We start from the raw sequence: 288,358 nt of genomic DNA on the forward strand, positions 1-288,358 counted from the left end.
TAAACATAAAGCCAGGGCAACAATGGAATGGTTTAAAACAAAACAAATCCATGTGTTAGAATGGCCCAGTCAAAGTCCAGATCTAAATCCAATCGAGAATCTGTGGCAAGATCTGAAAACTGCTGTTCACAAACGCTGTCCATCTAATCTGACTGAGCTGGAGCTGTTTTGCAAAGAAGAATGGGCAAGGATTTCAGTCTCTAGATGTGCAAAGCTGGTAGAGACATACCCTAAAAGACTGGCAGCTGGAATTGTAGCAAAAGGTGGTTCTACAAAGTATTGACTCAGGGGGCTGAATAATTACGCACACCCCACTTTTCAGTTATTTATTTGTAAAAAATGTTTGGAATCATGTATGATTTTCGTTCCACTTCTCACGTGTACACCACTTTGTATTGGTCTTTCACGTGGAATTCCAATAAAACTGATTCATGTTTGTGGCTGTAATGTGACAAAATGTGGAAAAGTTCAAGGGGGCCGAATACTTTTGCAAGCCACTGTATATTGCATACATATAGAATGCAAAATGCAACATGTTTGTTTATGTATGCAAATCAAACAATTCTGGAGTTAGGACTTGAGGTGAAAGCTGAGAAATGCTGAGAAATTTTCTTTGTATTAAAAAATCCTCATTCTTCTTCTTCTTGGTGGTTCCCCCTTTAGGGGTCGCCACAGCTGCTAAATCCTCACTGGTGCAGAGTAATGGAAATGGGCTGACATTTATAGCCACACTGATCACTCAAAGCATTTTAGACTGAAAGCCACATTTAACCGTACATTCTTACTGGGTTTTATTCAGTACACCATATCTATCTCACATCCATGCCCAATTTATAATCACAAAATCCACATCGGCACAGGGAGAACATACAAATGCACCACAGAAAGGAAACCAGGAACATTCTTGGTTTGAGGTGACAGTGCTAACCACTGTACTACTGTGCAGGGTTGCCTTACATTTACCAGTAAGAAAAGCCTCTCAAATGCCTCTAAAGCAAAAAAAAGATTCCTGTGGTCATGTGGTGGAGTTTAAATGATTTTGATGTTTATAGTATTTTTAGGTCATTTGTTTATAAAACAAACTTCTGTTTGCACTTAATGACTCAGTATCATAATTATTCCTGGTAGCTAGATAATGTCAGCACTCTGCACTCCCTGCTATCCAAACGGGATTGGAAGACCATGTAATGCGATTGAAAGCTACACAGCTGTTGCATGTGTTGCCATTATTTTTTCAAGTGCTGATTCCGAGGTCAAAGGTCAACTTTTAAATATAACCTTTGCAGTTGAAACGCATTTAAAGATAAAATAGACTTCAGAGGTTTGACCTACATGCGAGCTGAAAATCCATTTAAGTCTCAATGATTTCAACAGCGTGAGATAATAACTAAATTTCCTTCTGCTTCACACAAAGCTCTGATTTCCAAGCAAAATTGAATTTGTGTTTTACCAGCTACTAGTCTGAGCTGAAGTCCCTTTGATGTCTCCTTTAACTGGATCCTGTATGTGTGTGAGTGTATGAGCATATGTGCGTGAGTACCCATTACCACAAAATCAGCAGAAAACAAAATAAGTCTCACAGACATCAAAGAGACCCAGGAGGGAAGATGATCTGTTTTGAGTCATGGTAAACCACATTTCTCTCCCCGACCAGTTCTCCAGTCATCCCTCACTCCAACCACGATCCTTACATCTCTACTGCCACCCAACCACTGGGTGGCACATGCGGCAAAGTGTTGTAATATGTCAGCATGTCCTCTCACGCAAGATCCCTCCTTTCAAACCAGAATGAGTGATGTGCAGAACAGCTTTTCATTTGGGGATTTAGATGTTTGGGATTTGGCGATGCCTGTAGTCAGAAGCAACAAGAGAGCAATGAAATGGGAGTTTTGGGGGATTTGTTGAACCATCTGAGGGAGTGAAAGGGCCTTAATAAGGAAGAAGAGTGAGGAGATGGGGATAGGGGAGATGAATGAAGATGAGACAGAGAGACTCAAAGTTGGTAATTTGGTATCTGCAGTTTGGCAGCTTAAAACAGAATCTTTTCGGGTTTAGTGCTCAGTGGGATGTCAGTTAATGACGCTGCCCTACCAATAAATACATTTAAAATATCTAAGAACAAATAAAGCAGTTAATTATAGATAAGGATATTACAAAAAGATTTGTGTAGGTCCACAAATGTTTCTCAGTTTGGATGCATTAGTTGATTTTTTAAAATTTATTATGACTTTAACACATTGGGAATGTTGTCATTGCAAACAGTTCATTTGATGCTTTGTGATCCAAGTCACTGTGGGAGGTTTCTGTATTAAACAACAACAACAACAAAAAAAACCTTCCTACCAGCGGGCTCCCAACTACTTATACAAACACAGAAACCCAGCAGTCACTGCAAGCAGATGCGGTATTGGATAGTCTTCTGAAAAAAACAAAACAAAAAAACCCAAAAACTGTTCTTTATCAACATTTTTACAAATTGCCTCATTGTGTTAATTATTGGCATTAACTGTAAAATAAGTTTACAATTATTTCAATTATCTTAGCTTAACATAAAGCCAGTAAACTAAAGGGAATAGAGAGAATGACTTGTCTAAATCAGCCAAAACCCACATTTATAGGTTCATAACACCATCATAAGAAAGGCATAACTATTATAACTAACACTTTATATTGCCTTTGTTTAAAATCTATTCAAGAAAACTTGTTTTTATCGTGCTGGACTACATCTTTTTAGTGGGCATTTAAAGAACCAATATGAGTTTGTTGCAAATGCAACACTTGAGTTACTCCTAAAATTAAACTTCTGGCACATCAATATTTTCTGATAGAGACAATAAAAACAGCCCTTTTTAATTTATAATCATAGTAATGAAAAAAAAACCCTGATGTTTACATCAAAGAAAACTCTTGCCCAATGTAGTTTTCTAAAGTGGAAGAAGTTACCTAAAAATGATATTTGTGTCCATGCACATGCACGCCACTCTCCTGATGGCTTCTCATCTGTCCCCTGTTTCTAAGTCTTGCTTCCTCTTCCACTTTCCTGCCACGTCGCCATCGGCCAAACCCCTCGCTCTTTTAATTTGTGCTCATTGATGAGATCAGTCACTTTTTCATTTTCTCAAAGCCACACTCTCTGATATATTGTGCTTCAATTTTTCTTCAGATAAAGGCATGACAATACGTTGTTGTTTTTTCCTACATTGCTCACACTCCAATCAGTAGAATAGACATTTCCATGGCTGAATAAGCACTCTGCTTGCTGCTGTGTGTGGGCATTTGCATGTGTGTGTATACATATGAGAGAGATTCCTTCCATCCCTCCAGTAGTCCTTTAAGAACATGTTCCCGCCTGTGTGAGTGTATCACCATTATATCCTCTCTATCCCCCCATGTCTCAGAACAGATTATGAGCATTGAAGCTGACTGAAATTACTTTGAATTCTCCAAAGCCCCTAACCCCTGGGAACATACCTGTTCTTGCAAGCCTCAAATGTACAGGTGCCTCATTTCAAAAGACTACAGCCCTCCTCTCTTTTTCTCCCTCTCCCCTTTTCCTCTCTCATTTTCTCCCTCCACCCTTACGGCTGCAACTTTACCCCTCCATTGAACTAGTGGCCTATTGAAATACCTCCTCTGGTCTAGTCTGCACTTCAAAGTCAACTTTCACCCTGCAGCCAAATCCAAGGAGGCGGCCCGGTCAGGAATGAGTCCATCCCTCTGAATAATTAGGACTTCAAAGTCTGTAATATTTAGTTATGACCTGTTTGAAAACTGGAGAACACCTTTAAAAAAATATGTGATTGATGCTGCCGTTTGTCCACAAGCTGACTGTTACTGTCTGACCAAAACTACTCACAACTTTAGTTAGATTAAGTTATCCTTTGAATTGTAAACACTTAACCTCTTTAAGCACACACATGTAGTACAGTAATGGTAGTAACAGCAACTCAGTAGTTTACTTAATATTAAGCAGTTAATTGAAATTTAGGACAGTCTGAATGTTTGTTTCTGCATTTATTGTTATATTATGGCATAGTAGCCCTTACTTTTTCGCATTATGAGGGCACTGTATAGTGGATAAAGTTTTTAGGGTACATCTTCTCAACTTCAGCAGCAACTCTTTGTTTAGACACGGTCAAGACAACCTGCTGTCTTTCAAACTGAGCATCGGAAGGTGGAAGGCAGGTGATTTGTGTTGCCTTGAGTGAGGTATGGGCTGAGATTTGGGCATGGCCGATTTCCTGATTCTACCATACCGACGTGCAATAAAATTTCTGAGCAAACTGGTTAAATCTATGAATAATTGAGCCAGTTCTGGAAGCAAACGTGGGTCCAACCTGGTACTAGCAAGGTGGACCTAATAAAGTGACCAGTGAATGTGTAGTCTTGTAATTGGATAAATTGGCAGAGGATGAGTTTAATTTCAATTCAATTCAATTTCAATTTTATTTATATAGCGCCAAATCACAACAACAGTTGCTTCAAGGCGACTCAAGTTTTTCTCACTATTTTGTAAATAGGAAATAATTTCAGGCATAGTCTCTAATTTGTGTTCGTTGTGTTATTTAAAATAGTAACATAGACAAACTTCAGACAGGAGTACCCAGAGATTGCACTCAACACCTCACTAGTAACCATATAAAACATCTTAAGGCATGAGAAGAAATCGACCCCAGTGAGTACATAATATTTGTTGTAATCTAAGAGACTATTTTCAACAATTTACAGTCCTTTCTTGTCCTTTTTGTTAGCTGTTCCGGCACCTACACTACCTCTGGAAAGAGACACAAAAGCCTCTGCCTCGTGAAATAAATTGGTGTAAATCTCCACTGAATCCTCAGTGTCTCCGTGGCATTTTGAGAATTAGGCTGCCCATATATCACCAAAGACAGAGATTAGCCTACAGAAGGCGAGCCACCTTTCCACATAGCTCTTATTACCTTTTATCCTCTGGTTTCACAATAAAAGTCAGACTGTAAGTCTACAAGAAAATGACCTTACGTGTTACTGGTTGTATGAAATCAGTATTTTCTTTATGGTCTCAGTTGCTCAATTTAAAATATGTTTTAACACAGAATAATGTTTTTTGTGAAATGTAGTCCTTGTTGGAGTTAAAAAAAAAAGAAAAAAAAAGAAGAAGATGAAGAAAAGCAGCATTTTCATATGTTGGGGCTACTCAGACCTAACCCTCACTCAAAACACCAAGATGGCAGCTGGCGATTGTCTGTCTTTTACGTACAGTCTATGTTTAAATCGTATTAGTGAGGGGCCTGAGCATATGTGTCATGATCCCCAAAGAAGGACCTCTTGGCATTGTTGCATTATTTCCACATTGCCACTTTAACTTCATCATGAAACCTCATTTGTTTTGGCAAGCAGTCCATAAATAATGTTTTCAAAGGACTCAAAAGAGTCTCCATCCTCCCACCCTCGGTGCTGGTATTTTTCCCCAACTGTCCCCTCAACTTATAATTCGTTGCAGATCGTTTCATGAGAGTTTCCCACTGTGGTTTGTTCAGTGACATCATTGCAAACATGCAGCATACTGCGAGCCTGTTGGAGTCAGTAGTCATCCTCGTACTGGGGAAATCATAATCTGGGGGGCTGTGGGGCCCCCTAATTGCTTTGTGTAATAATACGCTGCAGCGATGAACTCTTCTGGGATCCATGAATGTAAATGCTCCCCCTCCTCATCATCTCCTTTCTTCATTAAAACATAACGTCAGCACTGTACCAACAAAGGGACAATTCACAGAGGCTGGAAGCGTGGTGCATGTGCACAAATGTTCCCTTTGGGTATTATTAGTAACCCGTGCTCTTGTGTATTTCATATTTATTTATTTGTCCAGCCAAGTCAATTAAAGCCAAATTCTTATCAACAATGGCATGCTTGCAGGCGGGGGGGAAGTGGATGGGAAAACTAAGCTGTACAAAATAAACAACAGTTGTTCTTTTGCATCGGTGTTGATATAAAAAATACAGTCTTCATGAATTACATTATGTGTATGACACTGACATTTATCCCAAAAAATGCACATCTGCGTTGTGTAAAATTGGGCAGCATCAAAAGAATGCAAAATAAATGGAGAAAATGAATCATTATTTATTTATATTTATGATCAACAGAGTAAATATTTAGTCTGACAATGCCGCAAGCATTTCCAAAACCCCAAAATGAGGTGGACTTACAGTTCAAAAATCACCAGCCCTCCCCCCCAAAGCATCAAATCCTTAAAATGTTAATTACAGTCAAAACACTTTCTTCAGCTTCAGTTTTGTTTACACCACAGAGTCAGAAGAGGAGAAGATAAAGAGTGTTTGAAAAGACAAGAGAGGAAAGTGCTGTGCGGCTTTGTAATTTCACATGAAACATCTTAAATCAGCCGAAGGATCCCACAGAAATCCCCCAACTGAACAGCTCACAGAGAGAGATGGGACAGTAATGCACAGAGCTGAGCCAGCCATCACCACTCAGAGCCGTTCTCATCCTCAGCACTCACTCAGCCTAAACAAGCAGACAGCTGATTCTTCTCAGGGTGGCCCGAGTTTAGACACTGGTGCAGAGAGACTGGAGCGTCAGGAGAGGATCCGCAGCTGCTGCCGAATCTCCGAAATGTGACAATTTTTCTGCATACTGCTGAAGCAATAATCAATTTAACAAATTCAGACTATTGACCGCATATCCTTTAAATAATCTGGAAGATAAAATCTAAATGACAGGAAACTAAAAATGGAGTTTAAGCATTAAAACGTTGCTGTGGATTGAAATCTTACAGCATCCAGCAGAGGGCAGACTTGCAGTAAAAGAGGAATAAGCCCTTTAGTGAGTAATTGGATCACTGTAACTCTTCTCCTAATGCATTTTGTGGTCCTTTAGTAAGCTGATAAGGTAAATCTAATTTAATTTTGATCATTATGCCTGCAGGCAGCGCTTTCAAATTCCCATCAGTTATGTATTTATTTGGTTAAATGTGCCCGAGTTTCATTTCTGTTTAAGAGTGAGAGAAAAAGGAGAGTGTCACAAGGCAGATACGGCACATGTGGTGTGGATCAGGATTCATAAAACTGAGGGGTGTCCAATCTGATCTGTAAATTATTGTCATGCTGAAGGCGCTGAAGAACTTCTTAAGTCTTGGCTTTGAATTGCCACCCCCACACCCTCCCCTCCCCTCCTCTCCTTTTTTTTTTTTGAGTCCAAACACATGTTGACCATCACGCTTTCCTTTCTTTCTTCCACAGGCGACTGCATTCTTGACCTGAAAAGTCCTCACAGTTGGTTTTCATAATCACACTGCCACACAGCTGACAGCAAGATGAAACCTTGTTTTCTACGCTTTTTGGGATATTAATCACTGTGCAGAGCTCTTACATTTTCTGCAAGAGGCCAGTGTGGTGAAAATACTGCAGACTAGTCTCTCCAGAGCAGAATCAGTCTTTTTTCATTATTGTTCTTTAATATTTTGAGAGGGGGGAAAAAGGGGCCAGCTTTCTGCTTAAAATATGAGAGAGCATTACTAGACTATATTTTTTCTCGCAGCCTACATTAAAGACAGAACAATGCACGCACAGTACCATCATCACTTGCATGGTACCATGAGCGCTTTTCATGAATTGTTCAATTGCACAAAGATTCAAATTATATATTTTTTTTCCCTTCTAAGAATAAAAAGATTCTCATTCTGAGGCACATAATGAAGCCTCACAGGCAGTGAAATACAAGGCAGCAGGCTGAAGATGTTCCCCAGGAGCTGGTCTGCAGGGAAATTTCACAATAGACCCTTTATTCCAGAGAGTGACTGAGTAATAATTCTTCTGCAGTAAATAACAGCAACAGTTTGTATAAAAGAGAAGTGCAGTGGGCACATTTTAAAGATTAGGTTACAAAACCGACCTTTCTTAATAAATGCACAATGTATCATAAAGGCTGAATCACTACTGTAGCTTTTTTATAAATGTCAAAATACAGAAACCACCACTTTTTAAGACTGGTGCACAGTTAAATGAGTTCAAGGGAGCTGCAATGAGATGAGCTGTTCATGACAGGTTTGGATAGATAGCTATATCAAGCTAGCTTCCATATAGGTACTTCATAAAATACTATGTATATTTTTATTCAAATTTCCTTATATTTAATTGATCTAAAGCTAAAAAGTGATGGCAGACTTACTTTGGGCGTCATACTGAGAAACTACTTCTTATTAACCAACACTGTTACCTGTAAGGTAAGCGCATTTGAACATAATTGGAAAATTAGCCCTGTTAAATCACGAAGCGTCCTGAAGAGGGTAGTGTTTGTTTTAAGGTGGCACGACGGCTGAAAATAGATTTAACCGAGGACTCCGAACTAAGAAAAACGCCACCGGGCAGCCACGGAATGCTAAAGGGAATAAATATACGGACTGTAATTCATATTTAACTCGAGAGACTCAAATAACTTTGAAATTTAACCTGAAACTTCACGATATCCCAAACAACAAGTGCCTCTTTTAGTGCGCAGTGAAATCAATGGTGCCTCCTTAACAGAGTGCTGGCACTTCGGAAAGGGGAGTGCAAAGGAGAGGGTCAGAAAGAGTGGTGGGTGGGGATAGAGCCCTTTTGGGAGAGAGAAAGAAAAAACTAAAAAAAAAAAAAATCACGTGTTTAGAGATCAAAGGAGATCCGCTTTGTAGAGGAGGAGGAGGAGGGTGAGAAAAAAGAGGGAGAGAGAGAGGGAGGGAGCGAGAGAGCAAGGGAAAGAGGCAGCGTTTGCAGGCAATGTAATTGACAAGGCTCGCAGTGGTGAAATAAACACGCTTCAGCCAAGGCTCAGTTTTTTATTGCACAATTCTACTCTTGACGCATCGCCCGCACAGCGCACAGACCTGATTTCGATTATTTTCACCCGATTAATTCATCCGTGTGAAATTATGTCCCGATCGGCGCAGATCCAGCCGGCAAGATGATGATTTTACCAAGGAGAGGCTCAGATCGTGTGCCCGACTCGGTGGTCTTGGTGATCTTGGTGGTCGCCGCTTCTCTTGGTACCGTCTTCGCCAAGGATACAGCCTTTGTGGAAGTGGTTCTGTTCGAGTCCAGTCCCAATGGAGATTATACTACTTACACGACTGGCTTGCAAGGACGGTTCTCCAAAGCAGGAGCCACTATCAGCGCGGAGGGGGAGATCGTTCAAGTACGTGCAAAGTGTCCTTTTTCTTGCGGGGGGGATGACAAGCGGCGGTCCCGAGCAACGCTACCGGGACCCGGGCTGTAATTTAACCAAGCTGCCCTCCTAGAAACTTTTTCCGCTGGGACTTGGGGGTGCTGACAAGAGTTGTACATGGTGTGTGTGTGTGTGTGTGTGTGAGGATGGTAACGAAGCTTGCAAGCATATGCGGTCACAAGATGGCTCCTATCTTGTGGAATTCATTCACAGGGAAAACATGCTCTTGCAAGTTATTTTGTTGATGTCTGGAGCTCACTTGAACGCGCCTTACATTCAGTCGCCCTCACTCTGAAACACACGCATTTCGGAGCCGTTTTCTTAAATAGCTACAACCCTACCACCGCCTCCAAAAAGTTTGTAAACTCGTAGCGAGCAGGCGTTACGCATTTCGCAAGGGCCACTATTAAAACACTACGAAGCCACTATTTGTGCGTATTTAGCACTTTGTCCGTGTCAGAGCTGAGCCGCGTTTTTATATCAGCTTTAAAACCACCCAAAGCAAGTTTTAATAGTGGAATAGGTCTGCTTTTATTGACCGGACCAACATGTAAAATAACCCCACGTCCCGCCGCCTGCACCCTGTTGGTGTGTAGCCGTCACCACTACATTTGTAGTGGCACGTTTTTGGATAAGGCTCGCTTGTTACTATTTCAAGGCTCCGGAAACACAAATAAATAAGAATAGAGTGCGTAGTAGTCGTGGAAGAAGCATCCCGGTTCCATCTTTAATTTCCTGGCCTCAGACATGACAAGTGCACTTGGCTGGAGCTGGCTATGCTTGGACCAACTCTGTGTGGGAGTCACTAAAATATGAAGCTTCTCTTAAGTGCCAGAAGGGTGTATTTGATGTTTTATTATTCTTGCCTAATGTGCTTGGACACTGTTTTTAAGAGTTTGGGTTCTAGTTATGTGCAAAAGCTTTGATGTTTAATGTTATATTTCCTAACCTCTAACATGTCCTGGATCAGGGGGTGCACAGCTCTTTGTGGGCGATTCAAAGCCACTTGAATCTAAAGCAGTTTTTGAATGGCCTGTGTCCTCTCTTTGAAGCTTGATGCAGTAACTGGGAGCTGTTTGTAAAAGCTAGAGTGCAGCAAATGCCCCCATATGAAGGAAATGTGCATAAAGTTTGTCAGCAGTTGCATTGTGATCAGAGACATCATTTCAATATGGGTGTCAGTGAGCTCATCAGTACCCCGGAAGCCACAGCAATAATCATTCCTGACCATTTGTTTTTGCAGGGTATAGGACAGGTTGTGGTGGATCTGAGGCTTAATCAGGTTCAGCCTCAGTTGTGTTGTTGCATTGCCGTCACGCTCTCCAGTCAGCCAGACAGCTAGTAGCACCCTTCAGCCATCCCTCACGTCTCTGCAACAGTGTAGTCAGCTACTCTGCAGCATCTTTTGAGTGCACATTTTTGCTTCCCCCCCTAAAAAAACATAGGCTCTTATTTCGAAATAAACACGATATGTGGAGATCAAAGGCAGGGATACTCAGCACAAAAATGGGCCCTGTTTATACACAGTGATGGCCATTTGGCGCCACTCGGTAACCACACAGAATTGTCGGACCTCAGCTTTACATTGAAAACCACATCTATTTAGGTTTGCTTTCTTTGCTAACATGGCCTCTGACCACTTAGAGACAGCTTATATTTTGTCAGGCTATAATGAGGGGCAGTTTGTCCGGCCCGAGCACTGTCTTGAATTTCCTATTTTACCAAAGATTTATGTAAGTTGAAACTGACAATGAATGACAATCATACAACGTGAGGAGTATAATTTAAAACTGGTATCCAATTTCCTACTTTTGAATTCTATACTTGTAAAATAACATTGCAGGAATGCGTTGGGAAATTTCTGTGGTGTTGTTTTACACTGGAATTGGGTTAAACTCAAATATTTAGGTTCTTGTCTCTGGTGATCTCTGCAGCCGTTGCACTTGTCCACTTTCAAGGCTTTTGAGTTCAGCGACTAAGCGGCTCTCTTAAGTCTTCCTGAGGTTTGTGGAGCCCTCTGGTCCTCTGTTTGATCAGAACCCTGAGGGGTTTGCGCTACCTTAATTGTGTGTGTATAATAGCGGTCAGACCTCAGCAGGTATGGGTTCAGATTCCGGGGAAAAGTGGGGGGCCTTGGCAACACTCTTGAGCAAAGACCCAACCGCGATCACCACTCGTACGCTCCGGACTCTCGTTTTGCTAATTCCCCAAAGCTAACACCCCCACTGATCTGACTGAAGAGTGCAGAAAACAGTGGCACACGCTCCCGGGGCCAAAAATAATAAATTAAGTTAATTTGCTTCTTGCGCTCTTCTAAAAGGGGGGAAGCATGATGACGCATATCTGGCCACAGTGCCAAACCCCAGGCTTCCTAAGGCAGTTCCCTGATTGCTACAGTTCAGCTCCATAATAGCAAAGTAGTCAATGTCTCCTTAAATCACTCTGTCAAGACGTGAGACAGTGTGCGTGTGTGTGTGTGTGTGTGTGTGTGTGTGTGTGTGTATCAACAGGCGTGACGACTTTAAGAGTGTATTTACAGCATCAACTCAACTTGGGTTCTAGGCAACCAGAGTACAGGTAGTTAATGGTTTTCACCTATTGTCCCAGATGAAAATACTTGCCTTATAGGCTACTATGATGAAGGAAAATGAGCAATTAATTAAATGGGGGAAAGCCTAATTTAGATCACCTGCGATTGAACTGCTGAATATTTGATTTCTTGTTTTGCAGTCTTGCTGTACTTTTCCACGGGTTAGCGGCAGCTCAGACTTCGGTTAAACCTTTAATGCAGGGCATTGACGGCACAACCAAATCATTCCCTGGTTGATTCAAGCAGGTGCGTTTCTCACGCTGCCAGCAGATCCTGCTTCTGCATTTACCGATAATTTGATTTCAGCAAAACACTCAGTTAGGCTTCTCATCGCTGTGCTGTTTTCATTCTGATCGCCGTTGACAGCACTCGCACGGCATTTCTGATTAGAATGGATTTAATACGAAGGGAAACGCCATCTGCTGCTCATCACTCTTTATTGTCTCTCAAACGCCAAATCATCTTTCCTGTAGCGAGATGAGCTTCGATGCACTGCATGAGTTCACATCTGCCTCTGATTTCCAGCGGGCCCGTGCTGTCAGCATGTGAGTGAAGAGCTGAGGCAGGGACGTGGCAGGGGCATGCAGGGGACCAGATGGAACTCATAGTGTCATCGGCCAGAACCGGAGGGAATAACGTGGCTCTTGCCTGCTTTCTCTCAGAGGGGACACAGAGCATCCCCTGAATCCCTCGTCCAGAAGCACCCAGAACCCCATTCGCCTTTGAGCTTCATCTCCATGCATATGAACTGTCAGCAGCCATATAGCTTTGCGACTTCTTTCAAGGTGGCAGTTTTGGGGTTTTTCTTGTTTCTTTTCTTGTGCAGGGGTAAAGTGGTGGTTTCAGCGAAGACAACGATGAGCTTAAATACTGGAGCTCCTACCTTGGAGCTGGCAGGAGTTGTGTCGCGCTGCATTTAGACTATAATGAGAGCTTTAGTGGTTTAAGGAATCCAGTGCGCTTTCTCGCCACAGCCTGGAAACCCCAAGAGGCCATAATGGGCCGGTCCCAGACGGTAGGTGCCAGGGACCGGGCCACTCCCAGCGCCAAAGCAACAGTAGCAGTACACAAATGCTGGTTTAAAAGGTTAAAAGTGCTGCTCCCTACTTTTTTCCATTTATTGGCTTGGCGGTCGCAGCTGTATTTTAAGTGCTATCGTCTCTTAACCGCCACCCTGTTTCACTTTCATGTCCCAGCCAAAGTAATTTGAGGCTGCGTTTCTCCCCTTTTTGGAATAGAACAGACTAAACTGTTTTTCTCTTTCTCTTGCTTAACACCCCCCTCTTATATGCACAAACTCATCCCACACCTTTGCTCTGGTCTTTTTGATGCATCCGCTGACTTCGAGTTGAAGCTCAGGTGAACTGGGCTGATATTGAATTGCGCTGCCCCTGGATCTTAGTTTCAGACCGTTCCCCACCTCTGTGTCCCACTTATCCTTGCTCCAGTGACAGCCTGATGATTAGGATACAGAAAGTCAGTTCATTCTTGAAATAAATCTCAGGGTTGCATTTACTTCCCTAAAATCAAAACATAACTAAAAATTCCTTTATCGTCTGATGTCTTTAAATTTGGCTGAAAAACAGCTCAAATTATAGATTTCCATGTTTTTTTTCCCAGTGATATTAAACAAGTTGCACTTCTGAGGACACCAACCTGCTAACATCTGACATTTTTACTTCCCAATTACTTGATATGACAAAACATTTCTGTCAGATCCAATAATAGTAATTTCAAAGAAGTGTGTGCCAAATGGTAATGATTACCTTTAGTCAATATTGAGATGTCTGTCAATCTTGAAATGCCTGACTTCCTGTTTTGATCGCTTAGTACTTGTCCAAACTTCTTTCAACTCAGAAATGCTGCTTCTCCAACCCTGAACTGTTGTTTTGCTCACCTGCCGCTGGCTCTGTTGCTCTGTCTTATCTTCCTGCGCTTGCCTCTCTGAGCCTCACATTCCCACTGAATGCACAGCTCCACCTGGAACAAGTGCATGTTGGTACTGGTGGCCCCAGTAGCTATGTTAGTTTCCACTGGGCTGAATGGCTGAGCTTATCTTTGATGTTCAACTCCAAGAGAGATTAGCAGTCAGCGTGATGCTCGCGGCTGCCTCTTCTCCAGCATCCAGGCCTCTTCCAGAGTAACTCTGTTCACCCGTGTCAGTCCTCTCCTGACATGAGCTCAGACATGCAATCTATTGATTGCATGTCTGAGCTCACTTGTATGAAATTCTTGCATATGTCCTCTGTATTGCAGTTGAGTGATGAGGAAATATTTATTCATATTTCCCCCAAGGTTATGATTTTTCTTTGATGCTGCCTGTCTTAAGTGGGGTTTTTTTCCCCCCACATTTGTGACAAGTTAAAGATGAAAAGTCCTGAGTGGGGTTTTCACTTTCTGAATAACCCCTGGTGTGTTTGCCTGGTCTTTGATGAAATGGTGCTGAAAGGCCCAGTTCATCCTTTCTGCCCACATTTTTATCTACTGACACAGAGGGTCTCCAAAACAAAGGCTAAAGGGTCGAGGGTTATGAAATGACAATGCTCACAGTAGCTCATCCAGGCAGAGGCATGCTTTGTTGTCGGCAAGGAATGTGCTGACTAACTGTGGAAGGCCACAATGCCACTCGCCCCTTTTGTTGTACTTTTTTTTTTTTTTTTTTTGCCAGTGAAGGTAGCTGTGCAAAGAGCTTCACTCTTAGCCCTGCACTCTGTCTTCTTTTCATCCTTCCTAAGTATATTTACTGTCATTGTTCCCTCACTCGTCTTGTTTGTCTTTCATGAAAGGAGAAGTCTTATCTCAGATCTTTCCGACTCATCCAAGTTCAAGAACACCGGGTTCAAAGTTCTTTCTTTTGTGTACATCATTATATAATGACGAGCCTCATGTGTAAGAACAAAAACACTTGCACACAATGGTGCTATTAATATGTGAAGATCCTGCCCTTTTGTGATCCAAAGTTCTGTCAGGACCTCTATAGTCTAAAGGAGATTGTTATTTCAATTTGCAGACATTTATATTTACCAACATGACTCCATTATGGGAGGACAGAGCATACAGGGAAAGCATAGGGTGGCAGAGCAGATGTCAAAGGCGACAGATATGAACCTGGTTAAGGCATTAAAAGGAGGTGCTGGGGTGCATGTGGGTTGCAATGTAGCTTGCAGATGCAAAGCAAAACAAACAGACAGAATGAAGCAAATAAATGCACCTTATGTGACATTTACCAACCGGATGTATAGAAGGATATCAGCTGACTGTTCAGCTTATACAAGCTGACACTGAGATCAGCTGCTCTGTCAGAGTTGCAGTTAAGCTCGACTTTGTAGCCTAGCTGAACTAACTCTGCTCGATTTTAATTTCTGTATGGTTCAGTGAAGCAGAAACAGGTTTTGCGTGTCAGATCAACCTCGGTCTTATGCACCATATTAATGTCGTGAATGTTCCCCCTGACAGCCTGTATATGAGAAACTCCCCCCAAAGGTCATGTACAGGGGTGCCAGATGGGGATAAATCCATTTCAGGTGGAAGCTCTGACCCCATTATGTTCATCTATACCCTCCCATCGTAGACCACTGTGAGGCTCCTTTTGTGTCTGCAGGTAGTTGTTCCAGTAATGAGGACGATGCAGGCTGTAACACAATGAGGTCAGAGGTATGATGGATTGGTCTCGCTTGGTCAGATGTGAACAAGCTGGGTTATCTGTGTAATTTTTTTTCTGGCACAGCACTGCATGTCTCTTGGCTCTGCAATGAAGATATATCACTGCATCTTCCCACCTCCTCCTTTTCCTGTTGCTAAACATGCGCCTTGGATTCTGAAGTGAAAAAATTGACTCTATTTTTATATTGTCCCTGTTTCATGGGGATTCTGAAGGTATTGGGGACACAGGGTTTTCTGCTTTCTTTGCTGAAGGACTATCCCCAGGAAAACTCATTTTCATTTAAGATGAATCACTTTTTCTGTAGTTGTAAGAGTAAATTCTTTGCCAACGCAAAACAGATTTTTCTCCTGAAATCCCAAAGGGTCAGGTGAAATTTTTCCATTTTATGAATCTGCAAATGTAGAATCTTCACTGACAAACTATGCCAATAAAAGCTCCTTAGTACAGCCTAGGGCCTCCATAAAGCCTCCACAATTCCTCCTGTTCTTCTTCTGCTTCTTCTTTTCGATCCCTGCCAGCAGCTCAGGCCATGCAGCAGCTCTGTCCAGCCCTTGGACCCTGAACAGGGCTGATCAGGGAGGGGCCTGCGGGGCTGGGTGAATAGCTGCCGGGAGTCATGCTGCGGGTGTAAACCACATGAATGTGCCGCCTGAGCAGATAGGATCAGGCGAGGCAGGGAGGCCTGGGAGGCCACGATGCTCGGCGCAGCACCGCGTGCTAACATCAAAGGCAGTGCGGAGGTGGGGGTGGAGGGGAGGCGGAGAGAGGAAGAGAGCGAGCGAGGGCTGGGCCAAACTCTTCAAAGGCCTCTCTGACTAATGCCGGGCCTGATATGTGTCGCCACAAAACCGAGTGATGATGCAATTGCAGGCCCCCGAGCTAAATCCGCTCCCATACAAATAAAGATGGAGGTGTTCCCTTGCACAAGCACGGTGAGAAAAATACTTTGAGTGTTTGACTGAAGCCTGAGCACCTTGCAGGTGAAGATGTTGGGTCACCCTCTGACACTGCTGCTGGATGAATCCCAGTGGGGGAAAAAAGGAACAGGAAATGGATTTAGTCTGATTTCAGTGGATGGGTACATGCACAGGGCATTTCTAAAGTATACAACAGGTGAAACAGAGTTGACTTTGTTCTTTGTAAAGTTTATACAGGTCTTGTGTTTACATGTGTGAGATAGTGTGTACTTCTCTTCTAATGTGCATGACTACAGATCCCTTCAAAATGCCCCCATGATAATCAGGCTGATAACTCATTGACAGCTCTCATGACAGTTGCGGCGCACACGCTGCTGGAGAGTATCTCCGTTGTTGACAGCGCACAACAGTAATTTGCTGTTGTTGATTCAGTATGCCAGAGGTTATTTGCATGCCTCCGATTGAAGTTATCTTTTCCTCTTCCTTGTTTTGCAAGTGCATGTTCCCTTTGAAGTTAAATTAGTACTAAACAGCTGCACTTTATTTCATTTGAAGTCCAGCCTTTTAATTCCTCCATCCTGGGGTCGGTTTCACAAGTCAAGACTGCAGCACAAAGCCTTTGTTGCTGGTTAGAAAAAAAGAGGCTTCAGCATTTTCAGCAATGAAGGCTGTAATGCTGCAGCTCAAGGCTATTGCAGCAAATTGCTAATATACTTACATGGAAGGTGGAAAAAACTGAATTTGTATCAAAGCTTTCCTTTATTGCTACAAATGGCAGTTCATTTCTGATTTTTTTTTTCCTCCCAGAAACTGATTTTTAAAATATTCTCTATCCCAAAGACATATGGTGTTCTGCTTTTCATTCTAGCCTGTTGTTTTACTGGTGTTCCAGCAGTTAAAATGCTCAGTTACACTGGAAATGTTCCTTATGTGGTCAGCACATCATCAGTGAAAGCCTCATTAGCAAAATAGCCAGCAGTTTCACATAATTGTATCCACACTGAGACTTTTGTGGTGCTGGGAGAGCGAGGGGCAGAAAGCGTGGCGAACCACTGAGTTATAGATTGCGTTGGCCCTGTTTCAGTGTCAGTTTGCAGGTGCCATTGCCTCTAAAGTGCTGCTGTTAGGTGGATACTGCAATTGAACCTCACGCTGGGGAAGAAATGCTGTCTAAGTCTTTCAGTCATTATTGGAAGGCTTACATGGTATATCCAATACTACATGTTAGATATTCTGTCCAAGCCAATATTATACAAAATGTTATGGGAACACCGTAGAGGAAAGCTGTATTTTTATAATGCAGTACTATCAGTCATGATTTTCTTCACTAATATCAGTGTAGATATTATTTTAAAATGAGTTTTTATTTCAACAACATTGCACTAGAGGTATATTTTGATGAACGAGACGCCTGATCTGTAATTAAATACATTGAAACATCGTCGTGATCAGTTTGGCTAATAGATGCGACTTTTTATGCCATGCAAATTTTTTCTGCATTACTCCAGACCCCACCCTTCCCCACCACCTGTACCCTCCTGGCTCAGCATGAACCTGAGGTTTATGAAAAGGTTAGGATAATTACTCCTGGCCAGCTGTGTCCATATCTTTCTCCTTGCAATCCATCTGTTCACCTTTCATTGTTCTTGCATATTACTGTCAGGAAAAATGTCAAGACTTTCTCCCTCTTTTTTTTTTTTCTTTTTTTTTTAGCATATGCCACAGCTTACAGCTCGCTAAATAAGCAAAATAAAATGGAGGACATCATTATTTTTGTCAGTATGCTTTCTCTGTTTCACAACTTCTCTTGTATTTATCTAGATTCATCCTTGTGTCACGCATCATTGTAAAAGCTGCTCTTCCCATTTTTTAGCAATTTCATAAAAGGCCAAGAGTATATGCTTTTTTCCCCCCCTTCTCCCCTGACACTGTATGGGCACTTTGTTCAAACATACTTGGCTCACCAATGACAGCGTGTCCTTGGACATGTCAAGGAAATCTAGATTCTCAGAATTCTGTTTTAAGAGAAAGGAGAGATGGAGTGGGAGAGGATGGGAATGACAGAAAAAGACAGGCCAATACAGCCCTTTGCTATTCTGTCTGCATCCCACAGGCATGTGACATAGTCAAATTGTCACCCCCAGGGTGACATGCATCCCGCAGGCATTTCGAAGTAAACACATCTCAGGGAATGTGGCCTCACCATATTGGAAGCATCTTTTTCACTCTCATGTAATGAATGCAGGAGGATCTGAAGGTCGTATTATTTATGCATAAGAAAAAGCTCTGATACTTTTATGATCTAAAAGTAATGATGCTTGTGATCTGAGCATCATTGCAGGAGTAGTTTGACACATTGGGAATGGATGAGAGGATCAACAAAACGTCACTGTCATTTTTATACTGTAACTTTATACAAAACAAACAAACAAACCACAAGACAAATGAGACCAAATTTGTTTTTAATGCACTTTTTTTAGGTGCTGGGAACTTGATGCAATAGTTTCAGTTTTTTCACAGCATTTGTAAACTGAATAAAACTTTCAGACTTACTACTGTTCCCATTGTCTTTATTATGAAACATGCCCTGTAGCCTAATAAAAGATACATAAATGTGAAAATTATTTTGGAAATGTTGCAGTCTGTGATGGCTGGAGTAAGATTAGGTGAGACCCATTTGGCATTATTTTTGTTTTAAACCTAAGTTGGCAAGCTGAGGGCTCGTATTAAAGCAATCATCTAAAGGCTATTCTATAACATGCTAATGAATGGTCATAGTGCACAGTCAGTAATGTGTTGGTGGGAAAAAACAGCAACATGAGGCCAGACTGGGTTTATTAGCTCAGAGACCCACACCAGAGCTCACAGCGTATAATGTTGCCAAGACAAGACCGGGAGTCCAAGATACTACATTGGGTGGATGTTGTATGACCAGCAATCTCAACATAAAAAAATATAGGAGCTGCAACCTTATGGTGCTTTTGAGGGGTAGCGAGTGGGTACATGTATGCTTCAGTAATAACCCTTTTTGTGATATTAGATGTGCAGTTATGTGGTCTCGACTCGCTGTCGAGTACTCAGGGCTTTTGTGCTTGCAAGTGCCACACTTGTCTGTCCTAATCTTAATTAGCTTCAAACCAAAGCATCCGGTCTCAAAGGCGGTGAGGGTTGTTAAATTCAGAAAATATGAATCCATTAACATTAATCAGAACCCATCTGCAAAACTTAAAGTGCCGTGCTTCCTGACAGCTGAGTCAGTCACTTTGTCAGTTGGGCTTCCAGTAAAAATCTGGATGGGAATTTCTCAGAAAGGCTTTTATGTGGATTCTCCATAATGGCTTTACACTCCACTGAGGTTTTTCAGTAGTGTTGCCACCAAATGATAACAGGTGATAACAAATTAAGGTGCCTGTTACGACATTTCCTAAATTTTATGTTTTGATTTAACAGGAGTTTATCCTCGTGCCTGATTTTGAGCCGTTTCCTGTTGGCAACCGCACATTATGCATTTCGGTCAGCTTTCCTGCAGCACTGCCTCAAGCTAAGCTCATGGACGGAGGATTTGGGAAGGTACTGATGCATACATTTGTCATAATTACTGTTTTGCAAAAGCTGGAGTTTGAATCGCCCAGGCAACGGGAAAGCTTCAGAATTCAAATTAGAGTGTGGGATTGAGCTTTTAAGTTGTGGAGAAGGGCTTTTTTCAGCTTTTTGGTTACTGCATCCAGGAAGTCTCCATCATTTTTGCAGTCTGCCCCCCCGCTGATTGGTCTTGGTTGCTTATGTATTAAAAGCTTGAGTTGGCATGGCACTTCTATCCTTGTGAGTTGAGGCAGCATGGAAGAAAGAAAGGTGAGGATAACGCAACAGTCCTCTTCACAGGCATGAAAGCATCTTAAGCCAGTTACACATATATTTGTGTCATAAAAAATAAACAGCTCTGAATGCAAGTGCGTTTCTTTTGCTCGTTCCTTCTCTTGGTTCTTTCTCAGTGTCTTTTTGCTCCGTCTTGTCTCTGTTCCGCATGGGAGGGGAAGGAGGAGGGTGTATAAAAGTGGGACCACACATGCTGTGTCAATGTTTGCTGGAATAATTAGAGACAATGTGGGCCAATAACGGGAGGAGTGCAGTAACCTGAACTCACTTTGTTCTGCCCCGACAGCAACACAAAAGCCTTTCACAGATGCGCAGATCCGCAGGCTGAGAGCAGGAGCAACTGCACTTTTAGCCGGCGCGTTGCAGAGCTCGGAGGATCAGCAGGAAAATGGATTGGTTTCTATGGAACTGCTCTCATTTCACTATTTGTGCCAGCTCAAAGTGATGCTGATGTCACTCTAAAGGCCTTTTAAGCACTGCCTGAACGTCCCTGCCACCAGGCCCAGAAAAACAACCCTACCCCTTGTCACCCTCCCCAGTCTTCCAACACATGTCCCTGGCTTAGAGGACCCTCTTTAACTAGAGGATATCCGGCCGCTCGGTATGCAAAGAGCCTGTGGATTCCTGACGCGAGTGCTAGAGCTGGACTCAGAGGTGACTTTCAGCGTAGCCAGACAACTGTTGGATTAGCGGGACACTTTGCGTTGAATCTGAGCCAATAGGAGGCAGCCTGGCCAGGGGTAGGAGGTACTGGGTTAAATGCAGGCTAATAGACTGCTTTGTAGCATATATGATGGATTAGATTTTAAGCATACCAGAGCTGCTTGTGTCCTGCATAATTTAACACAAAGTAAAATAGAAAGTTTTTTTTCTCAGCATATAATTAAAATGAGACAAATGAACATTTGTGTTGTACTTAAGGACACAAAGTGTTTTTAGTGCGGACGGGAATCAGATTTTGTGCCAAAAGAACCGAGCTAATGATTGTGAAGCGTTGCCTGTGCTGTGGATGTTTCTGACTGTAACAGAGTGACCCGCTGCTGTGCTCACACCCCGGAGATGGACCAACTGGTTTGTCCCCTCTGGTGTCCATCTTGAAAGGGGACACCGCTATGGGATGCATACATCCCCTGGAGGTTACTGGTGTCATTGTGGCACCTGTCTCCTCCACTCTTTGCCTGTGTCAACAGCTCAGATTTATTTACATTCACAGTTTTCCCTTTTCCAGATCTGGAATCAGCAGAAGATCGGTTCGTGAGATCTGGAGGTTTGTCAGTTGATGGAGTTTATGGATGTATTTATTTTATAGCTAAACAACTCACTCCGAACACTGCACCCTTTCTCTCGTGTTTGCGAAATACAACAACAATGTTGTACACAGCGATCTTCTTGTGTGGATGCAGTACTATGTATTTATGCTACTTCTAGTGTTTCGATATTTATAGGTACTTGTCTGTGAACTTGATTGCAGTTCAATTTTTGTTTGTTTTTTGTTTTTTTGTTTTTTTTCACAAACCACATGCATCCTGAATCTCAGAAGCAGCGGGTTTGGTTCAAAAATACACTGTAAAGACTTAATGCAGTTTCCCTGCAGGACTAACGTGTGTTTTTAAGTCTTGCAACTATTCATATTTAGTATTTTTCGGTTTTGTGTGACAGAGCGTAATCTTATCTCTGCTTTTAGCCTCGGGATACACAACAGCTTTCATTTTATTCTCTTCCACCCGGTGTTCTCCTCTAATCAGTCTCAGATTCTCACTTTGCCTCCTTGCCATTCTCTTCTCTTACTCCTTCAAGGCTTGTTTTCCTCCTTTTTTCCACCCCCTCCTTCTTCTATCTCTCTCCTTGTCTTTCCATTCCACTGGGCTGATGTTCTTTTCTGTACTCCTGGCTCGCAATGTGTACCTCATCACAGCTTGTGTTTCCTCTTATCTACCGTTCTTTTATCAGTGGCCGCCACACATGCCCGAGAAAAAGGGGAGGGGGAGGTTTGGGGGGGCTGATGTTATCAGCAGGTGGAGATTTCACCACAAGAGTTCGGGGGCCCAGTGTGGCCAGAGGAGGGCCATGCCGGAAAGGCTCTGACATGGGAGCCAGCAATGTAAATTCTTTACAGTGCAGCCTCACTGTCATCTAAACACCTGCCTTTTTAGTTACACAAGTAAGCTTTCTGCATGACACTTGGAGAGAGTGTAAGCATTTGGCAAATGGGCAGTAATGCATACGTCGACAAGGTTGAAGCTGTTTTGCCTTTTGTTCTTTCACCTGCTCAGCCAACAAAGAGTACAAGTGTAAATAGTCTTTTGCGAAAACAAAACTGCTGCAGCGATTGTAAAAAGTGTCATTTCACATGTGGCCAATGAGAGAATATACCTTAAAACAGATGTAAAGTATATTTAAAACCTTACATTAAGTTTTAATTGGCATACAGTTTCAATGCAAAGTAGCGGCGTATGTCAGGTCTGTGCATCACAAAGATAAATCCTTGACATGGAGGGAAAGGAGAGCAGGGATGGTAGGGATAGACCGGCGGGTAAACCAAAGCACAGGCTCACAAAAGCCTAAAATGATATCGCTGGTGGATATCTGGATGCTTGGGATGCCTTGGATGGCTGCTGTACACTTTTGGCTTTGTCTTTGCGGGGATGAATAGAGGCCTCTGTGGTAGTGATGACAGGCTTCTCCAGGCTGGGCCCTGGTTGGCTGGCAGACTAGGTGCTGAAGGTCTGGAGGATTCAGCTCTCTCGTAGGGGCAGAAGCCCGACAAAGGATGCTGATCGTCCAGGTTCGCCCCACAAAAGACGCTCTGTTCTCGGCCTAGGACCTGCCCTTGTTATTGTGACATGCCTGTTACATTCATACACATGAGTTTAGCTGAGACCGACACACCCACAGCACCAACTATAATAGCCACCTGTGTGGGGATATACTTAGTTATGTTGGTGATGTTGATTTTGCAAGGGGCTGCAGAGACGGACTTTTTTAGGTGCAAAAATAAGTCAGTTTGTATATAAGTCTATGAGGAAATGATCCTGTGTATTGCCTGACTCAGTAGACACTTAACTAAGTAACCAAGTTTATGGTCTAAATAACTAGTTCCAGGTCTGATGTAATACAAAATGATGTTTTTGTTAATGAAGCTTCTTTTTGTATTAAAAAGATAAAAAGCAGGGTATGTTTTTGTTTTTTTTAAGACTTTGGCTTTGTGGTTTGCACATTCTCAAAACAAGCACAAGGTCCCTGGTCTAATCCCAGGGGGGATGCATGAATCCCTTTGGGGATACATCAGGAAGGGCATCTGGCATTAAAACTCTGTCAAATCAAACATGCAGCGCTGCCCACTGCGGCAGCCCTTTGTGAACAAGGGAACAGCTGAAAGTAGCAGCTTCTTCTTTGTGATTGACAAGGCTCTACTATACAAGTGGACAGTGTAATTTCTCCATCAGGTCCTACCACCTTACTGGTGACATCTGGTTTCAAAACAAGAAGATGGGGCAAAATGCCTAAGTCAGGAGGCTTAAAAAGGGGACATCATGTTGATGAAATTTATCTCATGCAGTTCATGGAACAGATGTAAGATATTAATAAAAACTGAAAGCTGTGATTCCTTTGACTGTAGGCCATTGAGCTGGTTTAAAGCTGATATGAAGTTGGCAGATAAGCCCAAAAGAGTATTTTCACAAAGAAGGCGCTGCAATGGCCTTGAAAGAGGTTTCATCATTGTCATCATCCACCTTTGCTTAGATGGCCAGTGAGGTAAACACACTGCTCACTGTACTGTGCATCTTGTGTGTTTACATGCTAGCTGGGGGCACTAATAGCTGAGATTAGTTGCAGTCTTTTCATGTTTTTTATTTCAAATTATTAACAAAGAAAGGGGAAGTTGTTTGGGGCTTCCAGGCTTGATGCATAAAGAGTGAAAGTTCTCCCAGACCCTTCACATGCCCCTTCGGGTCTATGCCAAATGCCCCTCTTAGAGATTCGCGGAGCCTCTTTGATCCTTATTCTTTCCTCCCAGCTGGGAGGCCAGAGGATGCAAACAGCCCTTTTCCAAGTCACACATTCTTCCCTAAGGACCAAGAGGTCCTGACCCATAGCTGCAGTGGAATTTCATATACAGAAATAGGCCAAACTTGCCAGGCCATTTGAATGTCCAGCCGTCCGCTTTTACCATTCATCACCCTTAGATCTTCTGAATTGGATAGTCAGCTTTAACACGTCATGGTGAAGTGCTGGAATACCCTCAAAGAGCCTTAGTTTGCCCCTTTCCTCCACAGTGTTTTCATCGCGTCAATTGTCTGTTTAAAATCTAGCTTCACCAATACCTCAATGTTCAGAACAAACACGAGTTCTGAACTAATTGCTTCTGCAAGATTTAGTTTTCAAAGTACTTCACATTGAAATGGGTCCAAGCCACCTAAGAGGTTTTCAAAAACTATAAGAGTTTTGCCTCCTGAGGAGACTCAAGATTGTTTGTTTTGACATCCTCTCTAAATGACTCTAACTTCAGACAGTTTTTCAAGCCTTTTTTTTTGTCTCCAGGGACACTATTTGCCATAGCTCCTCTTTTTCCAGAAAAGGACTTACAACCTGCAGTCCTCTTAGATGTGGAGCCAAATGCCCCGTAGGTCACAGTCAGCTAAGTGGTTCCTTGCATCTAATAAAAAACAAATCAAATAACATGGCTCCCTAGGGGTTTATAGCGCTACAGTCTCTGGACTCCAGGGCAGATAAACCTCTTCAAACGTCCCCATGCAAATATTTGAATGTGGGAGGAACTTTTTGGCTGCGATTGTATAATTTACTGTCAGGTTCATGAGCCTTTAGATTTATAGCTATTTCATAATATTACCTCTGTGCACTACACACAGTGGATTCTGACTATTAAAGCCACAACATGCCAAAGAGCTGACCACTGGGCTGCTGAACAGTTCTCTGAACTGTGAAATGACCTTATCTTTAGATGCTGGCCATTAGCTTTTCAAAGAGCACGCTAACGCTGCTGACAGAAAATACATTTGTGTAAAGTAGGTTTGATGTTTAACTCTTAAACGATGGTTATCCTCTGGGTCTTGCTTCTTCCAGAGCTCTTATTCCTCTTCTTCTACAGCCTCCGTCAGCTTGTACCTCTGGCAGCGCAGCTAGGGAGAAGGAGAGGAACAATACGGCATTTGTGCACTGCTCTGCACTTGGCCTGCTGCTAAACAAATGTTCGGAGGAATTCTAGTGGCTGGCCTTGCCCCTGGGCCCAAGCTGATCCCACAGTGACTTCATAAACACTCTCTGAAGTGATCAAAAGAACAAATCACCCTTTATAGGGAGCTATATGGTAATGGAATTATTTCCACATCAATTAAAATATACTTTGGCTCTCTCTTGGCCTTGTGTAGACTATTTATTTTGACCCTGCTGCAAAAAGGGAAACGTTCTATTGCCCAGGGCGCATACATAAATTTTCGGGGAGGTGCAGTTTTTGCAGTAGTGTTTATGGCATCTTCTTAAGCTGCGGCTGCTTGTGGCGAAACTGATCAGTTGAAATGCAGAACTCCAATCATAAATAATTACTTTTTAATGACAGTTCTTAAACTTGGGTTATCTTTTACTTGCATAAGCTTAAGTCCTGAAAGTTTAAATTAAAAAAAAAAACACACATCCTCACCCATTGTGGAACATTTAAAATGCGTAGACCCCGTTCTCAAGTGGTGGTGTGGCTTAACATTAAATGGTCAGGTGATGTGGCCATGAGGTGATGAGGAAATGACACACATACGGAAGAGCATGTTATGTTCCCGTTTTTGTGTTTTTTACTATTAGAGGGTTTATTCAACCAAATCAACAAACCCAACGTATTTCTCCCCTTGGGAGTTTGTTCTATAATATTTAAACAGTTCTGATGATTTAAAGTTTTGCTCTTTTTAACCCCTCAGCTTTAGGATCATGAAGGATCGTGAATATATTGGTAAATATGGGCCATGAGTCAGTCGGGCTAATAGTAAAGTTGAATGCAGTAAATATTACAAATATTGTGTTTAGTTTAATGGCTAACAGAATGTTTGATCAGACTGTGATTTATACAAATCCAGGTACTTTATTAACTTGGAACAAATAATATTATCTGAACTTAAACTTACTCAGAAGACAAACAAATGTTTTCTCTAAATCCACCTCACCTGCTATCACCTACCACTGCATTTTTCACCTCCTCGCCCAGGCCTCAACTTGGCACCTTTCTGCTTTTTATCTCCACCCGCTGATGGAGCCAGCCATTGAAGCAACCTCGACACCACCCCCACTCCTCCACAACCTTTCTCTGTGTCTCTTTACTGCGCGCCTGCACAATAGCCTCGCTCGGCAGAAGTCCAAGAACGTTGTTTGTCCGATCACCGCTGCGGCCCTACCCCCCTTTTATTGGTGCATGCGGAGGGACAGTGAGTGAGTGTGTAGGTCTGTGTGCGCAAACAGTTTTTCAAGCAGTCGGAGGGAGGTGTGGCTGGATCGTTATGGTAACTTATATTGACCGAGCGGAGGGGGACAAAAAGTGGAGCTCGGCGCATGCTTTAGACTTGCAAAGCAGGAGGCGTTTGCTGGAGCATCCCAGATTGACGAAGCATAGATGGTGTCAGGTGACAGGCTTTTGGCGCACTTCCGAGGCTTTGATGGGAAATTAACTCTTGAATGTCTTTTTAAAACTGTCAGCAACACAAAAGATGAGCAACTGTTTGATCAAAAGTCTAAGGTATTGAAAAAGGAAACAAGTCAACTACAACTCCCAGGGTGCACTATGAATAAATAAACGTGCTTTGAAGAGTTATAATAAAACATTCAGCAGTTTAAATCGGGTCACATATGAACTGTATTTTGTCCCCAGCTTCTGCACTGAGGTGTTCTGAATTTTTGATACAGCTCTAATTCATGCCTGCGACACGCTTTCTCTTCCTAGCAACATTGCCTGAGGGTTATAGGTAGAGCAGCTTTGAGAGCTGGATATCATACTGAATGAACAGAGATTGCAACACATACAACATTATCCTATTGCCTCGTTACATTGTCCAGCAAAACTATGTATTTCTGTGCATTTTTCATTTATAAAATGCTGGAAAATTAAGAAAAAAACTGTTAAGGGTGAGTGATTGAGCTAATATATCGATATGCTAACTCCACTGCTGTTGTGTTTATGGTTTTGTTTATAATCCTTTATAATTCAACTCATTAACTGATTCACTTGTAAAATACAACTCTGGAATAGCCTTCCTGTTTTGTGTGGCAGAGCTGGGCACCAACACTGATGAACATTCTCCACATGTATGACTAATGAATGTGGAGACCTGGCTTTAGGTGTTCAATGATAAACACTGTAAAGCAAAGCACTGGTGTCCAAGTCTCCATTCTTTCATCTAACAAATATCGGAGCTATCCTGGAGGCATGCTGCACAAGCTAATAGCATGTGTTCTCCGCACCTGGTTGCTCATTTAGAGGCTTGTCGGTGTTCTTCATCTGTTTGTTTGTTTTTTAGGTGGTTGGCTTTCCAGTTTTATCCATTTTATAATCAACATAATCCCACACGAGTGATTTGTATTCCTATTTCCTCACAAGCGACTTTGTGTATGGCTGTTTCTGGCAGCTGCAATCAGTTGAAAAATCTTTAAATATTGCCCAACCATGAAACTAGTAGCAATCTTTAAAGCTGATTCACTGACCACAGGTTTTGGATGCGTTTAAAAGATTCTTCGGTCACACACCTCGCCCCGGTTCAATCCTAGGCTTCGATACCCTGAACCCAGCTGGTCTGCCAGGGGCAGGGCTGTTCCAGTCATTTTTGTCCATGCCACTGACCTCCAAGCGCACCTCTGCGGGGTCTGGCCCAAAGCCGGACGGTTGATGGCGGACATTGTTGGAGCAGTGGGTTCCCCTCACCCGGGCAACCGGGCCCCTTTGAGCCCTTACCCCTTACTGTTTACCCAGCCACTCTTTCCTCCTCAGCCCACTCTTCTTCTTTTCCCCCTCGCCGTGGAAGTGAAAGGAAGCTTGAGAGACAGCATGTTGTTTTGTGCTCACTGCTTGGATATGCTGCTGGTGGCCGGCTTCCTATGGCGCACCAAAGCTCCCATTCACTTTCTCTCCTTCTCTTTCTTTGACCTCCTCTCGGGAACGAACCACTGTTTGATCACATTAGGGGAGAAAGAGAGAGATCAGTGGTGCTTTTGACATTCCCACTAGCTTTTGACAGTCTATGTGCAGCTGATCAGTTTGCCCGGCACCAGCAAGTGGCCTCTTTTGAATTTTTCCTCTCTCTTTTATGTTTTTTAGGCCAGCCATTGTTAAGCCTTTTGATTAGAATGTGTGGGTAGAGCTTAGCAGGACTGGTGTTTCATTTCTTATTTCACACTTTTCTCTTGAGTCTGCTCTCCCTTTTGTTGGGAAGAGCTTGTGTTGACTGCTTTTCTCAAAATGTCAACTTCTGCGATCATATCTGTAGGAAAAACATGCACTTGTAAGTGAAAGAGAGCAACGGCATGCGGATGTGCCACTTTGATCACCACAAAGAGGCCACGAAAGCTGGGGAACGCTTAATATGTTGGCAACTGAGGAAGCAGAAATGCAAAAACTGCACAGTTGGTGAAAAACCACAGAAGTTTCTTCAAAAGGTGAATCAGAATGTGGGCGTTGAGCAATTGCTCGCTGATATTCTACTGTTCTTTTCTTTATCACTTCTCAGAATCACTCTGATAGCACACACTCCTCTCTTTTGATCTGCAAGGTTTGAGCATATTTGAGAAAGCTCACGTGGCTTCGGGTATGACCACTTCACAATTATTGGGGGCTGTGCTTACTCAAAAGCAGAATCTGTACAAGGCTTAAAGAAGAAGGCCTCTGGAATCTTGTTTTATTTATGCCAAAAATGCCTGGCCACAATTAACCAACCACGACCATTCTGAATGTCAATTTAGGTCATTTTCTACCCTCACAAAAGCCCTGGACTTGGAGCCCATAAAGGAGAAAAAAGCTGATGTAATGGGTTTAAGAAAATCTCCAAGGGGAGTCAAACCTCACCCACACAACCCCAACCAACCCCCCTGCCCTGCCACCACCTCAGTCTAAAATCCACTCTTCTGAAGTGGTCACCACCTTCGGTCAACATCAAAATATAATACGCAGGAACAGCGGCTCTGAAACTTTCAAAGGTAGAGTTAGTTTGTAGACGGAGGAGAAGCATTTATGAGGATTTTATTTTGCAAGCCCCCCCAAAAAACAGAGGAAATGTTTATGATTGACTGATTTGGTGTTTGGGATGGGGGAAGGGGAGCAGGAGATGAAGGCAGAGGGAAGAGGGTGAAAAAGAAAGGAGGGGGGAAAGAAGGGGGGTAAAGAAAAGAAATCCCAGCCTTGGCACACACACTCATGCGTGCGCACACACACAAACTGCAGTGTAGAGCACAAAAGAAACCTGTAACGCCTCCAGATTCCTTCTAGTCGAGTATCAAAGACATGCTTTGGTTAAGAACGAGACTAGTGCGCAAGATAGCACCGAGTGAGCCAGTGAACCCAGCACTGGCTCGGTTGGGTGCTGTGAGTTAATCTCTCAGATGGGATTTTTCTCCCTTCTTCTTCTCCACCCTCCTCCCTCTCTTTGGGGATATCGGTATTGCTGTGTAGCTCTGAATAGAGGGACTTGTCTAACCTGATCACTGGTCAGAAAAAGCACAGGGAGAGGTTCAAAAACCACACGCAGAGACGACTGCTGCTTTTAAGTTTAGAGGTGGGATAAACCACTGGTCCATTCTGCCTAGCATAGCTCTTGTCCCAGACCTCCTAATACTTGAAAGAATCTTTTGAAAGGGCGCTTTAAACTGAAACTTTAGATGAGAAGTATGGTGGGATTTTAAAAAACAAAACAGTCTTCTTTAAGTTAGCTTTGTGATGACTTTATCCTGTTATTTCTTCAGATGGATTCATAAAAAATAAGTGTGATGTCTCTAAGGTGTCTGCCAAACTAACAGCCCACACCTCATAATTCTCTTTACAATGAGAACATTAATGAATAATAGAAGACAGGAAAACACATTTCCAAAGCTGGACAGAAAATCTAGCTTCCACCATATTTGTGTTTCCGAATCACTGTTGGCTTCATTTGAGGCAGTGTGGCTTAACAGTTAGGGCTCTGGCTTACTGATCAAAAGCTTGAGTTTCTGAGCAAGCCCCTAAACCCTGTCTGCTCTGAGGGCTGGGGGGGATCGTACCATGGCTGACCCTGGGCACTGATCACAGCTTGCTAACAAACTAATAAACTATGCAGAAAAAGAATTTGACTGTGCTTGTAATTTATATATCACTAATGGTTATATTAGTATTCGGAGCCGTCATTGATGTGATCCATGTCTGTGGTTGCTAAAAGGCTATGATGCAGTGATGGCTACCCTTCATCAAAACATGGATGGCCCCACAGAAAAAGCTGCAGCTAGGCTTACAAATATGATTTCTTTGATCAGATCTTGAGGCAAAAACATCCAGGAGCAACTTGTCAAGACTGCAGCGCAGCTTTTTAGTTATGTAAAATGATGACTTTCTTATGGAAGCCCGTTTCCGCCACAAAAAAAGTATCCATAACTCGAAATTTCGACTAATCTTTCTTGAAATTTCGAGTTATTTTCTCAAAATTTCGACTTAACTTGAAATTTCGAGAAAAGTAGCTTGAAATTTTGACTTACATTTCTCAAAATTTTGAGATAATAACTCAAAATTTCGAGTTAGCGCTGCCAGTCAGTAATCTACGTGAATGACGTCATTTCCTTGTTACCCGGAAGCTGAAGCCCTCAGCTACAAATGCTACAGCTAAGCTAGCAGTATTACAGCCAGTCATGAATGCACAAATTGCTGATTATTTTCAGCGTGACGTCACAAATGATGAAATCCTTGTGTTATTAGCTGAATCACATGGCGTTACTGTCAGCAAACGTACTCTCGAAAGCGCCAATTAGTTGCGATCCGGTTTTGAGCGCGCATTCCACGTAGATTACTGATTGGCAGAGCTAACTCGAAATTTTCTCAAGTTAATAAGTCGAAATTTTGAGTTTTGTTTTTTTTTTTTTTGTGGCGTAAACTGGCCTCCATACTTTCTAGTTCAGGGAAAGGGTTGCAATGACACTCGGTGATGACATAAACCCATGTGTCACAGGAGTCCTTGTGTTTTATATACAAATATAAAATAGCTTTCAGCTGGTGCACAGTCAAGGTCAGTGTGAATATTTAGCATCTGCATTTTGCATAAAAGGGGGAAAATGGGGATAAATTAAATGTAGTTGTTGAAAAAAGTGCGACTAAAATATTTACCGAGCTGGAGGCTCAAGCGCTTTTTACTTATCAGCAAATATTCCACTATGTTTACCATGCAAAGCTCTGGAGGCACATATTGTATACGCATTGTGTCTATGTGACCCGGGCTTTTCCTAGAAGCTACAACAACGAGAACATAATTGGCAGTTTGGAAAGCATCCAAATAGCTTCCTTTGCCCTTGTTCTTTCCATCAGGATCTCCCTTAAGGAATGTATGTAGAACGCTGCATGCTGATAAGAGCCCTCCCTCCACCTAAGAACCCTTCATTCTGTTTCCCATTATTCATTAAAATGGCTCTGTCTTTGTTTATTTATTGTCATTTCCTGTGGAATATCATTAGCTAGTTGGAGAGCGTGAGCTTCTGGGTTGCGCTTTCCTTCTCTCCCTCTGGTTTGTCATGAAAGGTGATCGTGCAGCCATTCACAGAAACTAGAGAACAATCAAAAGACAGAGGGTTCAGGAAAAAGCCAAGCGAGCCAAGAAAAAAGCAGACTTGGGGAAGTCGTCAGAGGCCGATTCTGTGTTCATCAGTTTTCACTAATCTCTTCCGATGCATATTCCTCCCTGTTTTGTTTAAGTGTCTCTACATTTCAAACAGAATCACAAGGCTAATTGCAGGTGACACATAACACATTCCACATGTGGTTTAATGGTGTCCCCGCTCTTCATCTTCTTCGCTCTAAGTGCCGCGTGACCTTAGCCATATGACCCGGAAGTGATGTAGCTGAGCATTTCCTCTGGTGTATTTGGAACCCCAGTAAGTGTTTCCTAAAGAAAACAAGTTGGAGGCAGCTGAAATCTGAAACCACGCTAATGCTGGCTGCCTCCCCACCTTGGTTCGCTCTCTCTCAAAACCCTGTGGCCACAGGGGGAAGCAGAGGTAAGGTGGAAGGGAAGGGGGGTGAGTAGCTCTTACTGTATGAAACCCACTTTGTACACATTCATTTAAGTGTGTGAACATGCGCATGTACTGTAAGTCCAGTTCACATTCCTCTCAGCTCTGACTGGCAGGGAGCTGCAATCCTCTGCAAACACACTGTGTGGTGTGAGCCAATATTCAGGTTGGCCTCGTCTAGCCAAGCCCTGACAGACACCGGCATGCAAGGCCAAAACGGCTTGTTTGTGCAGTTGTCGTGCAGAAGGTCATTCGCTACATTAAGTGTGTGCGAGGACAAAATGAACCTGACCTTTGGAGAAAGCCTTGTATCCCTCCTTTGAGAGCAGCTGGATTATAATACTCATCTCACACTGTAACTGTCACACATACGCACGCACACCCCAACACTGTGGAGGCCATCGTCTCTCGCTGATTTAACGTTTGGCTCTCTGCTTTGATATGCCAAGGTTGCTATACAAATTTCACAAGTGACTTTGGTCATCTGAAGTGGTTCCATCTCCTAAACTGCATATCTGAGCTACAGCTCCATATGCTGTCTCTGCTTCTTCTTTCACATACTGCATGTCCAAAATTTGGCAGTTTTCTGCAGTTTTATCTATTGATCAAAGTCTGATGTGACGATCATAAAGTTGAATTCACAGTCCTGAACAAAGCTTTTTTTACCTGTTCGCCTGTATTCTCATTCTTTACATCATAAATGAAATACAGATTATGAAAATGCTCGTACTTAAAAGTCTTTAAAAGAATGTTTGTGAGGTTTACTGTGTTTTCTGACTAATTAAATACAAAAGGGTTGATGAATGCTTAAACTTCGGGGTCTGGACGAAGTTGCTGCCGTGCTGGACATTTGAGGGCAGGGTGAGGGGAGGGGTAAAGGAGGGGAAGGGTAGCATAGGCCTATACGCTAATCCCATTCCAGCGGGCCAAGCGGCAGCAGCTTGCATCGCATTCCACAGCTCTGCAAGCTTTTTAGGGTGGGGGGAGTAACATTCCTCCATAGCCGGGGCCATCAAAGATGCCGCACAACATCAAAGGCCACTCATAGCCAAGGTGTTGATGACTGCAATCCTCCCCTCAGTCCACTTTTAGCAGCCTCAACCCCTTAGCCCTCCAACACATGCACACATAGAGCAGGCAGGCTGCGCCAGGCATGCTCACCCTCCTTCCTCCCTAGGCTCAGTGGCCATTCTGCAGCATTATTAATCACTGCTCATTAAGTAGTGACATTGACTTTTGTTTTATGGAGAGAGTTGAAGGAGGACGAGCCGGGCTCGCTGCAGCAGGGGATACCACTAATATTTGGGGTGGTGCTGGTGGTAAACATAATAAATATCCATGAGCACTTAATGCTGGTAATGTGGAACACAATCAAAAAAACTTAAGTACTTATTGTTCTTTTTTTTAATGTATTAAAAGCTTTTTTTAATGCAACCTTCCTCAGCATTCTCAGTTTCCTTTTAATAGGGTGTGAACTATTAAAAGGCAACTGATTTTTGTGGTCACATTTGCCACAAAAATCTGAAAGATGTGACTTTTGTCCTTACTCCTGAGTTCCATTTCTCAAAGTGTCTTTTATCCCCTGCAGTGTTCAAAGTGAGCAGTACTAGCTATTGTTAATGTAGAAATCGAGCCCACTAGTAATAAACAGCAAAAAAATGACCAGCAACAATACAAAAACAACACAAGAGGGGGGGGGGGGGGGGTGCTCTGAATTAAAATAATAAAAACCAGCTTAGCCTGTTCAGCTAGATGCTACATTTAGTTGCAAGCAAAAGCAATTGTTGGATTTAGTAGGTAAGCTGACGTTAGCCAGATGAATGGGATCATTTGGAGTGAAGCCCATCTGGTCAAGTGGGAACTTGATGGGGCGAAATTATGTTCTGCATCATTAATTCAGAAACCATTGTTTAGTTTTGAGGATCAAAATGGAGCCAGCTTTCTCCTGGATAGTTTTCCTAACTCAGCTGAATTGCAAGCTTTCTCTTATAGCAAAACACTGTCCTGATTAGATGCGTCATTGCAATTCCATTTTATTTATATAAAAACAATTGGTAGTAGTTGTCACCGTAAGGTGCTTTATATTATATGGTATGTTGGGTAAGACCCAGCAATATTAGAAAGAAACCTCAACAATAAGATGACCTCCTGTGAGCAAGCTCTTGGCGACAGTGGGAAAGAAAAAATCATTTTCGACCGGAAGAAAACTCCAGCAGAACCAGGATGAGGGAGGTGCAGTCATCTGTTCTGTCTTGATTGCAGTCAGTAATAAATAATGTAAACGTAAAACCAAGGTGTCTAACGGTCGCTAACTAATAATAGCTTTCTTTCGTAGCCATGAGTGATGCAGGATGGAGGTGGTTAGCCACGTAGCTATAACTTAAATACTTGGCATGTATTTAGTGCTGTGGTGTCGTGGCCATGATTGCTTTATTGTGGTACTGAGATCTAAGAGGCATCTACACAAGAAAACATTTTCTTCTGGCGCATCACTTTGTTGCTGACAGCTGATTGCTAGTGGACATTTCCAGTTTCTGGTTGCCTAGGTAACTATCTGATGTATTCAGCTTAATTTCTGAAATGCTGATCACAGTTCACTTTATTGTTGCGAGTGCCATCAATAGCTGATGTTTTGAGGGCAATGCATACAGTACATAGATCCTGTACGTTATTTAACAAGTAAACGAAAAGTCCAAATTTATTTCAGCTTGTCAAATGTGGCAAAATCAGATGCTTTTCTTTGTTTCACATGACTAAGAATTGTGTCACTTTGGGATTTTTCACCTTGATTTGATCGAATAATTATTTTGGCGACATCATCTACAACTTTGTGAACTTTGTCAGGACAGTTGTGGAAAAAAGATGATGTTGGAGTTTTGTACTACAGCTGTGCAGTTGCGTGCTGTATAGAATTGCTTATTAATGAGCCCCATTTCCCTTTGCTTGTTACACTGTTAGTCATGCTAATTAATTCACAGTGGCACCTTGATGCCGACAAATAATTTATGCATGTGTTCACCTACTTTCATAATTGTCCTCATAAGGACAGCAGCATCTTGCACATGGAGACAATATGTTTGCTCGCTGTTGTTCCTTTCTTTGATCACCATGATCTCAATTGTTTCCACTCCTCCCCCCCAAAAATGGTGCCATCCAACCAGTGTTGACCCCTGAACTTTGTCAGCCTGTCCTTTGTTCATGTCACTCTAGGTTTTAAAGACTGAAGAGCTGAAAGTGACACCAGAGAGACTTTTGAGTGTGCGTACACACACACAGTCACACACACGCCATTGATGGTTTCGGGATGCACTCGCCGAGAGTTAATAGAGTCACAAGCTCGGCGTCCTGCTCAGTGTTAAAGCTGTCAACCCCAGTGCCTTGTGCTACATATCAGGACATTTACATGATATTGGGTGTCCTCTGCCAGTGTCCCCTGCTCACACTGAAACCATGACACTTGTTTGCTTTGCCCGTTGCTATGAAGATGGTGTAGAGGCGATTTTTCAGGGGAGGTTAAGAGGCGGACTTGGAGTAGAGGGGGGCAAACGGACAGTTGATGACGGCTCTGAGGCTCGCATCACAAAGCTGGCTCGCTTTGGGCATGGCCTTGACATTACAGCTTTCTTAAGTCTAAGTGATCAAAGTCCAACATGTAATTATTATTGTTGGATCCTTTTTCTGTCAACATTATTTTGTTTATTGCCCTGCCTTTGTTGCCTGGTTTATACCACCAAAATAAAAGATGGCTAACTTGGCTAATTGTTCTTTTGGTCCCAGTGGAGAAGACAAAAGGGAGGAAGTCTTCATTATTTCAGAGGAGAAGCAGAAGGATCCCTTTACAGCGATAATGTTACAGGAGGAGGAGTGTCAGCCCCACCTGTATGGCCCTCCCAGATGCTCCACTGTAACTGGATCCCGCTCCCTCTCTCCTCAAGGCTACCAGCCCTCTTTGAAGTTATTTCTAGTGCTGGGAAAGAGAGGCAGAGAGGAATTGAGAGGGGCAAAGAGTGACTGTAAAAGGGGAGGTGTGTGTAGCGTTTTACTGGATGCATTTGAGTTTGTAAGTCTATTTGTGCATGCTATACATAGAAGGCTGCAATTCAAAACTCTTTCTCCTTTCTTGTGCTCACCCCCCCAGTGTGATCTGACATTGAACTTGTGTAGCGGGATCAGAAGACTCTCTGATGTATACTTTTGTTTAGCCACAGTCTGATGTACTGTGGAGCAAATTAAGTTCAAAATAAACCATAGCTACCACACACACACTTTGATGGATGCATTGAGTGGGTAGGGGTCATTATTTTGCCCCAGAACACTTTGACACTTGGACTGTATGCGCAAGGGATCGAACCACTGACCTTCCAATTAGCAGACAACCCACTCTACTTCTTCAGCTCCAGTCGCCCCAATTAATCAGCTAATTGGATTCTCAAGATCAGGGTTAACTTGCTCTAATTTTTCATGCGTAGCCAGATTTGTCCCCATCTAAGACTCACAGTTAACGTAACCTGTCTGCAGCTGAGGACGCTTAGTGTAAATCCTCCTGGTAAGGTCTCCGAGTGTCTGTTAAACATGCAGGTTTCAACCCGCACTAGAAGCTTAACCTCATAAAGCCTGAACTGAAGCGACTTGCATAAAGAGGTAGACTGCTTGCTTTACTCGGGGGGTTTTGGGTCATCTTTTGGATTAAGGCTCAGTGTCAGACTGATTGGCTTCCTCTGTGTGTCTAACGTGATGTCTGAGCTCCTCAGGGTTCATTCAATTTCTCTGTGAGTCAGTGGGGAATGCGTGATAATTAAATAGAGGTGATGTGAAGCAAAAAAGAAAAAAAAGAGGCATCTCACGTAAACAGATGACAGCTTGACCTTTTGACATTTGAATCTCAGTCAGATGTTACTTCTATGTTTTTCTTGCAGGTGCCTACTATAGGTCATATGAATGAAAACTGTGCCTTGCAAATGTCGTTAGTGTTCTCAGCTTGTTTGTTTTTTGTGTTTCTGTAAATGCTAACTTTTTAAGAGTGAGTTGGCTTTCATGAGTATTTGCGTTTCCCATTTATTTGAGCCGCATTGGCTCACAGGAACTGCAGCTCATATACTTCCACTTTTAATACGTTTACTGGAAGTCTGACCTGCATTTACTGGGACAGAGAGTTCATTTGTGGCCTTATGATTAAGAGCTGGTGTGCTTGTGTGTACACACACTTGCAGAAGACATCTGGGGGGGTAAAGCACCAGCGTGTTTCTAATTGGTTGAAGTCTCCTTCCACGTCTGGCTTGCAGGGGCGCTTGGGGGTGAAGTTGACTGCATCCTGACCACACCACAGTTTGAAGTGGCTGGTGGTGGAGCTGGTGCTATGTTGACATTGTGGTGGTTTGTGTGATTTGGCCCGGCTTGTTAGCTGGATGTTACACAATTGAGCATCCATGTTATGTGCTGGTTTGCATGAAGACTTTTGAAGTTGTTACTGAAAAATTTAGACTTGCTAATTTGGTTTACTTGGTAAAATCTTCAGTGGTTATGACTGCTGTTTTCCTGGAAAGACCTGGAAGATTTGAATGGGTAGATTTTAGAAAATCTGTAAGCTATAAATTAAAATTAGTTTAATTTAGTTGCAGAATCAGCCACCTTCATGCAGTAAGAGTGAGCTATAAATTCTATTATGAATACATGAGATTATTACTTTAATTGCTATATTCATGTTATTCCTTCATATTATGCAGTGTTGTCTTTAAAGGTAACAGTTTCTAATTTAAATACTCAATAAAAGGCTGTTAACTGTTATTGAGTAAAACCTTATGATATGATTCATGTAGTGTTTTTCACTGCTAGATACTGTGAATGTGTGCAGATGTACTGAGGCTCAAGGTTGTTTAACTGTGTGTGGAGCTTTGTGTGCGCTCTGCCTGTCTGGCTCTGGACATCCTGTTGCATTCCAGTCTGACTTAGCCATTTTCATGACTGTGTTTTGAGATTCTCAAAGACACCACAGTTCCCAGGGGAGAGTCTGTGAGCCGTGATTAGACATACCCACCTTGCCATCCCATCCCCACAACCCTCAACACAAGAAACCGGTGTGTTATTCCAGGAAGTTGACATTATTTTGGTAGTGATGGCGGTGAGGAGGATGAAGGGCCTGGCTGAGTCAAAGGCTCGGGGGCTGTGAGTGAGATGCTTTTCCACTGGAGTGAATAAGTCACCCCTTGGTCACCCCGATATGTTTCACGCTACAAACAAACCCCTACGCCTGTTCTCAAACAGTGAGATACGTAAACACATGCACGGCACCGGGGAAGCAGGTGGGTGCGAGGACTGGCTTCCTGCCCAGGTTTTTCTTCCTCTGGATTTTGTGTGCTTGTGAAATTGGTGCCAGCTCCTCTTCCAAAACTTTACAGGAGGAATCGGTAAACGAGAGATCTGCGTGGTTAATCATTTAGCCAGCTTCACGAACTTCAAATACAAACTGTCATGCACTTCCACTTTGTTGTAACCGAGGCTTATTGTCTGCGGCCTGTAGCTCATTAAAGGAAGTGTTGGAAATCAGATTGAGTAAAATATTGGTGTCAAGAACAGACAGTACATGCAAGTCTATAAACATGTATAGATCGGTTTAGCTCAGGGATCATCCTCTCCTACTTGCTTTTGATGTTTTTGGCTCCTGCCGTGTTGTAGTATGGATGGCTTGTTGTAATGCACAGCATGCTATGCACCATTTTCAAGCAAGTGCATCACTTTAAATAAACATGCAATTCAGCAGCTTCTTTTGGAATTTTAGATTCTGGTACCCTGTGAGCATCAGCTCCCCTCCAGTTCACAAGGCTTTCCTTGCTGGTGGTGCTAAAAGAATAATCTTTTTGAAGTTTGTGCTTTGTCGCAAAAAATAAAAAGCCTTTTATTTTTCCGTGTCAAAAATAGATTGGAAAGAGTTATAAGCAGGACTTTTTTTTTAATTTTTTTAAGTTGAGTTAAAGTGCTGATTATTACTTTTTATGTTGAGCATTCCTATTTTTCATCTTGTTAGGATACCAGAGGGAATGGAATTTGTAAAAAGCACATTAATACACAGCAGAGGGGAAAAAATGTAACTACCACTTTCACAGAAGCACAATATAGTGTGGCGAGGGCAAGGTAGGGCGACTGTCTTGGACGTGTAAGAGGGAAAAGGGGTAATGGGGGGCTGTAACCGGGGCCACCAATAATTTAGAAGGAGAGAGGGAAAAGGGGTGTGGCAAAGGGGAGGGGAGGGGAGGGAAGCGGGATGGGGGAAGCATCAGAAGTGGTTGTTGTACGATCAAAGGCTGAGCGAATTGTGTCACAGACAGAGTGGGAAGAATAGCATTGAGTGGTGTGACTTGCATTTTGATTTCCTTTGAGAGCTTGGGGGGGGGGTTGCGAGTGGTGATGGTGGGAGTTTTAAGGAGCACGGCTCTGTTTTGATCCCATTACCAACAGTTATCAGGTCACTTGTTTGACCATTAAGGATCTCTGAGTGAAAGATGATTGTGTGATGTTCTTATGAGTCATAATGTGTGAAAGTGTTTCAAAATATTTAGATGAAAATATGAAATGTATTCATCCAGTGCTGCTATAACAACCAGAGTGAACTGGTGCACTGCTACAACAAAGTTTGCGTCAATTTCCATTTTATACCAAAGTGCTGAATATTAACCATGTCTGCAGGTGGTTCTCCAGACAGAGGTGTAAGATTGGTCGGCGGGGGGGCGTAACTAGCTTGAGTGACAAGCCGAGTTCAAATCCCCGCCAGGACTTTATTGCGAGTGTGGCTTGTGTAACAAGATATTCATGTGAAAGGCTGCCTCCCCAAGGGGCAGGACAGATGGGGTAGAACAAGAGACGCCCCCTTGTGGTACTTAGGGAGTGCCTTATGCCTTTCCTCCAAACCTGGGGTACGAAGCAACGGAGCAAAGTGGAGCACTTCGGTGCTTCCAGCAGGCTGAGCTGGTTTGATTTTTGGGGCCTTGCAGGGAAAGCTAGCAGTTGGAACACAAGAGAGAACAGTCTCTGTCTTATTGTGTGTTCGTGGAACTGCGCGTGTGCGTGAACGCACGTTTGCATATGTGCTCGTTAATCTTTTGTCTGCTCCGCCAGTAGCTGTGACCCACTTCGCAAGATCACCTCTCATCTCTCATCCAAGTCCGAGCTCCTTTTCCTTTTGCTCCCCATCCCCACATCCATCAACGCATATACGTCAACATCAGAAAAAAAAAAGTCCCTGTGGTGGAGATAATGGTGCAATGGCCAGCCTCTAAAATAACAACATGGTGCACAACAACAACACTGTCCCATTTGGAGTCCAAGTGCCCCCGCACAATGGCCTAGTGTTTAGGGACCAGGGGCGCAGGCGGGGCTCCCCACCACCATCCAAGCTGTTAGACAAGCCGGAGAGAGAGGTCATAATCACAGTGCAAGCAGGGCTACGCTTCCCGGTCCTCATGTAGATCCACCACAACACTATCTCTGCGTCTTTCCCATCTGCACGCTTGCACCTTATCTACCATAACATCTAAAATGTTACCTTAGTTGACTGCAGTGTGCGGTATGCACAGAGCAGATGAGATGGTATGATTTGTACAGTGATGACATGTGGAGGGGGGCAGGTCGGGAGATGCTGGTTGAATGGAAAACTTACCAAGTTAAGCACTTTAATCTTTGTCTTTTCCTTCAATTTTGCCATCCTCCAAAAGCTGAGAGGGAAAATGTGCTTTAAAATTATCATACCAAATGTGTATGTAATGTATACCTGCTTCGCCTGCCTGCTCCTGTCAGCCTAAGGCAAATGGTCGACCCGAGCAAGCTTTGCTCTACAACGAGAGAAAGGGCAGCTTTGAAAATCTGTTTTATGTGAAATCAGAAAGACAAGGTGACTGCATCCTGTGGATGTGTAAAAAGGTGTTTTGAGTCAGGAAAGCCTCGCTTGGTGATGACTTTTTATGTGTTGCAAGAATGATCCACTTGTTTCAAAGGGTTGTGATTGAATGTTGGAGCTTAAGCTTTCATGTTTGAGCACACGTACTTTTGTCTGTGTGTGGGAGGTCTGAGGAGGAGGAGGAGGATTCAAGGATGAGGATTTTTTTTCCTGTAAAGGTGTAATTCAGGCTATAAGAGAGAAAACACGTGGAAGAGTAAGTGTATGTAGTATGAAAGGAGACTTATACTTACTTTCTGTCAAACATGTTAACAATGGTAGACACTTATGCTAAAAATGGCCAAAGTTTCAAATGAGTTCAGCTGATGTACAAGTAATGATTAGAAGCCTAAATCAGGCTTCAGATTGCTCTAAAGTCCCCCAAAATTATATCATGATATGCTAATTTCATGGTGTAAACATGTCGCCCCGTTAGGCAGTGGATTATGCTCACATGGGTCATGTAGAATGAGGTTAATAAAGTTGTGAAGTTGAAGTTTTGTAGTTTTGTATTTTGTCATATCGTAAAATTTATCGTTATCGTGAGAATACTCTGAAATTTCATGATATTCTGTTTGGGCCATATCAACCATCCCTAAAGTTAATCATCAAAAGTTACTTTAGTACAATCTAGGAATACAAATAAGGAGCATAAATTGAGCATATTAGGTTTTTCTAAATGTAATTCTAACCTTGATACCTCAAAAAGCAAATGATTTCTGCTGTCTGCTTTCGTGCTATTAAAGCCGATGCCTCTTATTCAGATTTCCTCCCTAAAGGCAGAAAGAGAAGATGCTACCTTGTGGAGCTCTAGCATGACGCACGTTGTCCACATTCCTTTCCTGTGACTCGAACTTAGTCCACTTGATTTGCATTTGACCCCATTACTATTAGCTAAGTCCTCCCCCAAAACCCCTTCAGGTCAGGGGCTTGACCTCTCAGGGTTGTGGAACTGAAGTGACTGGGCACTTTCTGAATTTCTCTTCAATTGGCCTGCTGCACAACCAACCTGCTCCCTCTGCGATGAAGTGGGGTTCAAAGGTCAGGGTTCACCAGTGGAAGAAGGGTATCTTGGGTCATCAGCAGTAGCCCCCGGCCCAGAGTAGCCTAAGGCTCGGCGCCACAGCGCTCACAGATTGGGGTGCCGTGGTCACTGGGTTAATACGAAAGCGGCCTGCAGGTCATTTGGCCCAGTTCTAATGCTAATACGCGAGCTTGTCTTTGCTGTGTTGCCAAGGTGGGGAATTGATCCAGGATTTTGGTGACTCCACTTGGTTACAGTTTTCAATCCGATTTTTTTCTTTCTTTTTTTTTCTTTTTCCTGATAATTACAGCCTGACAGTCATGGCTGTCCTCTAGCCATTCCTTTTTTGGTTTCTTTATGTTTTGTCCTGGAGAGCTTTTATATTTTTGTGGGTATGTGAAGAAAAAAAAGGACACTTAATAACACATAAAATGTAATAAAAATATAATAACCTGTAATTACACGCTTAGAATGAATTTGTTTTTTTTATTGTTATCTTTTAATTTTCCTCATGACGTACACATCTTTTGGGAGTGCATTCTAGCACATCCACAAGATTGGTGATTAGATTAGCTTTTAGCCGTCTCCTGATGTCAAACTGTAGAACAAAATTTGTTGTTTTGTTTTGTTCTTATTCTTTGAAAATCTTCCGCTTTGCATTTTTCCAACCTTCTTCATCAATCAGTGATTTATGCCCTCCTTTATATGTAAACTATGTGTATGTGCTTGCTCTGCAAAGCAAAGAACTGGTGCATATTAGTGACCTTGTGTATGCGTTGACACCTGATAGACAGTGTTTGATGCTGCTCGAAGAAAATGTCAACATTCACTTTCCAATTTAAGAAGAGAAGATACAATGTAACCAGTCACTGTGCATGTATGCACAAGCACAATAGAAATGGCAGCAGCATTAATCATTTCCAGCAGTAACAATGGTAGTAGACTTAATGCACCTTTCCCTAAGTAGAAATTCAGTAAAAATGTGCCTGATCAGCAGATCCATGAAAGCACATAAATCCTGATTTTGCTTATGTTGCTGCTGTTCTTTAAAAGGTCCTCTGTATGTTTAGATTCTGGATAAGTTAAGCACACAGAGAATAGCTCAGATGCCTAATGCTTTTAAATTTCATCATAGGTTAAAAGAACATTATATTCCCTATAAATATGAGGAATGCATCCAAGAGATATTTGTGCAGCTTTAAGCTTGTAATTTACCTCTTTGTGAGTCAAATTCAGAACATGGGGATGCCAAGACCCTGAAACTTGATACATCATGTATGTCGGATGCACATTTTATTTTTTATTCTTGAAGGTTGCACATTCTCACTTTTCTAATGTGATGCTAGCTCCGTAGCATAGAGACAAATATTTATTTCTCCATCTTATTGTCTTTCCAGATGCATCCTTTGGGACTATGTAATAATAATGATGAAGAGGACCTATACGAGTATGGCTGGGTTGGTGTGGTGAAGCTGGAGCAGCCGGAGTTGGACCCCAGTTGTCTCACGGTGCTTGGAAAGGTAAAGAACTGCTTTTTTATGTTTTCAAGTTTCCGTTGTGCCACCGTATTAGTTTCTGAATTTGCCTTTTGTTTCCCGTTAATGTACATCCAATGACTATCCTTTCAGAAAGTTAATATATTACAGCACCTTGCTCTTTACTGTGCTACTGCAGGTTTGTTGAACCATGCAATAAAATGAAAATCAGCATTTAACAATGCAGGTGAGTCACTTTGACACTGTAATTCACTGTAAATTAGAAGCTAGCAATACTCTTTGATATTCAGAGCCCAAAAAAACACCTTGAATTTTGCCATCTTGGGGCACAAATATCTAATAATCTGATTACTATTTGCCTAAAATTACAATAGATAGTCACCTGTCAACATGCGAGTAAAGAAAAGTTATTTCCTTGCATTTGATGAAAATCCCTTTAAGGGTTTAGCTTTGATATAGTGCAGTCACTGAGACAATTCATGGAAGGATGGTTTAGTTTTATTTTGCTTCTTACTTCCCACTGTGGTCAGAACAAGAGTGCAGTGATCCCTCCCCAATCCCTATCCTCCCGCCCTCCCTTCCTCCAGTGCCCAGACACCTCCAGTGGTATTTTATCGTGCTTTAATTAAGTGTTCCTCTTAATGGAATGTACCAACATTCCCCAGAGGATGAAGTAAGGGAGTGTTGTCCATAGTCTCATTTATCCTGTACATTCCTGGTGACAGAAAGAGAGCAGCCATTCATAATATCAGAAGCCCGCGTGCCATATAAACATCCTAATGGTGCACTTTGTTTGATGATGGTTTCTAGCTACATACACTGAGACCTGAAAACTAATGTTATGCTCAAAACTCATTAACTGGATTTCATTAGCTAAATAGTCCTTATCGTGGCGACGTGCCCACGCTTGAGTTTCAGCAGCACAAGTGGAAGAAATGGCACGTGAATAATACATTTAAACAGATGGTAAAACAGACATGTTTTCAGTCTATCAGATTTTTAATGGTAGGTAGTAGGCTAGAAGTACAAGCAAAAACCTGACAAGGTCACCAACATCAGTCATTTCCCCTCCTGGTTTTTGATTCTGGCAGTTTTCTATAAACGCAAAGCTGAATGTGTGTTTGTATTTTCTGTAAGCATACGAATCATGTCCGTATTATTAGATCAGCAATTTAATACAAGCAGGTGCATTTTAAGAAGGAAGAGAGCGATTCGGAACAAGGTTGATAGTTTTTGTTCAGTCGTTCCCGTCAGCTTATTCCTTTATACCATGTTTAAAAGAAAAAATAAAAACACAGGAGAGACGGGATGAATGGAGGATACAGTACGCACCAGTGTCAGATTCAGATGCACTATGTTGTGGTCTTAGCCAACTGAGCCACGGGGACACCCCAAGTTAGAGAAACCCACACCTTCCGCTTAGTGGACCAGGTCAGAGCTGAGTCCTAATGAGCTGGCCATTTTTATACATTCTAGATCTGATCTTTTGCTGAGGGACACTGTAGCGGTGATGGCAAGAACTTTGGCCTGTGACCTTTTGGCCTCTAGCCAGCCTCCCCAACTTCTAGGTCACTCTTGTTTCCTCTGTGTGTACTCAGCCAGGACTATAATTAGAGGAGGGAAAGCCCATTGTTGCATCTTGACAAACCCTCGCCTGGGGCCTGAACACAGCTGGGTGCTTTGCGTTGGCACAAACGCTTTTGCCAGGCCAGACAGTCCAGTGTTTACCCCCTACCAGTCTGCTCCCTCTGCCCGACCAGCCAGCCAGACCACCAGGCCGCTATGCGCCCAGCCCCATTCCGGATACGATGCCCACTCCTGCACGCTCACCCCGCCTGGCCTGGCCTCGTGCTCGGCAGCCCCCACCCTCCTCCCGCCCTACCAGACTGGCCCCTGACTGAACCCAAGTGTGCTTTACTGCCACTTTGCCACCAACAGTGTCAGGGTCTTGTCTGGTCAATTTAGATTCCATTCAATTACAGAAACCTAGCGAAAAACACAAAACAGAGTTGCAAGACGGAAAAAAAATAGTGTTTACTCTAATCCACGTCTAAATATAAAGTGTCTGGGAACACTGGGCCCCCAGCTGTGCTTCGGAGCTGATCAACACTCACTGATGGGCATTCCCTCCTCTGTTTAGGGTTGGCTGAATTTGAGGAAGGGGCTTGCATCGTCGGGTCCTTATGATCATTCCGACAGTTTTAAAAGCAACATTTGATCAAGAAAACATTTCTGAGACCTGATGAATCCAGCAGTAGGGACAGACTGATGTTCTAGTGCTATGCTAAATGTTTAGTGCTGTAAAGTCTCGTTCTTGGTTTGGATTGTCTTTAGTTGGAGCTACACAGGGCATTGCTCCTCTGTGCTTTTGTGATTTGTACTCGGTTATTCAGCTAAGTGGCACAGGGATGTCGGGTTGAGCTCATTATTGTAGAGAACTGCTCTGACAAATAAAATAATCGCACTAGAGGAAGACACAGGAAAAGGGGTCGGTCATTCCAGCCTCTGAAGTCCATGTGCAAACTTCACTAAAGTGCTGGTGTGTCATATATATGTACACAGTTTTTTCCTGCACTTCCTGTCTGGTTCCTGTGAGAGCTCCAGGACTATAAAACCTCTGACCTCAGTGTGCCACAGCACTAGAGCCCCTCCCCATAACAGCAGGAGAACTGAGAGCAAATCAGCTCTCACTGTAGTGTTTGATGTGTTCTTTATCAGATTTGGCTAAAAAGTGCATTTGTCTCGTTTATAGTGTCCTATGTCCGAAGGCCTGCCCTGTTGCTTTCACAGCGCCGTCTCTGTAACTCCAGCTTATCAACCCTTAGCTTTCTCTGGGGTGTTTGTAAATGTTGTAAATCATGCTTACAGCTCTGCACACATGTATCCTCTTTCATGTTGAACTATTTATTGCAGTCAGTTACATATTCTTGGTTGTCATTTCCTCCTCGCTGCTCGACTTTCTCAGAATTGACCTCCCTCCCGTCTTCGCTACGCTGTCTGTTCACACGCATTCACTGCAATTTTTGGCAGCTCCTCTGGAACATGAAATCATGCCACTGGCCTTTATTGGGGGCGCAGACCCGTCGGTGTCTTTGTTGCAGTGCCAGCAAGAGATCTCTTCTTCCAGTGCTACAGTGCGAGTCCAGTGCCCACTGGACTCGCACTCGGGGCGTTAGCATGCCGGCTTTCCTCGTTTCATCCCGCCCGAGTGTTCATGACATAAGTCCCCATCCCTGGAAGCTAGGAGAGGGAGGGCAGGAGAGTGTATTGGCAGAAAATGAAGGTAAAGAGTTCGGAGACTTGGTGTCTCAAAGAGATGACCTGGGTGAATGTGTCTGTTTGGTAAGTGGGTGGTTGGGGTTTGCATTTAGCATGGTATATATATATATATATTTTTATATATGCACATAAGTAGCAAAATGGAACCTGTCCTCCCACACGGCCCTGCTGCTTGTGAAAAGCAAGACTTTTGGCTGGCATAGCATGTAAATCTCCCTGGTATGTGCTTGTTGTGTGTGGCCTGGTGCTGGCCTTAACCAGCTTGTCTCTGAACCATGATCAGTTCCACCTTAAACGCCAGCCAAAAACAACAGTTCATCGCAGCGGAGCGCGACTGGCCATGAGATCGGCCGCTACAAAGCACTTAAAAATAACTAGAGCAACAAGAAAAGTTTCGAGACCTTTACTGACATATCCTCCCCGAAATAAAGCCAGCTACTTTAAAGTTTTTGCCAGAGGCATACCACCATAAAAAGTGTATCCTGTGTGGGCAGCTCTGTCTTTGACACACACACAAGCTTCATCTTAAAACAGCAGTTTCTCTGGAACAATGTGAGCGGGCAGAGGAGTGTGTCCTTTTCTACTGTGGTCCTGAAGTTGGCACTGTGGGACAGCAGGCCAGAGCAAACAGCTGCTGAGTCTTAGTGCTAAGTGGCTCTTGGACTCTAACTGTGTCTGGCATCTCAGCCAGAGCTGCAGAGAGGGTGTAGTGTGTGTGTGTGTGAGACGGCAAGGAATGATCGGGATATGGAAAGTGCACGAGGGCTACAAGAATGATGTGCATCTGAGGAAAAGGGGAGAGATGGGCATTAAAAAGAAAGACATGGCTACAGACAGATGAGTGCGATATTGCTGGCGACTGGCTCATAGCCTGTGGCCACATTAGCCATCCTAGACGCTATAGTTTTACACACTTTACTGTTAGAGGTCATCCCGAGGCCACGGCAATGCCAGTAGGGTGTCATGCCGCAGTCCGTGTGGTAAAGAAGCTTACATGCTGGATTGAACTGGCTCTATGTGGCCTTGTTTTCAGACTTTTTCATATGAATACTGTCTGATCAGTGGGTGTATTTGTGAATGTGTGCACGCTGTGGCTCATCCGCTGTTTATCAGTGTGGACATGGAGACCTAATGGGCTGGCAGATCAGCTTGTGTTTTGATGAAGATGGCTGAATGACTCACTTTCTCTAATGATTCTCTTCTCACGCCATTTTTTTGCCTTCTTCATTTCACTCCTTCTGTCATAGAAAAGACCTTCGTGAACAGAAAGAAGGAAAATTGCTGCATTTCTACGCTTCGCGTTCTCCCGAGTGTTTTGTTAAATTGCAATTGATCTGCAACTTGCACAGGGACCGTTCAATATTGACGAAGCTTGTCTTTTTGTTCAAAGTTTTTAAAAGAACTCTTTTCTCAGAAGATCCATAAAGATGCATGATATCGATGAAACAATTTTCCCCTGAGATTGTGCTAAAACTTACGGGGCTTATTCCCGTTCAGTTGAATACCGCAAACCGAAAGCCAGTCTTTTTGTTTAAATCTAAGCCGTTAACTCTGGCGACCCCAGTATGAAAAAGAATTGAAGGCTAATATTCACAAACTTCTTAAACTTGTTGAGTTTTCACCTAACTTTAGGAATTAGCTTTTTTTGTCACTGAAACACGTTTTTGTCAAATTCGACGGCTTGCAATTAGAAACAGTTTCCACACATTTGAATGCAGATACAATTCTATCTGAGACTTCAAGTGATTGAAATAATAGCCAGGTGATCACTCAGGACTTAGTGTTCTGTGCAGCCTTATTAGCTCTTAGAAACAAATCATGAAGTGGCGAAAGAAAGGTTCTAGATCTGAAAGGAAATACTTGATGAACTTCTTGTTACCCTGATGGGGTGAAATGCACACACTAACTCTTTAGCTTTCTCTCCACCTGGCCCTCGCCCTAAGCACTCTGCGCAAACACTTTCAAACGCGGCAGCGCGGAGGGAGGGATAGAAAGAGAAACTGAAAAAGAGAGGAGGAGCAGCAGGGAGAGAAGAAAGGGGGAGGAAAAAAGAAATCTTGTGAAGCATGGAGCACTCAGGGGCCTGCCTCTTGGGTGCTTCTTTCATGTTTGTGTGCGCCTCAACTTGCTGATATTATCTTGGCCGCTCTTCTGGGTGGGGTGTCAGGAGAGGTTTCCACTGTGACCAGGCAGGAGCCTCTCTCTCTTTCTCCCTCTTATCTGTTTTTAGCCCCTTTTCAGACTCTTTTCTATTAACCTGACATCTTCTGAACATGGTGGATTTATATCTGAATGAGCGCCTGAGTCACTTTTCTGGAAATGTCATGGCCGCAGTCTTACGCGGCCTGAGCAAACTTTTTTTTAGCATATGCATATGAACATTTAGAATCTATCAACATGGGATTTTTGGTTCTGAAAGCTTTTTGATTTCCAGTTGTAGTTTACCTGTAGTCAGATATTTGGTTGTGTGCTGGTTACACTTGCAGAAATACAATCATCAAGCCATCTGATATTCCTTAAAAATAACCTAGCTTTTAATTAGCTTTTAAAAGTGATCTGCATTAGTAAACATTGACCTTTAGATGAAACAGGAAGTCATTAGTCTCATATCTGTCCCAAAATAAGAACCGTTGCCAATTCAGGGTAAGGCTTCATACCTGGAAGTGCAAGAAGAACGATCCCCTTTGCAGCCTGTGCACAAGTTGCAAAGGCAGCACAGACAGCAAGAACCTGCTCTTAGTAATAACGGTGCAAAGAATGAAGTTTTGAAAGCATTCAAAACTGCGGTGACCCTACAGAAGAGTGAAATGTGTCCATTGCACACATGCCAAAAAACATGCACGTAAAATTTTGCTCACTTGTGTTGGAAAGTTGATTAAAGCTGTAAAATAAAAATGACAAGTTAGAAATGTGATCGGCAGCAAGCAGGCACTTTAGTGGACCGATGAAGCAAGCTGAGCTTTAAGTCTCCTCTCTAAAAAGGGCCTATGTCATGTGACATTCTGTAGACTGTATACTTTCCAAGCCTTTTTTTTCCTGTTTGCATTCAAACCACTAATAATGGTGCAGTTTCCAGTGGCCAGTAAATAGTAATGCAGCATCACCTTTTTATTGCAGTCTTTTATTTTCTTGCAGTCTTGTTCCAACCTCCTTATTTTCTACCTACAGTTCCTCACTGTGTGTGAATGCCTAGTAGCAAGGTGAAGTGAACTCGGAGAGTTTTTTTTCTAATGTATTTCACTCCGATGATTGAATTTTACATATAGACTCAGTGTAGCCTTGACTTCACTATCAGTTCTGTTCTGTATGTTTTGCTCCTTTTTCTGAGGCTAACATTAAGAGCTGCTGTTTACAAGGCTAATCTTTTACCAGTGTTGCACCACTCAAAGTTCCTCCTATATTGAGGAAGTACTTCCAATTTAGCTTATAACTCATAATAAAAGACCCTGTAAATAAAGCTCCTAAAATCACCCTGGCTCCCATTTTATGCAGGCCACAGGAAAAAAGAGGGTACTGTCTTCAACCTTTACTGGAGCTATAAAAAAAGGGTGTGTTGGAATACTCACCCATCTTCCTTCAGTTTACCCCCATCACCCCCTCCCAAGTAAGTCTCTCCCCTAAATCACTACTTTGCCGTGTTTCACGGCACTTGGAGGGACCCGGGGTCCCACTGCGCTCGTTTCCATGGTCACTGGGAAGCTCCTTGTGTCATGTGGCTCAAAGTGAGCCGTCCCTGGACCGAATTACCCAGCTTTCAATGGGAGGCCAAATGACCATTATTAGACTTCACAGCTAAGGCCTCTATTTAAAGAGAGAAGAAAGGAGCCCTGGGGACTTAAGATGAGAGAGAGATGGAGGGAGAGAAAAAGAAAAGATGAGGCAGGGGGGCAGAGAAATAAGGGGGGAGGAAGAGAGGAGGGGAGAAGAAAGTGCATTTAGCTCTACTATGGATGTTTCTTTTTATTTTCTCCACCTTTACACTGATTTTTGATCTTTATCACAATTGTTACTTAAAAGTCTGACAACAGCCTGAGCTTAAGCTGTCTTGTCTGTCAGACAGTGAGCAAAAAGACGAAAGAAAAGATGAGCCATGGAAAAACTAAGTCTTAGAAAAGATAGGACCAGACATCCACCCACGTCAAGCAAAGCCCTGTCTTTTCTCCCTTCATCTCTAAGCCTGTTGCTTTGTATGGGAATGTGCTTGTGTGCGTGAGAATCCTCGTGTCCCGTGCGCCTCGCTGTGTATGTCAGGGCCGCGTTGTCTGTATGGCTCGAGCCCATGGCCTGGCACAAAAGCTGGAAACTGAAGCCCCGAGGTCCCACACAGCTAATCTGATGCCTCTCCCTGCTATACATGACTCCTCGACTGAAGGGTTAGCGGGGGTGAAAATGGCATCCTGTTCTTGTGGTTCAAACTTTCTTTCATGCTTTGCCAGAGAGGCATGGTTAGGTCCAGCACAAGGAGATGGAGAAGAAGTGATGTGTGCCTAAGCGAGAGTGTGTGTGTGTGGGTTGATGCATGAGTGTCATCGGAGCTGGTCGTGCCCTCAGACAGTGAGGTAATGGAAGAAGAGAAAGAGAAACATGTAGATAGGGAGGGGATATTGAATGGGAATGCACCTAGTAGATTCTGGGTAGCACATTAGTATTGTTTACTGGAGACCAGTATAACAATAAAGATGTAACATCTGGATAAGTGATTACATGCTGCAAGAAGAACTTGAAGAAGAAAGTCAGTGAAAAATTTAACGGATAAATATAAGGAATACAAATTTATCTGTAAAATTTTTTTTACAAAATAGAGGTAACTCAAAAACAAGGTGTGTGTGATCCAGAAATGGATTTGTTGACCAAAAGATGACTTGCTGAGAAATGACAGTGTGAGGTGTTTTATTGCAGTAATAGCTGAATAAACGCACCTTTATATGGAGGCATTAAGGTCATGCAATATAAAGGTTGGTCAAATCCTATTTGCAGCAGGTCCTGTGTTCTAGTTTCAAGTCCAGTGTCTTCATATAAATATTTTTTAGAAGCCCACAACAAGTAAAATCTAGTCATGAGAGGAAGAAAAGACTGGAAGAAGAAATAAAACTGCTTTTTTTTATGTTTTCCAGTGCCATCAAACATCTCACGAGTCCTTAGATTTTTGTCTTGAGGTTTGTAAGCTGTGTCCCAGATTACTTAAAAGGAAAATTTTACATATCAAAAAGGATCTTGGAGTGAAACTGCATATGTGAAAATAGTTGTATCAAGACTTTTCCTTATTATAATTATCTCTTCTCTACTCCATTTGGAGGATACATGCAGTTGATGCCTTTTCAGTGTCGCAGCTAAGCAGACAAGTCTGTGTGGTCACATTGTATCCCAATTTAAAGAAGAATTGTATTCTTCTTTATTCTACATAATCAACCACAGTCATCCTCCTCTGCTGACCCACTGTTAGGCTTTATAGTGGGGGAAGAAAGGAACAGTGAAAAAAAAAAAAAAAAAAAAAAAAAAGGAGGATGCAAAATAAGGGGAATAGGGCCAAGTCCTGACCCGCTCTGCTGTTTGCCCAGGGAAAGAAGAGAGCAGGCAATGGCAACACCCCCAACCAGCAGGAGGATAGCGTATTACAAGAAAGAGAAGCAACAGCGGCGGTGTCTCTTTCAAGCATGCAGGGGCATGGTCTCCTAAAGCAGCGTCGAGTCAGAGATTAGAGAAAAACCGTATAACTGGAGACGAATTACAGGAAGGGGAGAAGTAGCAGTTTAGTGAAACGCCTCAACTTGACTGAAATAGTTGCATTTTAAACATTGTGCAAGTTCACAATATAGCAGCGTGGACACTGGGGACGGCAAATATCGTGCTGTTGCTGTTTTGTTTTGTAGAAGAAAAAAAAAAAACCAAATTTCGGCACAACAAATTGATTCAATCACAATAAACTAGGCATAGTCTCAGAGGTGCTGTAAATGTCCATTCTTTCTAATGCCAGCAGGGGGCGACTCCTCTGCCTTACTGACTTTAAAGATGTCTATTGAAAAACAGCCGTACTTCTTTACTTCATGTACAGCCCTGTTAAACGCTTGACCAGTAAGTTTATGATTTCAATCACTAGTTTTAAATCTTTTTCAGTCCATCACGATATTCATTTTGTAAATTAGGGTTGCATTTTGCATAAAATAGATAACAAAGGATGACAAGCTTCAGGGCATTTATGGTGGCTGCCTTGCGACTGACGAGATGCCACCATGTTTCGTTGTCATCTGTGGTTTGTAAAAAACACTGGTGTAACTGTAGCTACATCCATGTTTTATAGACACCTGCGTCAGCTGCGTATGGCAGGTACACCTGTATGTGTTGTGGTTAGCAGCTAGCCCGGGAGCTAGAACTAGATGTTTTTCTCTTTTGTTTTCAGCTGAAAAAGGCTGTTGACTAAGCGAGAGCTTTGGCCGTCTTTTTCAGCTGCGTCTCACGTGCGGTTGATGTTACAGCTGTTGCAATCAATAAAGCTGTCTACACACTGTCTAACAGTTTATTCATTCATATTATACTCTGATTAGCCACAACATTAAAACCACTGACAGGTGAAGTGAATAACCTTGAATTTACATTGATGTTAGTTGACATGTACCACCCATTGGAACAATGCTGCAGACCAAGCACGCCCCGCCCAGAGCAATGGCACACCTCAATGGCGGCGGCATCCCCCAGCAAGACAATAGAAAAAATGATTTATAAACAGAATCAGTTAATGACATTTTTTTAAAAAAGGATAAAAAGTATTTTTCAAAGCGATCACCTAAACCCGCCTGACCTTCTGTTTTAATATTTAACTTTGTTAGTTTGAGGTCAGTATCCTTGGCAGTCAGAGAGAAACACTAGTATTGATCTGTTATGTGCCAAGAGCCTTGCAGGAAGGAAAGCACAAATGTAGTGTGTCATCCCAGGGCTTCTTTAGTTTCATCTGACAGCTCTCGTCAGTTCTTCTGCCTTTGAGTGTTCGTTAAAAGTCTAATATGAGAATTTAAAAAAATTCTTTAAACCCTTTCAAGAAGCTATAATCTAACTTGTATCATAAAATCACTCTTGCATTCATTAAAGTTCTGTGAGGCTGATTAAAATGATGGTATTCAGGGGGGTGAAAAGGCTTTTTGAATGATGGAAGGCCAAATTAACAATCAGTAATACTAGTAAAATCCCACCAATGAATAACAAGTGGGATTATAGTCCGTCTTTTCTAGTCATGACTTCTCCCACTTTGGCCCCAACGGCTTCTTTTTAGACACTAGGTGGAGAAGAAGCTTTTGAAAAGTAGTGTTCTTGTTCCTAGCCGGATGCTTGTTTATTTTCCTGTGAATCACAAAGGGCAAGAAACCAAAACCGGTAAGAAAACAACATGGGAGGGACGGAGAGGAAAAGTGGAGGAAATTTAATTAGCGGTTGTCCATTCCTCCGGTCTCAATGTTTGGTCTCAGCAGGGCAGAGCAGTGGGCAGCGGGAGGAGAGAAGACTAAAAAGCATCTTGATTAGCGGCAGTCTCAGTCAGTGCATTTGCATCTGTGTGTGTGTGTGTGTGTGTGTGTGTGTGTGTGTGTGTGTGCGCGTGCCTGACACCACAGGACATCAAACCACAGGGAGAGATGGGAAACGCTGTCTGTGGTGCAAAACAGGCAAAGACGAGCTTGTGTATTTTTATATACAGAGAGAGATAAAAATGCGACGTATTCCGCGAAAAGTTCGAGTTCAGTGATTGCGCTTCATCCATCATTTGTTGTTTACTGTGCCTTCGGAACGCACATAAGAAAACCGAACCATTGCTCAAATTTCCCGCCAAAATAAATGTAATTAAAAAGAAAAGCAAGGATAAAACGAGGGCCATATTCAACTCGATGCTTCATGAAAGTCTCTCATTTTGTAAAAACCACAGTGTATCCTAAGAAATCTTTCTTTTTGCCCACATGATGACAAGATAATGATATTTCATTGTCTTTTTTACATAATTCTGATCGAGGCTTTCTGTTAAAACAGTTTTTTTTGTTTTGTTTTGTTTTGGTTAATTCAATCTGCTATCCGTGTTCAAAACAATTGCGCTAAAAACGGCAATGTTATAACATTCAAGCACACATTCTCATCTGGTGTTTACGGTGTTTCCTGGAAATTATAGCCACGGGAGAGGGGTTAAAGAGAATATGGCGCCATTGATAGGTGAACATACTGTTGACTGTTGCACTGAATAAAATTCATTTAAAAATGGTAACATTTGAAGCCAATGTTTAAACGTTACGGCCTTCTCGGCCGAGATTCCAAGAAATCTGTGGGGATCCAAAAATGTGTTGTTAACAGACAGATGAGTCATGAGAACGTCTCCTTCACGAAAATCAAAACCGCCATTTTTTTTAAACCGGGCGACGAGGGGAAAGGCTACACCAAAAACAACAATGTGGTCCGAGTTTGACAAGCAGGAGGTATACCATCGCCTCGATGTCCTCCATTGTTGTGGTGTTCATGCCACGTACAAATGACGCCACGGTACTTTATAGCATTGCTATACAGACCCCATTAGGTGGTCCTCGATTGTAATGGAAAACAAGCAAAACTGAGTCGAGCCGTGCAGGTACTAGTGGAAAAGAAAAAGACATCAACACCAAAAAACATGGGTTAGTTGTAATTTTTTCTTCTAGGAAGTGAAGTTTATAATTCCTTCCTATAAAGTGACATGCAGCTTAAAGATTTGCATAGCAAACATGATACTTAGTATATGGGTTTTGATTACATGCTGCTTTTTACAGACTGCAGAGCTGCTGGGAATAGTAGGTAAAGGTGCATTCCATTTGAAGTGGGAAGTTTGAAATTTCAACTTCCAGGTTGGAATTTTCAGCTGGAATGCCCCCTCATGTTGGATTTCCCACTTGGAAAGTCCACCAACTCTGACTTTGCAATCCAAGATGGCAGCAGCAGCGCTCGTATTTATATTACTGATGGACAAAAGTGCAAACTTCTTACATGCTTCTGTCTTTTAAATGTTTCTGAATAAAATCACGTCTACAGGTGGGGAAAATGTGAGTTCAGACAGGCAGAATCGAATCAACAAATAAAGAACAGAAAATTGATCGGGCGTTTAATGGCTGGTACTTTGTGTTTTTAAGGTCACATTTTGAACAGAGACTAAAGCAAACACCCACAACTGTTTGCCAGCATTGATAACTGATAGCTTTTTTATGGCATTACTTTTCATTTTGGATTCTGTCAGAGCTTTATGAGTTTAGTTTAGATAAGTCAGGACTTGGTATTGTAGATAAGTGTGCATGAGCGCGACTATGCATGAGTCTTATTATGAGGGACAGGGAGCACTCCCAACTACACCTCCGTCTGTTTCTCTCTTCCCCCCCCCTCTCTCTCTCTCTCTCACCCTCTCTCTGTCTCAACTCTTTAATGGGGTCGGCTCCTTGCCAAGTTCCACTGGCAGGCCTCCTCAGAGGTGCCCCCTCACACACCCATGCACACACACACACACACACACACATATTTTGATAGCACAGTTCACTTGTATAATGCTGGTTATGCAATAATGGGCGAATGGCCACCCCATATTGTGCGCTGAGGCAGATACAGAAATGGAGAGGGGACACTGGTGTCCCACACATCAGCCATGGAGGGACAAATCCCAAAGGGCCACTACAAAGGCGGGCTAATGGACCGCCCAAAAAAAATCTGTTTTTTTCTTTAGTCCAGCAATATCAAGAGAGATAATGAATACGGCTGATTTTGTCAGAAATGACAGATGATGTGTAGTCTTTGTCCACCAAAAACCTCAGAATAGTGACTCTAGGTGAAACCTCTTTGCCTCCTAAGGAAACCTGGAAATGTCTGCGTTTTCTGCCTCACTTTTTACAATTTTTCAGCTCTGGGGCTTTACTTCAGTGGAAAGAAAGTCCTTTGGCTGGACTTAGGGGAACTGATTACAGTGTCACAGTGACAAAGATAGTCATTTCATGCTGTGTGTGCGTGTGTGCGTGCGTCCTGGTCAATTATGTGCAGCACAGAGATGGGGTCAAGGGTCAGTGTACCTGAAGTTTGCCTCCTCTTTGTCTGATAGTGAGTTCATTATATCTGCTCCAGATTTCTACATCTCTGTCAATCTGTCATCCTGGACAAATCTCACAACTATTCATAAATACTGAGTCATAAAAACAAAATATGTTAAATTTAGTCTAATTCAAGCAACCTTACCATGAAATGATTCAAATCTGGATCAATATAATTAAATTAAACACACAAATTACATACTTGCACACATCCTGCTTCACAGCAGGTTTAAGGGTTGGACCACACATTTTATTCGAATGTTTCTTTCTCAGCAGGTTGTAAGTCTGCCGTCAGACCTGACTTGCTTATTGTTTGAGGGACAAAACTGTGTTTCTTTCATGTTTATTACAAAATGATAGAAAAACTCTGATAGCCAAGCCTGTGAGCTATCTTAAACCAACAAATGGCTAATAGTCATGTCATTAATCTGGCAAAGACAAGCAAATATATACCACCCTGACAGCCAGATATTTTTCTAGAAATTGGCAAAGCTGGGAGAAAAAAGCAGTAAAGACCTAACTTGTAAACATCAGATAAAAGTGTGGTTCCTATGAACAGTGAACCCTTACCCCAGCAGCTCAAATGAAACCATGATTTATGGCAGATCTGCGCTCCATTGATCGGACGCCATCTGAACATGTTTTCATTTGTGAATGAGCTTCCCGGGGAGTCTCACCAGGTCAGACCTAATGACATTTACTTATCAGGTTCAACGCCGCAGTCGCATTAACAGGTAGGCATATACACGATGTCTCTCGTGCTTCTTTGTGAGTTGCTTATCCCATTAAAAGACATGATTAATGTGATGGATCACCCAATCTAGAAGTGGGCGTGGGAAATGTGCTATAACCCTGTAGCCCCATGTGGCACACTCGCACAGACCCTGATGAAGTAAAATTGACATTATGCCAGCAGATCATTAAAGATGCCTGTCGTCTTAAACAAATTTCAGGGCTTAAACCATTCTTTTATTCAGCGTCCTTACTCCTCAGCACATGGTGACCAGGTCACTTCACCTTTTATCTGCATGTTGGATATTAATGGCAGTCACTGAGCTCACTGAGTGCTTTAAGTGATTCTTTCCCCTGTGTGTTTACTTTGGGTAAACTGTCAGTTTATATGAAAGCGGTTGAATGGAGAGGAACTCGAAGAGGCCTGCCGGCCCCCGGCCCCCATCCCCCATCGGTGTGACACACAAGTGGATTTTTATGTGCTCCGTAAATATTTGAAATGGTGCCTTAGACTGCCCTTAGGATTGTTGTAACACGCTGCAGCTGCGAGAAAGCATTAATATTAAAAAAAAAGGGAGGGAATGGGCGAGTTCAAAAGTTTGTGAGGATGGAATCAGAAGCTGAACAGTGACTCGACACTAGTCAGGTGTTTTTAGCACATCAAGGTTTTCTGAGTGACATTGTGTCCTTGTAAATGGTTTCACAATAGCGCGGTCTTAATATTACAGTCGTCATGACACAACAGTAAGCAGATCCGGCAGGATCGCTAAACCTGCTGATTAAATGACACACAGGCCAAAACAGTTATGTCGAGTATCTGTAAACAGAAAAACATGTTGCGACAGAGCAACAGTTTGTCGGTGAAGTGTTCACATCAAACGGTGGGAGATGAAGAGGGATGAGGAAGGTGAGTAAGTGCTCCAAATCCTGCTGTTTTGAAAATGTCACGATAATACAGCCAGGTTTTGTCTGCTGAAGTTCAGCATCCACGGAGAACAAAGGAGAGACGTTTCAGAAATGCTTTTCTTTCTCTCAGCTGCAAAGGCGTCCAATCAGATGAAGCATAGCCACGTTGAAAACTCTGATTTTATTTTAGCTGAATGTAAATAATGTCTTGGCACACATGCCTTCCCTGAAAGGGAGTGAGAAAGGACATGAAAAAAAAGAGGGGGTGACCACATATGAGAAAATCCACGGGAGAAAAGTATGCCTTTATCTTTTAATAAACGGTAAAGCCAGGAGGCAACATGAAATTACAGCATAATAGCAGTGGAGAGTCTTCTGAAGACTTAATTGCCTTAATTATAGCAGTGCGGAGAGAGAGAGAGAGCGAGAGAGGGAGCAGGAAAGGAAAGCATGAGCAGAAGGAGGAAGAAGGGAAAAAAAACAAGGGAAGCAGAGGAGAAGAAAGAGGTAGCAGTGAGATAGAAGAGCTCGAGCGTGAGACAGATGTTGCAGGTGTATCCAGGTGTAGTTCGGTTTGCACGTGAGCCCGTGGTTTTCTGTTAAACACGCGCATTTATAAATACACACGGATGGCTCTGTGTGTGACACAGAGTTAATATGCCAACCCTCGGTCCGTGTGAATGACGGAGTGAGTTCTACACTGAGAAGAGACTCTTTCCAGACGAGTGAAAATTTCGCTCCCTCAGATCTTACAAGCTGGCAGGTTTACTTAGGGATGCTAAACATAGCTTTCATTTTCCTCTGCGTCTAGACTGAGTCCTCAGTGCTTTCTGCTGCGGTTTTTGTTCACTCGGGGATGATTGTACCCTAATTCTAATGTCTCCGAGCCAGCGGGAAGTTTGTTTAGCCAGCATTATTGTGAAGTACCTGTAACCCCCCCCCTCCCACTGCCACCCACCCACCATTTTGGCAGGCAGTTCGGGTTGAGAGTTCAGCTGACTTTTGAGCATGGATGACTGATCAAGAGAGAGAGATCACGTCTCAGCTTTGAGAAAAATATTAACTTTTTGCAGGATTTCACAGTGAGACAGTTTTCGGTTTGCCGTGTTTTTGACCACCTCTGTTTGCCTCTCAGGGTGTTTGTCCTCATATGTTTACTTTTTGATTGATGGATAAAGATCAAATCTTACAAACTACTGTTTGTTGAGTAAAAAAGCACAAAAGATGGGGAATCATGGTAATCGAATATTATCTGAACACTTTATAGTGTTTCAAGTTCTTGATCATTGAATCTCCACTGGTGAAAGAAGCTCTGTTTAAATATACTTCACTTCAAAGGTGTCAAAAGTAAAAGTACTTCTGCAGTAGAATGATCTTCTTAGTTTTTATTGTATTTTTTATTATAGATGACATTGTTATTCACTCATTATCACAAACCGGGGTGCTTGGGAGTAACTTAAATAACAGTTTGTTGTATTTTATGAAATTACACTACACTACAGAAATAGTTCCATAATTACATCACTACATTTTATCATTGTCGACATATTACATTATTAAATGTAATATGTAGATAATGTACCAGTACATGGTGGTAAATATACCACCAAAATTCCCATCTCCTTGTTTCTTGAAGAATTCACCTTTAATGTTCTATTAGTTTTTATAAAACCCAAATATTGTAAACTGTTACTTGTCAGGCAACTTTCTGTCTTATTGCAACATTCATCGCTGAAATAGCTGACATCTTCGGTCGGTCTTGATCTCGTCTTTAAGATCAAAACGCCATCTTGACTTCCTTCCCGATAAGCTTAATGACCAGACCTCTTTGAAATCCCTGTTGAATCTCAATGAAAGCCTACTTTTCTAGTGTGCAATTCATCTTTTTTTGAAAGGTTTACCACAGACGACTTGGTGCTGTCTCAGATTTCTTGCACAATGTCTCGTTAAACCCAGTTTGACTCATTGAAATAAACCGTATTTTAGTTCTGAGCAAACTTTTAACCGTGTTAATCCATCTTTTGGTGTCCGAAGGTTGTAGTTTTTTTATGGTTTTTATTTTTAAGCAAGCCAGTTTGCCTGTGGGTGCATTTTTGTTGTCGTCAGGCAAGTCCCTGCACTGCAGCGCGGGCCTGCCCGAGTGGAGATTCTTCAGGAGGGAGATCTCTTTCTTCTCAAAGCGTCTTACCAAGAGCTATTAATTATTAACTGGGAGAGCTAACATCAAAGGAGCAGACTTGTGCTGAATTAAATGGGGGCTGGAGCCTGGCAGCGTGGAGCTGAGAGAAAACTGGGTGAGAGGGAAAAGCCGATTCCACACCGCTCGCTTTTGAACTTTCCAAGTACAAAAGTAAAAAAAAAAAAGGAGAAAGAAAAGAGCAATGCTAGTTTATGTAAAGGAAGCAGAACGAAAGAGAAAGTTGGAAGAGCTTGTATTTATAGCGTGTTGCTGTTGTTTTTCATGGGGCTTTCCTTCACTACTGGGAATGATTGATTCAGTTTGTTCAGTTAATTAGTCTTTAATGAGCTATGAAAGCCAGATTCATAAACATCTTGTCTATGGATTAAGCCAAGGGGAAATCTAATTAAGACAGCTTGAAATTCAGAGACATGATATGTTTACATTTTCCTGAAGCTGATGTTCACTCAGAGTCAAATTAATAGTGTCATACGTATGTGACCCCCCTGTATCAGAGGACTTTTGTTCCTTTTTTTCTTCCCCTGTGCAGTAAAATAAGCCCATGTACTGAAAATCTAACTATTCTATACAGTTTCATTATTTGCTGTGAATTCAAATAGTAGCAGTGGACTGTGTAAAGGAATTAAAGGCTGCCAGTTAAGTTGGAAAAAGTTGATTTCAAACTTGCTTTAACTACACCTGCTTGTTCTTGGACAGCTATGTTAATCATTACCACCTTCCTACAGACTCAGGAAACACACAGGAAACTTAGGAGTGTCACGCAAGCATCCTGTAGAAAAGCTAATCTAGGGTAAAGTCACAAAAATGATATTAAATAATGGATTATTTCGAATTTAAAAGCCCTTTTACTTTTCTTCACTCCTCATTTTTAACACACAGGACCTTTAGTGGCCCGTTTTTACAATTCTCTGCCATCCTATAGACTCACTCGTGACAAGTAATTGATAAATTAGTCAGCAATTATTGTCAGTTGAAGCCTTTGTCACATGATGTGCCATATAGCTACCAATTAGACAAATAAAACTTGAATAGCACACTGAGGGCTTTACAAGCCTTTGATTTGAGGACCGCTGAGGGCCTTTTTGAGACCCACGGTGGTCTTTCTACTGAACTACATGGCTGCCCTTTTGACAAATGATGTTGAAAGTTGCTCAACATCCCATTGTTGAATGTTGCTACCTCAGAAATCAACATGATGTGTTGGGAAAAGAGCAATTGTGCCTCCCCCGCACATACCACCGCTCCCTGTCCCCACTCCGTGTCCGTCCTCCGTGCCTGCAGAGTGGAGCGGTGACACTCTGCAGCCAGTCGGCAGCGGAGTCACAGCACTGTACACTGTCACTTTGATCTTCACCCCCCCTCCCTGTTCTCTCCAGTTATGAAGAACCCTGGCAAGAGCCCAAGGGCACTTGATAATACCAGGATATGATCCAGCCGCGCTCTTTTAGATCATGTAGTGTAGACATCAAAACGCTGTCTAAATAGGGCACCGTGAATCAGGCGGGGTGAGAACGGGTTGTAGGGGAAGGCAGGAGTTAAGATAAAGGAACTATTTTTTTTCCCTGACGAGGGGAAGCCAATTTGGATTCTGCAAGGAGATACTCAGGGTTCTGCAGATCCAAGCATTTCCTTTATCTTTTGCCTTTAGCAGAACTCTTCAAAAGGCCTCTGTGTTATGACTTTCCCCACTCTCAGATGAAAGGAGCTCACATTTTTAACAGCTGGAAATCCATGATAACTTTATTTAACTTTTCTAAACCTGCGCAGCAGAGTTGCATCACATGGAGCTGTGCATGCGTTAGTTCCTTATGGAAGTGTTTAAGTCTCTGTCGTATTATTAACTTAATGTGGCGCAGATATACGCGGAATGACATCATGGTGGCCTGTGGAGAAAGCCACATGTGCATCCAAGCAAATGTTGTCCCCGGCTTGTTTACGTCTCATCTGTTCGGTTTAATTTTTCCTTCTCGTTTTCTCACTTCAGATAATGTGTGTGAAGGTTACACTTGGGCAGAGAACTCCCTCTAGTGGCCTTGAGTAAAATGTGAAATCCAACCTTGGGAGTTGAGTGTCTTTATCGGTATGATTATGCATTCCCCGGCTTTTCTTTTCAATATATCTAATGATTACTTTGTTCTGTGTTGGCAGGCAAAGAGAGCGGTGCAGCGGGGAGCCACAGCCGTCATCTTTGATGTATCTGAGAATCCGGATGCCATCGACCAGGTTTGTACACACAGAGAATTACTCCGGCATTCACGCTCTCAACAGCACTGAAACAGTCTAATCTGTCTCGGTCTCTCCGTGAAAGACACTCCGCTTTTCATTTCTGAATGAAGCTTAGCAGCTTGCCCTGCCCTTCTGGCTGGCAGTGTATGAGTGTGTGTGTGTGTGTGTGTGTGTGTACAAACAATGATCTTTCTATCTTTAGTTCTGTTCAAAAGCACGCGGATCAGCCTCGCTCATTCAGCCATTCCGGGCCTTTCAACTCTCCCAACTTGCGTTTGGAGGAGTGCACTGCACTCTGTGAGGACTGAAAATTGATATCCAGGTTCAGCTTTCACTAGACCATGACCAAACTCTGTTGAGCTCATAATTGCACAGGTAGCATACTTTACCTCACCTCCTGAGAGCGTTCTTTGAGTGCAAGTTTAGGGGAGCACAGGCTAAAGTAAGAAAGCATATCTCTTGTCACACAAATCGAGACAGTCTTCCTGACTCCCGTGTCTCTGCTGTTAAGAGGTATAATACTCGAGTTGCTCCTCTTGAACGCCTTTGTCGCAAGAATTCTCCTGTGGTATTCATCCCTGCCACACCAGGCCTGGACTTGCAGGGGTTTTTTTTCCCTCTCTCCTCGCCTCTTCTTCTCTGCTGCCGGATCATAAAGCGCGTAGCTGAGAGATAAAAGGGATTGCGCGCAGACCACATGAAAGGCAGCGCTAGGCGGCTGTGTTAAATTCCCCCGAGAGGCTTTTCCAGTCAGAGCAGCCCGATCAGCAGAGACAGGAGTCACAAGGCCGAGGGGCAGGGAGGAGGAGCTTAAAGAGAATTAAGGTCCTGGGGCCAAAATTAGGAGAAGCTTTATAAACTTAATGTACTTGACCTCCTTTTTCCTCTGTTTATACTGTAATGTAGGGCCAAGTGCCACTTGGAGTTTTGTTTTGGGAAAAGTTAAGTTTATGGTTAACTTTGTGCTTGTATTTGTATTTTTAGCTATAGTTTTTATTGGGGCATTACTTGTTAAAGGGGAAACTTGAGTTGCAGTGGAATCGTTTCTCAGAGTAAGAGCAGCTCACCAGAATCAAGCGGGAGATCAAAAGTTTCAGCATCTATACTTTTAAACCAGAACATACAGTAATTCACTGGGGAACATGACGACAGCAGAAGAAATAGCAATGTGAATATATCTTCGGTATTTCCCTTGGGCTTTTCAAATTACAGATTCCAACCAGCAGACGAGCGGGAAGAACAGAGAGGGCGAGGAGGAGTAAAGGAGTATGCCAACTGACTCAAAAGCCAGAACATACTATTCACTGACTATTTCCTCCTACTCCCTCTGGCAAACGTGGCCGCAGTTTCCATGTCTCGGGCCTATAGGTCATTTTTCCCAGCTGGGAAAAGTTTAAAACTTTTTACATTCACAAAGGTCACCGGTTTCTCTTTGCCTCATATCCTTTGTCTCACACTACATATGTTAATTGGTCTAGAACAAGCCACCAGAGAGTGGTTTAAAATTGTTGCAGTTGAATAAAAAAGAACAATCAGTCCTGGGCATAATTAAAAAGGCCTCATTTTTGCATATTTGACACAAATGCATTTGAGCTCAAGGTTTAATATCCACAGACCAAACTTCAGCTCAAGCAACCCTTTCCATTAACTGTTTTTACATATATAAAAACAGCTTGAAATTAAAACTATAATGGAGCTAAAAAACAAAGGTTCAACCTGTCCGTACCTCCATATTGCAGTGGTCTGCTTTGATTCCAGACAGACACACACATTTCCCTGGGGTTTGCGACAGGAAGGGGATCTGGCTTAAAACTTTGCCTGAATCAAAACATGCGGGGCGACCCGCTGTGGCGTCCCCTGGAGACGAGGGATCCGCTATTTCCACTAATTAAGGAGGAAGGGTAGTTCTGACTGTGAAAGCACAAACTTATTGGTTAACTTGTGATTGACAAATACCACAGATAATCCTCCATTATGAAACAGAATAACCAAGATTTACAAAATAGACTGAAAACTAGTGACCGAGCGCATAAGCTCAACAGTAAAGTGTTTACAGGGTCAGTACAGAAAGATGTTCACCCACACTTCTCTAGGACCAGAGCTCTGATTGGAACCATAGCTGTCGCCACGAACAAGACTGGAAAGCTACGTCCATGTTTTATGGAAAAAAAAGAAAGAATTTTTTTTTGATCATCTAAAAATAACCTAGATATAAGAAAGCCTTAAACGGTAATGTTCAGCTAATGTGAGTTTCTCTCATTGTCTTCACACGAGGTCGGACATTGAAGTTATTATTGTGTGTGACATAGTGCTTTGGTGCCACCCTCTCAGTTCATATGCTATCGGAAACAAACTATATTAGTTACTTTACCCCTTCCTTTAACCAGCTTTGTTCTGATTGGCTGCACGTTGCAAGAAGAAGGTGGCTGGGGCATCTGTGCTCATACAGGGCCACAAAAAAACCTGTAAATGTGGAGTTATACATAGACAGACCGCATTATTTAAAGCCTTGGCCGTGCATAACAGGTTCCTTTTGAACATGACAGCTTTCATGTCAAAATTGCAAAACCGGTCTAATTTAGTTAGAAAACAAGAGGCCTGTGTCTCACGTGTCTTCTTTCTCTGTCTCCTCTTCAGCTCAACCAGGTTGCTGAGGATCCCTTGAAGCGCCCGGTGGTTTACGTGAAGGGCAACGACGCCGTCAAACTGATGAACATCGTCAACAAACAGAAAGTGGCCCGTGCTCGGATACAACACAGACCACCAAGGGTAAGTGCTTACTCACAAAAAACCCTCAAAATTGCTCAGTGTAGATGGAGTGCATGTGTGTGGGACAAATCTCAGGCACATGTGAGGAACTTGGGGATGAGGTGAACATGTTTGTGAGGCCCACGCGGCAAAACAGCGCAGAGAAGCTTTGGATGTGAAGACAAACGAAAATTCCAGCTGTGAAATCTGACCCCTTTTCCTTTCTTCTCTGCTCTTTGCTGCCCCGAGGCCAAAGACTTTTTCGCAGTACTTTGAGAGATTAATATCAGCCGTTCAAAGAGCTGTTTGTTTGCTTGGAATATTTGATAAGAGACCTGCACACTTTGAGGTCAAATAACTTGACATAATGAAACCTCAAGAGAAAGGATTGGTGATGAGAGAGACTTTTCAGGGTCCAAAGAATAAAACAACCTGTGCTTACTCAGTGAGTTTCTGTAGTTTAAGGTAGCTGATGTTATTTTTTTTATTACACTAGAATTGTAGTAGCGGTGTAGTAAAAAAAACGTGTTATTATTGCTACTGACTCGTTGCTTAAGCTCTAGTCTGCAGAATGGTCTCAACTGTGTAGTTGTAGCTCGAACCTGTGCAAATTACTGACAAAGTGAGAAGACAGTGATGCACATGTCAAAGTGAACTGGCCAGCATGTATAATCATCCATGTATCTGTTCTTTAACGCGCCACTGAATTATGCATGAAGGTCGCATTTTATATTATTTGCATTGAGTGGTGAATGAGTCACAGCTTTGCGTGTTCTGGTCTGCTGAGCAAGTAACAAAAACTATAATCAAATATGTCGAAATGCCAGTAAATGGAATTTTCTTTCTTTTAAATGCAAGTCTTTATACGATGAAATAGCCCTTTTAATGAGACACATGTGTTTCTGTTGCTTTCCTTTTTCCACAGCAGCCCACAGAGTATTTTGACATGGGCATCTTTCTGGCCTTCTTCGTGGTGGTGTCGTTGGTTTGCCTCATTTTGCTCATCAAGATCAAACTGAAGCAGAGAAGAAGCCAGGTTAGTGAGGAGCTCAAATAACTTGAGAAACTGTTTCATAATATGCTAGTCTGAGTGTGTCACAACCAAACGTATGCCCGCGTCGTGCTGAAAACACACCCAGATATACAACGCCGTGCCTTGTTTTTCCAGTCAGCACGACTTTAGTGGGAGTTGGAGGCGTTGCGTCAGGCGACAGTAGCTCTGCCGCTGATTGATTCCCCTTCTGTGCTGACAAAAAGCTCTCGGTGGAGGCTTACGTCGGGTGCATGAATCAGGATTAGCATTCAATTAATGCTGATGCGAGGCTGGCTGGAGGAGCCAAGCGTACAGAGATGTCATGACAGCGCATAAAACCTGTAGCGGCATTCGTTGAGACAGGTGTAATCCTGCCAGCAGACATTTGTGTCTGCGTTCGCAGCCTGTGCACACTTTCCTTCTTTTTATGTGCGTGTGTATGTGTGGCTATGTAAGGGGGGGTGTCGCAGCAGCAGATGACGTGGTCGTGACTTCGTTTGGTGGTTAATTAAGTGAACTCGCCTCACACCGGGGGCGGATTTATCACACGTAACAACCATTTCCTTCTCAAAATGTGAAGAATTAATGAACTGCTTGTGGTGTAAATATTGCTTAAACAGTAACTGTAAATCCATTACGTTACTTTTTTGGTTTTAATGAAGGATTCCTCAAGGGATTGTCCTCGCGCGACTCGAGTTAATTAACAGACGGAAAATCCTGAACTTGTCCTCGTGTTTTCTGTTTGTTAACCCTGTGATGGGAATTCCTTTCATCCCAAATTCATTGCTCTCTTGCTAATCAGGGTGTGGGTTGCGACCTGGGATAATACCCTGTGGAGACGTGATTTAGTTAAGCCTGAGCATAAATAACTGTGTCTTGTAAACAAGTGATGCACCATCAGTTTAGGCACTCAGTACTATAAATCACAATGTCTGCTACACACGAGTCATTTAGTTTAATCCTGGTAGGCAGTTCTGTACGTGCCGACTTATCAGTCAACATTTCCTAATAAGTAACAATTTTAAGGCGACGCAAAGCAAATTAAAAGATGAAACGAGGACAGGGAATTAAAACCAGAAAGAGCTGCTCGTGCATCAATGAAATATTGCAAAATGATGCACTGTGTCAGAGGGAGAAGTGTTAAATCATGATGTCAGCCCCCCAAAACGCACACTTGCCAACAGTAATGTGTAGACACTTCACTGGAATTTCTTTTGAAATCGCTCATCTCAGCTTTTATGTCAACTTCGCTTCGAAAGGTCGTGCAAAAGTCAGATGTTGGTCTCAAATGTGCTGCTATCCCCCTCTGACACTGTGCCACACCCTCCTCCCCTCCACAGAGCTCGATGAACAGAATGGCTATCCAGGCTCTGGAAAAGATGGAGACAAGAAAGTTCAAGGCCAAAGGCAAGGGACAGCGCGAGAGCAGCTGCGGAGCCTCTGATTCGCTGAGCAGCAGCTCCACCTCTGACTGTGCCATTTGTCTGGAGAAGTACATCGATGGTGAGGTAAGAAGGGTTTTTTACCTAGGGTACCCTGAAATCTGGAAGGAATGAAGGAGATATTTCACTTCTCTGAAGCTTAACATAGTTTTTTTTTTTTTTTTTTTTGGCCGCCTTCGTAACAGCCCATATTATCAATCAATCAAACTTTCTTTGCGTGTAGCACTGTTCAGGCAGTTTAATGTCTTTTAAAACGGAGAAATTAATAATAAAACTGAGCAAAATGTTATAAATCTGCACAAATAAAAAGATGACCATGGATGAAAGGGAAGAAAATAAGGCAAAGCTGGATTAGGAAAGACTGTGCTGAATGTTGTCTGCTTGTAACAAAGCAAAGCACTTTTATTTGATAACTGCCGACACGTTTCTTTAAATCAGATTTTTTTTAATGAGAATATTTTAAACTATTAAAGCAAAATGCAGTCCAGACTAACAGTTTGAGTGACACTTTGCGTAACACCGAAAAGTTCAACAGGACTAATGTAAAACATCTGCATTTAGATGGATGCTTTTAAACGCTTCAAGGTTCACGCAGGCATAAGTGAACCATATGGGAGTCAGAATGCTTAACTCTGGTCATCCACCCGCCTCGTTTGTTTTCTTTTCATTGCATATTCTGTTGACATGAAACATAATGCAGTTTTTATGGACAATGGAACGGAAGTCCCCCTGATGTGCTCGGGGACCGCAGTCCTGCGATCTTTAGTGACACGCTTTCCGCTACCTTTTTAGATGTTTAGCTCAGTCTTTCAGAGCACCTGGAGAGATAAGGGTACCCAGAGTGCACTGGATTGTGATTAGGCTTCCTGTTTTCGCATTGTGGCCTTCTTTAATCCTTGAAGGAGTCATTGTCAAATTATGTATCCTAATCTTTGTAGATTTACAGTAAGAGCATTGCTCATCCTCGTTCAAGGACGATGAGGGGGACAAACCTCAGTGCCCAGAGGGGACGTAGTGGTGTATGTGTGTGTGTGTGTGTGCGCGCGAGTTTGTGGTTATGTGTGTCTTCGGTAAGGAGGAGAAGAAAACAGAACAAAGCGTGGCGCCAGGATTGCACAGAGGAAGTGGCGATATAAAAGACTGAATGGCATCAAAGCTGTTTTTGAGCAGTGAACCAAGCAACAAAAGCTTTGGTGGAAAAGAGCCTAAAGATGAGTCATATTAAGCCACACAGTAAAGTATTTGTGGCAGTGAAAGAGTTGTCGCTGGAAAACCAGTGCTCCTGGTTTAATACTTTGGAATTCTTTGAATGGAAAATTATCATATTTAATGGTGTATGAGTAAAAGCCTGCTTTGTTTGAAAACTTGGCTTCATTGAGCATTAAAGTTGCATTTTACTGTGGTGTGAGTCTAGTTAAGTATTGTGTTTGTCCCATGATGTCAAGTTGGTGTTAAAAAGTCAATTAGACTCACAATCAACCAATAACAGTTCAGTGTAGCTTTGCTGCCACCTTCTGGACACCAGGCTTCTCTTAAGTTCACATTAATTCACACTTTCTTAAACTTTTCTGCATATATAATACAACTGCAACTATGAAATAGTACATATAAAAGAAGTTTTTAAAGGAGACCTGTTGGATACATGGGAAGTTTCAAATAATGTTATCAGAGTATGTGCAAGTTGTCTCTAGGCTCTGTATAATGTCAGAGTGAATGGGTTTATCGCTAATATGGTCATCTTAGGGACAGAGCTATAAATAAAACGCCCCCACCCACCTGCCATTCAAATCTTTTGTTTGCAAGCAGCAGCCAATTAGATGATAGCTGTATTAAAGGAATCAGGGGAAAGCTGGCTTAAAGGGTGGGTAAATGGAAATAAATGGCTTGTTTCCTGCATCAAAGCCGAGTATAAGATAAAATGAGGATTCCTTTGAACTGCAGTCACTCTTTTAGTAACCAAGCATGGACATATGGAGCTTGAAACCCCTGAAAGCTCATTCTGCTCATCAGGATGTTTTCTGTGTGTCTTCTGTCGGAGAAACGTTTTGTCACTGTTCCATGTGACTTTCTTTCTTTGTGGAGACCGAAAACATTTCTCCCTTGGAAAGTACTATGAACATGAGCATGCATCAAGATATTAGGACTCCTTTAATGCAATATGCATATGAATGACTTATTGGTAATAAATTAATTGGCTTGAAAATGTCTTAGCTGGGTTTAAGAAAAACCCCAAAAAACTAAAGGACGTGTTTGGGTGTTTGATTTTGTAAATTTTATTTATTTATTTTTTTACATTAATCTTTTGATTTTTTTTAAACGCTGACATAAAGGAGCTATATTGAATGTTTTTTTAAAATATTTCCAGAATGAATTATTTATCGGACAGTATGAGATTTTAAAAAAAATTATATCAGTGTAATTAAAAATAAGAGCATGTGTTTGATATATTTCATTGCTGTATTTGCTGCTGTTTGTGCTTTGACAGTGCATGAAGATTAACTGTTGATCTTTTTTTTTTTTTCTCCTGCAGGAGCTGCGGGTTATCCCTTGTGCCCACAGATTTCATAAGAAATGTGTCGACCCCTGGCTGCTCCAACATCACACCTGTCCCCACTGCAGACACAACATCATTGGTGAGTTGATGTTCAACCTCTGGCTATGTTGAGGGTCCCTTTTAGAAATGTTTCTAAATGTTTTGAGTTATTTTTCAGGCTCTTAATGTTGTTTTATTTGTCATCACAGAGCAAAAGAAGGGAAATCCAGGACCAGCATGCATGGACCCCGGCAATCCAGTCCATGGCAGGCAACGAGTGGTCCTGCCAGTTCATTACCCGGGAAGGGTGCACCGTGCTGGTCAGGTGACAGCTTACCCAACTAGAACCAGCATGGACCCGCATGGCAACCCAATCACGGTGCTCACTGTGGACCAGCACCCAGATCCCCAAGGTCTGTACCCACCCCAATCGACGTCGGCCTTTCTCCGGAGCTACCACCCCACTCTCCTGGAGCATTCAATCAACCCTCATCACTGCGGATTAGAGCACCGTGGACCTCCTGCTTACCCTTCACAGCCTCATCATGTTACGTTTAAAAGACCCAAAATCCATAATCGCAACTTCTCCCGGGCAGCCTGTTTTTCGCAGTATGAAACCATGTACCAGCACTACTACTTTCAGGGGCTGACTTTCCCTCAACCTCCTGATGGTGGCCAAGGATCTGCTGTGCAGGGGCAGCTTGGTGGAGGAGGGGTCCACAAGAGCCACCACAGCAGGGCTTTTCAGCAAGGGCTGTTGTACCCCACGGTGGTACACATGGCACCTGCCTCTTCTTCAAGGATAGCTGATAATGGCAGCACTTCTGGCCTTAGCTGCTATCACGGGCACCGCTCAGTGTGCAGCGGCTACCTCGCTGACTGTCCTGGCAGTGATAGCAGCAGCAGCAGCTCTGGCCAGTGCCACTGTTCCTCCAGTGACTCCATGTTGGACTGTACTGAAGTCAGCAACCAGGGGGTCTACGGTAGCTGCTCTACTTTCCGCAGCTCACTGAGCAGCGACTACGATCCTTACGTTTACCGGAGCAAGAGTCCGTGTCGGGGCTCCGGGGGGGAAGCGGGAGCTACGGCTTGCAACACAGTTTCAGCTGAGGACTCATCTTCCCCTGCACCCTTGGGACATGACTGCCTCCAGCTCCCAGCTGGAGCTTCGGGATATAACACGGGGGACCATCTCTCCAACTGCAGTTTGGAGCCCAACTATAGCAGTCGCTCATCACTGGAACCCAGGGAGAACAGCAACAATAGTACTACCTCAGCCGGGGCGTCAGAGGCTGCCGGAGGTGACAGGGGACAGGGGGCACAAGAGGAGTCGGGGGAGCTCGGGGCCGCAGCCTGTAGCTGCTGTTTTGAGGTGCTTCCGCCCAATGTTGAGTGCAAAGGGCAGGACTTGGACCAAGCAGGGCGTCTTGCCTCCGAACGCTGTCACAGGGAAATGGACTTCCAGGGGTCAACCTCCAAGAACTACTTTGCCTCTGAGCAATTGTGCCCTTCCTCTGAGCAGGTGAGCTATGAAGGGCTGCCTTGCTGCTTCTACAAAGAGATGAAGGTCCACAGGGCCACAGCAGGGCGTTATACTGAGGACTACGCTGTTAATGTGCAGTATGCACATGCAGACTCAGAGGCCTGCTCAGGACAGGGCTGCTGCGAACTCAACCAGAGAATACCCATTATTCCTGAGGACACAGATTGTGAATCGGGTACAGGGGCAGAGACCCAGAGCAGTTTATTACCAGTCAGTGTCACAGTGGAGACGGAGTTGCGGACAGGGGAGCAGCGTGAGCCCACGGACAGGTACTTCACCTCAGGACAGTTTAGAGGTCACCCATACCTTCAAGAGGAGGAGACCAGGGCTTTGTTTCACCCTCAGCTCTCTGCAAGCCCCACTGTACTGGCAAGCAGTACTTCAACATATGAGGGAGGTTTGGGCATATGAACTTGAGTCCAGAAAGAATGGGACAATGTATGTGGTACCGTGTCAGTCAATCATTGAAACCCTCAGTTGCCTTGTTCTAGCCTTGCTCTCTGAGCACTGAATGTTATCATCTTAGATTGTGTGGATTTCTACTGAAATGGCCTGTCATTTCTGTCATTTATGTATATGTGTGTATATGTATATGTATACATACACACATACATACAATGTATTAAGTTCATTCCTGTGGCCACAAATGATACTACACACATGGATGGAGGTTGTTAACTGAAAATTCAGTTGGGTTAGTATTGGCATCTATTTGAAGACTTCCTGCTGCCATGAAGGGTTTGCAATCTGGGCCCAGTTTTTAAAAAAATCTCAACTCAGTTTTGTTTTTTTGTGCCAGCTCTAGAAATCTGATTTTTTTTTTTTTTTTACATAAGTACACTATCCGCATCTACATATACATTTTGCATATTTGTGCACATGACCACTGCCTTTAAAGCTTCATCCACCAAGTCAAGTAGATTTTATGGACTTAGCTACCAATACCAAAACAGGAAGACATGATTGTTGTTTTATTTTAAACTGTTTTCAAGCAGGGAAATGGGTCTTTCTAGGTATTTTTGACCCACTCATTTCTCCATGGAGAAAAAAAAAGCTATGTATAACTACAGAAAATTGCATAGAAATGTGAATGCAAGGCTGACACTGGTCAATACACAGAATTTGTTTTATGCATTGCATTTCTGTCCAGTTGTGGCCTACCTGTATGAGAGATGCCAGGGCAACATGGCAAGCCTTACGCTGGGCTGGGAAGCTATTTGCAGCAATATCTAGACACTGCACAGGTTTTCGTTAAACTTCAGACCAGAGCGAGTGTCTCGGGGTCAATAGATTCAAACATAGAGTGTAGCACTCTACTTAATGTTTGGAAGCCCTTAAAAGTGTATTTTTTTGTCACTTACCCAATTTCCACAATGAAACATGCTCTATTAAATATCTTTAAAGGTTCTAGCATGTATCAAAAGGCCAAAGGAAAGTAGCTGGAAAAGACTCATCTTTTAAAAGGGTTCCTTATTTGTACTGTGACTTTTCTTTTTGAATGATGCAGTTATAAGTACCGCAGTGTATCCGTTTGAATCGTGCTGTGCATAATACATACTTGCGATATCATTGCTTGTCATTCATGCCTTTCTGTTTGTCCTGCAGACTGTTTTTAATACTGTTTCTATGAAATATACACATTCTCTACACAGAGGAAAACCTGAAATAACCCTATTTATAAGTTAACCCAGTGCTGTAATCAAGTGAGAATCTAATCTTGCCTTTTGCATAGAGATATGTACCTACTGCAAATATAACATTTTGGGGTACTTGAGTCACTATTTAAGTTTTTTTGTTTTTTTTTTTGTTATTGTTTCTAGCACTTAAGATTAAAAAATGTGTACAAAAATTAATATTTTTTAAGAATATAATTATTTTCTGTCATTACTATTACAAATGTTTAAAAAAAAAGGCTAGAAATCAATCTGTGTATATTTCTGTACCTGTATAGCAAACACATTTCATAAATGGAAATATGTTCTCTGAATATTTATTTACTAATATATTTATCTTTAAGCCATGTCTTATGTTCCGAGTGTATGGACGTTTGAGTTATTTGGTTGCTTTTTATTTTGAGGAAAATCACTAACATGAGACTTTGTATATACATGGTAATTGCACAAAAGACGATTAAATCTTCTCTGACCAAAAAACTGATTTTAAAACTTTAGTACCATACAGTTTTGTAATTAAAGTGTATAAAGATATGTAAAATATACAGTTTTATTCAAGTAACTAATGTTGTGGTGTCCTGCTTTTCATCGTGTGCACTCTATATTAATGTGTTCTTATTTTGTGCAAAAAGTCAGTAGTTTAAATTCTAAGAGCTTCATTATTAGGAGTAATTAATATGCCTTTTGCAGCTTTGGTAATAATCCATTCGGATATTATGATTAGCTTTTGTAGGTTTTATTCATCACCAAAACACATTACCAAAAAAAAATCATCTTGCCATTTGTACAAGTACACATACAGTGAGATCTATTAAGGGCAGTTTTCGTAATAATTCCTCTGGATTTAATAAATGTTCTCTGACCTTTGGTCATTCTGCAATGAGCAGATGGAAGGCGCTCTGAAGCCTCAAGCTAGAAAACTCAAGTCTGAAAACTCTGTACAGTCGTACTGCAGAGAAGCCTGAAACTCAGTGCCAGACTTTTTACTTATTCGATATTTTACAGAAGGCATTCAGAGTGCATCTCACAGCTTGAAACCAGAGTGAAGAGCCACCACTCCACCTGTGAAATTGTAGTATTGCACACAATAGAAACCTGCATCTTCAATCATGGATTTGAACTTCTCCTGCAGAGGAAAAAGAACAAGGGGACCAATGACTAACAGTGAATCCACAAAGTGACAGACCTGCACACAGCAGTACAGTGTGAATACATAACAAGCTTCAACAGTTTTTTTTTTTCAGAGTGGATGTTTAATACTGTGACTGTTCATATAGATTCAATCAGTTGATGTGCACTAAAGACACTATAACCTCATTAAAATGCTGTCAATTTTTTCTTAGACTAAAAGAGGGTTTAGAAATGTGACAAACAGTGCCAGTACAATCGAGTAATCAGTTAGATAAACAAATTCACGCCATTTATCATGAATCAAATTTCTCTCTTTCAGAAAAAAATATGTGAATGAAAGATCTAAGAAGGGTACTTGAAATTGTAATCAGAGTAAGCGCAGCAATGACAGAAATAAGATACAGAACATAAATCTGCCTTACCTGGCTGGGGAACTTGCGGATGCTCTCTACTAAATACTGATAAGACTTCCAGTCTCCAGCAATAACTTCTCCCAACACTGGGATTATCTGGAAACTGTACGCATCATAAAGCCTGAAAAAGGAAACGGGAATCTCTCAGAACTAGAACCCAGTGTTAGTCTCAAATAACTCCCATAATTACACATTTCACTGAGCTCCTGGACAGTCTGAGAGACAGCCTGACAGAATTGGATGGACCAAATCACGTCAGGTAAGCATGGGGATACTCAATAGTATCAATTCCTCCAGGAACTGCCTCGATACTCTCGCCACATGAGACTGAGCTTTTTCGTCACCAGGGGGAAGCCAGGACCCACTGCAACAGTGTGAGGTCTGACACTGGTCCAGTCGTTTAATCCTGATACCTAATGGCAGTCAGGGTATCTATCATTGGAAGTAGTGCAAGGACTTGGTTTGAGTAGAGTCCATGCACGAGTGGCCTGGGTGATGAGGGCTACTCAGGTGTGTGGGCAGGGGTGTGTGTGCGTGTGTGTGATTAACAAACCCCTCTGCTACTTGCTGTTACTTTACCAGATTCATTTCACAGATGTTTAATGAACTTTGTCCTTTACTCTTGATTTATATGATTTTCCAGAGTTCATTTGTGAATAACATGTATTTATACTTTTCAATAAACTGAAACCTCTAAATCACATGCAATCACAGTTCTAGTGCCTCATTCAACTTTGTGTTGAAATCTGTTGAACTTTAAGTCAACAGTCTGCAAGTCAAACTGATCAATGATCAGCTGAAGATTCTCAACTTCTTTTTAAATATCCAAAAACTCAATTTCTACTTAAGTGCATGCATACTATATTAAAGAGAACCAGAAGAGGGCAGCAAGAGCTCATTTAGTCTGTTACATCTGCAGTTTCAGAAAAGGTCAACTGACTTGTAAGAAAGCAATATTCATCACATTATATAAACTTATAAAATCATAAAAGCATCTCTTATAGAGAAAATGAACAGTTCAGCAAGACTATTTTTTACAGTATGGATTTATATTACATATGCACTCAAGGCCATCATCTCCTCCTCACCTTGCTAACAGGGGATTTGTCACTTTGCTGAACTCTAAGCACATAAACCTGCCGCCAGGTTTCAGGACCCGCAGAGCCTCCTGCAGTGCCTGAAACAGCCAGTTATTAATTTAATGTCAAAGGACACAAAAAAATGTTACTCTAAAAACACAGCTGCTGGATTCATCTCTTATTTAAACTAAGAACAAATTAGTAAAAAATAAAATTTTACCTGGAAACAGAAAATAAAAAGACCTTTAAAAGTAACTTACCTGATCTATATGAGTAACGTTTCGAATGCCGAAGGCGATGGTGTATATATCGAACTGGTCATCATCAAAGGGCAGTTCCTCCGCGTCGCCAACCACCCATGATAGACCTGATACAAAGTGACAAAGGAAAACGCACACAAGCATGAATTCTGTGGGTTATTGGCAGTTTGCAATTCCTCGTGACAGTTTATGCCAATAGCTCCACCATAATTACAGTGTATCTGTTCGGGTCATGCATGGCTGAACAGAAATCTCCCACACTTATAATTAAACTGTTTGCATCTCCTGTATCCTGTGTGCCGTTCCCACCGCCATGACTTGCAGAATGTTTCAAGCTGAATAGTGGCACAAATTTAATTTACATTTTGTTTTACTTGATCTAAAAGTGTTTACAGTCAAGTTGCAGTGTTTCCACCACTAAAGCTGGATGCCTATATCTGATATCAGTGAACGCGGGTTTTTTTTCTTTAAACACATTTACGTGCACGATAGTCTCCTCCGCTCTGGTGTCAGGTTGACATTGTTGTCAAGATTTCACAATCAAAGAACTTTTTTCCACTGACGTAAGCCAGGTATATACTGCAATTGTGGCTGTCCCACAAGAAAGACGACCAACGTGAAGGAAACGCTCCAAAACGCAGTTGTACGTAACAGCGAGTTGCCTTTTGTAACAAACCAACCAATATAACGCAGTATGATGCAGAAGTTTGGTCTGTACGATGTGTTCAACTGTTACGGCTCCAGAGAGGACGCAGGTGGGATAAATATCTCAGGAATCACCACCTTGCATCGGAACTTGCAATTAAACACGTATAATGATTGGATAGCGTTCTCAAACAACTCCTTTTTCCCCATAATGCAGTGTCACTGCTGGTGCTCTACCAGTTCTGCATGGTTTCTTTTGAGAACCAGACGATTTTTTGACAGGTTTGAGAACCGATTATTATGTGGAGTTACAAGCAGAAGGTAGGGGAATTTCTGTGGGAAGGAAATCATGATGAAGAGAATCTCTGAATCATTGATAGTTTTTGGGGTTTTTTTTTAATTGTGACTTAGCCCAAAAGCCACTAACAACTCCAGGTTCAATTTTGGACCACAGCAGTGGTAAACATTTTGGCACTGGCATCAGTCTTTTTTTGGTGGAATTGCATAGAATCTGTCCTATATTGGGCTCCACAGATCCACAACAAAACTTTTGCTTAACTACCACAACGATCAACTCAATACTGGCATCACTGTGGAGAAGAACAAACCCAAACAGACGTTTCTGATTCCAAGAAAGGAGAAAATCTAATTGAGCTGTGGTAGCAAAAACTTCATCTGTATATGTGATCTACTACTTTAGCTATTACCAGGACCACATTTGAATGAATATTTGAGGAACTGCTGCTATGCATCAGACCCAATGAATCAGAAGGTATGACCTTTGGAAACTGTGCACCAAACCTCATTTCTACAAGAGCCATTTCTGAAATCTCACAGTCTGCAGGCATTTCAAGTATTATCTCCAGACTGATGACAATATGTTATAGACGTATTAGTGACACTTTTGCACATCTTAAATTAAAAAACAGTATTTTCCACATAAACCTTTTGATTCTGAATGGTTAGTTCTCCTTCTGTCAGACACAAAGCCAGCTTTCATCAATGAAACGCTTTTGATTTCTCAGTTATAATGGATCTGGGGCTTCCAGATAATGTGTTTGTGCTATGTGACACAGCACACATTGCCAGTTTCCTTCAGAACAACTCAGCCAAAGTGAGGCTAAGGCTCCTATTACTGATGAGATCTGTACATGCACAGAATCACAGGGACCGAGTACCCAGCTTGAAGACACTTGAAGCAGTTTTGCATTTAGAAGATTACCAGCAGTGATGCCCAAGCTCTCAGCCTTCTCCTTTCCCACTTTGAGCATCTCTTTGTTGATGTCACAGACAACAGCCGTTGACTCCCGGGGCCCGTCCGTCTCTATCGTGGAGTAGCTGTTGGAAATGTCCTGCCATGACAGCGTCTGGCCGAAGTGTACCGCCCGCCTCTGTTGCCGCTCCCGCTGAGAGCGAACGTACTCCAGGAAACGGAAAGAAATGTCACCTGAAGATCATCACAGGGAATATAGATGTGTATTGCCAGTAGATGTTTCAGTTTGATGTTTTGCAGAAGCGCACACAAACGGTTTTACCTGTTCCACCCGCCACGTCCAGGAGCCGAGCACCAGGCTGCGGATGCATCGCATGCAGCAGCATGTCCTTCCACAGTCGATGAATCCCCAAACTCATGGCATCATTCATTATGTCATACTTCTGTGCCACATTCTCAAAAACTTTATATACTGAAAAAGAAAAAAAAAAACAATAAGAAGGAGGTATAGAATAGGGGTAGGATTTATGGAGTAACCTATAATATTATCATAGCTACCCTGGATATCAAATATGACATGATACAGTGGTTTAGTGATACAATGCAAAATAGTCATCTTCCATATATGAAATATCAGTAATCTGTGCAAATGAAAGAAAAATATATCCCCAAAAAGTTTATAAAGCAGAGCGTTAGTGTGTATGTGTATCACAGTTATTCGTTTTAATGTTGCAGCTCAACGTGAGTGAGTTCCTCCTTCTTCACTTCAATGTCATTTTGTGTATTTTTTATTTTTACCCTCATTAATATAGCAAGCTAATGCACAAGGAGTCAGGAATTACTGACTGCTACAGAGTTATTATAGTTAGTTTTGTATTTTCTAATTAGATTTTTTTCTTCATTGAACTTTTAGTTTTTAAATTCAGTTTAGTTTAGTTAGTTTTAGTTATTTTCCCAAGTGGATTTCCTTGTTTCGGGTCTAGTTTTTATTAAAAAAAAATTTAAATAAATGTTTAGTTTTAATTTAGTTGTTAGTGTTAGTTTTAGTCCTTTTAATTATTATTGTATTAAAGGCATGTATTAGAGGCAAGATTTAGGAAAATTAGTGCAGATATTACAATAAAAACTTATGACTAACTCATAGTGTGTCATAGTATTGTAGGCATCTCAATAAACATGTCTTTCCATGACTAGCAGGTCAAGTTACCAAACTAACAGACACTAAAACTAAGGACATTACCTCTCCATTTTTTTTAAAGTTTAGTTTGTTTTCACATCTAATTTCAGTTTTTAGTTTAGTTCCAGTTGACTGTGATAAAATTGCTCTGTCAAGTCAGAGCAATTTTTGGGAGACTTTTTGGAATTTTGGAGAGTTATAGAGGTAGGGTTGGGATGGTTTCACATGTGCAGATAAGGGATGGTGAATATACTGGGTATAAGATGTTAAATATGGAGCACCCAGGCAGGAGGACAAGAGGAAGACCACAAGGAAGCTTCATGGATGTTATGAAGGAGGAAATTTATATGGGCTGGTGTGACAGGATGTTGTGGGATATTAAAGGTGTCACTATGAAAATAATCATAAATAAAGTTGACGGCATCGGACTTTAAACACTTAGAAGTTCACTGAATGTTGCTTCATACATAAATGATTAGCCGAATTGTCTAGCAGTTCCTCACGACTCTAAAATGACCTCATATCGCGTGCTTCAAAGTCTGTACACGTCTAGAGAGGCAACGAACTTTTAAATGGAGAGATTTTTATATGAAGACTGGCTCCACAGTCACTCACCTCTTTTCGCCTTCTCTGCTTCCGGCACGGTCTCAAAACCAAAATGCGTACTTCTTTCTTCGGCTGATTCGCTGAAACATCGACAGGACGGCCGAGCAGAAACCCCGGCGGCTGTAACGGTGATGTTTCTGTGAGAAAGTCGGATCGCTTGACGGACAAGCAACCTCACGGACGCCGCCATGTTGCCTGACAGTTATGTCACGGGATGTCGTCATTCGTAGGCGACAATGTAGTCTTTTTTTTCCAAGTAGCAATATTACAAAAATCTAAATTAATAATAATAATAATAATAATAATAATAATAATAATAGTTTAATGCAGGTTTTGTGAAATTTTCATGAAAGTGTAACACGGGTGAAGGGAAACTTTTATGGTAGGTGGCCAGGCTACATTTTCTCTTTGGCTGCATTTTAGTGTCCTGTGGGGTTCTCCATTCAAATTGCTTTATTGTATAAATTGTATCAGCTTAACCTTTTTCATGGAAAGGATATTGTATCAGACTGTGTCCTTGTAGTACAGTATACTAAATATTTGATATTAGATTTTTTTTCCTACAATATGTTTTTGGTTACTTGCTTAAAAAGGAAATTATTACTCAAATAAGAATCATAACTGTAGGTAAAAATCATTGATACACTCACTGGCATGGACGTGGCATAGATTCAACAAGGTGCTACAAACATTCCTCGGAGATTTTGGTCCATATTGACATGATGCAGCAGCATCACAAAGTTGATGCAGATTTGTTTGTTGTGCAACTATGATGTAAATCTCCTTTCCCACCTCATCCCAAAAGTATTCATTGAGCAGCACTAGGCTAAGATCTGGTGACTGTGGAGGGCATTTGAGTACAAATTAACTAATTGTAATGTTTAAGAAACTAGTGTGAGTTGATCCGAGATTTATGATATGGCACATTATGCTGCTGGAAGCAGAAGACAAGTCCACTGTGGTCATAAATGGATGGACATGGTCACCAACCATGCACAGGTAGGCTATGTTCTTTAAACAATGCTCAGTGGCACTAAAGGGCCCAAAGTGTGCCAAGAAAATATCCCCCACACCATTATGTGTTGTGGGGGATATGTTATATCTATTTTTCTATCTAGCTTGCAACATTTTCATAACTATGCAAAAGCCTAATAAAATTATTTATTTAAGTTGTATTTAGGTTGGAACTCCTTGCTATGAATTTGATTCACGTTTCCTGATGAAATATCTCAATGTTATTGTTGTGGTCTAAATCTGAAATATATATAGACTGTTGATAAATATTATAAAGCTCAAGATTTGAATTTATTTGAAAGCTTGTTTTATTGTTTTTGTTTCATGACATTGTTCTGGCTAGCAAGGCCATTAGGGGGGTTTATAGTCAAAGTTATGCAATCAAATAATTTCTGTGTGACAAAAATTTTAAAATAAAAAACTTTATCATAATTTCATTTCATTCACTGAGAAAATATTATTTTCCAAGAAGACACAAATACAAAGAGCTGGTTCGGGTTCAGGTTTTTAGGCCTTTCTCAAAGGTCAGTTTGGCAGGGAACTAAACCTCGCAGTATCCATTCAACAGATGAATCAATGATTTTACTAAATCTGCTTGGTTATTGTTTTTTATTACTTTTTGTATAAATCATCAGGGGTGAAATGTAACATTTTACTTTTCTGTTGTTGCTTCTAAGTTATGCTCTTCTTGCCTACAGTGTGTTCTGTTTTGGGATCGCTATTGTTTCTCTTATATCCATTCCTTCTTCAGCACATTTTGAGCATTTTTAAGTTTGTCTCTTATCACTGTTATGCAGATGGCATTCAGTAATATATCTCTTTTAAGTCCCCAGATATTTCTAAGCTGCAGATTTTGCAGAGGTGTTTAGACTCTATTAAAAGTGGTTGAAAATTGTCTCTAACTTAATGGAGAGAAAACAGAAGTCCTTGTTTGTGCCCCCAACAAATTTATGCAGAAAGTAATGGTGGATAGTTCATCAGGAACTTCGGAGTATGTTTTGAGTCAGCTTTCATTTTAGACACTCACTCAAATCTCTGTCTCACTCTTGCTTCTATCATTTAGGGAAAATTGTTAAGTTGAGCTCAGTTGTGTCACGCTTTGAGCTGAAAATTGGAAATCATCCTTTTATTTCATCATGTCTGGATGATTGTAATTCATTGTTCACGTCTCCTATGAAATCTTAAAGCTCGTCTGCAGTTTGTTTGTACTTACATGTCACACCTTTCAGGTGCACTGGCTTCCCATTAACTTTAGAGTTCACTTTAAAATTCTGTTTTTGACTTTTAGAGGTCTCCATGGACAAACGCCAGCATACATCATAAAACGTTACATCCTTACATGCCCAGGTCATGTGATCGGGGCCTGCTGGCTGTGCAGCATTTAAGGCTGAGGACTAAAGGAGACAGAGCTTTTGCAACAGTGGCCTCCCAGTATGGAACGCTCTCCCACTGAGCCTGAGTTCTGTGGATCTGTGATCTCTTTCAAAAAGCAGCTACGAAACCATTTTTTAACTTGCTTTTGGGTAAATTTGTTTGTTTGGATGTTCTACCACTTTTATTGTAATGCACTTTGTGAGATTTAATATTTTAAAATAAAAATATGCAAAGCATTAAACGGGCCAGCATACCTGTTCATTGAAGTTCATGAGATAGTACTGCAGAGTGAAGTGGGTCAAACAGCAGGTTCCTCCATGACCAGTAAACTTCTTTCACAGGGATCGTTTTCAGATCTATCAAGTGAGACAAGCTCCTTTACCCTCTAATGCTACATCCCTCCAAATTAACCTGACCTCAGTACCCTGAGTGCAGAAAGTGGCAGGTATTGTCTCCTAGTCTTCTCACTTTATCGTTCTTACAGTAACCAGACACTGTCACCTTTTGTCCCATTGTTGTCTTAATTACTGGTCGACTTGGGTTCAGAGGGATCTGCTTACTCAAGTCTCTTTTCCTTGTCTGTTGACCAGGCTGAGACTTTTCATTGGGACCCAGAGGAGCGATAATAAAGTTTAATCTGCACTACGGCTATTGGGAGAAAAAAAACCCACTTTCAATGAATACATTCATCCAACAATTTTAGCAACATTTCAGATTATCTGTGGTGTAGAAAGATTATTTTACACACCAGCAAGCAAAAAGGATGCCGCTGGTACCAAGCATCAAGGCGAGGATCATTTAGATATCTTATCACCAGTAGAGGGAGTAAGAGGATTGTCTACAGATTGCTTTTTTGTCTGATGTATTGGAATGTTCTTGCTGATCTCCAGAGGACTTTGCATATTAAGACCATTGATAGTCTTAAAATTGCTTATTGTTATGTGCACAGGTGTTTTACTTTAAAATTGCTTCATTCAGAAGCCTCAGAGGAGGTTTTTCTTACTCTCAAACAATAGTCAGAAAAACAGGACAGTTCCCGTTTAGCACTAGGAGAATGACTTTACCATGAAGTTGCACGAGGCTAACCACCAAATATACAATCCAGATTTCAGCAAAGCCAAGCTTTAAGCAGTTTCAAAGTGAGCAATGATGAAAGGAAAACAGAAACACCTTTCATGAATTAAGAAATCAATGCTGTAAACGTCGCAACTGTTCCAGCTTATTAAACGCCCCTCTGTGTTCGGTTTTGTTTTTGGAGTTTTTTTCCTCGCAGTGTTCCAGTTGTAAAGCTGGACTCCTGCTGTTCCTTCTAAAATGTGCAGGTTGCATGCTTGACCTCATCCCACAGGGGAGCCAATGGCTCACACATGGCACTCCAAATCCTCACTCTCGGTGTGTGCGCATGCATCTCCAAACAATCTGGGAGTCATTTCGCATATCTGATAAGTTTTGTGCTTCGTGGAAGAAAAGGCGAAGGCCTGTGCACATGTCCCGAGCCTGAATCCAATCAAGGCAAACAGACTTCAGAAAAATCACACTGCACCTTTTGATTTTCGCACACAAAGCACAGAAAGACTTCAAATGGAAACGGGGAGAATGGGATTAGCTTGATCTGATTCTTGCAGCCCATATGCTTTGCAGCAACTCAGGTATCTGAAATTGAGTTTGATGATGAAATAAACTGTACTGCTGGGGCAGAAGAAAACAGTAGAGTAAGCACAACACAGGTATAAGAAACATGCATACAGTGTTTATTTCGCAACCAGGACACATTAAATAAAACTACAAAGATACTTCACTTATACAAAAGATAGATTATATCCCATTCACATACAAAATAACAATAATTTACTGTATAAATTAAAATTTTCACTATTTTATATTTACAATTTGATGAAAACAATGTTTTGGCCTCTTGTGATGACTCAGGGCTTCTGGTGTTGTTTTCGTGTTATCGAGCACTACAGGACATTCATATCAACAACAACAGTTTTGGAGACAAGAAAAAGACTGTTTCCACAGCTCAGAAGATGGCGTGGAATTTTACGACTGACTGGAGGACCGGACAGAAAATGGAAGTTTGCATAATTCACCAGGCTATCCAAACAAATATGCCCTTGTTAGATTTTAACTGTCAGATTTCGTTAGCTTGTGTTTGATTTGAACGCGCATTAATTTCCCATTGCTCTCCGTTTCTCCCCTTCTTTCTACGCTTGGTCAGCTCTGAACATCACAGACCCAGGGGCATGTGCTCTTGTCTTGCAATAATTAACATGAGTTACAGTTGAGAGGACAGGCAAAACATAGCAGAGAGTAACATTTTAGAAAACTTCTGATTGGGAAACAAAAGTTATTCATCTTTTTACGGGTATTAAATTCTGTCTGAGTTCTCGAAAACCATAAATCTCTTGATTTGAATGTCACTGTAATGCTGTGTCATGCATAAAATATAACCTTTCTTTCAAGTGCTCAGGTTGCTGTACAAGTGCGTATTTTTTTTTTCCTTTTTTTTTGTCTTTTCACTGAAACAGAATTGTAAGTGATTAAGTAACGTTTCATCTTGTAAGCTGAACCAAAATGAAGTGCTTCAAAGTTAGGATCTTTTTTATTTTTCTTGCCAGTGAGAAAATAACTCAGCGGCCATCTGCAGAAACCTTGAACATCCAGTCTCACATCAGGAAAGGCCAATTACTATGCCGTTGGTGCATTAGTAGATTCTGACCTTTCACAAGTAGTTAAAATGTCACAGAAAACCATTATAGCTGGAAACCTTCTGTCAGCTTGTGGATAGTACCTTGGGGTGCTTTTGGTTATATTTCTGTCTGACTATATTGTTCGCACTCAACCTTTTGGCCTGAAATCTATATGACAAGTAAAAGCTTTAAAAATTTACTGGTATCGAAGATTCGAATTTTTTTTTAAAAAAGCACTCCGCCTTTGAGCTAAAGTAACACAAAAGCACTTTGACAAGTTGCTTAAATGCTTTGCCGAGACGCAAAATGAAAGAGCAGTCATAAATATCATCATTCCCACACTGAATTACATAATATACAACAATATTCATCCCCCTGTAATCAAAAGACAACATAATGTGAACAATATGTTCAGTAAATGTCCAAGACTACACATAAGATACACAAATAAGAAACAAAAAAAGCCTTTTAAAGCCTCGTCTGTCATTATATGAAGAGTTCTATCCCAAAAGGCTAAGTGTGTCAAAGAAAATAAATCGACATCAACAAAGTCGTGTTAAAAAAACGATGTAAAAGATCCCGTCTGAGATTAATGCTTTCAATCACTGCACAAGACCGGGAGGCATTTTTGACATTTAAGTGGCGGAAACCCTATTTTGGAATGAAACTCTTCATATCTACATGGATTTTTTTAAGAAGTGCAGACTTTTGTGAGGGACACCAGTCCACTTTGTGAAAGAAACAGATGTGAGGAACTGAGTCAAGGGAAGAGGAGATCCTTAAGGCACTTGAATAGCATCAAACCGGAAAGACTCCCACCCACAACCGAGCAGAAAAAGCCCTCAGATCTTCCCGAGCCTCCCTAAATGGCAGTTTGTGAGCAAACTGCACCAACCCCCCACCCCCCAGCCAGCTAGCTACTTCTCCTCGCCACACAAATCCATGGGCACTGAGTGAACGAGTGGGCGAACAAGCTCCCTTTCTCGCTGATCTTTTCATTTTGCGGTGACTGATTCGTCCCCAAAGTGCTGTCATATCTACCTTCCGTGTGACATTTCCGCGTCTGTTTCCCTTTCCTCAGCAAGCCAGGTGTCACGTAAAACATATATTTAAAAAAAAACAACAACAAAAAAACATTAGCAGTTTGAATACAGAATTAAGAACACAAATGAATAAACAACTCTTTGGATGGGAGGATTCTGGATTTTGGCTGAAAATGTTCATCCGCATGAGGCAGTTAAGTTATTAAAAAAAACTGAAGTTTTACAGCATGTGTCATATGTGAATGTGTATTAAAGACTCAGTTTCTTCATCCTCTCGTTGATGCTGATGAAGATTCGGCTGCCACTGAAACTGAACTGAGCTGATTTGTTTTTGCACTCCAGCTTTGTCATATTTTCACTAGTGAGCTTGCTGTCCAGAGGGGTTTTTGGAGGTATTTTGATTGGTAGGGTCATCCATGGGTGATGGAAACAGCTTCTTGCATGATAAAAGCATCTTTGAGATTTTCCTCTATCCAATCTTTTATTCTCCTCTCCAAGAGTGGAGTCTTACAGTCCTGCCTGCCCTCCCGCTCCTCTTCGGTGCTGAGCAGGTTAGGAGGGCGTGGCCACTTTGGCACACAGACCGTTTAGTAGCATTCACTCAGTCAGTTGTCATTAGCCACTCAGTTGTTGGCTTGTTTGCGTAGCGCCTCAAAGAGTTTCATTGTCTGAGGGCCTGGCATCTGACGGCCCTTGAACAGAATAGTGGCGGGTGGCGGTACTGTTTGGTTAGGCGGCAGGACGCAGCAGGAGCACTAGTTGCCCACCAGGGGGCTGAGGTCACCGTGGTGGTTCTTTAGCTTCTTCTTGAACAGGGAGATGGTAGAGGGGCGGTACAGGATGATCCAAGGCTCAGAAGACGCTGTGCTCTGGCTGCAGGTGTCTGAACCACTGACGGTTGGGATGTTTGGAGACCTGAGAATAGAAATGAAGACGAAGTAAAGACAAAGAAAAGACAGAAAGGAATTACACAAAAGAGAGAGGGGAAAGGAGAAAAGATGGAAAACAATGAACAGAGATTAACAAAGAGAGTCATAAATGTGTCCTGAAGCTCGATTAATGTCACAGACAGATTCATTAAAACGGTGGTACCAAAGCTCTTGTGTAGGTTTTTACAATTTTTGGGTACTTGTTTAAAAGCCCTCAATACTTTTGGACTCAAAATTATTGTAATTACTGGTAAACCTTGGCTTAAACTTAAACTTACTATATTTATTGCATTCATTTTTCAGGACAATGGATCCATTTTCAGGGGAAAAATCTTTATATAAATGTTTCTGTGTTTTCACTGAAGGGAAAGGGAAACTATGTTCTACTGGAAGAAAATGTTTAAACAACGTAGTTTTCTTATTTTTCAATTTTCTGTTCTTCTTGTGTTGATGCTAGGAGATTCTTTGATCGGAAAATTTCTGGCTTTAGTCAAAGTGCAAAAACAGACTTTGTGGCTCCAGATAAAAATTCTTTACATAAGGACTTGTTCTTTCATCTTCAACCAGTATGGTATGAATATCGTGGTGTACGGGTAAAAGCTTAGAAACGTGATACTTGGCTGATCCACCACGCCTCGAACATCCTCATACTTACTTGACTGTGACGTGCAGCAGCAGCTTTGCTACCATGGCGATGACAGTCAGTATGAGGAGTGCTGCTAAAGCGTAGATGGTCCACACTAGACAGAGAGCGGAGCACATTAACAAGACATCAGACATCCGATCACGGTAATTAAAACAAACCGCAGCAGACTGAAGAGATTAGCGAGTCAAGAACTATTCAAGCGCTGCTTAATTCAATCTTACACCTGTGAGAAGTTCAGCCAGCTAATTGTCAAGAAATGGTGATACATTATCAGTGCACATCTGTTATCAGCTAGCTGTTTGAGAAAAAGAATTAGGGCTTGGAAAGAATAACATTTGGAGGAAGCAGAAAAGCGCAGAGCACATCAGTCCACCCTGCAAAGAGTTGACTAGATGGCTGATTGGGAAAAGCGGGGACTTCTGAGACAATGACAAGCGAAAACAAGCGTCATGTAGCATTACTTCAATTATGATCATAGGGAGTCACTCTGGGCCAGAGCTTCTAGAAGTATCTCAACAAACCAGAACAATTTTCAAACTTTCAGAGAAACCAGGTCATGCTAAGTGGGAGTTCTTGCTAAGAAACCTCCAACAGCATCCCAGCAGAGGCAGAGAGAGGCGCAGTAAGTGCAGTGTACGACGGGTGTTAACATACTAGCGCTGTGGCCGGTGGTCTCGCCGCGTCCAGCCCACTGACCTGGCATGTTGTGCTCCGGTTTACCGGGGCTGGACGTGATCACGTAGAGGATCTGGGACGAACGTCCATTCGTCGTACCGTTAGATTTCTCTGTGACTCCGCCAGCCAGCTGGGGCCCTGCTGTGCTAGACACGTCTTCGTTTTCATCCTCGTCATCTCCTTCAGACTCTATTGTTCTGGTGTCCTGGCTTTGAAGCGCTCCTTCAGACTCTATTGTTCTAGTGTCCTGGCTTCGGAGTGCTGGGGGGGAAAAAGAAACAGACAGTTGAATGTTATTCCTTAAATTATCAGGTGGAGACATGGAACAAATCAAAAGCTTACTATCCCACAGCACCAAGTTGATCTGGTTGTTTCAGTGACTAAAAGATTACTTTGTCAGGTGTGGTGCTGAGAATATTCAATTTTGAAGTGAAGTGTCTCACAGCACTGGCATTTCCAAAGAAAACTGCAACTTTCCAACTATTCAGACATAAATGATTGTCCTGTCCTTGAGGTATAAGCAGAGACGTCAACTTTAGCAGCAATAAAACTAGTTCTCAGTCCCAAAAGAAAATAATGCATGAATTCAATACAACAGCATTATTTCCATCCTTTTTTTTAACTGCTTGTCCACCTTGGGTCATGGGGAGGCTGGAATATAACCCAGAGGACTTTGGTCAAGAGGTAAATTACACCTAGGACAGGTTACCAGTTCATCACAGGACTTACACAGAGAGACAGACAATCACCAGTTAACCTAACACACAAGTCTTTAAACTGTGGCAGAAACAGCAGCACCTGAAGGGAACTAACACATCCTCAGGGAGAAGATATAAACTCAGACAGGATTAATATGGACTCAGTGGCCAATATTTATCTCCTCTCTCACATTAATTTTGTGGTGGCTAAATTACATTGTCTCACAACGAGTTAAAAACTTTAAAATATCGCTACTTGCCACATTATAACAGCACACCTGTCTGTAAACTTACACTTTTTTCCCAGTTTCTAGTTAACACATCAGTTTTTGTCAGGAGAATAATGATTGCATGCTCTTTGTGGTAAAAACTTTAATTTCATTCAGGACCACTATAGCCAGAAGAGCACTGGGATTTCAATATCCAGTTTTTAGTTGATGGCCAGCTCAATTCTGCGACCTTCCCATCCATTCATGTGCATACATTTAAAGCCAGAGGAGGGCAGGGTGGAGCAGCTAAATGCAGAACAGAACACAGCAGGGATCAATGATAACGCATGACATATTACACTGATATGACATTGACAATGTTAGGTACAGAATGAAAAAGACGGGGTGTGGTGGAAAGCAGGTTGCATAGCTGCTTGCAGATGTGTAGCAACTGTAGGAAGACTGAATAAGTCCTATATGTGACTAAGCTTGACTTTTGGCCTGTCTGAACTAAATCACTGTGCTGAATTTGTTCGACACAGTGATTTCTGATCACGCTGCTGCTGTTTTGCACACTGATGAGCTCTTTTTGATATAATATAAATCTGATCTGACGCATTTAATTTGTCAGTAGCAACAAAACAAACAACGTTAACGGAAGGCAGATCACATCTCGCTATATCAGCGAGTTTTTATGAAGTCCTCCATCATTTGCATTTAATCATTTGTGAAAATGTCACCCTTTAGCCACAATAAGAAAAGGCTAGAAGGAGCTTTTGATAAGATAGGAGAGGAAAACGACTTTCATTATTCAAGAAAATCTTTTATTCATCTGGAAATACATAAATCATTTCTCAGTTTTAGCAGTAAAATTACTCCTTGGTTGTTATTATAACTTTCTTTTAGCTTTACTGCCCTTACTAGATTACAGCTCTGTGCAATGTGACATCCCATGTCTTCACAATGAAGTGATGAATGTAGCGTCGAATGCAGAAGAGGGAAATGTTATGCCATGTTGCTGTAATTTCTACAAGTTAAGGGCATAGATCACTTAACACTCCTGTAATTATTCCATTGTATAAACTGGGCTGCAGCAAGCATGAGGTAATGCTATACTACTTCATGCTGATCATGTTGAAAGTATATACAGCAGAGGCACGAGTGAATATTTAATACTAACTGCATTTGTTAAGAAACAGATGGAGTTTGCAAAAACAGCCAAGCGTGCTATAAACATGTGGTGCTGAGAACTTTTTTTTTTAAATTCAAGACATGATTCAAAAAGTGTTTGCAATAAATTCTGTTTGCTTTAACCTGCTTACAGCTCCAGATGGGCAGAGTTTGCTTCATAAAACAACAGTGCCAGGGAGCATGGACTATTTCAACTCATTTATGGGCTCCCAGAGGAAAGCAATATCCTAAATGAGATCTCCTCTGCCTTTCATTTACGTCTCCTAAACATAGTTGCGATTTATTTAAAATCACTGTGTGATTTTAAGAAATGTTCTCGTCCTCCGTGTGAAATGTTGCCGCTGAGAAACAAACTGCGCAGTGTTTCAGTGTCACACTGATATTTATGAGCGTCACTTGGGTCCTTTATTATTTTTCTTACATGTTAAGGTTTCAGTCATTATGCTGCAATTGTAATCATCCACAGATGAGATATTGTGCTTTACTTAGATGCTAAGAGCAGATGTCTGTGAATATCAGAAATTAGATTTAAAGAATTAAAACTTTTAGACACAGTCACAAACATCAAAAGATTAAGAGCACGTATGAAGAAACAGAATAAATGACTTAAGTTATAAATCGAGAAAAAACATTTTTTTTAAGCATATTTAACTTCAGGCGACTTAGTAAGGCCCTAACCATCTCTAACAATTTGAAACAGTCCAGTGGAGATGATAGTTTCACAACTCTCCACTGACTGCTCCGTTGGCAGTGCAGATTAAATTTTCCAGTTGTGAGTAATGGTCAAAACAAAAGCATATTTCATTTGGGAATACTAGTGTTCAACTGCGTGGATATGTTCTGGAGACTAATTAAGTCAGAAATAAAACACAAGCTGGGTTGCAAAGAGGCTTGCAGATATGCAGCAACTATGGGCTTCGACAGCTCAGATGTGAAGGGTATCAGACCAGCCATCAGCTGCTGGCATGTGGGTTGGGACTGACGTCAACTTATTTGCTAGGAACTGCAGTTAAGCTTGACTTTGTGGCCTTCCAACTAACCAACTAAGGCTAAGCAATTTTTTAAATACGCCAGTGTGCTCAACAAATTCTTAACTGTACATTAAACACATGACATATACTGTGCAGTTCTTTTATATTGCTTCTCATGAATCTTCTGTTCATTTATTTATCTTATTTCACATCACCTCGCCTCTTCCACTGCTGAAGTGCTTCGAGTTTCTCAGCTGCGTGAACTACTTTCAAATATCGATTATTCCAGGACTGTTTCGCTCTTTCATGAATGCTGGTCGGATGTTAAACCAGCATGGGTTATTTTTTTTTCTTTTTCACGTAATTGCTCAACCTGGCTGTGATGTTCCCAGAACTGCCCACATGTTTTCCATTTGCAAACAAAATACCATGCTTCAGACCCAGTCACAGCTGAAATGTGCTGTCACTGTCATCTGAGAGCGTTTATCCTCAAATTACAGATCCAACCGCTCAGCCTGCCACCAAGGAGATATTAAACGTATATGGTGCTGACACTGTCTGCTTTCTATTTGTACCTCAGTCACTATGTGTTTTTATCTATATAGCTCTGTTTGAAAAACAAAAAAAACAACTACTTAATTCAGGAGGTGACCTTTTCTCATAACCCATCTCAGATTGCATTTCTGGAATAGACTATACCTCCCGCAAAACAAGATCCATGTCATGAGAAAGGATCGTGCCTGTCTGAGGGTCAGAGGATTTTGACCTTCCAATATTGTTTTTACTGTAATGCCAGCAGGCAAAGAAAAATGACACAGAATTACAGATGGAGGGAGAGAGGGAGGGGCGGTTGGAGACTGCCTCTTACTGTGAGCTTGAATGTCACCTACAGTGAATTATATCAGGGTGTGCTTTGCTCATTCCTGCAGAAATTAATCTATTAAATCATTTCTGGTGCTTTCAGACTATTCATGAAAGAACATAACACGAAAAAAACAAGTTTTTTTTATTCCACATGAATCCTTATACATTCTTCACATTAGCCTGGGATGAATAAAATTACTTTGAAGTCCTCTGAGCTGTAGTTTCTTAGAAATGCATCCACTAGACAATGAAATCAGCATATCAGAAGCCGTAATGCACACGATGGTCGTATTTTTTATGTAGGTGGCATAAAAACTTTCAGTGCAATTTAGCGGAGAACACACTCTGGGTGAGCAAAGTAGTCTGCAGCAGCTTGATAAGAGACTGAGTTCCTAGAAAAACAGAACATCATTTAAATATGCAATATCACCCGGGGCTGTGAGACATTGACTAGCAAATGAAAAGAGAAAAGGGCCTGCCAAAGCCGAGACAACTGCCTAACCACAACTAACAGGTGTTACTTTACTAAACTAGGGATGCTATGCAAAACTCCATCATAGTGCTAGCCAGCCAGCCAGCCACGCAAATGGGGTTCTTACTTTGTTTGCAAAGTGTTCTGAATGAAGGCAGGCTGAGCAGAGAAGCTATAATGAAGGAAAACATCAGAATAGGTGAGAAATTTCAGAACATCTGGTGAGATCTCACCTTGGTAAAGAAGAGCAAATCCCCGGGCTTGGTTGGTTCGATCAGAGTAGAAGTACAGTATGACAAAGTCGCCCGTGATGTTTACCAGCTCCCGCGGAGGGCTTCGCCAGTCGAAGCGGGCCACCACTTGATTTGTGTAGCCATCCAATAGCTCCACCATGTCGGTCTGGTCGGAGATGTCAAAGAAGGTGAAATTGAAGAGGATGGCCAAGGATCCAGGGACCTGGATAGTCCAGTAGCAAACACGCCCAGCCCCGTATTTGTCAGGGAAGTCGGGGGAGTAGATCACTCCTGATGGAGAAGTGTAGTTCCCACCACAGGCCCCCACTCGGGCTGAAATAAGAGCAGTAAAACAAAACAAAACAATTGCCTGTGTTATTTTTTTAAAGATTAAAAGTTGTAGAGATGGTTGACATCTGGTCTTGTGAGATTGTTGTACATGACTTTTTGTGATTGATCAGACACAAAGGACAGACATGTCCTTTGATTTTTAGCACCACAACAAAACACCATAGCTGTGGTATCTGATTCATTAAACTCAAGCTGATTTAGATTCGGAATTTAATTCAAAGCATCTTTACAAGATTCAGCCTAAAACAGCCTGAAGGAGAATGTGGTTTAACTGAAGAGTATGACAAAAAGAAATAGGATTCATAACCAGCAACGAAGCTTCTGGAAAATGAGCCTAACTGGACATAACATATGAATAAATGTTATGCAAAAAACATGTTTTGACCTCACTGGACCAAAAAAAAGAAACTTTTCAGGAGACTGAAATGTAGGTGGTCTGAGAGAAAACTAGACTGCTGAGCCTTTGGGCCTTAATTTCAGCCTTTAGAAAACCTGATCTTTGATAGCAGATTTTGTCAGTCAAAGGTCTTTTCAGAGCAGATCCTGTCTTTGATGGCGTGGTGGTGGTATGGGTTTAGAATAAAGAAGAGGGAGCTGCAGACAGAGGGTTACTAATTTTAAAATTGTAGGTGTGTTGTGTTCTGACTTCTTACAGCTTTACGATAATAAAAGAAATGACCTGTCCCCAAATCAGATTTGTACAAAATAAAACCAGACTAAATGTTTGAAAATGTATGTGAAATTACAGCAGAGATGTAAAAAGACTAAAGAATGAGATCCAGAATGACAACTGTCAGTGCTCACTGCTGAATATGATGACCCAGCCGTCTCCGCCGCAGGGCTGAGTGTGGTCACCGAAGCAAACATGGTTACACTCCATGCTAGGTGACTCGCCACGTTTCTGTAGGTCCACATCGTTGCCACAGAAACAGGCATATCCTGACTCCATACCAGCAAGCTGCAAAACAGAAAAAGGAGTTGTGCAACTGAGGAAAACACTGAGGGGGTCATTCTGCTGACTGCAAACACACATTCTTTCAGTTCTCTAAAACTATAAAGATTGTTGTTTTCCCATAAAATAAGACCTGATTACATAACATTTTTTCACTTTAAAAGGACCAATTATGTTTTTCATGTTCGATTTATGTGGAATTGTGTAAACGTGGGGTAAACAGTTGACTACATGTAGCGACTTCCCTCTGAAATAAGTGACTCGAGCCTAAAGCGCCCTAATTGCTCTTTCTCTCGTGATTACAAGATGTTGTAATCTGAGTCTGTATAACCGTGGCCTCTCAGCTGATTAGAAGACTCCCTTTAAACACGCAGCTGCACACGGGGTGTACAGAAGAAACCGTACAGGAATAACACCTATCTGTCTTTCAAATCAAAACTGTTAGTAAACCATTCCAGAAAGTGTCAGCGCAGGAATGTGACACGTCAAAAACCTTCATACATCTTGACCTCGCCACTGCTGGCCACTCGCTGTCAAAAGAGCTATTGTTCTTCATTCAGAAGGACGCCGTTGTTCGATTTTCAGGCTCTAAATGAATACACGCAACTGAAGGTACTGCATAATTTCCTACTCATGGAATAAGAATTCACGCAGCCTCTGCTTCCACCCAGATGTATCAAGCTTTATCTTTGTTGTATTATTCTATCTGATGCGGTTACATTTGAGAACACGTACACAAATACTTTTGGCAGAGTAAACAAGCGATGGATTGCTGTCTCACTCATCAGGCATGCTCTCTGTCAGAAAGTCACGCGGGATCCATACTTCAGAGCACTGATGTTTCGCATGTGTATTGAGGACAGTGACAGTCCAAGGGTAGGCAGATGATGCCAGTCTGTTGCCATTTCCTGTAACATCTGCCTAACTGAGAGGGGAGGGGGTGCCTGTCAGTATCTGTCAATGCATACTGAGCTGAAGTGGATCTGCTGAGACAGAAAATTAACACCTGGCACTGTTTGTAGCAGGGACAATGGCACGCCAGAAACAGAGAGAAGAGAAAATGCGGTGAAGAGGAGGAACCCAGTGGGCTAATAACCATTCATTTCCAGCTGTCAGCCTTGATTATTGTGATGATTTGTCATCTGCTGGTTGGTTTCAAACAGGAAGTGTGATGGCTGAATAAAGAGGGCATCATCGAGATAACTGACAGAAAACTACCAATAAAAGCAGATGATTTACATAAAAGCCTGACTACTGCAAAAAGACTGCTCACACCCGTTTTAAACACAACAATTTACTCTGTTTTTACATCCAATAAGTGGAGAGATTTGAAGTGATAGGACAGAGGATAAACCATAAAATATTACGTTTTTTTTCCCTCTTTTATTTTTTTTATTTTTTTACTTTTAGTTTTGCAGAACTTGCCGTGTTTGATTGCAGTTAAAATAAAATTTCTCATGTTTTCTTGTTATTTGATATATTTTTAATTTAATTCCAAATCTCACCTTGTATCTCTGCTTCCTGCAGAAGCTGATACAGTTTTGGATAGTGAGTTTGTTGGAGGTCTCACTGGCACCAGTCAGGGTGGGGGGGTCACCACTGTCTCTGAAGCACCCCAAGTTTCCAGGCACTGTAGGGAGAGCAGAGGAGAGTGGGGAAAAAAACAATTAGTTATGTGCAGAATCTTAGATGCAATCTGCATCGCACAGTAAGGCGAAATAATGGAATTATAATGGAATTAAAGTACAGCAGGTCTTAGAAACAAGTCGACAGATGTGGAAAGAAATGGTTTATATCATACAGCACATGCTTCAAAACTTTATTTACATGGTCTATATGCTGTTTCAATTTTCTAATCATGTTTGTGATTAACGCTTAATCTCAAAACCCAGCCCAAAGAACAATCAGTGATGACACACTCGTCAAGTATTCAGAACTCTGTTTGAAACTTCTAGCTTGAACTGCCAAGAGCCAAGCCAACTATTTGGCTTCTGCGAAAAAGAGAAGAGGAGGAGGAGGTGGCGAGCGGCAATGGAGGAAGAGGAGGAGAGAAAAGAAAAAGGGGTGAAGAGGACAGGGATGTTTGAGTCATAGCGACATAGAGCTGGAATTTAGAAAATGTACCCTGTCAGATTTGAGAGCTGTTGCATCAGATTAGGAATATAACATTTTCTAAATGTGTGTGTGCGAGAGAGAAAATACATTTTTAAAGTCTCAAGTGCAAAGGAAAAAAAAAAGGGGGGGGGGGGGGGTTCCATGTGGAATTTGTCACATGACAGGAAGAAGACCAAGTCCAACACCTGGGCCTTTATTAAACTCAGATTTATTAAACTCAGCATTATATTTAAAACCCCGAAAATTAAGCGCCGCATTAGTTTTGGCACGTTCCAAAATTAAGCTTTGCCAGCAATTGTTATGTATAAACTTGCAACAGCTGGTCAGTAAAGTGTTGTTCAGCATTGTCTTCAGTCAGTCCTGCCTCTGCAAGTCAATTTGCAACCCATCTCTATACCAGCTCCTCATTTTTATCCTATGTCTGACTTTTTCCCAGTCATTGCCATTGATGCCTGTTTTATTTCTACACATAGACAGCATAGATGGCTAATAAAGTCTATTTAGGAAGACCCAAGCTAAGTGTTTTTGTCATTGATCAAACTGTGAAAATGCATGCGTATTGGCTACATTTCATTGACAAGTTGCTAAGTGGATAATCTTTAAAAAATTACCATTATCTTTTAAATATGACTTAAAGCTAATGATTAAAAACCACAAGATAGTGTTTACTAAAATTATAGATTACAGAAATCACATCACTCTTATGCTGGTTTCACTTTTCAGGTCCCCATATGAGGAGGCTGAAATCCCATTCATAAATGAGTTGTCCTAACGGAAGTGTTATAAAAAATAATACTTCTGTGCTTTTACACTCAGACAGGCTTAAGCTGAACAATAGATCTTTGCACAGCAGCCACCTGACATCAAACAGTAGGTAAGCACAATTTCTAATCTCGTGAATTTAGGCTCTTTGACTAAACAGAACAGAACCAACACTAAAAACATTACTTTTGAATTATTTTGTTGATACTTTGATTATAGCCTCTCATGTGCACCAAAAAGTTTCTCTGCATGCAAGTTAGATTTTACAATATGTGAGACAAATGTGCCAACAATGCCAGATGGATTTCTGACCAGACAGATAGATGAAAGATGGATGTTGACACCTTTCCAGATCATATTCGTGCAGATGAATCAAACTGTCTGCCCTAATCCACTATGTATTCATCAAATACTATGCAATCTTTCAAAATCTAGTACAGTGATTAAACACTGCAAAGCTTTTAAATTCAATGTAATAGCTTGGGAAGTGCCAATAAAGCCTCCAGCAATCTATATCCTATTTGTGATTTGCTTTTCATTTAAATTCAAATGGGCTTAAAGTGGTTTATTTTGATGTTCAGAGCTAAAATGAATTTGACAAACATAAGTAAATGCACACCCTGAAAGTAATTTCTACGGGAAGTATTAAAAAATAAATTCTCTTCAGTGTAATTGGAAGTGCTGTCATGTGGCCTTAGGGTGTGAAAGAGATCATTAGGGAACGATAGAAAAGACAAGAGCAAAGACTGCGTCCAAAATAGCTGTCAAGTCTGCTGTGAGATACAACAAGGACGCAAAAATCAAAAGCGTGTGACACTGTGGTCTGTATTAAAGCATTTACAATTTCCAGTTTCAAATGACCTTTAGTAAAAACTCAGTCTGATTGCTCCTTATTTCATACAGTCATGAAAAAGCACAGTGGCTGAAATCCTATAACTGGAAATCAAACCGCTACACAAAGATCATTGTTAGATTTTTGTGTAATGCAGGACAATCATAGTTTGGAGACCAGCAATTTCCAGAAAAAACGCGCATTCTCCAAATGGTCAGTGATGTGAGATCAGATGCAAAGAGGGTGCTGCACCAAAAACCTCCGCAATTGCTTTGGTCAACTACCAGATTGATGCAGTTGATCTTGGTCTGCATGGAAGACACTGAGTTGTCTTCAAATAAAAAAAAAAAAAAGATGACTGCCAAGAACATTTAACAGTATAAGTTGAGCCACACATTTCAAAAGACACGACTTTTACTTTGAAAGCAAATGTTTTGCTTTCGATTTGCGTCACATTTTTCTCAGTTTCGTTATCGCTTGGTAATGATTTGCAAACTGGTGACCACGGCAACCTGCTGGCAACCAAAGAAATCCCATAGAGGTTTGCTCTTTGTGTGTAATTTCACACTAGCAATTGCTAGTAACCGCTTGCTTACTGGTCACAGAATATACACTTTTCCCTAGGGATTGGTGGTTACCAGGGGGTCATTAACTGGTCTCTAGGCCTGCAAGAATGGAGCTTTGGCATTCAATTTCACAGCAAATGCGAGCCACCACTCACACATTTATGGTCACTGATGGCCTGTGAGGCCTTAATAGCATTTGTATTGATTTTTTATTTATTTCTCTAATGGCATGCAAATAGAATCCCACAGAGAACTCCCCGCTAGAGTTTCCTCACGAATTGAGAAGAGCGCAAGACATTCATTTGATCCTAAGACATTACACAATAGCAATTCCTGTCTATTTGTACAACAACACTGTTTTGCTTTGCGGATACACCAAAGTCTGACAACATGCTCAGACACTGTAAAGTCCCCTGATACTGTACACCAACACTGTCCTAGAAATAAGTATCTCTTGAGCTCTGCCTGTCATCAAACATGCAGGCACAGCTCGGCTGATGACAGTAAGTTCCACCAGTGCACAAGCAGTTCCCAGCAAGAAACAGAAAAACACTTCATTTATTTTTACAAGCCTGTCATGAAATGTGGAATATATTGGTATTGTGCAAACAAAAAAAGGGAGTATGGATTTGCATACAACTCTGTTTGAATGTTTATAACATTACTACAGAAGAGCATCAATCAAAACTGTCTTCATGAACCGAAGTGACCCTAATAAAGACCACACATGTGCATTGTCACTGGCGTGCCAGCTGCTGCCAAAGTTAACTTATTGGCTTGCACAAAGCACCAACAGAATCTGTAGATTCTCTCTGTTTGAGGCACAAAGACTCTTTGGGGAAAAAGTGTGACATGTTTTAGATTCTTCACAAATTGTTGTCCACAAGAATGTCCCCCACAGACTGGAAAATGAAGGCGAATAGAAAGAAAAATGGTGCTGAAACAGACTGGCAGAGAGACAGCCACTCCCTGCATTTCGCTCACATTTGATGACCGTTAAGTGACCGGCGAAATTTTGGCTGCAGCCAAGAAACTGTGTTTGACAAATGACTCAACACTTGAAGATAAAGTCCTCAGACACACTCAGACCAGCAATAAATCATGTGCAATATTCCTCTTTCAGCCACAAACATGCCAGAGCTTTAGAAGAGATTAATGTGGTTGGTTGGGTGGGGGGATCATTTACTAAGACTCCACGGTGCACACTTGCAAAAGTAAGCACCAGCTTATTTGACAGGTTAAAGGCAAACATGACAGTTATAAGAATATTTGAGGTCTCTCGTATTTTCCACAGTGCTATAGAAGGAGTTTCTTTTTTATCAGTTGCTTAAGTACACACTAGCGGTCAGGTGTGCAACAGGGAAGCAGAGAAGAAAAGAGAGATAAACACCTGGTAGGGAACCAGCAACCTCCCTCCGAGCAAGGCAGGCAGGTACCACTTCAATAGAGGTTTTGAAAAGCAAGGAAAAAATGCTACTGCTGTGCTCAGGAGCTAGATTAAAGGCACAAATGCTCTTTTTCAACTTGGCTTTGACAAGAAGATTGCAGACTACACTTAAGTTATCATTCTTTGTCCTCTTCTCGTTTTAGGGCCTGAGAAGTACTGGCTGAGGAGCGGTAGGTGTTCGAATCATACACTGGCGCACTGGAGGTTTGTGCAGAACTGAAGACAGCGACGGTCGCGTTTCTATGCACCGCCCTGCAGTGTGCATCCACAAAAAGCACAGAATTGTTCTTATATGAAAACTCCTGAGCACAGCAGCATCTCGCTTAAAAACATCTGCTTTGCAGGCGCAACAAGTGCAAATATCTTCACGTACAGTAAAAGAAAAAACACACACAAACACACTCAACACACTTCAAAGCCGTTGTTGGAATTTAGACTTTAACGAGCCAGAGGGGAGAAATGGAGGAAACACAAGGTGTATAAATGCTCCAGTTAGCCCACACCAGACCTCTGAAAACCCTGGGAGATCACAGTGGGGAAAGGGGGGGGGACTCCTACAATGTTTAAAAAACCCAGCCACACTCATCCCAACCTGGCAGCCTCAGCTCACTAAAGAGCAGTCAGCCAGCCTTCCCACAATGCACTGCAGACAGGAGGCACTGGGCAAAGCTACAAAGTTCATGGGTGTCTGTTTAACAGGAGGTCTTGCCAGGCAGCAGACACAACAGCACCACTGACCTAAAACACATGAGAGAAAATGATGACAAACAACATCAAACATGTGCAGCAGGCTTTGGCAAATGTGTTTGGCAAGCAGTACATGCAAGCAGGTTGATGAGCTGGAGGGACAAGCATGACATTAAGCAAACATAATTATAGTTATAAATTTCTATGACATGTGGAGGGTAAAGAACTGAAGATATGTATAAGAATAAGCTACAGAGGGTGAGAGAGAGTTAAAGAAATGTTTTCTTTTGAATGGGACTCTGGGTAGGACTTTTTATTTCAAACTGGATTTACACTCAACCCGGTTCGCTTGCACCACCCAGCAGAATGCTCCACATGAGGCAAGACAGTGAAGTTGAATGATGATAATATGATTTTTCTGTATCATAATCACTGGAACACTGGAGAATTTGGTAGAAAGGTTATTCTTGCAGTCTGTCCTAATCCTATAATCTAGAAGAGATGAAAAAAATTTGAGACATCTAAGTCTTCTCTGTCCCTGAAAGCAGTGTAGCAAAAAGAATCCTTACGGCACACATAAATCTATACCTAACTTAGTTGTTTTGAATGGACTCTCTATTCATGATTTGAACTGGCAAAAACGAATCCCGTCATTTGGTTTTGTTTTATTTAGTTTCTTTTTCTGTGAGAAAACACTGAACGGTTTGTGAGTTACCGTCTCAAGAATTTGGGACGTGGGAACATAAAACGTCAAGTTTAATGTCAAAAGGAGATGACTGACGATGCCCACTCAGGTGGTGAATGATATCGCTCTGTGGGTGATGGCACGAGGTCTCTAAATAACTGTGTTGAAATTTTTGTTCACTTTCTAGAGCAACTCGTCCGCCAGACTAATCAAGTACAAACAAAATTGACACAAAAACACACTGAACAACCGATTCATTTTCACACTTGGCTCAGAAAAAAATATCACTTTGAACTACAGTAAATAGATATATATCATAATGTCCACTGGTTTACTAAAATATTACAAAAAAAGAACTGATTTCCTGAGAATATAAGCACCAGATTTCAGGAAACACACAGCCTTCAACACCAGGGAAATGCGCAACGTGTAAGAAGTTCAAAGGTGTGAGGAATGAGGAAGCATCACTGTAGGAAACAAATTCTCTTTTCCACATCCTCATGCAGACTAGAGCCCAGAACAAAGCCCAGCTGGGCTCAGCCAATGCTGATATCAATTTTTGAGAGAATAAAAAATCCATTATTATAACATCTGGCTCTGACTACCAATGCTTCAAAAGCCATCCTTAGAAAATAAGACATACAAAGCTATACAGTTATACAAGCTCGCTCAACTTAATCAGGGCCGTGTCTGATGTATGGGGATAAAGATGTAGTGATGACAAGTGGGGAACCACACATACACACACATGTAGAAAAAATGTAAAACACATTCATACTTTTAGATTAAAATGCCAAATTTCACTTATTTTATTTGTGTGCCCGCTCTACTTGGGGTATAAAAACAATAAATAACAATATAACTTTTTTTTGGTTTTCATTCAAGCTCCTGCTTTAGAGCTTTTGCAGACATGTGACCACTCACCACATGACATTAATTTGTCGGCCATTTTGAACGTGTAACAATCCTGACACGCCAAGTGAGTAAAAAACCTAAACATTATGTAGGTGATATAGACTATGGCAGCTGTAAGTATTAGTGTATACACTCTCTCAGAGGAAGTAAAACACTTTCATGGCAAACATTTTGCTCGTTATGTGGAGAAACTGGGGAGGGAGGACTTGAAGATTGATGTTTACTTACTCCCTCTGAGTGAGTTTAGTGATGCTCTGAAGTGCAACCGTGGCACTCTCCCTGACTTCACAGCAAACGATTTATATCATTATGCTATCAACAGCCCATCAAATTATACTGGACGAGATCTGAAGGCCTACAAAACTTTGGATCTTTATTAATATTTTGTGTGAAGATGGGTAACAAACCTCAGTCACTGGACTCTTCCTGGAACTGCAGTCACTGGACCAAGGGGACCACAGCCACTGGTCACTGCTCAGGTATTTACCTGATTTTTATTGCATTTTGATATTGATGTGTCTCTGTGCATTATCCCTTACACTGTCGACAAGTGTATGTAGCTCATTTGTAATTGAGAGTTTTGGGATGCTAGAGTCTATTCTTAAAACTCTGGAGATCTATCTTTGGCAGCCCATAACCTGGGAGGGGTGACAGGCAGTAGTGGTAGTAGATTCTATTCTTAGCTCGCTTAACAATAATAGCTAAATGCGACAACATCAAGAATAAATAAACACGTTCCTGTTGGATTTCTTATGTTAGAACCCCAACTTCAGTTCAGGAGTGAAGCTTCAGGCGAGGAGGAAGAGGATGAGATGGAGACGAGGAGGAGCGTAGTGGTGAAGGAGGCAGATGAAGAAGATGAGAAAGAAAAAACTAGAAATAGAAAATGAATATATAAAAAGTAAGAGTGTTAAATGGTCAAATATTCTTTGAAACAGATACTGGTAAACTTTAAAATTCAAATAACTTATAACTGACCCTACTATTTATCAGAGAAATAGTCTTTTTCACCTTCCAACCTTCCAAATCAGCAGGAAAGCGATAAAAAAAACCCTTTTGTGTCCTTGATGATTGCAACACCCAACAGCCAGCGATAATTTCTGTGTAAACAATGCATGACTTATTGGACGTGATCACTACCAGTTGTCACGTCCAATATGGCGGACAGCTCTTGAGCGATGTGTGCATGATGTCACGTGCAAAACCTATAGCATTTCCTTCTCTTCTGAATGTTTTGTGAGCACAGAAAGATTCATCAGTTTTTCCTTTTATGAATCATTGCCCTCAAACATTTTTATAGACACCTGTTTCCTCGACAGCTTAATTTATTATATTCACATCAAATCTGACATCTCGAGAGATTTAGTTTCGATAACACTCTAGATAAGAGAAAATCGCTGATAAGTATCTTACAGCGCGTAAAACACGTTTATTCAAAAAATATAAACCTTAAAATGATTCTTTAAGCATCACCAATGCTTCATTACCATCCAATCACACCATAACAAAAAGCGAATTAGTGCGTTCAGATTAGAGACGGGACGTTATAGATGTATGGTCACAAAGCAGAGGCAGGATTTTAAAGGCACATTCCTCAAGTGCTAATAGGCTCAATTGAAGTAATTTAAAACACAGGTATGTCGACGCCTTGGAAACTCTCCCAGCAGCCCATTAATCCACCACCAGCAGGTTAACCATTCAAATCGGAGGCACACACACACACCGCTTGAAACATGCACTGCCTTCTGAGGAATGCTAACTGCAACAAAGCAAGAAAACAACACTTATCACAGTTGGTGTTTATGTGCTGTTTTTTTCTCCTTTCCATCCCGTTCTGTCTCCCTGCCTTCATTCCTCGCTCTGTCTCCCTTTCATTGTGTCTCGGCCCCATTTATTACCCCTTTTGTAGTACAGTATGCTCAATACATAAACAAATACAGCTGCTGCATTTCATCAAGCCTTTGATTAGTCTTGTCGACTGCACCACAGCCCACGAGAACACAAGAGAAATCGAGAAATATGCCACAAACTCCCCCAGGAGAATCATTTCTGGAAACTCAGTATTGTTTGTAAGGAGGTGGGTGTTGCCGTTATGTGTTTCTGCTGCGTTTATGCTTTGTTTTTCTATGGAGATCATAAATTCTCCAGCCTGTAAATGGGAACAGTTTACAGTTATACAATAAAGGACTTATTATTGGACAGAATGAGAGAAGCATTTGTATCCAGCAGAGTGACTTTGCAAGTTGGACATTCAAAGCACGTTACTTTGCGTGTGTGTGTGTGTGTGTGTGTGTGTGTGTGTGTGTGAAAGAGCGACAGAGAGAGAGACAAATGCACTGCATATTGCGCTTGTTTACTGTATATGATGTCTGTTTCTTATCCCATTTAAACATTTCTGTAGTGTAGTGGCGACTGTGTCACAATGTGATTGTGATGGAGGAGATCAATGTCTCATCCCAGGGGCCTGGGATACTGACTAACCATCTAATTAGAGGGAACAAGCAGGAGCCAAAGTTTTAAGTGAATAATTAGTGCTCTCAGAGTCCGAGAAGAACAATGCAGGGAAGAGATGAAAAACGATCACCATACCACATCACTGCCTCCCCTCACAAAACCAAACAGCCTGTGTCCTGAGGAGTTTTATGAGACATGATATCAGAGCAGCTGGGAGATGAAGAGAGAAGCAGACGCTCTGTGACCACCTCAGATGTTAAATAAGCTCCTTTATTTATCATCTTGCAATTTCAATAAAAACGACACACGAGCAGAACTTCAAACTTGTGACACTTTTACTCATTGGCAGCATTTCTATCAGCATCAGGCAAAAACAATAAGTGCATCATTCTTGCATCCCTTATTTGGTCCAATTGGCATCAGCAACAGTTTTGCTGAAGCTGTGTAACCGCAGAGGACACTAAAACACAACAATGGAAAGATAGATGGAAAAAGCATTTTTCCAGACATCCTTTGAAACCTTATGAGAGAAGGTAATAAAAGACTAGCAGCTACAAGCACCAGTAATGATCCCTTTAAACGCACAACTTTTTTTTTCCTGAGGATGAAGCAAGAGAAAAAAAACATGCAGTCATTAATCAAAGAGCCTTATTAAAGAGGGAGTTTAAATGTGATCCATAAAATTCATGGGATATTTGTCCATTAGATAATTAAATACTGCATTTGTCCACGCAGCTGATATTTTAGTTTGAGGGTAACACAGAACAATGATGAAAGAAAAACTGAAAGAAAAACTGAAATGAATCCTCTGGGAGGCATAAATGTGCCGCAGGAGAATGTGGTCTGCATGCCTGCACTCATCAGGTGGTTACCAAAAACACATATTATCATGGACCATAAATACATTTAATTCACTGTGCTTCATGGAATTCAGCCAAAAATGTTTGCATTTTTCGTTGATCGGTTGAGAAGGCCCGAACTACAATTAGAGGAAAGTTGATCACGAATAGACAAAAACATCCAAATATATCGTGCCCCCAAAGAAACTCTACTAATTAGGTTATTATTTGTAATTTCAAGTGCAATATCTCAGCAACTAATGGATGTACTGCCATGAAATTTGGTGCAAAAGTGCACTGCCCCCACCACCCCACTCCGCTTGGGATGAATTGCAATAACTTTATCCCCACTTCATTTAGATCAGGCCCATTGGCTTTAGAGAGAATTGGCAAATATTTGCATTTGCCAAACAAAATATTGCACAACCCAAATATTAGAGCAGTTTAACATCAGGATATTAGTAGAGATTACTTTTACTTGGCTTACAGGGCGTCTTTATACAGACTCACAGAACTGCTGTAATGTGAGTTCTAGTCAGTTAACCCTACCTTTAAAAAAAGCATAAAAACCAATTGCCTTGAAAATGAAATATGGGATGGGTGTGTTGTACTACCAAAGGGTGCAGGACACTTACATATCCTATAGTTTGAGTAATAACGTAAAAACTGTACAGAGTACTTGATAGATTAGGTTTAAATGTACTCTTTTAGTATATTCCCAGAATGACTCTTTTGAAAACACCAAATTAAGTGAGACACACTGTCTGCACACACTGCAGACTCATTTTGTCACTGTCACTACTTTCCAATATTAAAACTTAGACCGACTATGATAAAGCATTTTGATCAAATTTAGCAGAAAATGGGCAAACCTGCAAAACACACACACTTACACACACAAAACAGGTAAATACACTAGGCGATCGAATGCCATTTGCCATACAATAGACACTAAATAAAATTAAATATATTATACCTGTACAGAGCTGATCTACATTTGGCTGCAAGCCCTCATTCGTGAGCCCTAAAGTAGCTGACCTGCTATTCATCTCCTCCTCGTTCCCAGGAGAAACACTAAACAATGGCCATCTACTCATTAGCAAACATTCTACACAGCCAGCTCACCTCGTGATCAATACATCTAATTCCCTAATGGTCCTGACTGATTTAACCCCAGACATGTTGAGAAAGGGAAGGAGCCAGAGACGGGGTCTGAGAGACCATATTTACCTGATTGTCCTCTGGTTTGTTTTTGTGTCTTTACTTTCTAGATTCCATTTAAAAGTTTCCTCATAACACTGTATACAGGTATTCTCCCTGAGGGCAGGTGCAGATGGAGGTGAGCTTTAAGGAGGTCAGAGGTCACAATAAGCTAATAGTAGTGATTTCAAAACTCCTCCGCCCACTTCTTCAGGTAAGGACAGGCCTAATGAAAGTGAAAGGGGCATGTCAACCCCATAAAGAAGTGAAGCTTAGTACTAAAAACATTTAAAAAGTCACTTCACTTCTTCCAGTTTGTGAATAGTTAACCTAATATATGGCACAAAGTTTTATTCCCAAGGCATTATTGCAAAGCAGTAAACATCTAATTCTAGTCACGGAGCACCTGCGAGAACACTATACATAAAACTGCATTAAAAAGAAGGAGTTTGGCATGTTTCTGTGAAAAATGTGCAATTAATTTGGCTGGGAGACAATAATCTTGGCAGGTAACATTTTTTTTAATTTATACTCTCTGGGTACTTAAGTCAAAAATCTGAATTCAAGCATTAATTGCATTTGGGTGCACACAGACACAAACACATGCACGCACTAACACTATTTCATCCTTAATAGAAGCCTCCATTTAACAAAATGAGTATCCTTTTGTGAATATAATGATTTTAAGGGAAACCACATTATAAGGCTCTCTCGGATCATCTGTTATGTTCATTCTTTGTGTTTTAACAACACAGAATGACTCATATTTTCAGTTTTCCATTATAAAATGTGTTTGTGTGGGGGGAAGAATCTCAAGCTAAAACTCATAAGTACAGCATAACTGACCTTACCTCAACTTCAGTACTTATAATTTTTTACATACAGGAGCTTATTAAAGAAATAAGGAAAGGCCTAAATTAGCTCACTTCATTAAATGTTCTCTCTGAGACTCTAAATATCTCACTGGGTTTTGCACTAGTAACAGTGCAGGGACACGCACGTGCACACACACGTGCATATACACGCACGCAATGTTGCCTGAACCTGTGTCAGTATTATGGCCGAAAAGCTGGCTGTGGTGAAAGCTGGTGCAAGACCACCTAAGGGAAATATTCTGCCTCTAAAAACAATGACAGAGTGAGAAAAATACTGTAGTAGCAAAACCTGAAGGCATCCCTGGTTTAGGCAACCACAGCAGCCACGAGGCAGGGCTGTGGTGCTTCACTCTGGGCTTCCAAACCACATGTCCAACTTGTCTTGACCTCTTGCTTATTTTGATTCGCACTTGTCCTCGTCTCAGACACTCATTCAACCATTTACTTGAGCTTTCCTGTCAATCATAACATACTAAATAAAAACTTTCTCCAACCCGTTCCCTTTTTCCCAGAGCTTAAACTTAAGGAACACCACCCATGTGTAATCATTCAGCGCTGGATGGTGTCACATTAGGACTAACTCTGACATGAAAATAAAAACATAGAGACAAGCCTGCATTAGACACCTCTAGATGAGTCTCGCCTACAACCCTACTTGACCTGCTGTAGAAAAGAGATGCAAGACATTAAAAGCAAAACACAGTTTAGGTGTTAGGCATTTCTGGACATTATTGGGCGAAATGAAAAATTCAAAAATGAATCCTTAATTTAAAACACATTTTATATTGTACAGACATTTTATTACAATATCTGCTACTTTGAGTTTTTACCTATTCACGGTAGATTCCTATAAAAACACACAGATTTACAGTTACACAAGGTTAAAGTCAATTTTATACAAAAATCTGAAGGTCTTTATACAATTGTGTTCATAAACCAAGCAGAGCCTCATTTACATTTTATTCCTAAAAAGTGGACAGTAATGGACATCAGAGAATGATGAAAAAGGATCCTCACTGTAAAACCTTTTTAAAACCATCACAATCTGAATTGGAATACTTTATTAATCCCTGAGAAAATTATGTGGTTTCAGTTGCTCCAAGGCAGTAAGAACAGTAACTGATAAACAGATTTAAATAATACAATACATTAAAAAGTTACAAAATATAAAAAATAGCTCTAATATATATATAAATCTATTAGAGCTGCATATAAAAATAGTTTGATTATAAATATATAAAATCAAAAACACCTGTGAACCCTGAACTATCCTGTATTTAGTAGATTTATATAAACTGTCAAAAAATCTGGTTGATGCCCTTTAGATTTTTTCTATTAATCACAACCTTACAAACCCAGTGGTTCTACTTTTTGTTACTAACTGAATCCAAATCATTAACTGGGTGGAAGGATGTGGTATACTGCATCTTTCTATATAGTGGAAAAAAAAATAATCTACACTACAAGGAAAGGGTTTCATTAAAGTTTACAGCTTGTATTTAAGCAGTGACGATGGACATTTATAGCAACTTCAAAAGTAAGTTAAGTCCAAGAAACACTTGTGTCAGACATTATAAACCTTTGACATGCAGACTGTTCACTTTCCTCACAAAACACTGTACAAGAACAACGAGGACGAGCACACCTGATCGCATTCACTCAAGAGTACGTCAGGGTTTACTAAGGTGATCCGCAACTTCAAAGTGGCATTTAGCGTCATCATAAATCACCGTAAATGAAGGCACTTATCTCAACACTTCATATTTACCTCAACGTTCAGCAATAAAACCTGAACCAAACACATTACTGCTTTGTTTTAATGCTTTTTAAGGTGTGACTGGTTAGCCTTGCCAGATGAGTGTAGTGCCGCTCATACTGAGACTATTGTTGCATGTTGACCGGCAGCGTTAGTCAGACATTCACTCAATTGTTTAAACAGATAAAAGAATAACTTACTGTAAGTGAGGCGCAAACACATTGACAGCTCTGTAACAAAATGATATCTTAAAGTATCACAGAGCTTAAGGGAATATTGGCATAAAGATAATGTCTCTCATCCTAACACCACCCAGCAGGTATCGTCAGCCACAGCAACAATGTCTAAAATAAACAGAGACTGTACACCACACTCTATATAGTCTATATAACTTGAAATAAATCGGCAACATGGGCAAGCTTAGCGGGGTTTATCAACTCTTATTATTCCTAGGATTGGTCATGGAAAAATGTATTTTCAAACTATTCTAGTGAAGGAAACCAAGGGGAAAACTCAAATGCTCCACATCTCCATACTACAGGAACACAGTGGCATAACAAGTTTTTCTTGGTTATATGCTGTTGAAAGATGAGCTTCCAATGTGCACATCAAAGCGACTTTATCTTGGCAAACGCTTGAGGACTTCACCCTGACAGTTTCACTCTGTCAGTCAAATTCAGTCAGCGCATAGCATCAAGCAAATGCGTGTCAGCTTCAAGGAGCCACACCAAAAGAAAATGTCTCTGCAGTATGGAATGCTTTAGGGAAGGAACCATCACACTGTCAGTGGTCATGTAAACAAGCATTTCAGAACATCACAACAGAGACGTACAGCAACAGAATCCTTTGTAAAAAAGTTAGGTCTATAATTTTAAGATTTTTTTTTCGTGTTTTTTTTGTCATCTTATCAATCACTAATATGATTGCATGTTTTAACAAGTGAGTAAAGCATATTTTCAAACTGAGCTAATGTTTGATGAATCTGCTGTCAATGCAAGTAACCACAAACTCATTTTTCTTTTACCTCCCACTTACTGTCTCACTTTGAATTAATGGATTTAGCAGTTGGCTTTGTTTTAAATTTAATAAACCTGCTGGTTTGGTCACAGGTTTTCCTTCCACCTCATTAGAAAATTCCTTCCTCCCAACAGACTGTATATAAAGGATGGATGTAGCTTTTAAGTCTGAAATGTAAAACCAGTTTTGAAGTTCCTTAAAATGCATTCTTTCTTACAGCCAGCAGTGACTCTTTTGGTTAAAAAAAGTCTCTTCAGCAAACATTTCTGGTCTCTACTGATATTATTATTTAGGACAGACTTGTCTTGTTATTGACGAGTCACCAGAACACGAGCAGGCAGGATGGTTGCTCTGACACATTCACCCCATGGTCAAGATACCAAGACAGCCATGATCAAAATGCTCAGCTTGAAGTGTTACAACAGGAATTTACAACTTTACTTGTGACATCAGTGTGGCCATGTCCATCTTTTATATATCCTTCCTCAGAAAATGACTTCACAAGCTGTTATTATGATCTACAGTATGGCCTCTGTGGAACGCGTGAAAAATTGCATGTAAAAAATGAGTGGCGTCACCTTTAACTTGGCACCCTGTAGAATGGAGCTTTTTGAGTTGAGTTTAACATTATCAAAAGTGTGCACATCAACCTCAACCCATCACAGGCGAGCTTTAACCTTCAGTCTCTGGGTCAAAAAATGGGTGTGTTGAGGCCTTCTGACGTGCATGTTATCACGTTGCGTATGTTGTTTCAGGAATACTTGTATGGGTTTAGGAAGACACGACAGATATGATCACTTAGTTGGAGGACTTGAGTGGACTTGTTGCTTTCTACAGCTCATTGCTAAAACATAGTCCTCTCGGCACACTAAAAGCCTGGTTAAAATGTATCAGCATTCAACTCACCTACCACGTTGAGAAAATTACATTTCACAATGAATGAAAGAGTCACATTACTCAAAAGAACTCTTAACATTCAGTGCAGTTTAATAATGAGATAATTTTAGGGGAAATGAGATTTTAGTTATGTGAAAATGTTTAGAACTGCTGTCAGAAAAGCAAGGCTAATGTTCGAAGCAAGATGTGGACTTCAACATATAACGACAGCGAGCATTTACCGATCTGGCAACGAGAAGGGGCTCTACCTTTAGGACATAACTTGCTGCGCAGCTGTCATTGTGTACAGACGTGCACTGACAGCGTGCCTTTTTGAAATGTTTAGACAATTCCACCACATGACGCTGCCATGAGGGATTACTAAGATCAACAAATGTACTGACCTACGCTGTAATCCACACTGTCAGACGATGTGTTCCTGGCCTCGTGTGACCTGCCTGTCTGTGGATGCTCCATCAGGGTGTGTCACCCTCAACAGGGGTGGCATGACCCTAGATGACAGGAAACCCAGCTGGATCACAGACGAACCACTAGCAAGGCTGCGGCAGGTGGCTCAGCGAGTGGCGACCCACTACCAACCACACGACATCAAACGTAAGCAAAAAAGCAGACAAAACGAAGGCACAGACAAAACAAAAGTGAGACAAAATGAAAACACAGACCACTGTTGCCCTTCCTCTGGCACACCACAGTGTTTTTGAGGCTATTGTAGCCAGCCGCAGACTGAGAACACTGACACCGAAAGAACATCAGCATTCTCTCACTTGGCAGCCGAAGCTCTCAAACGCAGAAGATTGAGAACACGCAGCGCCAGAAGGTGAGGCACCACGTGGCGATTGTGGTTTTACAATAGATGAGACAGAGCATTCGTGTCTGAAAGCTGCCTCGTACCCCTGCAGGGAGAAACCGTCTCCACCAAACAAGCATGTTTTCATGACACTGAATGCCTGGCTCGCAGCACACCCCATCTCCTTTTCTTATGTTTCATTGCTCTATCTAACTTTCAACAGCCAAACAAAAAAGGGAACGATCATGTAAGGCAGCACTTGATATGGGCAAAGCTCTGAGCAGCTGAAAATTGGCCACATGTCACAAGGATGGGTTACACACGCAGTACTAGGATCCCAAACAAAAACAAGGCTCAACCAGCACATGGTATACCCATACGGAATAAAAGCTGGCCTAATTTTACCAAAGACAGTGACAAGCTCTCAATGTACACACTGCTCTTGCAAACCTTTGTGGTTTGGGAGGAAAAACACACTGTGCTAAATGGACAGTTGTCTGAAATAGGTCAGTCAAAACTCTAATGGGATACAGACAAGCTCCTATATGCATAATATACCGAGGATAACTATGGCTATACACACAGGCCGTGCAGCCAACAGGCATTATTAGACGGGTTAATGGGTTCCGGGCCATTCAAACAGCAGGCTTTAGTCAGGCATGCTACTCTCAGACAGGATAATGGTGGGATAGCTAGAGGGGCTGGGAGGTTCTTGAGGCCTGGTAGTGCCTAGTAGTACCTACTGCAAGCTTTGCAGCTTTGCACCTGCACTATTTCTACTGTTTTACCTCAAGTTCCAAGACAGGCTGCATTTTCTTCTTCTTTTTTACCTCTTTTTGTGCTCTTTAGTCTTTATTAATTAGGATTTCTAGACTAGAGCATCAAAGCTAAAACCCACTAACCCATCCATCTATCAGCTATACTTGCTTATGTTTTTGAGGGACATGGAAAGATCAGAGGCTCAGCCGGTATTAATCACGAGACAGGGTCAGACACTTTAAAAAAGACAAGTGTTCACACTATAGAGAACCTCAGAGAAAGCCCGTGGTGGCAAAAGGAGATCGTGGAAACTCCACACAGAAAGATCCTGGCTGCACAACAGGTTAGACCCTTAATGCTATGAGGTGACAGTGGTAAGCACTGCAGATATAACTAAACACTACACACATTAAATATTAAGGAATGAAAAGGTCTCAGGCAGCCACAGGAGAAGTGCAATAGATAAGGATTTGGAAAACTAATAACAGAAAATACATAAAGATAGAGAAGGAATCTCAGGCACACAGTGATAAAGTGGGGTTTGATTAGATTAAATGGAATGTTATTCATGACTGAAGAGGAAAATGGAATATTTATGTAAGTTAAACAAATCAGTCAAGCTCTGCTTGGTAAAATTTTTTGCCTTTATCTCTCCTATTGTGTTCACTTATCAGATTCATTTAGTTATTAAAATAATATTTGTTTCCCAACTTTATTGGCACTTTTGTAACAACACATTGTTTGCATTTAATAACTTCAGCATGTGCACCAGTTACTTGCCGTAAATCACTAGATCTGAATCTCCTCTGCTGGTATTCAGATATTTGGCATCAAAAACAGTGTTAGGCTGATCCATCAGAGTCTGTTTTCAACAGGAGCGATTAAAAAGGTGGAGGGAACAAAAGCACCGGGATTAAAGACAGGCAGCTCTTTCTAGATATGTGCCAAACTAGTAGAGAAGACACACAGAAGCACTAAATCTCCCTGTGTAAACAGTCCATCACACATATTAATCCCGGAATTACTGGACAGGGAAACTCTCACACCCACATGTGAACAAAACACACAAAAGCATCCACAAACTGGTAGATGCACATAGTCGCTCACATCAAAAAAGCATGTCAAAACAAGCTGCAAAGCCAAAGGGGGAAACTTATGAAGATAGATATATACAAAAATGCACACACACACATTCACACACACAGTGACAGCTTGCATTAAAGTGAAGACAGGCCCAGGCATGGCAGGAGGAGGAGTGACGGAAGGCAATTAGAGACATTTTTTAGATGATAATAGCTGTGTACAAGCCACCGCAGTCCATAAAAGCTATTCATAGCAGGCGAGAAGATGAGCATAGCAATGAAAGTGGTTGGACCGTATGCCCAAGATTTGCCCCTGAGGGCATGGAAGGGATGAAGACAGAGAGCGAGATAAAGGAGTGGCAGTCTCTTACTCTGGCATGTAGGGATGTCACAGTATCTCCAGTAGATCCCGTCCTCATGATCTGCAATGTAGCACCATGGCTGAACATCCCCATCAGGATTCCTGCAGAAGATTATAACAATCATTTGCCTGCATTGGATAATTTTAAACAAGAAACAAATAGTGGGAAGAATAGTTGAAGCTCCTCTTGTGATTATAAAATTATAATCTGACAGTATAGCAGCACATAATTTGCAATGTTTCCCTGTTTAACAACCAGCTTCATTTAAAAACTGGTTGGTGTTTGCCCTGCTCTTTGCCAGATGTTTGTTGTTGTGCACATTTTTTGTTTAAAGTAAAGTGGAAATAAGGAAATTTTGCACGTACTGAGATATCTATTATTAAAAAAATGATGGGTGAATGCATCAGATTGCTCTCTCTCAGAGTAAAGATTGAGGAGAGCTGAAAAAAAAAGGGTTAGGGAAAAGCATGGGAAGAAGAGATGATAGTGGGATATCAGATCAAAAACATAACAACACAAAGACCGGCTATCGACTGAATACTCAACTATGTTTCAGAAGGAGATTATCTCAGCTGTGTCAGTCATCCTTAGTAGCACCCATTGGTGCTTGTTGGTTTCACCCCTTCCTCTGTACTCTGGAGGCTCGACCCTGCATGCCAGTCAAGAGCCAGTCCAATTGGTCTAGTTAGAGGTTGGGGGGAAAGCCTCTTTGTTCTGGGCCAGACACAGACCTAAAAAAAAGGACGGCTGATGGGGCCAAGCTTTTGTCTGAGGCTATGGCCTCTTTTGATCCTCATCAAGGCCCTTTAAACCCATGAGAATAAGGCTGATGGGCCCCTCAGTGCTTTTCCTTTTCAGTTTCACTTACAAAAGCGATGAGAAGTGGGATTGAAGATACCTAAAAGCCTTGTGCAGGCTTCATATCTCCAGGGTAATCATCCAGCTTTGTAAATCATGACCTTTACAGTAACTTCTAATTTGTCGATAAATAAAGTCAAAGCAGCAAGTGTGCAGCGGAAGCACAACTTGGTCTGCTTCATCTCTTTAAGCTCCATTTCAAGATTATTCCAAACTGGAAAAATACACTCTGTGCTGACTAAAGAAGCCTTCTAAGATGACATCGCTATTTTTTAGCGCTGACGGTAATTGCCAAAAACCTTTTCTTCATCTCTTTTGACACACCTCATTGTAGCATCTTGACAAAGCCCTGCAGCGCTGCACTATCCTGTTTCACCTTTTGTGCGCACAGTTGTGAAGGGCGTTTCCACGTCTTTTATTCTGCTATCTAACACACTATCCTGAGTTTCCTCCTCTCTTTTCACACTGAGAATGAGGTATTGACAAAGAAGACTTTTCAGAGTTGAACTGAAGTTTAAGCTCCTTAAAGCTTTTACTCTGAATTCCTAGCAAACATGGCTTTCTTTATTGCATCCTGTTGGCCATGGGAGTCTTAAAGAAAAGGCTCATCTAGTCACGATCATCCGAAACAACTCTCAACCTAAAATTTTCCCATGTTCACAGGAAACCAGCTTTGGTTGCCAGTAAATTTGGACTTGATATCATGAGTGCAAATCTGTCTGTCGCTCCACCCAAATTGGAGGCAGACACCTGTTTGTTTACCCCGAGGCTACTGTTAAAATGGCGGAAAAGAGCAAAAAAAACTGGGTCCAAGCATAAAACCACTGATATATACACCCTTTCTCCATTTCTTCTTCCTCTTCTTTCCTTTCTGGGCAACACATAATAGTCCTATTTGAAATAAGACTCCAAGAACAAACCTAAGATAGTGCTGCCACTTATGTAATTTAGTGCACTTTCTTAATCATCCCTCCAAAAGACAGGCATGAATTACAGCCATTAGCATTAAAAAAACATCCATCCAGCAGACCACCCAACCCATATCTGACCTACTGACATCTTTGAACAGTACATGATGTAGTGTGCTCCCCCTCTCTGAGCTTTCACCAAAACCCTGGAGCCCAGATAGCATTTTATCCTTTTTCTAACCCACACGCACACCTGCACACACCCTTTCAGTAAAAGCATGAGAACATCATCCACAGGGCTAAATGAACAGGCAAGCCCAAATAACTGGGAAATATAATCAATCCTGCCTCGAGCTGCCAGCTTGCACACATACAGAGTGTGTTGTGAGGGTCAAAATGCAAGGTGGAAAGCAGACAGCTGAGGTAGCATAGGGCAGATCGGTGGAAACCGTAATGCGGAAATCCATTTTACGTATATATATACTGCATAAAGTGTGTCTGCCTGTGTGTGTTTGTGTGTTTGTGTCTGAGGTTGCATTCACCTCTGTGTGCGTCACAGATTGCCTGCTTGGCTCTGAGTAGATGAGCTTGTTGAAACACTCCCATACCCAGAGGTAGATCACAGAAGATGTTTGGACATTTAATTGGCACAATTACGCTGATTGACTCATTTTGCTCAGAGTGAGCCACACACTTTGGTACTGAGCCAATTATAGCCACATTGCATTTTGCCTCAAAGGCTCCGAAGCTGCGCATTTGAAGGAAAGAGGGGCTTACAGACGAAGACTGAGAAAAACAGCTGTTGTTAGCTGGCTGCTGTTCAAAAGGTTTCCTTTACGTTAATCCCAAAATGTATGATGCCTGGCACGGAAACTGCACGTAACTACTGAAAAAAAATCCTTTACTTCAGACTATGTTTTCAAATTCTGGAAATCTGGAAATGAAACGTCCTAACATTTTTTCATGAGATAAACTCGAGATTCTACAGTGACTTTTGTTTAAACAATTGAAGATATGAAAAAAAAAACTTGAAAGAGTCACATTCATCATTTTGCCGAATTGGAGAGTGGAGAAATGCTGATTGCAAAGTGGTGGCGAGAGGCTTGTCTGGATAGGGATTTGAGGTCAACAGCAGATCAGAGTCTGGCAATTTACTGCCTGAGAGAAGACTCTTTAATTGACTTGGATGATTTAGCATGCAAACTGCTGCCCGCTGCTGTGCTCCATGAATGCATGTATTGAAGAAGAGGGCTTGTTAGTTGTAGGCTGATATGTATAGTCTACTGTCTATTGTTGCTCTCTCATGGTCTACTTGTGCTAAATGTGAAGTTGTGATCTTCCCGTGTCCTGTCTTGCTGGTAAACAAGCCTCATACTTTTTTACCTTACTTTTATTGATATCTTATATGTCAATAATCTTGGTTTAAACGTGCCTGGAAAATATCAGTTTCTGAGATTTGAGCCTCCACCAGGATATGTTTAAGGGAAATGAAATGATTTCACAGCACTCACAGCAGCAACAGAAACTATATACTGATCAGCCACAACATTGAAACCTCCTGCCTATAATGCGTAGGTGATGTGAGCCCACAAAAACAGCTTGGTCTGATTGGATCATGGACACAAGATCGCCTTTGGGTGTCTGGCAACAGGATGTTGGCACGCGATCCTTTGGGTGCTGTGGGTTGCAGGGTGGGGCCTCTGTGGCTCTGGCCTGTTATGGCACATCCTGCGGATGCTCAATCAGAGTGTGATCCGGGGATTCTGGAGGCCAGGCCATGTTCCTCGACCCATTCTGGAGCATTTTTCGCAGTGTGGCTGGGAGCATTGTCCCAGTGCGTAGCGAGAGAGGGTGGGGTACGTGTGAAAGTAGCATCCACATGACTGCCTGGACCTGAGGTTTCCCAGCAGATAATTCGCATTGCGACCACATGATCAGTGTTATTCACTTCATCTGTCATTGGTTTTAATGTTGTGGCTGACTGGTGTATGCTTTGAGATAAACAGTCCTCACTGCTTTGGGTAATCAGCAGATCAGTTTTTGTTTAAACAATTTCTTCAGCACAAAACATACCCAAATGAAAGCTGTTGACAGTGAGGCCTGAGGAAACAGGACACTGCTGCTGATCACACTGTTAACTTTTTTGTACACCACAAACCAAGTTGCAGGAAATACTTTAAAACCACCTAGCTCCAAAAGTGATTTTTCAAAATAAGTCAGATTGACCAATCTACTATTTGTATTCACTCAAACTCCAAAAACATTGCAAAAGATGAACACCGGCATCAGCAAAGATCAGTCAGTCAATATCAGTCTGTATAAGGCAGAAGTTAATTGCTTCAAGGACAACAACGTGCTGTGATCTGCAATGCAAAGGGCAGCAAAAAAATAGAGATTATGGTTTAAGAAAACAAAGTATCACAATATTAATACACTTATTTAAAGATTATTTAACCCGGACATAGGACCACACACCAAAGTAGTCTGAACAGAACAAATTGCATCTTGGAGACAGATAAAATGATAAAATGTGGATTATAATATAATAATATACAATCAGGAGATCATTATTGTTCCCCAAACATATCCAGCAGCGGTGTGCATCACTGAATGGAGGCAGAAATCTCTTAACATCTCAAAACGAAGACAAGAGAAACCAAACCATCTGTAAACCAAACACAAAAACCTGCTCAAATAAGGAGTACATTTTAGTACAGGAAGTTTGTTCCTTCTATGCTTCTGATATAATGTTGATGGGAGATGCTTTACTGCAACACTGTACATCTTCTTGTGGGACACTTCTATTAACTTCCTCAATTTAACAAAGCAGCACCTTGGGATCACAATAAAGTAATACCACCAGTGGACAACTTGGCTGCAGTTTGTCTGACCTCAAATTTGCACCTGACATCGTGGAGATTCAATTACAATCAACTTGGGGAACACTTTTCACTCTGGCATTTCCATTATCTCATCTATGTAAGGGAAAAGCATTAGAAGCCATACTGAACACTCATAAATCCTACCGTACACACACACCTGCATATATATAGCCATCAAATGGATGGCAAAGCTATTCAACCACCCACTGAACCTTCAAGCAATTCACGCCCTCATACTAATGCAGTCCAATAGCAGCCCTTTAGGAACAGTGGATTAGAACGAACAAATGAAATATAAATCAGGATTTCTATTTCTGTGATGCTCTTCTTATGAATGTCACAAAGTATTACCAAAATGTCAAAGAAGTGCTTAAGGTCTGAAAAAAGTGTCTTTTTTTTTAAGCGTAAAACTGCATAATTATTAGGACGCAACATCCGAGCTCAACACCAAGAGTTAGAATTAACATCTATTTCATAACAAGAAATCAGCTCAAAATCCAACCAGGCTGATAATTAGCGATGTGATATTCACTGCCAAAATGAGCCTTGCTAAGACTCAGCTTAGAAATGAGAGCTCTTGTCCTTTTCCTGAGGCTTTGTGCTCCTTTCTTTGCAGGGGAATAATGTGACATTTCCCCTCTGCCCAGTTTCCCCCTGTTTTCGCTCGGATATTTTATAGCGGGCTATAAAAATGAAATGTGGGGGCTGTTAGGGTTCTTTCTTCAGCACCACTCTGGTGCCCTCTCCAATAAATCACCACCAGAAAAAACGCCAATGATGGGACTAAAAGTCAGTTTGTAATCCTCTACTTCCCTGCTTCACAACACTTGATATTTGCTTGGAGCTGTGTGTTAAAATTAAGATGTGTGATGATTCCTGGATTCACACTTTCCACCTGGGCCCTGGCTTCAATTCTCACCTCTTAACACTACAATTGGCCTAACAGTCAGACATGCCAACATTTCCCTGGCTCTTCTCATTTTACTCTATTTTCTTGCCGGTACTTCTCCTTTTGTCCAAGGATTACCACCTCTTTGTTTTCTAGCCAGAACAAAAATAGTCGACAAAAATCTAAACCTTAGAGGAGAGACAAACATGGGTAGGTCAGGGAGATGAGAAAGCATCTGAAGGTTAAAGGGGGTTAAAGAAACACTGGAAACAATTTGAATTGCAAGATGCACCACATGCAAATAAGGAGATTTACAATTCAAATTGGGCAACAATGTCCAAGACACTTTCCCACATGGCTGGAAAAATCCATCTCGTGAGCCAGCTTTCTGTGATCAAACAAATCAAGCATTACACATTTTTATGCAGTGGGATAACTCCCTCTTCTGCGGGTATGTTCATAACATTTGCAGTCAACAACATGCACAGACATTCACAAATGCTTGACCTTGTACAGACAAAAATGCCATCCCTCATCTTTCCACAATGAACAGGCCACTTTGCTTCCCATAGCAATGCTGATGGGTGACTCCTTACAAGGAGGGTCTCTGAAAAAGTCTGGAAACAGTTGTTGCTACAGCCCTAAGTGACAGAAATCCCTCTGTCATGAGTGAAGCAAAGTTACGTGCTATCAGTGAGTTGGAAAATCTGCTTACTGCTTCAGGGGCCAAGAAAACAGCCAAATCCAAAAAATGAAGATGTCCATTTTGAATGGTGTGTTGGACATAATACGCTTCTAATACGCAGGAAAGCTTTTCTCCATCCTCTGCATGTATCCTGCTCATAAATCTTCCGAATTCCCATCCAGCTGAAGTAAAAACAAATCTGTCCAGTGCCACTTGAAAGCATTGTTCCGTTATGAGTTTACAACCATGACATAGAGAAATGTTTCAGAGGCTTTGGGCCCAGGAGGAGGAGGAGGAAGGGGTGTTCTGTTTCTTATGGCCGGGCGATCCGGGCCAAGCCACTGTTCTGGACGTCTCTGCGAATTTGAACTGACTCACGAATGAGTGTGGCTCCCTGAAAATACACAAGTTTGACAGTTGTGCATGCAATACTGACAGTTGTACTTGGAGTGTGACTGACGGAGAGAAAGGGCTTGCTAGACACCCAAAGCCACCGTGTCCCTTCACATTCCAGGGATGAGGAATAGAGATTTGCTTACACAAACTCTTCAGGCGTATTTGCGTCCTTGTGATGACAGGGCTAAACGTTCTCCTCTGGTACTACATATAAAATATTCAGAGGCAAATGTCTTAGCTGGTCCCTGGTGTTTAAACCCTTTGCAAGACAACAACAACATGACTCTAAATTATTCACAAAGTCAAGTGCTTTGTCCACGAAGTTCAAAGCTCCGTCAAACAGCAGTATTGAAAAGAAACTTTTTAAGGCGCTACTAATCAATAACAAATGATCATCATCATAAACAAAAACAAGATAAGTGCTTATATAATTGGCAGGCTTAGACTGTGAGCCACAGCTTAGGACTTTGTGGTAAATCTGATGGATCTGCAACACAAAAGAAGATTGCTTTACAACAAACAGCATGAAGGAAAAATTTGTTATTCTTCCAGGCAACCGCCAGTAAAGCTTGCTCAAAAGGCTGTGTGTGGAAACGAGTGAAGCTTGCAGAGAAATGCCTAAATGAACTTTTACCCTTAGCTCTACATCTAGACGCTGAAATCCTTGTCAACAAAAGATCAGAAACTGCATTTGTGAAATCAGGCCTTATTTATTAATCACTTAAATGAATTTATGGATGCACAGGTCACTTTGAGGTGAGTGTGACCTCTGAGGGAAGTGATTCCATCCTGGATTTAGAGTAACAAAGGTATAAAAAGAAAAAAGGTTGAACAGAAACAGTTTTGGAGCAGTGGTTCCCGGCTAGGAAATTACTGGTCATGAGCTTCTGTTTTGTAAGGATGAAACAAACAGAATACAACGTGTTCATTAGTGGTTTTTGCTACCTTTGCTCTGAGGCAGGCCACTTGTTTCCACCTGTTACCAGTCTTTGTGTTAAGCCCAGTTAGCAAGCTGACAGCTGCTGGCGGCAGCTTCATATTTTGTGATGAAAACAACAATGCCACTCTCTTCTAACTAAATACTTCTATTGAAAATGCGAAATCTGAGAGCTTGTGAGCAAAGAGATAAGAAAGAAGACAAATTCGACTGTGCACATCCCTTTCCTTCAGGCTTTTTACTCACATTTGTATCTTGTGATATACTGGAGTTTAAGTTCTTAATTCTATGCATTAACAGATCGCAGTGTTTTATTTCAGCTGTGTGGATGGTGGCAAACATCTCATTAATCTTGTAAAAATGTACTTTTTAACTAGTTGAACACAGATACTGTTCTGGATTGCGTCACGAACGAAGCTTTTATGTTGTGAAACTGTGCGCATGTATAGCAGATGCCTAACTTACTGTAAAAGCTATATAAACTTCAAATTTGAGGTAAAGTCGACCAACTTTTGAGGGATTTTTCATTGGGTCTGATTCTGCAGTTTTTATGTCCCAGTGACCACTGAAATTAAAGTTATGGCTCCATGGTTCTGTGGAAAGTAAAATATTCACCTGCAGTAGTTATGGCTGCCCAGACCTCCTTCTCCATTCGGGTATTTGAGGGTGTTGTAAGGGTGCTGGAAGGTCTCATTCCAGAAAAGGCAAGGTTTACCCCCATGCAGGCTGGTCTGGTTCTGGAAGCCCCTGTAGTCTTCTCCATTGGCAGTGTAACACTCTGTAAAAAGAGAGAGAGAGAACGTGAACTATGATTATAAAGCAGCCTCTAATGTTTGCAGTAAGGAATTAGCCGTGTATTAAACTGAAAATCAAACACTTGGAGAAAGCTTTTAAACAGGCGCGTAAAACTCAGCCACACATGTGTCCTGCTTTATTGAGAATCTGGACTGTGAAATTTACTTGTGCTATTAAATTTTTTAATGTCTTTGGAATGATTATAGACGAAAAGTTTGGAATAATTATATTCTTTGCCCAGGCTCCATACATTTTAAACTCTGGCCAAAAAAATGTTAAAGCAAGATCAATGACAACATTGTTTCAATTAATGCAAACACACGAGCATAAAGAAAAGAAAAGACCCTGCAGATATGTAGCAAAGGCAAATATGGATTGAATTTTCAGGAAGTGTATAACAACCATCTGGCTGAGAGCAAGAAAAAAAGAGAAAGCCGGGTTCCCAAGGCAAACAATGGCTGGTAGAGAGCTTTTCTTCCCTGAAAAGGGAATTCAAATAAACAACGGCTGATGGAACGATGATGAGCTATCACCGCTCATCACAGTGAGCCTCGGGGGGGATCCTGTCAAGAGAGCTTTAACAGCTACAACTGAATTCCTCTTTTGATTGCATTACAATGGAAAATATTAATTTATTATGTGACTGTTTTGATTACAGATGACGTAAATGCTCATAACTTGAATGGCTGATAGATCAGGAAACCCGTTTTCTTTAATAAGTGGGGATCAAAGCAGGCTTCTCAGTGTACAGGTATGGCATTCGTTTTTGTGCAAACAGTAGGTGCAAAAGATGCTGCAAGAGCAACAAGTTGACATTTCCACAAAGAAGAAGAGCACACATAAATATCACAACAGTTTTACTTCTTGCCTGTCAGTCAAACATTAATGAGGAGCAAACAATACTTTGTTGTTTGGCTCGTCTCCATGGGGTCTTGTTGCTATGTATGTGATTCGCCAATGACCGGCCCCTTTTATCAAGCTAAGCTGTCTGGGCTGAGTATGACCTAATGCACTGCAATATGACAGTCATTATACCCCTTGGTGAGCCAGCTGTGCTCCAAGGCTCTTTCATATTCTCTTTTCAATCCAAAGTTTCCCAACTTCCTCTCTGGTGTGTTGTCATCTGTTCTGCTCTCTCGCTATCGTCTACTCGCTTCTTCTCTGCCGTTGCTTTTCTGTCGTTCTCTTTCAACTGACACAGATAAGCATTTCTTTGGGGATGCTTTACCCTCACAGACTTTAAACATGCCTTCTGTGGTCAGTTGCCAGGTTCGTTCTTTGCTGGTTCTCTAAGCTAGTTTCACAGATAAGGAGAGCTGGGCAGCACTGATAAAAAGTTATTTTCTGTGGTAGATCAATGAACTCCCAAGTTAACCCTCTGCGTGTTATTGGTACATGTGAAGCGGTAAATAAATGTACGATTAAGGTTCTTACACTAAAACTACGTGTTGTTAAAGTTTCATATCTTTTATAATTAGCTTCCCATACTCTGCAGCATGCTGTGCGATATTTACAGCAGTTAGTTTGCACGCAAACATGCATTCCAGCTTCTTGCATCCACCACAAAGTAGTGCTAACACTTAATTTAGAGTAAATCAGTGGCCCCGACTGCTCTCAGTGCATCAGCCAAAGTTGATTTTAATTAAAGTTGTTTCGGCTGTGTTGTTCAGTCAAGCTTATCAGCTATTCATCGTCTGGCTGACAGCAGTTCAACAGCAGCAAGGAGCTGCAGGGTGTCAGGTTCCTGCAATTATGATGCCACTCCATTGTCTGTAAATGGCTCCCCTCTCTCTTAGCAAATTAATACTGTCTTGGCATGCAAGGATATCAACCAGCAGATCGTAAATCCACCTGAGAGCGGCTGAGGCAGAACACGACTCCATAAAATTGGAAAAACAGCTTAATGGTGTTTCAGTGGGGGTCATGCACTTGCCAACCTTACATAGGGGAGCTATGAGATGAGTGGAGGAAACAAGTTATCATCAGGCTGACATCCAGAGGAGAGACGAGGCATATTAAATAATGCTCACTTCTCAGGCCTCAAAAGATGCACCTGCAAACAGATGCAGAGTTTATAGGGACTTCTGGTGGAGGGGGGCCGGGGGTGTCTTTTTATCAGGATTAATGCTGGCTGCTCCACTTCAACACTTATCTTGATAATTATTCTTAATGTAACGTATCCTCATTTGGTAAAATGGGACTCATATGATGATTTTATGTTGTATTTACAATTTTTTGGATGTTGGCAGTCATAGCAACAAAAAGACAGGGAAACACTGCTTCTGAGACTTTGGCAGCAGGACGAGTGCAATTATGAGTCACTGCTCCCCAAAAGCAATCATGGCTGTTACTCCACAAGTCAAAGAGGATAACATCAGGAGGGACAGGGCAACCGACTGCATCCCAAATGAGCTCACGTCCTTCAAATATCTTCTCCTCAAACAGAGTGGGCATTAAACTGACCGAACTTGGCTGCATGCAGAGCTGCTCAATGCACTGTATCAAAAAGAAAGAGCCAAATGACTTTGCAAAAGTCTTCCATCTCTCTCTCGTCTCCTCCTTCAGGAAACTTTCCTCTTGAGTTTCAGGATGAAGCATTGCTTGTCTGCACATGGTCCGCTTGGAATGGGTTGCCGCTGGCAAACATCCCGCACGGCTGTGGCCAAGTTAGCTTTCCAGGATGAGAGGGTAAATATGGCAGCGTTTTGCCACTGTTACAGAGATGGGGGTGGGAGGGTAGGGGGTTGATCCATGTGGTTTCGAGGCATCATTTGCTTGTGGTGGGAATGGGAAGTAACAGATCTGCAAGGACTCTGAGATAAGTGAGGCCATCGTAAAGATGAATGGCCCATTTAAAAGCCCTGCGGATGCCCACACATCTATCACACTAAAGAGAAAAGGCCAGTTTTGCATTGGAACGGCGTAGGTATGGACCCTTTATCCTTGTCCTCCAGAAAAGGAAGAGCTCATCCACTGATTGGCTCATCGCCACTTCGGGCCCACTCCCCTCCAAACACACCCAGCCCTTTCCTCACACCCTCTTACTTGTCACCAAGCAACTGTTGCGCTCTCGTCACAAGGCCCCGGGCTTTCTTGTGGTTTCATCATAGACTGTGATGGGAAACAGAACCACCACCGCATAAAAGCGAGAGAAAATGGGGAAAAAACTCCAATAAAATACATGCAGATCTACAAATAGAAAAAGTCCGGGAAAGGGAAGAGGAGGACTCGCCCTTGACCAAGCCCTGTGCTCACAAAATACAGCACCACCCCAGCAACGAGAGGCAAAAAAAAAAAAGACACAAACTGGAGAAAATCACTGAGAGAGAGAACTAATCGCCCTGTTATTATATTTGCTGGGATTTGAGGCTAATGCTTTCCACATTGCAACTCGAAATCCACTTGATGCTCCAAAAAAGATGGGTGAGAAAAGCGACAAAAACAGTATGGGGCTGTGGTCATGTGATCTCAAGAACACAAACAAACAAATAGTTTCTCTGAAACATGTTGCCCGGTCACACGAGAGCACTTATTTGTTGTGTTTGCTAGGAGGGATGAAAAGCAGCGATAATTACAGACAACTGCTTCCTCACAGAGGGCTGACATAAAGAGCTTCCTTCCATCTTTATTACATGCTTTGGACTCAGGGGACAGCAAAACAGGCTTACTGCGTGAGCAACATTTCCCCTATAACAACATTACACAAAATGAGTTTATGATAGAAGTAAGCATGTACAGTATTACGGACTAAAACCAATTTGTTCAGGCACTAACAAAGCTCAAAAACTGGAGGCAGCCCGCAGAATGTGTGCAATGATTCAAAGTTTTGTTTCAAAGTCTACAAACAAAGATGACAGAAATGACACATGATTAATACAGTGCATTGCACTGGTGGCCATTAATGTTGGCCAAACTGGGCCAGATGTATGGGGTTACAGAGTTCTTGTCAGAGGCGACACAGCTGGTGGTAACACAAGTGTGGTTCCCCTTTTGTACAACAGCATCCTCAATCCACATGTAAATTTCAGAAGATCACAGAAAGGCAAACTGACCCACAGACAGTCACACGTTAAGTACGGCTGCTTTAATGAAGTTAAAAGATGCTTCGGAGAAGTCAGTGACTTCTAAGAGGAGGCAGCTCAGCGGTTAATGGACCACACCTCACCTCCTTGCTTGAGAGGGTTTTCTTTTAAAAGCACCCTCATGCAAGGGTCAATGCAAGTGCAAAGAAAAAAGCAAAGCGATGAGAACAGATGCCTCTAAGTAGGTAAATCTGCAGACAATGACTTCTAAATGGTATTTACAGTCCCCCTTTTCATTCCTTGCTTTTGTCATAGGTTGTAGCCTCAGATAACCAGGTCATAAACCAAAAGCTCATTCACTCCTAAAATAGCCTCCACCACCACTTTTCCTGCAAAAAAAACGTCACTGCACCACCCCCCGTGTTCACTACCACAGTAGCCACAGCTCCACAGGACTCCCTGCCAAAGTTTCTGGGTAGCACCTATAAAACGCGGCCCCATCTCATTTTTGTGCAGCCCCTATTATTTAGTTCTGTAATGGAAAGAGTGTAATCTGCTGGTGGGTTGGGTGTTCTGCCAAAATCCTCTTTGTTTGAAGCTGCTTGAGGCAAAAAAAAGGAAAGCATACAAGTACTTTTTTTTTTTTTTACCACAATCTACTCAGTGGCCCCCTAACTTAGTGTTGTCTAAAGTAATTTTGAAAAAAATCAATCAACAAACTTAGTGAAGAAGATAAAGCATCCATATTTTCAGGGTTTCCTGTAGAGGCCAAAATAATATCTGATAAAATACAGCACAGACTGACGAAGTTAGCTTTGGCTCTGGAAATGAACAAGGATGGAACTATGTGGGACGATTTTGAGTTTCACTTGGCAGACGTTCAGGGAGTGACGGATGGGCTACAAACTCTGTCAGTGACGTAAAGGACATTTGGAGTCTCGCTGAAACCCTTGAGGGAAGTTGCTAGCAAAATACTGAGATCAGGGGCCTGTCAACTAGGCTGACATGAGGGTGGATAGGGTGTTTTATTCAATTACCTCCCCCAGGGGCTTCCTTACCATTTCCTCTAATCACAGTCAACATGTGCCAAAAGGAAAAAAAAAAAAGAGTCAATATTTCTAAACATTAAAAACGTACTTACTCTAACACTGCCTTTGATTCTTCGATACTTTGTCTATAGTTTAGTTCCCTTTCCATACAATGAGAAAACAGAGGTTACAGGGTTAAACAAACAGAAGGGGAAATCTCCTGCATACTCAACACATGCCACTGAACCTGCTCTAAACCAGCTCCAGACATCACAGTAAACATGACTTCTGCAGTCAGAAGAAAGCAGGCACTTTAAGTGAGGACATAGAGGAAGCAGAGATAGAGAAGCTGAGCTTTCCAAGGTGCACAATTAGGCCGTCTGGGATCGATCCATCTTAAATTAAACGAAACTGCAAATTAGAGCAGAGCACTGAGACAGCAGGAAGGATTGTGAAAGACAGAGCGATGGCAAGGGAAGCAAAATTAAGCAGAAAAGAAAGAAGAGAGAAAAACAGACAGGCAAACACAGAGTAAATCAGGGTGGGACAAAGACCGCTTTTATGATACCACAGATAGTTAACCCAGGCTCTAATTTTCTTCTTCTTCTCCACTGCACCAGTGAAGTGAACACTTGGTTTATTTTGCACTTCCCCGTGTTATAGACAGGGCTGACAAAGCCCAGGCTTGTAAAATTAACAGCAAACACACACCCCAGTGCCAGGGGTCTGAGTTTCAAGGTACAAATCTCATTCCAGAACAGCTCTGCGGTGCAGCTGCGTGCTGGGGCCCTTTACCAGCAAACAAACAACTGATGCAGGGCTTAAGGGAGAGAAAATATGTCCCTCTAATGCGTGCCTTCGATGAAGAAAAACACACGACCCATATGGGTTCCTCGTTGCAGGCAGCCTTTGATAACCAGAGGATCTACGGCTCGTGATTCAAGTCATGATGGCTCACTGTTGCTAATGGCCATGATTGACTCACATGGGGGTATTTTAAGCTCCCTCTCTTCTTTTTGTTTTGCCTGTAAATGGATGGTAAAATGATCTCCCAGTCAACTTGTACTGTCAGATGCTCAGATAAACATATGCAGTGACAAAACATGCATTAATCTGAGCTCCTACCCACATCATTCCAGTCCTTCTTCTCTCCCGCTCTCTCCCCCCATACCCCTACTTTCCCCCCACATGCACTTACAGTAAGAATGAAAGGGAGCAATTTTCATCAGTCGAGCAGCCGCAGTATTTTAAGATGGATCCGATGTGGAGGGAAGGAAGGACGAACACACACTTGCACACACACATGCACACAGGCTCCTTTGTTCCTTCAGTGGTAGGGCCAGTGTCATTGTGGCGATGCCATTCTCACCCACTCATCGCTGTACTGTAGATATCGCCCACTGAGGGTGTGCATGTGTGTGTGTGAGCTAACATGTTTGCATGTTTGAGTGCACGTCTGTCAATTCCCTAACGCCTCTGCTCACAATAGACCGATCTTTCAAAGGCAGTAATCAGTTTGCAGTAACACTGTGTAAGCTTTGCGGCCAGTGGGGCTTCAGCTCATTAAAGAGCCAGTTTACCTCGAATTCAAGTCCTCTGGCCTTAGTGCTGACCATCTACTGCTATGGCACTTGATTAGTTGTGCTTAAAAAAAAAAGAGCATAATCTCTTTCCAGAAATTATGACGCAGTTGCACAAAAGCCACAAACCATGAAATCCTTATATACATCCTAAATAATTAGGCCCTATCTTATCTTAATGGATTCATAGTGCCATATCACCCCAACAGAGCACTTTGCTATCAGACTGCAGGGTTACTTGTGGTTCCTAGGGCATTTAAAAGTAGAATGGCAGGCAGACTCTTCAACTTTCAGGTCCCTCTTCTGCACAGAACCAGTTTTCAGTTTGGGATTCTGGAGACACTTTACTCTACTTTTAGAATTAGGCTTAAAAATTTATATTTTGATAAAAGCTCATAGCTCCTAGGTCTAGATCACATGACCCTGAATCCTCCCTTAGTTACGTTGCTTCCCATGATGCACCATGATACACCACTTTGTATTTAATCATTAGTTATTATTATTAATCTCTGGCTTTCTTCCACAGTGTCTTTCTTCCTGTTAAAGGGAGTTTTTCCTTCCCAACGTCACCAAGTGCTTGCTCTTAGGGGGTCTTGCGATTGTTGGGGTTTTCTCTCCATTATTGTAGGGTCTTTACCTTACAATATAAAGCACCTTAGGGTGACTAAATTTGGATTTAAACTAATTGAACTGAGCTGCTAATTTGATCTAATCTGGGGTATCGTTCACCTACACATGGCAGACTAAGGCATCCCCCTTGGTTAAGATGTTAGCTGATTCCATGCTTCTTTTATCTGGATAATATAGACAAGAGAAAGAAAACAGTTCCTGTAGAAATTTTCTCAAAACAAGGTTTTTGGATTTCTTTAAATAACTGGGGCGTGATTTGTGCAAAGAGATACTGCTGCTGAATTTTTTATAGGTATTTTTTTAGCTCCAAAAAGCAAGTACCATCTGTTTTTATATTTTATTCAACAGAAAGCAGAGACCTCTACATATATATAACATATAATTATAACTTTAAAACACCAAAACAATCTAGTTTAATAAAGAGCACAAAGAGACAGAAAATATATAAGTATGATCTGGGGATACCTTTTGCACTGTAAGGTATGCCACCTTAAGGTAACATGAAAGCCAGATGACTACACCTGAAAGAAAGGTGAACCATGAAGGAATATGGGAAGGTGCCTCTAAACACACCTGTTTTCGATCGTCCTGTTTGTGCTCAGGTTACCTGGTATCTGAGGAATGTAAATTATATGTGGTTTTTGTTTGAGCTGAGGTTCTGTCAGAGCTGTTGCAGGGATTTGTGTGCAGCCATTAGTGATCCCCCAACACACACTCTCAGAGGTCCTGTGTGATTACAGGGTCCAGAGAAGACGAGGTCTGACTCGGATAAATAAATGTCTCAGGTTCAGGGAGAGGGATCAATGTGACAGGGCCTGCTAATGCAAAAACCCAAAAACACCAAATGGAAAAAAAATAACTGCGAAACCAGATCAAAAACACAGCCCATTTTCCTGTTTATCCTTAACAGACGTCATTATTAAAACAGAATGTTTACTGATCTCTCGTTGAGTGAATCGGGACATAAAGCAAGAGGAAGCTGGATCCCCTTATGTTTTGAAGAACTTTTTTAGGACAGTATCCAGCTTTCTTCTGGCAGAACACTTACTTGTTTCTGCTTTGAAGAGAGTTTATAGATTTCTGCTCTACTGTTTTGATTGGTCATTTCCTGTTGTGGAACATTTTTGTTGCCAGCAGTCATACATGACACAAAAATTTAATTTGGGGACTGTAGTAATCGATGCCAGTAAGTAGGGAGGGATATTTCATATCTGTTTCAGATAAAGCTAAGAGACCAGAGTAGCTAAACAGGTGGTTATTGTCTCTATTTTTTTTCCAGTAGTTTTATATTATTATATAGTATTATTACATAATATCTGAAACAAGCCTTTTCTTCTTGCCAATAAAAGACTTTATAAGCTAAGGACATTTGTCACATCCGAATAACTGGGTCATTTACTCAATGTTTACTGTGCTTTGTTTCTTTTATTTATTTTCTATATAATTATTCTTAAAGTAACAAATTAGTCAGAAAAATCTCTAAATTCCAAGAAACATTTGGTAACTCCAAGTCCTGCTTTGATATGAAACAAAAAAAAAACCTCCTGAAAAGAAAATAGTTCTCATATTGAAGAAGCTGCAATTATAGACACAATGTTTTTGTTTTAAAGCTTACCCAAATGGATAATGAGCTGTCAAAATGCTTCATTTTATTGCTCTGAAAAGTAGAAAACAAAATATGTTGTCTGCCACTTAGTGTAGATATTCGGTAAGTGTGGCCTCCAGAAATGGAACAACATGGTTACTGGAAATTGGGCTTAAGTTAATCTAGTGTTTGAGTGAAGCTTAGGACCACATGTTGTCATTATATGTAGCTAAAACAGACAAAAACTGGATTTCGTTTGTGCTTTGGAAACTGCGGACAACAAGAAGCTTACTCGAGGATGCCAGCGTGGACAAAATGGACATAATCTATACTGAATACTGAGGTTTGGGCAACTTTTACTTCTTGTTTACACTGGTGGATTAACAGACTCCATGTGTGGAGCGCAAACATGAACCCATCTGTATTCAATGAATCTCCAACATGCTCATTTGCAGAGTGGTAAACACATATGAATAAAGGCCTCAGCGTGTTTGTTTTTTCTATCTTTGTAAGCTACAGATGGAGGAACTGGACTTTTCCTTCAACATTCTTCGTCATGTTTAGATTTTTTACACTTTAAATATGTTTACATTGAAGAGAACATCTTCTACAGCCTACTCAGGACATTTTGCGCTAATCCCTTGCTACACTGGTGCAAGTACTGCCTGTTTTAGGCCTCAGAACAATTACCTCGCCAAAGGACACCTTTATTTGAGTTGACTTTTGATTTTACTTGACTTGTTTAAATCTTTCTCGTGTAATTATCTTGCCTATGTGACCAGGTCGGAGAATTAATAAAGCACATTTCCACCGCATGAAATCACAAAATGCTGTCAGACCGCAATTGAGTGCACTTAGAAGGACACAATAACAAGAGCACAATGGACTGCTACAGTGGGGACCGCAATGTTCAACATAAGCCCCCTTTTAACTAGCCACGTCTCCAGTTCCTGATCTTGACTGTGAAAGCGATCTTTTTCATTGTGGTTGGTGCGGCTGTGGGAAGAGCAGGAGTACTGGGAACCAGATGGCTCTGGTAACAGACAGGGGGTATCCCACCGGCCTCACTAAGAAGGGGATCCATTACGTAGGATCTATTGAGGGCCAGTGGATTTTGTTTCATGGCATCGGCCAAGTGTGACCACTCCTCGGTCGGTGTGGGTCGTGGGCTGGTGCCACGTAGGCTACTGCAGACCCAGCCCGTTTTGTGTTCACCTCTGAGAGCTGTATTCACCTTCGCTGCAGGACAGACAACCAAATCGGGGCCTCCTGGCGACTTGGGTTACATCCCTTTTGACTCGAAGCCTCTTTGAAAGGCAGTGCAATGGGATATGATCGGCTCCACGGCTTGAGGGACAATGGTGGTTTGTGAAAACGGTGGACAGAGATGTTCCTCTGCACTTTTAAAGTGAAGTCCTTGAACTTCTGAAGCTCAGGTAACCTATGATGAACAAGAAGAACCCTAACCTTATAATATGTCTTGGAGTAAAAGTCCATTTTTTGTAGAGAGTGTAAATAATTTTTATGTCTGTTTGTTAGAATGTATATATTAAAGATTTTTAATGCAAAAAATCTCACATTCTCAAAGCATTGGGGTGAGAGTACTTTTCATGGGGTTATCTAATATTAGAGCTTCACGGCTTGTGTTAATTTATTTCCATATTCCTAAAAAGACCACATGTTTCATGTTTCCCAGCTTCTGTTCTGCACTCTCAGATTCCCTGTCATGGCTTCTTAGCTCTGTCCACTGCTGGCTTTGTTCCTTTGTTTTCAGTCTGCTTAGCTATGCTTGCTCCCTTCACTTGTCCAAATGTTTGCTCTGTCCACTTAGCCATGTCCACTTGCTCGGCCTTGTCAAATCGTCACTTGCTGTGGGCGTTTCCTGCAAAGGGGAGAAAGGTGAAAATTTGCCTCTTCCGCCACAAACTACTGCAGCTGGACACAAACCAGACCCCGAGGCTCAGCAGCAAAATTACGCTCCATTTATTTAAAGTGGTTTCCATTACTCTACCGCAGTAGAACACAGACCTCAGTGGCCCTGGCCCAACCATAACTACAGTATAAAAAGAACTAAAGTTCGCCGGACAGGTCATGTCTCACACAGTAGCAATTCAATATCCTCCCGTTATGTTCTTGGTTACGCTTCTCAAAACTCCAAACTGCATGTGACACCACAAAAATACATGGTTGCTTTGAAACTCAGCCTGTGGAGATTTTTTGCAAAAAACACCCAGCCTATCACTGGAAAGACGTTTGGAACACGTTTGATTCAAAGAAAGAAAAACAGCTAATTTACCTTAATCATACTATGTCAGAGTCGTTTTAATAGTATGTTGAAAAAGACAAATACCGAGACAGGAAGCTGGTCTGTATGGTTCTGGGCCACAACCAAAATAAATCAAACCAAAGGCTAATAGTTTTTATCCCCAGTTCTCCTTGAAATGCGGAAACAATACATCAGCCAATGAAAGCTGTTAGATGATAGCAAAGCTGCACTTCTATTCTATCAGCACGGCCAGAGCTGATAACGCTCGCTTCACGTCATTATAATATAAATCCAGCTTTGTGGCAAAAAGTTATATTTTGTGTAATGTTTTCATGCATCAGCCACTTCCTCCCCGGGGCCTTAAACCTCCTTTAAAATTCCATTCTCTGTGAATTAAACTGAGCTTTGATAATGAAAACAATTGTTTGTTTGAGAGTTAATAGAATTCATAGAACATAAGGCTCTATAGTATTTCATTACTGTTTTCTGAGTATTTGATTTACCCTCTTGCCCTGGAGTGTGTTCCAGCTGATGGGCTCTGACTGCAGCAGAGAGCACCAGCAAAGCTGAGGGAGAATGTCACTCTGCATTGACTGGAGTGGGCCTCCTCATGCATACGCAAATGTCAAGGCGCACGAAGCGGCCAGGCAACACGGCTCATGCATAACAGCATTAAAATGGGAGGAGACGTGAATCAGTTGCAAGAGACGAAGAAAGACAACTTCGAGAACAATCCAGACACTCTGAGACAGAAGGGAGTTATGAAAGAATAAGGTAGCACTTTTCACAGTCCAAAACCAACATGTCACAGCCATTCAGCAAAATACTCTGACTGGTCTCAACTGACCTTTGAGCAACAAAACCTCACAAACCAGTACTCTGACCACATGAGTGCACTCTCCCACCTAAACATTGTTTATCTCTTTAAAGCCTGACAGTTGTGTACAGCCGGCAGCAGCTTGACAGCTTAATTCCATGTTGTCTCACAGGACCGCCTCCATGGATCAGGGACTGGGGTGACACACTCAACCTCTCAGCACTTTGTTTGGGGACAGTTTGTGATTAACATGACTGCTGCATCTGTCACGCCTTGTCACCTGTGGGGGGTGGGGGTTATCCATGTACCTCCCTTGCCATCATAAATCCTGAAGCTGGAACAGGTCTGGGTGTTTTGCATGATGGGTCACCCGGCCAACCGCCAGAGCAGGTGGTGATTTGCACAGGGTGCAAGAGAAATGAAAGAGCTTCACTCAGCAGAAGCTTAATAAGAGAAGTGCAGTGACTGAGGAACGACACACACTGAGGTACTTCGATCAAAGGAATGTAAGCCTTTGAACACGACAGGACGAGAATCAGAGTGGCATGATAATAAGCATGATTGTGTTTATAATAACCGGGTCTGTTTCTTCTCTGTTTCTTTCTCTTAGTGGTTAGTGGTTTTACAGGCGATCCAGTCCCTTGGCACTGGAAAACAAGGGTATCACCCACAACTTGACCTTTGCAGGGCACCACCCAGAGGTCAACAGGAACTCCATCAGCAGCAACTTGTCACAGAAGCACACATTTGTAACATGTTCCAAACTATGAGTCAGATTCACCTTAGTTTTTGCCAAGTAAATGAAGGAATTCTTCAAAATTTTGACCTGTCTTCACAAGTCAAGACAGGCTGAGTATGTGTGTGCTAAGAAGTGCAAACTCAGACTTTCTGGGCTCTATGTGTGGCTTCAAAGTAAATGTGAATTCTTCTTTCTTCTCATCTAGCATCACCAGTGAGCTGGTGTAAATATTTATTTTGATCTACCTTACGGTTAAAATTTACAACAAATCCCACAACTAATCAATTATTTGGTCCGTCTGAAAAAAACTCCCCAAAAAACAAAGGAGGCGTTATCAAAAACACCCAACATTCAAGTGACACTGAGGCAGCTGTGGTTTAGGTGGTAGAGCAGGTCGTCCACTGGTGGATCAATCCCTGATTCCCCCAGTTTGCATGCCAAAGTATCCTTGGGCAAGATACCAAACCCTGAATTGCCCCTGATGCATCCTTCAAAGTGCATCAGTGTTTGTGTGAATCTTAGAAAACACTTTAAAAACGTCCTGCTTGAATGCTATATAAGTAAAGGACTCTTTTGTATATCTTCTATGACCATTTTTTTTTGTTTTACTTTTATTTCTTGTTTGCTTTGGTTCAGGCAGCATAGCTAGGCCAAGTTTAAGATAAGATCATGACTTGCATTGATGCTAATCATCAAATCGCTAATATGAATTCATTTGTGCGATTCCAAATTGTGTTGAACAATAACACAAGTTAGAAAGCTCAATTTTCTGGGTTATGAAGATCGACAACACCAGTGTACCTTTTATGTGTACATATGACTGTTTGGTTAGTTAAAAATAAAATGTAAGAATAAATTATAAAAACAGCTTGAAACAAAATGATTTTTTGGGACAGTCTACAAATGCATAACACTATTTAGTGATATTTTTTTTTTATTTTAGTTGGATTAAACATTACACGTGAAGGGAGCAACTAATTTTACATTTTTTTAGAAAACAATAATTGTATGCATAACGTGTTGTAAGCTAACATGTTACCGCTCATAATTTGCTAAATAAGCTTGTTTTTCACCTACACATTCTGCAGGACGTGCACTTTGATCACCTGTTGGTTAATTCAGTGGCAGCAAAGTGTCCTTGTTCTGATTGCATAATCTGGGTATGTCCACTTGCCAATAATTCAAAATACCTGAACATGTTCTTTTGGCTAAAAAATAGATCCAAAGTGAACGATGTACAGACATCAGAGATGTAGCCTGGCGATCTTCTGGGTATGCTTCTTGAAAATTACTTGGATGCCAATATTGGATTTTCTAGCAAGGGAAGGTTTGTGTTTAAAAGTTGCCTTTCATTATCATTTTATCTGTTAGAAAAACAGGAAGCAAAACATTTTCTGTCAAGAGAAAACTGAGAAAGTATATGCATTAACAAGGTGATTTAAACTCCTGACCTCTCCATCTGAAGTCTCTTTCTTATGCTACACTGAGCTGATCATGGCAAAGATTTACAAAGCTCATATTGGAGAGCTGAGAGGTCATTGCTCTGACAGTCCAGACATGCAAGTTCACCATGCAAAACACGATCGATAGATAGATAGATAGATAGATAGATAGATAGATAGATAGATAGATAGATAGATAGATAGATAGATAGATAGATAGATAGATCGATAGATCGATAGATAGATAAGCAAAAATGAAGTGAACAGTAAAAGTAAGTAGACTTAATGATGGCTTAAAATGATGTTATCCATATTTACATAAAGGGCGTATGGCGGTACTAAACTATGTACATAGAGTGGATGCGGTGTGGATGCAAAAATATCCCTGATATTTCTTGCTTTATAGGAAAAGGTCTTACTACGACACATCAGTGTCTGTCCATCTACAGTCACATATGACCAGTTTGAGTGGAGAGAAAACACTGATGTTTCCGCTATGCTGGGACTGCTTGTCTTAGTCCCCATAGGCTATGCAGTAAATCCATTACTCCTTTAGTGCACAGTAGCATTTAAGCATTTAAGCATTTTGCTAAAAAGTCCCAGTGCCAGATGAAGTCAGTGCATGTACTTTTGATTTTGTTGCTTTGCTAAACTTGTATTGTGGGCATTGCATTAAAGATTTATTATGCCTCCTTATGTACTTTTTGACTCATTATGCATCCACATAACATTAAAAGGAGACAGAGTGCCTGAGTATACTTTGAAAACAACAAGGACAAACTGCCTGGACAAGTATGTATCCCAAAAGACACAAAAAGAGTGTTTAAGAAGTGTACAAATCTTTTAGGGACATTGGCTTACTCATCATTTCAATGAGTGATGAGAGAAAAGGCAGCAGAAGCAACCATGTGTCTCTCCAGTAGATTGTTCTGTCCTGTGACTGATGCAACCACTTTTGCATGTCCTTGAAGGGAAATGCAAAGGCCTATGTTATTTCAAAAGTCATCTGAAAATGGGCAGCAGCTCCAAAGCTTGCCTTTCCTCTTAGGAAGAACGCTATACGTTAATCCAAACAGTTTCAGTGTAAAATACTGAGGTAGGCTAATAAATGTCACATTGAATTATTCACTCAAAGATGAGGTACTGTTCTCAGCAGCAGATAATCTGTCAAAAGAAATGGATGATGTGATGCACGATAACTCTAAACCAAACAACATCTTGTGACTGTTCTCCAAGATAGAAGCATAAATCTAACTGATTAGATAGAGTTTTATAAAGCTACGTATATATATATATATATATATATATATATATATATATATATACACATACATACACACACACACATATATATATATACATATATATATATATATATATATATATATATATATATATATATATATATATATGTGTGTGTGTGTGTGTGTGTGTGTGTGTGTATGTATATATATAAATATATATATATATATATGTATATGTATGTATATATATATCTATATATAGATATATAGATATATATATACACACATACACACACACATACATATATATATATATATATATATATATATATATATATATTCGGTTCGGTTCAATACTTTGGTGTCACGGTTCGATATTTTTTCGATACAAAAAAATGTTCATGCTTTTTTAATTTGTCATTTATTAAAATTATAAATATATATTTTAACTCAAAAGTACAGTTTTTAAATTTAATGTTGCTGAAACGACAAAGTAATAAAAAAATAAATATCTCATGGAAAAATCCCTCATCTTTGGAAAAGAGAGTTTATTACAGAGAAATGGCTCTTTCCAAAATAAAAGCTATACTATACGCTTCTTCTGGGATATATTCTCAGCAGCATATTAAACATATCAGGTCCCCATAAGGAGAATCATGTGCTAACGGCTGTCTAAATGACTCGGGTAAAGTTTGTAGCATGCGTGCTTGTTGTTTTTGTCTGCTTCCACTTGTCTTTGCACTAGGATGATGTCGGAGTAAATGTGCAGTCATATTCATTGTGTTCCCACTAGTGCTGTCAGCGTTAATCTGAAATGACATTAACGCCACAACAAGGCAAATCTCCGTTAACGAGCTACCGCGGATCGCCCCGTGCGTGGGGCTGGACGGCGTCAACACGTTAACGAGCAAACTGCGCTAACGCAGTAGTTCCCACCCATGTAATTGAGCATTGCGTGGCACATCCGACATACTGTTTTACTTTTGTCCATGATGCGCTTACCTTCAGGGTCATACTTCACATGAAGACCAAAATAGTTCCAAAGGCCAGATCTGAATGAGGGTGGGGGAGGTTCAATTTGCCATGTTGCAATGAGCTAAGCTTCTGTCTTGCTAGCTTGCGCTGCGCTCAGTGGATCTGCGCTCCACAGTGCAGCCTAGGCGGAGTAGTCGAACGCAGATCCACTGAGCTCTCAACACAGACAGCATCGTCAGAAGAAAAGTTGATAAAATAAATAAAAAATTTTGTATTGTTCGATACACATGCATACCGAACCGAAAGCACTGTATCGAACGGTTCAATATCGATACGAGTATCGTTGCACCCCTAATATATATATATATATATATATATATATATATATATATATATATATACATATATGGTGGGGTTACTGTGGAATGGGAGACATCTGGCCAGTGGACATAATATGGCAATAAGTAACTATTAAATAAAGCAATGTCTCTTTAGCTGCACTGTGTTTGAGGCTCAAGAGCTATTATGACAAACTAAGATCTCTGTCTCAGTACTGGTGATCCCAGGTTAACTCACATATTACTGTAATTACAAATCTTTCATTTGGAAAAGTATTTTGGAGATACAGCAAAACCCAGACTAAAACAGTTTGGCAGCCCCCCCATCTTGCATCTTTGCCTAGTATTAGCTCTTTACCTCGTTTCATAGATAGATGTGGAAACAGAGAAATAGGTCAGTTAGAATTAGTTTCGCTTTCTTTTCATAATAATTCTCTCACAGACACTAATACAGACAAGCTGTACCTATAATTTTGCCATAATCTCTGCAATTAAAAAAAATAACTAAAAAAAAAATAAACCCGTGGGGCTGTGCTGGAGTCAAGCATTTCCTTGTCTGCAAAAGTGGGTGCTAATTCTTTGTAAATTATCAGTGTGAGTAAATCATTCTATTTAATCTGCCATTACTGTGTAAAATATTGATTATTGCTGGTTGTTTTCACAACTCCAAAGCCTGGAAAGGACAAAGGATTTTTAAATAACTCAAAAACTTCCTCTTGCTGCTACACATGATCACATCCTTAATCAGCTCTCTCTCTCTCTCTCTCTCACACACACACACACACACACACACAGTACAGTAACACAAATCTGCACGAGTGGTTTTTGTGTGTGTGCGTCAGAATGTGCTGCACAGAAGCTCACCAGGAGAGGAGAGGTTTCCATCTCCATCTTTAAACCGGAAAAGCAAGGGTAACCGCAGCCCCCACATCTGAGACCCAGACTCCATGCTCCCACTTCCCATAATGCTCCCTGACACTCCCCACTCTGGGCACTGAGGATTTAGTCCTTATGTTAAACTCTTTAAGAACCCACTGTCTCCCCTCAAATCAATGCTTCACTGCGATCACCTCTGCCAACACAAGCTCGTGATTCTTCAAATGGCTGAGAATGGCCTGTTATTATCTCTCTGAGGCAAACGATTCAGAGCATCGCTCCTTCACACACACTCACCGAGATTACGCTGTCTCAAGGGTTACAAAGGTTGATGGCGCCCAGTCATAAACTGTATAGGCTGCGTGGACGAGCTGCAAGAAGATCAAGTCAAGAAAGATTGAGGATGTTGACTGGGTGAAAGAGGGAGAGATGATGATTGGAGGCATCCAGTGTGCCGTGTATGCATACACTTGTGGATATCTATATGTGTGTTTATATGAGTGTGGGTGTAGTTGGGAGAGAGGAACATGGCACCTCTTGGTTTGACACTTAACATGGCCCCTTTAAACTCTTAAGCAGAAACACTGAAATTTTATAGAGACTCCAGATGGTAAAAGCTGCTTCACAGTTAAACTTCACTCACTCACTCACACACACACACACACGCGCACACACACACACACACACACACACACACACACACACACACACACACACACACACACACACACACACATACACACAGAGCTGAAACTAAATTAAATTGGACAATGCTTTTCTGTCATTAAATTAAATGTCTTTTGGTTTCAGACTTTAGAAAAACAAGTGATTTAAAGATGTTATCTTAAGCGCTAACCATCTATGATGACCATTTTTAATTTTTTATCTTTTTTATTTTCATTTTATGAACTTAATAACTGTTTAATCATAAATTTAATTACATTTAAACCGGAACCTGTGCTTTTAATCTAGCAATGACAAGAAGTCCTTGTGGAGTTGCTATTTAATCTACAATTAAACGCTGCTGCTGCTGACCAACTAAATTAGGGGTGTTAAACAAAGACTCCAAGTGTGAAATTTGCAGTTTTTCTATAAAATTCATTGCTTCTTCAAGTTTAGTGAGCATTACTACACAGGGGTAGACATGCTTGGGAAGTTAAAGTGTTTCTAGATCATGACAAGTTGTTTGAATCGCAAAGACGTGACATACTATTAGGGATGGGAATCAAGAAGTCCCAGCAGTCCAATTTCTTGGAACTGTTAGTCTGCTTGTCTATTGATCCCGCTTATGGGTTCTCGCTACAATCAGTTGATTTCAGTTCGTGTGTTGAATGAGAAAAATGGCGGGGCAGTCCACAGGGTGGATACAGCCATTACTTTTATTTTTATTGCACAAAAGCACGAGAGCGCAATGGTAAAGTGCAAACTGCATCCAGGACAGAAATACTTCCAATAGTTATGCTGCTAAGACAACTTCGGCTCTTTTCAAGGACCTGCACAGACAGCATGCTAATACTAAGCTAGCCAAGAACCCAGATTGATGTTAAAGCTGAGTGAATATTGAACTCAGCAGCCAGAAATCGAAGCTCAACAGGTAAAAAACTGATGAGCAGTCAGACTCCAGCCTCCGTTTCTACATGTTCATGTTTCTAAAGTAGAATCACTGTGGCGATCACTTTCAAGTCTCTTTTTGCTGGTTTTCCTCATTGCTTTGTAAAAAAAATCCTTTATGTAATACTACGAGAAAGAGCTTGTGTGTGTCCTCAATAGATGTGGATTTGTGTTGGTGTGTGGGACGATAGCCTATAGGTTTAAAAAGTTAAATAGTAATTATTTAAGGTCAATTTATACAGTAACAAGAAAGTAATGTAACACGTAGTATAACAAATTACCCTCTCCTGGGAGTAAGTATTGTACTACAAAACCTTTAAGAATAGTCTTCTGTGTAATATGTGTAATAACCACTTTTTTGAGTAATGACCTCAGTACTGATCACAACAAAGAGGGAAAAAACCTACAACATACGCAAACATTTGAACACACAGCATGCAATTAATTTGTACAAATGTAATGTCTTTTATATGCTGCTTAGTGTAGGTGATAGCCGTCAAAGGGGAGCCAATGAGAATCGATAAGAGGATCAATAAGGATGCATAGGTTTAACTCATCCAGCCTACTTGAAATCACATTGGATTCTTTGTCGCCCAAAAACTAAAATGAGTTTGACACCCTTGAACTGAATGTACTTTGACAGCCAAACTGTCCCAGGTTTCACTACTGTATTATGGCAAAGTTAATTGTTATTTCTAGTCCTACACTCTAAGGTATGTGCTTCTGCCATGTTCCCCTGTTTTTCACAGAGGGGTGAGGTTAGACAAGCACAAACACACACAGGCACTTCACGCTAACTTGACATTAAGCCAAACATCTGAAAATAACTCCTATCAATCACACAACAACCCAGTGAAGACAGAAGCTGCATAACAGTTACCAAAATGAAGCTGCCACCTCTGTACAGTGTTATGAACCAGTTTTTCCTCGCCTGCTGCACTGCAAGACACTCGGTTCTGTCTGTAGTCAAGGGCGATGAATCGGACAGCGTCCAGGCCAACATCATGCCCTGCTGGATAGCGATCAGACACTGAGCAGGAAAGAAAGAGGGTTGCCAGATGCAACAGAGGGTTGCCAGTTTATGCAGCAGCTTATACGCAAGTCAGGCTACAAAGAGAACTCACAACACGTGGTCATTCATCCAACCATCAATTTATTTCATTTCTGGCCTTCAGACGCCCACGTTGAATAAAGTTTAAAAAAGAAGCAAAAAAAAAAACCCCTGAGATAAATATGTTAGCATGGCTAGATATGGAGCAAGCTCATTTGATAGGCTACATCACCAGCTTGACTTATCACGTAGCATTATTTCATGCATGTCTAGCTAATAAGAGATATTGCAAAAAGTGCAGAAAAAAGCAGTCCCATCAGGCACCTCACACTGCCTTCGATCAGGCCAAGATTCAGCTGGTCGAGCACAGCCTGATATTAACCTGATGTTTTTTTCATCAGGGCTTTTTTCTGACAGCTCTGTCTTCTGTGATCACATAATGAGAGTGCATACCATATTGCCAAAATGCCACAGCTTGCCCTTTTCAAGTTTCAGCTTGACACACCCAAAGCTAAGCGTTTTCATTAAAGTTGCAAAGAACAAAATCAAACGACGCACAGGTTAAAACTCCTCATATACAATGCACAGACTGTATACAAACAACTGGTGTTAAAACATCCTGACATGAGCTGGGGGCGGATTTGACAAAGAATTTGAGGAAACTGCACACTCATGCAGCAGTGACTTGTCAGTCACAACAGCCACACCCTAAAACATATCCTGCAATATTATCTATTTTACTCTTATTAGGACTGTAATTTAAAATACAGGCATCATCTTATATGAAATAAAACTTAAAACTAGAGATCATAAACTCATAGGGTAACTTTTTACTAAGGTCACAGATTTCATTAATAGCATGGCCATTTTCTCCAAACTTTCTACATATTTAGACTTTTTTGTAATCAGAGTCATAGCTCTCTGCTGCCTATTTCTTTAAGCTTCTGTAAGTGCCATGTCAACTATAGAATAGAATCATATAAGATCATAAACAGACTTATGAACGATGCGTGTACTTGGCTATATTTACAAGTAAAATGACCACAGATATAATGTTAGAAAGCAACACAAATTCACTTTATTTGCTAAATCTAATGATAAAGTCTGTAGGTGTGCAATAGTGTGATAAACCAAAGCATAATGACCACTGCTAAAGTTGAGAAGTTTTTCTTAGAAACCTAAATCCCACCAAACTAAAAACTGAATACCAACCCAACAAATAAATACTTGACTGGTCAAATACCCAGGTACACACAAAGGTAAGACTACTTATTATGACACTGAACGGGGGATCATGGAGCACAAGTGTTTCTAATATGTTGCCATGTGACTCTTTAAATTGGGTGGCAGAGCAAGCACACCAGTAAGGTTCTTGTTTTGAAACCTCCTGGCCTTTCTAGATGGAGTCTTCACCTGCACAGGTTTCCTCCAGATGCTTCGGTTTCCTCGCATCATTCAAAGGCAGTTTAGGATAATTGGTGATTTACAACTTTCTCTGCATGTGAGTGGGAGAGTGTGTGGCTATGTGTATCTCTATGTTAGCCCGATGATGGACTGGAGAAATCTACTGGGTATATTCTCCCTCTGGCCTAATGATAGCTGAGATTCCTGTCCATGGTGACCCTAATAAAAGTAAGATAAGTGTTTAAGGAAGGAAGGAAGGAAGGAAGGAAGGAAGGAATGATTCAATTCAATTCAATAGCGCCAAATCACAATAAGTTTCCTCAAATTGCATTATATTGAAAGGTAAAGACCTACAATAGTACAGAGAAAACCCCAACAATGTGATGCCCCCCTAAGAGCAAGCACTTGGTGACAGTGGGAAAGAAAAACTCCCTTTTAACAGGAAGAAACCCCTGGCAGAGCCGGGCTTGGGTAGAGAAGGCCTTCTCCCGTGACCAGTTGGAAGTGAGGGGAGGAAGACAGGAAAAAAGGCAAGGAAGCGATTAATAATAAAGTTGTGCATAAAAACATAGTGAGTGAAGAAGAAGCACGCTTCACTCTCTTCTCTCTTCAACTCCCAGCAGCAATTGGCCCTCCTGCAGCATAACTAAAGTCGAATTCAGGGTCACCTGATACAGCCTTAACTTTATGCTTTGCCAAAAAGGAAAGTTTGAAGCCTAATCACAAAAATAGAGAGCGTAAGTGTGTACCTCCCGAATCCTAACTGGGAGCTGGTTCCACAGAAGAGGGGCCTGAAAGCTGAAGGCTCTGCCTCCCATTCTACTTTTAAATATTGTAGGACTACAGCTAAACCATCAATCTGAGAGTGAAGTGGTGAACTGGGGTTATATGAGGTCAATGGAAGGATGGATGGATCTCTTAAATCTAACACATACCCATACACACATCCCTTGTCTTTGGCAACGGGTTGACTGACTCTGTCCAAAGGTGATAAAAGATGGCTGCCATTACCCATAAAGCAAGCTAATAAGCATTCCACATTGTCATTGTTTATTCCAATAAAAAGCAAAATGCATGAGTTTAGTATTTAATGTACAGCCATACAGGCCTCTTAAAACAGTTTTAACAAAAACTCCAGGAAACTACTGGCCATGGCCCAAAACAAGTGCATCAACAAAGACATGAAGTTTTGTTTTACGCTTCAATTTCTGAAGAGAAATAACAAAAATGTAAATAATTAGTGAACTTTAAAGCTGCTGTTTTATATAGATTTTGTTACATTTGTGTTCAGTCTTGCAAACTAAGTTCATCAACCGCACACTGACGCCTCATAGACGGATGTGAGAGTGGTAATGATCTTCTGATCAAACTGACCAAATACCTATGAGCTACACCAGCATGTACTGAGACAAAAAAGGACTCACACACCCAGATTTGAAAGTTTTAAAAGGGAAACCACCTTACTGTAATGTCAATACTTGAAAATTAATTAAAAAGCTGTGTGAATTGTGTGAACTAGTTACATAAACAAAAGACTTTAAGTTTCACCAGTGGCCACCCATCTTCCACCTACTAGTAGAGACAGTCCTGGTTACCAGAAACATGAAGATCATAAATCTGCCATGATTCACCAGCTTGAGCTTGTTTAAGACAACAATGCCATGAGCTAGATCATTACTGGCTTATAGACCAACTCAATTACACTTCATCTTGACAGTTCTGACAGACTTCAGCTTCTACTTGTGTGTACATTTGTAAGCAGCTGCCAAGAAAACAACAGCAGGATGCAGTTGGGCACAACAGCATGTAGGAGTCTAAATGAGTTTCTTTTATAAAGCTTCTTTATAAAAGATAAGGGTCTGTGGTTAACTATCACTCTATAGTGGGAGTGTTAAGTGTGCTGTATGGAAGAAGAGCACACTGTCATATTATATGTTGCATAATGGTACTTAACTGCTCCACCGCTACAACCATCATGCCATCTCTAACCCTTGGATACATTTGCACTTAGGTGCATGTTTGCATGTGTGCACAGCACCAAGTGCGTGATTACCACTGAGCAGGAGATGAAGAACACTTTGCTGCTAATACACTTCTGCTTGATCCAAAGCTGCAGTCCACAAGGACAGAGAAAGCATTTCAAGTGTAACTGTTTAAGGTGCTGTCTCACAAAGGCGGCAGCAGCACCAGCAGCAGCTGGCTTTCTGGACGACATAATAAGCTGCTGCAGGTAATAACTTCAGCGGGTAAAGGAAAATGCCGCTGTGCTGAAAAATTCATATTTGCCCAGACCCTGATTTGTTGCTTAATAACATTACAGATCTTCCCTTGATTCTTTTCATCCAGATATCCAAACACTGAATGGAACCGTTCAGTGCAATTCAGCTCTGCCTGCGCCACAGAGCCCATCTTCCTCAGCTCTCATTACTTTGAAAGACATAGAAGGGCTTTTACAGTGCATTTCTCCTTTAGGTGCTGCTGGCTTTAACATTCAGTTTGACCTCACAGTCCAGTCAAATTGAGGGTATTTAACCTTCAACCAGCAAAGACAGCCAAAGTCATTTCTATCATTTACAACAAGAGACTGACTTCTTGTAGAGACATTAAATTATTGTTTTATTTTACAGTAAATATGGCACAGCTGACAAACTAAACATAAACTTGGCCTTTTCTTCTCCCCTGTGTTATGAGGGGGAATACCATTGCTTTAAATACTTTGTTAATACATAGGTACACATGGGAGTACTTACGCACTAGCCCAGATGGTGGACCCTCTAATTTGAAATCCAAGGGTATAATTAAGAGACAAAAAAATTAAAAAGGAAAGCATGAGGATTTGCTGCTTCGACATGAAACGCGGCACAAATTACAGCAAGGAGAAGCTGGTTAGTGCGGTCATCATTATTAGATATTCACATTCAAACAAAATAGTCTCAGAGAAGGCGGCTCTCACTGGGGATCCGGCTGTTACTTTGAAGTGCAGCAGATAGACGCAAGCGTACCCTTTGCGTATTAATCTGAACTTGATGGCAAATTAAACGGGTGATATCAGATGACTTAGCGGACGGTTTCAAGTTCATTCCGGGGAGAACCCGTATTTGCACGGTTCAATTAAACAGCCAGCAGGCCTCCTCTGGCGACATGATGTTGGGAATGAAAAATGTTTTATTTCTGCAAGAAAAGCTGAAAATGCAATAAGTTGAAATGTATCCGTTGAGCTTTGAGGGGCTGATGTAGAAGAGGTAAATAAAAATCGAGCCGGATGTGTTGGAAAGTGGATTGTGTGGCAGCTGCAGGTTTGTCTTATTTTAATGTAATCAGGGAAACTCGCCGTAAACTTCATGGTACGAATGTGTCCCGGACACCTTACAGTTAGGAGCACAAGTGTTTATCTTAGTACGTGTGGAAGTGACGCCTGATCGTCAGACCAGACACTTCACTCCAGAGCACCACTCTCCTCCCTGCAGCCGAAAAATCAAAACAATTTCCCTGTGAGCTTTGGCTGCTCGGAGGGAAACTGTAAACCTCTCAATTAAATACCTCATGCCGTTTGGGAAACAATGCCGTAGTGGGATTTTTACCAAGGCGATTAACTATGAATGAAGTTACTGGTAACTGCAAGATGTGGGATAGCGTAACAAATACCAAGAGTATCATGGTAATATTTAGGACTGCTGCACCTTTTAGTGCGAGTTGTGCTGTTTGTTTGTTTTTTTCTTTTTAAAGAGGAGAAGCGCTTGTGCGTCGCGCAAAAGAGGAACTTTGGAGACGCAAACCCGTTGCGAGGAAAAGGCGAGAAGAAAAGTTTGACTTACCGGTGTCGAAATCATTAAAAGCCGCGGAAGAAATAAAGCCAGCGAGAAGCAGAGCAGAGGTGACGGTCCAGGAATCCATCGTGTGATTAAAGAGTCTGAATTCGCTCTCAGGTGAAGTGCAGCCTGACGGACGGGTGCGCAGACCGGCGGGCTGCTGGACCGACTGACTGGCTGGCTGGCTGACTTGCTGCTTGGCTGTCTGTGTCTGTGCAGGAGTCGCGCTTTGGCCGGTGTTAAAAAGTCCCTGAACTTCAAGGCAGGTCCTACAGCTACTACTACACTGACACCACTACGACGAGACCAGATAGTAGAAAACAGGGATCCTATTTCCAACCCATGTGACAGGAAATAGGGGCAATGGATTCAACCTGCAGCACTGGGAAAGCAGCAGAAAGAAAAGAGGAGGAGGGAGGGAGAGAGGGTGGCGCGATGGGGTTTTAAAGGTGGTCTCTGTGGTGCAATGAACAGCAGGTCCGCAACGGTAAAAATCAAATCACATCAAAGCATAATAATCACAACTGACCGCAAACCAAGTTTAATATTACAGCTAAACTAAAACAATATCATAAATCAGTATCCAGTACAATCACAACGACAATGAAGCATGTTTTTAGGTCAACACAGGCAGAGTAGCGACACAGCTGAGGCTCAGTACTACCATAAAGCAGGGCAGTTAATGGAAAACATGCTATAAGACTATAGGAAACACATTATAACCATTCTGAAATATTATTTTGTCTGTTTTTATGATGGAGTCTAAATATGACTAGTGGTCCACTGTTTTTGGAAACCCATGCCCTCTCATGCAAAGTGTTAAACAAAAGACAAGGAGAGGCCAAACATCCTTCTAAGATAAGAAAATATGGTCAGAAGTATGGAAAAGTTGAAAAGTGAGTAAAGGTATAGGCTAGTATAGTCTCACATCTTAACACAAACGAGATCAACTGGACGAATGAAGCTGGGGAAACTACTTGTTAAGTACTTTTTCGACGAAGTTAATTTTTTGGATCCTGCGGCGGGATTTCTGATTTTTTTTTAAACTTCTCAAATCACAAAATATTTAAGGCCTATATTTATTTACGTATTTATCTGCACTTTGTTTTATTTATAACTCATGTGAAAACCTTTAATTGTTCATAAAGAAAACACAGCTATCAGAATCTGAAATCAGAAAGTCAGATCCTCTTTTGCATATCTCCACTGAAGCTTCTCCAGCCCTATTCACTAATAGAAACAGGTGCACTGAGTGTACAAGCCCACTGTGAGCACTTCTCGGCCCTTTATTATTACATTACAGTCAGTCAGTCTGACCTCGTGAGAAACAGCACCCTCACGTGTTTAACAGCAACCACCATGAAGCACTGAGAACACGCTTTCAAGCCAAAACAGCAGCCCGTTAGACTAAAAATAGAATATCCTGTATGATCCCGCCATGCTGAAAGGAAAAAAAAGCCCAACATTTATTTGGCCAAAACTGACTGGGTTGAGAAGGGGTGCTCTGGGAAAGTAATCTAGCATGACGTGTGCCCTTTGGACAAATGCGACTGTGTGGCCTTGAGATACTTGCTGGTAAAAGCTTAACTTGTTTTAAATTCAAAGACTGGGACTGTTTAGGAGGAAGGAAGTTCTTAGAATTTAACTATGTTGGACGTTTGCTATGACTGTGACTTTTTTGTGTGTTTGTTTGAATTGCATTACTGTAGAACAGCCAGCTTTTAGTCTGACATATGTAAGGAATATTATATCTAAACCTAAACCTAAAATATTCACCTCTGACAGTTGAACTCAAGTACTGTACACGTCTGCTACTTTATACTTACTCTATAGTCTTGATTATTCCAGTCAATTAACAAAATGTGTAGTTATCTTCTGACTAATTAATGTACTATTACGTTCATCTATATCATTGTGTATTCGATTTTTTTTTTTTTTTTTGAATTTTGTACCTTTTCAATACCCTTCAAACCTGTAGAGCCTTTATCAGCACCAGCCTCCATTTAGAATTTCCTATAGCAGTTTCTGAGGAGGAATTTTGGACCATTCCTCGTGAAACTGTTACAGTTCATTAAGATTTGTTGAATGTCTAGACTGAACAGCCCTCTTCTGACCACACCATTTCAACTGGGGTAATGCCAGGACTTCTCACTTAAGCCTTAAAAAACACATTTTTTCTTCTTTGGAACTATTCATCTGTTTATTTCCTTTAATTTGTTGCATCATCCAACCTTTCATGAACTTACTGCTGCCCTGAAATTGTGCAGTTATATGTCGTTATGCAGTTTCTGTTTCTCTCTATCTCCTCTTGCTTGAGAAGTTCAGATTTGTTAGACTCTATATGGATTTACTTATACTCACCTCTGCAACTCGCATTTCCAACCTAGCCTCATCTTCTTAACTGAAACACATGACCAGGTTCACTAAAATCTTCCTGTGGCTTTTATTGTTATTACTCCAAATGTCCTTAAAGACATGACAGCTGTTTTTGTGCTGTCAGTTCAGCCAGATAGTATTTATTTATAATTTAGGGCTTAGATAACATCAGATCCCATTTTATGATTAATTAGTGCCAATTTCTTTGGAATGCCAGTGAGGCCACAAACAAAATTGTGTTTATTATTTTAAATATGGTGTGTTATGTGTTTAGCCTCACACAAACAGATTTCATGCCAGTGGGATAAAAGAAAACATCCTGTCCATGTGAAAATGAATGTGAATTGGCGCTATCAGTCTGAGATGCTGTGCAGTTTAAGTAGCAAGGCTTCCTTTGTCTTCTTTGTTTCTGTGTGTGTGTGTGTGCGTGCGTGTGTGTGAGTGCGTATGTCTGATCGCATGCTGGGCTTGTCTGTACACGCTGCCCGGCCACATTCCTTGTGGTCTGCTGGAGTTACTGTAATTCTGTTCTCCCTTTTTGCCGTCTTCAGAAAGAAGCTGGCACTTCCACACATCTCATTCACGCTTATTTATTTAGTTATCATCCATATTTTTGGCATTTTGCCCTTTAGGAATTCTGACTGTTTTCCTTTAGGTACGTTTCTTCCAGTATCACGTGTGTGGATTTTTAGCATGGGTGGCCGCAGCAGAGCCCCTCACCCTGCTATGTGTCCTGACTGTTGAGTTATACAAGATGGGGGCTGGAGGTCACAGCAAGAATAATCCACTGAGATGTATTAGAAAGTACTTCAGCATCCCTGACCTGCCTGCCAATGCGAAGTTATGCATAGCTGAATAAGAAGTTGGCCGAGATGCTTTGAATTCACAAATTCGGGGCCAAGACTATGTCATGTCCTTGTTCTCTCTTGGGTAAACACGAGTGCCTAGCCCTGAATCTTAATTTCACATTTCTTTCTTTTGTAGCTGAATATTATTTCTCCTTCTAGGCTTTTGCTCTTGGCATTTCAGAGAACCATATTATATAGAGCCCCTGGGTCACAAACAGCCCATGCAGATTTGGCTGGTTCTCTGACTTTTCTGCTGCTACTTAAAGTTTGATGTTCCGATTTCTTGAGCTGGTGAGTAGCACGGTGTCATTGTGGTTAGCACTGTTGCTTCACAGCAAGAAGGTCCTGAGTTCAATTCCACCATCAGGTGTGTGGAGTTTGCATGTTCTCCCCGTGTTTGCGTGGGTTCTCCCCGGGTACTCCAGCTTCTTCCCACAGTCCAAAAACATGCAGTTAATGGGGTTAGGTTAATTGGAAACTCTAAATTGCCCATAGGTGTGAGCGCGAATGGTTGTTTCTGTCTATGTGTAAGCCCTGCGACAGACTGGCGACCTGTCCACAGTCTACCCCGCCTCTCGCCCTAAGACAGCTGGGATAGGCTCCAGCACCCCTGCGACCCTGAAAATGATAAGCGGAAGTGAATGGATGAACTATTTTGATTACCATAATTGTAATTCAACCAATCACATTAGTAATAACAAAATTACTGGTCTGTATTGTATCTTTGGATTGTTTCTTGGGTGTTGAGAACATTTAAAGATGATCAGATGAGGCTATTACCAAAATAATCAAGACTATCACTAAAAGGAATTATCAGGAATAAAAATGATCTGGGAAAGTTGAAAATGGTTCAAGGGGACACTAACCACAGTGATTTATATTATTATTCCTTGGACCACTCATTATTGTTGCAATAGGACTTTTTTCAACACCCACGTCAGAAAAATCACAAGAATACCTGAACTATCTGTATATCCATAACTAAAGCTATCTCCAAAGAAAGAAAACTCGAATGTAATTTGATGGATTAATCTTAAAAACTAGCACATCCCAGCAGGGACAGGCAACACTTCTGAGGCTAAAATTAAGGAGAACTGGGACGTGCGTCTCGCACCCTTATGAACAAAAACTCCTCCGTTTTTTTTCTTTTTGGCAGCAACGTGACAAGAAGAAAGATATTTTTTCTCCCTGTTTGACATCAACACTGAGTCACTGTTTGCTGTCGGGATCATTCTCCTCAGTGCCAAAATAATCTCTGCCATCGCCTGGCTCATTACACTAATTAAAAACAAAACACCCTGGCACACACATTGACGCACAACTCCTTTTGTCTAGTCCTATGGGGGACACAGTGAGTCAATGCGATTACTCAACCAAAGCATCTGGTTGTTGTTTGAAGTCTGTGCGACCTGGCCAACACCCCCCCCCCCCCCCCCCCTCCCTCCCCACATGGCCACATCAGTGTCTATATGATCCACATCATTAGTGGTTGCACACACACACAACACAACACACATTACTGTGGCACTCTATGACCCCAGCAAAGATCCGCCAAAGTGGGCTCTCTTTGACAAATGACTGCCTCTGGCCTTTTCTGAACCAGTAACGACTCCCCAACCACCACCATCTTCTCTCAACTCTCATGCCCTGCGTACACACCTGTACAGGCCCCTGAGCTTACCCGTGTTCAAAGCCAAGATAAAAGCCACTGTTTATATCCAGCCACCTGCATATAACCATCAGCCGCTGTAGCAGCGCGGCCCCTCCTCCTCCTCCTCTCTTCACTGACACACACAGCAGTCATCCATCTTGCTCAGCCTCCCAGGTCTCTAATTAGTCTCCGGGTGGGTGACACCCTCTGGAATGTTTATTGTAACATCTTTCAGCTATATCTGCTTTAAAAAAGAGACAAAAAGAGGAGAAGAAGAAAAAACAGTCACAGAAGCAGAGAAAGAAAGACGGAGCAGGTTTCTATAACATAACATACAAATTAAATTATATTAATTTATGTCATTTTATATGTATAATTGCGCACCTTTCAACTTTCAACTCATTCACACATTCATAAAAGCATTTTTTATGCCTAAGTTCTTTTCTGCATCTGAGGGCAACTTGGGGTTCGTCATTTCACTCAAGAATACTTTGGCACACAGACCGGCACAGCAAGCTACTGAAATACAAAGCATCCAATTAACAGATCACCTGTTTTACCTCCTGAGTTCCTCAGCCAATCCAACCACAAATAATCAGTTATACATTCATCAGCCACTACATTAGGTACACATTGCTAGAACTGGTTTGGACCCCCTTTTGCCTTCAGAACTGCCTTAACACGGTGCTGAAAACGTTCCTCTGACATTTTGGTCCATTTCAACATGACAGCATGTTGCAGCAGTTGTTGCAGATTTTTTTTGCCTGCATATCCACAATGTGAATTTCCTGTTCCACCACATCACAAAGGTGCTCGTTTTGACCGAGAACTTTTGACTGTTGCCATTTGAGTACAGTGAACTCATCATCATGTTCAAAAACTAGTTTGAGGTAGGTGACATGATGAATTATCCTGCTGTTAGCCACCATCAGAGTACGGGTACACTGTGGTAATAAAAGACTTTGCTGGTTAAACAATACTCATTTGGTACTATGGAGTTCAAAATATTCTCCACACGATTACGTCACTAGCAGCCTAAACTGTTGATGCAAAGCAGGATATACCCATGCTTTCATGTTGTTTATACTAAATTTGGATCCCATCATGCAAATGTTGCAGCGAAATGGAAACTCATCAGACCAGGCCACTTGTTTTGCTCAGGGAGGCTGCCCCTCCCTCAGTGGATAAACTCCGAACACAAAAACAAAATGACCTGGTAAAGCTGCAACCCAGGACTCATTTTTTAGGCAAAATGAATGCACACCATTCATGTTTCTTGCACCTTGTCCATCAGGCTCACAGGGCAAACACACTGGAGGCCTCAAAAACTTTTATAACCAAACCAAAAACCAAACCGAAAGCATTTCAACTCTTGTAAACCAGACCCTGGTTCCTGCATAAGTGATCATTCCTTTTTTCGGAAATCCCATAAAAAGTGATGGATTTATTTGGTGATGCAAGACAATTTACTGGGGAAAGGGTGGCAACAACAGCAGCGGTGCAGAGAAACAGCAGAAAAATAATTCTTTAAAAAACAGTAAAAATATTTTTAATTGCTGAGAGTAGAGCTCTACCAAGCCACAAATTTGTATTACATACAGCCTATTAAAGTACAACAGACATAAATGAAACTCTATGAGTTAGACAAACCAAAAAAACAATCCTCTAAAACATTGTTTTGTTTATTACTGGATTAACACACTAAAACTGAACCAATGAAATGATATCTTCAAAGCAGATTTTTTTATTTAAAGCATAAACCAACCGACATTTTGGTTTCTGGTGGCTATCAGAATGAGTTGTAAACTCAAACATAAAATTACCTTATTGCTGTATAAAAATAAGCTACACTCTCTGTCAGTTCAATTCAATTTAGTTTTATTTCTAAGGTTTTGTACATCAGGAAACAATAAAAAATTATCTGGGCCTTACTAAGTGTTAAAATTAGGTAAATACACGCTGAGATGAACAACAACACTTGATATGTTACTCTGTGCAAAACACAGATGCAGCGTATGAAAAATTAAGTACGCCTCATGATTAACCAGCTTGTAGATCCACATTTAGCAGCAATAACTTGAAGTAAATTTTGGCCCTCTCTTCTTTACAATGTTGTTTCAGTTTAATTGAGGTTTGTAGACATTTGTTTATGCACAGCTCTCTTGCAGTCCTGCCGGTCTGGACTTTGACTGGGCCATTGCCTCATCTTTTCTTTTTCAGCCATTCTGTTGTAGATTTGCTGCTGTGCTTGGGAGCATTGTCATGTTGCATCACCCAGTTTCGGTTAAAGTTTAGCTGTCAAACAGATGGCCTCACATTTGACTCTAGAATACATATATAGAATACAATATAGACTGGTGGACAGAGTATTCATGGTTGCCACAATGACTGAATGATGCCCAGGTCCTGCAGTTACAAAACATGTCCAAATGATCGCCCCACCATCACTATGCTTTATTTTTCTAATTTATTTTATTTAACTGATATTTAACCAGGAAAACAATAAGACTTGAGATTAAACTATTTTTTACAGGAGTGTCTTAGCAAAGAAAGAAAGCAGTCCAATCAATTATATACACACACACACACACACACACACACGCACATACCCTAATCAATATACCAAGTACAAAAAACATAAAAGATAGGATTATACATTTTGTGTGTTTCTATGTCCATAAAAATTGAATACCTCGGTAACTGTTTAATGTCAGAATCAAAGGTAATAAGACTCAGGTGAAACATTTGCAGCCTAAAGTAACTGCATACAATAATTTAAAATTGCTTTAAATTCATTAAGTGAAGAGTGCCTTTTGGACAGAAGGAAATAATCTTTGGACCTACTTTATGACAATAATTTCCCACACTTTTTTAATAAATGTAACTCCGTTAGTGACATGGGGGCAAATCAAAAGCAGCCTTATAAATAACAATATATCAGCGGTTGAGTCAAGGACATGAAAAACAGACCACCTAATCCGAACATGCAACAAAAGTGGTCAGTAAGAGCTTTAAAGATTGTACTGAATCTCAGTGCTCCATGACAGACAGAATTCAGCATATGTAAGCACTGTGAGGACACATGCATATAAATCACATCACTATAATCAGGCACAGACATAAAAGAGAAAAAAAAAAGTCTCTTTCTTGGATTTTAGGAAAATCCAGTTGTTATTTCAGTTTTTTCGCCGGTTGCTGAATGTGAGGTATATGTGCTTAATAGTTGGCATGAGGAGTTTGTGTTGATATGCTGCTTGGTTTCCACCAAATGTGGCTTTTTGCATTTACAGCCAAACATCTCCGTGGTCTCGTCTGTCCAAAGGAAATTGTTCCAGAAGTCTTGTGGTTTGTTTAGATGCAACTTTGCAAATCTAAGCCATACTGTCATACCCTTCAAGAGGCTTTCTCCTGGCAACCCTTCCAAACAAGCAAATCTTGCTCAGTATTTTTCTAATTATACTGTCATGAATTTTAACAATTAACATGCTAAGTGAGGCCCGTAGACTCTGAGATGTAGCTCTGGGTCTTTTGCAGTTTCTATGAGCATTGTATGGTCTGACATTTCTGTAAATTTGTACGGACGTCCACTCCTGGGAGAGATTGGTAACTGTCTTGAATGTTATGATTAATCTTTCTCACTGTTGAATGATGGACTTCAAATTGTTTGGAAATGGCTATAAAAACCTTTCCAGATTAGTGTGGAGCAATAACTGTGCTATAATTCTCTAAGATTATTGCTAATGTCTTTCCTCCTCATCACTGATCTAACACACGTGGTCCCAAAGTTAAAAGAAACCTATAATGCTCCTTTCTAGGTCCATATTTTGATGAGTGTCTTTGCATGACTCATAGTTCAAAATACCCTTTATTTATTTCAAATTGGGCCTTGGTACAGCCATTCACTTCATCCGCTGTCTGAAACAAGCCAATTTAGCACTTCTCCCTTTAGGTTTAATTTGATCTGAGTGGGTGCTGCTCGTAAATAGAAGGTTGTCAAGCACAGGTGGGTGGAGCTTCTGTGACATACAGTAAATTAGACCCTAGTATGTTAAAAAAAACTGTGTTAAACCATAACACACACACACACACACACACACACACACACACACACACACACACACACACACACACACACAAATATATGCATAACTAATTATTTTATTAGACAGAAGCATCATATGTCTCCTTTAAAAAAAGCTTTGAAGTTTTAAACTGCACTTAGAGAACTTACTGACTGAATCTGGTTTATAACTTAATGTCTACTATTTATATTTGAAATCTCTCATATATTAAGTGGAAACGCGTCAGTAAGTGCATTCGGTTACAGGGTTCTTAATACATTCTCCTGTGACTGGAAGACTATGATTCAGTCTTTCCTGATTATGAAGATTCGTAGAGGTGTAACAATTCTGAGACGAAGCTTTATTTTTTTTCCTGCTAATTTTTTCTAATTTATGTCCTCTGTCGAAATTAAAGAAAGTGCTATGAAATAAACAGTGGATTTGGAGAATTGTTACACTCTTACTGATTAGGATAAATGATAAAAACAGTGTAGATAAGGACATCACGGTTGTTATTATAATCATTCCTCCAACTCATCATAGACTAGGGAAAGAGTCAGAAGCTCGTTGGCCAATCGTTCCGGACTTCCTGCTATAAAGTCCCTAATCAGAGCATTGGTTTGTGATACATCTTTATTGTGGGCTGACAGTGACAGAAAATCTGATTCACAGGAAGACACCGAGGAAGAGAAGCTAATGGAAAACTGAGCATATCTGCAATATCTCTTATTTATTTCGAGAACTTATGGAGCATACAGGTCCAAAGCCATGGCACCAAAGCTCAAATTTAGCTTCTAAACAACAAAACACGATTTATCATTGGGACTGCTCATGTGAAACCTAAAAGTCTACACAGACTCCCTTTAATTCTGTTTTCTTTGTAGACTTATGGAAGATTCTTCAAAGGATTTCAAAAAGTGGTCACCAGGACTGAATCAGCATTAATTCAAATCCTCATTTTGAGCACAAACAGTTCCAGCAGTTTACCTTTGTGGCATATATTGAGGGACAATTGCAAACATCCTGTGATGGATAGGTTTTTCATGTCACCTAAGCAGGGTATGCAAACAAGGCAACACAGTCCACCATATGCATAATGTAAACTTCTGAGAAACACACTTTGAGGTTTCAAAACATGGTATGGCTACAGTGTTTACACAAGCTACACAAAAGGATGATGGCAAGGGTCTTGACGTCACATTTAATCTCCGCAACTAAACACACTATGGCCATGGGAAAACAGAAACAAAGGTCTGTAGAGTCACATAACTACAATGACAAAACTCATGAGCCCCGTTACAGGTCTCAGAGTGCAAAGACAAATGTATGTTTACAGGTTTATGGCTTCAGCATATAAACAAGGCCAACCCGACCCGGCACGGTCACTGTTAATATGCCATGTTGTGCTGTTGTTTGGTTGGTCTCCCATTACATCGTAGAAACGAAACGACTTTCTTACATGCAATCCATGAACAGTCAGTTCACAAAGCATGTCAAATCCTTGCTTGCAAAGTGAAACTGAGTTGTAGTCAGGACTAATAGGTTTGGAGGTTCTGCTGCTTGAAGCTCTAAGAAATGATCATAAAGTACATCCAGTAAACTCCAGAATACAGTGGTTTTTCATATTAATCATTTGTTTTTTTTTTACTGTGTTTCCTTTCTGGCTTCAGTCTATGGACTAAGTTAGCCAGCTACTGGCTCCAGCAACATATTTACTGGAAAAAAATGTGGAATCAATTCTCTTTAATTTAAAGCGCAAGGGGGAAAAAATTAAATAAACCCATTTCCCAAAATATCAAACATTTCCTTAAAAGCACATTTTAAATGAATTTCTCTTCAGATTCTATGTAGAGAGACACGTAGACTCACCGGCCACTTTGTTAGGTACACCTACTCAACTGCTCTTTAACACCAATATGTAATCAGCCAGTCACACAGTAGCAACTTAGTGCATTTAGGCTTGTAGACATTTACACCCAGCATCAGAATGGAGAAATAAGGTGATTTCAGCAGTTGTGAACATGCATAGTTGTTGATGCCAGACATGCTGGTGTGTTTCAGAAACTGTTTATCTGTTAGAAATTTGCAGCAGAACTGTCTCTAGGATTTACGGAAGTCAAAGTAAGAGAACATATCTAGTAAGTGGTAGCTTTCTACCTTCTTAATGTCAGAGGCAGGGATGCTCATACTGTTTGGAGCTGACAGGATGGCAACAGTAACTCAAATAATTACTCATTACAACCAAAGTATGCAGAAAAGCATCTTGGAATGCACAAACCATCAGAGCACTGAAGTAGACCGGCTGCAGCAGCAGAAGACCACACTGAGTGGCACTTCTATCAGCTGAGAAGAGGAAACTTAGATTACATATCACATGGACTTACCAAAACTGGACAACAGAAGATCGAGAAAACATCGTCTGCTTTGATAAGTCTCGATTTTGGCTCCAACATGAAAAAATGGAAGGGTGAAAAATTTGGTGCAGCCATCATGAAATCATCAATCCAGTGTTTGTTGTATCAGCGGTGGTGGTGGTGTAACTGTGGGGGGGATATTTTCTTGGCACACTTTGAGCCACTCAGTGCCAACTGAGCATCATTTAAATGCCACAGACTACCTGAATATTGTTTCTGACCATATCCATCCATTCGTGTCCACACTCTACTCATCTGCCCAAGACTGCAGGTTACTGAGACATGTTACGAAGCTCAAATGATCGCTGCTCAAATGGCCTCAGTGGTAGCCAGGTCTCAATAGAGCACCTTTAGGATGTGGTTGAATGTGAAATTTGTATGTTGGATGTGTAGCCAACAAATCTGCAGGAACTCTGTGATACTATTATGGTTTAAAAGCCAAAAGAGGGTTCGACATCTAGAAAGGTGTAACTAATAAATCCTCTGGTGAGTGTACAATTTGCCACATAGAATGTGGGGTGTTTGGTAAGCTTGATATAGAATACCTTTATCTAGGGCTGAATATATGGTGTATAATGCAAAAAATAAAAAAAAAAACACAGAAAATTAAGACATTGCATTGATAAAAATTCTGTTCAAAATAGGCAATAAGTGTTTTGTTATTCTTTTTAGTGAAAAAGTAATAAATACAATTTTAAAAAGTAATTATTTCATGAGAATATATTAAAAAAAAATTAATAGTGTTCTGATGAGACAAAGAATATATTTGATAAACAGGGGAACTAGGCAAAGTCTGCCATTTTTTGCTTAAAGGAAACAATTAGCTGATTAGCAAAATATATTAATTAAACAATTCTTTTAGCTTTGCAGTTTAAAGTTTTTAATTAATTCTCTTTCAATCCTCAAAGTTATGTGTGAATAAAAAAAATGCGAGTACTGAATTCTTAAAGTTTACAGACATAGATTAGAGTAGTGCAGCACGCTGATGACAATGTATTTCTGCATCAAAATTGTTTTTCAGCAGTTCAAAAGCGTGTCTGAATATCAGGAGCAAAACAAAAGAAAAAGTCATCTTCCTGTATATAAATATGAATAACAAGAAGCTAACCTGATAATGCTGTGGCTGCTGTGTTTTCTCAATTAGTGACAGCCTGAGAGAGGACAGGGACATGAATACTTATGAGATCTTTGACCTTGTGAGTTTGGACGCACTGAGGAAGAGAGAGCAAATAGTGAATCACAGCAGTAAGAATTCATAATGAGACAGAGAGAAAAATAAAGGACCTTCAAAGCCCCGGTGATATTTATCGCACATCCATAAGCAGGTATATCCAGACACAAACAGAGCAGAACATCCAGAGACATCACAAGCAAGTGCGCCTAGACAGTAAACAATATCTGCCTCCAGGGCCTCTGAATGTGGGCTAAACAGATACAAAACAGAGTGCGACAGTGTCTTGAAAGTGAGCATAAACAATTGTGAATGAATCATTTCATGCACTCAGTAGACTCAATAGAAGTTGGTCAAGCTGGTTGCACCAGGTTAAATGATAGTGGAAAAAACACTTGTGCTTGAAGCACTGAATATTTAGATGTTTTTGATTAATGTCAGTAAATGTAAAAAAAAAAAGATACCAGCCCAGGCTTGCCTTCGTCTCTACTGGCATGGTTTCATTCGAAAGATATCTCCAGTGCATGTGTGTGGTGTCTCTGTACTACGACTCACACGGTTTCAGACTACGTGCACACCCACTCAGAGACACACAAAAAAATCCTTAGGGGAAAAAACGCACATGCACAAAACAGACATTTAATTCTTTCTTTATCATATCTATGCATCGTACAAGTTCCACAGTGCATGATAACGAGAAAAAAGGAGGAAAAAACAAACCAAGCATGGAGGAATATGTGCCTTTTGAAGTTGTCTTTCTTCTTGGAATTGGGTTTGGCGTAACGTGGCTACTTAAGCAGATCATTAAGTGTAATGGTTGGCGAGGATTGCAAAGCTTTATCTCTAATGGCAAGAACAAAGTTCTTGATGATCTGGGGGATTCTGGAGCTGGATTTGATGGGAATTCCCATGCCTGCTGGAACAGTTTACTTTGAAACATTTTGATCTGTGCTAACAGACAGGTGCTATCATAAATCTATAGTCAGGGAATTACTGACTCAGCTTTACATACTGGGACTTGGGCATATAGGGATAAAGTTATCCTTTGACAGATTACTGTATATCTAGAGCTTGAAGGTTCTGCCCCGGACTGACGCCAGTATTTTAATGCCTGCCAGTGACACGTGACAATAAATCAAAGATTTAGAAATATAAATGGGGGAAAAAAGAAACCTGGAATGAATATATACTGTGAAAAGCATAGCATGCAGAATATCCATCTCACAAACCATCAGATCATCTGACTCAGCTTGAAAAGGAACCCAAACATGTGGCAGAGTCATGAAGAATGATCCCAGGTACAAGAAAAGCAACGAGTCCAGCAACCATTGTATATTTGATGTCATCTGGAGTGTGCCTATGCTTAGAAAAGATTGATATAGTATAGTATTGTACAAATCCTCATTTAAACTCATAAACTAATTGCAATACTGCATTCTTTTACAACTAACAACCTAAACCTACAAACCTGATGTCGTTCTCAGTTTGGTTCTGAGTAGACCACACAACATTAAACCATGTGGCTGTAAGTAGGATCTAATCAACACAGATGGAAAGAAATCACAAAGTGTGCATGCAGCTTTTCATGCTCGGTGAATAGAGATAGGGAAAGGAGTGAAGTTGGTCACAGGACAAACGAATTCATATCTGCAAGGGCTGAACTTATTCATAAACAAACAGGCAGGACAAAGAACAACTGCATCTTTGCACACCATGAAGAAATACCAGGGCGTACATCTTTATTCATGAGAACAATACATCTGAGCATAAAAGTTTATTTTGAAAATGGTTGCTATTTCTTTCAGTAGAGAAATCGGAGCGGGATGTTGTTTGAGGATTATCAGCGCCAAAATGATTTCTTAGCAAGAGAATAAGCTTTGAATTTTTTTCCCCTCTGGGCAAATAGAAAGTGAACACCAACAATTCTTTATTTATTTTCTCCTCGCACTTTTCTTTTGTTGATGCCTTCCACCGCTTTGCATTTGAATCCCTCAAAAATCAGGAAATCGCTTCCACCCAGCTTTCGTATTTATGAAAACACATGTTTCCAAGAGCCTGCAATGAATTTATATTTGGTACAAGCTGTGTAGTGCATCTCACTCCCTTGGCAAGGTGCCCGTCCACAAGCTTTCCATGGAGGTTTGTCCCCCCCAGTTTCCACAGATCCCGTTGATTGATTCGCTCTTTAATGGCTTCCTGTGCTGGGCATAGCATACGACAAACATCTGTAAGGGTGGATCAGGCATACTGGTTCTCTTTTGCTCTGCTACGCTCATCTGTGGTGTAGTAAAGTGAGGTATCTGCCTTTACTGTGGCCTGAGAGAATGACGTGCTCCATTATAAAAAGCACTGACTCCACTGAAAAATGAGCCATGGGTCCTAGCGGCCACTGGTTGCTGAGTGGCTCATAGTGCCTCAGGGGATGAAGTTTAGCCTCAGATGTTGATGACAGATGATTTGGGGGGTGGGGGGTTATAGCAGCTGGTCTACGAGTGATAAAGTTATACTGAGTGTTAATGTCCAGAGTAGTTTGCGTTTGAAGACTCATCTCTTTGAGTCCATACAGAAGCTAAGGGTTCAGCCTGCAATGAGGCTATTTTAGTCAGCTTCACTATGGATTCCATCTTCTTGGTATTCTAGTAGTCACAGCTCTGATAAGATAGTAAAATTGCTTAAGATCCTAGTAAATTAATGTTGTGGATATTTATTAAGAATCTTCAGACCCACAGCACTGAAGCAAATCACAGGAAATTGGAAAAGAACATCAAGCCAAAACTAAATTAGCTGAAAATAAAACTCAGTATTGTGAATAACAAAGAAATTAGCTCATGAGAAGCATTAAATTGGGGATATTTTTTATGAAAAAAAGTACTCTGGTTTTGTAAAATTAAAATCTAGTTTTAAGATGGGTTTCTTTTATGCATAAAATGTCTGATAAGCATCATGTTTACCCTTTTTTTGTTGCAATGCTGTAACATTTGCAATTATTCATCTATCCCCCCCGTGCTATGAATTATGGCAAGTGTCAAGCCTTGATAAATGGGGAGGATTACATCACAAACTGCATTTAGTATAAAATCTTTGTCAAATCATCCCTAATAAGTCAAGGTTAACAATATGTCAACTTATAGTCTTGGTCAGACATTTACACTCTTCAAGGGCATAAATTTTTTCAATAGGGTTGACGTCAGCGGGTTTCAAAAGGCCATTCCAGAAGTTTATGGTCAGCCTATTTTATATGGGATGATTGTCCTGCTGGAACACCAAATCATGTCAAAATTTCAACCATCTAGCTCCTGATTTGAGGTGAAGCTGGAGAATTTCAAGGTAATACTCCTTCATTATTTCATATCCTTTGTACAATGTACCATTACCACTGGCAGCAAAACAGCACCAGAGCAAGACAGTTGCTTGACAGCTGGTACACTGTTCTTAGATGTCGAGGCTTCACCTTACTCCTCCAAACATATATCTTGTCATTGCGACCAAACAGCTCAATCTTTGTCTCATCTGACTATAAAACTGTTCCCGAGATGGAATTTGGGCTTCTTTACATGAAGCCTTCATGTGGAAGTAAAAATGAATCTCACTGTGCAAACTGAACCAGCCAAATGCCAATTGCCAATGTCTGATATACAAAGATGCTGGGTTCAGCTGTGGCTCACCAATCAGCCTGTTGTAGAGGTGCACAGTAGCCTGTTTTCAGCAACCACCATTTTTGTTTTCAAGTAGGACATTGTGATATCTAATGCAAATTTTTCCATAGAATAATATTATTTTCTAATTATTATTAGGGTAAAAAAATTCTAATGATTTTACATAAACTGCTGTCCATAGATGGCCGTAGTGATAGATGTAGCTATACCAAGTGATAGCAACATCGGGAAGAACGAACATGGAAAGCTCAAGAAATACCAAGAACTAAGAGAAGAGCTGGAGAAGATGTGGAGGTTGAAGGTAACAGTGGTCCCTGTGGTAATCGGAGCACCCGGGTCAGTGACCCCCACTGTACAGAACATTATATATTTATATATAGTTATATGAAAGCATATAGTCATATACTGTATATACTCTTCATGTTGTAAACAAAAAAGGGGATGTTATTTCATGTGGAAAACTGTCCAAAAAAGACTTCATACAACTGTGTATACTACACCTTCCATAAAACAGCACAAACTGGTTCCAACTAGAATAGCAATAGAAGTGGGAGGCACCAGTGCACAACTGATAAACAAAACTGGGACTTCACTCTCTAGATTTGAGAATCAACTACTTCACAGAGGCCTGAAACTATAGACCCCCATAGTTTCAGTTTTGGCATTTACAACATTTCTGATATATTTTTATTATAATATATTACATATATTACATAAAAACAAGAATAGTTCCTTCAAAATCACAGCCCTTTCCAATTGACCTCAAGCTTTTGTGTGGTTGTGCTAATATGCTACATATAGATGCAAGTAAATTACTGATAGTAAGATGATTTTTAATTAGTCTTTTAATTGCCTGTTGGTTTTAGGATTTTGACATGTTTGTAAAAAGACACTGTAAAAACATAGTATAACTGCAATATAAAAAGCAAAGCTTTTGTTTTTATCCATCTTAGGATTAGACGACTTTTCCAAAATCTTCTTTTCAACGTAAAGTGTTCACGTTGCCAGTGACAAAACTCTGTGTTTGGGCAAACACCTTAATCTCAAAATCAATCTTTATTTCAACCTACGCCTTAAAATTAGGAGAACATCAGAAGGTGCTGTTCAGCTACGAGGCATTAGAAGTTAAGGGACAAAGCACACCTGCAAAGCTGCAGTTGACATGAAACAAAAAGCACACCCAAAACAAAAGCCTCATCCAAAAGCCACTTCAGAAGTCTTTCCTCATAATCTAGGGATGTAGAGCAGATCTGAGAAATGGGAAAAGTCCCACGTGAAAGCAACAAGCTTGCACAGAGTGCATTAGCATTTACTTGTGTTTGAATATGATTGAACTAATTACGGCGGGTTATTGAGATGTTAAGCGAGTGTAAACACTGAGGGTTAGAACAGGCCCCCACTGAGATGAAAAACCTCTACTTTCATCCATACGCAATTAATCAGCATCTGACTCTGCAAACAGGCTTGCTCCATTGCCTCTCTTGTAAGCACTGACTGACACATGAAAGGAGGGAAATTTGCACCCAGTTAGGAGATTATACAGCAAGTGAGTCAAATCCGAGCTGATAGTGCAGAAAGACCCCAGACATCGACACACTGGGAGGTTTACTTGACCTTTGTAAGAGTATCAGGACCTGTTACCAGGTAACAAAGTCGAGGAAGTTGGAACATGTGTACTTATTTATGCTTTTAGGAAACATTAATGTGACTTTATGTGAAAAACGATAGGATAGGGTCCTTGAGGGATAGCAGAGCGGTAATAGCCAGGGTTTGCAGGAGCTAGTAATAGATACATCATTGCACAACTGCTATTCGGGAAACAGCGTTCACATGCAGCAAAAACTTCAAAGCCTTCCATCTGCAGAAGGCCAGGTTATTTCAATTAGCCTTCAACAAAAACCCTTCTTCTACCCCAGCTGGACCCCCACCTATCACTCGCAGAGATCAGCCACAGGGGACCCTGTCACTGTGTTTCCTTTTACCCCCCAAGGGCTTTGTTTTGGAAAAGGAGAAGCCAGTCAGGTTCAAAGTGGAGGAGAAGACCGTGGGGTAGCATGAGATGACGGTCTGTCCGATGAGGCATGCTGCTGGGGTGAATATGGATGATTCTTTTATTTCTGAGCTCTAAACAGTAGTGTACACATATAAAGGAGAAACAACTAGAAAACCATGGGACAACATTAGATTTATTGATTTTTTATGTGAGTTATAGATACTCAATCATTGTTTTCAAATACAGATATATAATGTAGTTCAAAGATTTCCAGTGGGAGAAGTTCACATTAAAGGATTTGCCATAAAAATAAGCTTCTTTCTTTGCATTATTTTCAGTTTACGGTTAAAATATGGTAAGGTTTAGTTTAGTTTAAAGGCAACATTTCAAAAACATTAACCACAATTCACAGAGCTTCTTAAAGCATTGAAGGCAAACGTCTTCCGTGTACACAAAGATTCAGAAAGCAAGTGTTGACAGAGTGCAAAAAGTTGACCTTTATGTAACATTTGCGGATTTCTCTGGCTCAGTCACTCAGCAAAGCCCTTCGTTTGACTGAAGGCTACGAGCCCACACGTAGGCTGAACAGAGTTCAAAGTTTTTCAACCAAAAACTGGTAAGGTTCACTTCACATTTGACATGAGTCTGAACACATCTGGTCCTATTTTAAACTGAACAGGAGAAGGGAGTGTTGATTGTAATGATGATATGTCCATGTAGTATTTACACAGTTCTCTCTCTCTAGCAAAGATCGGGCGTTCAGTCATGCAAAACTGGGATATAAAAACAATCATGGCATTTTTCCTTTTCTTCAGTTCCCTCAATCGTCACCCCATGCACCATTTACCACAACCTGGAGGTTTTCCAACCTAAACAAGAAGAAAAACATGAGGCCAAACAACAGACTGAAAGCCTAACGCCTGAGGTTTTCTTGATAAGGTCAACAGGTCAAGAGAAGAGCACCGTCCTATTCTGTAGTGCAACTGTGTTGTTTGGTTTCCAAATGCTCAGCTCTGAACATATTTGTGGCCATTGTTGATATGGTTGATCCATAATTCAAAAGGACTTTGAGAGTTTAGCAAGGCTGCTGTTGGTTCACCATCTGGATTGGTTTGTCTTTCCTTTCTCTGGAAATACAGATAAAAGAAAATAGTCACTGAACAAACTGTTAAAACAAAATTAAACAGTGAGACCTGAAAAGCAACCAACAAACAAGAACAACACACATTTTCATCCCAAATCCCTTTTGGGTGTGTTGTTATTTTAAAGATGATCATTGTCATCTTTCCAAAGTTACTGTGGGGGGAAAAAACATTGCCCTCCAGAGTGTTTCTCCTGTAGTTTCATTGGAATAGTAGAAGTAATAGAGAACACTTGTTTAATCAAAACTAACTGCGAGTAAATTGTGTGGTGACCTTGCATCAGGGCAAGCATTATTTTCAACTCGGCTCATAATAAAAGCATTTTATTGCTCTTATTGATGGTGTTTTATTAAGCAGCTTTTATAAAACTTGCAAAACAAGGAAATAAATGTTGAAAGGAAACTGTACTATGCCTTCTGTGGTACATAAACTACAGTAGTAAAGCATTAGGTGGTTTTTGACCTTAGGGCTCATTGGGATCATTTGAACTTGATGAAAAGAAGGAAACTTGTACTAAAAAGATTGGATTTGATTCCACAATGACTGGAAGGGCATTACAAAAGAACTGTTTACTGAAGAACAGAAAGATTAAACCTAGTTTTAAAAACATGGAAGTTGAGTGGTTGAGTATTGTTTTAAAGGAGATCTAATAAAATAGTAACCCATCCTTTGAGTCCTATTCACAGATCATCATTCATACTTCGGTAGTTATTCAGGGTTAGATCAGTAAGTTATTTCAGCATCTGCGCTGGCAATATCTGAGCAATTTTTTTGTAATCTAAAAGAACACAAACACTCACCAATCACTTTGTTAGGTACCCATGATAAACTGCAAATATCTTTTCAGCAGCAACTTAGTGTGTTTAGTCGTGCAGACCTGCTGAACTTTAAGCCGAGCATCAGAACAATGGAGCTTCCAAAATGACAGAAAGACAACAGCTACTCAAATAACTACTCTTTTCAATCAAAGGATGCAGAAGAGCATCTCTGAATGCACAACATTTGGAACTTTAAAGATGGGCTACAGCAGCAGAAGACCACACCGAGTGCCACTGCTGTTGATAAAGACAGGAAGCTGAGGCTTAACTTTATACAGGCTCACCAAATCTGGAAAATAGAAGATTGGAAAAACGTTGCGTGGTCTGCTGCAACATTCAGACAGTAGGGTGAAAATCTTGTGTGAAAAACATGAAAGCATGGATCCATCTCTGCATTTATTAAGGCTGTTGTGTTTTTAACGTGTTTTAATGCTTTGTATCTTGTTCTATTTAATCTGAACAAGTCCCTAAAAAAGTCAGTGATCACTGTCGGCCTCTCTTGGTTTTTATTACCACTATTCATTTTAAAGCTCAGTCTTTAAAACCTTACGATGTAACTATAGCCCAGCCCATGCCCATGCAGCAGTATGTTGTGTGTGTTGTGTGGGGTGATCGTGGCTCAAGAGTTGGCAGTTCGTCTTGTAATCGAAAGGTTGCCGGTTTGAGCCCCGGCTCGGACAGTCTCAGTCGTTGTGTCCTTGGGCAAGACACTTCACCTACCTACCGCCTACTGGTGATGGCCAGAGGGGCCGATGGCGTGAAATGCAGCCTCGCTTCTGTCAGTCTGCCCCAGGGCAGCTGTGGCTACAACTGTAGCTTGCCTCCACCAGTGTGTGAATGTGAGAGTGAATGAATAGTGGAATTGTAAAGCGCTTTGAGGGTCTCGAAAGGCGCTATATAAATGCAATCCATCATTATTATTATATGTTAATGACTAACTTTGTATTGTGGATGGATTATCTCAGTTGTTCTCCTGACTGAAGTTTGGTCCGTTTACAGCATCCTGCCATGCAGTTCCATTTGTCCCTAACTTTTATCGAGTGGAAAAAAGTTAGCATTCATCCTCCAGCTTCACTGTGCTAATGTGTTTATATTATGCTAACCATAGCTGTGTAGCTAGCCACCACGTAGCACATCATTATATACCAACTAGCCCAACTTCAGTAACCCTACAAACATCACTGCTGTTTAGTTGTCTGTCTTCATTTATGTCGGCAGTGATAGCAGAGCTGTGTGTCTTAATTTTTCAGAAATCTCCCAGTCAGAACATGGTATTGAGGTGGAAACTAGCGAGCTAACTTCCTGCTAACTTCTAACTCTGTTAAATTTAATAAATTCTGTTTGCATGGATGCCTGGATGTTAAACTTCATTGTTACACCTGGTAGAGCAGCCACACTGATCATTTTATTAAAGAGGAAAGAATTTATACAGTTTGTAACTCTCAGAGATGTGGCAGTGTTCATTTGACTTTGGGACCTGAAGAGGAGTTTGGACCCAGAAACAGCTAATGATGTCAGACTTAAAGACCAGATAGTAGCAATGTGCACCTAATGATGTGTCCAGTGAGGGTGTGTCTGCTTTTAAAAAAATCAAACAAATGGGATACTGACAGTCATTTTAGATATGTCAACATCTGGACTGTGATTAAAATTTCAAGATGAGAAGCAGAGAAGAAACCTCCCAAATTCAGAGCTATTTTTAAGTCATATTTTCAGATGCATAAGTGAGACACCAGAGTTTCCTACATTTTGGTGTTAAGACGGTTTACCTCTCTTTTCTAAATGTGCTTCCCACATCAATCCTTAAATCTATTCTGAACCCTTTTCCACATTCAGACAAACACCCCTTTACCTTTTTGATGTGTCATAAAGCAGAAGTGGAGAAGACATCACAGTACACACACAGACACACAAACACAGACTCACATCATATGGTGTAATGACTTTCCTACTACTGTGGTGAGCTGCCAGTCAACCTGTTGAAACCTGCAAAGTAACCCTAGATGTGGAAAGTACCCCTGCAGGTCTGAGACACATGGAACAGAGGCTCAGGAGCTCTGCGAGCTTTGTATACACAAACACACATAGCCTCATGCACACACAGAGCTGTGTAGTTTCACTGCTTCTTTCCTCCAGACACACAACCCAGACATGATCTGAAATACGGTAAGACCCCAGCTACTTCCATCCTGATATGCTTCTGATGTTGAAGAGGAATCGATGTGTCTGCACTTGTCGGTAGGAGACTTTCATGCATGTGTGTTCATGCATATCAGTGTCCCCACTCATCCTGGAAATGTATAAGGTGTCTCAACACACTTGGGCTACTGTATGTGGAAAAACTTTATATTATTAGTAGTATTTGCTATAAAACAAACAACCTGCGTCCTTAAATTAAATGTTTAATTAAACCTAATTTCTATTAGTTTTACAATTTGATTTACTTAAAAGTTTTCTGTGCTTTTTTTGAGAATTCGTTCTGTTTAATAACACGTACTTGACTATTTTGACAGTTCCACATGGGTGAGTGCTAAGACCCATAGGACTGTTAATGTTTAACTTCAAATCACTAATTTAATAGTGTGAGCGTGCTGGATATGTGATGTGGTTTTTAATGTTTGTGTGGTAAAGAACAGTGTTATGGCTTGGCTATAACAACAGGCCACCATGGATGAGACTTGTAGTGATTAATTATTTTCAGTAAGAAAACTCTCTACTGATGGATAAATTAAGCCATGGTCAGTTACTTTGGCTCAGTATTTTGTACATCATTTACAATTCCGCTCTTTTCGAAAAAAAAAGGCATTCTAACCAATCAATTTAAGTTTGCATAATTTTCAAAGCATACTTGTATTTTTTCTAGTGTGTATGCACCTTAGGTCTCCAATTGCAGTATGTGTACCAGCATGCTGTATGTGTGAGATCACCTGACTCACATCTGCAGACCTTTTGACACTCATCATATCTTTTTGCACCTGGCCTCCTATGATGAAGACTTCAAGAAGAGAGGGCAGGTGTGCGCGCTCCCTGCCCTCATGACTTATAAACCTAGTAGTTTCATCAAGCCGCTGCCCCAAGTGATGCTGGAGGCGGGAGGTGGCTCTTGACTCCCAACATCCATCTTTTTTCCCCTCCCTTGCCGTAGTTATGGTGGGGGAAAGCCCAAATGAAGTCTACGAGGCCATAAAACAGGCCTTTAATTTGCTTGTATATGCCCAGGAGCAAGCGCTACTATTAGCCTCTTGTTTCTCTGGACTGCAGTCATAAGTATGATTCTGCAGGGTATATGGGTTTGATCAGATCAGAAAGAAAATTTATGAGTAACGTTTAGGAGGCTGGGACATGCTGAATATCAAATAAGCAGGTGGGATTCATTGCATCTGTATGTCTCTGCTAGCACAGCAAAAAGGTGACTTGGGAGGAAATGAGAGGGAAAGAGGACCTCTAGCTATGTACCAGTTTGCACAAGATGACAAGAACTTCCAACTTCAAACATATAATCTCATCAAAGACTGAGTGAAAGATATATGGGTGGCTATGGCTGGAGGCCTACCAAACAAAAACAAGGCAATAGTTATGTCTTAATTCACAGTGTGCCTGACCCGAGGAGACCTTGGCATTGCTGTTTCACACAGAAAGAGAGACACAGATCAGAGATAACCATAGTTTTTAGACATGCATGCATGTACTCTGTATGTTATCTGCTATTAGTGTAATTTTATCTTACTGATCAGCTGCAGTGTTTTCTCTGCATTATCATCCTGAGAGCCAAGTTCTGCTTTCTGCTGTCAGCTTGTGATTACTTGGATCTGATAAGTATACAAACTAAGCTTTCTCTTAGGACAGAAAGTCAGAATTTCCTTACATGGTTTAACAAATATAAAACACTATAGAGCACAATCAACTACAAGGTGTTGAAAAACCAAAAGCCTCATTTGAGAATGCAGGGTCTCAGGCTCAGGCTATATTAAATTTACTGCAAGTGCAAATTTAAAGTATTCAGTTGGTAAAAGACAGTGGACACAATTATTGTGCAACCTTGACAGAAAAAAATAAATTATGATCCCAGTGTATTTGTTTCAATCTAAAATGCATTTATGAAACAAGAATGCCATCTTGTCCCATGATGTGGTGATAAAGGGGACATGCTGCATGCCTGAGAAGTGGCTGTACCTCAGCAGGTAGCACAGGTCATCTACAGTACTAATGGGAAGGTTGGTGATTCTATCCACGTCTGCATACTAAATATCCTTTGGCAAAATACTAACCACAAGTTGCTCTCTAACAGATCCATCAGAGTATGAATATATGCAAGTGTTAGGCAGAAAAAGCACAGATAAGATGCTTGTATGAATGGGTATGTGAGGGCAACCGGACAGAGCTTGAAGGAGATCACAACAAGGACAGAAGGAAACTAAGGGCTTAAATATACACATGAGGTAATCAGGAAGGTGAACTAAATCAGACTAATCAAACAGGGCAAGCAGAACTTAACTCAGTGCACACAGGATGAGAGACTATCAAAATAAGACAGGAAACCAACAGACAGAGAGACCCAGATTCCAGACTCAAAACTAGCTTCAGGGAAGGAGTAAACACAGAGATAACAGACTAGCGAGACTGAAGGTAAACAAACATGATGACCCTGAAGACAGAACACGGACACTAGACTGGACACAAGAAAGAAGAAAGAAATCAAGAACTCTAAATAAACTCAGAGATAATAGAAAGTAATACTAAGGAACTACAATACATGTCATCTTATACTTTCAAAGGAAATTAATCAGACATCAAGAATAAAGTCTGAATACTGGTAGAGTAGAAACATGCTCTTCCATTTACTCTTACTTTTTAGTGAGGTAATCTTACCTTTTTTTCACACTATAAACATAAACTTACTGTTGTAACACATAATAAAACTTGCTGGATACCAACACTGTACCTTTTAACTCAAAAACTTAAAAGAATCCAGTAAAAAAATGAGAATTCATCTTTTAAGAGAAACAGAAAATCAACCTGCAGCAGAACTGCTGCTAATGTTAACTCCTGTGAAGAGCACTGTGACTCCTAACACTGACATACTTACCTTTTTTATATTTCTTGTGTCCTATATTACGTTTAGTGGCATAAGCACAAAAATATTGATTTTCATGTGTAGCAAATCATGAGCATCTCACCTTTTTTGTTTCCTGTTGTGTAGACTGATTATTATTCCCACAGTGACGAGTGCTAAGAGGGAACCAACAGCACCGAGAACAAAGCCCACTTTATCGTCTGTGAAAAATCACAAGAATGTAGTATTAAACACTGCTATAAACTATTTATCCTTTAGAACAGTCACGCACCCATCGCAACTTTATTATTTGGAGTATCAACAACATCAAGAGTTTGTAAAACAGTGAGCTTGTTTTAAGATCTCAGCACAAGCTTAGAAACTTTATAAACAGTGACAAATGATGAATGACTAAAAGTCCTTTTTTTGGCTAAACTGTTACATATATAGTGAACATTTATGTATCCAAGGACTGGTTGAGTGGCCGAGGAAGCACACACAGAGGCATAAATGGTTTTTAAGTAGCATAAGATTTATTTATAGTGCTCACCAGACAAATAAGTCTGGTGAGCACTATAAATAGTGTCAGGCTCAGGGTGATTTTGGGTGAAAAAAAAAAAAAGTACTCTTTCCTCACACAAACATATATTTTGTTCACAGTGTTAAAAATCTATTATTCATCCAACTGGTACACTGAATATCCCTGAATATAAAAGTCCCCCACTTGCTTTTTGACAGTTTGGTTCTTCAACATTGTGGTGACATGTGAGGTGCACTTAATCTACAAAGACTTTGGTAATATTAACACTGAAAAAGTATATTTATTTTTACAGCAGGGAACTGATGACAGTATGTATACAGAGGAAAATGACAACAAGAAAATACGCTAAAATGCTGAAGCCCTGATCTTTATTATTTAACTGGATATACAAAACATTTTATTACAATAACTAGAATGAAGGGGTCCGTAACCGTTGTAACAGCAAGACAAGAATAAATGCACCAAGTGGACAGTGCCAAGTGGTCTGCAGACATAAAGTACAGAATTAAAAAGACTTTGTCCTATGAATTTTGGCATTGGCATGGTGAGTCAGTATAAAAGTGAATATGAACCAAAGAGAACCATCAGATTTTACAATTTCCTTTGTGCTAAACAGGCAAACACTGTGCTCATATTAGAAAGCTTCTTGTTGTTTCATTTTGTTCTAACGAATCTCTTTGCCATGCCATTCATATAAAAAACAAATCGCAGGTATTTTCTCATCTAAACCAATTCATAAAATATTAAAAAATTATGACTGGCCAATTAGCCAGAAAGCAATAGTTATTAGGCAGTGTAGCAGTTTTTAAACATACCAACGGCCTTTAACAAAACTAAAATGATACACCATGCTTAAAAAAATAACTTGACTCTAAATTGTGCGCACTTGTTTAGGTAATACTGCGATTAAATTAAAAATTAAATTAAATTAAATTAAAAAATCTAAAATGTTTCTTTGGGAATTGGCAAGCACAAATGAACTGTACGACTATCTATTTGAGTCTTCATTTGAGCACATGTTAAGTGTGATGCTGGTCCTTAAAAATAACCTCAGCTGTGGAAAAAAAAACAATACACAAAAAACCAAGGCACAACTAAAGCTAATAAAGAACTACACCGAGATGCGCACTGACAATGTACTAATAGCTTCACAAGCTTCTAAACTACTCTGTTTTAATATGAATGGATCAGATCTGGATGCAGCAGGACTGACATCAAACTTCTGCACAACGACTGAATGCTAGTCCTCCACATGCTCCCAGTATAGTTATAATCTTTACCATTAAAATCAATCTGGTTAGTCCACTCAAACTTCACTGATCAAATAATAAACCCACAGTGAGCAACAGCACTCAGGTTGAAAGCATCACATTTCCACTGAGATGAAATAAACACATGATAAAGATCACAGGGTTTGACAGAGAGTATCCCTCACCTGCTTCACCTATCCTACAGTGAAAACAGATGAAATTATATGTTACATATTATCAATTCAACCTCAGAATATTTCTGAGTTCATAATGGTTTGGACTGATTAAAATGCACTACTCTGTCTTTATCTCTGAAAGAAATTGCTAGTCGCTAACACACCCGGACACCCTTGAGCTATGTTCTTAATGCGTAAAGTTTTTCTTAACATAGAGATAAGTTTCTGGGTTTTCTTTTTTTTTTCTGTCATCGCTGATACCATCTCAAAATCATTCTGTTGACTTTTCCCTCCTTGGTAATAGCAAAGACGTTTGTTGTTGTCATCTAATGTGTGCTTCTCAACCTGCCTGACTTATTGTGACAGGTGCAAATATTTTTGGAATTTGAAACATGTATATGATTGAAACTTTAGTCATTATAGGTTCCCTGTACAAAATTAAAAACTAAAACAAAAACAAAAAAAACTGTATTGCATCACCACACTTACAAAAAGTAAGGTAGGCGCTAACTAACGACACTGCTTGTCAATCATCTGGCATTTAAAAATGTGATTTTGAACACAAAATTACAGCAGTTCTAATTGTAGTTGCATTGACATCTACAGCATATGTGTATGTTTTAACACAGAATTTTTTTTAATATATTTATGTTACATCCATTTCTCAATTTCTTGCATTTGTACTCGTTTCTTGCCCATTTTTGGGCAAAAGGTAACATTTTTTGTCTCTACTTAGCATTGTGAAGTAAATGTTGATTGCACAAATCAGTGGCTACAGAGTAACAATACAAATCGGCCGTTTATCAGATTTGCCTTAATGTTTTCCCTGGTATCAGGTACCAAATCTCCTTGGAAAATAAAGCCTTGAATGCACAAACAAAACAGAAATGGTTCTTTTGTTTTCCTTTGTCTGGGTTTTTCATGCATAATGGTGACCTCCAAAGAGGTTTTAGTTAGAGCTAAAGAAGAATCACGGTTTTTTAAAATAATTATTAACCTGCTTAGTTTACTAGGGTTTCAGTAACTCAAGTATGAGATTTTATTTGTCCATCAAATACTAGAAACACCAGGTGAAAGCACACATTGCAGTCTAAAAAAAAACCTCACTTTTTTTCCTTTACTTGCACTTACGCACGTACCGTAATTACCCCCAAAAAAGTCAATTCTGAGGAAAACCCTGATAGTAGAGCTAGAGTAGAATATCCAAAGTAACTGTAAAACTGCAACAGAAAAAAGCCATGTTGCCCTTTAGTTGAAGAAGGTAAAAAAGATGAAGATGGAGAAAAATCAGTAAGTAAAAATATCTTATGAGCTTCATGCAAGTGGATGTTTTAAAACCAAAAGTGATCTGGTCTTTATGACAGCAGCACAGGGGGGAACGCTGGTGAAAAATGGCAAACTGCCATTTTAATGTTACATCTGAATGCATCTTATTTGGTTAAGGAAAAGGCAAATACCAGTGCTGTGCATCAGCAGACCCTAACCTTTTTGTTGCTTTATACACCCTCTCTTAGATGAGCCGAAGCAGGTCATCTGCCACAATGTCTGTGACATGTGTGAAGAGAACAATAAGTTATTTTTGTAAATTATGCTCATTCTAAGAGTCATAAGAGGCTTATCTGTTCATACTGGTGGACTCATCACTTGCCAGTCACAAATCAATAACTGTGAAGTTTCATAGTCAGATCCACCCCGCACTCATCACATCTGGTTTCTATAAGTCAAGATGGCTAAGGTGAAAATAATCAAACTGTGGCTTTGTAACAGGACTTTACAAACCAGTGGGTAAATCAATAGTACACGTCCATCTTTTCTACTGTGTATGATACTAACAGTTAGAAAAATGCAGTGTGAAGGCCATATGAAGTACTTGCTGCAATTCTTCTAATCTTGCTCAGCACAGTGTGAAACAACACATGTCAAATGTTTCCTAATCTTGCAACAACATTCAACACTGCTGACTTCACATTCTTGTATTAATTTTTGAATTAAATGTTGAATTAATTTGAATTAAATGTAACTTGAACTCAAAATTAAAATATGACAGAGGTGAAAAAGCCTGCTAAGTGGAATTTATCAAGTAGAGACTTTCAGTGACAGAAATGGCCACAAGCAAGACACTAAAGTGTGAGCAACATGACTGGTTTTAAGGTCTCGAGCTGCCCCTGGTTGGCATTTCAATTCTCATTCTCCTACGCAACCTGAATTTACCAACCACTTTTGCCTCTCTCTCAATGCTCAGCTGCACTATCTCAGGGGAATCTAAGAGAGAACCACAGCGAGAAAATTGAGTGAGGCTTTGTCTTGCAACCCACGTCACTACTCCCTATGAAAATTGCTCGATCCCCTTCTGGCAGCTGTCACCTTCCCTTTAATCACTTTCTTCCCCTCTACGCTAGAAACTGTATTAATATTATAAGGCCATTAAGGTGGGCCAAACCTGTTATTGGTATGCATTTGATACTCAACCAGGGGTATTGTTTTTCAGAAGACCGTGACAAGGCACAGCAATGCTAGTAAGCTCTATAACCTTGTAAGTCTCTCACAGCCCTGTCAGTCGTGAGATCAAAAGCACTCAGAGGACTTTCAGTCCAAACTCCACCTTCACTTCTCCAACACTCCCATCTTTCCAGTAGAAGATATTAACATTATCCTCACAGCACACTGCACCACCACTACCTAAAATCTAAAATGGCTAAAAAAGCACACCGACAAGTACAGCATCCATCTCAAATAGCTGGGGATTTTAGTGATGGGAAAATTCATACAGAGATCCACTTTTGATGGAAAGGACTTACTGTCACCTCTGCTGATAGCAGGCAACATTTCAGCAGCAACTCATTAAAGTGACTCAGAGAAGAAGTCGAACTGGATGTGGTCACATTTGTTGTTCAGCGGCACAGCCTTTTCATCTCAGCTGTGACTCCAATTCTGCAACTGTTCAGCCTACACATCGTGCTGCAGTGATTCATTTAAGGGGAGGAGGCGAGATCTACCAGGGCGTCTCCAGCTCTGTCTGTATTTAGTATGTTTACTTGGTTAGAGGTCACATTCGAATGGCAGAGGTAACAGCTCATGCAACACCTGCCATTCCAAACCTCAGGTCATGTTTGCAGTTGTTAGCTCTGATTTGTGTAATGAGAGTGCCACAGCAAATATAATCATTGTCACATAGCTAAAAAGGCCCACCTTTGTGTGTGTGTGTATGTGTGTACGCCCGTGTAGAACGGTCACATTTAAAGCACTACCTCACAGAATATGACTGTTTATTTGTGCATCTATCTGTCAGAGAGACAGCACAAGCTACAATCAACAATTTCCACATCTCGCACCATAAAAACAAATAAAACCACGCGGCCTTTATGAGCACTCTGCGCCCATAAAGAGATGAGAAGTATAGCAGGAATGTGTCCAAAACCGCAACTAAGTATAAAGCTTGTTTCAAACTAACCTGACATTAGTGTTGATGAACATCACCGGTCTCCTGCAATGACCCAGCAATTTTTCAGTAGTGGAAAAGTTCACAGTGTCTAAGGCCACAGGCAGCCCATCAGGTCAGGAGCCTGACCGGGAGAATTCTCGTCATTTTTTCCAACATTTGCAAGCTTTCGCAGCATGACTTTGCTCCCCAGGGGTCAGTAGCACTACTGTGCTCTTCGCTCACAATCTTTGCTCACCACCAATCCTAATTGTGACAATTGAAGGCCCAAAAGTTCTTTTTCTTCTCCCAAATAAAATTCAAATTGAGTTTTTGACACACTGAAGGAGAGTCATCCATCACAGTCGCACAAGTTCAAGTAGTCAGAAAAGGGATATGCATGGTATTTTCCAATTATGCATAATGTAATAATAATTTAGATGAAACCTTAGCAAAAAAGTCAGAAAGGAGATCACTGTGAAAAGAAAGCAAAATAACAGATGTAGAGAAAAACAAAGAGATATCACCAGGCTTAATAACAAACATTTCTAAACAGTTCTGCTCTAGATAACCACGTTATGAAACCAATATGCTAATAATTGAGTTTGGATCAATTGTATCCAGCTGTACCAAGCTGTTTGTTACAAGGGACTCCAAATCTTTTCAGTGAAGCTCATTTATCCCCGATCACTATCAAGAGGAAGTCTGTGTTTGTGGTTATAACGAGGAAAGGATGGAGGGCAGGAGTGAAGCCACGAAAGGACGAAAGCAGAGGTGGATCAGAAGTTAAGCGCTTTCGATTCTCTGCTTCATCACTTCTCAGATGCACCATTTCATCAAATCTTAATTTAACTGCAATACAAAGAATTACTATGTCATTACCAGTTGTTTTCTTAAAACCAACCATTTATTTCCACAAAGTGAGGCATTAACCCGCTCTGTCACAAACACATTATACTGGGCCTGCGTTCCAGCTCACTTTCTTTTTACTTCCATAAACACTGCGACTGATTTTACAAAGAATATACTGCATACTTACTGCATACATACTACAGAAAGTACATGCATTACACGCAGTATGCAAATACACGGGGCGTACTGCGTGAATATAACATTGTGAGATAAACTGTTGCTCACACATCTGTCACGTCTGTAGAGCCAAAAAAGGCAAAACAAAAAGAAAAAAAAGCGTTATTAAAATTATTTTAATTGGAAGCAGCTTGGCTGTGCATATGTGCGAGGCTTTTTTCAGAGCATAGAAAATAAAAACTGGGTTAAAGTTACCAGAAATAAAGCATTCTGGTTTTCAGGCTGCAAAATGAATTTTGATGCTGTAGGAATCTTGACATACTGGGAGAACTGGTACCAACCACACTAAGAGTATTCAGTTGGAAATACTGCCATCTGATGGCATCAGCTTAAAACTACAATACTCATTTTGAGTTCTTAGATGAGGTGATGAATGAAAGCATTAGATGGTTCCAGGTGGTTCTAATTCACAGACACAAAGCCGAGCCCGTTCAGGTTCAGAAGTTTATAGCTTTGTTACTGAAGGTCTGCATGAGTAACCACGAGCCAAGTCTATGTAATCTTTGCTGTCCAAAAGACTGCATGACAAGAAAGAGATTCACCAGTCATCTCAATTTCAAGAGGAGGCTGCTACCAATTGTGGAGCATGAAACATGTAAGTTTAAACTGACAGAGAAATTACAGCTTTCACATTTCCCCCCCAGTCTAAATTATATTATACTTCAGTGCCAATGACAGTATACATCATGCTACAAGACTCAGCTGGCAGAGAGTTACAAAGAGTTTAGGATATGGAATCTATCACAAAGAAAGTGGGACTTCTTTTTTTTCTAAATGTTTTTCAGACATGTGGCACTGAACTCTGTTGCCAATGGGAACTGTTTTGAAATATCAACCATCTCCCATCTTTAAAGACATAAAAAAAAAGAATCAAATGCACGTGATTCTGTTCAGATCATCAACAGACTTGTTTGTCTTAAAAAAACAGCTCATGAATCACTTGGAGGAGAGATTTTCATTAATAATGTCTGCAATAGTTATATAGTACTGGATCATATGTGTTCATATTATTGCTGCTTTTCTCACATTCATATCTGCTGAGCTCATTTTACCGAACACAGAAAGCTATTCATTACCTCCACTAAGAAGGATATGTTTTTAGTAGCGTGCCAGTGCATGTGTGTGTGTGCATGTCATTAATCGATTTGTAAACATGACAACTCAAAAGGTTTTGCATAATATCTTATAAAACTTTGCAGGGGTGTAGAGTGGGGTCATGTTAACAATCTATTAAAATTAGCCATACATCCTGGTTGAAAACTAACCGTCACATCAATCTATTGACTTTGAAGGGAAGGTAACAGGTCAAATGTGGTATCATATTTTAAATCTCTATGTAGTTTGTACTTGTATTGAAAACATATAGGTATATATCTAATGAAATATGGAACTTCTAAATATCACATTACGTTGGACCTTTGACCTCTTCTTCAAAGTCAAATAAAGTCAAACTTTCATACAGATAAGAAGTATTTTATCTTTGAAATCATGCTTATTCATTATTAAATTCTACTGTCTTTGTTTGTACTGACAACATTTAGGAAATGATACTTACATCCAAATATCATGCTGACCTCTGATCTCACTTTTATATTTCACATCTGCCTTTGTTTCATGTTTACCCTAAAATGCTTATTTTTTTAAATTACGAAGTTCTTAAAGTGTGTATAAAAACAAGAAATGTATTCAATTTTAATTTGATTAAAGTGATTACTGCCCACATAGTGCCCTGCCTTGGCAGATTTGTGTTCTCAGAGAGCTTCTTGTTTATAATGGCTTTAAATTTAGAGCCTACCTGTAATACAGAAGGGCTGATCTCCTGTCCAGGTCCCATCACCCAGACAGGTACGCTCTGCAGATCCATACATTATGTAGCCTTTGTTGCAGGTGAAGCTTAGCGTGCTCCCCTCCAGGTAATCAGTCCCATTCTTCCTCCCATTCCTTGGTGTGGGAAGCCAGCCACAAGACACAGCTAAGGAAGAATAACACACTAAACTATCATTTCACTGTGATCTGCCAAGTACTAAAGAAAAGGTTAAAAAAAATGTATATATATTTTTGGGGTTTATTTTCAGACGTATGACTATTAAAAATTTTTCAGAACTAATATTTCCTCTTATTAGGTTTTCTTTTGGCATAACATGATGTATAGTCCTTTCTATGCAACAACACTGGTGGTCAGAGTTGTTCAGATACTGGATTTTATTTAAAATAAAACAGTAAGAATAAACATGTAATCACTTGTTTTCCTGTTGGCCAATAAACTACATATGAATGGGGTTCCTCTTATTTCCTGTGGTACCTGGTTTCAGGGCATGCAGTAGGGCTTGGTGTTTCTGGTAGGCCTTGAGTGTGGCATTTCCCACTGTGAGGTCCCGAGTCGTCAGGGTATCATATTTACAAAACTGTGACCCTTCTCCATGACACATTGTCAACATTTCTGCCACCAAAGGGTCATCAAGGCTCTCGGGTAGAGAAAAGGCTGGACCAAAAGTGGGGTCATGGCTCGGTGGGATATTGTACATATCCAAAAGGTCCTCTGAATCATATGTGAAAAGGGAGGATTTCTTTGAAATGTTCCCTATGGACAGAAACAAACAATATTTTCATTGGTTAAAAAAGAAAAACCATGCAATTATATTTGTGAAATTACTACACACTGTCATTTTAGGTTAGGACATAACAAAACTGCTTAAAAAGGGTGAAACTAAAGGTCTGTTACATATAGGGGACAGAAAAACAACTATTTTTAAACCTTGGATGAAACTGATTATTTTCTAGAATGTGGTATGAAAAGTAAAGAATTAGAAGCACACAATTTGTAAGCAAGAAAAAAACCCAGAGCAGTATCAAATACAAGCTGTCGTTTTGTTTTGAGTGTCTGTTTCAGTTTAAACAGCAAATAAAATCAGTTAAAATGTTAACTGCATGTCAGCTCTTCACTAGTTTTTAAGGATCTGTACCATAACAATTGAAAGGCACCAATTTATGTGGTTTCACTTGCTCACTCTCTAAAATCTGTTAAGGCTAACTTAAAACATGCATGTTCTCCTTCTGTGCACTCTCAAAACATTTATCATAAATTGAGCCAAATATGTAGTCCTTTTATTTAAAACGCCGAAAAAAACATTTGATGTGAGGATTATTAGCAAATCTTTAAATTCCCCATGACCTTTTGCCTTTGTAAACACAGAAAAGAGCTCGCAAAAACAAAATGATTCATAAGCATATTTAGTGTTTTCGATTGATAACTGGTTGTCAGCGTTTGCTCAATGTGATTGATTTTATGCTGTTTCACAAACAACAGGCTCTCTTACTTACAGCTGGCTCCAAAGGCAAAGATTTCTTCCAACGTGGCATCAGCTGATGAGATGACTTCTCCGAGTTGGATGGTCAGATCATCTGATGGGTCAGAGTTCATTGAGCCAAGGAGACCCTGGGTGTGGTTGTAAAACTCTCCTGGAAGCAGCACAGTCACTGCCATGGTTCCTTCATACAGACGAACCTCCACGCCAACACCGGAGGAAAAGATTACAGTCACATTCCCAGGAATGGGGCTGAACACATACACTCCTAGAAAACATAGATTCATCCATGAGTTTATAACAAACTGTTCCAGTTTAATAAATGTAATAATAAAACAAAAAACTGAGCAACTAAAATACATATAAGTCACATTTTGCAATAGTACTGAACTATAGTGACGCCACTATAGTTAAAGCATCACAAGGCATGATTAAAATTTTAAAAAACTTTTGTTTTATCATCCTAAACAATAACTGCAGGCTTTGCATCACATAACAGGCAATCCTTAAAATATCTCATGAGAAAAGTATGAGAACAAAAAGCAGTGAATAAACTGTTGGAGGAATGCACAGTAATGACAGGAAGTCACAAAAGACCACCTCCAAAATCAGTGTGTTTATTTTACTGAAGTTACTTTTTTAATAATTAAGATCCTTCTTTTGATGTAACTTTGGGTAATAAAAGTGGAACAATTTTTATCAGAGCTTTAACCAAGTCAGGAGAATCTAAAGCACCTCACCATGCAGGTCCATCCATCTCTGTTCAGTGAATGGTAGGATGTTTTGGTTCCTCAGCACCTGAAGATGGACCCCTGCTACACGCACCTCAATGACATCTGATGCATCCTGTTTCATAGCCACTGACGACAGCCGTGTGGCTTTGGCCAAAGTACCTGGTTTTTTGGACATAATTACATTTTAAATATGCATTATGTACTCTGAAGTCAACATAAAAGGGGACCTATCATGCAATTAACATAATTTACAGCTCCTTGTTTATCTTATGCTGGGTCTCGGTACAAACACTCATTTCATCCTCTGCCTGAAACAAGCAATTTTTTCTGCTCCTGTGGTCACAGTCAGAACTCTGTGCTTAAGATATTAGAACCCTATTTGGGACAGTCCCTCTCAATGACATCAGACAGGGCCAAGAGTAGAATAAAAAAAAAAACACAGTGCGTTTCAGTAGGACCTGAGATTTTGGCTCTTACTAACTCTTATTTGTAACCACAGTAAAAATATAAATGTATTTTAAAAAAAGGAAATAAAGGTTGACTTTAAGTCTCTGCCGTTTCAAATAATCCAGATGTTTGTCTTCATTGATCTAATGAGGGGACTATTAATGGCATCTGGCTTTCCAAGTCACTTGGCCCATGGCTCTTATATAATGACTTGGAAAAAATTCTAACGAGCGAAGCTAACATCTGTTCTTCTTCAACACATCTGACTCTAAGAAGCACTGAGTAAAAAAACAAGGCTGTCATTTTGTAGCACTAGTTCATTCTCTTAAACTAGGGGCTTAGTTTGCTTCCTCTCAGTGTGCAAAAAATTAAGAGGAACAGTGCAAGCAAAACAAGACAGAATGCGTCACGCGATGTTAAGGTCAGTATGCGTGGGCAAATTCCAGAGGCACACCATGGGGATCAAAGAGTGGATTCAGACAGGGCATTCACCTCAACCGTGGACTCACCGTTCTTAAGTTTCACCTGTTCTGTTCTGGCCTGAACACTCAGGCCTTTTTCTGGTGAAGACACAAGGTAATACTCTCCTTTGCCATTGAAAGTGTACCTGAGGCCGTCGAACGTTATGAAATGTGGATCCCCGAGGACGACACCTGCGAGGCATTGAGAAACAAAGCAGTGATGCTCACAAACATAATTATTTCTCATCTCTCGCAGAGCTTTTCTAATATCAACATAGAGGTTGCGGTGTTGTTTTTAAACTTATGAGATGTAGTCAGTTTTTTGTTTTTCACATTTTAACTCTCAGCAATATTCTGTCATTCATTTACTTTACCTGTAAACCAATCTTGTGTAACCTGCTGCTCTAATGACCGTTTGCAGAATATATTATAAGGTTCAAGGAAGACAGAAGTATTTCGATAAAGATTAACAAACAGTGTGGGCCTATTTATTTTAGCAATAAATGAGGAGGATGTTTGACTTTTAAAAAAATATACTTATTACTGCAGTATGCAGTATAAGACACATTTTTATATAGTTGACTTGAACAAATGGAAACTTACTGAAGTTAACAAAATTAACTAATCAATAATTCTGATATATGGCTCAAATAAAAAAAAGGTTTTATCAGGTCTTGATACCCTCTTTTTATTCCAATCCATAAATTAAATAAAGACATATGACTTGACTGAAGAGTCGTCTCACCTGCTCTTGGTGGTTGGTAGCTTTGACACCCACTTGAAGGTCGACGTTTTAAGTATATATGGCAGTGTGGCGACCACAGGCAGCAGTAGTAGAAGCTCATGACATCATAAAGCCAGTGGGAATACCCTGGCACCCGTGGGGGTTTAATGTAGGGTGGCGAGCCCCAGTCGTGAGCCCTGTCTGGGGTGCTTCCACCAACTGAGTCTCCAGTCAGCACCAGAGCACCTGTGCTGTCATAGCAGCACTGCTGCCCTGATCCACGGATAGGACTATAAATAATAAAACAAAAATCACAATAAAAAGGAAAAGCATATTTCAATTTTACATTTTTAAAAACTTGATTTTTTCTCGATTATGCCACGCCTACCTGGCATGAATTGCTCGGACACAGTGGACACAACCTGCATGGTAAGTGCACACACTCCCTCTCTCAATGTCACAACTATAATCAGTCTGAAACACCAAAATGGATGGAAAATAAATAACAATGACCGGTGTAAATCTTTAACAGGTCTTGACAATGTTACCCTCGCAGTCCACTACAGAGGCACAAATCAGCCACACTGACAATTTAGCAGAACAAGATTATAAATATTTTCAAAAAGACAGAGGAGAACAAAATCCAAAATCCTCCCCTGCTATCTTTTTAATTTCCACCCTTATTAGCCTTACTAACCCTAACCCTGAGAATACTAAAGAACAGCTTCCTTTTAAAAACAGTTCAGAACAATAAAGGTTCTTTGTTTGGGATTTTTTAAAGCTGTAAATCAGAATCACAATCCTTTATTAATCCCTAAGGACATGATGTAAATATACTTTTACTAAGAGTAAGGGTCTGTACTTTACTACGATAAGGGTATGTAGACTTCAGTCTAGAACAACTGAAGAAAGGCAATCCAGTACAGGAGTCTTATGCTCTACTGTATCTGACCATGTGACATACAATCTGTACAGATATTATTTGAGGATTCGCTGAGGTACAAGTACTCACATGAAACCTGCCTGTATCTGCTCGGGCCTGAGCCAGTGTGCAAGGACAGTCGATGAGTTCACTCAGGAAGTTTGGCAGGTTTTCCTCCAGGACATCCCATTTCAGACACTTATTGTGTGCCCAGGCTGCAGAGTTTTCTCTGAAAGCCTGCTCCAGGTGCCAGGCCAACACGTGGCCTCCACTCCAGAGGCCTTGTACATCTCTGTTTTATAAACAAAACTGTGATTTTGGTACAAATAAAAACAGTAGTAGATCCTCGTGTTTCAGATGCTAGCAGACATTTGCAATGATGAAGGGTTGTAGACAAGGTTTACAATCAATCCAAATGTCAAACCTTAAATAAAAACTTTGGTTATTACAAAGACAGTCACCTTAAATCTAAGTTTTTAAAGCCAGGCACATTTTATGATCAGATTAAATCCAAATAACCTCTTTCTGATATCTGACTGATATAAAACCATACGTTTAAGATGAACCTCTTATTGTTATCCATGTTCATAAATACACTGTTCCAGTGGTGGATGCTAATAATAAATATGGCCACAGTTTTGAACACTGAGGTCAGCGTAAGTTTGAGCAAAAAAAGCTGAGCCTCTTTGTTTCAGACATGATTTTCTCCATTTCAGTCACAGAGTTATGGTTGTAAGTACAGAAGCCACTCCCACTTGCTGCTCAAATCTTTTGCCTGTGAGGGGCTGCCAATCAGAAGAAAGCCTTAAGATAGCCTTAAAGCCTGGGGAACAAATGATGGCCAGTATAACAACAAAGGTTATTTTGACCTGGGAGTAGGGCTGCACGATTAATCGTTAGAAAATCGTGATCTCGATTCATACTTATGTGCGATCTCATTTCCAAATGACAACGATTTCAAAAAAAAAACAAAAAAAAAACGACGACGATTGTACCGCATTTTGATCCGGGACGTAATCTGCATGAAAACAAGCGCTCACTCTTCCTGCTCAACAAATGACAAGGGCGGAGCCTTATACCACGTGATACAGAAGCTGTGCCGTGATGCTCAAATTGGCAGGGAAAAAACAACGGAGAACACGTCAGGGATGACGAGAAAGTGACAGGAGAAAATCCGTCCCGGTCAACCACCCAAACATCAATAACGGGAACCTTATACAGCGCTTCCCCATACCCGTCGAACTCCCGCAGGCACAAAGAAATTACGGAGGCTATTACTTATCACCTGACCAAAGATATATCAACACTGTGCAAAACGAGGGATTTAGGAAAATGATCAACACCCTAGACAAACGCTACACAGTGCCGTCCCGCAACTATTTTTCTATTGTTGCACTACCTGCTCTATACACGCAGTGTCGAGCAACGGTGGAGACGGAATTTCAAGCAGTACAACATTTTGCGGCAACCACAAAATGTGAGGCATTTATTGTTTTTATGTTTATTTATTGTTTTTATGTTCAGTTTCAACTGTTACAAAGTTGATGTGCAGTTAATAAGTGCAATAAATATTTATATTGGAAAAGAAAATCGTGAGAGAATCGTGATCTTCTAAGCAAAAAAATCGTGATTCTCATTTTATGCAAAATCGTGGGAGTCATGCAAGAATAAGAATACAGAACTTGAAATGAGCATAGTAGTTCCAGTTCACATTTTTTCACCTTATTCCTAGAATTTTAACAACTATGAAAAGGATACAAAATTGTTAGCATTATAGCAAGATTTTACAAATATGGGACAAAATAATGTTTAAATATGACATGTCCAATGCCTGATATGTATTATAGATACCTTGCTCCTTCCACGTTAGAACTCGCAGTAATGCGGATATTGCCCAACTCCCAGTCAGAGTAGTCCTCTTTGGGCTCAGGGATGAAGCTGAAGGCACCAGTGTTGGTCAGATTCCTTCCAAGAGAATACAGATACCGCAGCTCGGCCTCTAAAAGGGCTGATGCATTTGTCTCTTCTTTTGCTTTAAACTCTCTGTAACCCCACAGCTCTATGTTGACCTTCTCTGTGCTGATCAAAGAACTATTCCAAGTAAACTCAAGTCGTCCTGCCACATTCGGCGTGCCGTAGTATTGCCACTGCGTTGCATTCACCAGGGTAACTTTATAAGCAGGATCTGCTTTACTTGGATGGACTGATAGTTAAACACAACAAATGTAATTGTAATTCACAAGTTGTAGCAACAGTTTTAATAATTTATCGGAAGCAGCATGAATAATTGCAAAATGGGTCTATATTATTTAATTTTTTCACACTGGCCAATATCTAGTTGGGGAAGTGGGAATTAAAATACTGTATCTGCAATAAAGTCCTCTTTAAATAGCACTTAAAATATTTTCTATAGTTTCTAAATCAACCTAATAGACAGTTAATACCCAAAAAGGTTTAAATATTGATCAGTTTAGAGACAGGACATCAACAGCTTTATATTTCAGCAGCTTACCTGAGAAATACTGTGCAGATCTGTCAAACTTAATGCCATCTGTTGAGACATCAAATGGTATCCAACCCGTCTCATACAACAGAGGAGAAATACAGTATGCACGGCCCTCAGCATCAATAAATCCATCACGTAAAATTTCACCTTTAAACCTGCAAAAAAAAAGAAAAAAGAACACAATTTATTAGTAACAAGAACTGTGTGGTTCAAATGGAAAACACAAATATAGAGAGACTAGTGAAATCTGACTACAAACCTTAGCTTCCGTTCATGCTTCATGTATAAACATAAACGCCAAACCTTTCACCTTCACAGTTTAGTAAGCTATGTTAACACCTTAGACCACCTTTCAGCACAGGTAAAGTACTTTCCGCCCCACATTTCCCATCAGTTTGCTGGGATCTGGTTAATTACCCACACTGCCATCTAAATCCTAATAAAATATCTCTGACCATAAAACTGAGGATTACACTCTTATACTACAAAAACACACCTGCAGAGAAGCTGCCCATGGGGATGAAGGTCCAATCCGAGGATCCTGAGCGCTTTTCCGCCCAGCATGGAGCTGGAATGAGGCATCACCTGGAAACAGGACTGATTGTAGTCTGCACAGCAGCTCATCAAAGACATACAGGTGGCATGGCAGGAGCACTTCTTCAGTACATCTCCACAGCGTCCCCTGCATGTTTGACCTAATGAATAATAACAACAAATATTTGCACTTCATGCCTCAAAATAAATATCGAATTTACATTACAACCGCACAGCCACACTCCATTACAGGGTGCGCGTAATTTCTGATTAATTGTCCACTGAAAACCTCTGAAAATGACTTACCAGCTGTGTTATATAAGAAAACAATAAGAAGCCCACTGAGACAAAATATCTTATAGTTTCCCCTCATCTTTAGCTTGGAGCAGAAAATAACGTTCACGCTCCTGCCTGTGTTACACCATCTTTGGCTGAAAGTCTGCCAAAGGTCATTTGAGGAAGCAAACAAAATTAAGTATTCGACTTTAGTAACAGTTCTAAATCACGAGGTACTGATTAACAGACGCTAACGTAGGTCTGACGTTTTTATTAATTTTTCCTTCAGGAAACCAACAAATTGTATATATTCTTCCCAACACTCGCACTGTCACGGATCTAATTTCATTTTCAGCTATTTAAAGTTACAACTTAAACCGTTAACTCGTGCTTGGTTCACTCCACTAACATATGGGTTTATCCACGCATAAACTCGCGAGATTTTAGGGCGAGCGGTTCGCGCATGAGCACACCTCTCATCTTCCTGCAAATGAATCGAAACGGGCAGCATTGGATTGTTGTATTAAATTAAGCTATATTTGTGTCTGAAATTCGTCCTGCTTCATCTCCTGTCTCCTACGTTTACCGCGACAACGAACCCAAATGTCGGAATAACGGGGGGAAATGCGACTTTGCGCTCAGTCATCTAGCTAACAAGCTAACCAGCTAACAGCATCATCAGCTGGTTGTTTTAAAGACATCAGTGTCGGTGAGACTGCTCGCTGGGAAATGTATGTTCTCTACACAATTCTCGCATCTTTAGTTTTTTTCTTCATTCTGAAATGGATGAAAAAGAGGAGATATTTCACCGACCTGAAAAGACTTGATGGTAAAACAGTTCTTATAACAGGTAAATGTGTGGGGCAGCACACACCTTTAGTAAGCTTTGTTGTTGATGCAGTGTTAGTGGGGTTTAAGTTTGTAATAGAAGTCAAAATACTAAATAATATTACAATAAAACTTAGATTATTCCAAGCAGGGTTACAGTAATAGATTTCACATAAGCACTAATATATAAATGTCCTATCATTTTTCCTAGGTGGTAATTCAGGTATAGGTAAGGAGACAGCTGTTGCTTTGGCACTGAGAGGCGCCCGTGTCGTCATCGCTTGCAGAGACCCAGACAAGGCCGAGACGGCCGTCAGAGAGATCAAGTTAAAGAGTCACAGTCTGAACGTCCTTCACATGGAGCTGGATCTGGCCAACCTGCACTCAGTGAGGGAATTCTCTAAGAACTTTCTCCAGAAAGAGAAGAAGCTTGATATCCTGATCAATAATGCAGGTGAGTGTGTCAACCACATTTAGGTCTCTTGATCTATGAAACAATATCAAAAGCAATATATAGAATAGGAACTATTTCCTTTTAATAAATCGTATTTGGATTGGAGTTGATTAGCTTACGCTATTTAGGTTTGTTTTTCCATGTCTGATCCAAAAGAAGCAAGCTGCTGATGTTGTGCAGAAAATCCTGCATAGAAAAGTTTAGCAGTGACAGCAGAAGCTTATTCAGACTGTAGACTGATAGTTTTACTTTAAACCTACAGATGCTTCCCAGCACACATTGTCATAAACATCTGTGTTGTAGCTACACTGTATGTAAAACAAACAAACAAAAAAGCAGCAGGATTTTATAGTCACCTCACCATCTCATTGTTTTTTGATCTCTTTCTTTCTCTTTGTGCAGGCATGCCCAGCATCCTTGACTGGACGGACGATGGCTTCAGCATGTGTTTTGGCGTCAACCACTTGGGGCACTTCCTTCTAACCAACCTGCTTCTTCCTCGCCTGAAGGAGTGTGCCCCCAGTCGGGTGGTGACCCTCACATGCTCCACTTACAAATACCAGAAATTGGACTTCCAGGACCTCAATTACAACTTGCTTCCCTTCTTCACCTACTGCCGCAGCAAGCTGGCAAATATCTATTTCAGTCAGGAACTGGCTCGCATCACTGACGGGAAAGGAGTGACTTCATATGCTGTGCACCCTGGTAAAACCTTTTATCAACAGTTCTCTTTAATCAGTTTTTATTATGTCTTCTTTCTATAGTTTGCCTTGAGGTAGAATGGTTAAAAATGATAAATAGATTTTGTTTTACCTTTCCATCTTTATCCTTCAAGAGGTACATTTTCCTAAACAGAGCTTGCAGTTTTACTGTTAAAAAAAACACCCTCTCCCCTTCCTGTTTATACAATATTTGGGAAGTCTCTTCTGGTTTTGAAAAGTGAGACCAATGTTGGATGCGGTTAAATCTGCATTGTTTCTCATAGCCAGCAGGGGGCGACTCCTGCTTGCAAAAAGAAGTGCTTAGTCTTTGGGAAACAACTTTTCACTTTTCTTGATCTATGAATTGAACAACCTGTTGAGATCTCAAGTGCAAGTTTCACAACTTACTGAATGAAACATGCAGTTGTTTTTGTAAATTATGTTCTCTTTACAGTCAGAGAAGGCAATAAAGAAGGGTTTGCTTTGGGATAATCATTTGGGTCTGCCGTGTTATTAATGAATCACGTTTCACATGAGCATAGTCCATGGTTTTTCAGTCAGATCCACCTTTGCTCACGAAACCAATCAGAGAGAATAGCAGTATAGGAGATTATGATTTTTCGTTTTTATTTAATTACCTGGATGAGGAAAAAAATGGTACCATGCATGACAGCTGAAATTAACCGTACCAAACTCTTCCACCGCATCTTGACTGTTTGATCCACTGTAGTGATGTACAGAGGCAAAAATACAAACTTGTGTCATTCAACTATTTAAAGACCTAAAAATTAAGGGTGCAACGATACACAAAATTCACGGTTCGGTTCGGTTCGATACTTTGGTGTCACGGTTCGATATTTTTTCGATACAAAAAAATGTTCATGCCTTTTTAATTTGTCATTTATTAAAATTATAAATATATATTTTAACTCAAAAGTACAGTTTTTAAATTTAATGTTGCTGAAACAACAAAGTAATAAATCTATCTGATCGAGAAATCAGTCATCTTTGGAAAAAGGAGTTCATTACAGAGAAATGGCTCTTTCCAAAATAAAAGCTATACTATAGCTTCTTCTGGGGTAGTATACTCTCAGCAGCATATTAAACATATCAGGTCCCCATAAGGAGAATCATGTGCTAACGGCTGTCTAAATGACTCGGGTAAAGTTTGTAGCATGTGTACTTGTTGTTTTTGTCTGCTTCCACTTGTCTTTGCACTAGGATGATGTCGGCGTAAATGTGCAGTCATATTCGTTGTGTTCCCACTAGTGCTGTCAGCGTTAATCTCGTTGAAATGAAGGCCACAACACGGCAAATCTCCGTTAACAAGCTACCGCGGATCGCCCCGTGCGTGGGGCTGGACGGCGTCAACACGTTAACAAGCTAACTGCGCTAACGCACTAGTTCCCACCAATGTAATTGAGCATTGCGTGGCACATCCGACATACTGTTTTACTTTTGTCCATGACGCGCTTACCTTCAGGGTCATACTTCACATGAAGACCAAAATAGTTCCAAAGGCCAGATCTGAATGAGGGTGGGGGAGGTTCAGTTTGCCATGTTGCAACGAGCAACTTCTGTCTCGCTAGCTTGCCCTGCGCTCAGCGGATCTGCGCTCGACAGTGCAGCCTAGGCGGATAAATCGAATGCAGATCCACTGAGCTCTCAACACAGACAGCATCGTCAGAAGAAAAGTTGATAAAAATAAATCAAAAATTTTGTATTGTTCGATACATATGCGTACCGAACCGAAAGCACTGTATCGAACGGTTCAATATCGATACGAGTATCGTTGCACCCCTACTAAAAATGTAATAATTATCCTCATATCTTGGATTTTTATGTTACTCCAGGTTTTGTGCAAAGCGCCTGGACATGCCACTACTCTTTCCTGTTCCGGATGCTGATGCAGGTGATCATGTGGATGTTTTTTGTGCCATGTGAGATTGGAGCTCAGACTGTCATCTACTGCGCCGTGTCAGATGAAGCTGCCAAACACAGCGGGGGATACTTCGTCGACTGCCGACCTGCAGCGCTCCGTCCTTTTGCAAAAGATGCAGGTGTGGCCAAAAAGCTGTGGGAGGCCAGTGAGAGACTGGTGAAACTGGCTTAACTGAGGAATCTGAAGGCACATTTGAAATGACCCCACCCCTTCTTGTCTTTTTCTATATTATTTATGCATATTTTGTTATGTTTTCATGAACATTTTGCTGTGTAAATTTTCTTTTATGTACTTGTGTATTTCAAGTAAAATATTTTCTTTCACAAACACAATTTTTTGTGCGTTTTTGTGGAAGACTTACTCTGCCTTATTTCTCTTGCAGTTGTACATAAATACTCATTTAATGAATCAGTGACTTAATGGTTTAAACACTTGGTTTATAGCATAATTTATGTGGTGATTATTCAAACAAGATGGGTTATATTTTGGTAAAGCAACCAAAATATGATTGGATCTCTGTGTCCGTATTAAAGGCTCTTCATAGGGAGGGTTACAGTTTTTAAATTGTTAATGAATCAAATTGCACCCATGCTGTTAAGAAGATGTGGTGTCAGTTTTCCTCCAGGGAAGCAAATTTGAGTACTCTCAACTTTGCTGAATGGAGCTCCAAACCATAAAAACACAAACACTGTAAATCAAACAAAGAGATATGTAGCGAGTCAACTGAAAAGGATATTTCAAATATAAGAAGCAAGTGCTGACAACACTGGAGAAAGACAGATGAAGAATGGTGTTTTTCATTATGTGGAACAAGAACAAGCTTGTGCATGCATATAAAGCAGTCTGACCACCTAAACGGTATCAAGGCTGATTTGCTAACTTTCATTTCTTGTTTATATTATATTTGATTAGCAAAAACTCATCTGAATTTGTGTGGACATCATTTCTCTGTGTTTATATCCACCAGGTAAAGCAATGCTAACACTTCCCTTACAGATTGTTTTAGGGGTAAATTCACCATCAGTTTGTTAACATTTAGAGTTTTTCACTTCTTGTTTTTTGGTAAAATGTATTTTAAGATAGTTTTTGTTTGGAAGTAGCTTTTTATCCATACATGCACTGCATGTTAGGAGCTTGTACTTTGACAAAATGCCTATATTGATCATATATTACCAGGCAATAAATACAGTGAGATGTTAGTGTATGTTAAATTCACTTTAAAAAAAGGTGATGGGGGGTAGCACACAGAAAATCATTCAATTGATACAACTGGGGGAAAAATTAGTAACACAAACCAAAGGGAAATACATGAGGAGTCTGTTTATTAAGATGCTGCATGCAGCAAAGATCGGGATATTAAAGCTGTCAGTAAAGTCCAAAGATGAGTTAAAGTGAAAATCAGCAGTAAGCAGGAGGGATTCATGTGACACAAGATCACCAAATTATTTTATCACTTTGCTTGTGGAGAATTAAAGCGCCTTATGAACTGAAACCAAACATTTTATCAAAATGAATTTGAAATTCACTTCACATTCATTATTTTCATCACAGGTATCTGTGCTGTGACAAAGTAGGTTTTCCACATTTGTTCAATTCATCAGGTTTGAGTTCACAATAAATCCAAAGGCCAAAGTCTGATGGGAGCATTGCACAGGTTTTCAGCCCCACCTAGTTCTGTCAAAAGTACTAATAAATCAAAGGGCAGAGTGTTTTCCATTAATAATTAACTAATGAAATTCCAAACATCATTTAAGTTTCTGACACTCCCTTAAACCAGAATGTCATCACAATCTTATGAGATATGTAATCGAGGACCGCGTCCTATGATATGCTTAATTAGAAGACTGTAAGAGACAAACAGCAGGGAAATTTAATTTGGTGAGTGTTTCATTTGACAGCAATTTAAAAACCGATAATGGCTGAGAAGCATGCACTGTTTGAAAATTTCCTGAGCTGCCATGTGTGTTCAGAGACTTTCAAAGATCCTGTGTCTCTGAGCTGCAACCACAGCTTCTGTTCAAGCTGCCTGCAACAATTCTGGGAACAAGCTAAAAAGAAAAATTGTCCTATTTGTAAAAGAAAATCTTCGAAAGGAAAGCCCGGGGTGAACTTTGCTCTCAAAGAACTTGCTGACTCTTTTGTTGGAAGACATAAAGGTGGATCATCTGAGACACTAAAAGAAAAGAAGGTGTTGGAACTGGTTTGTAATAAACATCAAAAAGAATCTAAACTATTCTGTGTGGATGAGCAGAGAGCTGTGTGTCCTGTGTGTGAGTTTCCTCACCACCAAAGTCACAAAGTGGTTCCTGTAGAAGAAGCAGTCAGTGACCTGAAGGAGCAGCTGAAATCTGACTTAAAGTCTCTGCAGGACAAGAGGAACAAATACAAACAAGTGGAGGAAACATACAATGAAATGAGGGAACACATGAAGAAGCAGCTGTTGTCCACAGAGAGGCAGATCAGAGCAGAGTTCAACAAGCTCCAGCAGTTCCTGAAAGAGGAAGAGGAGTCCAGACTGGCAGCTCTGAGGGAGGAAGAGGAGCAGAAGGGGAGGACTATCAGCAGAGAGATGAAGATGATTGAGGAGCAGATCTCCTCTCTGTCAGACAGCATCTCTGCTGTTGAAGAAGAGCTGCAGAAACACAGCGTGCCATTCCTCAGCAGTTATAAAGACACTCAGAGCAGAGCCAGAGCCCAGAGCTCAGTGTCAGATCCACAGCTGGTCTCAGGAGCACTGATAGATGTGGCCAAACACCTGGGCAACCTGTCCTTCAGAGTGTGGGAGAAGATGAAGGAGAAGGTCCACTTCAGTCCTGTCATTCTGGACCCAAACACTGCAAACCCCCGTCTCTATCTGTCTGATGATCTGACCAGCGTGAGATGTGGAGACACAAAGCAGCAGCTTCCTGATAATCCAGAGAGATACTCTAATTATCCTGAAGTTTTTGGCTCTGAGGGCTTCAGCTCAGGGAAACATAGCTGGGAGGTGGAGGTGGGAGACCATCCTTGCTGGTTTTTAGGTGTAATTAAAGAATCAGTAGACAAGAACCAACAGTCTGTTTCACCAAAAGATGGAGTCTGGTGTTTACTGCACCGCAGTGGAACATATAACAATGGTAATCAGCCTCTACAAGTGAAGAAGAGTCTCCAGAGGATCAGAGTCCAGCTGGACTATGACAGGGGGAAGGTGTCCTTCTATGACCCTGAAGACATGACTCACATCTACACTCACAGAGACACTTTCACTGAGAAAATCTTCCCATATTTTTATATTGGAAACATGGGAGAAGCCAAAACCTCTCATATCAAAATCTGTAAGACTCAGGTTCCGCAGACCAGTGTGGTCTGAATTTATGTAGAAGTGAATAATATTGTTAGTCTTTAGGGACTTTCGCTGAGTTCTCTATTCTGATTTCTTACAAAAAACAAAATGTTTTCTTTGGTACCTGAAGTGGATAATTGTACTCAGATTTTCCTTTCTTTCTTTTTTTTTTAACGTGACTTGGCCCTCGTTTATGTGTGATGTCATGTAATAACATCCTTATCTCAGGAGGAGGATGATGTTGCATGACATGAGGATATTGGTCTTAGAAGGATTTAGTAAGAGTGAAAACCTGAGCTGGATTTTTACTTTGTGGGAGCAGATTATTAATATTGTTCTCTGGACATGCTCACATCAGAGTCTCTCTCTTTTGCTGACTGCTCCTGTGTCAGTCTGAGATACATGAACAGGTGTCATATTTTTTTTATTCCTTTCAAAAGGTGAAACTTGAATTTTAAATCATTTAGGAACTTTTCTAACTTGATCACATTTATCACATATGTGTCACATATATATGTGGACTGGTGCCAGCTGAACTACCTCCAGATCAACACCAGTAAAACCAAGGAGCTGGTGGTAGACTTCCGCAGGCACAAACATCCTCCACTGCAACCACTGAACATTCAAGGTATGGACATTGAGACTGTGGACAGCTACAGGTACCTTGGTGTTCATCTGAACAATAAACTGGACTGGACTCATAACTCAGACGCCCTCTATTAGTTATCTCAGTCTCAGAGTAGCATTTCTAATTTTGATTGAAACTGTCAGAGAAAACGGCAGCCTCGAGCAAGCCAGGATATTAGTTTACAGAGGCTGTTAAAATTATATGTCTAACGTTAAAATGTTGGTGACACAATAATTTCATCCTAATGGCACTGACATATTTATAGGGTTAATTTTTGAGACAAAATATCATGAGGTAGTCATGATTTTGCAAATAATCCACCTTGTAGTGCAGTTTGCACAAATTGTTTTAAAAATGCACTCACCCTACAAACATTACTATTGAGTCAAGATCTGCACAAATTGACAGAAACACTGAAGCAGTTACCCATTTTATTCTTATTGTCATGTATGTCCTATTTGTCAGGTGACAGAAGAACCAACACAAAGCTCAGAGAGGAATGGTGATACAAGATCACAGGTGAAATTGATCATTTTGTGGTTAGATGAGTAGTTTTATGGACAAAAACCAGCAGGTCATTCAGTGTTCCCTTAGTTATAGTACACCAACAGATGTTGGTGTACTATAACTGAAGTAATGTTGTTAAGTCCTTAAAGTCATATTCTTTTATTGTCATGACTGTAATTGAAACTATTTTTATTTTTGTATGATACCTGATTTATATGGAATATGGCTGAAGTAAACTAAAGTCTAAAATACTTAGTCAGTCATTTGTTTAATAGTAATTTAACATTATATAATTCACATATAAAATTATGAATTGTAATTTTAAATGGGTTAAAAGCATGTATAATAGCATATGTAGGCAAGTATATTTCTCCTTTTTTTTAATCAAGAAGCAAAGACAAAAAGGAAAAAAAAAAAGAAACAGGGGAGGGTTCGGTGGTTGAATCAACCGTCCCCACCGAGGCCAAAACCAAATCTACACCCTTGCTTCTATGACTCTGTGGTGGCCTCAGCCATCTTTTATGGTGTGGTCTGCTGGGGCGGCAGCATCTCTGCCGGGGACAGGATGAGACCTAATTTTAGTTATTGATTTGTTGAAGATGACTGGTTTGTTTCCTTCTATTCTCTCATTCCAGAGAAACGGGTGAATGTGATCTCTCACCTCTGTTAACTGTAAATGTGCAACTTAAGCCTGGCCCAGATTGTAAATGTCTGAGAACTCCCTGTGATTTTTAAGCTAGATAAGTGCTTATTATTCACATAAAAATCAGACATTTACTTTCTAAAGAGGATTTATTGAAAATATGGGCGAAAACATGTAAAATGGATTTTCTTTTGTTTTTGTTTTGTGTGTCTGTAAAAAAAGGGGAAAAAAATTCATGTGATCCAGTCATCAGTATCTCTTGTTGTAGGCTAGCTCCACCTAAGAAAGCAGCAAGGCTTTAACATCACTTTAACATCAGTTAAATATATGTTTATAAATATATGTTTTCATAAAATTCTCCTGGTTGTAGATTTTAACTGGAACTGTCTATTGTATGAAATATTTTGTGTCTCTGACAGTTTTAAATCGACATCAGGCTAGTAATATTGCACAACTAATTAAGCCCAAATAGTCAAAATCTGACATTCTCAGAGATCTTCGCTTCTTGATTCATTTTTTGACTAATACTCCCTGTAAATATTCAGATATTGGTCTTTTTCACAAAACTGTCAATTAGTGCTGGGCGATATGGAAAAAATATTTATCACGATATGAATTATTTTATATCACGATAACGATATATATCACGATATACGACCTGACCTGTGGTCATCTAGAAAGTACGCAGTCTGTAAACAGCGAGTGCCGAGGGTGCAGTCTTTGTTTTGAGTTACCCTAAAGTATGTCGCAAATCCGGGTGCACGTACAGCAGCACCAGCTCGCAAACCATGAGACGGAGTTTCTTTGCGAAAAATATCATTTTTTTATACTTTATTTTTTCTTGCATAAAGTTAAGAGCATGTATAGTGAGAAGACAACACTAATATATTTGCCACAGGCTATTTAACCCTTTAAGACCTACCATAGAACCAAGTCCGCCACAGCTTATCTTTATGTTTTTACATGCTGTAGTGCCATTTGCAGGAGTATTTCAAGTTTCCATATATCAATACAACCGTTATAGCCCAAATTTTAATAATATGTATGCATTAAGTCCATAGTAACTACATAAATTGCAAAAACTTGTAGTGCAATAAACTACAAAAAAATTGAAAATCGTTTTTGTTTTGTTTTTTACATATATTTATTTCTAGTTAAAAAAAATTTAAGAGGTGTATCCCTCAAAACTGTAAATACAAAAGTTTCCAACCACGAGAAATTTATTTTGAGTGTCTTCATAGTTTTATTTTTGAGATACACTAATTTTTATATACTACAGGAAAAATGAAAATAAATATTATAATGCTTCAAAATAAACTATTTCCAACAGTGTAATTTGAGTTCTAAGCATCCCAGAAATGATACAGAAAAGCATAAAGTCAAACATGTCTTTTAAAAACACCAACATAGGCTTATAAGGCCCTTTCGCAAAAATGACGTCACTTCCGGTTTCGGGCAGGTAATGGCGGACATGCGATAGTTCGCGCTGACGTATATGCCAACATAGGAAGTCTTATGAACGTTGGCAAAGCGTGTTTCTGGAATATTATCTGTTTGTTGCTGCAAGTTTGGAATATGTTTTTGTTTCTGGAAGTGCTTCTTATGCAATTTTTGCAAAGCTATATGTGGAAGGAAACCATGACCTTGGACAAGCTAATGGCATTAGATGTAAGTACAACTCCTCCGGTTTCACATGCAAAAAAAAAAATATTGCGCTACCTTGGTTCCAGTTCTACAGGGATTTAAAAATAGTTAGGTAAAACGGAGTGTGCCTGCTCCGACCGGTTGTAAAGGGTTAATTATATATTTTATGTAATAATTTATAAAATTTGGGTTAGTACGATATAAACGATAGAAGACAAATGGCACGATAGACACTTTTCTATCGTCCACACAATATATATCGTCATATCGCCCAGCACTACTGTCAATGATGAATATGTTGCAGATACACTGAAACTGTATAAGCTTCCAACATCCTGATCACAAATGGTTCTTAGGTAAGACATCAAGTATTTTTGTTGGCAAATTTTCCTTTATGATTGATCTGACTTGGACTGTAATAGGATCTACCCGATTATGGGTGCAATATGGAAATACTTTTATGATGTGTTTATTTAAATTAGAGATTAACATGCTGCCCCTTGTGCAAATTATGAGGTAAATGCCAACACAACAGTTTTCACCTCTCCAGTCTCCTCAATGGAAAGGATGTTGCCTGCATGGGCTCAGGTCAAGAAAACAAAATCTCAGGCTGACTGTCTGAGATTTAAACAGCTCAGACGCCGTTCAATAAGTAAAACAGCCAAATCTGAGTTCTACTGTTCAAAAACGACTAAACACCTCAATGATTCTGAGAGTGAAGAAGAGTCTCCAGAGGATCTATGACCAGCAACTAATGAAGCATTTATTATTAACTACTGGATTTGGAATTGTAATGTCCATAGAGTTATCTACACCTCTGTTCTCTGTGCACTGCTGCTAAGTGTTCATCTTTGTGTGTCTGTAGACTTTTCTATTGGTTCTTTTGTTACATATAAATCTACACATACATACATCTGTAAAATTGTTACCAGAACAGCCTTAGCAAGTACAATATTAAACTTTTCACAACACAACTGGAGAAAAAAGCTTTTAAATATATTCTTGAAATATCACTTATTTTTTTTATATCTTATTACATATGATCCGGATGTTATTTTCAGTTTTGCGTAATTGTTGTTGATAGGTTTGTAGCTTAACCCTATTCGCTGGAACGTTGAAGGCAATGTAATTACACAGCAAGCAAGACACGAGTAGGCAAAGTTCTTTATGTTTCACGTGCACGGGAGAGAACTGGACAGGCGCCGTTCCTTCGCTTGACCCCAGTTGCTCTCGTCCGCTCCCCCGTAGCACTGCTCTTTTATTGTGGTTCCATGAATATGCATAGGGTCATTAACATATAACAGCATACCCAGGTATACATGTGAACAAAGAATACCCTGTGTGTGTGTGTGTGTGTGTGTGTGTGTGTGGCCATAAAATGACTTTCTAACCCTGTTGGCCTGGAAGTCCAGCAGTTCATCTAAACAAAATGCACTTAGACTAAAACAGGCATAGATACGTTTATCCTACCATAAAACAATAAGACAAGGTACGACCTATCCCATGCTCCCAGGATGTGGGTGTGAAAGCCAGAGTGCTCTGGAATGCACACAACGTGTGTCTGCAGACTACTAAGGATCAAACTTCTATTAATCTACAACTAATTATAAAACTCTAAGCATATATGAGTAGATATTTCTAAGCATAAATGACAATCAACGATACAAAACCTAACATTCCCTCCTTTTTGGCAGTTATGCTAGAAAAGTACCCAGTTATGAATATGTCGTGTCTGACAGTGTCAATGCAAACATTTTTATACTCAGCATATGTCAATCACTCTAAATTACTGTAACACGCACAGTTTGACAAACATATTAGCAGTTATCCAAGTTCTCATTGATCTCATTCAATGGTAACTGCATCCTACAAGCAAACAAATGAATTGTTAATGGTCAAAAGAGAAATTAACATTTTCAAAACACTCCAGCTTGGTTGTGCTCCTCTGCAAGACATGTAAATCACACGTCTCTCTACAGGGTGGTTTTGTAGCGCGTCATAAATGTCTCTTCCAGTTGTTTCCATCACTGTCCATAGGACCAGAGTCCAAATGTGTGTAGAATAGACATTCAAACATACCAGTTGAGTTTGTTGTTTGTCAACGTGGGTCTCAGCTATCTTGAAAGCTGCAGACCTCTTCAGCACTCTAGTTTTATGGCCTCTGCCAACCCCCATCACCTCACTTCAGGCCTCTGTTCTGTGGGGGATATTTATGACTCCTCCATTGTCCATTCTCTCTGCAGGAAAACCCTCTGTGGAAAGGGTGCTGGATCCAGTTATCTTACTGCTGTTATGATCCCAGCAGTCTTCAGTGTGCCATCGTATGCACAGTATAGTGACACAGCATTAGGTGATGTTCATAGGAAACTGCTGTCATCACCACCATCGCTTCTGGTTCCTGTGCTTTTCACAGAATCATGATGCCATCCTCGAAATCCGCCTGCGCCGTCGATTGGAGCTTGGCACGCTCCCCTTATCCTTCAGGTGCCCGTATGTCGTCCACAATCTCCTCTGTTAGTCTCTGGAAAGCCCCCTAGGCACAGCTCTCATTCCAACGCAGCTTCGTGGTCCTTGCTGTGGCTCCAAAGTCTGATCTCATGATGGGCCCCAAACAGCTCGACCTTTGACCTCAACCACTGCCTTGGCTGTCCGCTATGCCTGGAATGGGTTCGCTTCTCACTGGGCCTCAGAAGATTTCTCAGGAGATCCCTTTCAGCAATTCTCTGACTGCTGCACCTGTATTTCCTTGCTAGGAGGAAAAACTTCTACTTGGAAAGCATGTCAATCATCATCAAACCACATTCTTTAGTTCAGTGAACTCCATCTATGGACCATCAAAGCCTCATCTGAACATGGATGCACCACTTGCATAGGTTTAATACCCGTAAATGAACCGTTAATCACACAAAAATCCTAAAAACATAGTTTAGAAAACATAAAAAAGATAGTTTCATGTAACTCTATAATTCAGGACCCCTCCTCTTGACGCATGGACACTCCCATGAGTCAACTCATCAAACCTAGATTCCTGTCTGAAAGAAAAAAGTTAGCTAGATCATGTTCCAGACAACATCAGGGTGTCTCCCCCTCTGGAGCAGCACCACCCTGAACCTATAACCCTGCAACAAAAGATGTTAGTGTGTTTTGCATATTAGGTTTGCTTAAAACCAGGCTCCGCCAGGAGCCTGCATACACACCATCATGGCCTGGAAAACAAGATCTAGAAGTAAAATTAAACTTTACACTTATAAACAATTGTATAATACGAGTAATAAAGCATTCGGCATCAACAGGACAAGTATCATGTGCAGGTTTTCTCAGATCAGTAAACTACAATTATTGGCATAATTCGCCTCAGACATGGATCATCCCATGTACTCAGTTAACGTTAGTGTAATCGGTGACTTCCCTTAAGTAAAGTCACTCAACTTAGCTATCACTAGGAGCTCAGTAGTGGCCAGCTAATGAGCCCCATATTAAACTATTCCATAAACACTGCATCTCTCATTTGCTTTCTCATGTTACTTGTCCGTCTCTGCTGAATCCTCTACATGCACTCTTAGAAAAAACAAACATTAGCAACACACATGGATAATCCTGGAGGTCAGGCACAAATTGACAGGGTCCAGAGGTGCTGTAAAAAGACCATAAAGTTCTCACACGTTATGCACATCATCAAAGTAACCTTCACATTTCCCCAACAACACAGAGTAACTGCATCACCAACTCATAACCTGCAAACACAGTTTTCTTCATACATGAACCCAGAAATCCTGTAGTAGAAAACATCAACCAGCTATCCTGGTATAAATCACATGATCAAATCACATGAAAAACTGTAATGCCGTAGAAATGTTAGTGCTGCGCAGGTGTATACACACTTTCTCACAGTTACCTCTGAGAGCAACACAAGGTAGTGAATAACAAACCCATGGTTAATTCACAGACACAGAGAATTTTAAACTAAAAGGTTAAATTTGCAGAGTTCACATAGTCATGTGACCCAAGTTTCCTCCTGTGGTCTCCTTCTGCTCCTGCAATAGAGACACACACAGAGATGCATCCACACATTTGTCAGGTGGGGGTTAACTTCACACAACGGTGTTAAGTCAGTCAGTCTCGTCAGCTTTTGTCAGCCGTTGTCAATCAGTCAGTTTTATTTCTCTTACTCATTTGTCATTCACTCATTCATGCATTCATTCATTCTTTGCTAAAAGTGGAACCCATCGACGCATTCAGTTTCCACCCTCAGCAAAATGACGTCATTTCAAAAAGAAAAGAATTTAGACTGGATTTCCTCGTTGAATCCTTTTTGACAGGGACTTTCATTTTAATTATCCCAGATGAGTGACTTTCTCCCGAGCCCATTTAATTTTTTGGAGAAAGTCAATGGTTTGCAACAATTTTCTTGACAACGTGTCGTATAGCGCTTTTGTTCCAATCGTGCAGATCTGCTCAAACATAGATTATAAAACAAAACTTTCAGTGCACTGTGAAAGTATCAAAATAAAAAGGCCTTGTTCAGTCATGACACACGCTCCTCATCTCAGGAGGGTAAATCATACCATTAGCATGATTTATCAAACCATCATACTAATTGGCAGGCTCAACTTCACAACAAAAGAAAAATCATCAGCTAGATAAACTCCAAACCAACCATCAGCCGCACAACACACAACATATCCCTAATGTCTCATTAGCTATGAATTTAATCTGTACTTTTTACTAATTTAGGCCACAGACTTTATTAAGTTTCCCTTTTTCCCCGTCATCATAAAACATGTGACATGTTGTCAAGCATTTCACAAAAGAAGTTTGTTCCTATGTATTCAGAGTTAGGTATCTGGGTGCAGGATTCACTCGCACATCACAACAGGAAACTCAGTGTTTTAGAGTCTCCACTCTAACAAACTCCAACACATCCCATTCACTCGTGCTAGAATTCAATCACCTTGCATTAATCTAAGAACGATCAACAAATTTGCATATCAGCTATTAACCCACTAAGATGACAGGACAACAGAAATGCATGTTCAAAATATTATCACAAAAATAGAATTTCCCTCATACAGTAAAATATGTTGTGCTGCATCAATCAGGCAGAAAGCATCTCCCAATTTACTATATTAACAACTAAATTTATTGTCTGATCACTGGTTGGTCAAACCAGAATCTTTTCCCCACAAAAATTAAACTGTTGTCCTGCAACCTAGAGAGTTAACTGTCAGCATTGGATAAATTCAGCATTTGATAACAAGTCTCTGTTAAATTGACACTATTTTAACACGGATGAGAGATAACAAGCTGATCTTCATTGCACGTGTGTTTGTTATCAGGCAGGTTTAATCAATGTGTCTGGAGCTGCATCTCCAGCAGGGCATGTTCTTAAAGCTGCCTTTCCTACACACTTCTCTGCTATTATTTGATCATTTTTAACTAACGTCCTATGAGTCCACTGGTCTTTGCATCACATGAGGTGACTTGGACAAGATGATAAACAGACTCACATGCTCAAGATGCTGTCTAATCATCATGAGCTCTCTTGTGTTTGTGTTAGTAGGGTTAATGTATGTTCTGCTTGCGTGTGTGATTTTGTATATGTTTCTTTTTGCAGTGTTTCAGACTCTTTCACAGTTTTCCAACGTAAGCAGTCAGTTTATTTTGCCCAGATTTGCTAACCCAAAATTTTGATTTCCCACATTAAACAACAGCATTCCTCTGTGTTCTCACCTACTGCTCTCACTCTGTTGTCCTCTCCCACTTCAACAGTCCAATAGCCGGCAGTTCTTCTTCAGCTTTGTCCTGCATTCTTCACTGTCTCTTTTTGCCATTTTCTCCAAAGGTGGCAAATGTCAAACTCCAACAATCTCCTCAGTTCTTTTCACAAGCACAGTGAAGTTGCAGCTTGTTGGAAACACAGTGCCATTCATCAATCAGTCAGGATGATGGTTTGTTCTTCTTCTGCGATGCTGTTTGTCCACACTGCTGCTGCTTGCTGGGACTCTTTGCTCAGGACTCTGCTGTCTCTTTATCTGCCATGTTATCGCTCTTGGGGCTGCATTCTTTGTCTTCAGGGAGGAGTGAGAGCTCGCTTATGAGGTTGAGGGACACATGGTGCTGTAAATAAATTAGCCAGAAACCTGGCCTGAATGTTTCCAATGATCTTAAACTATAACTTTATTCCGACTGCTGCATGTGGAAAATCGATCCAGGTCTGCTTTTCACCTGAAAGTGACAAACTAAGACATTTTCATTATTATCATCACTGCTTAACCAACACACATCTATCTCTCTGTCTTTCGTGAACTCCCCTTTCTTAAAAGCAGAAAATGAGATTGTAGTTGTTCTTGGCTGATAAACACAAAACCTTTTTCCCATGATTATTTGTCATCTACAACGTAAATTTCGTCTCTTTTTTACTATTTTTCCTTTACACTAACTGGTGACCTGCAGAATCACCGCTCTCACAATTGGAGACAATTACTTTTACACAACGTACACACACTGCGACGTCGGGCACATTCACACTCATATTTATTTATTTTTTTCCATCTGCATAAATAATCATATGGCTGATGACATGTGCCACGATGATCCATAAGTATGATCACAAGTTTATGTAATTATTTTTCAACCCAACAAAGCAAATAAACAAGAACATGATGCTGATGCTATGAACACTCTACACACGAGTCAAGATCCAGGAAAACTGCTGCGCATCTGAAAGAAGAAGCTGAACTCACGGATACGCTACATACTCGAGTTATCATAGTTCTCTTCCCCTCTCTTTGATGAGTTCTCAGCCAGCTCCTGATCTGATAATGTGTAGCTTGCTCATCAGCTCAGAAGAGACAGCAACGCAACCTCACACAGTGGTTGTGTGCTTCGCCCACAGTGGCAAAGACTTGCACCTTCATATTCACTCAGCTTCTCCATCATGTAGTTTTCAACTGCTTCATATAGGGTGCAGCATATTAGTTGTTTTCATATCTGTGCTCTATATCTCAACAATGGCTCATAATAAGACGATAGTCTTTCAAACAGGTCAAGTGCCTCTATGCACGTCATTAATTTAAATATTTACCTGTTTTACTTCATCTCATATGTCATTGTAGTGAATTTGAGCAACCTTAAGCTTAATGCAGATTACGTTTAACACTCATCCACCTCAATTAAATCTGTGGTCTGGAGCACGGCTGTTGTTGATCAGGGCCAGCTAAAAAAATAATCTAAACATGTGTGTATTGGCAGTTTTGACAGGTACTAATCATTTATCACAGGCGGGGTTACTCAGGCTTGCGCTTAGGACACCCTCTCGCATAGTGACCCCTTTCTCTACATGCATAGCATTTCTCCTTCCTTCTGTCACGTTCCCACCTAAATGCCCGCGGTCCTTCACCTCTCTTTTTTCTGCCCCTAGTCAGCCCTCTTCCAGTCTGTCCCTGGAAAATGATTCTATCTGCTAGGGAAGCGGCGACTACAGAGTTTTGTGACTTCTTTCGTGTTTCTTTAATTCCTTCCTGTGCACAGCGGGTGCAGTTAATGCATGTGAAGGACCGGTCAGAGTTATGATTAACATTTTGCTTCCTAATGAAATCAGCAATGGGTGGGTGAAAGCCGTTCATCAGAGCATAGCTCAACTGCTGCTGATGTGGGCTGGCCTCCTCTGCACGCTCTTCAAGGCTGCCGTGTTTTCTGAAAACTTCCAACATTTGAGATTCTCCCGCAACCAATTTATGCTCATGACAGTTATGAGAAAATAAATACCTCGCACTGTTGGGAGTAAATCCTTGCAAAAATGTGTTGTCTCCCTGTGAGGCAGTCTTACTTGCTCGGGAACCCATGATAACAACAACCGTGTCACAGACCATGCCTGCTCCGCAGCATTCACACAACAACACAAAATAGGACTACTCCGGACTCACACCGGACCACTCGGGACACCAACCCAGTTCTGGGACCCTAACCCCGTTCTGGGACCCTAACCCCGTTCTGGGACCCTAACCCCGTTCTGGGACACTAGCCCAGTCGCGCGATAAAGCCCAATGAAGGGACGCTCGGGACACAAACCCAGGGCGATTTCAAAACCGGACACTCACCGGACGCTTGGGTCCTTGGGCGATTTTACCAAAACCTCTCTTTCGGGACCCTAACCCAATTGTGGGACACTAACCCAATCTTTCGCAATTATAGAGTCACTCTTTCAACTTACTCGGCGTTGCTTAGCGTGTAATATCAGCCTCGGATCCCGCCGATCGTCATTCGTCGAGGAGAGAAAACACAGCTAATCCACAGGCCCGATGACAAATTCTCACGGCTTGCTGACGTCAGGGTTCTCTCCTCGGTGAATGCCGACTCCAGGGCTCCGGCGTCGAAGGACCAATTAATGATAGGTTTGTAGCTTAACCCTATTCGCTGGAACGTTGAAGGCAATGTAATTACACAGCAAGCAAGACACGAGTAGGCAAAGTTCTTTATGTTTCACGTGCACGGGAGAGAACTGGACAGGCGCCGTTCCTTCGCTTGACCCCAGTTGCTCTCGTCCGCTCCCCCGTAGCACTGCTCTTTTATTGTGGTTCCATGAATATGCATAGGGTCATTAACATATAACAGCATACCCAGGTATACATGTGAACAAAGAATACCCTGTGTGTGTGTGTGTGTGTGTGGCCATAAAATGACTTTCTAACCCTGTTGGCCTGGAAGTCCAGCAGTTCATCTAAACAAAATGCACTTAGACTAAAACAGGCATAGATACGTTTATCCTACCATAAAACAATAAGACAAGGTACGACCTATCCCATGCTCCCAGGATGTGGGTGTGAAAGCCAGAGTGCTCTGGAATGCACACAACGTGTGTCTGCAGACTACTAAGGATCAAACTTCTATTAATCTACAACTAATTATAAAACTCTAAGCATATATGAGTAGATATTTCTAAGCATAAATGACAATCAACGATACAAAACCTAACAGTTGTCTCTTCTGATATTTTGAATCTCCCTTTTACTGGATTACATAAACAATTCTGGCAACAGAAGAAAAAAATGGCCGATATGTGAAAGGAATTCTTGAAAGGATTTTCCAGCAAGGAACTTGCTGGAAAATCTACACTGAAAGAACTTCTTTGCTGGAAGACAGGAAGCATCATCATCTGAGACAGAAAAGTGGTGTGTAGGAGTTGTTCTTTGTGGATGATTAGATCATTATATTATATTTTACAGTAATATATATTATAATATTAACGTATTAATACAGGATTATTTGCCAACTGAGGATTCTTTCTTTGTTTTTGGTGTAAATATGCTACAATAGATTTTACACTGTTTATTTTTGTGATCCACTCTTCATGTTTTAGTCACTAGTTAAGCTTGGTTAAAAAAGTCAGCTGATCAATAAAAAACTCTTAAATGTAATTCAATAATTAACTTGCTTTATAATAATATGTCCACATTTTTTCACTGTTGTGCCATGAATAACATGAATGACGATATATTTGAATCTCGCTCCTTGGTGCGCAATGGCAGCTCAGGTCAGCCTAAACTCAAACCAGAATTTAAACAGCGACGTAGACTGTATCCCAATTCAGGGTCTGCAGCCTGGAGCAGAGGCTTCACTCATACGCGATTCATTTGCAGTTTGGACGCATAGGTGGGAACATCTCCTGCCCTGATAGCAGCTGGGGGAGGACTATCCTCTGCCTGTGAGCGCTTTGGCACGGGTGAGGTGCCCACAGCAGCACCCGCTGCTTGTTGAGAAGAGCGATATGCGCTTTCACATCAAAAAGTTGTCATGAATAAGTCTCCAATAACACTAGAAAAAGTCACAAGATTTGTCGCTAGTCGTTTTTTTTTAGAAAAAAAGTTGTTAAGGGGCTCTGAAAACTCGCTAAATATAGTGACAAAGTCACTAAGTTGGCAACACTGCACCTGGCGTGCGCACTCACAACAATCGCTGAGCGTAAACGGAGTCATGTGTGGACATATTTTACCTCCACAAACAGCCAAGACGCGGTTTGCGATACATGTGGCAAGACAGTGAGGTGTTGTGGCAACACCACTAACCTCGTCAAACACCTCAGAGTAAATCATATCACAGAATATGATGAGCTTATGTTGAGGCGAACTGAAGACGAGGAGAGGGACAGGTGCTGCTAGGGCGAGACAGACGTCTCTCATGGAGTCCTTTAGTGCTGCAGGCAGGCAACATGTTCAAATAGCGCACAACTTCAGTTTTTTTTTATTTCTATATGATTATTCTGCATCATTAAGCAATAAGAACAAGTAGTCTGATGTCCTGTAATCACTATGAAGCTATGTTATTATATTATTATTACAATTACATAATGCAATTCTATATTGTATTATGAAATACAATGAAACATTAAGTTTTTGTACAGAGTATCGGTTTCGGATCAGTATCGTCGATACCACCCTGGATTTTACTTGGTATCGGATCGGAAAGGAAATCAGTGGTATTGCACATCACTACTAATTGGGCGCTAACCGTGTCACTCAAATACATTAACTGTCGCAATGTTGGCAAAGAGAGGAAGTGACATAAGATTTAAGCACCGATTTGGTACCGATCGGGTTTCACCAAAACCTTCGCCATCTTATCCAGAAGGGTCATCTTTTCACCCTCACATGGAAGAAGTAATCTGATTGGCATGCGTCAGCGACCCCTGGCTTGTCCAGTTCTGCTTGTCTCTGAAGGCAACTGCATGATAGCTGTTGGAACCGCACCGGTGAGCACCTTTGACCGGAAGGATCTTAATGAGGGACTGCTCTATCTGATGGCATATTACTATACCCTCCACCTCACATATCCAAAGTGCATTTCCACGCTGCTGTCTGTCTTGCAAACTGAAATACTCAAAGACTCCATCCATGACCGAGATTCAACCCCCTCTTACAGGAAGGCGCTTGGTGAGTGGAAGTCATTCATTGAGTGAGTCTCTCAGATGACAGACTCCACCTGCCTTGTTTATCAGACTCCGTGTTAGTCAGTGAGGTTGTCTTTTTTTTCTCTAGAAAAGTTGTTCAAATGTAAAACACGTTTGTTTGTGTGGTCCTTAAATTTGTTCTTCTAAAAAGTTATGTAATATCAACACGTTCTCACTCCCAAAGCGTAACATTTTACGCTAGGTGACAATTGTTTTAAGCTGCAGCAAAATTTATTTTTGATACCAGCCATGAGTATGTTATACTGTCATTATTCCTGTTAAGAGTATCTGGAATATGCACTTCTTATATTGGCCATGTTACACAGTACCCTGCTGAAATGTAGATAATGTTAAACATGATTCTCCTGGAACAGACCTCAGTACTGTCAAAATTGAGTTACTGACCCATTGCTGTGTCAATAAAAGCGCAAAAACTAAGAGTGCTTTTGCTGTCTTAATTTAAGATGAAGTCCCTTATTTTCAGTAGCTTTTTGAAGAGATGGTGTCTTATTCTCAGGAATCTTTGCTAATTATTGTTCTCAGAGCCAAAACATAATTTTTATAGTTAGCTCAATCAAGAAAGAAACAATTCAGTTTTAAGAAAATTTGTCCTATAGTAATTTTTTTTGTTATGTGAAAAATCTCAATTAAGGTGTAGAATCTTAAAGTAAGCAAATAATTCTTGAAAACAGCTTGTTCAAGAAAGCATAATACTCATTTTAGGTACAGATTTTCTAAATATCAAAGTGTCTTTCCTTATAATAAGTCACATTTTCTTCAATTAACCATAATTGTTTTTTTGTTGGGTTTTTTTGTTGGTTTTTTTTTTTTTTGCCTGTCCCGTTTGGTTCTTTTGCCATCAGAATTGTTGTCTAAAGGCAAAGAAAGATGCCCAACGGATTTACTTTACCAAATGGACCATCCCAGCCTTGCCATATTGGTCTATTTGATTCACCTTTGCTTTTATTGTTTATTTTCATTTGCTGAACACGGGACAGACTTGAGGGAAAAGAAAAAGGAGAAAGAAAAAGGGAAAGAAAAAGAGTGGGGAAGAGGGACGGTGATAAAGGGCAAAAACCAACAAAACAAACAGACAAAAAATACATATATCAATCACCTGTTGAGAAAGAAAAAAGGGAAAACAAGTAAAGAAAAAGAGAGCAATATAATAAACAACATCAATTAAGCATAAATTTTAGACAATTTTCTCTAGTTAAAAGGCATACGGCAATTAGATTAATTTGCTAGTTTTAGGAATTCTAGTCAAGCAACTTTTGCTTACCCCATTGGCAGATTTTTTCCTCAAAACAAGAAATTTTGTCAAGATTTAAGAATATTTGGCTTGTTTCAAGTATAGCTGTTTTTGCAGTGCAGGTGGGGAAAGAATGAAAAGAGAGCCCATTTTCCAGCTTATTCCCTTCCGATCGTGCATATAACGTTACAACCGACAGCACAGCAAGTGCGAACCACTGCTGATGCTTTCGCTCCTTTAGCCCTTTGTTTGGCCTGCTAAAATGGCGCCTCCTCTTCCCATGACATCACCCAAATCCCTATTGGCTCATTGAAAATAGATCCCACCCACAAAGAACAGGCTGTCAGAGTTTTACAATTAAATTCACATTTAGAAATAATAAAATAGAAATTACTTAAAAATATATTCATTTAAATTTATTATGATTCATCCCTCTTCATTTACCCGAAAACCATTTTCACCACTTACTCAAAAGCCCTTCTCTGTGGTAGTGCGTTAGCGCAGTTACCTTGTTAACGTGTTGACGCCGTCCAGCCCCACGAACGGGGCGATCCGTGGTAACTCATTAACGGAGATTTGCCGTGTTGTGGCGTTAACGTCATTTCAGATTAACGCTGACAGCACTAGTGGGAACACAACGAATATGACTGCACATTTACTCCGACGTCATCCTAGTGCAAAGACAAGTGGAAGCAGACAAAAACAACAAGCACACATGCTACAAACTTTACCCGAGTCATTTAGACAGCCGTTAGCACATGATTCTCCTTATGAGGACCTGATATGTTTAATATGCTGCTGAGAATATATCCCAGAAGAAGCGTATAGTATAGCTTTTATTTTGGAAAGAGCCATTTCTCTGTAATAAACTCTCTTTTTCCAAAGATGAGTGATTTCTCGATCAGATAGATTTATTTTTTTATCACTTTGTTCTTTCAGCAACATTAAATTTAAAAACTGTACTTTTGAGTTAAAATATATATTTATAATTTTAATAAATGATAAATTAAAAAGGCATGAACATTTTTTTGTATCGAAAAAGTATCGAACCGTGACACCAAAGTATCGAACCGAACCGTGAATTTTGTGTATCGTTGCACCCCTAGTTCTAATGTAGCTACACAATTACTTAAGTGTCAAATCAAACAGACAATCCAGTCAGAGACATCAGCAGTTCATCAGTATGAAGAAGAACCAGTTTCCATTCAGATTATTGCTCAGGGCTGCACAGTTAGGACTGAAATGGCACGGATGTCATTTAACATAATAGATCAGGAATCTACATGATTGATTGTGCAGCCCTGCATTAGTGTAGTGGTATGTATAAGTCTCTATTGTAGCACCGTGTTGTTTGGCAGATATTACCCAAAATCTGTGGCTGTAACTGCAGCCATCACAATAGGAAACAATCATGTGCAACCATGCAGCTGCACTGCTTTTTAAAGTTGAGCTGCATGTGAGGATAGAAAGAACAGACACAGAAACCACATCCTCAAGAATGAACAATAAATGGACCTTCCCATAGAGATTAATAAAGTTCTATTCTATTCTATTCTACATCAGTGACCTGCATGTAAAAGAAAGATGTGTCTGGGAGAGAAGCCAGCACCACTGAGTCAGATCAAAAATGATCACAATCAGATTATCCCCCCTGTCCCTTAAACTTATGTCCTGTTTCTACACGGACTGATCTGCTGCTCAGTGTCCATCGCTCCCTCCTTTTAAATCCTGTTTAGCAGTTTGAATTCAGATGTGTCAGTCTGAGGGTGAACACAATCTAAATGAATCTAAACAGAACCAGGTTGAAGGCTTTTTACTAAAAATTAAAATTATTAATTGTTGTCTGAAAGTAATATTGACATGAAGGGTATATGGATTCCCAAGAGCTGGAGTGAGGAACCTTTTTTTCTTTGCCAAGGTCTTTAATCTTGAAAACTGCATGACACACTGGCAGGCAGAAAAAACAGTTCGGTGAAAATATCAATTCTGGGGATCTGGAACACGGAAAGTAGAATATCTAAACAAATGGAACCAGCTAACCTCAAACACCGGTTATTCTTTGCGTATCTCCTGTGTTTTTTCACCACTGGTTTGTAAACACGTACAGAAAGACATTACTATGACATCCACTTCAAACTGGCCTACACAATGATGCTACGATACATGATATTGAGACACACAATTCTAATCTCATATGACATTCTTAGCAAATTTACAGCAAATAGAACAAAGCACAATTACATTAAATTTTATCATTTTTATTATAAATTTTTATTTTCTTTTGTTTAGTGGTTTGGTGCTGTTTCTCAACTCAAAATGTCCTATTGTAATTGGACATTTTGAGTTAAGAAACAGCACCAAAGCCCAACAACACTTCCCTCATGGTGCTTTATATTGTAAGGTCAAGACCCTACAATAATGCACAAAAACTCCAACCCCCTAGAGCAAGCACTTTGGCGACAGTGGGAAGGAAAAACTCACTTTTAAAAGTGAGAAACCTCCGGCAGAACCAGGCTCTGGGATGGGGTGGCCATCTGCCTTGGCCAGTTGGTGATGAGGGAAGGAAGTTGGGAAAAGAAGAGCGCACGTTTGCATGCACGTTTCAGTTCAATTTTAGTGTGCACATGAGAAAGCCCTAACGATGACATTTTGGCTCCTCAGTTTGGCATGTGTTTTGAAGATTTTGACGATTGCTTCGTCAACCACTGTGTTGTTTGACTTCATTAAGAGGACTGGAGAAGGCCACCTGTCATGGAGTTCGTTGTACACCGTCAGGCTGAGCTGTTCAATGTTCTCTAAGGACATTTTGTAGTTTTTGGACAAAACTTTGTTCCAGATCTTATGGGAAAGCCTCTGTATAATGAAATCTGATGTTCCTGGATGCCATGTCGCTGTCTCATTTGCTTGGCTCATAGCGTGCATTACCAGATCTTTAGTGAAAGTTTTCACCACTTCCTTGTACTCTTCCCTGTTTTTAGAGACACAGAGTACTCTTCTTGGTAAAGCCAACAGGTGTTTGGTGAAGGTTGGGACAGTGATATTATCAAGCTGTTCCCTCAGATTAAAAATCAGATATTTTTCCTTGCAGTTGTGTGTTTTGCAAAGATCTTTGAGAATGGCCTTGTCTATCTTTTTCAGCCATTTTGGGGATAGGTCCAAATGTTGCAGCTCAATTTCAGGCCAGATTCTCTCAATCAGGCGATCGCTGATGCAGTCAGGAGTCAGGCGCTCTGTGAAGAGCTTGTATTTAGAAGAGACTTTTTCTATGGCCTGTGAAACCACCAACTGAATAACTCTGTGGACACACAACTTTTCCCCCATGTTCAGTGTTTTCGTGTTGACTCCGCTCTTCTCGGCGCTCTGATTCACCTCCTGCATTTCTGATGAGGAGGACTCTGGGGTTGCAGTGTCTTCTATCTCTGTCTTAGCCTCCGCTAATTCTTTTCTCTGCGTGTCCAGTTTGTTCTGTATTTCTTTTGTGTCCTTCACCAGTTTCTGATCTTCCAGGACTTTCTCTTTTTCTTCCTCCAGATTTTCTGTCTGTGTTTTCTGATTCCACTGAGTTTCTTTCAGAGGGGCCTCGTGTTTCTGAAGCTTTGTGAGCTCGGCAGACTGACTGTCCTTCTCCTGTTTCAGGATCAGGATTTCACTGTCCCTCTGCCTAAGCTGCTCTTTCAGACAGTTCATCTCAAGGTCAAAGATGCTGGTCTTTTCCTGATCTGAACAAGTCTGTTCCTCTTTTTCTTTTCCAGCTTGGATCTCATATTGTTCCAGCTTGGTACGCATCAGAGTAATTTGGGCCAACAGCTGATTGATTTGCTGTCTGGCTGTCTTTGACTCCTCTTTTAAAAGTTGATTTTCAGACAGAGTTTTTAGGAAGGATTTCCTAACCTGAGTAAGTTTGTCCAGAACACTTTTAGGCAGAGTGCACACCAAGTTTTCTTTCTTGCCTTTCTGAAGCTGTGCACGCTCAGCAGACAGACTGTCCTTCTCCTGTTTGAGGATCAGGATTTTGCTGTCCCTCTGCTGACGCTGCTCTTTCAGACGGTTCATCTCAAGGTCAAAGATGCTGGTCTTTTCCTGATCTGAACAAGCCTGATCCCCTTTTTCTTTAATGGTGCTGCTCATTTGCACTTTGCGTGACACTGATTCTTCAGTGAGTTTTCCAGCTTGGATCTCATATTGGTCCAGCTTGGCACGCGTCAGTGAAATTTGGGCCATCAGCTGTTTGATTTGCTGTCTGGCTGCCTTTGTATCCTCTTTTAAAAGCTGATTTTCAGACAGAGTGTTTTGAAAGGATTTCCTAACCAGAATAAGGTCATCCAGTGTACTTTTTGGCAGAGTGCACATAAATTGTGGTTTTCCTTTCTGGTTGCTCATTTTTGCCATTTAAAACAAAGCTGCGGTGTTACAATAAATCAGATATTCAGATATGACTGACGGTAGCAGAACAAAAGTTCATCTAGTGAATCGCTCGTGACTGTAGGTAAGAAACGTGCTTGTCCAGTATGCAGGTTCACCTGGCTATTTAAGGACTTGCGTTAACTGTGATGTCATGGCCTGATTCTCTTGCCTTTCATGTTTGAAACAGGCCCCGCCCACAACAACGTTCCCTATTGGCTCATTGACAATAAGTTCCGCCCATAAAGAACAGGCTGTCAGAGTTTTATAATTAAATTCACATTTAGAAATAATAAAATAGAAATTACTTAAAAATATATTCATTTAAATTTATTATGGTTCATCCCTCTTCATTTACCCGAAAACCATTTTCACTACTTACTCAAAAGCCCTTCTCTGTGGTAGAAAACCTTTATTTTCCACTCTCTCTTCACTTCCATCCGCCTTTATCACGTCTTTTTGCCCACTCCGAGATTATTGCCTGTGTCCCTGTTGCTTACTCAAAAGGTAGGAAGGAGAGTAATTCAAACCAGTGGGTCAACTGATCTATTAATGTTTTCGACACACCGTTTATTTCTAACTGCGCGATTTATTTAACAATGAAAAAATTATATCTCATTTTCTTTGTTATATATTGAAATAAGCTGAACTCTCTTGTGTTTAGAAAAGAATACAAATTTTTAAATCAACCTTAAAACCAACCACACTGATAAAAGCTATTTGCTGTTTTAATAACGTTTAATTGTCACTGTATGAGCTTATCTTGTGTTACATCCTTAAGAGAGAGACCTGCAGCTGCCTCCTTCCTTTGGCTCCTTGGGTGTCTTTATCTGAGCATCACTTTTGTCTCCACTATGACGCCCCTGGTAGCAACATTTAACTTTCAAGGCTGTTTACAATCAGACAAAAAAGTCTCAGTTTTGAGCGTAATCAGCTCTTAGTTATTCTGACCTCACCACAGCACCATCTGTTCAACACGACGTCTGTGTGCACACGTGGTGTTACAAACATTTTTATCAGCTGTTCATCAGGTGAAAAACTGAAAGAAAAAAAAAGGTTAACAAGACTAAATCCAGAATGTGCTGATGTTTTGTTAATCACTTCGATCTCATCAATGTTTTCAATGTTCTGCAAGCGTTGCCTGAGCTGCACAGACATCACTGAGACGGCCTCTCTTCACAGGGTGTCTTTCCAAACTTACTCAATCATTTTTCTTCAGGTGGCTTTTTCTACTTTCCCTTTGTCTCTTATTGCCACTCTGGATTTCTTCTGTATAATAATATTAATCCTCTAGTTCTCTGATTTTTAAGATTATTGCTTTACTCTCTTGGGTGATGCACGTGTTTCTCTAACCTAAAGAAAATGTTAAGGTGTTATCAATAAAATGACAGTTTGAATTCTGTTACGTTCTCAGTCTAGGCGTGTATGAACGCAACAAGAAGTTGGCCCACTCACGCTCCACCAAAGCAAAAACACAAACAACAATGTCTTCTAAAATGCTAAGCAGCCATTTATTAGCTTCAGCAGTGAGCAGTGCCAAAAATAACAAACAAAACTCCCTACTGGTCCCTGTGCTTTCCTACACAAAAATAAACACCAACCAAAAGACAATCCACTTACCTAACTATCTAACAAAAAACAGGAGAAAACTTAATCAACAAAAATGGCTTCTCACGCCTACTAGGCTGCTGCAGTGAAGAATATGTACAAGGTGAACAAAATACAGACTATTTACAAAACTAAAATACTAACACCAGACACACAAGTGGAACATGGTGGATACCCAGACAGACCTGCCCCCACAACAAAGACAGAGGACGCGACTTAAATACACACAGGGAAACACAGGGAGATTGCACACAGGTGGGGAACACAGCTGGGAATAATCAACAAGACGAGACAGAGGTAAAACTGAACACACTCACATGAGACGCAGACCTTCACAATAAAACAGGAAACGAGAACAAATCCTTAAACATAACATAAAACAAAACACTGACAACATTAAACCGTAACAATACAGAAAGAGCTAAATGATAAGAGTTAACAGATAAAATCTTCCTTCGATGTTTATAGAAAAATCAAAATGCAGCCAGACTTGCTGCGTTTGTTCCAGTGTGTTTCTGTGAACTCCCACTTCATATTCCAGATCACATCAGCACAATCAGGATTTAATCTCATTAATTGTCTTTTTCACCTGCTGAACAAATATGATGTCAGAAACCTGAGTTCATTGATCTCCGGATTATTTCTCTCAATAAAAAATATCAATCCGGAGATCAATGAACTCAGGTTTCTGACATCATATTTGTTCAGCAGGTGAAAAAGACAATTAATGAGATTAAATCCTGATTGTGCTGATGTGATCTGGAATATGAAGTGGGAGTTCACAGAAACACACTGGAACAAACGCAGCTCCAACTGTACAAATGTTCAACATTTATGAAATAAATGTTTTGGGTCAGTCAGTAGCAAAGAAAACAGTGTCTGTATCTGACAAAGCAATTTACACAGAACTTAGGAACAATCTAAAAAGAGAGAATGAGCTTTAGTTTGTATGAATACAACTGAACAAATGTCAGACAGTCAACATTATTCTGCAATGACACATTCTAAAGAAAAACATGGCTGAACTATTACTCCAATTTACACATGTTGGCTTATTTTGCAACGTAATGGAGAACATGCTATAAGAAACACATTTAAATGAAACATATCCCTTAAATTAATCACTGACAGATAAGTATCAAAAGAAGACATTAGGATTATTAATGCTCAAGTTTATTTATCATTTTGAAACCATTAAAGCATAAATTGTTATGATGCTGTTATGAACTGATATTGATCTAAATAACTGATGAAGAAAAGTGACATTTATCAGTACTTGCTTATTAATGTCACATCAATTTTTCATAGTCCAACTGGACTCTGATCCTCTGGAGACTCTTCTTCACTGTCACAGTCTGACCAACACCATTAGTGTATTTTCCACTGCGATGTGTTAAACACCAGAATCCACAATTTGGTGAAGCCGGTGGCTTATTTTTGTCAACTGACTCTTCAAGTAAAACTACAATCCACCAAGGATGGTCTCCCACCTCCACCTCCCAGCTGTGTTTCCCTGAGCTGAAGCCCTCAGAGCCAAAAAGAGTATGATACAATTAATGTTTCTCTCTGGATTATCAGGAAGCTGCTGCTTTGTATCTTCACATCCCACACTGGTCAGATCATCAGACAGATAGAGAGAGCAGTTTGCAGTGTTGTTCCATCATTTCTCTGCAGTTGGCTCTTTCTATTTTCCCTTTGTCTCTTTTTGTCACTTTGGATTTCTTCTGTATAATAATATTAATCCTCTAGTTCTCTGATTCTTCAGATTATTGTTCTGTTCTCTTGCGTGCTACATGTGTTTCTCTAACTTCAAGAAAATGTGTTAAGGTGTTATCAGTAAAATGACAGTTTAAATAGAAAGTTCAGGCACATCAGACTGCAGACAGGCTTTGATATATTTTATGGACAGGAGAAAAAAAACAGGAGATCAATTAACTTGTTTTTTTCATCATACTTGTTTATGAGGTGTAAAACTGGAACTCCACAGTTAACAAGACTAAATCCTGAATGTGCTGATGTTGTTTTTCACATCTGGAACATGAAGTGAGTCTGAAAGCACTGAACAAACAGCAACTCCAAGTGAAAATTTTTTTCAAGGAATATGAAGGAAAAAAATCATCTTATGTTTTTTTTTTTCTACTTAAGTCATTGTCATGTTGCCAGAGAGGGAAATCTCTCACTTTAATACAGAACAGTTTGTGTGAACTATCCCACCAAACACCTCGTCGACTTTTTTGTAAGATGGTGAAGATCTTGTAAAATATTTGTTATCTCCTTCAACATGAACAGCTGAGATTTTTCATTGCACTCATCCAGTATATCCAGTATATCCAGTGTCATCCAGTATTGCTATTAATGTCTCATTCTCCTTGTTTATATATTTAAGGGTCAAAGGTTACCTGCATGCATTTGTGTTTGACTGTGCTAACTGTGCATGTACAGTACAACGGTGATGTTCTTCTTTGTGTGTTTCTAACCTTAAAAATCACTATAATGATATTCACATATTTCAAACGAGGAAGTGCACAGTATTACATAACTAAAACTAACAAGCAGAGAAGCTGTTTTCTTCTTCTTTGGATGACAGTCAAGGAACACTTGTTTCTACTTTTTTCCTTTATTATTTTGGTTTCATTTTCTACTAAATGCTGGTATAATCAGCCTTTCTCTCTCAATTCTCTCAGCTTATTAAGTGCATATAACTATTTTTCTTTCAAGATCATATGAAGATCAATATAATAAGGATTATAATTTTGCTTTGTCACTTTTGCTTTAATCTGTATTTTAATATCAACCCTTTAGTTCTGATTCTTTCCCTCTGCCTTTAGCTGCTGCTCTGATCTACAACTTTTTCAGTTTTCTTACTAATTCTTAGTTGTTGTGAGTTGAATTGAAGATTGAGGAATAATATGAATTGCATCTGACAAATCAATTTATACAGAACTTAGGACAAAATCTAAGAAACAAAGAATGAGCTAGTTTGTATGGATACAACTGAATAAATGTCAGACAGTCAACATTATTCTGCAATGACACTTTCTAAAGGAATTATTGCTGAATTGATATATACAAGTGCACAGTTTGATTTATTTGGCAAATTAATGCAAAACATACCGTAAGAAACATATTTAATTGGAGAAAATCACTTACTTAACTTGACAGTTAGGTATTAAAACAAGACATTAGTGTTATTTATTAATCAAGTTTCTTTTTTTCATTATGAAACCAATATAACATGCACATATTAGCCAGAGATTGTTATCATCTGATTCTGATCTCAATAACTAAAAAAACTAAGCAAAGTAACATTTATCAGCATCCATTTATCTTTGTCACATCAATTTTGGACAGTTTTAATGTTCCAAAATACTTTCACAAAGAATTAATTGACTTTAAAACAGTTATATGTTTAGAAAAAAAAGAGAGAGAGAGAGAATGAATGAAAAATTAAGAAAAAAGTACAATCATGGATAAAAAGTTGCATCACCTCACATTTTAAATCAGTTTTAAACTGAATTTGAAAAAACAAAACAAAAACAAATGACACTTATCATTTAGTTTTACTCTCTGTGCTTTGAAAAGAAATTGTATTCCATTGTGTGAATGGCTTTATGCCTTTTATTTTTATTCCTGTTTTTCTCATATTAAAACAACAACAAGCAAACAAATAACAACAAAACAAATTTTAATGAAAAACATAAAGTGCAGGAATTGAGAAAAGAAAAACAAAAAGTTCACAGAGACATTGTTGCACTTTTCAAAGAAATCTCAGTTTGACAGATTTTGATATCAGAGGTTTTGGCATCTCCTGCTCCCCCAATACCAAAATATGGGAAGAGTTTCTCAGTGAAAGTGACTCTGTGAGTGTAGATGTGAGTCATGTCTTCAGGGTCATAGAAGGACACCTCCCCCCTGTCATAGTCCAGCTGGACTCTGATCCTCTGGAGACTCTTCTTCACTGTCACAGTCTTACCAGCACCATTAGTGTATTTTCCACTGTGATGCAATAAACGCCAGATTCCATTTTTTGGTGAAGCAGAACGCTCTCCCTTCCTCTCAACTGACTCTTTAATTAAACCCACACTCCAGTGAGGATGGTCTCCCACCTCCACCTCCCAGCTGTGTTTCCCTGAACTGAAACCCTCAGAGCCAAAAATATTGGAATAATAAGTGTTTCTCTCCAGATTATCAGGAAACAGCTGGTGTGTCTCTCCATTCCTCACACTGGTCAGATCATCAGACAGATAGAGAGAGGGGTATGCAGTGTTTGGGTCCAGAATGACAGGACTGAAGTGGACCTTCTCCTTCATCTTCTCCCACACTCTGAAGGACAGGTTGCCCAGGTGTTTGGCCACATCTATCAGTGCTCCTGAGACCAGCTGTGGATCTGACACTGAGCTCTGAGCTCTGCTCTGAGTGTCTTTATAACTGCTGAGGAATGGCACGTTGTGTTTCTGCAGCTCTTCTTCAACAGCAGAGATGCTGTCTGACAGAGAGGAGATCTGCTCCTCAATCATCTTCATCTCTCTGCTGATAGTCCTCCCCTTCTGCTCCTCTTCCTCCCTCAGAGCTGCCAGTCTGGACTCCTCTTCCTCTTTCAGGAACTGCTGGAGCTTGTTGAACTCTGCTCTGATCTGCCTCTCTGTGGACAACAGCTGCTTCTTCATGTGTTCACTCATTTCATTGTATGTTTCCTCCACTTGTTTGTATTTGTTCCTCTTGTCCTGCAGAGACTTTAAGTCAGATTTCAGCTGCTCCTTCAGGTCACTGACTGCTTCTTCTACAGGAACCACTTTGTGACTCTGGTGGAGAGAAAACTCACACACAGGACACACAGCTCTGTCTTCATCCTCACAGTACCAGTAAGGGACGTCTGGATGTTTATCACACACCACCTCCTCCTTCTCTTCCTCCTTTTCTTTTTCTGTCTCAGGTGAGCTCTCACTCTGCCTCTTAGCAAAGGAGTCAGCAAGTTCTTTGAGAGCAAAGATCATGGATGGTTCATCTTTTGAAGATTTTCTTTTACAAATGGGACAGTTTTTGTTTTTAGCTTGTTCCCAGAATTCCTGCAGGCAGCTTGAACAGAAGCTGTGGCCGCAGCTCAGAGACACAGGATCTCTGAAAGTCTCTGAACACACATGGCAGCTCAGATAGTTTTCAAAAAATGCGAATTTCTCCGCCATTTCGTTATTTTTCTGCTTTGTATTTTTTTAATGACTCACCAAAATATGTCCTGTTTGCCTGATAATGTCGCCAAATTGTGTTCTTCTCGAAAGAGCGCAGGTTTTAATGTAATGTCGTCACCAGTGTGGTCGACAATGAGTTTAAGTTTCGTTTATTCTTTTAGGGGTGGAGCTGATAGTAATCGACTTGTTATTTTACTATATTCCCACTAGATGGCGCCGTGTCTGTATTATAGATGTTGAATACGCTACCAGACTTCCTCTGATTGGTTGTATCCCAATCCAGGGTCTGCAGCCTTAAAGGCCGCATTTTAAGGCCGAGTACGTCACAGCGACTCGACGAAGGCTGTCCCAATTCAAAGGCTACTCGAAATGCGGCCCTCAAATGCGTCCTTCATTTCCCTGAATTTCAAGGATGTGGCGGTGTACACCTCGTGGCCCAACATATCCCAGAATGCATAGCGGCGGTGGGTGTGGATAATTTTGCCGAAGAAAAAGGGCGGAAGAGGAGCGGCCGAAGAGTAAACTTTCAAAAGTAAGTACTGAATATTGGCCGTTTATCAGTGCCCAAGTACGCGAGTACGTACTCGCGTTCTCGGTGAGTACGTACCCGCCGAGAACGCACGGGAGTACGTACCCGCCGAGAACGCACGGGAGTACGTACCCGCCGAGAACGCACGGGAGTACGTACCTGCCGAGAACGCGAGCACGGACTCGTCGGCCGTTTCTCAATTCTCAAGTACGCGAGCACGGACTCGTGATTTGTACAGTCGGAACACCTGCGTGCGTGATGATGTCACAGGTCCGGAGTTTTTACTGCCGTCCCCTCCTAATTTAACTGTGAGTAACATGTTATGAAGCTTAACTTTAATCACAGCCAAACCAGTTTACTCAGGAACAAATAAAACACTGAAATAAACCAAACATTAACATTTGGAAGTGATCTAAGAGACTTATATATCATTTTTAACCTCAGTAGTGAAACCTCTATTAATAAAATAGTGTACATGTACATACGTGTACATACCTTAATACAAACAAGCAGGTGAGATGTTAGAACGCTTTTATTTTTATTTTAGTGGACACTCAATACTATAGACAGCTGCTGGGGTTTCTTTAACCTGAGTAGTGAGAAGTCCGCGAGCGGTTTGGGGGGGGGGGGGGGTGGAAACGATGTGCCGGGAGTCCGCTGTTGAGTTTTGGACGAAATGCATTCTGGGATATTTAGCTGTCCCAAGTCTACACCGATGCATGCTCGATAAAACGGGCGGATCGAGAACACATCCGGGACTTTTTCGCGTTCTCGGCGTGATGCGTACTTCGAATTGGAACAGTACTTGGTCTCCGACTGATGACGTATCACGAGTACACGAGAACGCAAGTACGCACAAGTACGCATATTGATAAACGGCCCTAATGTCACTTATTTATGTGCAAATGTTTAATAATGAAGAACATTAAAACACTACTGTTGGCCACATGTCGGCGAATGGGGATGCACAGTACAGTAGTGCAATTGATCCTGATCGGTGATTGGTCAAAAGTCTAGAGTGAAAGAAGAGACTTGTGATTGGTTAAAAATGTGCAATGAAGAAGCCTTCTTTTATTCATTCAGTCTGTTGTCTTTTTTTTTCTTTGTCAGGTGATGTTTCCAGCTTCTTTATCCCACCTGACGCCTGGACTGCTGTCTGTGGTCTTCAGCATGATCACAATGTGTTATTTATGTATTTTGACTGGTTTAAAATGACAGGACAGTAAGCATTATCAGTGTATATTCCAATAAAAGCATCTAGTTTTTTACTCCAACATCAATGAGGATTTTCTTTTGGCTCTTTTGAACCAACAGGTTGGAAAGTCTCCTGAAATTAAGCGCAATTGAAAATCAATTCCTTTCTTTTCTTCTGTGATTATTATGTGCAAAGCCGAGCCATAAGAGGAGTCTTTTAGGTTCTCCTGATGAGACAATGTAATTGTTTTACTTTTCTACTGGTAAAATCTGAAGGATTATTCATGCCATGACACTGTCATTTACAGACAGGCAAGAAATTAAAGGCATGCCCTGAACTCTTGACCCCTACACAGAGAGACATTGTTGCACTTTGCTGCCATGTTAGGGTTCACCTGTCAAAGGTAAAAGAGTTGTAAAATCATTACAAACTTGCTAGGAGAGATTATGTTTGTCCCGTGACAAATAGACTGAGTAGTTGATTATGAAAAAGGCGTGATCATACACCATGGCTTTCACAGTCACCTGATGTCAACCAAGACTATTCTGGGGAAATTTGACACACATAACATATAGATAATAGCTCTGTTAGTGTTTACTAAACAATTCCAGGATACACTGAAGTTGTTGTGGAGGGATGTGTTGTACAAATACTTCCAAAACTTGTCTTTGCCTGCTTGTACACATTGCTTCTTTGGTTCAGGTCTGTTATGTGTTTCTACATAGTTGTGTCTACATGTCTAAGGCAGATTAAAGCCCAACTTAGGCATTCATTAAGTAAATCCACAACTCACTGTTACTGTAACACAGGACACTTTATTAATGTGGATGAAACAGGAATACAGGAAAACAGCACTGTGGGGTAGTCAATCAGTGAACTGAACTACAAAAAGTCAAAAGTGCCTATCAGGTAGGCTGGAATCATACACGTTACCATCAACAATATCATTGTGAATGTTACACATACTTAAAGAAAGTTTACAATGAGCGAGATGTACTGACAATAGCCAAACACGGGTAAATGTGTAGTAAATGGCAGTGCGGTAAATCTGCCTAGTATGATATTAAATACACTTACTACTTCATATATCTCAAATCGTTTGTAACGAGCCACGGAAAGCACCATGTTGACTTGAAGGCGCGTGGATACCGTCCGTGCGTGAGTGAAGGAAGCGGCTCGGCTGAGCAGCTGCTGTGTGCAGGTTTGGTGAAGACCATACTTCTCACCAGGCCTGCCGACGAGGTGCATGGGCGTCTGGATTTACAAAATGAATTGCTAATGTCGCGATCATCAGTTGTAGCCACTGAAAAGACTAGAAATGGGCGTAATACATTAGATGTCGGCTAGCGCGCGGCTAACATTTACCACAAAGAAAAAGGCTTAAATGCGCTATTCAGCGTCGTGTAATTTCCGCTAAATCCAGAGTCTGTAACTTCACGTAAACATAGAAGAAATGCCAGTTTCCATTAAAAATGAATATCGGACTTGCCGGCTTCTTCGCTCTTCCGCTTCGTGTTGTTGTTGTTTTGGTGACGCAACTTCCGTCGACCAGACGATTGGTCGTCTACAGTGGGTTTCGGCGCTCCTATTGGCCCGAGTCTACAGTGTCTACGCTCACCGTAGACTCCGGGCCAATGAAAAGCCGTAATGGTCTACAGACACCGTAGACGTTGCACTACCGTAGACTCGACTTCTGCGACATTAGCGATGTTTGTACTTTCAGCGTTAACTTGGTTTTAAAGCCTTTACTTTAAAATATACACCGTTCAATAGTTGACTTTAATCCTACAGAGAATGTGACGATTTTGTGGATAATTAAAGTCAGTCATATATCCACAAACACAACAAGCTGAAAGTCAGTGATGCTGCTCAGTTTGCAGTCCTGAATATCACGGCACAAGCAGGATTCACTGCACTGTTAATGTTAGCTATGTTATATTGCTGCCTCTGTTCGGTGGTGTCGAGCCAAACGGACTTTAACGTGTGTTTGAACGAGCTGACGGTTCACTCGTTAAGCTGAAAGAAAGATGCTTTAATCTTATGAGTCAAGTTACACTTGTGTTTGAATCCTGCAGCTTATCACACATTTGATTTCCATGTGTGACAACTGCAAGTGTCCAGAGTGAGGACAGACTGAGGGACCCACTGCTGCACATCATCTGTGAGGCTTCGCACCCCTGATGATCCACCAGGACAAACTCAGCAGTGTGTGAGGAAGAGGAGGAGGAAGAGCCAGCAGCAGCTGACAGATGGAGAGAATAGACAGACTGTTCCTGTTTGTGAAGGACTGCTAGAAAAGTTTAAAATAACTAATTGTCTGTCCTGAATCAGTCTTATTAGGTAATGTTCAAATAATTTTATCATTCCAGTGTTTTCAGTGTGGGAGAAAGTACTCAGGGCCTTCAAGTTAAACACTATGAAAGGCAGCAACAAGTTTAATATTCAGAAACCTAAAGTATGTATCAGCAGCAGAATGGAGCTAAAAATAAATGTTTGTTTCAGTTCTATGAAGCTTTGAGTATTTTGGATTAGTAGTGCTGTGTTTGTTGCATCATATTGCTGTAATTGTTTATATGCTTTACATATTCTGAGGTAAGTTGATCTATAGTGTTACATCATATTCTATAAGGATGTTATGTGTTTGTATACTTTCTGCCCAGTTTGACCCATTTAGCAGAAGTCAGCCTGTTTAAGGCTCTGATATCTATTCTGTATGACTTAAAGCAGTTATGACATGGTCTGATTTTCTCACCCAATAAAGGAATATTTAATATATTAGTCTACTCTAGATTCTATCAGAAACAGTTATCACAGGTCGTACATTTTCTTTTTACACATATATGTAAGCATTGAGCCAAATTTAGTAATGCCAACATAATAAACGAACAATATTTGTCTCTTATATATGATACATCTATATATACACTGTCAAAGAAACTTGTCTTTGAGTGAAGATTTAGGGTGATAGAAAATATAAATGACTGCAACTTGAATCTTTACTGAATCTCAGTATTTGACACAGAGTTCAAGCTCACTGCTGTAATAACTAATAATGGTTAATATAATAACTTTAATATTGGCCATATTATATTTATATTACCAAAGTGAGATGACTACTCTCATGGACAACATTAGCTAATTGTTATTTACTAGCTAATCTTAAAATGACTGTTCAGTACAGAAATGAAGCCCAACAATCTTATTTTACAGTCCCGTGGTTTCAGCCCAAGTCAAATGATAGGTTCATTACTATCAGTTCCACCCATTACAGAGAAAATGAAACTTACTTCTTTATCACAACGGAGACACGTTTGAATGCTGGGATCTGAACTGACAGTGACTGGATTATAACTGAAAAGGACTTTGTTTTGGTGAGTTTTGTTATAAACTAAAATAAAATATCTGAAAATCAGTGGAAATGGCTGAGAAACTTGCAATCGTAGAAAATTTCCTGTGCTGCCATGTGTGTTCAGAGACTTTCAGAGATCCTGTGTCTCTGAGCTGCAACCACAGCTTCTGTTCAAGCTGCCTGCTGAAATTCTGGGATCAAACTACAAACAAAAACTGTCCCATTTGTAAAAGAAAATCTTCAAAAGATCAAACATCAATAAACGTTTCTCTCAAAGAACTCGCTGACTTCTTTGCTAAGAGGCAGAGTGAGAGCCCACTTGAGTCACTAAAAGAAAAGGAGGAAGAGAAGGAGGAGGTGGTGTGTGATAAACATCCAGACGTCCCTTACTGGTACTGTGAGGATGAAGACAGAGCTGTGTGTCCTGTGTGTGAGTTTTCTCTCCACCAGAGTCACAAAGTGGTTCCTGTAGAAGAAGCAGTCAGTGACCTGAAGGAGCAGCTGAAATCTGACTTAAAGTCTCTGCAGGACAAGAGGAACAAATACAAACAAGTGGAGGAAACATACAATGAAATGAGTGAATACATGAAGAAGCAGCTGTTGTCCACAGAGAGGCAGATCAGAGCAGAGTTCAAGAAGCTCCAGCAGTTCCTGAAAGAGGAAGAGGAGTCCAGACTGGCAGCTCTGAGGGAGGAAGAGGAGCAGAAGGGGAGGACTATCAGCAGAGAGATGAAGATGATTGAGGAGCAGATCTCCTCTCTGTCAGACAGCATCTCTGCTGTTGAAGAAGAGCTGCAGAAACACAGCGTGCCATTCCTCAGCAGTTATAAAGACACTCAGAGCAGAGCCAGAGCCCAGAGCTCAGTGTCAGATCCACAGCTGGTCTCAGTAGCACTGATAGATGTGGCCAAACACCTGGGCAACCTGTCCTTCAGAGTGTGGGAGAAGATGAAGGAGAAGGTCCACTTCAGTCCTGTCATTCTGGACCTAAACACTGCAAATGCCTCTCTCTGTCTGTCTGATGATCTGACCAGTGTGAGAGAAGGAGACATGAATCAGCAGCTTCCTGATAATCTAGAGGGAAACTCTTATTACATAGGTTGCTTTGGCTCTGAGGGTTTCAGCTCAGGAAAACACAGCTGGGACATGGAGGTAGGAGACCATCCTAACTATTATGTAGGTTTAGCAAAAGAGTCAGTTGACAGGCAGGGGATGTGTTTTGCTTCACCAGACTGTGGATTCTGGTGTGTTTTGCATTATAGTGGAAAATACTATAACCGTGATGGTCAGCCTCTCATAGTGAAGAAGAGAGTTCAGAAGATCAGAGTTCAGATGCACTATGACAGGGGGGAGGTGTCCTTCTTTGACCCTGAAGACAAGACTCTGATCTGCACTTACAGAGACACTTTCACTGAGAAACTCTTCCCATATTTCTGTTTTGGAGAGGATGGAGGTCTACAAACCTCTGATATCAAAATCTGTCAGACTGACTGTTTTATTGAAAACTGAAAGGAGACCCAAGATTATTATATATTGCAATATTTTATATTAAACAAAGTCATCAATGTTAATTATATATAATTAATTATATCACTGTTTTTGGCTCTGAGGGTTTCAGCTCAGGGAAACACAGCTGGGAGGTGGAGGTGGGAGACCATTGTGACTGGATAGTGGGTTTAATTAAAGAGTCAGCTGATTAGACTGAATCTTCTGTTTCACCACATTCTGGAGTCTGGTGTTTAGTGCATCGTAGTCGAAAATACGCTAATGGTGATGGTCAGACTGTGACAGTGAAGAAGAGTCTCCAGAGGATCAGAGTCCAGCTGGACTATGACAGGGGGGAGGTGTCCTTCTATGACCCTGAAGACATGAGTAGATCTGCACTTACAGAAACACTTTCACTGATTTTAATATCGGTGTGGCAGGAGACGCCAAAACCTCTGATATCAAAATATGTCCAGCTAACATTTCATTGTAAAGTTGAGGGGAGTATTTCTGTTTTGGTTTGATATTTAATTTGTGGCAATCATTATATCTGTTTATTTTGAAAAATGTTGGTAAATGTTGGTTCGATTTTTTTTTAAATGTAAACAAGATTTTCAAAAAGGATAGAGTAATGCCGCAAATCATGAATGTAATTATTCTTTTTCCAAGAAGGGAAATATCAAGTTTAAACAAATTGATTTCAGGAAGAAGAAAGCTGTTGAAAACCTTCATCTTTCTTTGTTTTGTTTCTGACATTTAACATTTTCTCCATCACAGTCTGGTATGGTGCAGCCACTAAACAGGACAGGAGCAGACTGCAGCGGACTGTACGGGCAGCAGAAAGGATCATCGGTGCCCCCCTGCCCTCCATCCAGGATCTGTACCTCTCAAGAACCAGGAAACGGGCAGGGAAAATCGTCACAGACCCCTCACACCCTGGACACAGACTTTTTGACCTGCTGCCCTCTGGCAGACGGTACAGAAGCCTGCAAACCAAGACCACCCGACACAGGAACACTTTCTTTCCCCTCGCCATCTCCCTCCTAAACAGTTGACCTGTCACACTGCTTCCCACTGCCAGACTGCAACTGCACCTTATGTACATTCTGTAGTATTCATTCCACCTCATTTCATTTCTGTATTTTATGTACATAAGTTTAGTTATTTATAGTTGGTTTACACAGCTTTGTGTATGTATGTGTATGCATGCGTAATGTACATATAGGTGTGTGTGTGTGTGTGTGTGTGTGTGTGTTTTTACATTGCTGTGCTTGAGAGCCACCATCTACCGGAACCAAATTCCTTGTATTTGTCTGCACATATACTTGGCCAATAAACACGATTCTGATTCTGATTTACTGATACTTTTGATTAAATTAAATGCAATCTCTTATGAAGAATGAACCAACCATTAACATTGATTTAATGGTTCATCTGTTATTTCTTTACCATGTGCATAGATGTAGAATAATATCTATATGGCATATTCTAAACATTCATTCACGGAAACAAAATCTCCTTTCCTTAAACTTCATGCCACAATATAAAGAACCTCAAGAAGAGATGAGAAACAAACTCACTGATATCTGTCAGTCTGGAAGGAGTTCTAAAGCCAATTATGAGACCTTGGGACCCCATTGAGCCACGCTGTGAGCCAGTATCCACAAATGGAGAAAACTTACAACAGTGGTGAACTTTCCCAGTCGTGGCCAGCCTACCAAAATTACTCCAGGAGGTCACAAAAGAATCCTGAACAAAGAATTGCAGACTTCACTTACCTCAGTTAATATCAGAGTTCATGATTCAACAATAAGAAAGAGACTGGGTTAAAAAATGGCATCTATAGGAGACTTCCAAAGTGAAAACTACTGCTGACCAAAACAAACACAAAAGCTCATCTCACATTTCCCAAAATACATCTTGCTGTGTGTTTTTAAGAAAATATTCTGTGAAATGTATCTGCCATAAAACTAACGGCATTTCATAAAACATACATCATATTAAGAGTCATAGAGGGTACTTTTCTGCTTCAGGATCTGGACAACTTGCTGTAATTAGTGAAACCATGAATTTAGCTATCTACTATTTAAATCCTGGAAATTCAGAATCCTGAAGGAAAATGTCCGGCCATCAGTGCTCTGAAATTTAAGTTCACTTGGATTATACAGGAGGATACAAAACAAGCAAGTCCACCTTTAAATGATGCAAATAATAAATAAATAAATAAATAAGTGCATAAAAGGAAGGTTTTAGAGTACCCTAGTCAGAGTGCAGATATAAATCAGATTGAGCTGGTTTGTGATGACCTTAAACAGATCATTCATGGACAAAAACCCTCCAATGTGGCTAAATTAAAATAATTTAGTTCAATTCAATTTCAAGCCAGCTGTAACATAAAGGGGGGCTCATTTCAAGACAACTTATAGGCGAGTTAACTGTTGTAGCCCTGGAGCTCTGGACTTTTGCTGCTGATGTTTTGGTCAGGTTAGTTATTCAGAGCTCACTGTCAAATCATTCAGTTATGGAAAATATTTTTTTACAATTTTAAATACAATATAATGTGCTACTGTGTAAATGGACCAAATACTAATTCATCTGTTGTCTGTTTAATACATAAATCAGTACTGGCTGTACTGCATTCTGTATATATTTATTTGGTTTTGTTAGTACAATCAAAATCTTTTTTGTTTTGTGGGATTTATTAAAGGTATTTGTGCCATTTCATCTGAATGGAAGCTGTTTTTTTTTATTCCAAGCTTAAAAAAACTTGACTGACTGGCTTGTCTGTTTGATCTGACACCAAAGTTATTGTGCAGCTACATGTTGCGCAGCATTAACATGCAGGGTCAGTGAAACAGCAGCGAATGCGTCTCATCTCCTCTCAGCTATGTACATAAGAAACCCATAGAACGGCATGCAAAATAATGATCCTCGTAACCACAAAGAATAAAATGAGATGCTAAATATTTAATGTATTTTTTTCATTCTCCAAATTTGTAAAATAGATCCACAAAATGAATTTCAACAAAAAGTCTTTAATGTAAACAATATTTGTCCTGATTTTCACAATATAGTCTTGCATAAACTAATAAAGAGCTTGAGGTTGTTTGGGGGATTTTAGCATTTACTCCTCACGTTTTAGTCAGGAGGTTATTAAGCTGCTACTACATTTCTGTACTACTGTACAGACATGAACAAACAGCAATGTAGTAAAATCGCCACCACCATACAAACATTCATTGTAAAAAATGAATCAAAATAAAGTCATAAACCACAGTGAAGTGCATGAGAAATCCCTGGTCCTCTTACAATAAACAATGTAATGCATGTTGAGATCAAAGCTGCAGGAGGACAATAAAAGCTGTGAAGCAAAGTCCAAAGAAAGAACCATAAACCAAAGTCAAAGAGGAGATTTATGACATAAATGAAGCTCATGTTTGACAGTGAGCTTGAAAAACACAAATGGCTTATGAAGTAAAAATAATTTGATCAAATGATAGTCAAGCAAAATCTCCAGGGTTTGAAGTTCGTGATACATGTTTCAGCTGCATCCTGTTCTGCCTAAAGGATATAAGATAGCAGAATCCAGTTAATAACTAACTGATAAAAAATCCAGATGAAATCTGAGTATCAAGTAGAGTATTTTGAAACCAATGCAGGGCTTGGCATCTGTTACTGAACTGTGTTTCCTTAGCAGAGAGTTCAAGGCAAGGTTTCATTTGAAAAAAGAGAATCAGTGATCGCTGATTTTCTCAGTCAATAAATGTTTTTATGATGTTTTTGTGTTTCTCTTTAAAAGTTTTGGGCAAATCTAGAGTTGGTGGAAACAAACATGGAAATGTAATGTATCTGATGAACAGTGCTCAAGCTCTATATCAGGTTTCTATTAATAATTAAAAAAAATTTAGGGCTCTTCAGCCACACCTGCACTGAAAGGCATCAGGTTACATTTACGTGTAATCAGTTAATGAGTACTAATACTGGAATTACCAATGGAATCCAACAGATTAGAAAAAATGTAATAAAATCTGACTTTCACAAATATTTGTTTTCTGTGGTTTTTAAAAGCTCAGAACATCCATCCGTTTTCTTCCATTTATCTATGTGGGGTGGGCGGATGGTGGGGACTGCTGCCTATCTGAGCTGTTATGGGACGAGAGACTCTGGACATGGAGAATATGCAAACACCATACAGAGCGGTCCATGCTGGTGGGGTTAAATCCAAGTGGAAGCTAACCAACCTTTATTTTTTTTATCTTTTATTTTTTTAATGATAAGTGGTTTTCTTCTGATTAACCATCTAGAATCTAGATGGATGTCTGTTATAATGATTCAGTACTAACATTACTTTAGTAATCCTTGAACATTTGTTCGGTTGGAGCTGCTGTTTCTTTAAACTCTCACTTCATATGTCAGATGGGAAAAAACTGAGAAGCCTGGCTCCAGTTTGGTGTGTCTGTGAACATAAAAGGACAAATATCAATTGAAAACAGGGCTCCGACCTGCATTTAAAGAAACACTTCCATTATTTTCATATTTGGAGGCAAAAGATACAAAAACCTCCAACTTTAAAAGCTGTTTTAAAAATAAAAATATTTGTTTTTAAAAATAAATGTAAGTTTAAATGAACATTTCCATCATCTCTTTTCTTTTACTGTCTCGGATAATCGAGCTGTATTTATCCCATCATACTTATCAGCCACTTCATTCTGATCAAAGTTGGCCAGATGGGTAAGAGAGTGCATTTGATCTTCCATGTGGTTTGAGGGTCTCCTTTTACAAATAGGACAGATTTTGTTTTTGACTTGTCCTCAAAATTGTTGCAGGCAGCTTGAACAGAATCTGTGGTTACAGATCAGAGACACAGCATCTTTGAAAATCTATGAACACAAAGTGGATTAAAGTGCATAAGAAAATGTCTTTTTCTGCATTTTCTCTTTTTTCAAATTAGAAACTCACCAAATCAAAATTCCTCTGTCCTCTGTCCACCAAGTAAGCACAGACTGGTAACAGACACCAAACCCTGTAATGACTACTTGGTTTCAACAGTCTCTTCAAATTTCATCTAAATCATTCATTGGTTGATTATTAACTGCATTGTGCTAGCTTTTACTACCGTTATGGAGAATGGGATCTGCCCCGAAACAACCATAAACTTACCTACTGACTCAAAACTCTCGAGAATCTTTTTTTGGGGATAAAATTATAACTTTTTTAGTTTAAGCTATTTGTGTTTTCCAAGCAAATGTCAAACATTTGTTTACATTATAAATCTCCCCTTTTATTTTGGATTGCAGCTCTTTCTTTGGATGTTGCTTCACAGCTTTTATTGTCCTCCTGTTGCAGCCTTGATGTCAACAGTTATTACCTCGTGTAATGTTATAGACAAAGGAGTTCTTCATACTTCCCTGTGGTTTATGATTTTGGAGGAGACCATCCTAGCTATTTTGTCGGTTTAGCTAAAGAGTCACTTGACAGGAAGGGGATGTCTTTTGGCTCACCAGACTGTGGATTCTGGTGTTTGTTGTATTGTAATGAAAAATACTTTAACCGTGACGGTCAGACTCTCACACTGAAGAAGAGTCTCCAGAGGATCAGAGTCCAGCTGGACTATGACAGGGGGGAGGTGTCCTTCTATGACCCTGAAGACATGACTCTGATCTACACTCACAGAGACACTTTCACTGAGAAACTCTTCCCATATTTCAGTTTTGGAGAGGATGGAAGTCGAAAAACATCTGATATCAAAATCTGTGAGACTGAGATTTGATTGAAAACTTGAAGGAGGTCTAAAATTATTATACATTATAATATTTTATATTAAACAAAGTTATGAATGTAGTTTGTCTGGTTTTTGAGAATATGCAATATTATTTAACAGTTGGTTTCAAATATCCACTAAATATGAGATTGATAACAATGATCCTGGTAGCTGATATCAATGTCACTTTCTTTGATTTTGGTATTTGCCCCTCTGTTTAAAATCTCCAACTTTTTCATCAAATTATTAATGAACATTTAAATATTTCCAAACATATGATGAGTCAGATAAATATCTGTAACTAGGATGATATTTTATGATATTTTGATATCATTTATCAAAGTCACTGTCTCCCAAATATAGCAGCACATTCACAGATTCAAGTGGACACTAATATATTTATATGAAACTCTAATCTCTGTTTTAAAGCGTTCAGGAAATTGTGTTATTTTTTCTTGTTAAATGTTTTGTAATAACACACTATGTGTTACTGTGCAAAATGAATCCAACTGTGGAATGCAATAATGCAACACTTATTCTGCTGTAATGCACATCAGTGCAGATTACTGTCTCAAAATCTTCTGTATATTTTTCTGTTTTCTTCATACAAAGAAAATCTGGATTTCTATTTGTCTCTGTTTTAATACAACATAAATGTAACACTGGGAAGCAGAGTTACCTAACTGTGGATGCACACTGATGGCTGAACAGCTAATTGTACAGTTGGAGCTGCTGTTTCTCTCAGTGTGTTTCTGGAAACTCCCACTTCATATTCCAGATGTGAAACAACACATCAGCACATTCAGGATTTTGTTGTGTTAACTCTGGATTTCCTTTTTTTTCCCTTTTTTTTAATGCTGGTATTGCAAATATGATAAAATGTCAAAATCATGAGTTTATTGATCTCTTGAGTTTTCTATCAATAAAAAATATAAACTCCTGGCTACAGTCTGATATTTCTTCAAAAACAGGATTTCATACTGAATTATAATTTGATAAATAACACCACAATAATCAGAAAAAACAGAGATATAGAGGATTAATATTATTGTACAGAAGAAATCCAAATTGACAAAAAGAGACAAAGAGAAACTAGAAACAACCACCTGAAGAGAAATGATGGAGTGAGTTTGGAAAGACACCCTGTGAATACAAGCTGTCTCAGTGATGTCCGTGTGGCTCAGGCAGTGACTGGAGATAGCAGACAGCAGAAGTTCAGAGTTCAATGATGCTTTATCTGACTAAATGACAGAAAGGCAGCAGGGTTCATGCTCAAATTAAGAGGACAACACTTCATATAGTTTATGTGTGTGACTGGACAGGTAATCAGTATTTATTAATTCGAGGCTCTTGAAATTTGAATTTTGCTCATTTGTGCAGAGAAGAAAAGTGACAAACGGACACTACCTTAAAAGGAGATGGGGGTCAGGGTGTCAGTACCCCTGGCCACTGTACCAGTGTTTTTCCATTGTCGGGGTGTTTATTGTAGGGGGGAGGAGACCAGAGGTTATAACTGTAACTGTGGTGTGGAATTCTTTAGATCAGCCTTTAGAATAGGACAGCATAGGATGCAGTGTGCTGATCTCCAGATGTGTCTGTAAGGAAAATGGGTAATAAAGGGATTGTGTAAAACATGGAAACATCTCTGTGTGATCTGTACCAAGACAAAAAGAATCAGAGAGACCGGCGATGGCTCTCACATATTGCAGTTTGATTGCATGCTTTTATTGTGACATTTGTTGACTTTTTTCCAGGAGACTCCCCACCTCCCCTATCACTAATTCTACACACCTGTGAGAGAGAGTTTATGCCCTGGAAGGACTGTGCGATTGACAAATCACGGGTCGCCTTGCGGTCACAAATGGACCAATAAGAAGGCCCGGCGAGGCGGACGAAGCAACTTGACGGCTGGAAGAGATTCCGGCGGTGCAGATGGAGATGAAAATGGAAAGAAACAGCGTCGGCAGGGAGTGAAGAGGTGACGGGAGAGCGTCATATCTCGTTGGATGGCGAGACACTAGTCATGTGTTTCAAGTAGAGTTAGGAGCTCTGCCCATCCGGGCTGACACCGGAGCGAGGTGGTGGAGTGGACATGTGAGGATGCTGCCGGCTTTTGGATTTTAATTGACCATTATTAGTAGGGGTGCAACGATACACAAAATTCACAGTTCGGTTTGGTTCAATATTTTGGTGTCACGGTTCGATATTTTTTTGATACAAAAAAAATGTTCATGCTTTTTCTTAATTTGTAATTTATTAAAATTATAAATATTTCTTTTAACTCAAAAGTAAAATTTTAAAATTAAATGCTGCTGAAACAACAAAATAATAAAAAAAATAAATCTATCTGATTGAGAAATCACTCATCTGTGGAAAGGAGTTTATTACAGAGAAATGGCTCTTTCCAAAATAAAAGCTATACTACACCCTTCTTCTCGGGTATATTCTCAGCAGCATATTAAACATATCAGGTCCCCATAAAATGAACCACTCTCTGATAGACCTCCCCTCACACTCACCTTCTGGAGTGCTAGCAGGTAGGTAGGTTTTCTACAACAGAAAAGGGTCGCATGTCGACAGCAATAAAAGTAGCAATTCCCCTATTTCTTTTTCCCTCTTAGAATCATGTGCTAACGGCTGTCTAAATGACTCGGGTAAAGTTTGTAGCATGCTTGTTGTTGTTTTTGTCTGCTTCCTCTCGTCTTCGCACTTGGGTGATGTCGGTGTAAATGTGCAGTCATATTCATTGTGTTCCCACCGATATAACTGAGCATTGCGTGGCACATCCGACATACTATTGTACTTTTGTCCACGACGCGCTTACCATCAGGGTCATGCTTCACATGAAAACCAAAATAGTTCCAAACGTCAGATCTGAATCACGGTGGAGGAGGTTCAATTTCGGGTAGTGTTGAGGCAGTTGCCATGTTGCAACGAGCTTAACTTCTGTCTCGCTAGCTTGAGTGAATGCATAAGGACGGCGCTCAGTGGATCTGCGCTCGATAATACAGCCTAGGCGGAGTAGTCGAACGCAGATCCACTGAGCTCTCAACACAGACAGCATCGTCAGGAGAGAAGTTGATCAAATGAATTAAAAATTGTATATTGTTCAATACATATGCGTACTGAACCGAAAGCACTATTCAATACAGATACATGTATTGTTGCACCCCTAATTATTAGACTTTTGGCGGTTCCAATTGATCGGCTGAGGCGATTGGAACTCTTTTGTATTGAATTTAATCATTTTGGCATCATATGTAGTGAAATTAAAACGTTTCTGTTGATAATAGTTTTTTAATGTATTTGTTTGGTTACAAGTGTGATTGTATCGCGCTAAGCTGGTGAAATAAACAACAGACTCTCAGTTTAAGTCTCTGTTTTTCTTCAGGAGCTACCAGTGTTTTGTAGTCTGGTTGAAAACATAACAACTACATCATCTAGTGGGGACAAAGTCAAATACCAGGTTTATTGCAGTTAACGGCTCCACCTTTGCGTAAATGAAACTAACAGACCCGTTTTGTCATTCAGTGCGAAGACGCCATTACATTAGTACATTCTGTACTGGACAAGACAAAGTACCTAGAATACTAGTCAGCGGCTGTATTTTGGTAAGTTTGAACATTTAAGAACACCAGGAAACTAGCCGAAATGGCTGAGAAACTTGTGGAAAATTACCTGACCTGCTATGTGTGTTCAGAGACTTTCAGAGATCCTGTGTCTCTGAGCTGCAACCACAACTTCTGTTCAAGCTGCCTGCAGAAATTCTGGGAAGAAGCTAAAAACCAAAACTGTCCCATTTGTAAAAGAAAATCTTCAAAGGATCATCCACCTGTGAACTTTGCACTGAAAAAACTTGCTGATTCCTTTGCTGAGAAACAAAAATCTGGATTATCTGAGACAGAAAAAGACAAAAATGAATTATTGGTGGCATGTGGAAAACATCAAGAAGAGCCTAAACTGTTCTGTGTGGACGAGCAGAGAGTTGTGTGTCCTGTGTGTGAGTTTTCTCTCCACCAGAGTCACAAAGTGGTTCCTGTAGAAGAAGCAGTCAGTGACCTGAAGGAGCAGCTGAAATCTGACTTAAAGTCTCTGCAGGACAAGAGGAACAAATACAAACAAGTGGAGGAAACATACAATGAAATGAGTGAACACATGAAGAAGCAGCTGTTGTCCACAGAGAGGCAGATCAGAGCAGAGTTCAACAAGCTCCAGCAGTTCCTGAAAGAGGAAGAGGAGTCCAGACTGGCAGCTCTGAGGGAGGAAGAGGAGCAGAAGGGGAGGACTATCAGCAGAGAGATGAAGATGATTGAGGAGCAGATCTCCTCTCTGTCAGACAGCATCTGTGCTGTTGAAGAAGAGCTGCAGAAACACAGCGTGCCATTCCTCAGCAGTTATAAAGACACTCAGAGCAGAGCCAGAGCCCAGAGCTCAGTGTCAGATCCACAGCTGGTCTCAGTAGCACTGATAGATGTGGCCAAACACCTGGGCAACCTGTCCTTCAGAGTGTGGGAGAAGATGAAGGAGAAGGTCCACTTCAGTCCTGTCATTCTGGACCCAAACACTGCACACTGCTGTCTCTATCTGTCTGATGATCTGACCAGTGTGAGACATGGAGACACAAAACAGCAGCTTCCTGATAATCCAGAGAGAAACACTTACTACATAACTGTTTTTGGCTCTGAGGGTTTCAGCTCAGGGAAACACAGCTGGGAGGTGGAGGTGGGAGACCATCCTAGCTATTTTGTAGGTTTAGCTAAAGAGTCACTTGACAGGAAGGGGATGTCTTTTGGCTCACCGGACTATGGATTCTGGTGTTTGTTGTATTGTAATGGAAAATACTTTAACCGTGATGGTCAGCCTCTCACACTCAAGAAGAGTCTCCAGAGGATCAGAGTCCAGCTGGACTATGACAGGGGGGAGGTGTCCTTCTATGACCCTGAAGACATGACTCTGATCTACACCCACAGAGACACTTTCACTGAGAAACTCTTCCCATATTTCAGTTTTGGAGAGGATGGAAGTCGAAAAACATCTGATATCAAAATCTGTGAGACTGAGATTTCTTTGAAAACTTGAAGGAGGTCTAAAATTATTATATATTATAATATTTTATATTAAACAAAGTCATAAATGTAGTTTGCCGTAGTTCGTCCAGTTTGTAGTTTTTAAACAGTGCCCAACATGTGATGAATCAGATAAATATCTGTAACTAATATGATATTTTATGATATTTTGATATAATCTATCAAGGCCAATGTCTCCCAAATATAGCAGCACATTCACAGATTCAAGTGGACACTAATATATTTATATGAAACTCTAATCTCTGTTTTAAAGTATTCGGGAAATTGTGTTATTTTTCTTGTTAAATATTTTGTAATAACACACTATGTGTTACTGTGCAAAACAACCCAATTGTGGACTTTGATGCAACACTTATTCTGCTGTAATGCACATCAGTGCAGATTACTGTCTCAAAATCTTCTGTATATTTTTCTGTTTTCTTCATACAAAGAAAATCTGGATCTCTATTTGTCTCTGTTTTAATACAACATAAATGTAAGACTGGGAAGCAGAGTTACCTAACTGTGGATGCACATTGATGGCTGAACAGCAATTTGTACAGCTGGATCTGTTGTTTGTCCCAGTGTGTTTCTGGAAACTCCCACTTCATATTCCAGATGTGAAACAACACATCAGCACATTCAGGATTTTGTTGTGTTAACTCTGGATTTCCTGTTTTATTTTTTATTTTTAAAGTGCAGGTATTGCAAATATGATAAAAATATCAGAATCACAAGTTTATTGATCTTTTGAGTTTTTCTGTCAATAAAAAATATGAACTCCTCGCTACAGTTTGATATTTCTTCAAACACAGAATTTAATTATAATTTGATAAATAACACCACAATAATCAGAAAAATCAGAGACATAGAGGATTAATATTATTGTACAGAAGAAATCCAAAGTGACAAAAAGAGACAAAGAGAACCTAGAAACAACCACCTGAAAAGAAATGATGGAGTAAGTTTAGGAAGACACTCTGTGAAGAGAACCCGGCTCAGTGATGTCTGTGCGGCTCAGGCAGTGAGTGGAGATAACAGAGAGCAGAAGTTCAGAGTTCAATGATTTGTTATTTTTTGTTCCTTGTTATTTCTTTACCACACATCAGTATCAACTCTTATATACTTTTTGTGTTAAATATTTTTGTAACCTGTTTTACAATTCCGTCCATGTTTGATATTCTTAAACATGATTTATATCACTCCTCCGGTTTGTTTAAATGACGACTGACTATTTGTGAGACATCTGTTTTAATTGTTGCAATTATCCATCTTCAGGTTAATCACGTTATCGTTTTTTGTTTGTTTTGTTTGTTTGTTTTGTTTTGTTTAATATTTTGTTCTTTTTTCCCCCCCATGATCCTTTTTCCCACTTGGAGCTGCTGCTCAGTGTTTTTGGACTTATTTCATGTTGCAGATGTAAAACACACATCAGCACATTCAGGATTTAGTCTTGTTAACTGTGGAGTTCCAGTTTTTCACCTGATAAACAAATATGATGAAAATATCAGAAAAACAAATTCATTAATCTCCTGTTTTTCTGTCAGTAAAATATATCAAAGCCTGGCTGCAGTCTGATGTGTCTGTAAACACAGAAGGACTCTGAACTTTCTATTTAAACTGTCATTTTATTGATAACACCTTAACACATTTTCTCTAAGTTAGAGAAACACGTGAAGCACGTAAGAGAACAGAGCAATAATCAGAAGAATCAGAGAACTAGAGGATTAATATTATTATACAGAAGAAACCCAAAGTGACAAAAAGAGACAAAGGGAAAGTAGAAAGAGCCAACTGCAGAGAAATGATGGAACAAGGTTGGAAACAGAGGGAGTGGGGAAAGAGTAAAAGACACCCTATGAAGAGAAGCCGGCTCAGTGTTGTCAGTGCAGCTCAGTCAGTGACTGTAAAAAGAAGATGGCAGAAGTTCAGAGTGGCTCCAGCTCATGTCAGTGATGCTTCATCTGACTAAATAACAGGAAGGCAGCAGAGCTCACACTGGCCTCAAGAGGAGGACACTTCATGTAGTTTATATGTAGGGCTGCTATTAAAGTGCTATGATATTAAATTGGTAAGTGATGCATCTTTCCCAAAGAATGAATTTTTTGTCTTAAACCTTTATTTGGATAAAATGCTGTTTTGGAAAAAAATCATGTCACCTCACACTTTAGAGTTTGCATAACACTGCATGTTGTTTAGAACATTTTCATATTAATCCTAGTGAAGAGTGATGCAGTGGCTAGTCCTGTCACCTCACAGCAAGACAGGGTTTAAATTTAGGCTGAGGATTTTCTCTGCAGAGTTTAGATGTTCTTCCTGTGTCTCTGTGGGTTCAGTCTGACGAATCTGGCTTCCTCCCACAGTTCAAACAGACGCAAGTTAGGTTAACTGATGAACCTAAAATAGCAGTCTGTCTCTATTTGTTAGCCCTGCAACAGCTAGTTGACCTGCTCAGTGTGCAACCTCCCTTTAAAACAGCAGCGTAACTGAACAGTGTTTCTGCACAAGTTTGCAAACACAGAGAGGCTATCAGCATGTCTGATGCAGTATTTCTTTAACACTGTGAGTAACTGCACCATCTAGCGGGGACAGAGTGAAATGGCGGGCTCATTCATATCAGCTCCACCCATAACAGAGTAAATGAAACCTAAAGATTCACTTTGTCGAGTTGACGGGAACGCCATTAAATTAAAGGTTGGGATCTGTACGAACGAATACAAATTAGCTTAAAAGTCAAAGGAACTGTATTTCGGTGAGTCTTGTCCTTTAAGTTATCAGGGATGGCTGAGAAATTGCTTTTAGAAGGTTACCTGAGCTGCCATGTGTGTTCAGAGACATTCAGAGATCCTGTGTCTCTGAGCTGCAGCCACAGCTTCTGTTTAAGCTGCCTGCAAAAGTTCTGGGAACAAGCTGAAAACAAAAGCTGTCCCATTTGTAAAAGAAAATCTTCAAGGGATCAAACAGCTATAAACGTTTCTCTAAAAGAACTTGCTGACTCCTTTATTAAGAGGCAGAGTGAGAGCTTACCTGAGACAGAAAAAGCAAAGGAGGAAGAGAAGGAGGAGGTGGTGTGTGATAAACATCCAGACGTCCCTTACTGGTACTGTGAGGATGAAGACAGAGCTGTGTGTCCTGTGTGTGAGTTTTCTCTCCACCAGAGTCACAAAGTGGTTCCTGTAGAAGAAGCAGTCAGTGACCTGAAGGAGCAGCTGAAATCTGACTTAAAGTCTCTGCAGGACAAGAGGAACAAATACAAACAAGTGGAGGAAACATACAATGAAATGAAGGAACACACGAAGAAGCAGCTGTTGTCCACAGAGAGGCAGATCAGAGCAGAGTTCAACAAGCTCCAGCAGTTCCTGAAAGAGGAAGAAGAGTCCAGACTGGCAGCTCTGAGGGAGGAAGAGGAGCAGAAGGGGAGGACTATCAGCAGAGAGATGAAGATGATTGAGGAGCAGATCTCCTCTCTGTCAGACAGCATCTGTGCTGTTGAAGAAGAGCTGCAGAAACACAGCGTGCCATTCCTCAGCAGTTATAAAGACACTCAGAGCAGAGCCAGAGCTCAGAGCTCAGTGTCAGATCCACAGCTGGTCTCAGGAGCACTGATAGAATTCAACTTTATTGTCATTGTACATGTCACAAGTACAGGCAACAAAAGTGCTTTAGCCATAATATAGATATATTACAAAATATGGGTCTATTATGGGTATGTTACAATGTACAGAAGGTATGTTATAAACATGCTATAACTATAAGTATGTACAGGCTGTAGTGGGTGTACAGGCTATGAACAGGATATAAATATGAAAACTATACAGAAATATGAACTATGCGAGTTATAAACAGTTGTAAACAGTTAAACAATTATAATTGTTTTTCATTATTGCAGGCAAACCAGCCTATGAAATGGGTAAAACACATCGTGAATGGGTTCCAACGCTACACATGGGGCACTCTGAAATCCCTGCTTCAAACTACATGCTACATACCACCATGCCAATCAGATTACTTAAGATACTTAAGATGGCGAAGGTTTGCTGTGTTTTGGTGAACATGTGCCCCAGTGTTGTAGTAAAACCAGGGAATAATGCTCTTGTTAAATACTCTTAAAAGTCTTGTGCTGTATATGTAGTGATAAGATTTCAAAAGAGACAGTAAATTACAGAATGCTAGTAGTGGGTGATATTTAAATGCTGTCATGATTTTATGTAAACATTTTGTCATTTGTAAACTATACATGACATTGATTCTACATTAAGTGGTTTTAATTAAAAAAAGGAAAAAAATGATTTGTTTCTTTATTCAACCTTTTGAACAGTGGTACTTAGTAAGTACATATTCAGTAAATGCAAATTATTTACATGGCAATGCACTTCAGGCACATAGGTAGACCCCCTAAATAAAACATTATGGGTTATTCAGAACAGAAATATGCTTGGAGAAATATTTTCCCATCAGCTGAGACAACTCCTCCACAGGTGGAATTTTTCTTTTTTGAGAACGGCTTCTTTTACCTGTCACTACGGATGGTCTGTTTATGTTTTGAGGGAGGGGCTTTTTTGGGGCAGCTGAAGAGGAGAAGTCTATCTTATGGCCAACATCTGACTTTATCTTGGTCATATTATCCAGCAAAACCCAGTATGCAGGTTCATCTGTAACGGTCCTTGTGCCACAGATCCTCACTGTTGCTTCTACAGAAGAGCAGCGACATGGGTGCAGGTCTCCGCGACTCCGGCCATACAGGTGCAGTGAGCGTCTTCAACCTTCCCTGTGATGCTCACAGTGACCCATGGCTGCAATGCTGGTTCATTCAGTCTTTGAGAGTGCAGTACCTGAAACACACACAGACAAAGTTCATTTAAAGACAAGAACTTCAATGAGCCAACGCTGACACAAATGTGTTTTATCTACTTTCAAATCCATTTATCACAAATGTAACAAATAAAGTGTTTAGAAATTTAGCACATACATGTAAATTTTTATCTTTTTATGTATCCATCTATAGAACGCTGCATGTTATCTTCTAGAGCTGCCTTTTTTTTAGAAACCCGCCTGCAAAAAATGAACCTAAAGTATGTAATGCAAGGATGTAATCACTTTCAAGAGGGAGAAAGCATAAAGTTCGACTTTAAGTGAAAATTATGAATCACTTAATATGATAGGGAGATTCTGCAGGTCATTAATCAAAGTATAAAACTAAAATAGAATGTATTTTTAGTTACACAAGACATAAACACGGAAGCAAGGTGTATAATTAGGATTATTTATAATAAATATGAATTAATTAGTGCAATTTCTTTAACCATAGAGAATAACTAAATCCTTCAGGACATTCACATCAGTGCACTGAACTCACTATGTTATCCGTCTTACAGCCTCCACATGTTTTCACTGTAATTTCCCCCTCATGAATGAATTTATGCTTGCACTAATCTGAATGTTCGGAGGGAAATCAAACGCATTTTACTCGCAGTACTCAAACTGACTTACCTTTGTTTGAATGACGGCGAATTCACAACGTCAGTGAATGCTGCTCGGTTTGCAGTCCTGAATATCACGGCACAAGCAGCATTCACTGCACTGTTAATGTTAGCTATGTTATATTGCTGCCTCTGTTCGGTGGTGTCGATCCAAACGGACTTTAACGTTTGTTTGAACGAGCTGACGGTTCACTCGTTAAGCTGAAAGAAAGATGCTTTAATCACAGGAGTCACACATGTGTCCACTGTACCATCTGGGAACTCTTCTTGTTTAGCACTCGTAATAACACAAACACTAAATCCTCCTTCTCTTGTGCTGTTTTGTAGCAGTGCATACACCTGAGACTGTCACCTGTCTGTCTGTCCTGCACTCTCTCTCTTTTTCTTTCTCTCTGATTGTGTAATAAATGTATGAACATGTATTTATAAGTTACACTTGTGTTTGAATCCTGCAGCTTATCACACATTTGATTTCCATGTGTGACAACTGCAAGTGTCCAGAGTGAGGACAGACTGAGGGACATCATCTGTGAGGCTTTGTGTTGGGTCTGTTCCCACAAACCCCGCTAGTTCTAGAGACTTATTTATCATGAAAGAAAACAAGGCAACAGCGTTCGATCGATTACTTGCGCAAGGGAGGCCTTTGGTCAAGAACCAGCTCTTGGAGCTCACGCTCCTAACCTGTCTCCAGCCCAAAGTCCTTCAAAGAGCAGCTTCCCTCGCAGCTATTTATTGACAAACTGTTACAGTTCACACAATAGTTTACAACACGTACCTCCCCTCTTAACCCCCCTTGGTTACAAAGACGAGGCACTGTGTGTGTGTGTGTGTGTGTGTGTGTGTGTGTGTGTGTGTGTGTGTGTGTGTGTGTGTGTGTGTGTGTGTGTGTGAGACCTCCTGCTGGGCAGGAAGCTTACATCAAACAGACCTTCCAGATAGGATGTGTCTGTAAGCAAACCTACAGCCCCCTACCCAGAACCCCGAGAATCTGGGGGGAAGGACAGTGGAATCCCTTTCATCAAAGTTGGCAAGCATAAAAATGACAAACATTTAACAATCCACTCTAACATTCCCTCCTGTTTTGTGATTTTTATGCTCCAAATTATTCCTATGTAGTATATTCTTATCCATGCACCTCTTGCTTGACAATTTCAGTGCAGGCGTCATTCATACACAGGCTTCTGTCATGACATTCATTTCAGTCAATTCATACTGTTGTAAAAGTACATAATTAACAAATGTATCAGAAATCATCTTAGTTCGCATTGATCTTATACACGGTAAAATTCATCCTATACATAAGCAAATCAAATGTCAACAGTCCAAAAACAGGAATTAATATTTTCAAAAGAAGATGCCACCAAGGACCAGACATTAACCAAACTATCCAGCCTTGTGGTGCATCTACTCCTGTCGTGCGATTCATTATGTATTCCTGCAAGTAAACAACTGAATGTAACAGTCAAAAAGAATAATCAACATTCTCAAAAAATCATATGTCACTACAATACAACTGTATACAGACATAGACATTCAAACACATCAGTTGACTTTATCGTTTGTCCATGTGGCTCTCAGCTAACTTCAAAGCTGTAGCCTGGTCAACACCCTTCTTTATGACTCCTATCAACCCCCCAAATCTTCTCACTGTAGGCATCCTGTGGGGGTTAGAGTCAACTAGTAAATTATCCGCATTTACAACTCTTCTCCTGTCCTGTTGTCACCACAGGAAAAGCTTTGTAAAGGAAATTGGATCAAGGTGTTTTGATCTTCTTGGCTCAAAGCCTCAACCAGCTTACAGAAGTGTTCATGATGTAAATGTAGACAAAAGCTTCTCTGTTTACATCCTTCTTGCAGAGGACACAAAGAATAGGTGATGTTGTACAAATTCCATGATAAATCTCCAACTTGGACTAATCCATTGCCCTTCATACACATAGGCAACTGGCCTATGTCCGGTTCGTTTAGCTGTTCAATGTCCTGCAGCAAGTCAGATTCTTGGAGTCAGACTAGCAGGTCTGTCGTATCAGAGCAGTTCACCTTCCCAGCTACTGGTGAACCAACCGTCCATTCAGGTTCAGAAGTTGAAAAGTTGGCAGTGTCCCAAGTATGTTTACTCCTGGATGTGTTGCCAAGGCAACCAAACAAACTGTCTCGCTCTCAGTGATGCTATATGGCCACAGTCCAGAAGAATGTGTAGCCAGTGGCATCACAAGCATAACCATTGGTCTCGTTCTTTATGTGAGCGGTTGTGTTCCCAAACTGCCACCAGTAGTTGTTGAAGACCCAATGCGGGTACTGGGTGTGGTTTGCTCTGTCCCAGTGCGCTCCTGTCATCCCACTCTGGGTCCACAGGCACAAGAAGGCGAACAGCACATTCCCAGCCATTCTAAGTTGGGTTCAGGATCCGTTGGTTTCTTCACCAGGATTGAGATGAGAGGTCCTAGAGATATACTCCCCCCTTTGTACCGCTGGCCTTTTCACCATCGCCCAGAGTCGGCCAGGAAGTGTGTTACCTTCTTGCAGTGCGCTTGATGTATCCAAGTGTTCCTTTCAGCAATCTTCACTGCTGTGGTCGTCGTCAGCAGCATCCGATATGGACCTCTCCACTGTGGACTGGACCAGCACTTCCTCTCCATGGCCTTGTCAACATCCAATCTCCAGACTTCAGATTCTGCTCCTGCGGAGAACAGAATCATCTGGCAGATCATTTGTTCTCAAGACTTCTTTATTTTTAAACATTTTAAGCATCTAATCTGCTAATATGCTCAGGTATTTAATCTTAAAGTATAAACTATTGCTGTCATCATCTCCCTCCTGTTGCGACATGGCAAAGCCCATGGCGCAAAATAGCAACAGTTTTATACAAATTCTTAGGCAGTATTGGTTCATCACACAGATAACAAACACCATCCTGCAAGCTCGCTCCTTCTGTAAGTCACACTGTTTTCCTGCAGTAGGTCAGTGGCCCTGCATGGCTGCCAGTGCACCTCGCATAATAGGCAACGTCTGTTGGTGTTGCATTGCTAAAATGTTAACACCATGTGCTCCTAAAGATGCCTCTCTTGCTATCCTATCTGCAAAAGCATTCCCTAATGCAACTGGATCTTTCCCTCACATGTGTGCTACACATTTGCAACCGGCAATCCTACTGGGTAATAACTCTGCCTCCAGCAGATTTTGCAAGAGTTTGGCGTGTTCTACAGGTTTCCCTGTAGAGGCTGTCACACCTCGTCTCACCCACTGCATCACAAAGAAATATAATGTAGCAAATGCATACTGGCTATCAGTGTATATTGTCACATCTCGGTTCTCTGCAGCTTTACACGCTTCCGTTAAAGCTACTATCTCTGCTGCTTCAGCAGACATAGAACCTGTTAGGTGTCCTGCACAGATAACTTTCTCACTGTCTACTACAGTAAAACCTGGTTTAGCCTGTCCCTCTGCTGTTGTAAAACTCAAACCATCAACAAACCAAACCTTTCCCTCACCAAGTAGCACAGCTATTAAATCATCCCTCAGCTTACACCCCTCTCTACGCGCTGTCTACACTCATGAGAAGCGCCCTCTTCTTTCGTTGGCAAAAGGTTTGACGTAACAGTAACATTAAAGACAAGCGTCTTGTAGGTGACAGAAATGTAATTTTAGTCTGCATTAGTAGACATCTACCTCGTGTGGAACTAACAGTGTCAAAAAGGTGAAACTATATCCTGAAACATTGTACAGCTTAAGCTGCTGCACATATTGATCTCACGCATGGAGGTAAAGCACAAGCAACTAGAGCTAATCTTTTAGGATAGTAAGTTACGGCTTCACTTGTGGAAAAAGTGGTGTTAGGTATTTCGCAGTCACCTGGCATTTGTGCTGTTCACAGAACCACAAGTCCATCGCTGGACCTCCTCTGTGCTGTCACTTTTGGAGCTTGGCACGCCCCCTCAGGTTCTCACGATTCCAACGCTGCTGAAGATTTTAAAGGCAGAGCACGTCGTACACCTTAGTTGTCTTCCTCAACGTCAACATCGAAACTCTTTTATCTTATTTAAGATTTTGCTGTGCAGAGTCTCCTCATGACGATCTCCTGGAAGCTCAGTAGCACAGTTCTCTGTGCTGAAGGCGATCTCCGATCCTTCTGAAGCCTCTCTCCAGGCCTCAGCTTCCATCTTGTGGACGATCCTCTCAGTCACTCCTTCTCGTCATGGCACCTCACGACATCTGCAAATTAAAATGACACTCCTCTCGCCACATGGCTTCTGCCATGTGTCAACTCCCCAACGAGACATGTACAAGAATGTTGCACAGTCTCCCTAAAACAATCTCCAGGGTTTGTCCCTTGGAGCAGCTTCACTCCAACCTGTAACCCTGTGTAAAAACATCAGTCAGCAATTAAATGTTTAGCTTGTCTAACTCCCAGCTCCACCTGGAGCCTGTATCCTGGAAGACAACGTCTGTTAAATCAAACTTCACATTTTCAACCAACTATAGATCATGAGAGTAATAAAGTATTCAACATAAAAGACAAATATCATGTGCAGGTTTTCTCCAATCATTAAATCACTATTATTATTATCATAATTTGTCCCAAATCATGAATCATCCCAATTTATTCCACAATTTAATTGGTGACTTTCCTTAAGCAATGTCACTTCACTTACTATGAGCTCAATAGTGGCCAGCTAATGAGCCCATATTAAACTATTCCATAAACACTGCATCTCTTATTTGTTTTCTCATGTCACTTGTCTGTTTTCTGCTGAATCCTCTACATGCACTCTTAGAAAAAACAAACATTAACAACACACATAAACAATCCTGGTGGTCAGGTGCCGGCCATCCAGATTCCAGAGATGCTGTAAAAAGGTCATAAAGTTAACACTCTGCTGTAAAAAGAAGTAAATGTTAGCGCTGCGCAGGTGTATACACTCTTTCTCACAGTAATCTCTGTGAGCAACACAAGGTAGTGAATAACACACCCATGGTGAATTCACAGACACAGAAAATTTTAAACTAAAAAGGTTAAATTTGCAGAGTTCACATAGTCATGTGACCCAAATTTCCTCCTGTGGTCTCCTTCTGTTCCTGCAACAGAAGACACACACAAAGATACATCCACACCTTTGTCAGGTGGGGGTTAACTTCACACAATGGTGTTAAGTCAGTCAGTACCCAGGGACTTGTTTTCTGATCGTCCCAAATAAGTGGCTTTCTCCTGAGCCCATTTTAATTTTTGGAGAACCTCACTTTTGCAACAGTTTTCTTGACGACGAGTCGTATAGCGCTTCTGTTCTAATCGTGCATCTCTGCTCAAACAGAGATCATCAAACGAAACTTTCAGTGCACCATGAAAGTAACAAAATAAAAGAAAGGAAAGAAAATAAAGGAAAGCAAAGGAAAGAAAGGCCTTGTTAAGTCATGACACGTGTTTTTCATGCCAGGGGGATAAATTGTAACAACCCATTTGGCAGGCTCAACTTAGTAACAAAAGACAAATCAACAGCCAGTTTAATCTCAAACATCCATCCAATCAGCCACACACAACATACAGCATAACCCTGTTGTCTCATCACATAATAAGTTTCTTCTCATGTAACCAAATGTGTGCCATGGTAAAACTTCTTCACACACCAGAAACTCACAATCAGCTCACTCAGCTCACTCATTTAAGACCCCTCATCAGCATTCTGTTTTCCTCTATGATGCAGTCATCTGTCCTACTAATAATATTCAGTCCACTAGTCTATGTATCACTTTCATCTTACTAGTGACTTGGACAAGATGACAAACAGAATCTCATGCTTAAGATGCTGTCTGGTCCTCATGAGTATCATTTATTGTGTATGCATGTAGGGTTAGTATAGTTGATGTATTTTCTGTATGTTTTGTGTTCCTCTCTCATCACATTTTCATTAATCTCATCACTGCTTAAAACAACACACATCTCTCTCTCTCTCTCTCTTAAAAACAGAAAGTACATTACAGCTGTTTCAGGCTGAGAAACACCAAACACTCTTCGTGCTATCATTTACCACACAACTATTTTATTTCTTTGTCCGCTGGGCAGGTGACCTGCAGAATCACGTCTGCCCCAGCTGGATACCTTCACACACACCGTGACGTCAGACACACTCACACTCGCTTCTGCTTTAGAGCACAATTTCACTTAATTCTTCAACGATCCACACACCACGTTCTGCCCAATAAAAACTTTGCACTGTATTTCATCCTCTTTCAAGGCAGACTTCTTTTAAGTTTGCAACTGGCAACGCGACTTACACCAAAACCCAGGCTACGTGTACACAACAGGTCACCGAATTCCATTAACACCGCTTTCCTTCTGTGTTGCTGCGTTCACTTACTGGCACTCACACACATATACGCTCATTCACACTCTTTTTAGGCCCATAATCCCCCTTACCGCGGCGAGCTCTTTCCTCCTTACCATTGGTGGAGAAACCATACACTCAACGCCCTTAACTGCGGAGAACCTTTTTTTATCTTTATAGAGCTCTATCCTCCTTTCGGTGGAGAAACCGTCCTTACCCTCCTTCTATTCGGTGGAGAAACCTCTTTAAACCTCCTTAAATAAATCAAAAAGATAAAACAAAAACAAAAACACTGGCGGAGAAACCAGGCAGCTTGCGTCTACACGCACAGCTTGCGCACTCACGTACCTGCTTTAACGCACGGGCACGTAGCCGCTCTCTAAGGCCTTCGGTACTCACTGTTCGTTTTGTTTTCGTTCATGGGAAGAGTCTCTGGTTCCCGTCAATCGCCATCCATCCCGTGGGGAGTTCAGGCGCAAACTGTCCGGCCTGGAACAAAGCAAAGTGCCAGGGCTTTCGTCAATCGTCCCAGACGATGGCTGCTAGCAGACTGCGGTGGCGTCCTCTCCCTCTCCTCGCGGTGGAGGCGATGTGTTGGGATCCGGCTCGAAGGACCAAATAAATGTTGGGTCTGTTCCCACAAACCCCGCTAGTTCTAGAGACTTATTTATCATGAAAGAAAACAAGGCAACAGCGTTCGATCGATTACTTGCGCAAGGGAGGCCTTTGGTCAAGAACCAGCTCTTGGAGCTCACGCTCCTAACCTGTCTCCAGCCCAAAGTCCTTCAAAGAGCAGCTTCCCTCGCAGCTATTTATTGACAAACTGTTACAGTTCACACAATAGTTTACAACACGTACCTCCCCTCTTAACCCCCCTTGGTTACAAAGACGAGGCACTGTGTGTGTGTGTGTGTGTGTGTGTGTGTGTGTGTGTGTGTGTGTGTGTGTGTGTGTGTGTGTGTGTGTGAGACCTCCTGCTGGGCAGGAAGCTTACATCAAACAGACCTTCCAGATAGGATGTGTCTGTAAGCAAACCTACAGCCCCCTACCCAGAACCCCGAGAATCTGGGGGGAAGGACAGTGGAATCCCTTTCATCAAAGTTGGCAAGCATAAAAATGACAAACATTTAACAATCCACTCTAACACTTTGCACCCCTGATGATCCACCAGGACACACTCAGCAGTGTGTGAGGAAGAGGAGGAGGAAGAGCCAGCAGCAGCTGACATATGGAGAGAATAGACAGACTGTTCCCTGTTTGTGAAGGACTGCTAGAAAAGTTTAAAATAACTAATTGTCTGTCCCGAATCAGTCTTATTAGGTAATGTTCAAATAATTTTCTCATTCCAGTGTTTTCAGTGTGGGAGAAAGTACTCAGGGCCTTCAGGTTACACACTATGAAAGGCAGCAACAAGTTTAATATTCAGAAACCTAAAGTATGTATCAGCAGCAGAATGGAGCTAAAAATAAATGTTTGTTTCAGTTCTATGAAGCTTTGAGTATTTTGGATTAGTAGCACTGCTGTGTTTGTTGCATCATATTGCTGTAATTGTTTATATGCTTTATATATTCTGAGCTAAGTTGATCTATAGTGTTACATCATATTCTATAAGGATGTTATGTGTTTGTATACTTTCTGCCCAGTTTGACCCATTTAGCAGAAGTCAGCCTGTTTAAGGCTATGACATGGTATGATTTTCTCACCCAATAAAGGAATATTTAATATATTAGTCTACTCTTCATTCTATCAGAAACAGTTATCACAGCTCGTACATTTCCTTTTTACACATATATGTAAGCACTGAGCCAAATTTAGTAATGCCAACATAATAAACGAACAATATTTGTCTCTTATATATGATACATCTATATATACGCTGTCAAAGAAACTTGTCTTTGAGTGAAGATTTAGGGTGATAGAAAATATAAATGACTGCAACTTGAATCTTTACTGAAGCTCAGTGTTTGACACAGAGTTCAAGCTCACTGCTGTAATAACTAATAATGGTTAATATAATAACTTTAATATTGGCCATATTATATTTATATTACCAAAGTGAGATGACTTTAGTTTCATGGACAACATTAGCTAATTGTTATTTACTAGCTAATCTTAAAATGACTGTTCAGTACAGAAATGAAGCCAAACAATCCTTTTTTTACAGTCCTGCGGTTTCAGCCTCAGATACTTATTAAATCACACAGAGCTCATGTAGAAACAAATGAACAAAATATGTTCTCCTTCATTTCTGTCAAACAAAGCTGTATGACACGTTGCTAGGCAACCTGGGCAGAGCGACGGAGGCTAGACCGTCCCATTTCAGAAGCCTACAAGCCGCGCACTTCCGGTTTTAGCGGTCTTTGAGTACGCGGCCCTTGAGGAACGTGAAGGCTGCGTACTTTAAGGCTGCAGACCCTGAATTGGGATACAACCATTGACAGCCTGTTCTTTATGGGCGGGACCTATTGTCAATGAGCCAATAGGGAACGTTGTTGTGGGTGGGGCCTATTTCAAACATGAAAGGCAAGAGAATCAGGCAATGACGTCACAGCCAACTCAAATCCTTAAATAGCCAGGTGAACCTGCATACTGGACAAGCACGTTTCTTACCTACAGTCACGAGCGATTCACTAGATGAGCTTTTGTTCTGCTACCTTCAGTCATATCTGAATATCTGATTTATTGTAACACCGCAGCTTTGTTTTAAATGGCAAAAATGAGCAACCAGAAAGGAAAACCACAATTTATGTGCACTCTGCCAAAAAGTACACTGGATGACCTTATTCTGGTTAGGAAATCCTTTCAAAACACTCTGTCTGAAAATCAGCTTTTAAAAGAGGATACAAAGGCAGCCAGACAGCAAATCAAACAGCTGATGGCCCAAATTTCACTGACGCGTGCCAAGCTGGACCAATATGAGATCCAAGCTGGAAAACTCACTGAAGAATCAGTGTCACGCAAAGTGCAAATGAGCAGCACCACTAAAGAAAAAGGGGATCAGGCTTGTTCAGATCAGGAAAAGACCAGCATCTTTGACCTTGAGATGAACCGTCTGAAAGAGCAGCGTCAGCAGAGGGACAGCGAAATCCTGATCCTCAAACAGGAGAAGGACAGTCTGTCTGCTGAGCGTGCACAGCTTCAGAAAGGCAAGAAAGAAAACTTGGTGTGCACTCTGCCAAAAAGTGTTCTGGACAAACTTACTCAGGTTAGGAAATCCTTCCTAAAAACTCTGTCTGAAAATCAACTTTTAAAAGAGGAGTCAAAGACAGCCAGACAGCAAATCAATCAGCTGTTGGCCCAAATTACTCTGATGCGTACCAAGCTGGAACAATATGAGATCCAAGCTGGAAAAGAAAAAGAGGAACAGACTTGTTCAGATCAGGAAAAGACCAGCATCTTTGACCTTGAGATGAACCGTCTGAAAGAGCAGCTTAGGCAGAGGGACAGTGAAATCCTGATCCTGAAACAGGAGAAGGACAGTCAATCTGCCGAGCTCACAAAGCTTCAGAAACACGAGGCCCCTCTGAAAGAAACTCAGTGGAATCAGAAAACACAGACAGAAAATCTGGAGGAAGAAAAAGAGAAAGTCCTGGAAGATCAGAAACTGGTGAAGGACACAAAAGAAATACAGAACAAACTGGACACGCAGAGAAAAGAATTAGCGGAGGCTAAGACAGAGATAGAAGACACTGCAACCCCAGAGTCCTCCTCATCAGAAATGCAGGAGGTGAATCAGAGCGCCGAGAAGAGCGGAGTCAACACGAAAACACTGAACATGGGGGAAAAGTTGTGTGTCCACAGAGTTATTCAGTTGGTGGTTTCACAGGCCATAGAAAAAGTCTCTTCTAAATACAAGCTCTTCACAGAGCGCCTGACTCCTGACTGCATCAGCGATCGCCTGATTGAGAGAATCTGGCCTGAAATTGAGCTGCAACATTTGGACCTATCCCCAAAATGGCTGAAAAAGATAGACAAGGCCATTCTCAAAGATCTTTGCAAAACACACAACTGCAAGGAAAAATATCTGATTTTTAATCTGAGGGAACAGCTTGATAATATCACTGTCCCAACCTTCACCAAACACCTGTTGGCTTTACCAAGAAGAGTACTCTGTGTCTCTAAAAACAGGGAAGAGTACAAGGAAGTGGTGAAAACTTTCACTAAAGATCTGGTAATGCACGCTATGAGCCAAGCAAATGAGACAGCGACATGGCATCCAGGAACATCAGATTTCATTATACAGAGGCTTTCCCATAAGATCTGGAACAAAGTTTTGTCCAAAAACTACAAAATGTCCTTAGAGAACATTGAACAGCTCAGCCTGACGGTGTACAACGAACTCCATGACAGGTGGCCTTCTCCAGTCCTCTTAATGAAGTCAAACAACACAGTGGTTGACGAAGCAATCGTCAAAATCTTCAAAACACATGCCAAACTGAGGAGCCAAAATGTCATCGTTAGGGCTTTCTCATGTGCACGCTAAAATTTCCCAACTTCCTTCCCTCATCACCAACTGGCCAAGGCAGATGGCCACCCCATCCCAGAGCCTGGTTCTGCCGGAGGTTTCTCACTTTTAAAAGTGAGTTTTTCCTCCCCACTGTCGCCAAAGTGCTTGCTCTAGGGGGTTGGAGCTTTTGTGCATTATTGTAGGGTCTTGACCTTACAATATAAAGCACCATGAGGGAAGTGTTGTTGGGCTTTGGTGCTGTTTCTTAACTCAAAATGTCCAATTACAATAGGACATTTTGAGTTGAGAAACAGCACCAAACCACTAAACAAAAGAAAATAAAAATTGATAATAAAAAAGATAAAATGTAATAAATGTGTGCTTTGTCCTATTTGCTGTAAAGTTGCTAAGAATGTCATATGAGATTAGAATTGTGTGTCTCAATATCATGTATCATAGCATCATTGTGTAGGCCAGTTTGAAGTGGATGTCATAGTAATGTCTTTCTGTACGTGTTTACAAACCAGTGGTGAAAAAACACAGGAGATACGCAAAGAATAACCGGTGTTTGAGGTTAGCTGGTTCCATTTGTTTAGATATTCTACTTTCCGTGTTCCAGATCCCCAGAATTGATATTTTCACCGAACTGTTTTTTCTGCCTGCCAGTGTGTCATGCAGTTTTCAAGATTAAAGACCTTGGCAAAGAAAAAAAGGTTCCCCACTCCAGCTCTTGGGAATCCATATACCCTTCATGTCAATATTACTTTCAGACAACAATTAATTATTTTAAATTTCAGTAAAAAGCCTTCAACCTGGTTCTATTTAGATTTATTTAGATTGTGTTCACCCTCAGACTGACACATCTGAATTCAAACTGCTAAACAGGATTTAAAAGGAGGGAGCGATGGACACTGAGCAGCAGATCAGTCCGTGTAGAAACAGGACATAAGTTTAAGGGACAGGGGGGATAATCTGATTGTGATCATTTTTGATCTGACTCAGTGGTGCTGGCTTCTCTCCCGGACACATCTTTCCCTTACATGAAGGTCACTGATGTAGAATAGAATAGAATAGAATAGAACTTTATTAATCTCTATGGGAAGGTCAATTTATTGTTCATTCTTGAGGCTGTGGTTTCTGTGTCTGTTCTTTCTATCCTCACATGCAGCTCAACTTTAAAAAGCAGTGCAGCTGCATGGTTGCACATGATTGTTTCCTATTGTGATGGCTGCAGTTACAGCCACAGATTTTGGGTAATATCTGCCAAACAACACAGTGCTACAATAGAGACTTATACATACCACTACACTAATGCAGGGCTGTACAATCAATCATATAGATTCCTGATCTATTATGTTAAATGACATCCGTGCCATTTCAGTCCTAACTGTGCAGCCCTGATCAATAATCTGAATGGAAACTGGTTCTTCTTTATACTGATGAACTGCTGATGTCTCTGACTGGATTGTCTGTTTGGTTTGACACTTAAGTAATTGTGTAGCTACATTAGAAGCATCAATCTGCCACCAGTGTGTGATTGTGCTTTACTTTGTAAATGGACTGGTACTTACATGATACTTTGTATTATATTTGCACATTTTAAGTATTTTTACTACAAGCCTCACTTACCCATTCACACTCTATGCCTGTGCACTTTTATCCTAACATGCACACACACTCACACAGTCATCAGGGTAAAATCAGGGTTCAGTATCTTGCAGGAGGAGGAGACAGGATTGAACTGCTGACTCTCTAATTAGTAGATGACTCACTGACACAAAGACTCACCATCCCTTTCAGTAACTGCACCCTTGCTGAAGCTCATTCACTCGTTGAAGTGCCTCTGATAACGTAGGTCTTACAAACGGAGACCATCTGAAGCTGAAAAAAAGAGTAGAAGAACTCAGGTTAGTGATGTAAAAAACCTCTGATGTCACAAATCTGTCAAAGAGCTGGTGAAAGCTGTGATGCTGTGATGCTGTGTAATTCATGGGTCAGACTCATGTAAACTAAAGGAACATCTAAACAATTTAAAGATACAGGTTACACACACACAAAAAAAGTTTTTCTAACACATTACATGATTAAATTCAATGCTATGTTCTAAATATATTTTTACAACAGAGACATATTATGCATAAAAAAGAAGATGTAATTCATATGATTTGTTGTTGTTTGTTTGATTTTTGGTTTACAAGCAATTACAGTTTTTTCTGATGGCTTAAGCACATTTTTTGTAACTATTGGCTATTTTTGCAAAACACTACACACAAATAAGAAAACTCTTCACCTAATCAGCAAAACATTGTAGTTTTCTTGTAAAAGCGAATAACCCTTGCTTAACTCTCCACACCTTTGTAAAAATGGTATTTTCGTATCCAACAGTTAGCACAAGCCATCATATTAATAAGCACACAATGCACCAACTACACACTGATGGTATGAATAAAAAACACATCTGACTTTTGCTTTCTCTGTGCACAAGGTAGGCCATGTCAGTTTGAGCTCATACTTTTGTCATAGATCCGTAAGCATAGAGGGATCCAAACTTCAAGTACTGGTGTTTATTCACACACATCAAAACAAACACAAGTGTTTATTTCCAAGTATAGGATTATTTGCAATCACCATATTGACTATATGGGTTTCTTGGTCTGCAGTGAACATGCTTCCTCTGCCCCCAGCATCTGGTTGTCTAGCAATTCTGTAAAGTAACAATTTCAGTATTTTTACATCTATGGTATTGTTGTGTTTCTCATTGGCATATGGCAGTGCTACAAATCTTAGTGCAAAGTGACTGTACTAACCGATTCTCATTTCAAAATGTCCTTATGATGCTTGCTACAGTGTAGCGGCTCAAGTTAGGCTGAACCCGTTGGCCAGCTTCCCTCAGGGTCACTCCATGGTTGATTACATGGTCCACTATTGTAGCTCTGATGTCATCAGCAATTCTCTTTCTTACTCTTCTTACCCTTCCTCTCCCCCCACCTTGCCCTCCTCTTGCTCCTCCTTGTCCTTGTCGTCTTCTTCATCCTACTTCTTCACCTCCACGTCCTCTTCCTCGGCCTCCTCTACTTCTCACTCTTCCTGCTCCCTCCATTGTACTCCACACACAGAGCTTACCTGTATTGTAGTGCTTAGGCTGATTGCAAAGTGAACTAATTATCTAAAAAAGTTTTCACATGTGACAGTGTGCCAAACTCGCAGCATAATTTATATAGTCACACTTACAGTTTTTACTGAATGATTAAACCCTAACTGTGATTCTTATAGCACAATTTCTAAAACTATTAATACTTTTAGCAAAACCACTCACTGAGATTGCAAAACTAAAAGCACAAACACTGCTTTGCACTCAGTTTGCCATTTTGTAACACACACTTTGCAAAACTGTAGGCACAATTCACTGCACAACACTCTTTTTGCAGAACTTTAAACACAACTCACTGCTTACATTCAATTACCAAATTTCCAACACACTCCTAGCAAAATTATACACATGTATGGCTATCATTAACACTATTTTGCCAACTGTCTGGCACACTTTCACATGTGAAAACTGTCTTAGATAATCAGTCCACTTTGCAATCAGCCTAAGCACTATAAACAGGCCACAGGTAAGCTGTCTATGTGGAGTGCAATGGAAGGAGCAGCAAGAGTGAGAAGAGTGAGAATCAGAGGAGGCCAAGGGAGAGGACGTGGAGGTGAAGAAGTTGGAGGAAGAGGACGTGGAGGTGAAGAAGTTGGAGGAAGAGGATGTGGAGGTGAAAAAGTTGGAGGAAGAGGACGTGGAGGAGCAAGAAGAGGACGAGGAGGGGAAAGAGGAAGGGTAAGAAACAGAATAACTGATGACATCAGAGCTACAATAGTGGACCATGTCATCAACCATGGGATGACCCTGAGGGAAGCTGGCCAACGGGTTCAGCCTAAACTGAGCCGCTACACTGTGGCAAGCATCATTAGGACATTTCGAAATGAGAATCGGTAAGTACTTTGTAGCACTGCCATACTCTAATGAGAAACACAACAGTACCATACATGCAAAAATACTGAAATTGTTACTTCACAGAATTGCTAGACGTCCAGCTGTTGGGGGCAGAGGCAGAATGTTCACTCCAGAGCAAGAGACCCATATAGTGAACATGGTGATTGCCAATAATGCAATAAGACTGCGCGAAATACAGCAGCGCATAATTGATAATGACACCATCTTTCAAAATGTACACAGTGCAAGCATTTCTGCACTAAGTCGTGTACTTGCGCGCCACAGAATAAGAATGAAGCAAATTTACAGAGTTCCTTTCGAGAGAAACACAGAACGTGTAAAGCAACTGCGATATGACTATGTGCAGGTAAGCTAGTGTCATTGGTTCTGAATTTGGAAGTGCATACTGTAGTGCTGTGCATGGGCCTGATGTGTTGCATTTGTTTTGTCTTGTCCAGAGAGTGATGGAACTAGAAGCAGATGCAATGGGACATGAGCTACTTTTTGTGGATGAGGCCGGTTTTAATCTCAGTAAAACCAGGAGACGTGGCAGGAACATTATTGGACACCGTGCCATCATCAATGTCCCAGGACAACGTGGTGGTAACATAACCATGTGTGCAGCTATAAGCCAAAATGGTGTTGTTCACCATCATGCAACCATAGGCCCATACAACACTGCACACATTATTGCATTCCTGGACACCTTGCATGACATGCTCACTGTTCAGAGACCAGAGCAGACCCGATATGTCATCATATGGGACAATGTTAGTTTCCATAGGGCTGCTTTGGTCCGCAACTGGTTTACAGACCACCCATCCTTCATGGCACTCAACCTCCCTCCATACTCTCCATTCTTAAATCCCATCGAGGAGTTCTTCTCTGCCTGGCGCTGGGAAGTGTACGACCGTCATCCTCATCAACAGGTAGCCCTTTTACAGGCAATGGAGGAGGCATGTGGAGATATTGACCAGGCATCATGTCAGGCCTGGATACGGCATTCAAGGCGATATTTTCCCCGGTGCCTTGGACTGGAGGATATCGCATGCGATGTGGACGAAATTTTGTGGCCGGACCCAGAAAGACGACATGATGTAGGCTGATTGTCTTTGTTTTTCCTTTTTTTTGTGAAATTCCTATTTTGTGTTCTGACTTTGTCTTGGTTTTGATGAGTGTGAATGAACACCAATACTTGAAGTTTGGATCCTTGTATGTTTACATGACACTATGACAAAAGTGTGACCTCAAATTGACATCTGTACACAGAGAAAGCAAAAGCCAGATGTGTTTTGTATTCATACCATCAGTGTGCAGTTGGCGCATTGTGTGCTTAGTAGATGATGGCTTGTGTGTACTGTTTGATACGAAAACACCATTTTTACGAAGGTGTGAAGAGTTAATCTAGCTGTGTTCGCTTTTGCAAGAGAACTACAATGTTTTGATAATTGGGTGACAGGTTTTCTTATTTGTGTGTAGAGTTTTGCAAAAATAGCCAATAGTTACAAAAAATGTGCTTAAGCAATCAGAAAAAACTGTAAAATTTCACCACATGGTTTCACATGGTTCTTCTTTAGCATGGAATTTTCCTTTAACATCTATAACACAGAAATAGCAACATCTAGTGGGGACTGAGCCAAATGTTCATTGCTATCGGTTCCACCCATTACAGAGGAAATGAAACTTAGTTCTTTATCACAACGGAGACACATTTGAATGCTGGGATCTGAACTGACAAACTGACAGTGACTGGATTATAACTGAAAAGGACTTTGTTTTGGTGAGTTTTGTTATAAACTAAACTAAAATATCTGAAAATCAGTGGAAATGGCTGAGAAACTTGCAGTCGTAGAAAATTTCCTGAGCTGCCATGTGTGTTCAGAGACTTTCAGAGATCCTGTGTCTCTGAGCTGCAGCCATAGCTTCTGTTCAAGCTGCCTGCAGAAATTCTGGGAACAAACTAAAATCAAAAACTGTCCCATTTGTAAAAGAAAATCTTCAAAGGATCAAACATCAATAAACGTTTCTCTCAAAGAACTTGCTGACTTCTTTGCTAAGAGGCAGAGTGAGAGCCCACTTGAGTCACTAAGAGAAAAGGAGGAAGAGGAGGAGGTGGTGTGTGATAAACATCCAGACGTCCCTTACTGGTACTGTGAGGATGAAGATAGAGCTGTGTGTCCTGTGTGTGAGTTTTCTCTCCACCAGAGTCACAAAGTGGTTCCTGTAGAAGAAGCAGTCAGTGACCTGAAGGAGCAGCTGAAATCTGACTTAAAGTCTCTGCAGGACAAGAGGAACAAATACAAACAAGTGGAGGAAACATACAATGAAATGAGTGAACACATGAAGAAGCAGCTGTTGTCCATAGAGAGGCAGATCAGAGCAGAGTTCAACAAGCTCCAGCAGTTCCTGAAAGAGGAAGAGGAGTCCAGACTGGCAGCTCTGAGGGAGGAAGAGGAGCAGAAGGGGAGGACTATCAGCAGAGAGATGAAGATGATTGAGGAGCAGATCTCCTCTCTGTCAGACAGCATCTGTGCTGTTGAAGATGAGCTGCAGAAACACAACGTGCCATTCCTCGGCAGTTATAAAGACACTCAGAGCAGAGCCAGAGCCCAGAGCTCAGTGTCAGATCCACAGCTGGTCTCAGGAGCACTGATAGATGTGGCCAAACACCTGGGCAACCTGTCCTTCAGAGTGTGGGAGAAGATGAAGGAGAAGGTCCACTTCAGTCCTGTCATTCTGGACCCAAACACTGCAAACCCCTGTCTCTATCTGTCTGATGATCTGACCAGTGTGAGACGTCGAGACACAAAGCAACATCTTCCTGATAATCCAGAGAGATACTCTAATTATGTCAGTGTTTTTGGATCTGAGGGCTTCAGCTCAGGGAAACACAGCTGGGTGGTGGAGGTGGGAGACCATCCTTTGTGGATTGTGGGTTTAGTTAAAGAGTCAGTTGACAAAAATGAGTCATTTGTTTCACCAACATGTGGATTCTGGTGTTTAACACATCACAGTGGAGAATACACTAATGGTGATGGTCAGCCTCTACAAGTGAAGAAGAGTCTCCAGAGGATCAGAGTCCAGCTGGACTATGACAGGGAGGAGGTGTCCTTTTATGACCCTGAAGACATGACTCTGATCTGCACTCACAGAGACACTTTCACTGAGAAACTCTTCCCATATTTTAATATTGGTGTGGCAGGAGACGCCAAAACCTCTGATATCAAAATCTGTCCAACTAACATTTCATTGTAAAGTTGAGGGAAGTATTTCTGTTTTGGTTTGATATTTAATTTGTGGCAATTATTATGTCTGTTTATTTTGTAAAATATTGTTAAATGTTGCTTAGATTTTTAAAAAAAAATGTAAACAAGATTTTCAAAAAGGATAGGATAATGCCGCAAATCATGAATGTAATTCTTCTTTTTCCAAGAAGGGAAATATCAAGTTTAAACAAATTGATTTCAGGAAGAAGAAAGCTGTTGAAAACCTTCATCTTACTTTGTTCTGTTTCTGACATTTAACATTTATTGATACTTTTGATTAAAATAAATACAATCTATTATGAAGAATGAACCAACCATTAACATTGATTTAATGGTTCATCTGTTATTTCTTTACCATGTGTATACATGTAGAATAATGTCTATATGACATATTCTAAACATTCATTCACGGAAACAAAATCTCCTTTCCTTAAACTTCATGCCACAATATAAAGAACCTCAAGAAGAGATGAGAAACAAACTCACTGACATCTGTCAGTCTGGAAGGAGTTCTAAAGCCAATTATGAGACCTTGGGACCCCATTGAGCCACGCTGTGAGCCAATATCCACAAATGGAGAAAACTTACAACAGTGGTGAACTTTCCCAGTCGTGGCCAGCCTACCAAAATTACTCCAGGAGGTCACAAAAGAATCCTGAACAAAGAATTGCAGACTTCACTTACCTCAGTTAATATCAGAGTTCATGATTCAACAATAAGAAATGGCATCTATAGGAGACTTCCAAAGTGAAAACTACTGCTGACCAAAACAAACACAAAAGCTCATCTCACATTTCCCAAAATGCATCTTGCTGTGTGTTTTTAAGAAAATATTCTGTTGACTGATGAGATAAAAGTTGAACTTCTTGGAAGGTTCGCATTCCTTTGTATCTGCCATAAAACTAACGGCATTTCCTAAAACATACATCATATTAAGAGTCATAGAGGGATAGAGGGTACTTTTCTGCTTCAGGATCTGGACAACTTGCTGTAATTAGTGAAACCATGAATTTAGCTATCTATTATTTAAATCCTGGAAATTCAGAATCCTGAAGGAAAATGTCCGGCCATCAGTGCTCTGAAATTTAAGTTCAATTGCATTATGCAGGAGGATACAAAACAAGCAAGTCCACCTTTAAATGATGCAAATAATAAATAAATAAATGCATAAAAGGAAGGTTTTGGAGTGTCTTAGTCAGAGTGCAGATATAAATCAGATCGAGCTGGTTTGTGATGACCTTAAACAGATCATTCATGCACGAAAACCCTCCAATGTGGCTAAATTAAAATAATTCAGTTCAATTCAATTTCAAGCCAGCTGTAACATAAAGGGGGGCTCATTTCAAGACAGCTTATAGGTGAGTTAACTGTTGTAGCCCTGGAGCTCTGGACTTTTGCTGCTGATGTTTTGGTCAGGTTAGTTATTCAGAGCTCACTGTCAAATCATTCAGTTATGGAAAATATTTTTTTACAATTTTAAATACAATATAATGTGATACTGTGTAAATGGACCAAATACTAATTCATCTGTTGTCAGTTTAATACATATATCAGTACTGGCTGTACTGCATTCTGTATATATTTATTTGGTTTTGTTAGTACAATCAAAATCTTTTTTGTTTTGTGGGATTCATTAAAGGTATTTGTGCCATTTCATCTGAATGGAAGCTGTTTTTTTTTTTTATTCCAAGCTTAAAAAAACTTGACTGACTGGCTTGTCTGTTTGATCTGACACCAAAGTTATTGTGCAGCTACATGTTGCGCAGCATTAACATGCAGGGTCAGTGAAACAGCAGCGAATGCGTCTCATCTCCTCTCAGCTATGTACATAAGAAACCCATAGAACAGCATGCAAAATAATGATCCTCATAACCACAAAGAATAAAATGAGATGCTAAATATTTAATGTATTTTTTTCATTCTCCAAATTTGTAAAATAAATCCACAAAATGAATTTCAACAAAAAGTCTTTAATGTAAACAATATTTGTCCTGATTTTCACAATATAGTCTTGCATAAACTAATAAAGAGCTTGAGGTTGTTTGGGGGATTTTAATATTTACTCCTCACATTTTAGTCAGGAGGCTATTAAGCTGCTACTACATTTCTGTACTACTGTACAGACATGAACAAACAGCAATGTAGTAAAATCGCCACCACCATACAAACATTTATTGTAAAAAATGAATCAAAATAAAGTCATAAACCACAGTGAAGTACATGAGAAATCCCTGGTCCTCTTACAATAAACAATGTAATGCATGTTGAGATCAAAGCTGCAGGAGGACAATAAAAGCTGTGAAGCAAAGTCCAAAGAAAGAACCATAAACCAAAGTCAAAGAGGAGATTTATGACATAAATGAAGCTCATGTTTGACAGTGAGCTTGAAAAACACAAATGGCTTATGAAGTAAAAATAATTTGATCAAATGATAGTCAAGCAAAATCTCCAGGGTTTGAAGTCCATGATACATGTTTCAGCTGCATCCTGTTCTGCCTAAAGGATATAAGATAGCAGAATCCAGTTAATAACTAACTGATAAAAAAAATCCAGATGAAATCTGAGTATCAAGTAGAGTATTTTGAAACCAATGCAGGGCTTGGCATCTGTTACTGAACTGTGTTTCCTTAGCAGAGAGTTCAAGGCAAGGTTTCATTTGAAAAAAGAGAATCAGTGATCGCTGATTTTCTCAGTCAATAAATGTTTTTATGATGTTTTTGTGTTTCTCTTTAAAAGTTTTGGGCAAATCTAGAGTTGGTGGAAACAAACATGGAAATGTAATGTATCTGATGAACAGTGCTCAAGCTCTATATCAGTTTTCTATTAATAATTAAAAAAATGTAGGGCTCTTCAGCCACACCTGCACTGAAAGGCATCAGGTTACATTTAAGTGTAATCAGTTAATGAGTACTAATACTGGAGTTAGCAATGGAATCCAACAGATTAGAAAAAGTGTAATAAAATCTGACTTTCACAAATATTTGTTTTCTGTGGTTTTTAAAAGCTCACAACATCCATCCGTTTTCTTCCATTTATCCATGTGGGGGTGGGCGGATGGTGGGCGGATGGTGGGGACTGAGCTGTTATGGGACGAGAGACTCTGGACATGGAGAATATGCAAACACCATACAGAGAGGTCCATGCTGGTGGGGTTAAATCCAAGTGGAAGCTAACCAACCTTTATTTTTTTTAATCTTTTATTTTTTTAATGATAAGTGATTTTCTTCTGATTAACCATCTAGAATCTAGATGGATGTCTGTTATAATGATTCAGTACTAACATTACTTTAGTAATCCTTAAACATTTGTTCGGTTGGAGCTGCTGTTTCTTTAAACTCTCACTTCATATGTCAGATGGGAAAAAACTGAGAAGCCTGGCTCCAGTTTGATGTGTCTGTGAACACAAAAGGACAAATATCAATTGAAAACAGGGCTCAGACCTGCATTTAAAGAAACACTTCCATTTTTTTCATATTTGGAGGCAAAAGATGCAAAAACCTCCAACTTTAAAAGCTGTTTTAAAAATAAAAATATTTGTTTTTAAAAATAAATGTAAGTTTAGAAAAAGTTTGTACATTGAAATTTGGCCTTTTTTGGAACTGAGCCTATACAATGACTTATTGCAAAAAAAATAAAATAAAATCATAAACCACAGGGAAGTATGAAGAACTCCTTTGTCTATAACATTACATGAGGTAATAACTGTTGACATCAAGGCTGCAACAGGAGGACAATAAAAACTGTGACGCAACATCTAAAGAAAGAGCTGCAATCCAAAATAAAAGGGGAGATTTATAATGTAAAAAAATGTTTGACATTTGCTTGGAAAACACAAATAGCTTAAACTAAAAAAGTAATAATTTTATCCCCAAAAAAAGATTCTCGAGAGTTTTGAGTCAGTAGGTAAGTTTATGGTTGTTTCGGGACAGATCCCATTCTCCATAACGGTAGTAAAAGCTAGCACAATGCAGTTAATAATCAACCAATGAATGATTTAGATGAAGTTTGAAGAGACTGTTGAAACCAAGTAGTCATTACAGGGTTTGGTGTCTGTTACCAGTCTGTGCTTACTTGGTGGACAGTAGGAGGAAAACTGCGAGGAATTTTGATTTGGTGAGTTTCTAATTTGAAAAAAGAGAAAATGCAGAAAAAGACTTATTTTCTTATGCACTTTAATCCACTTTGTGTTCATAGATTTTCAAAGATGCTGTGTCTCTGATCTGTAACCACGGATTCTGTTCAAGCTGCCTGCAACAATTTTGAGGACAAGTCAAAAACAAAATCTGTCCTATTTGTAAAAGGAGACCCTCAAACCACATGGAAGATCAAATGCACTCTCTTACCCATCTGGCCAACTTTGATCAGAATGAAGTGGCTGATAAGTATGATGGGACGAATACAGCTCGATTATCCGAGACAGTGAAAGAAAAGAAGATGGTGGAAATGTCTTGCAATCAACACCAAAAAGAATCTAAACTTTTCTGTGTGGACGAGCAGAGAATTGTGTGTCCTGTGTGTGAGTTTCCTCACCACCAGAGTCACAAAGTGGTTCCTGTAGAAGAAGCAGTCAGTGACCTGAAGGAGCAGCTGAAATCTGACTTAAAGTCTCTGCAGGACAAGAGGAACAAATACAAACAAGTGGAGGAAACATACAATGAAATGAGGGAACACATGAAGAAGCAGCTGTTGTCCACAGAGAGGCAGATCAGAGCAGAGTTCAACAAGCTCCAGCAGTTCCTGAAAGAGGAAGAGGAGTCCAGACTGGCAGCTCTGAGGGAGGAAGAGGAGCAGAAGGGAAGGACTATCAGCAGAGAGATGAAGATGATTGAGGAGCAGATCTCCTCTCTGTCAGACAGCATCTCTGCTGTTGAAGATGAGCTGCAGAAACACAGCGTGCCATTCCTCAGCAGTTATAAAGACACTCAGAGCAGAGCCAGAGCCCAGAGCTCAGTGTCAGATCCACAGCTGGTCTCAGGAGCACTGATAGATGTGGCCAAACACCTGGGCAACCTGTCCTTCAGAGTGTGGGAGAAGATGAAGGAGAAGGTCCACTTCAGTCCTGTCATTCTGGACCCAAACACTGCAAACCCCGTCTCTATCTGTCTGATGATCTGACCAGTGTGAGACTTGGAGACACAAAGCAGCAGCTTCCTGATAATCCAGAGAGAAACACTTACTACATAACTGTTTTTGGTTATGAGAGTTTCAGCTCAGGGAAACACAGCTGGGAGGTGGAGGTGGGAGACCATCCTAGCTATTTTGTAGGTTTAGCTAAAGAGTCACTTGACAGGAAGGGGATGTCTTTTGGCTCACCCGACTGTGGATTCTGGTGTTTGTTGTATTGTAATGGAAAATACTTTAACCGTGATGGTCAGCCTCTCACACTGAAGAAGAGTCTCCAGAGGATCAGAGTCCAGCTGGACTATCACATGGGGGAGGTGTCCTTCTATGACCCTGAAGACATGACTCTGATCTGCACTAACAGAGACACTTTCACTGAGAAACTCTTCTCATATTTCAGTTTTGGAGAGGATGGAAGTCGAAAAACATCTGATATCAAAATCTGTCAGACTGAGATTTGATTGAAAACTTGAAGGAGGTCTAAAATTATTATATATTATAATATTTTAGTCATGAATGTAGTTTACCGTAGTTCGTCCAGTTTGTAGTTTTTAAACAGTGCCCAACATGTGATGAATCAGATAAATATCTGTAACTAATATGATATTTTATGATATTTTGATATAATCTATCAAGGTCAATGTGTCATGGTCTGCAGTGGGTGGCGGGAATTTCCATAAGGCTCCTGAACTTACCTGGGATCCGCCCCTGGGCAGGGCCAACTCCTCCAGCTCCTGCACACCTGGAGCCTATTGCAGGTAATCAAGCCAGAGGGATTTAAGCCACATGTTAATGTTCATTCACTGCCAGTTCGTCATCAACTCATTTGCTGGTTTCACCTTGCCTCACGCTCTACCTCTGGACTCAGGCTACCAAGCAAACATTTTGAAAATCACTCTGTGCCTCACCTGCCTGCCCTCTTGCCATCACACTGAAGACCCCGGATCTCAGGTCAGCCTTGTCACACCACTCAGCCCCCCTGGATTCTCATCACCCCCCTCTCAACACTCTATGTCCCCAACTGCAAGTAAGAATTGCTACTCTTACAACTTACCACTTCAGAGCTGCCTCCACTACCTCCCTAACTCCACTGTCTTCTCTCTTCAGTGTGACTGTTCCCTGCTCAGCTCCACTCTGCATCTCAGGCCCCGTTCCCTCGCCCTAGCCACGCCACGTCAAACTCCACGTCTTATTGTTTTTTGTCCTTGCTACGTTTCTTGCACTCCAGCCTAATAAATTATTGTTACATCATCTGCTGTCTCAGCTCTGGGTTTCTGCACCTGAGTCCTGTTCTGTACAGACCACTCGGTCCCGTGACACAATGTCTCCCAAATATAGCAGCACATTCACAGATTCAAGTGGACACTAATATATTTATATGAAACTCTAATCTCTGTTTTAAAGTATTCGGGAAATTGTGTTATTTTTCTTGTTAAATATTTTGTAATAACACACTATGTGTTACTGTGCAAAATGAATCCGATTGTGGACTTTAATGCAAAATTTATTCTGCTGTAATGCACATCAGTGCAGATTACTGTCTCAAAATCTTCTGTATATTTTTCTGTTTTCTTCATACAAAGAAAATCTGGATTTCTATTTGTCTCTGTTTTAATACAACATAAATGTAACACTGGGAAGCAGAGTTACCTAACTGTGGATGCACACTGATGGCTGAACAGCAAATTGTACAGCTGGAGCTGTTGTTTGTCCCAGTGTGTTTCTGGAAACTCCCACTTCATATTCCAGATGTGAAACAACACATCAGCACATTCAGGATTTTGTTGTGTTAACTCTGGATTTCCTGTTTTTGTTTTTTTTAAAGTGCAGGTATTGCAAATATGATAAAAATGTCAGAATCACAAGTTTATTGATCTTTTGAGTTTTTCTGTCAATAAAAAATATAAACTCCTCGCTAAAGTTTGATGTTTCTTCAAACACAGAATTTAATTACAATTTGATAAATAACACCACAATAATCAGAAAAATCAGAGACATAGAGGATTAATATTATTGTACAGAAGAAATCCAAAGTGACAAAAAGAGACAAAGAGAACCTAGAAACAACCACCTGAAGAGAAATGGAGTAAGTTTAGGAAGAAACTCTGTGAAGAGAACCCGGCTCAGTGATGTCTGTGCGGCTCAGGCAGTGAGTGGAGATAACAGAGAGCAGAAGTTCAGAGTTCAACGATTTGTTACTTTTTGTTCCTTGTTATTTCTTTACCACACATCAGTATCAACTCATATATACTTTTTGTGTTAAATATTTTTGTAGCCTGTTTTACAATTCCGTCCATGTTTGATATTCTTAAACACGATTTATATCACTTCTCCGGTTTGTTTAAATGACGACTGACTATTTGTGAGACATCTGTTTTAAATGTTGCAATTATCCATCTTCAGGTTAATCACGTTATCGTTTTTGTTTGTTTGTTTTGTTTAATATTTTGTTCTTTTTTCCCCCCATGATCCTTTTTCCCACTTGGAGCTGCTGCTCAGTGTTTTCGGACTTGTTTCATGTTCCAGATGTGAAACACACATCAGCACATTCAGGATTTAGTGTTGTTAACTGTGGAGTTCAATTTTTTCTCCTGATGAACAAATATGAGGAAAATTTCAGAAAAACAAGTTCATTACTCTCTTGTTTGTTTTCTGTCAGTAAAATATATCAAAGCCTGGCTGCAGTCTGATGTGTCTGTAAACACAGAAGGACGCTGAACTTTCTATTTAAACTGTCATTTTATTGATAACACCTTAACACATTTTCTTGAAGTTAGAGAAACACGTGAAGCACGTAAGAGAACAGAGCAATAATCAGAAGAATCAGAGAACTAGAGGATTAATATTATTATATAGAAGAAACCCAAAGTGACAAAAAGAGACAAAGGGAAAGTAGAAAGAGCCAACAGCAGAGAAATGATGGAACAAGGTTGGAAACAGAGGGAGTGGGGAAAGAGTGAAAGACACCCTATGAAGAGAAGCCGGCTCAGTGTTGTCAGTGCAGCTCAGTCAGTGACTGTAAAAAGAAGATGGCAGAAGTTCAGAGTGGCTCCAGCTCATCTCAGTGATGCTTCATCTGACTAAATAACAGGAAGGCAGCAGAGCTCACACTGGCCTCAAGAGGAGGACACTTCATGTAGTTTATATGTAGGGCTGCACAATGAATCACTGTTCCTTATCTCACCTTTGATAATTCATACAGAATGATAATTTATTAGAGGCATCAGTGTCATTTTAGTCCTACCTGTGCAGCCCTGATCAATAATCTGAATGGAAGCTGGTTCTTCTTCTACACTGATGAACTGCTGATGTCTCTGACTGGATTGTCTGTTTGATCTAAAGTTATTCTGCAGCTACATTAGAAGCATCAAGCTGGCGTCAGTGTGTGTTTGTGCTTTATTTTGTGTGACAGCGCCCCCTGCTGGAGCATCTTTACTCTTTGAAGCAGCAGTGACTCTTGGTGCTGACGGTCACTCAGCTATGTACAAAAGGCAGCCAGCCTGTCATCTTGAGACAAAAATACGTGTATGCACTTAAAAAGCTGAGAAAAACCGTGATTTGAAGAGCCCAGCGCGTGCTCCCGACGAAGGGAAAACCAATTCTGCAGGGAGACCTACCTTGGCACTTGTGCAGGTGAAGCCAAAGGGCAGATATGCTTCACCATATTTTCTAGTCTTTGGCTTAGAACGAAGTTTGTTTGGAAACATATTCAGCGATGCTTTATCTCCTGCTTTACGTTTGTGTGGGCGCCCCGTGCTAGCAGTGTCCAAGTGTTGTTTTTTTGTTTTTGTTTGTTTTTTTGTCCTTTTCATATCCCCCCCCCCGCCGCCGCCGCCATGGCTCTGCGCCCCTGAGAAGGTCTGATTTAAGTTATTCTTGCCTAATATGGATTACTGCACCTCCACACAGCATAGCTCATCATTTTGAAATGAGGGAATACATTCCACCAGTTACAGTTTTTTCTGAATACTTAAACCCTAACTGTGATTCTTATAGCACAATTTCTAAAACTATTATCACTGCACAACACTCAATTACCAAATTTCCAACACACTCCTAGCAAAACTATACACATTTATGGCCATTATTTATGCTATTTTGCCAACTGTCTGGCACACTTTCACATGTGAAAACTTTTTTAGATAATTAGTTCACTTTGCAATCAGCCTAAGCACTATAATACAGGTAAGCTCTGTGTGTGGAGTACAGTGGAGGGAGCAGGAAGAGTGAGAAGTAGAGGAGGCCGAGGAACAGGACGTGGAGGTGAAGAAGTAGGACGAAGAGGACAACAAGGACAAGGAGGAGCAAGAGGAGGATGAGGAGGGGGGGAAGGAGGACGAGGAGGGGGGAGAGGAAGGGTAAGAAGAGTAAGAAAGAGAATTGCTGATGACATCAGAGCTACAATAGTGGACCATGTAATCAACCATGGAGTGACCCTGAGGGAAGCTGGCCAACGGGTTCAGCCTAACTCGAACCGCTACACTGTAGCAAGCATCATAAGGACACTTCGAAATCAGAATCGGTTAGTACAGTCACTTTGCACTAAGACTTGTAGCACTGCCATATGCTAATGAGAAACACAACAATACCATAGATGTAAAAATACTGAAATTGTTACTTTACAGAATTGCTAGACGACCAGATGCTGGGGCAGAGGAAGCATGTTCACTGCAGACCAAGAAACCCATATAGTCAATATGGTGATTGCAAATAATCCTATACTTGGAAATAAACACTTGTGTTTGTTTTGATGTGTGTGAATAAACACCAGTACTTGAAGTTTGGATCCCTCTATGCTTATGGATCTATGACAAAAGTATGAGCTCAAACTGACATGGCCTACCTTGTGCACAGAGAAAGCAAAAGCCAGATGTGTTTTGTATTCATACCATCAGTGTGTAGTTGGTGCATTGTGTGCTTAGTAGATGATGGCTTGTGTGTACTGTTTGATACGAAAACACCATTTTTACGAAGGTGTGAAGAGTTAATCTAGCTGTGTTCGCTTTTGCAAGAGAACTACAATGTTTTGATAATTGGGTGACAGGTTTTCTTATTTGTGTGTAGAGTTTTGCAAAAATAGCCAATAGTTACAAAAAATGTGCTTAAGCAATCAGAAAAAACTGTAATTTATTAACAGGTTGACATGTTAACTGGAAACCTTTCCAGGTGACAACCTCATGCTGGTCAACAACACCAGTGTGACAAGAGCTGCTTTGTTCACTTTTTCTCTCACACAGACAGAACTCCATTAGTGTTGTGTAACAGTTTTGATGCCTTCAGTTTTATTCTATACTGTAAAACAAAAACAAAACAACAATTAGTACTCAAACTGATGTCTGGGACTATTAAACCACAATTATGTAAAACAGCAATAAAATATCTGTGCATAATTTGGCCTTTTTAAACACAAACTACTACTAGCTTTTAATTAGGACTGAGTTTTTGTTTTGTTCTTTGTGTTTGTTCTACTTTTTTTACTATGTACAGCACTTTAGTCAACCTGTGTTGTTTTTAAATGTGCTTATAAACAAATTTATAAATAAATTGATTGATTGACAAACCTTGAGAACTTATTTTCTTTGTCCACCTTCAGAAAGATAGCTGAAAATATTCTTTAAATATTTATAATAGTATGACATAAACAAACATTTGCTGATATTTCTTTTATTTTAAAGAATAGTATATATACTCTGCTTTATTTTTAAAGTGTAACAATGTATGAATGACATCTGTAATTTCTTGACTCAGAAGAAATTGCACATAGTTGCGGTGGGAAAAAAAAAATCTAATTTATTCCATTTCTGATGCAGTTAAATATGAAAAACAAAAACTTCTAAAATACACTAAAATCTATGGAAAAGTTAAAAAGTTGACAAGACTGTAAATTAAAATCAATAATGACTCCAAAACACCAACAGCATTTGAGAATACAAATAATAAGTAATGATTAAATGCATCATGAGAAACCCCCAGCAGCCTACACCTATTGCAGCATAACTAAGGGAGGCTTCAGGGTCACCTGATCCAGCCCTAACTATGTGATTTAGCAAAGTTTGAAGCCTAATCTTAAACGTAGTGTCTGTCTCCCGAATCCAAATATCTTTATGACACAACAGTTTTACTCATGAGATGAAGCAGGACTGTTCCTCTTCTGAAGTCAGATGTTTTTCTTTCAACTCATTAATATCCTTTTCATGTTTTTTCTGCATTTCTTCCAATTCTGCCCTGGCAGCATCTCCATCCAGGCACTCAAATTTCTGTTTCAACTCTTTCATTTCTTTTTCATGTTTCTTCCGCAGCTTATCCATCATTTCTCTCTTGTTGATTTCATTTTCTTTCAGGATATATTGTTTGAATTCTTGCAGCTCTTTCTCGTATTTGTTGTGTAATTGATCTGTTTTTTTCTTCTGATGTTCTAACCACCTATCTAAAAGTTTTTGTTTCAAATTAGTCATTTCTTGCTCATGTTTGATGAACAGCTTTTTCCTTTCTGTTTCCTGATCTTCTTTGTTTTGGTACCTCAAACCTTCCATTTCTAGTTTTTGCGTTTTCTTTAGTGTGCCAATTTTTTCATTCTCTTCATCCCTTCTTTCCTTTGCAAACTGTTTCTTCAGCCTCTCTTCCTCTTTTCTGTGTGATTCCTGCATCATTTTTATTTTTTTCTTGTTCTCTTTCTTCTGAGTCAGAAGCATCAGGATTAATTCGGTTATTTCTGATTTATGTTTACCCTGTAGTTCATCCATTTCTTTCTTCAGATTATTTTCTTTGTGGTCTGACAGATCCTTTAATCTTTCATATTCCTCCTTTTTTTCCTGCAGGTCTTTCTCATGTTGTTGCTTCAGATAAGTCACATCCTTCATGAGTTTTTCTAGCTCAGCCTCATTTTTCTCTCTGAATTCATTGAATTCTTCAGCTGTTTTTCTGGCCTCTTGTTCAAACCTCTCCTGCATGTTCTCAATTTGTTTCTGATAGTTCTCATCTAACTCTTTCAGCTTCTCTTCCTGTTCTCTTTTTATTCTTTCCTCTTCCTTTTTTTCACGTTCCAACTTTTCTTTTACTCGATCGTATTTTTCTTGGAGCTCCCTGATTTTCTGTTCTTTCTCTTCATCTTCTTGTTTTCGTTTTTCCTCCAATTCTTTTCTTTCCTTCTCCCAAGTCTCTTGTTGCTCTCTCATTCTTTCTCTGTAATCTTTACGCTCTTTTTCAATTATTTCCTTTAAATCTGACTCTAATCTTAGTCTTTCTTCAAGCTCTTTATTTTTTTTCCCCCATTCTCGTCTTTGAAGTTCTTCCTTTTCTCTGTTCTTTTTGTCTACTTCTTCTCTAAGTTTTTGTTTTTTCTTTCTCTCTTCAGACTTAATGCAGATAATGTCTTGAAGTTCTTTGAGCTGTTTCTCTCTCAGCTCTCTTTCGTGATCGATTTCTGCTTTCTGTTCTTCCATTCTTTTTTTCATCAATTGGATTTTCTCCTCATACGTACTTTCAAGCTCTTCCTTCTGTCTCTTCATTTCTTCTTCTTTCTCTTTCAGGATCCTCTGCATTTCTTTCTGTATCGCAGCTTCAGCTTCTTGAAGCATCTCATTGGTGAAGCAGCTTCCTCCATTGTGCTTCACCATGGTGTCAATCTTTCTTATCAGCTCACTGACTTGTGTGCGGTTTTGCTTATCATAGTTATTGAACACATGGTATCTTCCTCCACAGTCAGAGATCAACTTCTTAAAGGAGTCATCACATTTTCTTTCGATGTAATCTTCTATTGTGAGCTCCTCGTGTTTCAGTGAATCTCCTCTAGTTAAAAGAACCATGCTGAACTTTTCTGAATTCTTCCCAAAGCAGTTCTTGATATATTTCATTGTCTCCTTCTCCTCTGGTGTGAATCTGCCAACTTGTGACACCAACAGGAAGACATGTGGTCCTGGAGCCAGAAGACTGACACATTTCATCATCTCCTCATGAACTTCTTCATGGGTCAAAGTTGAGTCAAATAGTCCAGGAGTGTCAACCACAGCAACAGGACGATTGTCCACTTTAGTCATTTCTTTCTGACACCATTTAGTGACTGATTTTTGATTTAATTCAGCTTTGAACTTCATTCCTCCTAGAATGGTGTTTCCTGATGAGCTCTTTCCACTGCCAGTCTTTCCAATTAGCACAATCCTGAGAGGCTCTGTGTTCTGCTTCTCATCATCACCTGCAAAAGGAGGTAGTTTTGAGTTTAGTTGACAGTTTGAACTGTACAGATGGAAATAATGGATATCATATTTAGAACAGAATAGGAATAAGCAGAATACACTTACCACTGTTTTTTTTCTTTTTCAGCTTCTCAAGTTCGCCCTGTTGGTTGTTGATTTGTTTCTCTTGCTGTACAACTCTTTCCATTTGGGCATGTAAGAATGTTCTACATGTATAACAGGTTGGGTTATCATTGGAGAGACAGATTTTGTCTACAGTGTCCAACAGTTCTGGGATCTGTTGTTTTTCCTTGATGTTGAGAACAACATATCTTCCTGCACAGGTCTCACGGAGCTTCTGGATGTCCTTGTTGTCTTTTATGAATGTAACAACAGCTGGAGCTGTAGGATCTGAGTCCACAGTGAACAGAATCATGGTGAAGTCATTGACTCGAGAGCTGAATGTGTTCTGGATGGTCTTTAACTCTCCCTTGTCTTCATCAGTGAGGGGAGCCACAGGTAGGACCAGGATGAAGGCATGGACACCCTCAGGATCACAGGGGGAGATACACCTGAGTGATTCCTCCATCACTGCCTCCGGAGATTTTCCATACAAGGCCGGCAGCTCCACCAGGGAAACCCAACGTCCACACACCTCTCCCTGATGTTTAACACACTCTGATGAGTTGGAGACTGAATGAAGCTCTGTCTGACCTAAAATGGCCTTGGCTGCTAAAGTCTTCTCTGCTCCTCTCCTCCCAAACAGAACCAGGTTTAAAGCCGGTTTGGTGAGTTTAGACTTTGGTCCGATGGACTCTTCAGTGACTCGGAGGAATTTTCCTTTGTTCTCATGCACAATGTCTTCAATCTTCTCCATCAGCTGTTTACGATCATTTTCAAACATGTTGTAGTGTCTACCGTCACAATCGCTGAGGAGTGATTTGACAGAGAAACTTGTCTCTTCCTCATGTGTGATGATGACCATGGAGTGTTTAAAGACATCTTCGCCAAACAAACTCAGGATGAACTTCAGAGTTTTTCTATTCTCCTCAGTTAAATCAGGTTTCACTAACAGCAGCAGAACGTTTGGTCCAGGAGGACAGAGACTCACACAGAGCTTCATCTCCTCTCTCAGCCTCCCCACAGACAGACTGAATGCGTCTGGAGTTTTCACCATTATAAATGGTTTACCACTCCATTGTCCATGATGGGACACTTGACTGGTTTGAAGATATCTTGAAAAAACAGAATCTTTTACATTTGTGACAAAGGTAAAGAGTGATGTCTTCTTATTGTGGCTCGTTCCAAAAAGCATAATCCTGAGTTCATTTTCTGTGAAAGAAAAAAACAACAATTACTTTCAACAGTTCACAAAAGTGGCCTGATTACACTAAATGCTTGAGCCAAATATATTTTAAAAATCCCTATATGAAACAAGTGTGTCTGAGAGTTTGTATATAATTACTTCCTTCATTCTCTTTTATGTTTTTATGTCTTTCTATTACAACATTAAATCAATCAGTCTCTGCTTCATGTGACTTTTCTATGCTATGAGGTGGCATAACAAGAACAGAATGGACAGTGTACAATCCAAAGATTGATTATGTTTGAGAAGACGTTTGAATTTTTTTTACATGTTCTGGGACATTAGGTTGTCATGGTTTACTTAGTGGATTTCCAGTAAATTATAACTGTATTCATAAAATGGTAAAATGTTGTTTCAATTTTAGTTCCATTAATTAAACCAGATAATATCATAACTGTACTTCAGAAAACAAATGAAGCAGGTTTTGGACACTTTTGGTGGAGTGTGTCTTTTATCTAACAGTACTCTACAGTGTAGTGGAGAAATAGTTTGTTGCTTTATAAGAAAGCCCTCCGTAAAGCTAGAACATCTTACTACTCATCACTGATTGAAGAAAATAAGAACAACCCTAGGTTTCTCTTCAGCACTGTAGCCAGGCTGACAAAAAGTCAGAGCTCTGTTGATCCAACCATCCCTTTAATGTTCACTTGTAATGACTTCATGAACTTCGTCTTTTTCTCCAATTGATTTTTCTGGATAAACTTCAATAATTACTTCCTCCAAACCATCAACGTGTCTTTTAGACCCCATTCCTACAAAACTGCTCTAATTAGTCCTGCCATTAATTAATGCTTCAATCCTAAATATGATCAGCTTATCTCTAATAATCGGCTATGTATGACAGGCCTTCAAGCTGGCTGTAGTTAAACCTTTACTTAAAAAAGCATCTCTAGACCCAGCAGTCTTAGCTAATTATAGGCCAATCTCCAACCTTCCCTTCATATCAAAAATTCTTGAAAAAGTAATTGTTAAACGTCTAACAGATCATCTGGCGGGGGAATGATTTATTTGAAGAGTTTCAGTCAGGTTTCAGAGCTCATCATAGCACAGAAACAGCTTTAGTGAAGGTTACAAATGATCTTCTTATGGCCTCTGACAGTGGACTCATCTCTGTGCTTGTCCTGCTAGACCTCAGTGCTGCGTTCGATACTGTTGACCATAATATTCTATTAGCACGATTAGAACATGCTGTAGGTATTACAGGTACTGCACTGTAGTGGGTTTTTTTTTTAATCATATCTATCTAATAGACTCCAATTTGTGCATATAAATAGTGAGTCATCTTCACACACTAAGGTCAGTTATGGTGTTCCACAGGGTTCAGTGCTAGGACCAATTCTGTTCACATAATAAATGCTTCCCCTAGGCAGCATCATTAGAAGACATAGCATAAATTTTCACTGCTATGCAGATGACACTCAGCTCTATCTATCCATGAAGCCAGGTAACACACACCAATTAGTTAAACTGCAGGAATGTCTTAAAGACATAAAGACCTGGATGGCCGCTAACTTTCTGCTTCTTAATTCAGATAAAACTGAGGTTATTGTACTCGGCCCTGAAAATCTTAGAATCTAACCAGATTCTTACTCTGGATGGCATTACCTTGGCCTCCAGTAATGCTGTGAGGAACCTTGGAATCATTTTTGACCAGGACATGTCCTTCAACGCACATATTAAACAAATATGTAAGACTGCTTTCTTCCATTTGCGCAACATCTCTAAAATTAGAAATATCCTGTCTCAGAGTGATGCTGAAAAACTAGTTCATGCATTTATTACTTCCAGGCTGGACTACTGTAATTCACTATTATCAGGATGTCCTAAAAACTCACTGAAAAGTCTTCAGCTAATCCAAAATGCTGCAGCAAGAGTACTGACAGGGACTAGGAAGAGAGAGCATATTTCTCCTGTTTTGGCTTCCCTTCATTGGCTTCCTGTTAAATCCAGAATTGAATTCAAAATCCTGCTCCTCACATACAAGGTCTTAAATAATCAGGCCCCATCTTATCTTAATGACCTTGTAGTGCCATATCACCCTATTAGAGCACTTCGCTCTCGCTCTGCAGGCCTACTTGCTGTTCCTAGAGTATTTAAAAGTAGAATGGGAGGGAGAGCCTTCAGTTTTCAGGCCCCTCTTCTGTGGAACCAGCTTCCAGTTTGGATTCGGGAGACAGACACTATCTCTACTTTCAAGATTAGGCTTAAAACTTTCCTTTTTGCTAAAGCATATAGTTAGGGCTGGACCAGGTGACCCTGAATCCTCCCTTAGTTATGCTGCAATAGACGTAGGCTGCCGGGGACTCCCATGATGCATTGAGTTTTTCCTTTCCAGTCACCTTTCTCACTCACTATGTGTTAATAGACCTCTCTGCATCGAATCATATCTGTTATTAATCTCTGTCTCTATTCCACAGCATTTCTTTATCCTGTTTTCCTTCTTTCACCCCAGCCGGTCGCAGCAGATGGCCGCCCCTCCCTGAGCCTGGTTCTGCTGGAGGTTTCTTCCTGTTAAAAGGGAGTTTTTCCTTCCCACTGTCGCCAAAGTGCTTGCTCATAGGGGGTCATATGATTGTTGGGTTTTTCTCTGTATTTATTATTGTGCGATCTACTGTACAATATAAAGCGCCTTGAGGCGACTTTTGTTGTGATTTGGCGCTATATAAATAAAATTGAATTGAATTGAATTGAATTGAAATTAGAAATATCCTGTCTCAGAGTGATGCTGAAAAACTAGTTCATGCATTTATTACTTCCAGGCTGGACTGCTGCAATTCATTATTATCAGGATGTCCTAAAAACTCACTGAAAAGCCTTCAGCTAATCCAAAATGCTGCAGCAAGAGTAATGACAGGGACTAGAAAGAGAGAGCACATCTCTGGCTCTCTTCCACAACATGTCTTTGCTTTGCTGCTTGCTCATAGGGGGTCATACGAATGTTGTGTTTTTCTATGTATGTATTATTTTAGGGTCTACCTTACAATATAAAGTGCCTTGAGGCGAATGTTGTTGTGATTCAGCACCGTATAAATCAAATTGGATTGAATACTGTTTATTTCCAGTTAGAATTATGGGTGTCACAGTGAAGCTGGTGTAATTATTGCCACTGATTCCTGTTGCTACTTCAATCATGAAAGTGATTAATGACCGGCTTTTCTGTCGCGACTCCCGTCTCTCTTGGTTTCTTCCTTGCACCAGAAAGAGGAAACCAGCGGCTAAACAACAGCAGAACGTTTAAACTTGATAAGCTGTTATTAGAATTTTTTTAATATTACTTTCTACACCAGGATCCTTTTCTACATAGCTGACGGCTGGTAACTGTGCAGGGGCGGGTCTAGCAAAGTTTTGCCCGGGGAGCAGGTAGGGCAGTAACAGGGAAAGGGGAGGTACAAAGAAATACTTTTCTTTCTTATTCTAATGAATGGTAAATGGCCTGCATTTGTATAGCACTTTACTCAGTCCCTAAGGACCCCAAAGCGCTTTACACTACATTCAGTCATTCACCCATTCACACACTGGTGATGGCAGCTACATTGTAGCCACAGCTACAATGCAGCTGGGGCGCACTGACAGAGGCGAGGCTGCCGGACACTGGCGCCACCGGGCCCTCTGACCACCACCAGTAGGCAAACATGGGGTTAGTATCTTGCCCAAGGATATTTGGCATGCAGCCAGGAGGCTGCAGACCTTCTGATTGGTGACGGACCTGCTCTACCACCTGAGCTACAGCCACCCCTTTTAATAAATAATTATCTGAATCTTACACACAAAGGTTTAATCTGATGTAAAATATAGAACTATAGAAGTCCATTACTGTATATAGTAACTATTAAGTCTAATATATAACCTAATAAGCTACAGTACTTTTTCCCTTGGGATGGTACCATCTGTGCAGTCTGCAGTTCTGTTGAAGAAAGATGTTGAGTCTTTTTGATAATTGATTTCTGTGCTTTTTTTTCTCTTTCTTTTTTTTTACACGTGCATTAAATTAAAGTTGATTACATCATCATGGGGTGGAGGGTGGGCAGGTGGTTCCCTATTTTTTTTTGCTGGGAGTTGGCCACCATATTAGCAGAAATATTAAACAACCTACCTAAGTACTCTTTAAAATACCAGAATAGGGAGGATTGAGTAGGTTTAAGTTTATGGGATTGATCAATGTTGCTGATCTATGAAATATTTTGGGTGCAGTGTATTTTTTGCATACAGGTATAACAGAATAGCTTTAGTGTTTTGTTTTTTAAAATTTGAGTATGAACTTATACAAAATGCAGCAAGATATTAAAAACAGCTTTATTGATTAAAAAATACACTGTATCGAATTCATATCGGTATCGGCAGATATCCAAATTTATGATATCAGTATCGGTGTCGGAAATAAAAAAAAAAAGTGGTATTGTGCCATCTCTAATTGAAACATGATTATAAAAATATTCTTGTAGACTTACCAACAGGGGCTCCAGCTGAGCTTAGATGACAAATCACATGATTTCCATGATTACGTGCTATAATGTGTTCCATTTTTGACTGCAACCCCTGAACTTCAAGGAATTTCCGTCTCCGAGACTGCATTCTGCACCTACTGATCAGGTCCTGTAAAGGTTGATTGTGCAGGTAAATCTCCTCTCTGGGTGTTGAAATCAGAACCAGTGAATGATCAAAAGAATAATCACTGAAGATGTTCAGAATTTCACAGAGCCTCAGTTTGTGTTCCTTTGTGAAGTCCTCAGGCTGTATAACCAGCAGGAACACATGAGGGCCAGGATCAGAGAGTTTCACACACTTTTCCACATGTCCTCTTAGTTTGTCTTCAGAGATGCTGGGATGAAGCAGATCTGGCGTGTTGATGAGAACTATTTTTTTGCTTTGAAGGAGTCCACTGACTCTCACGCAACAGTCAGCTTCTTCCACTGTGTTAAATTTGCTCTCTCCCAGTAAGAAGTTTCCCACTGAACTCCTCTCAGAGCAGCTGTTCCCCAGCAGAACAACCCTCATCTCAGACACTAAAATGGTAACAACAATGTTAAAAGTTAGCACAGAATATACAAATGAAATATTTTAATACAACATGTGTTTTTAATTAATTCATTTGAATTATTATAGATTTGTATGAGACAAAAATGTTTTATTTAAAATGTAACTCAATGACTTACATGTATTATCTTTGTCTTCACATGTATTGTCTTAGCTTTAATAATGTTGAAGACATATAGTTAGTCCTGAACATTTTTAATCATAGATTAAAGATGTGTAGTACATCATGACAATTTCCAGATAACTACTCTACACCTGTCCCGGTGGGTCACACCACTGAAATGATGTTAATTAATGCCCACTCAATTGCCAACAAGTCTTATATATATATTTTTTTTTCCTGTCCCGTTTGGTTCTTTTGCCATCAGAATTATTGTCTAAAGGCGAAGAAAGATGCCCAACGGATTTACTTTGCCAAATGGACCATCTCAGCCTTGCCGTAATGGTCTATTTGATTCACCTTTTATTGTTTATTTTATTTTATTTTCACTTGCTAAATACGGGACAGACTTGACTGGGGAAAAGAAAGGGGAGAAAGAAAGAGGGAAAGAAAAACAGCGGAGAAGAGGGACGGGGATAAAGGGCAAAAAACAAAAACCAACAAAATAAGCAGACACAAAATACATATATCAATCACCTGGATCACCTATTGAGAAAGAAAAAAGAAAACAAGCAGAAGAAAAAAAAAAGAGCAACATAATAAACAACATCACGATGATCTATGGGAATATAACAGTAAATACTAAATATTAACCATTATTGTGCAGCACGTAAGATCGACAGCGCACAGTGTGCTTTGAGGTAGGAGCCAAAAAGGGTGTCGTTTGTGTGTGTGAGCACCCGTGTGTACACCTGTGAGCATGAGCGAGCTTGTATTTAAAAGGTTCCTTCATGTAATGATCTGCTAGAGGGTGTGGGGGGCCACAGTCCCGTCCTCCAGGGCATGAAGCAGGTATGGAGGAGATCAAGGCTCCAGACTTCCAGAGGCCCTCAGAGCACAGACCAAAGAAGACCAACAGAGGGGCAACCATGCTACTATCCCGGAAAGAGCTGAGGAGAGCCCTAGATGAGGGGTCACTCAGTGACGTGCCTGTGAGCTCCGCCGGCAGCCAGCTGTGCCAGAGTGACCGAGCCCCAGGCCGAGAGGCTGAGGGCACCCCACCCCCGAAGTGGCCTGAACGAGCCCCAGGCTCCAGTCCTCGACAAGTAGCTAGCCATCAAGGAGTGAGCCGGTGTGTACATGGACGCCCACCCCCGGACACAAAGAACCACCAACGCACCGATTTCTGAGGGCATCTGCCACTGGCAGGGGAAGTGGGGGGGGGGGGAGAGAGAGAGATAGGCCTCAATACCTTGGAGGGCCTGAGATGTCCCTAGAGAGGTGGCGTCTGATACCCAACCTGACATATAGACACAGACATACAGGCACACACAGATACAAACATCCATTCCCACCCTCATGCTCTCATATGCAATTACTCAACACTCACCCAACGTGGAGACAGACATAAAGAGACACTGTACACACAATCACACTCCCCAAGCGTACTCTAAGCCCCGGGTCTAGGTACCCTTGCCCCTGGAGGGGGAAACTGCACCCAGACGCAGGTAGTGTTACCCTTTTCCCTGGGGTGGAGAGAAGCAGATTGCCCCGACTCGGCAGCAGCAGGGAGGCCCCACATTCCAGACCCCAGTCGGACGGCCAACTCCTCCTCCAAGCCCCCCCGCTCCAACAGGCCGCAGAGAACGGGTGTGTGTGAAGACTCCAAACCTCCCTCTGTCCGCTCATATGTAGTGTTGATGCATGTGTGTTCTAAGGTGCATTTAAAACCCAGAGGGCATGGAGCTACCTGCCAGAGAGCAGCAGGTAAGCGCATAGCCCCTCCTGATAGCCCTCAATGTCTACGTGTATTTAAAATTGAGAGGTGGGCAACAACGCCAGGGGTGAGGTTGACCATCAGTTTTGTAATTTAAATGACTTGTTATGTGCAGAGACGCTTGTTTTTATGTTTATCTCTGAGACGTGGCAGCGTGAGAGTCTCACATCTTTTAGAGCTATGTCCTGCATTTCTCTGTGCACCTCGGATATCTCGATGAGGAGGTGGAACAGCTGTAATTTTTAAAAAGACATTTTTATGCCAGATGATCTCTTCGAGCTGTTACAATAAAACTGGAAGAGATCAGCCCATGTACGGTGTCTTAATTTATCATCCACCTGGGTCTGCTGCATCATTTCTGGCAGACTTGCAAGAACTTTTAACTTCCACTATTAAACTGGGCAAGGTCATCATTGTTGGAGACTTCAACATTCATGCAGATGACTCATCAAATAGTACCACTAAGGAGTTCCTGAGCATCATGGACTCTTTTAATTTTGTTCAGCATGTAACAGGTCCTACTCACACTGCTGGGCACACTCTGGACTTGGTCTTCACTTATGGCATCCCTTGACCACTTGAATCTAAATGACGTTGTTTTTAGCGACCACAAGTCAGTCTCTTTTAATGTGTCTGTCAATTCAGAGTCTCTTCCCCAAGTTTTTATTAGGCGCAGGTACTTTATTGATGACTCTGTTATTTCTAAATTTTCTTCCCTTTTTGATTTTAAAAGTTCTTTTGACGATGTTGAGCTCCTTATTAACTCTTTTAGTGAACACTGTCTTGCCATTGTCAATCAGGTTGCTCCTTCAAAACTAGGCATTGCTCTGTTAGTTCCTGCACACCCTGGTTCAATAATCAAACTTGTGGTCTTCGACACTCGTGTCGAAAAGCAGAGCGTCTCTGAAAGTCCACTGGTCTGGTTGTCTATCGTGAGCACTTCAAAGATCTTCTTCACTTATATAATGAATCCATGAAACAGGCTAGATCCTCTTATTTCAATAATCTTATAAATCGTCATAAGAATAACCCAAGAATTCTGTTTGATACTAGAGCAGGGCGATATGACCAAAAATATTTATCACAATATATATTTGAAAATTTGTGATAACGATATAACTGACGATATAATTGATGCAAGACAAAATACAACTCCACAACTTTACTAGCGCAAAAACCCCCGATTCATTCATTTTACCTAAACAAGTAGCTGTTTTTTATGTGCATTAAACCTATATAGGCATTTCCAGTAGAAACGAGCTGACATATCCTGAGCATAACCATGTATAATATCCATTAAAGTTAAAAAGATGTGCTTTGCAACTTTAAACTGC

General features: G+C 40.6%; 11 protein-coding genes and 1 long non-coding RNA gene across 15 annotated transcripts; 7 read left to right on the forward strand and 5 right to left on the reverse strand.

Annotated features, from left to right (window-relative positions):
* The first annotated feature begins 8,762 nt into the window (after window positions 1–8,762).
* Window positions 8,763–74,826, forward strand: znrf3 (zinc and ring finger 3). 2 transcript variants are annotated; one of them, XM_063490654.1, is made up of 8 exons: window positions 8,763–9,169; window positions 43,822–43,944; window positions 63,253–63,327; window positions 65,968–66,099; window positions 67,004–67,114; window positions 68,452–68,619; window positions 71,084–71,186; window positions 71,296–74,826. In XM_063490654.1, the coding sequence occupies exons 1-8, from the start codon at window positions 8,939–8,941 to the stop codon at window positions 73,038–73,040; spliced, it is 2,688 nt and encodes an 895-aa protein (XP_063346724.1). In that variant the 5' UTR covers window positions 8,763–8,938; the 3' UTR covers window positions 73,041–74,826. The 2 variants fall into 2 exon arrangements, with proteins under 2 accessions (XP_063346724.1, XP_063346725.1); XM_063490655.1 differs by having other exon boundaries at window positions 67,007–67,114.
* Window positions 74,827–75,037: 211 nt separating this feature from the next.
* coq5 (coenzyme Q5, methyltransferase) lies at window positions 75,038–81,022 on the reverse strand. The gene is made up of 7 exons (XM_063489959.1): window positions 80,836–81,022; window positions 79,366–79,515; window positions 79,053–79,277; window positions 77,186–77,292; window positions 76,935–77,023; window positions 75,856–75,967; window positions 75,038–75,428 (listed from the first exon to the last, which is right to left on the reverse strand). The coding sequence occupies exons 1-7, from the start codon at window positions 81,014–81,016 to the stop codon at window positions 75,327–75,329; spliced, it is 966 nt and encodes a 321-aa protein (XP_063346029.1). The 5' UTR covers window positions 81,017–81,022; the 3' UTR covers window positions 75,038–75,326.
* Window positions 81,023–84,978: 3,956 nt separating this feature from the next.
* kremen1 (kringle containing transmembrane protein 1) lies at window positions 84,979–149,291 on the reverse strand. Of its 3 annotated transcripts, none has more exons than XM_063489562.1 (9): window positions 148,952–149,291; window positions 123,349–123,511; window positions 115,188–115,279; window positions 96,647–96,771; window positions 94,994–95,147; window positions 93,839–94,171; window positions 89,300–89,461; window positions 88,535–88,619; window positions 84,979–87,865 (listed from the first exon to the last, which is right to left on the reverse strand). In XM_063489562.1, exons 1-9 carry the CDS (start codon window positions 149,028–149,030, stop codon window positions 87,706–87,708), a joined length of 1,353 nt encoding a protein of 450 aa, XP_063345632.1. In that variant the 5' UTR covers window positions 149,031–149,291; the 3' UTR covers window positions 84,979–87,705. The 3 variants fall into 3 exon arrangements, with proteins under 3 accessions (XP_063345632.1, XP_063345631.1, XP_063345630.1); XM_063489561.1 differs by having other exon boundaries at window positions 89,222–89,461; XM_063489560.1 differs by having other exon boundaries at window positions 89,180–89,461.
* Window positions 149,292–167,380: 18,089 nt separating this feature from the next.
* Window positions 167,381–190,761, reverse strand: susd2 (sushi domain containing 2). Its single transcript, XM_063489768.1, has 14 exons — window positions 190,542–190,761; window positions 190,198–190,396; window positions 189,708–189,856; window positions 189,047–189,398; window positions 187,286–187,487; window positions 186,662–186,747; window positions 186,295–186,563; window positions 185,598–185,741; window positions 184,648–184,800; window positions 183,924–184,175; window positions 182,905–183,183; window positions 182,398–182,574; window positions 174,253–174,349; window positions 167,381–168,242 (listed from the first exon to the last, which is right to left on the reverse strand). The coding sequence occupies exons 1-14, from the start codon at window positions 190,606–190,608 to the stop codon at window positions 168,191–168,193; spliced, it is 2,478 nt and encodes an 825-aa protein (XP_063345838.1). The 5' UTR covers window positions 190,609–190,761; the 3' UTR covers window positions 167,381–168,190.
* A 207-nt stretch (window positions 190,762–190,968) lies between these two features.
* On the forward strand, window positions 190,969–194,753 carry si:dkey-174n20.1 (uncharacterized protein LOC796174 homolog). Its single transcript, XM_063489467.1, has 4 exons — window positions 190,969–191,361; window positions 191,551–191,793; window positions 192,196–192,498; window positions 194,348–194,753. The coding sequence occupies exons 1-4, from the start codon at window positions 191,241–191,243 to the stop codon at window positions 194,605–194,607; spliced, it is 927 nt and encodes a 308-aa protein (XP_063345537.1). The 5' UTR covers window positions 190,969–191,240; the 3' UTR covers window positions 194,608–194,753.
* Window positions 194,754–196,351: 1,598 nt separating this feature from the next.
* On the forward strand, window positions 196,352–197,785 carry LOC134638349 (E3 ubiquitin-protein ligase TRIM35-like). The gene has a single exon (XM_063488858.1). It carries the CDS (start codon window positions 196,352–196,354, stop codon window positions 197,783–197,785), a length of 1,434 nt encoding a protein of 477 aa, XP_063344928.1.
* Window positions 197,786–222,579: 24,794 nt separating this feature from the next.
* LOC134638954 (nuclear factor 7, brain-like) lies at window positions 222,580–225,100 on the reverse strand. Its single transcript, XM_063489933.1, has one exon. The coding sequence runs from the start codon at window positions 224,567–224,569 to the stop codon at window positions 223,121–223,123; it is 1,449 nt and encodes a 482-aa protein (XP_063346003.1). The 5' UTR covers window positions 224,570–225,100; the 3' UTR covers window positions 222,580–223,120.
* An 11-nt stretch (window positions 225,101–225,111) lies between these two features.
* Window positions 225,112–226,369, forward strand: LOC134638955 (uncharacterized). The gene is made up of 2 exons (XR_010095302.1): window positions 225,112–225,409; window positions 226,212–226,369. It is a non-coding gene; the product is annotated as an uncharacterized LOC134638955 (long non-coding RNA).
* A 3,345-nt stretch (window positions 226,370–229,714) lies between these two features.
* Window positions 229,715–231,154, forward strand: LOC135933688 (nuclear factor 7, brain-like). The gene has a single exon (XM_065471812.1). It carries the CDS (start codon window positions 229,715–229,717, stop codon window positions 231,152–231,154), a length of 1,440 nt encoding a protein of 479 aa, XP_065327884.1.
* A 9,388-nt stretch (window positions 231,155–240,542) lies between these two features.
* Window positions 240,543–241,970, forward strand: LOC134638350 (nuclear factor 7, brain-like). Its single transcript, XM_063488860.1, has one exon. The coding sequence runs from the start codon at window positions 240,543–240,545 to the stop codon at window positions 241,968–241,970; it is 1,428 nt and encodes a 475-aa protein (XP_063344930.1).
* Window positions 241,971–264,016: 22,046 nt separating this feature from the next.
* Window positions 264,017–265,444, forward strand: LOC134638351 (nuclear factor 7, brain-like). The gene has a single exon (XM_063488861.1). It carries the CDS (start codon window positions 264,017–264,019, stop codon window positions 265,442–265,444), a length of 1,428 nt encoding a protein of 475 aa, XP_063344931.1.
* A 9,762-nt stretch (window positions 265,445–275,206) lies between these two features.
* LOC134638352 (GTPase IMAP family member 8-like) lies at window positions 275,207–280,062 on the reverse strand. The gene is made up of 3 exons (XM_063488862.1): window positions 278,877–280,062; window positions 277,103–278,767; window positions 275,207–275,244 (listed from the first exon to the last, which is right to left on the reverse strand). Exons 1-3 carry the CDS (start codon window positions 280,060–280,062, stop codon window positions 275,207–275,209), a joined length of 2,889 nt encoding a protein of 962 aa, XP_063344932.1.
* Window positions 280,063–288,358: the final 8,296 nt, after the last annotated feature.

This window comes from Pelmatolapia mariae, linkage group LG12 (assembly GCF_036321145.2).
Source record: "Pelmatolapia mariae isolate MD_Pm_ZW linkage group LG12, Pm_UMD_F_2, whole genome shotgun sequence".
Classification (NCBI taxonomy): domain Eukaryota; kingdom Metazoa; phylum Chordata; class Actinopteri; order Cichliformes; family Cichlidae; genus Pelmatolapia; species Pelmatolapia mariae.

What these genes read in the sequence shown, in the direction of transcription:
- LOC134638954 (XM_063489933.1), bottom strand. Translation starts at nt 224,569, where the DNA reads ATGGCGGAGAAATTCGCATTTTTTGAAAACTATCTGAGCTGCCATGTG.
- LOC134638350 (XM_063488860.1), top strand. Translation starts at nt 240,543, where the DNA reads ATGGCTGAGAAACTTGTGGAAAATTACCTGACCTGCTATGTGTGTTCA.
- LOC134638349 (XM_063488858.1), top strand. Translation starts at nt 196,352, where the DNA reads ATGGCTGAGAAGCATGCACTGTTTGAAAATTTCCTGAGCTGCCATGTG.
- si:dkey-174n20.1 (XM_063489467.1), top strand. Translation starts at nt 191,241, where the DNA reads ATGTATGTTCTCTACACAATTCTCGCATCTTTAGTTTTTTTCTTCATT. An exon ending in TATCCTGATCAATAATGCAG is followed by an intron (nt 191,794 to 192,195) that starts GTGAGTGTGTCA and finishes CTCTTTGTGCAG; the next exon opens with GCATGCCCAGCATCCTTGAC. An exon ending in TTCATATGCTGTGCACCCTG is followed by an intron (nt 192,499 to 194,347) that starts GTAAAACCTTTT and finishes ATGTTACTCCAG; the next exon opens with GTTTTGTGCAAAGCGCCTGG.
- LOC135933688 (XM_065471812.1), top strand. Translation starts at nt 229,715, where the DNA reads ATGGCTGAGAAACTTGCAATCGTAGAAAATTTCCTGTGCTGCCATGTG.
- coq5 (XM_063489959.1), bottom strand. Translation starts at nt 81,016, where the DNA reads ATGGCGGCGTCCGTGAGGTTGCTTGTCCGTCAAGCGATCCGACTTTCT. An exon ending in GGACGTGGCGGGTGGAACAG is followed by an intron (nt 79,278 to 79,365) that starts GTAAAACCGTTT and finishes GATGATCTTCAG; the next exon opens with GTGACATTTCTTTCCGTTTC. An exon ending in ACAAATCCCCTGTTAGCAAG is followed by an intron (nt 75,968 to 76,934) that starts GTGAGGAGGAGA and finishes TTCCTTTTTCAG; the next exon opens with GCTTTATGATGCGTACAGTT.
- znrf3 (XM_063490654.1), top strand. Translation starts at nt 8,939, where the DNA reads ATGATGATTTTACCAAGGAGAGGCTCAGATCGTGTGCCCGACTCGGTG. An exon ending in GTCTCACGGTGCTTGGAAAG is followed by an intron (nt 43,945 to 63,252) that starts GTAAAGAACTGC and finishes CTGTGTTGGCAG; the next exon opens with GCAAAGAGAGCGGTGCAGCG. An exon ending in TGAAGCAGAGAAGAAGCCAG is followed by an intron (nt 67,115 to 68,451) that starts GTTAGTGAGGAG and finishes TCCCCTCCACAG; the next exon opens with AGCTCGATGAACAGAATGGC.
- kremen1 (XM_063489560.1), bottom strand. Translation starts at nt 149,030, where the DNA reads ATGGATTCCTGGACCGTCACCTCTGCTCTGCTTCTCGCTGGCTTTATT. An exon ending in TGACATCCCTACATGCCAGA is followed by an intron (nt 96,772 to 115,187) that starts GTAAGAGACTGC and finishes CTCTCCCTACAG; the next exon opens with TGCCTGGAAACTTGGGGTGC. An exon ending in GACCACCGGCCACAGCGCTA is followed by an intron (nt 88,620 to 89,179) that starts GTATGTTAACAC and finishes CTCTCTGTCTAG; the next exon opens with TGTGGACCATCTACGCTTTA.
- LOC134638351 (XM_063488861.1), top strand. Translation starts at nt 264,017, where the DNA reads ATGGCTGAGAAACTTGCAGTCGTAGAAAATTTCCTGAGCTGCCATGTG.
- LOC134638352 (XM_063488862.1), bottom strand. Translation starts at nt 280,062, where the DNA reads ATGCTTTTTGGAACGAGCCACAATAAGAAGACATCACTCTTTACCTTT. An exon ending in GCTGAAAAAGAAAAAAAACA is followed by an intron (nt 278,768 to 278,876) that starts GTGGTAAGTGTA and finishes CTCCTTTTGCAG; the next exon opens with GTGATGATGAGAAGCAGAAC. An exon ending in GCAAAAACTAGAAATGGAAG is followed by an intron (nt 275,245 to 277,102) that starts GTTTGAGGTACC and finishes CTTGGTCTGCAG; the next exon opens with TGAACATGCTTCCTCTGCCC.
- susd2 (XM_063489768.1), bottom strand. Translation starts at nt 190,608, where the DNA reads ATGAGGGGAAACTATAAGATATTTTGTCTCAGTGGGCTTCTTATTGTT. An exon ending in GTCCGAGCAATTCATGCCAG is followed by an intron (nt 186,564 to 186,661) that starts GTAGGCGTGGCA and finishes TATTATTTATAG; the next exon opens with TCCTATCCGTGGATCAGGGC. An exon ending in ACAGGTGAAACTTAAGAACG is followed by an intron (nt 184,801 to 185,597) that starts GTGAGTCCACGG and finishes CCAAAAAACCAG; the next exon opens with GTACTTTGGCCAAAGCCACA.